Here is a 288,358-nt window from a genome sequence, read left to right as displayed (position 1 = left end):
AAGTGATGAATGTGAGTCTGTAGCTGTCAGATTTAGCTGAGTCTAGCCAGTTAAAAACAACAAGAAAGTTTCCATTCTGGAGAACATAATGGATAGATTGTCTCGTTTAAGTTTCCAGGCAAAACTTTTGAGGGGTAGGAGGGGCATACCAAACTGATGTCAGCAAACCTAGGTCTGAATGCAGGATGATTTGGCTAAGCTACTTAACCTCTCACAGCCTGAGTTTCCTCTTAATTTTTTTTTTCTTTTTTGAAACGGAGTCTAGCTCTGTTGCCCAGGCTGGAGTGCAGTGGTGCAATCTTGGCTCACTGGAACCACTGCCTCCCAGATTCAAGTGATTCTCCTGCCTCAGCCTCCCAAGTAGCTGGGATTACAGGTACCTGCCACAACTCCCAGCTAAGTTTTGTATTTTTAGTAGAGATGGGACTTTCACCGTATTGCCCAGGCTGGTCTTAAACTGCTGACCTCAAGTGATCCACCCACCTCGGCCTCCCAAAATGTTAGGGTTTTGTAAGAGTCACTGCACCTGGCCTCCTCCTCATTTTTAAATGGGGTGATAATGGTATCTACTACACAGTGCCTGGCACATGCTGAAACATTAGTATTTTGTAAAATTGAATCTTTCAAGTGTCAGTGGGAAGTGTACCTCCAGCTGCCTTTCCCTCTGGAAGACACTAGGTGTTATCCTGACTCTGAAAGAGATACCCTCTGCTCCCCACAAGTTCTCAGATGCCAGGTGGGCTTCCAGGAGGCCCTGCAATGTTTTAGCATAGGCTTTACTGAATTGTGGAAGAGACAGAAGAAATTCGACATTCTATTTCTGAGTAATGAGCAAACTGTCATTTCTTAATGTTATTACTAAGCTATTATGAAGAATTCAACAATCAGCACTAATTAAGAGAAATAAACACCGCATGGGAAGAACTTTGGGCACCAGCTTCAAACCCGTCCTGGATTTGGGCTCTGGGAATAATTCAATTTCCTGAAAATATTGCCTTTTTGCTTTCTATCTCTCACCCGCTCTCCAGTGGAGAGCCTAAGAAAAGTTAAAGGGGAAGGAAGGAGACTCAAGTTGTGATCAAAGCAATTGGAAGACTTTCCATTATCCTGCTTTAGTTTTCATCATAGAATCTCTCAATTTCCAACAATCACAGTTTGTTTACTGCTTTCTCCCCATACTGTAATCAAAGCTGCATGAGACTAGCAACTTTGTTTGGTTCATCCTGGCATCCAGCACAGTGTCTGGCACATAAAACACATGCTTAATAAATATGGGTTGAATGCATAAATGAATGGCATACTCAAGAAGTTGCTCTAAACCCTGATGATAATTCAACCACACTGTGGGCTTTTTTAAAAAAAATTCAGGTTTCCAGATTCTTCATCCCGGAAATTCTGATTCAGAAATTCTGGCGTGGGTCCACAAAGAGAGCATTTTGAAAATATCTATTTATATTTTTGGAAGGATCCATGAGAAATTAGTAACATCAGGTGCTTATAGGGAGCAGAATGGAGCAGGTGGGGACCACAGATAATAGGGAGACTTAACTGAATCTCCCTCTGTGTTTTGAAAACATGTGAGTAATATATTACGTACTCTTAAACGTTTAAAGAATAAAAATGTTTAGTCCAGGTGATTCTGATATGCAGCCAAGGTTGAAAATCACCCATTACAGACAAGCTGCTAGTTCAAAGAGCAGCTGGGACTGGGCAGCACTATTGAGAGGTATGCTGGCTGCTCCGCTTGAGTAATGGGCTATCACTTAAGCAGGCTGGGAGGAGAATTTACTAATTTTCTCTATCAGTCATTACTGGGTCCTGTAATCAACTAGAGAGAATGGAGGGAGTCATTGTCTGTTATTTATTAATTTATTTTTAGGTGGAGCCTCGCTTTGTCACCCAGACTGGAGTGCAGTGGTGTGATCTCGGCTCACTGCACCCTCTGCCTCCAAGGGTTCAAGCGATTCTCATGCCTCAGCCTCCTGAGTAGCTGAAATTACAGGCATGTGCCACCACGCCAGGCTCATTTTCACATTTTTAGTAGAGATGGGGTTTTGCCATGTTAGCCAGGCTTATCTCAAGCTCCTGACCTCAGGTGATCCTCCCGCCTCAGCCTCCCAAAGTGCTGTGACTACAGGCAAGACCCACGGTGCCCAACTCTGTTATACCAGGTGCTCAGGGACTTCAAATCCTGTGTCTGAGTAAAAAAGAAAAGAAGTTTCCTGTGCACTGAGATAGCTAAGTGCTCAAAAAGAAGACGACATGTCCAAAAAATCAAAAAATTTTTTTCTTTTTATCAGATTGGCAAAGATTACAAGAATAACATCTAACCTTGGGGAAGGTATGGATAAACAGAGTCTTCTATACTACTTGTAGGAGAAGAGAGCTACAGCATTTTGGGAGAGCAATTTTGGATATCAGACCAAAATTAACCTTTGTTAACCTCAATAGGGAAGGCACCAGGTTCAAGAGGCCAGAAACCCAGCAAATAAGACATAGGGTTTTATTAGGGGCTTACATACAGGGGAGAGTCAAGTGGCGGTGGATTGGACAAGTATCCACCTTATATCCAGTCCAGTTGTGGCAGGCTGGGCAGGAAAAACACAACCACCTGCAAACTGTGTGTGGTTTTAGCATTTTCACGAAACATCTTCCCTGTAATGAAATCCACCTGGGAACTTTCAGGTAACCCAAAACTCAGGGCTTCAATCCTTCCTTATGGCCCATGTTCCATGGGATGGGATGAGGCTCAGGTGTTTCTCATAAACAAGGAATGAATCTTTGGATTGGCCACTCCTGGATTCCCTAGCTTGAAACACACATTCAGGCGCATCTGCCACACAGTTTTATTCTAATTATATGCTTAAATTATGACTACCAGGGGCATTTACCCTGCACCTTAGTAATGGTGTGGTAATTCTTGGATTTAGTAATTGGGAGTTTGTCCTATGGAAGTTCATATGGGTTGGCTCTGTGTCTCCACCCAAATCTCCTCTTGAATTGTAATCCCAATGATAATCCCCAGGTGTTGAAGAAGGACCTGTTGGAAGGTGGTCGAATCACAGGGGCAGTTTCCTGCACGCCGTTCTCGTGATAGTGAGCGAATTCCCGCGACATCTGATGGTTTTATAAATGGCAGTTTCCCCGGCTAGCTCTTTCCTGCTGCTGAGTAAGAGGAGCTCGGTTCTCCGTCACCTTCCGCTACGATTGTGTTTCCTGAGGCCTGCTGCCCGTGCTTCCTGTTAAACCTGTGGAACTGTAAGTCAGTTACACCTCTTCCTAGTGTTAGGTGGTAATCTTTATAGCAGTGTGAAAATGAACCAAGACAGAAGTATTCAGCCAAATGAGCAAATTTATATATGTAAATGTTTTTATATCATAGTATATATAATAGTGATTATATTGGTTAGAAACTATAAACAATATTAAAGCCAACCAATATAGGATCATTTAAATTATAGTACAGTCATCTGTCCCTTGGTATCCATGGAGGGAATTGGTTTCAGGATCCCCGCCACAGAAACCAAAATCTGAGTATGTGCAGGTCCTTTATATAAAATGGTACAGCATTTTCATATACACAGTGTTCCATACTTTAAATCATCTCTAGATTACTCATAATACATAATTCAATGTAAATGCTATGTAAATTGTTATACTGTATTTTAAAATTTGCATTATTTTTATTGTTTTATCGTTATTTTTTGTTTTTGGTTTTGTTTTTTTTCGAAATATTTTCCAATGTTGATTCTTTAGACTCAGAATCCTCAGATATGGGTTGTGGGGCTGACTGTATATCCACACGAATAGAATGCCTTGACACCAGCAGAAATGTGAAAAGAACAACCTGACATAAACTTAGACACGACAGGCACACTCAGACACAAAACTTGAAGCAGAGTATGATGTTGTATATATACCTGGTTAAAAAATAAACTAGTTATTCTATGGAAGTTGATATGGAATATTAAGTATAACCACACATGGAGAAAATTTAATTTTAAATAGAATTTTAAATAAAATATTTAATAGAATACTAAAAATAATTACATGGAGTATCATCTTTTAAGATTGACTTGCGGCTGGGTATGGTGTCTCACCCCTATAACCCAGCACTTTTGGAGGCCAAAACTGAAGAGTCGCTTAAACCCAGAGGTTGGAGATAAGGGGCAACATAGTGAGACTCCTGTCTCTACAAGAATAAAAATAAAAATAAATTAGCCAGATGTGGTAATTCATGCCTATAATCGTAGCTACTCAGGGAGCTAAAATAGGAGGATTGCTTGAGCCCAGGAGGTGGGGGCTACAGTGAGCCATGATTACAGCACAGGACTCCAGCCTGGATGACAGAGCAAGACACTTTTTCAAAAGAAAAAAGACTGATTTGTACAGTATCTACATTTTTATTTTTGCTTATGTTTTTATAATGAACATGCATTCCTTGCTAATTTTCAAATAACCATTAAAACTTTAAAACTTTGTCAAAGAACAGATAGTTGTAGATGCACAGCCTTATTTCTGGGCTCTCTGTTCTGTTCCATTGGTCTATGTGTCTGTTTTTGTACTGGTACCATTCCGTTTTGGTTACTGTAGCCCTGTAGTAGTTTAAAGTTAGGTAGCATGGTGCCTCCAGCTTTGTTCTTTTTGCTTAGGGTTGCCTTGGCTATTCAGGCTCTTTTTTTTGTTCCATATGAATTTTACAACAATTTTTTTCTAGTTCTGTGAAAAATGTCACTGGTAGTTTGATAGGACTAGCATAGAATTGATAAATTGCTTTGGGCAGTATGACCATTTTCATGATCCTGATTCTTTCTATCCACGGGCATGGAATGTTTTTCCATTTGTTTGTGTCATCTCTGATTTCTTTCAGCAGCGTTTTGTAGTTCTCCTTGTTGAGATCTTTCACCTCCCTTGTTAGCTGTATTCCTAGGTATTTTATCCTTTTTGTGGCAATTGTGAATGGGATTGTGTTTCTGATTTGGCTCCTGGCTTAACTGTTGTTGGTGTATAGGAATGCCAATGATTTTTGTGTGTTGATTTTGTATCCTGGGACTTTCTGAAGTTGTTTATCAGCTCAGTGAGATTCGGGGCTGAGAATATAGGGTTTTCTGGATACAGGATCATGTTGCCGGTAAACAGCGAGAGTTTGACTTGCTCTCTTCCTATTTGGAGGCCCTTTATTTCTTTCTCTTTCCTTATTGCTCTGGCCAGGACTTCCAATACTATGTTTAATAGGAGTGGTCAGAGAGGGCATCTTTGTCTTGCACCGGTTTTCAAGGGGAATGCTTCCAGCTTTTGCCCATTTGCTGTGAGGTTGGCTGTGGGTTTGTCACAGATGGCTCTTATTATTTTGAAGTATGCTGCTTCAATACCTGGTTTGAGAGTATTTAACATGAAGGGGTACTGAATTTTATTGAAAGCCTTTTCTGCATCGATTGAGATAATCAAGTGTTTTTTTGTCGTTTGTTCTGTTCTTTCATTATCTTTGGTCAGTTCTAAACAAGCAGCACTGATGAAATTTATTAGGTTTCATTTCCTAGTCCACACCTACATCATTCCTCACAGATGAGACTTTGCTTACTTTTAAAGATCCTCAGAAAAGAGGATTTTACAATTTCCCTCCATTACTACTTCCTCCACCTATTTAAATGTTATAGGATAAAAACTGTGTCTTCCCCAAATTTGTATGTTGAAGCCCTAATTCCTGGTACCTCAGAATGTGATTATATTTGGAGATAGTCCTTAAGGTGGGTAACTAAGTTAAAATGAAGCCCTAGTCTGATCTGACTGGTGTCCTTATAAGAAAAAAAATGTGGGCACAGGTATCACAGAGGGAAGAGACCACATGAGGACGCAGGAGGAAGATGGCCATCTAAAAGCCAAAGTCAGAGGCCTCAGAAGAAGCCAGCCCTGCTGACACCTTGATCTGGACCTTCCCACCTCCAGAGCTTTGAGAAAATAAATCTCTGGTGTTTAAGCCCCACAGTCTGTGATGCATTGTTATGGCAGCCCTAGTGAACTGTTACTCAAGGCAACACGGTATAGAAGAGTGTCTCCAAACATGGCCATCCAGTCAGCAGCAGCAGGAGCACATGGCGGGTGTTTGTTACAGTGATTCCTAGAGCTACTGAGTAAGGGTCCCCATGGTCAGGCCCTGTTTGATGGAAATTCCTCTGCAGGGCTGTGGAGCACAGAGATCGTAAGCATGGGCTGTAGAGTTGGTGCAGCCTGTGTTCAAGCCAGAGATGTCCCTGACAACTAGGATGACCTTAAAATTTGTCACCTACAAGGCAACCATTTACAAGATGAAAAGGGGTGCTCTTAATGATTATGAGATAGCAATAGAAACTGGGACTGTCCCCGACACACAAGGACCTACAGTCAGATTAAAACCAAAAGCTGCTTGACTGAACAAGTCACTTAACATTTCCAGGCCCCGCTGAGTCATCTGTAAGATGAGACTAATAGCATCAATCCTTCAGGGGTCTGGTGAGGAGACAAGAAATAACATCTGTAAAGCTCTTACGTGCTACGGAGCAATCAATTCCTCCCAGGCCTCCTTACTAGCACGTTAGGCTGAAATTATTACCCAATGGAAAATTTCCTCCCATGTCATCATTTTCTGACCTGTATGGATATAAACAACCATTTGATAATTGCATTTAAACTTTTAAAAAGCGCATATTAATTGCCTTCAGAAATGAGATACATTATAGGAAGACCAACAGGGTATTGTACAGCTGTTTTAGACTTCGAGTTGAATTAATTTGTATTTCCTGAATGACTTATCCAGCTTACCTGATTATTATAGTTTTGAAGGTTCTATCCTTACATCTTTGGAATAATTACTGTATGGGACTTTATAGCTTTATTTTATTTTATTTTATTTTATTTTATTTTATTTTATTTTATTTTAATGGAATTTTGCTCTTGTTGCCCAGGCTGGAGTGCAATGGCATGATCTTGGCTCACCACAACCTCTACCTCCTGGGTTCAAGTGATTCTCCTACCTCAGCCTCCCAAGTAACTGGAATTACAGGCGTGTGCCTCCACACCCAGCTAATTTTTTGTATAGTTAGTAGAGATGGGGTTTCTCCCTGTTGGTCAGGCTGATCTTGAAAGTGCTGGGATTACAGGCATGAGCCACCGCACCTGACCTTTATAGGTTTTAAAAAGGCTATTAAAAAAAAATCTAACTGATTGGCAAAACTCTCTATCAGCTCAGGAATTCCCAAATCCATGTGTGCTCACCCAGGATGAGTGAATGGGCAGATTGTGAAGTAGGTTAACTTATGGCATCTGTACCTTCCTCTGTGCAAGGGTGCTGGAGTCTTTTCAGCCTGGTTTCAAATACTGGTCTTAACATTTAGAGATGAAAGCAACAAGTGCATGTTTAAGGGACTGGGTACTAGTTATCCTGAGATGCCCACCATTGCTAGTAAAGATTCTCTTTGTTTCAGAGTTTATGCAACTCAACATGATGAAATAGAATTCAATGTATTTCAATTCAGCCAATGTGAAACAGAACAATAATACAGGATGGTCACTAGTTCAGATTAGGGGTAGGGCACCTGGAGAGTTCCTGACTTCAGGAACCTGAACTGAAATGCTTTGGGAACAAATGAAAGTCACTGCTGTTTCTATTACCTTGTTGTACAGCAAGATAGTCAGTGGTGGAATCTAAGAGGGTGCTGAGGAATGCTGTGAAGAAATCCCTCTCTCTCCTAACCAGGCTCAACCCCTGTCATCTTGCGCTCACTCTGTGTGACTGGTATTGCAGTCCAACTGTGACATGAGCTCATTATATTTTGGTACTAATTGTGACATGGAACAGAAGACCGGGAATAAATCAGCCCAGGGCTAAGTGCACGTGTATGTGTGCGTGAATGCTTGTGCTTGTACTCCTGCATCTACATAAGACCAATAGTTAATGAAACAACAAATAATGCTTTCACTCTATTCATTTTGATAACAACTATCCATTTCTGACGGGTGACAGATGCTTCTTTAGGAAACAAGCCCAGAAATTCCAGAAAAATTAAATGAGCTCTTGAATGACAGAAGAAACCTGGTGTTAGATGAGAGCTGCTCTCCAACTCCCCGATCCTCTGCTTCTGATTTCACCTGGTACCCAGGTGTTGGCCACTGTCTGCCACATTGCAATGATGTATCATACCTACCATGTCTCTAGTCTACCTGGGGGACTCTTTCAAGTCTTCATTTTTGGCTTTTCCTGCTACTTCTCTTACTGCTTAGGAATTTAATACTAATATAATTAATTGCCCTCAAAATGAGTCTCACAGGTAACAAAATAATGGTAATTTCTGAAAAGTGATATGCCGCTGTTATCTCACTGGATTTTTAATAATAATATTGAAGGCACAGAGGGCTGCTGGTATAGCATAATTTGCAGTAATTTTTCTGGATCTCTAAAAAGCAATTGGTTGCATTTTCTAGCTTTAAAATGTACATATCCAGCAGTGTTGTGTCCAGAAATTTAGCATAAGGAAATAGAATATAACAAATATTTAGCTACTAGGCTATTCACTTCAGTGTTATTCATAGTAGAAGAAATCTGTTGGGGGTAGGGCGGACTCTTTATGTATAATCAGATAATTGATTTAGTCAAAGCGATGTATATCAGTGTCATGGAATAATATACAACCATTAGAATGATGATATGAGCTATATTAATTTGCATGAAAAGGCATTCCACTGAAAGCAGGTTGTAAAACAAGATGGCAGAGTTTTCCTTCCAGGAAAATGGAGTAGATGTGCTTCTCTCTATTTTTTTCCATTGAGTATAACCAAATACCCTGGATGTAATATATAAAACAAATAGAAGACCCTGGAAGGTGGAGAGAAGATGGCAGGCTGGAGAGGGACTCAGGACTCAAGAATAACACCACGATGAGTCCCTCTTTTTGTTATTGTTTTATTTGGCTTTCTTTGTTTTATCTCAGAGTTGAACTGATAAAGACAACAATTTGGAAATATCATGGGCAGAGGCATTAAAAGCTCCAAGACAAACACCTGCTTTATCTGCTCAGGGGCAGCCTAGCAAGACAGAAAATGTAGACAATACTCTTCTCCTTCAGTTGAACAATAGAAACGAAACTGCAAATCCAACCTCATCAGCAGAGTCCAGGTGGGGAGCCTGACCGAGTTCTAGACAGGTGCCCCCAACGCCCCAGCAGGGTGGTGTCAGAGAAGGCCAAGCAGGAAGTTTCGTTTCCATTTTATAGTTAAGGATAGCAAAACTAAAAATTATGAATAAGTTTGATTCTTCACGGCAACTACCAAGTCTCACAGCAGGTACAATTTCTGTGCTGCTGAACTACCTTTCTCTGTGCAATATGGTGAAGGCTGTACTATTTTGCTGACCTTGGCTGAGTTTATCTCAGGGAGAGACAGGAGTGAAGTCTTCAGAGGCAGCAGCAGGGTGGGGCTGGAGAAAGGCTTTGCACATGTCCACATTTTTCTCTCCCAGCATGATGAATTATTCCTTCTTTATGGTCCTCTGTGCCCACAGAGCTCTTCTTCTCACGCAGAAGAGAGTGCTTTCAGGAAGATACCCACTATCAAATACACCTCAGTGTGTATTTGTCTCTAAGTTTTCTCATCCATGGGTCTCTGGAAATGAACTCATGATTATGCTTGTATTAGGAAGGACTGTGCCTTTCATTATAGGTGTTGGGATGTGCAGAAAGAGGAGGTGCAGATTGGAGTGGTACTTCTGGAATTTCTAGAATCACTTGCTCCTAGGTTGTTCTGAGTCAAGGGAACTAGCTGCCAAGTGAATGCAGAAGGCTATTATTTAAGACACAAAGGGGACAGCTCCAGGGCTTAGCAACGATGCCTCATTATGGGAGAGATGAATTCTGTTGGTAATTCCTATTAGGTTTATAGATGTAACTCCTTGCTAAAGTAAGACTATATTAGCCATCCACTTAAAGACCAAAGATAGATTCCTATGAAGGATGTCATTTTTAAAAACATTTTCTTTTAATTAAAATAATAAAACTCTTTGTAAAATAAACAATATATTTCCAGTCTTAGCTCCAACATGGAAGAGTTTGGAAGAGTTTGGAAGTCATCACTCTAGTTCTTACATGAAAAAAGCTAAACAAACTGAAAATCAATATCTTTTATCAGACTCGTCAGGAAATTGAGGTCACAAAGCAAATAGCCACTCTGAAATCAGGAGAGATCGGTAAATCCAGAGAGTCACAGCAAAAATGTGCTTACCTAGAACAGAAGCCTCTGAAATGATAAGCTGAAAGGAACTCTTAAATGATAATACTGACTAATTTCTGGAGGCTGAGAGTAGACAGGCTTAAGAATCATAAATTCCTGGGGGCCGTGGTCTTGAAGGGGATATATTTTTATGAGTTTTACTTCCAGGAACTCTGCCAGTGTCTCATGATGAAGACTGGAATTATCCCCTGTGGCTTTGGTGGGGCTAAGGGAAAATAACCATGTTGAAAAGTTCATGGATTATCCTGTACAACAAAGACCTAGCCAGCAAAAGAAAAGACTTCACCAGATCCCTGTTCCACTGGAGGAAGGGCATTTGCCAAACTCCAGACCCCTTTAGCCTTCCTGTTTTTACCCAGGGTAGCAGGAGGAGGGGGAGCTAAGTTACTTGTGAAGGTTACAGCCCAGGGGCACAGGCCTACCAAATGACAAGATTTAATAGTATTATAGGATGGAACCACTCCACACGTAATTTTTTGTGCCTGCCTTATTTTTCTTCACTCAACATTATTAGGGACATTCTTCCATGCTGGTGAATTTCTGAGTGGGTTCTGATGGAAGTATCTGGGGACACCTAGTCCAGCTAGAGGTTGCCCTGGGAACAGTAGTGACAGATACACATAGCCAGAGAAAAACAGCTCGAGGGAAACACAGACTTCCAGTGTTCAGGAGTGGTTCAGGGCAAGGCAGAGGATGAATAGAACTGTGATAAACGCAGGAAGGCTGAGTCTGAAGGCTCTGAACATGGTGCCTTGGGGTAATTTAATTCACCCCTCTAGGCTCATTGAGCGGGTTTTCATTTCTCAATGCACAAACTCTCGTGCTGCATTAGTAACATCATGTATATGTAACATTCTTCTTAAGGGACCACCCAGTCTCTGCCTAATGCCTGCAGCGATAGGCAGTGTGGGCAAGGTGAGGCCTCTGTAGGAGTCGAATAAGCTGTCTCTGGTATTAGTGGTACAGTAGGTGTTGCTGGACAGGGCAGTGAAAACGACGGAGGCCAAGAAGGCTGACAGCTGTCGTGACAAGGAGCGGTGAGTACCACTGGGGATTGGGAGTGCGGCAAGGCGATGGGAAACTGAAGCTGAATTAATAAAGGAAGGAGAGTTTTGGAGCCAAATAACTTAAAATAGTTACCCAAGAAGCCCCCAGTGGGCATACAAAAGGGTCATGCTCAGATGAGAAGAAAGCGTTTGCTCCTGTTTCCTCCGAAGCACCAAAGCTACCTCCAGCTTTGGAAAAGATGTTGTTTTCCGTGGGAGTGGGCAAAATCACAGTGGGTTGGGAACAGCTGCGATTTTATGACATTGCCAGGAGAAAGACAAAACATTCAGCTCTCTCAGCAGGGGGACCTCAACACCTACAAAGCCATAGACGGGCAAGACGCAAACATACCATATGTACATAGTACATAGGTAAACACAGAGTCCGGGCAATTAGTAGTCTCAGATTTCCTGGAAGGATCATGCTTTTTGATTCAGTTGGTTGTCTGGGAAATTGTCCAAATCTTTCTTTGCCAAGCTCAGGGGTGGTAGAAACAGAATTAGTATGCCATCCGTATTTTTTAAAGAACTAATGGAAATGGATTCTCAGTAAGATTTCTGAACCAATTTTTAAATTTGTATTTTAGACTTTCACGTGGACCTGTAGAAGAACTATTCACTCTTGAGAGAGCGACATTGTTTTTTAAAGAAACCTCAAACCCAAAGTGGAATCTCTTGTTTAAATTCTAATTCTGGCACATCACCAACAACCACTGGATGTGCCAACCAGAGGATTTTTTTTTTTTAAAGGAGTTTTTAGTTCTAAAGCATGTGGTTTTACTTGTGGCAGATCTAAAAATGTTGAATAATGAACAAGAATTGGGTTTTAGGAAATCTAAATGTGTTGACGGCAGAACATTTTTAGAAAAGAATCCTGATGCATTTAAACAGGCATCTGCTGGGATTGGGAAAATCCCCTATCCCCTGCCAGGTAGAAGAAAAAAAATAATAAGGACAATACCATATCAGTAATTTATTGAGCACCTACTATAAGCCAGCCACTTGAGGATTATTATTTCTTTTTCTTTTTCTTTCTTTTTTTTTAGATGGAGTCTCACACTGTCGCCCAGGCTGTAGTACAGTGGTGCCATCTTGGCTCACTATAATCTCTGCCTCGTGGGTTCAGGCAATTCTCCTGCCTCAGCCTCCCGAGTAGCTAGGACTACTGGTGTGCACCACCACGCCCAGCTAATTTTTTTGGTATTTTTAGTAGAGACTGGGTTTCACCATGTTGGCCAGGATGGTCTCGATCTCCTGACCTCGTGATCTACCCACCTTGGCCTCCCAAAGTGCTGGGATTATAGGCATGAGCCACCGTACCCAGCCAGATTATTATTTCTAATCTTTATGTGATGGGATGTTAAAAGGAGACTTTTTCACCGAATTTCTTTTTTCTTTTTCTTTTTTTTTGAGACAGAGTCTTGCTTTGTTGCCCAGCCTGGAGCACAGTGGCATGATCTCACCTCACTGCAACCTCCGCCTCCTGGGTTCAAGCAATTCTCCTGCCTCAGCCTCCTGAGTAGCTGGGATTACAGGCATGCACCACCGTGCCCCGCTAATTTTTGTATTTTCAGTAGGTGATGGGTTTCACCATGTTGGCCAGGCTGGTCTCAAACTCCTGACCTCAGGTGATCTGCCTGCCTCTGCCTCCCACAGTGCTGGGATTACAGGCGTGAGCCACTGCCTGTAATTTCTACTAAAGCATCAGCATTGCAGTTTTTTGTTTTGTTTTGAGTGATTCTTTTTCCTTTATTATTCTTAGTTCTGGGGTACATGTGCAGAATGTGCAGGTTTGTTACATAGGTAAACGTGTGCCATAGTGGTTTACTGCAACTATCAACCCATTACCTAGGTGTTAAGCCCGGTATGCTGTTTTCAAGGGTGGTGAATGTGAGCGAGAGCTCCCCCTTGCAGGATTTACAATGACAATGAAGAAGAATCTGTTTTGTCTTTTGGCTCCTTTACCTCCTTTAACATGATGGTAGGTGGAGAGATTGGTGGAGAGAGTGGGGGTGCTACCTTCCTGCCTCAAGCCTAGTGAGGGGTGCTTTGGGAGACTCACTACACCACGGAATGCCTCCCCTGCAGCCTTTCCCATCAGCCAGGGCCAGAGAGTTCAGTCAGCGCTCAGCAAGAACTGTCCTATCTCCGTACTTCCACCTCTCCTCCGCTGCTCCCCTTCTAGCCAGGCAGATCCTAAATAGCTGCCCCAGTCAGGGGACAGTGAGCAGTAAGAGACTAGAGAGCAGAAAGACTGACCTCCTCTTCTCCCCTGCTCCTTTGCTGAAGCAGGTCTGAGCTTGGAGGTGTGAAGGCTTAAAGCTAAGTCAGGTTCAGAATTTGGGTCCTTAAAAGGAACTGGACTTTTATTTATTCATTTATTTACTTTTATATATTTTAAGACCAGGCTTCATCCTGTCAGCCAGGCTGGAGTACAGTGGCACAATCATGGCTCACTGCAGCCTTGACCTCCTAGGCTCAAACAAGTTCTCCCGTCTTAGCCTCCTAAGTAGCTGGGACGACAGGTGCGTACCACCACACTCAGCTAATTTTTTGTTTCTTACTTTTTGTAGAGACAGGGTCTCACTATATTGCCCAGGCAGGTCTTGAACTCCTGAGCTTAAATGATCCTACTGTTTTGGCCTCCCAAAGTGTTGGGAATTTAGGTAAAAGTCACCGGGGCTGGCCGGAACTGAGCTTGTAAATTGCTGGATTGTGACTGTGTTCGCAACCTCAGGACTGTCAACTGCCCAAGTCTGAGCAGAACAGGCCAGTGTACTTGTCATTCACAGACTCTGGGAGGCTACCCTCTTCCCCCTATTGTCTCTCCATCCCCATCTCTGCCACAGGAATAAAGTTTCAAGGGATGTAAGTGGAAAAACTAAAGCGTGTTTGAGCCCAATTCAGTGTCACGCTTGTTCAACAAGCAGTTATGTTAACAGCACCACCAACAACATGGAGATTATTGCCCCCATTATATAGGTGGGGAAATAAAGGCTAGAGATATTAAGTAGTGCAGCTGCAAATCAGATTCAGCTTTCCTTGTCTTTTAAGTCTGCCGTATGCCACCCTACTTTTGGTTATTGTACAAAAAAACAGTAAAGGTTATGCTAAAGATTAGAAATGAAAAAGAAACAGATTTTTAAGAAGGAAAAATAAGTTCTCCCTGATAATTTATTTTAGATATTGCCTATACTTTTAGGCCACTTTGACAGTTTACTATTTAAAATGTAGAAGTAACATTTTCCCCAAAAGCCAGGAGTATTTTATTTGTTTCATTTAAATCTGTGTGCAACTACACAAGAGTCTATTTTTTCCCTCCATACCTGCAGACCCCAAGACAGCATAGAACACTGGGTCCCTTTCCATCCCAAGGATCTATCATTCTACATGAAAATCTAAACTTATAAGTCAGAGAAATAAAGAGCTGAGTCTGCTTTAGAAAATAATTCACTGCAGGCTTTATCTATTCATAAATAACAAAAGTACCAAGTGAATTTTGCATTTCATTTAATTTATACAACTTGGAAGGTTGGATTTTTCAGGAATCCATCAACTTCCAGAACCTCAGGATTTGCCTGTAATCCATTTCACTCAACTTTGCATGGATGATAGTCTCCTGGCCAAAAGCATGCCCAGAGTCTTCCACCGCTAGATTAATTCTAAGGAGCTATACTAAGTCTTCCACCCTTTGCTACTTAACCGTGATTTTGCTTTTCTATCTTCTATTGCCTGGTGAGAACTATCAGTCGACACTTGCCCCAGTATCTGAAAAAGACAAGGCTTGGTTTGCTTCTGTGCTGTCTTCAGTGGGGGCTCTGGAGCTAGCCCAACTTCCCATTCAACCCTGCTCTTGCCTACCCACTGCCATACCACCCTTGCCCTCAAATTTTTTCCCAACCCCAGCTTTGCCTGATGAAATCCTGCTCTTCCAGGCATGAACATCCCCTTCTCCATGAAGCTTTTACCTGCCGTAAAAACAAATGGCATCTTCTACAGAGTTCCCTGTGCACAGCCACTCAGCACCTTCCCACCCACTGCTTGTCCTGGAGTTCACTGTCTGCTCTCAGCCTTCCCTACTGAGAGTGTGCCCCTTGCAGGAAGAGGCTGTGCCCTATTCTATTTGTCTTTGAGCTTCCATCTCCTCTACGGTGCCAGCATGTGGTATGAATAAAAGTCTGTTGAATGAGTTAACAAATGGGTGGATGGATGGATGAATAATAAATATGGGGAATGAGGCTGAGGCACACTAACAATAGTAACCACCCTTCTCGAGAGTACACCTGTGCCAGGTGCTTAATGTACACAACTACCTGGAATTCTTACAGGAACCATAGATAGTTCCTATTTCACAGAACAGAAGTCTCCAGAGGCTATCTCCTCACTCTGTCCACTGGATTAGGTTGCCTCTTGTGTCTCTTCATGGGAGCCAAAAAAGCTTGGCTGCCTATGGAGAGGTGCTGGGGAGGAGGATGGCAAGATGGGATGGGGATGGGAGGGATACCACCTGCCTGACTCCGGTGGGACCCGACGCATACCCCATCAGCCCTACATCGGCATTCGCAAGCATAGATCTGTCCTGCCCCCTTTAAGATGTGTAAGTGTGTCAGTTTCTCCCTTCTTCCCCACTCCAAATCGAAGTTGTTGATATACTAGAAATGCAAATCAAGTTTAAATTAGTTTAGCTTCATTCTCCAAAGGGCATCTTTCCACATCCCTGCAGTGAATGCATTTACATAATCTTATTCTGAGAGGAAATAATCAGCTTTTTCAAAAATGAGCCTCTTTAAGTATGTCTTTTTGCCCTTTCCTCCCAACTTTTGCAAGCTGAATAGCAGTTCTGCTCTGTGATCTGTGTGCTCTTTTCAGCACTGGTAGACATAACAGATCTCAACAATGTGGGGAGGCAGGTAAGGCAGTGCTGGAAAGGTCAGGGGAGCTGGGCTGTAAGAGCGGAAGAAAAGCAGGAGCACCTTTGTTGATGGCTGCACCCCTCCTTTCCTAATCCAGTTGGCACCCAAGTTAGACCAGCTGACATCAAAGCTGGTTCAAAACAATCTTTTAAAGTAACAAAACTATGTAGGCAGGACTCGTACAGTGTAAGACACCCTGGGTCTATACACGGATGGGACAGGTCCATTTGCTGATTCCTAACTGAACTTTTCCATCTAAAAAGTGGGGATAATAATAACCTGCTCAAGGGACCGCAACGTGCTATTGTTTGGTTTGTCTGATTTTTGGTAAGGAAGGTGGTTGTTTTAGGATCCCATGAGGTAGGGGACATGATTAAGACAACAAGATGAGTGTTCCCAATTGACCATGAACAGGCTCTCTTATCTTGGGTTGTACTCTCCGGGCTTGGAGGCTGGTTGACCTTCTCAGTGTGTTACTAGGTCAAAGTGTTATTTCTTTTGTTGTATCTTAAACCTCATTGTGACAGGGGCTGGTTCTCTGTATAGACCAGATACTCCACATATGCAGAGACTTTGGACTCTAGTTTTTCTTTGCTAGACTGCCCATCCAGTTGCAGGAGTTGCATGTTTCTCTGGCCAGGCTCCTGAGAGTGCAGCGTGTGCTCTTTGGGTAATTGTCTGGGGGTAATCCCTCTTCTTCAGGAGTATGCTCAGTCCTTATGCATGGGTCCCTGTGCCCTGATCAGTACTACATAAATGCCAATGCTCCCTTTTCCTATTAGATAGTATCATTTTCCCAAAGGTGTCTACCTGAGCCATGCTGAGACAATTGAGTTTCTTTTCTGGAATTTGGACTTTGGAAGAGAGGAGGGACTGGGATTCATACACATAGCTGTGCTGACAACCAAGGCCAGCCAAACATTGTTGAGATTATGCAACCACTCGACACATGCAAAATATTCATTGGTTGGGCATGGTGGCTCATGCCTGTAATCCCAGCACTTTGGGAGGCCAAGGCAGACAGATCATGAGGTCAGGAGTTTGAAATCAGCCTGGCCAACGTATCAAAACCCCATCTCTACTAAAACTGTAAAAATTAGCTGGGCATGGTGGCATGTGCCTGTGATCCCAGCTACTTGGGAGGCTGAGGCAGGAGAGTCACTTAAACCTGGGAGGTGGAGGTTGCAGTGAGCCAAGATCACGCCACTGCACTCCAGCTTGGGCAACAGAGTGTGACTTCATCTCAGAAAAAAAAAATTGCTTTATTATTATTGATATTATTCTTTATAATCCTCCATACAATCCTGCCATGTAACTATTATTTTCTCATTCTAAGGATGAGGTGATGAGCTCAGAGATTCAAAATTCATCCCAAGGCAGAGTAATAGAGCTAGAACCCAAATCCTGCCCAGTCTGCCTGCAAAGTCCCTGCTCTTTCCATTGCACCTTGAGCCTTGTTTGCTGGTAGCATCATGACCCACCTTTATAGTATGACTAAAAATGAGAAGTATGCTCACAGATACAGCTTTAAGTGATAGAATCCAGGCACAAAACAGCACATACTCTATGTTTTGAAGTTCAAAAGCCAGCCAAACTTTACTATGGGAAGAGAAGTCCAACTGTTGCCTTCGGGAGGGGAAGGGGAGTGGGAGAAGGCGCAAAGGGAAGTCTCTGACGTGCTGCTGATATTCTGTACCTTGATTTGAATGCTGGTTACACGGGAATATTTACTTTGTAAACATTTGTTGAGCTGTATACTTGAGATTTATGCATGTTATTGCTCTTACATTTGTTATGTATCAATAAAATAAGAGAGAAAGAAATGAGAAATAAACTGAATTTAGGGAGGAAAACTGTCCCCTTTCTCCCACCGTTCGTATTAAGCAGACTGTTTTTACTCATGAACACTACCTTTACTAAATTCGATAGAAAACATGATAGCTTTATTCATTTTTCTGTATCTTTTTCAGAATTAATTCTTTAAATCTCCATATATGCGTAATAATTATCTATATATAGTGTAATTGCAGTCATCAGCTAGATGCCAATTTTTATATTTCTGTCTTTATTTAGCAGTAACCTTAAGTTTTTAACAGCATAATTATCAACTAAATGACTTTTAATATCCTGTCTTCATATTTTCAATGCTCCAATTTGTTTTCTTATCTCATGAGTCAGGCCAGAAAGCTGTATTGACTGTTACTACTCTGGAAATTAACAACCATTATTATTATTTTAGCCTACTTATTTATTATGTTTAATATATTAAATGAAATTTATATTGAAGTATAATACACATTTAAAAAGCCACACAAATCCTAAGTGAGAGCTTGAATTATCCCCAAGTGGGAAGTCCTAACCAGAGCGGTCAGGCAAGAGAAAGAAATAAAAGACATCCGAATAGGAAGAGAAGAAGCCAAATTATCGCTTTTCAATCACGATCTAATTCTATACCTGGAAAACCCTAGCAACTCCACAAAAAGCCTCCTAGGGGTGATAAATGATCTCAGTAAAGTTTCAGGATACATTGTTGTATCCTGAAACTTTACTTAGTGTATTATTGGTGTATCCAGTAGCATTTTTATACACCAATAATATTCAAGCTGAGAGCCAAATCAGGAATGTAACCCAATTTACAATAGCCACCCACACATGTAAAATATCTTGGAATACAGCTAACCAAGAAGGTGAACGATCTCTACAAGGAGAACTACAAGACACTGCTGAAAGAAATTGCAGGTGACACAAACAAGTGGGAAAACATCCCACACTCATCGATTAGAAGAATCAATATCATTAAAATGGCCATGCCACCCAAAGCAATTTATAGATTTAATGCTATTCCTATTGGTTATTTTTATCAGAAAAATGACTGCCAACATCATTTTTCACAAAATTAGAAAAAACTTTTCTAAAATTCATTTGGGACCAAAAAAGAGCCTGACTAGCCCAAGCGATTTTAAACAAAAAGAACAGTGCTGAAGGCTTCACACTACCTGACTTCAAACTGTACTACAAGACTACAAAAACCGAAACAGCACGATACTGGTACAAAAGTAGACACATAGACTAGTGCAACGGAGTAGAGAACCCAAATAAAGTTGTACATCTAAAGCCATCTGATCTTTAACAAAGTTGACAATACCAAGCAATAAGGAAAGGACTACTTCCTATTCTATAAATGGTCTGAGATAGCTGGCTAGCCATATGCAGAAGAATAAAACTGAACCGCTACCTTTCACTGTATATAAAAATTTATGTAATATGGATTAAGACTTAAATGTAAGACCTACATCTATAAAAACCCTGCAAGATAACCTAAGAAATAACATTCTGGACATAAGCCCCGGCAAATATTTTATAATGAAGATGCCAAAAGCAATAGTAACAAAACCAAAAATTGACAAATGGGACCTAATTAAACTTCATAGCTTCTGCACAGCAAAAGAAACTATCAACAGAGTAAACAGACAACCTACAGAATAGGAGAAAATATTCACAAACTATGCATCTGACAAAGGTCTATCCAGAATCTGTAGGAAACTTAAACAATTCAACAAGCAAGAAACAATCCCTTTAAAAAGTGGGCAAAAGACCAAAAGACATGAACAGATACTTCTCAAAAGAAGACATATATTTGGCCAACAAATATATGAAAAAATGCTCTACATCATTAATCATGATAGACATGTAAATGAAAACCACAACGAGCTACTGTCTCACACTAGTCAGGATGGCTATTATTTTTTAAAAAACTAGATGTTGGCAAGATTGCAGAGAAAAGGGAGCACTTAGAAACTGTTGGTGGGAATGTAAATTAGTTCAGGTAATGTAGAAAGCAGTTTGGAGATTTCAAAGAACTTAAAGCAGAAGTACCACTCAATCCAGCAATCCCATTACTGGGTATAAACCCAAAGGAAAATAAATCGTTCTACCAAAAAGACACACATACTTGTCTGTTCATTACAGCACTATTCACGATAGCTAAGACATGGAATCAATCTAAAAGCTCATCAACAGTGGACTGGATAAAGAAAATGTGGTGCATATATACCATGGAATACTATGCAGCCATAAAAAAGAATGAAATCATGTCTCTTGCAGCAACATGGATGCAGCTGGAGGCTGTTATCCTAAACAAATTAATGCAGAAAGAGAAAACCAAATACCTCATTTTCTCACTTATAAGTGGGAGCTGTGCATTGTATACTCATGGACATAAAGATGGGAGCAATAGACACTGGGGACTATGAGAGAGAGGAGAGTAGCATGGGAGTGAGGGTTAGAAAACTACCTACCGGGCATATGCTCACTATCTGGGTGACAGGATCATTTGCACACCAAACCTCAGTGACATCCAATTTACTTATGCATGTAACAAACTTACACATGTACTCCTGAACCTAAACAGTTGGGCAAAAAAAATTATACCAAAGTGAGCACACTTGTGTAACCACTATTGAGCTCAAAAAAGGGAATATTTCTTTCTTTCTTTCTTTCTTTCTTTCTTTTTTTTTTTTTTTTGAGACAATCTCTCTCTGTTGCCCAGGCTGGAGTGCAGTGGCACAATCTTGGCTCACTACAACCTCCACCTCTCTGGTTTAAGCAATTCTCTGCCTCAGCCTCCTGAGTAGCAGGGATTACAGGTGCATGTCAGTATGCCCAAATAATTTTTTGTATTTTTAGTAGAGATGGGTTTCACCATCTTGGCCAGGCTGGTCTTGAACTCCTGACCTCGTGATCCACTCATTTCAGCCTCCCAAAGTGCTGAGATTACAGGCGTAAGCCACCCTGCCTGGCCAAGAAAGGGAATATTTCTAGCACCCCAGAAGCCCTCCTTTTACCCCTTCCCAAACGCTACCCTCTACTTTTTCCCAAGACAACAATGTCTGAGATTAATCTACTAGAATATTATATTGAAAACTGAAACGTCCTGCAATCACAGTGCACTGTCTGCATTAATGTGATTTTATTATTCCCCCAAAATTTTTTGCTTAAGAAAACGAAGTTATACATAATTTTATTGTTTGTTTCAGGTACTTCCCCTAGATTCATTTATCCAGGCTACTGGCCGCTCTTCCAGACAGCATCAACCCTTTCTTACGACAAAGACTAGGCCCATAAAATGAAGAGTGTGGAAGATTGCTGTTTTCCCTTCTTTAAATGTTTGGTGGAATTTACCAGTGAAATCATCTGTTCTTTATGGGAACGTTTTTCCTTATTGATTCAATTTCTTAGATAACTAACAGCAGTATTTGAGTCATCCATTTCTTCTCTTGTTACTTTTAGTCAGTTGTGTTTTCCAAAGAATTTGTCCAGCTGCTGAAGTTATTGGTATAAAGTAGTTTATTATATTGCCTTATTTTTTTTATTGTCTGTAGAATGGGTACTTATATGCCCTTTTTTATTTCTAACATTAATAATTTTGTTTTCTCTGTATTTTCTTTATGACTTTTGGCCTTGTTCACTTTTCTATTGCTTTCTATTTCAGTGATCTCTGATCATCTCTTCATTTCCTTCCTTGCAGATTGAGTTCACTTGTTCTTCTTTTCCTAATTTTTTAAGGTAGAAATTTAGATCATTGATTTTAAAAGTTTTCCCTTTTTCTCATATCAACATTTAAAGCTGTAAATTTCCTCTGGATACGTTTTAGCTGTATCCCACACGTTTTGACCTGTTTTTAAAATCATTCAGTCAAAAACATCTTATAATTTTACTACTAACACATGGTTTATTTGGAAATATGTTTCCTATTGCCAAGTACTTGGAGGATTTTCTAGAAGACTGATTGTTATCAATTTCAATTTCAATTTGGCCAAGAGCATAGTCTGTAACATTTACATATTTTAATATGTATTGAGACTTATTTTATGGAAAAGCATTTGGTGTATCTTGGTGACTATTCCTCATACCTTTGGAAAATCTGTATTCTGCTGTTGTCAGTTGGGTAGAAATTAGGTAAATGTGAATTAATTCAAATTAGTTGATAGTATTGATAGTAGTTGATCATTCTTCCATTAACTACCAAAATGGGAGGTTACCAACTATTGTCATTTCCCTATTTTTTCTTTTAGTTGTGGTAAGTTTTTGCTTAATGAACCTTCGTGATTTTTGTGCATATTTATTTTGATTTTTTTTTTTTGATGAATTGACACTTTCAGTATTTAGGAACCAGAAAATTAGTTTATAGGCCCAGCACAGTGGCTCATGCCTGTAATCCCAGCACTTTGGGAGGCTGAGGCAGGTGGATCACCTGAGGTCAGGAGTTTGAAATCAGTCTAGCCAACATGGTGAAACCCTGTCTCTACTAAAAACACAAAAAATTAGCTGGGTGTGGTGGTGCATGCCTGTAATCCCAGCTACTTGGGAGGCTGAGGCAGGAGAATCGCTTGAACCCAGGAGGTGGAGGTTGCAGTGAGCTGAGATCACACCACTGCACTCCAGCCTGGGCAACAGAGCGAGACTCTGTCTCAATAAAATAAAATAAAATAAAATAAAATAAATTAGTTTTTTTAAAGTTAGAAAATAAAGTCCCCCTTTATCTCTAGTAATACTCTTTATTTTGATACCTACGTTGATCATTTTTTTTCAGTAATTATGAGATTTTATTCTTTTTTTCCCTTTTTTTCTTCTTTGAGACAAGGTTTCACTCTGCCACCCAGGCTGGCGTGCAGTGGTGCCCTCATAGCTCACAGAAGACTTGACCTCTTGGGTTCAAGCAAACCTCCCATCTTGGCCTTCTAAGGAGCTGGGACTACAGGCATACGCCACCCCACCCAGCTAATTTTTTAATTTTTTGTAGAGTCAAGATCTCCCTATGTTTCCCAGGCTGGCATTGAACTTCTAGGCTTAAGTAATCCACCTGCCTCTGCCTTGCAAAGTGCTGGGATTACAGGAGTGAGCCACCATGCCCAGGCGATTGTTTTCTATAGCTATAATTACAGTGCTTGCTTGTCAAAATAAAAACAGAAAACAAACATACAAACCGTTGATTACCAATCATGTACTAAAAGCAGTAAGAGGTTCCATGACACCAAATAGACCAGTTCTAATGTTTTCCCTAAGGTAAATTGCAGCTCCAGCTTCTTCAGTGTTTATCAAAATACAAAAGAACAAAGTAGAGGATGTCTTTATTGATGGCAGATCTGACCCCTGCAGGCCGAGAGAGAGCAAGCTACATCACACATGGAGAAGAGATGCTCCTGATGGGCTGTGGGTCTGTGGGTCTAGATGGGCAGCCTGCCCAGCTCGCACATGCTACTGCTGGTGAGGCCCCAGACATCTTGCCTGTGTGTTTGAGCAAGCATGAATGCTGGGCACAAAGGGCCCATTTTGGCATCACACTGACTAAGTGACAGTGGGGCCCTGCATTCCCTGAGCTGGCCGCAGCAGGTGGGAAGATGGGGAGTCAGCCTGGGGGAGAGTGAGTTGGCCATGGGCTCCAAGCCTGGCCCCTAGGAACCTTGGGAGCCTAGGGACAGGTAAGGTTGTAGAACACAGGGTGACCCGTGGGCAACTGAGTTCTGGGGGTCTCTATTGTGACCATGCAGAACTGACTTGTGGGCTGCCACTCCACTGCCTCACATTCCTGAGAGGAAAGGCCAAGAGGGCAACCCACATCCAGGCGGTAACTGCAAACCTAGGTTAGGCAGGTCTCCCTCCTTTCCATGTGGTCAAGTGTTCCTGGCTTGGATTTTTAACTATTTTTTTTTTAATGCACTGAGTTCTGGTTAAAAACCAACCACCAAAATGGATCTCAACACATCTTTAAAGCCAAGGGTGCACCCTGCCCTCCCCACATGGTAACTCCTGGAGGCCAGATGCCCATGGGCCTGTGTCCCTCCCCAGCCCCGAACAGTGAGTTGATTTTACTTTTTACAATTTAAAAAAAGCTGAGTAGCATTGCACAGGAGTACCAGAAACTGCCTTATTGGAAATAAAAACTATTTACGTTAAATAAAAAGGCTAGTCGAAGGCTGCATCTGCCATATTTACAGCATGGTGAGAGGCACATGGTGATCCAGCCCCGCAGGCAGCTTCTGGCACTCACACCATGAGCTGCACATTTGCTACATGAGAATAAAGTGGAAGGCGAGAGAAGGAGTGAGAGGAACGGGCTTCGTGTTCACTTCTGGTTTGGGAGCTGCTGGGACAGCCAGTCCAGCTCTTCACAGAGCCTGTGGCTGCTGATGGTGTGGGTGGCCTGAAGACACCAGTTCCTGTGGTGTAGGGAGTGAGCCCCAATGTGTTTGTGATCTCGGCTGCGTTTTTGGCATTGGGGAGGCCCTGCTTGTTGGTAAACACCAACAGGACTGCATCCCGAGCTTGACACCAGCTAGTATCCTCATGAGCCCCTCCTGGGCCCCATCCATGAACTCTCTGTCATTGCTGTCCACCACGAGGATCAGGCCTTCTGCGTGCTGGAAGTAGTGGTGGGAAGTTTGTCCTGGCCACCCATGCCCCACAGGATGAAGCTGATGTTCCTATGCTCCATGGTCTCCACACTGAAGTCTAAGGTGGGGATGGTGGTCATAATCAACTTGTATAGGATTGGCATCTTCCTCGTAGCATCCAGGCCCACCATGAGGATGGGCACTTCTTTTGTGCTGGAAAAGCTCTTTAAGAAGTTGGTGAGGATGTTCCCCGTGCTTGTGAGTGGACAGAAGGACGCTGGCCGGGAACACCTTAGTGGTGCTTCCCCAGCCAGGCATTGGTTCCGCTCCCTACTTTGATCTTAATAGAAGCAGAACAGTTCTCCTATGCCTATTTTTTCATAAAATATTTTCTATCCCTTTGCTTTCAACTTATCTGTGACCTCGTGTTTAAAATGCATCTCTTATAGACAGTATATAATTAGGTCTTGCCTTTTAAAATCTAGTTTGACAATATCTGCCTTTTAATTATAGTGTTGTTTGGTCCATTTTTTAATATAATTATTCACATGGCCAAGTTTAAGTTTAATGTTTTGCAATTTGCTTTCTACTCATCACATTTGTTTGTTGTTTCATTGTTGGACCTTTCCAAAACTAAGCAAAGAGTGGATCACCTTAACCAAATGGGGATTAAATTATTAGAAGCCTCAGTCTTTGGGAGGGATGTTCTAGTTCCTATTTTCTGTTACACCTGAGTATCAGTCCTTCATATTTTCCAGCTAACAGTCTTGAATATTTTCTCCAGCTACTTCCTGGAGAGCTGTGAGGCTTATTTTATTTCTCGCTAGTTCTGTGAGAATCCCCCAAACTCTACTCAGCTTCCTGGAAGCTCAGCTTTTGCTTTTGGAATCAGCAATCAAATTGAGCAGTAAAGGAGCTCCGCTTCCTGACTTGACTTCTGGCTCTGCTGGATCTTGTCCTGTAAGCTCCCTTTGCCTCGGTAACTTTCTGATGCTTTCATGGGCATTCTTTATATTTTGTTTAGGTTTTCTTATGATGTTCAGCAGGATGGTTGGCCCAAAACAACCTAGTCAGTATTGCTGGAAGCAAAACTCATCATTATCGTATGTTATTATTTACAGAAAAAACACTTCTCAGATGTTATGGCCTCATCTGGTAATCAAGCCTGTATAACTTACTGCTGTATTAACTTGGTATAAGTCATTGCCCGGCCCTGAGACCTGAGTTCCAACACTGCCAAACACTCAGAAATATTTGGTCCTTTATATGTTTTATGGAACCTTGCAGGGGTTAACTCTAAAAAGAATTTTGTTTTGGTAGTTGTTTGATTGTTTTTTTAACATCTATGGAATTAACCTGACTTATTAGTGATTATGTAATTAAATTTCTGAGGCAGTTAATTTTTGTTATTGAGAAGGGTCAGTTCATTTGATGTAATCACAGTGTGTTACCAATAGCAAAAAGTGATTTTGCTTTGTGCCCGTATTTCTCCATAAATATCATTTATTTGCATTTAATTTATTTTAGCTTAACAGAGATTTACCCATTTTCAGGACATGATTTTACATGATACCTGTCATCCAATTCCACCATCTTGTCTTATTTATGTTGTTGTTTTCTCAGGACTGGAATAAGTGATATGTCATGATTTATTTATTTTTAAAGAGTTTGGTTTAGGGAGCATTGCATTGGAAATACACAAGCAAATTTGGTTTCAAGCATCCTAATCTGTTTTTCACTTTATGAACTGAGATTTTGATTCCTTTTTAATAAAAAAGGGGGGAATATCATATAAGAAAGCAGCCAATGAAAGCAGAACCCAGAAGGAAGGCTGGGATGGGAGAAGCTGGCTGAGAGGGAGAAGATGTTGAGAGACTTTGGGAGATCAAGTTTCTCATGGAAGGGGCAATGGGCTGGGAGCTGGAAGAGGTCCTAGTCTCAGGGCTTCTGGCTGTCAGACTTTGGATCGGTCACTTCTGCCAGTGGGAAGCTCAGGAAGGTAAGAGTAGGGAGAGCAGTGCTGAACAAAGTCCATGTCCAAGGTAGGGAGGTGGTTTCTTTCCCCTGTTAATTCTGAGGGCTTCCAAACAGTAGATATCCCAGGCCTTCCTCGCATATACTCTAGGATGAATCCACCATATCTCTAGCCCTCAGTTCCCACATGTGTACAATAAGGAAATTGAAATCAGTAATATTTAAGGCCTCGTATGAGCTCTAAAATTTTAAGACTTCAAAAGGAGATTTTTAAGATATTAACCAGCTTTAGAAATTTGGAGAGCCTTTGAAATTGCTACAGAATTTTTTGTGTCGTGTGTATGTACAGATGTGCATTTTTCTGGGGAAAGGGTTCTTAATGTCATTAGGTTCCAGGATGTTCCATGAATGCAAAAATATCAAGAACCACATGGAAAATTAATTTTAGTAGTTTATATAATTACAATAATGTAACAAGCACCTTACTTAATACCTTCATATGGGCACATAGATGAATAAGATGCAGGTCATGCCTTTGAGGAACAGATTAGTCAATAGATCATCAACAGAAGTTGTGTTGGTTCTCCTGGGATGTGTTGAATTAGGCCAAGGGTCAGAAATTCTGGGTCCTAGTCCTAGTTCTGGCAATATTTGGCTGTAACTCTGACCCAGAGTTGGCTCAACCAAGAAATAGATTTAATAAAACATATTTCACTCCCTTTGTAAGGTGGTTCATTCGATCTATAGGTTAGAGCCATGTTAGGTAAAAGGGACACAGCTGTGAATGAAACTGAGCTTGCCCCATGGAATATAGATCAGTTGGTAAGTTGTGGATTTGTTTTTCCTGGGATAAATATGTTACAATGTGGGTGAGAAGTGAGAAATAATACTGTTATTCACCTAATGGCTTTATTTTATCTCCTCTTGTTCCTTTTATATTAAATTGAACTCAGAGAATAAAAATGCATCTAGACAACCCATGAGCCCACCATGCTTCCTGAATACAGAGAGATAACAGATGGGAACTGTGCGGTTTCTCTAAGGGACATCCATGAGTATTTTGCAAAGTGATCTCTGGGCTTTTGGAGATACTTTGGCTGGAGGATGTTGGAGGCAGCTGCTGGGAACTGAAAAGGATTGAGAGTATATAATAATGCTCCCAAGATGATGGGTTGAGCATGGGATAAATGCTATTATTTCAAAAGCACATAGAAATAATAACTATATTACTAAAAAACAGTCTTCTAAAATAACATAGGGACATCTCTATAGGCTAGAAACAGAGAAAGAAAAGAACAGTAAACCATCAGCAATGTGTGTATATTAGGGAGGGACACTTAAATGAGTATCTTTAATAGTCTATATGAGATAAAAGAATGAATAGAATTCACTGATTATTGAACAAGGACAGTGATTAGGAAGCAAGAACAAGCAGTTAATTTGTTATTTTAACAAGTGCAGCATTCTGAAGATTGCAGAAGAGTAAATCTGTAAACCCTAAGGTTAATTATAAAAAGATAAAGAGGCAGAAAAGATGAAAGTAAAGTAGATGGGACAGAGCAAGAAGATACAACATACCTCCAATAGGGGTTAAAAAGGATAAAATAAGGTGCTAGAAAGATGACATTGGAAAATTTACTGCCTGAGAAATTCCCAGAACTGAAGAAAGACTTGAGCCCTCAGGACAAAAAAAATCTAAATGGAATAAAAAACAAACAAAACACAATGAACCTGGGCACAATGTAGTGCTGCTTCGGAATAAGCCCGTAAAGGGACACCTAACAGCTACTGCAAAGGAAAAGCAGATTGCCTCCAAAGGGATAGAATCATTGCCATCAACTTCTCAGGAGCTACATCAGATGCCAGGAGACAATGAAGAACTAGCCTCAAGGTGCTGAGGATATCTATCTTTGAGCCTGAAATTCCATATCTAGCCAAGTCTGTGTCTTAACAAGCCTTCTAGGTGATCCTGAGGCATGCTGAAGTTTGAGAACCACTAGGCTGCTGCGTGCTCTCCATGGACAGCTATGAGAGGACTTTTCCATTCTCAGTGACTCACTACTAACTCCTTTGCTCCTGCAAATGCCTGGAACTTGGCTTGCGAAGTTTTGCCCACTTTTGCCAACATCTGGAGTGGGTTGTATAACAGCAACATGTCTTAACCTAAACAAATGAAATCACAAGTGGGTTGAGTTTCAGACATTCATAGGTAGGCTGGAGTGGGACAAGGAGGGGCAGAGATAAGACATGTTATTTGGAGGTTCAGATGGCTTCCCAGCAGCCACCCACATTATAAGGGATGTTGCTTACTTGGGAAACAGAGTTGGTTCATGGGGATGTGAGTCATTCTTGTCTTCCCTTAGCCTCAGTCCTCCAGGAGTGGAGGCTCCTCTGGCTGAGTATGTGTCTATATGTTTAATGATTTCTTTGCACCAAGACAGAGCTTGAAAGAAAGTTTGCAATATATGCCTATGAATGGCATGTGTATGAATGGCGTGCTTAGTTTTCAAAAGGTTTATTTTCAGTCTCTCTGGCAGATGCCCTGAAGAAACTCTTTAGGGATCTCTCCTCCCAGCTAGTTTGGGTGTTTACTGTCTGGCTTTTCTAGCTCTGAGTCCAGTTTTCTGCCTAAAGGACTTTTGTCATTTTTAAAGTGTTTATATTTCCCTTTGGGTAAAAGGGAGGAAAAAAATTGACCTTCTATCAGTTAGCAGTGGAGAAGTGGTTTAAAGCTTTGCTTTTCAAACTTAGTGGTGATCAGACTTGTCTTATAGGGACCCAGAGCCCGGAACTAAGAGGAGTGGGTGGAAGATGGTCTGGGAGCCTGCAGCATCACTGTGTTCTCTGCCTTGGGCTCCATCCCGGGTTAGACTATCTCATTCATCTTTGAGTCTCCAGCTGTAAACACAGAGGTGATGGGATGAGAAGGAAATGCGTTTTGGATAGAGGGATGAATGAGGAAGTGTTTTGATTTTCTGGTTGAATTGGTTTCTGTGTTTCCTGGCACCTAAGGCAAAATGATTGATCCCTTGATAAATACTTTGTATAACATCCTATAGTATACAGAATGCATCCACACTCACTGTTTTTGACTGAACCCGTGGGGGCGCTCTGAAACTTGGAGAAAAAGTGCCACCCAGTTCTGCCTTTGGGACAAAGAAGCGGAGTCGTGGGCACATTTAAAACTATACGTTCAGGAAGGTGCTGAGTCGGGACCAAGAGCCTATCTCTTTAGATTTTCTCCTCAGTTAGGCAGGTAATGGAGCAAGTTCATCTACTCTCCATTCAGGGCAGGGGAAGGAGACAGTTTACTAGAAAACCATAGCCATGAGAGTGATAGGGTCTTTGCTGCTATGAAGAAAAAATGAATTATCTGGTCCTTGCTTGGTCCCTTGTGTCATTACCAACTGGTAACAGCCTGGAGGCGAGGGGAATGAAGCGTTTGTTGTCTCAGTCTCCAACACTGATTCTTTGGAAGGGGTCTGAATATAATAGAGAAAATTATATTTTCAGCCATCTTGCTCAAAGAGTTTAAGTAATGCTTACTTACTTATTTAAATCAAGGGCGTAATATAAAATCACAATTACAGTTCAATGGAAGTACCTGGAGAGGAATAGGATAATGCAGTGTGGGTCTGGGGAGAACCCAAATCAAATAATCACCATTGATTATGATAAAGGAGGAGAGAGTAGTGAAATAGATACTTCTGAAAAATCACGGTGCTACCAGCGAGTAATCCAAAGGTTACCCAGGGTAAATTTGGAATGCATTTTTCATTTTCCTTGTTGTTCTGCACTGGTTAATAAATATAACTTTGCCTTTCACCCCCATCTAGGGTACAGGAGAAAGTGATCAAAGGATCACCGTTTAAAATGTGTTTTATTATTAAAATGACTGGTCTTCTCTTTTTATTCCTATTTGAAAATAGTTGCGTTCTTTTTTCTGATTGCCATACTACAGATGTTTATTGTAGAAATTTTGGAAAAAAATGGAAAAGTATAAAGAATGTAAAAATCACCTGTAGTTCCACCACACAGACAGCAGGACTATTAAGGTGGTATTGTATTGACATCTACAATTTCATCCCAGACCCACACACAATCCACTAATTACCTCAGTTCTCATCAGCCTGGGGTGGCTACTAAAGCCACTTTAGGGAGAAGCCCTTCCCTTCCTCTCTCCATATCCTGTCCTCTCTTCTGAGGGACGCATAGCCAAGGCTTACGGAAGGTGGTGACCAAAGAATCCTGATTTGCTAGGAACTTTCTGGTTTTAGCATGAAAAGCCCTACATCTTGGGAATACCTTAGTTTCAGGTGAACTGGGATGGTGGGTTTACCTCTGTCTCCTCCTCCCACCCTGTCAGCAGAAAGCAAGACTGATTTGGTCCTGGAGAGCTGGTGGGAGGCTGGCACTTGGCCTCCATGTTGCTCTGTTGAGCAAGGTTAATGTGCTAAGGTCACTGCTTATTCACCTCAGGTCTCTTGCTTCTTGTTGGGTCTATGCCCAGGCACAGTAAGCCTCATGAGCACACCATTCTCTGCCTTACTTAGCAGCACCTAAAGCAAAAAGGTAAAGCAGTGGGTTGGTTAATAAGTTACTCCTGCTATGCTGGTCTGTCTACCTTCCATTCAGTGCCGGGGAGGGAGACAGTTAATAGAAAACCGTGACCTCGAGAGTGATAAGGTCCTTGCTGATATTGAAAAAATAAATTCTCTGGTCTGTGTTTGGCTCCTCGCACCCATTGCCCACTGGTTACAACCTGAAGGCAAGGAGAATGAGTATTGGTGTCCCATCTCCAACACACAAGTGCCTTGATGTGCTGATTCCTTTAAAGCAGTGAGAAAACCAGTGGTTTTTGATGTGGATGCTAGGTTGGGTTCTAGTGTAATATAGCTCTTTGTAGTATTACCAGACATGAGCCAAGTACTTTGTACACTGTGAATTGAAACATATGAGAGAAATTTTTCTTTGTCGGGGAGACTTATTAGAAAATCAGTGAATTTGGGTAGTAATGGCTTGTAATTCTTGCAACAAAAATTGGTGGATTTCCTAAGGTCAGGGTGTGACTTGAGTTGGTGACTCTGGCTCAGTGAAGGTGAATCAAGGTCGAACAAAGATGAGACCTGTCGCTGGAAGCAGCTCTGGCAGTCACGGAGCAGGAGTGCTAGTGTTCTATCTTCCCTCTCCTAGCTTTTGCCTCTGTAGCTCCACCATCCTCCCTTTGCCCCAGTCTTTATCTAGGCACCCTGTACCAGCTCTCAAAAACTGTTCAAGCTCTAACAATTATTCCCATCAAAACTATCCTCAGGTCCCTTCTGTCAGGGGGTGGTACCAACAGCAATGATGAATTGAGCCTGCCCATCTGGGTGAATTTAGTGTCTTGGCAGCTCCTTCTGCCTGTGCCCAAGGTCCCCACCCTCCTCTAAGAGCCTGGCACTGATGATCTCTGAACAGGAGTTTTGCTGGGTTCTGACTCCCACCTTCGCTTTGTCTCTTCTTCCCCTTTCTGATCTTCCCATGTTCCATCCTGTCTCCTTCTCTGCCTGGGAACTTCAGAGTCAAGGTCGAGTTGGATGGTCTTCCTGACATCAATTTTGCTCTCCACTCAAATTTCTTTCTTTTTTTTATTGCAAATTTCTATGAGTGTTTTTTTTTTTAAACTACTGGACATCTCTTGATTCCTGCCCAGTCTTCAAATGTTCTAAACCACCAAGGCCAATAGCACCTGAGAAACCAGTGGAAGCCCATCTCTGGCAACCCTACCCGCTGGCCCATACTCAGAGCAGAGAGCAAGGAATTTGCTTGGTTCCCAAGACAACCATCTCAGGTTTAGATGGGGAAGCTGTTCAGGAACAGAGCAATAGGTTTCTTGACTGATTCCTTTCACTGGGTTCTTGTGTTTTGAGAGATGGGGGCAAAAGGGAGGGTACATATGGAGCCAACATATTAGATCACATAATGACTAGTTTACTCTCTACAACACAAAAAGTAGTTTCACAGTCACAATCCCTGTGCTCACACCAAAGGCCTATGGGAGGGACAGCCATGGGCAGGAGGCTGATGCAGGCAAGAGAGCATCTGCTGTGAAGCCCAGCTGTTCAGGATTCAAATTCTGACTTAGTGAGTCATTAGCAGAGTAACCTTGGCCAGCTACTAAACCTCTCATTTCTAAATTGGGGAAAATGCCTTCCTCACAGGGTTAGGAAGATTAAATTATAGAATGTATTAGTATATTCATCAGGGTATGAGACATATTAAATAATAGCTGTTACCACTATATGTCTTTTTTCCTCATTTTAAAGTTTATTGTGGGATCAAAATATTAACAGAGCTGTATCAGTCAAGAGCAGTATTCCCATTGCTAAAACTCATAGGCAGCCCGAGCCCGGCTCCATCCAACCACCTCTTCCAATGCTCTTTAACTGGTGGTGCTTTCTATATATGACACCAAGCAATAGATGATGATTACTTTTTCTACTGAATAGAGTAAGTTCCTTGATTGGTTTAACATTTATAGACTGCCTGAGAGAATAAAAACGTCACCATACAGTAGGTTAGTGGTAAATCAAGGTCTTCGCAGTGGTGGCAGAAGAAAAGGGTTGGCTGCTGGAAACATGCCCTGGAGGGTGCGCACGTACACACTTAAGAATTCATGCCACCTTTAGCAGAAGGTTAGAATTCAGTGGCTATGGATGCTTGTGCAGAATCTTCTCACCTACTGACATAAATTTCACAGAGAATCTTCTACATTGCTCAGCCCTCTAGGGCCTGTTCAGGGAACTCGTGTCCCTGTTTGAAAGTGTAGCTACTTCTCTCGAAGGTGCTATTAAGTGTTTTCATTGGCTGTGGTTGTGTAAAGTCATTTCGGAAAGGAAGTTGCACGGAACTGAGGTTGGTCCTGCTTCGTCTGACGCTGGAGGCCTGCGACCCACAGTGGTGGTCATGGACACACTGGGAGGTGGAGGGGCACCGCAGCTTCTGGTAGTTGTGCGGTTCTTCTGACAAATCTGCCAGGTCTTCAGAAATCTCTTTGTCCCTTAGCAAAAGCAGTTCACAGTGAGGAGGATCAAACACTTTTTGCAACCCAGTTTTATTAAGCGCACTTTTGCAAGCCGTGACCTTCTCTGAGGCTGTTTCACTTGTACTAAAACAGAAAAAAATGAGAAGGACCAAGACAATCCCTGAGTAATGCCAATAATTGTCCCATGAGTTGTAGTGACTTGTTCAAATAGTTATGCTTTTTCTCTTTTCTTTACAATGATTTTCATCCCTAAGGTATACACAGTTGTGGATACCATTACAGGTGGAAGAATTATTGATGCACGTGTTGCTATGGCAAAAGGCAGTGCTGCCTGTGCAGGGAGCTTATGATCCAGCAATTTTACTTTTAGCTCAGTACTCCAAAGAATGGAAAGTAGGAACCCCATTACTTGCACACCAATATTCACAGCAGCTTTACATACAGTAGCCAGAAGGTGGGAACAAACAAAATGCCCACTGGTGAGTGGGTGGGTGGATAAACGCTATGTGGTATGCTCCACAAACGAAGGAAAGAGCATTCAAAACCTGCTAAGCCGACTGCCTCCCTCTGTTCACACTTGAATCACTCCAATTCCTGTTTCAAGCGTTGCATCGTTGGCCACAGTGCTGCAAGACTTGGCCTTCAGGTTTTCAGTAGAACTGCTTCTATCATAGACTGTAACGAAGTCTCTCTTACATTTATTTGAGTGCTCCATTTGATAATCTAGGAACCTCAAATGAATCTTAGCTTTTGGAGTGGCTTTAATGGTCCAGATGCAATCAATGGCTTGGTCAGGTTTCATTTTCTCTTGTTTTACCTAACTAGAGCTCATTATTCCATCAGCTCTCAAGAGCTGGAACTGATAGTCTTCTAGGTAAGTAAAGTCTGGATCTGGAACAAATGAATATTAGTTCTCTTCAGCAGAACTACACTTAAGCCACATGAATCTCCCCATTGATCTAATTAATGGAAAGCTTTTCACGACACGGTAATGATCTATAAGGAGAGAGAAACCAAATGGCCCATCTCGAACTTCCAGGCGGTCAAACCGACACTCAAATGATGGCTCTATATAATAATGTTCAGCAAAGGTTAACTCGATTCTTTGATGTGGAGCAGCTTCCAAAATGTAGATACACTCCTTGTTTGGTGGATATGAGACAGAATAATTTGGTGATGCAAAATGACCTCCATTGCTGGTTTGAACCCAAAGGTCACACTGGATGGCAGGAATGTGCTTGATTCCCATATTTTGTCCATCTTTGAAGACAGAGCAGAGCCCCTCCAGGGGCATGTTCCCAAGCTGCCAGGCGCTTTGCAAGGGGCTGAGGCTGAGGCTGCGGTAGCCCCACTCTGTCCCCATTGCTGGCCAGCAGCTGTCTCCCACCGGGCAGGGCTCAGGTCCTGCGGCCCACCATGCCAGAGCCCCTCAATGGGCGCCACCTCCTGCTCTGCAGGGCCCCGTCCCGTCAACTGCACAGGATCCGCTGAAGTGTTACTACTATATTTCAGATAAAGAAACTGAATCCTTAACAGGTGACTCATTTGTACAAAGTTACATGACCAATTTGTAGCTAAGCTGGAACTCAACTCCTGCCTACTGATATCTTACAGCCTTAAAAAAGGCAGGGAGAAAGGGAGAGAGGAAATCTATTTTCCGGAAAGCTCCTTTATTACCACATTTATTCTTCATGGTTCACCTACAAGTTTGGGACTGTTTCCCCCATCTTTCTATCTCAGAAGGAAGGTTAAGTGTTTGAACCTGGATTTAAATCCAGTTCTGCGATGTCAATGGCTTGTTCTTAATCACCGTGTATGGTTTCTCCTTATGGGCTCACAAGTTCTTGTCCTTGTAGGAGTTATGATACAAAGCAGGAAAATAATACTAAACCTGGAAGGAGGCGAAAACCTGGTCTTACAGGTGGAGACAGGAGGCCTAGGGGAAGTGGAAAAAGCAGATTTGGTAGGACTTGACCCTGAAGAGGACACACTCCTAACCTTCCTCCTTTTCAAAAAAAAAAAAAAAGACAGGATCTCACTCTGTTGCCCAGGCCACAGTGAATGGTGCAATCATAGCTCACTGCAGTCTCAAACTCGTAGGCTCAAGCAATTCTCCTGCCTCAGCCTCCTGAGTAGCTGGGACTGCAGGTGCTCACACTGCCACCTCTGGCTATTTTTTTCTTTCTGTAGGGATGGAGTTTTACAGTGCTGCCCAAACTATTCTCAAACTCTTGGCCTCAAACGATCCTCCTTCCTCAGCCTCCCAAAGCTCTGGGATTACAGGTTTGAGTCACCAGGCGTGGCCCTTCCTCCTTCCTGTGTGCTTGTTCCTGATACATTCTTTTCTGCAGTCCCTGGTTTATAAGATTCAGGCCTGAAGCAAGTGCCAAAATATGGCTGTCAAGGCTGGGACTCCGACCCAGAACCCCAATCTGATGAGAGTGATTTGATTTGAAGCTTGACCAGAGAGTTCCACAACACTACCTCTTCCTGGTCAGTCAGGCAGCTTAGATTTCACTCTTGCCTCTCTCCATTTTTTCTAAAGCAGTGTGTCCCCAAAGAAATGACATAGACAACTTGTTTTCGTGTATCTATTCATAGAAGAAATAATACCAGTATAGTGACAACTCTTGGGCTTTGCCATCAGAGAGAACCAGGGGTGGATTCTGGCTGTGCCACCACCTATTGTATATGTGACTTTGTAAAATTTACCCGACCTCTCTGATCATCTGTAAAATAGGAATAATTAGGGAAGAGGGACCTGTGCCAGGGAAGACTGCACCAGTGACCACCGTCACCCATCACTTCCCAGGACCTGATTCTTGCCTCAGAAAGCCCGAAGATGTACAATTGTCAGTGCTCAGGTGATGGCACCCTCCAGACTGTCTCAACCTGAGTAAAGTGCGCACCTGAGTGAGGCAAACCCCAGAACCCCAACTGAGTTACTTTACAGTGAGAAATAGGTCTGTCGCCTGGAGCAGAATGCTTGCATTAGCATGACTAGTCTACTCACTCCTGTCAACAGGTCACTTGGGAGGTCAGACCTTCAATAGACAATTGCTTTGATGCATATAAAGCAGAGAAGGCAGACTTTGGATAATTTTGGGATAAGATCACGGCAGTCATTTAAAATTTGCTTTGAGAGCCTACTCTATGCCTGCTGTGGGCTTGTGGTCCCCCAAAATGTCCATGCTTTGAAGCCGTAACCCCCTGAACCTGAGGATGTGACTATATTTGGAGATGGGACTTTTTTTTTTTTTTTTTGATACAGAATTTCACTCTTATTACCCAGGCTGGAGTGCAATGGCGCCATCTCGGCTTACCACAACCTCCGCCTCCTGGGTTCAGGCAATTCTCCTGCCTCAGCCTCCTGAGTAGCTGGGATTACAGGCATGTACCACCATGCCCAGCTAATTTTTTGTATTTTTAGTAGAGACGGGGTTTCACCATGTTGACCAGGATGGTCTCGATCTCTGACCTCGTGATCCACCCACCTCAGCCTCCCAAAGTGCTGGGATTACAGGCTTGAGCCACCGTGCCCAGCCCTGGAGATCGGACTTTTAAAGAGGAAACTAAGTTAAAGTGGGGTTGATAGGGTGGGCCCTTTCAGTCTGACTGCTGTCCTTATAAAAGATGAGACACATAGAGGGAAGATGGTGTAAAGACACAGAGAGAAGAGGGCCATCTACCAGCTAAGGAGAGAGGTCTGAGGAGAAACCAACTCTAACAATACCTTGATCTTGGACTTCAGCCTCCAGAGATGTGAGAAAATACATATCTGTTGTTTAGGCCCTTGAGTCTGTGGTATCTTGCTGTGGCAGCCCTACTGAACTAACACACAAGGCAACATGGTATAGGAGAATCTCTCAAAAATGGTCTTCTAGTCAGCAGCAGAAGTCACACGTGGGGGATGTTTCTAAAAACAAGGAGGGGGCCAGGTGTGATGGCTCACACCTGTAATCCCAGCACTTTGGGAGGCCGAGGTGGGTGGAGTGTTTGAGATCAGGAGTTCAAGACCAGCCTGGCCAACATGGTGAAACCCTTTGTCTATTAAAAATACAAAAAATTACCTGGGCATGGTGGCAGGTGCCTGTAATCCCAGCTACTTGGGATGCTGAAGTAGGAGAATTACTTGAACCTGGGAGGTGGAGGTTGCAGTGAGCTGAGATCATGCCACTGCACTCCAGCCTGGGTGACAGAGTGAAACTCCATCTAAAAAAATAAAAAATAAAAACAAAGAAGGGCGGGCAGCAACAGCTTGATCAGTATCAAAGAGTCAGTCCCCAGCAGGGAAGGCTGGGTGTGAGTAAAGCCCAGGTGTCCCCATGAGTTTATCTCCGTGCCCAACCCCAGTGATTGACTGTGTCTGAATCCTCCAGGGAGCGTGGGAATGTCAAAGAGCTGTTCGGCTGAAATCCCTTCAGCACCATGGGATGAAGCAGCCCTCTCTCAGGGCCCTCCTGGAGCACACAATGAGTGGGGAGAGAGGCATTGTCACCCTAGCTGGGGCCCAGCCTGGCTCTGGCACAGAGGAGTGCTCAGCTATTGTGGGAAGTGTGGCAGCCTTGGGAAATGGCAGTGGTTCCAGCTGAAAACACAGGCTTTAAGTCACGTTGCTGAAAATCAATTTGCTGCAAGCTAATTTACTAAAAGGCCATTCACCAAATGACCTAGTTGCTGAATTATTTAGGAGTTTTTATGAGGCTTTTGTGTCATTCTTGTGCCTGCCTCTGCCCTGACTCTGCATAAATCCGATTATATGTGAGTGGTGCTGATGTGTTGGGGGAAGAGGGAACTGTTCGTAAACGTAGGCTACTGTGGTCTATATTTTTGTAGACTTCTGTCCTGCCTCAGCTCCTGAATCAGGGCAGTCTCTCTACCCCTTATCTACTATTTTGACTCAAATGAGGATATTTTCCTTTAAAAGCAGTTTAATCTCTTCTGCATTTTTGTAGGTTGGCATTCTGTAAAGTTAGGATTGCTGTTGGCTGCAAGCCACAGAAAAAACCTGACTAACAAGTTAGAAGCTGTTTTTTTCCATGTAACTAGAAGTCTGAGTGAAGCAGTGCAGAGCTAAAGCTTTCTCGTATTTCTTGGTGTGCTGTCATTGACCTTGGCTTTAGTCCTCATGTGGAAAAATGGCTGCTGCACCTCCACATATCACATCTATATTCCAGGCAGGAATCAAGGGATGGGCCAAAGGGCAAGCAAAAGCTGTGCTAGTCCTCATCTCAGAGAAACCAGAGCTTTCCAAAGTCCCAGCCAGCATACTTCTTACTGTCTGCCATTGGCCAACACTTGTCATCCCAGTCTGTGCCCCCACCTACATACCTATTTCCACTGCTGTATCTGGAGGTGAAATGATGTTGGATGAACTCTCCTAGGCCCGGTTTAAGGTTTTATTTAAAAGCAATGTTTTATTCCCTGAGTGAGGAAATAGGACTTTTTAAGCAGCTGAGATCTATAGATCACATTGGGTCATAAGAGTCTATAAAATAGGGTTATTACTGTCACTGTAATCTGATTTCTACCCATCAGTTGATGAGGTCTGAGGAAACTCAGTGTGCAGAGGTGAATAAGACATGACAAGCATAAATTCTAGAGCCAGATAAAATGTGTTTTGGATTGCAGGAGAGGTCAAACAAGGTGCACTGGCATTTGGAAGAAAGAAAGTTAGCCCCTCCTGGTGTGGAGGATCATCATGAGCAGAGTGTCATGTACCTCTAATGCTTACTTTAAAATTTTACATCACTGCAAATGTATTTCTTCTTAATGGTCACCTTTGCAATCTCTACATGCCTGGATTCTAATTCCTCAGCCTCTAGCTGAGCTTCCTGAATGCCAAAGGAAGAAAAAAGCCCCTTAAGCATTTCTTGAAAGCCCCAGGTGGGCTTTTAAGAGGAGTAAGTGACTCAGTAAAACCATAAGAAAGATTCTCCACAATCTGATTTTTGTTCTTTTACTGAAAATCAGTTGGCTTACAGTTAGAAAGCAGTATTGTTAAATCGTCATAAACATTACAAAGACTAGCACAGGCAGAAAATCAGATGGTTCTTTAGGGAGAAAATAGTCTGTTTCCAGTCATAATGCAATAGCTACTATGTTGGGAACAAAGAGAGAAAATGGTTTTAAAACCAAATAGAACTTTCTTATAATTAGCTGTGGAGCCCGAATTTATTGACCTGTAAATTGGGACTAATTATATCCACATGTAGAAAACATTACTATTATTCACCAACAGCTGATCCTCCTCTACTCTGAGCACAGGAGGTCACTGTAGTTCCCTGCTCACTTGAAGTTGGGCATGTCCATCTAACTCGTTCTGGCCAATGAAATGTAAGTAGAAGTGCCAAGTCTTCCAAGTGGAATGATTTAGTAGGGTTGTAGTCTTATCACTCTATTTTCCCTGACTCAGCAATTGTGAAATTAGTATTGACGGGGAGTGTCCATAAGATCAAAACAGCCTAGAATCCTGGCCAACATGTGGAATGTTGCTCAGACTCAGAGCCAAATCTCCGAGTAGGAAATAAACTGCTTAGATGAGGCTAAACCTCTAAGATTTCATGGGAATGTTTGTTACTACAGTATATACTGACCTACTATGACTATAGACATTGCAGAGATTAACGTTATAGATCTTCCATAGGAAATTATCTAGAAAAATAGCATGCCTGCTGCAATAAAGATCTGACAATATTAGTATTATGTGTTAATGACATACAGAAAAACAGCAAGGATATTAACAAATGGTGCTGGGAAAAAAATGGATAGTCAAAAGCAAAAGAATGATGTTGGGCTCTTATCAAACACTATATATAAAAATTAACTCAAAATCAAAGACCTAAACATAAGAGCTAAAAGTATAAAACTCTTAAAATGAAACTTAAGAGAAAAGCTTCATGACATTAGGTTTGGTAGTGATTTTTTAGATATGACACCAAAGATCCAAGCAACAAAAGAAGAAATAGACAAATTAGACTTCATGAAAGTTTTAAATTGATATACCAAAGACCTATCAACAGAGTAAACAGGAATGAGAGAAAATGTTTGCAAATCACATACATGTCCTTTGCGGGATTAATATCCAGAATATCCAGAATACTCCTAAACTCAACAGCAACAACAACAAAAATATGATTAAAAAACAGACAAAAGACAAATAGACATTTATCCAAAGAAGATGTACAAATGGCCAGCAAGCACATGAAAAGACACTCAACATGATTAACCATTAGGGAAAGCAAATTCAAAACCACAAAATAGCACTTCACATCCACCACCCACTGAAAAAGCTGCATCAAAAAAGAAACTCAGAAAATAACAAGTATTTGTGAGGACTGGAGAAATTGGAACACCTGTGCACTGCTGGTTGGAATATAAAGCAGTATAGCCACTATGGAAAGCAGTATGATAGTTTCTCAAAAGTTAAAAATCAAATTACCCTATGGTTCAGCAAATCCACTTCTGAAAACGTACCCAAAAGAATTGAAAGCAAGGTGATCACAGACTGGATGTTGTCCCCTCTAAATCTCATGTTGAAATATAATCCCCAATATTAGAAGTGGAGTCTGGTGGGAGGAGTTTAGGTCATGGGGGTGGATCCTTCATGGCTGAGTGCTCTCCTCAAGGTAGTGAGTTCTCCTGAGATCTGGTTGAAAGTGCATGACATCTTCCCTATCATTCTTTCTTGCTCCTGTTCTTGCATGTGAGATGCCTATTTCTGCTTCACCTTCTTCCATTATTGTAAGCAGCTCAAGACCTCACAGAAGCTAAGCACATGCTAGCACCACACTTCAGGATAGCCTGGAGAATCATGAGCTAATTAAACTTCTTTATTTTTATTATTTTTTTAAGCATTTGTTTTTTCTTGTTTCCAGTGGGGTTGGATTTTTAAACTATTTTTTAAGTTCAGGGTATATATACAGATTTGTTATACAGGTAAACTGTGTGTCACAAGGGTTTGATGTACAGATTATTTCATCACCCAATAAGCATACTACCCAATAGGTAGTTTTTAAAATTCTCTCCTTCTTCCCACCCTTCATCCTCAAGTAGGCCCCAGTGTCTGCTATTCCCTTCTTAGCGTCCATGTATATTCAATGTTTAGCTCCTACTTATAAGTGGTATTTGGTTTTCTGTTCCTGTGCTAGTTCACATAATGATAATGGATTCCAGCTCCATCCATGTTGCTGCAAATGACATGATCACATTTTTCATGGCTGCATAATATTCCAGGTATAAATGTACCACATTTTCTTTATCCAGTCTACAACTGATATGCATTAAGGTTGATTCCATGTTTTTGCTATTATGAATAGTGCTGCAATGAACATACACATACATGTGTCTTTATGATAGAATTATTTATATTCCTTTGAGTATATACCCAATTATGGCATTGCTGGGTCAAATGATACTTCTGCTTTAAGTTCTTTGAGAAATTGTCACACTGCTTTCCACAATGACTGAACTAATTTATGTTTTTACCAGCAGTGTATAAGCATCACTTTTCTTTACAACCATGCCAACGTCTGTTGTTTTTTGTCTTTTTCATAACTGCCAGTCTGACTGGTGTGAGATAGTGTCTCATTGTGGTTTTGATTTGCATTTCTGTAATGGTTAATGATGTTGATCTTTTTTTCATATGCTTGTTGACCTTGCGTATGTCTTGTTTTGAAAAGTTTCTGTTCATGTCCTTTGTCCACTTTTTCATGGGGTTGTTTTTCTCTTGTAAATTTCAGTTCCTAATAGATTCTGGATATTAGCCCTTTGTCAGATACACAGTTTGCAAATATTTTCTCTCATTCTTTAGGTTGTCCATTTACTCTGTTGATAGTTTCCTTTCAACAGAGTAAAAGGATATTAAGGTGTAGAAGCTCCTTTGTTTGATTAGGTCCCATTTGTCAATTTTTGTTTTTGTTGCAATTGCTTTGGTGTCTTTGTCATAAAATCTTTGTCAAGGCTTATGTCCAAAATGGTATTTCCTAGGTTATCTTGCAGGGTTTTTATAGTTGTAGGTTTTACATTTAAGTCTTTAATTCATCTTGAGTTGATTTTTGTATATGTTGTAAGGAAGGAGTCCAACTTCAGTCTGTTGCATATGTCTAGCCAGTTATCCCAGCACCAGTTATTGAATAGAGAATCTTTTCCCTGTTGCATGTTATTGTCAACTTTATTGAAGATCAGATGGTTGTAGGTGTGTGGCTTTATTTCTGGACTCTATTCTGCTTCATTGGTCTATGTGTCTTGTCTGTTTTTTGTACCTATGCCATGCTGTTTGGTTACTGTAGGCTTGTAGTATAGTTTGAAGTCAGTAATGTGATGCCTCTAGCTATGTTCTTTTTGCTTAGGAGTCCCCTGAATACGAGCTCTTTTTTGGTTTCTTGTGAATTTTAAGATGATTTTTCTAACTCTGTAAAGAATGTCACTGGTAATTTGTTAGGAATATCATTGAATCTGTATATTGCTGTGGGCCATATGGCTATTTTCACAATATTGCTTCTTCCTATCCATGGGCATGAAATATTTTTTCATTTGTTTGTGTCATTTCTGATTTCTTTGAGCAGAGTTTTATAATTCTCATTGCAGATATATTTCACCTTCTCTGATTAGCTGTAATCCAAGGCATTTTCTTCTTTTTGTGGCTACTATGAATGAGATTGCATTCTTGATTTAGCTATCAGCTTGAATGCTGTTGGTGTACAGAAATGTTACTGATTTTTGTATGTTGACTTTGTATCCTAAAACTTTGCTGAACTTACTCGTTAAATCTAGGAGCCTTTGGGCAGAGACTATAGGGTATTCCAAGTACAGAGTCATGTCCTCTGCAAACAGAGATAGTTTGACTTCCTCTCTTCCTATTTGGATGACTTTTATTTCTTCCTCTTTCCTGATTGCTCTGGCTAGGACTTCCAGTACTATGTTGAATAGATGTGGTGAGAGTGGAAATCTCTTGTCTTGTTCTAGTTCTCAAGGGAGTGCTTCCAGCTTTTTCCCAGGGTATAATTTTGGCTGTGAATTTTTCATAAATGGCTCTTACTATTTTGAGATATGTTCCTTCAATGCCTAGTTTGTTGAGGGTTTTTGGGATAAAAGGATGTTGAATTGTATTTAAGCTTTTCCTGCATCTATTAATATGATCATGTGGTTTTTGTTTTTAAATGTGTTTATGCGATGAATTGCATTTATTGATTTGCATGTATTGGACCAACCTTACATTCCAGGGATAAGGCTTATTTGATTGTGGTGGATTAGCTTTTTGATGAGCTGCTGGATTCAGTTTGCTAGTATTTTATTGAGGATTTTTGCATCTATGTTTATTAGGAATATGGGCCTGAAGTTTTCTTTTTTTCTTGTGTTTCTGCCAGGTTTGGGTATCAAGATGATGCTGGCCTTATGAAATGTGTTAGGAAGGAGTCCCTTCTCAATTTTTGGGAATCATTTTGGTAGAAATGGTACCAGGTCTTCTTTACACATCTGGTAAAATTTGTGAATCCATCTGGCTCTTTCTGGGTGGTAGACTTTTTATTACTAATTAATTTTGGAACTCGTTAGTGGTCTGTACAGGAATTCACTTTCTTCCTGCTTCAATCTTGGGAGATTATGTTTCTTAGAATTCATTTTTTTTCTAGGTTTTCTAGTTTGTATACATAGAGGTGTTTGTAGGAGTCTCTGAGAGTGTTGCTGTTGTTGTTGTTTCTTGTGTTTTTGTTTTTGTTTTTGTTTTTTTGGATTTTTGTGGGGTTGGTGACAATGTCCCCTTTGTCATTTCTGATCATGTTTTTTTAGATCTTTACTTTCTTTATTAGATAGTCTATGTAGTGGTCAATAAACCTTATTCTTTAAGAAAACAAACTCCTTGATTTGTTGATCTTTTGCATGATTTTTCGTGTCTCAATTTTCTATAGTTCAGCTCTGATTTTGGTTACTTCTTGTCTTCTCACAGTTTCAGGGTTGTTTTGCTCTTGTTTTTCTAGTTCTGCTAAGTGAAGTGTTAGGTTGTTAATTTGAGATCTTTCTAGCTTTTTGATGTGGGCATTTGATGTTATAAACATCCCTCTTAACATTGCGTTAGCCATGTCCTAGAGATTCTGGCATGTTGTATCTTTGTTCTCATTAATTTCAAAGAATTTCCTGATTTCCACCTTAATTTCATTGTTTACCCAAGAGTCATTTGGGAGCAGGTTATTCATTTTCCATGAGATCATATGGTTCTGTGTGATTTTCTTGGTATTGATTTCTATTTTTATTGTGCTGTGGTCTGAGAGTATGCTTTGTCTGATTTTGGGTTTTCTGAATTTTCCGAGATTGTTTTATGGCTGATGCATGGTCAGTTTTAAAAGTATGATCCATATGCAATGAAAAGAATGTATGTTCTGTTGGTTTTGGGTGAAGAGTTCTGTAGATGTCTCTTTGGCCCATTTGGTCAAATGTTGAGTTCAGGTCCTCAATATCTTTGATGACTTGATGATCTGTCAAATACTTTCAGTGTAGGGTTGAAGTCTATCACTATTATTGTTTGGCTCTTTAGGTTTCTTTATACATCTCTAAGAATTTGCTTTATGAATATAGGGGCTTCTGTGTTGGGTGCATATATATTTAGCATAGTTAGGTGGTCTTGTTTAACTGAACCCTTTACCACTATGTAATGCCCTTCTTTGTCTTTTTTTGATCATTGTTGGTTTAAAAGTCTGTTTTGTCTGAAATTAGAATAGCAACTCCTGCTTTTTTTCTTTTTTTTTTTTTTTTCCTGTTTTCTGTTTGCTTGGTACATTTTTCTCCATCCCTCTACCTTGAGCCTATGGGTTGCATTTCATGTGAGATGGCTCTCTTGTATATAGCATACAGTTGGCTCTTGCTTCTTTATCCAACTTGCTACTCTATGCCTTTTAATTGGGGCATTTATGAATAGCTTATTAACCTTGTCAAGGTTAATATTGATATGTACAGGTTTTATCCATGTGATGTTGTTAGATAGTTATTATACCAACTTGCTTGTGTGGTTGCTTTACAGTGTCAATGGTCTGTGTACTTCAGTGTGTTTTTGTGGTAGTCAGTAACAATCTTTCCTTTCCATATTTAGAACTCCCTTAAGGACCTCTTGTAAAACAAATCTGGTGGTAACGAATTTCTCTTAGTATTTGCTTGCCTGAGAAGGATCTTATTTCTCTTTTTCTTATGAAGCTTAGTTTCGTCAGAAATGAAATTTTTGGTTGGAATTTCTTTCCTTTAACAAAGCTGAATATAGGCCCCTTATCACATGTGGCTTGTAGGGTTTCTACGGAAAGGTCTGCCATTAGCTTGGTGGGATTTCCTTTGCAGGTGAGTTGTCCCTTTTCTCTAGCTTTTTAAAATATATATATATTTCATTTTAACCTTTAATAATCTAATGGTCATCTCGTATATTATCTCATAGGGGTTCTCTGCATTTCCTGAATGTTGGCCTCTCTAGCAAAGTTGGGGACATTTTCACGGATGCTATCCTCAAATATGTTTTCCAAGTTGCTTGCTTTCTTACCCTCTTTTTCAGGGATAACAATGAGTCATAGATTTGGTCTCTTTATGTAATCCCGTACATTATCTAGGAGGATTTGTTTATTCTTCTTTAGTGGTTTTCCGTTACTTTCGCCTGACTGAGTTATTTTGGAGAACTGATCTTTGAGCTCTGAGATTCTTTCTTGAGCTTGGTCAGTTCTGCTGTCAGTACTTGCAACTGTATGATGAAGTTCTTGAACTGAGTTTTTCAGATCTGTTAATTCAAACTGCTCTTTCTTAAAATGACCATTTTGTCTTTTATCTCCTGTATTGTTTTATTGTATTCCTTAGATTCCTTGGATTGGTTTTTTACTTTCTCCTGAATGTCAATAATCTTCCTTCCTGTCCACCTTCTGAATTCAATTTCTGACATTTCAGCCATTTCAACCTGGTTAAGAACCATTGCTGGGCAACTAGTGTTGTTGTTTGGAGTCAAGAAGACACTATGGCTTTTTAAGTTGCCAGAGTTCTTGCACTGGTTCTCTCTCATCTGCATGGGCTGATGTTTCTTATAACTTTGAAGTTGCTGTCCTTTGGGTAGGGTTTTTAAAAAATCCTCTTTGATGCCTTTGGGAATTTGACTGTGGTATAAGGTGGGTTCAGTCAACTGGTTTTGATTCTAGTCCACTGCTGAGTCTTGGAGCCCCGTCTAATTAGCGCCACATTTCTTTTGTTGGGGGTTCGGGTCCATGGGGCTCCCTCAAGTAGAGGCTGCAGTTGGCAGACGGCTGTATGCCTGCTGGATCAGCCTTAATCTTCTGTCCAAATGCTTCCCAGGGAAATACAGTGTTGCACCCACCTGCAGAGTTCTCACAGAAGTGGGACAGAAGTTCTAGTGGGTGTTGCCTGTCTGATTGGTGGGGGTAGATGGAGTTGCCTGCCCTGCCATCCAGGTATTTCTGACATGACAGGAGGCTGTTTCCCTCAGCATATTCAGGCAGAAGTAGGACCTCTGGGCCGGGAGTGTTAGCAGGTGTGGCTCATCTAGCTATGAGAGGTAGAGTTAGAGTTACTCAACCCACTGTTAGGCTGTCTCCCAGAACAACAGGAAGCTGTAGTCACTGGCTACATTCAGATGGAAGCAAGACCACTGAGTCGGGAGCTCTAGCAGGCCTTGCCCACCAGGCTGCCAATGCCAGTGGCTTCCCAGGACAACAGGAGGCTGCACCTGCCAGCTGAGTTCACAAAGAAGTGGGATCACTGTACTGGAAGTCCTAACAGCCATTACCTGCCTGGCTACCAAGGGTAGGTGAGGCCACCCACTCTGCCATCTGGGTGCTTCCTGGAATGACAAGAGACTGTGCCTGCAAATGAATTCAAGTGGAAGTGGGACCACTGGGCTGGAATCTCTAGCAGGCGTTGCCCTCCTGGCTGCCAGTGGCAGGGGCGGGTAGGATTTCCCACTGGCTGAGTTCACAAAGAAGTTCACTGGCTGAGTTCACGTAGGCTGCTGGGCTAGAAGCTGATGCGGAGCCTCGTCTGGTGAGAGTGAGCAGAGCAATACTACTGCTTCCAGGCACTGCAATCTCTACTGGGGCTATGGCACCAGGGCTGGTCTGCTGCAGAGCTCAAGACTTGTAGAAGTCCTCTTGGACTCGAGAGTTTCTTCTGCAAAACATCCAGGCGGCTCTCTGTCTCAGTTTAGAAGCGTGGTTGGAGGGGATGTGCTGGGGCGTCAGGGGAATTCTGTTGTTCCCAGTTTTGTATAGACCCCTGTGAAGAGTGTGAATGCCCCAGGACGCTCTCACTCACTCACGCTTTCCCATGATGGAGAGGTTCTTCTAGCTCTGCACTGAACCCAGACAGGCTGGTGCCCAGCTTCCCTCCTTTCTGCTTTCTGTGTCCCCCTGCTGCTTTGATGGATTCTGATGTGTTTCTCATATTATCAGCCTGCAGAGTCCGTGTTCACTAGCCCCTTCATTTCTGCTCCATGACAGCAGCACACATGGGTTGCTTCAAGTCCGCCATCTTGACCCAACTTCCCTAAGACTCTTTTCTTTATAAATCACCCAGTCTCAGGAATTTCTTTATAGTAGTGCAAGAATAGACTATCACCCACGGTCTGGAGTAGATATTTGTATACCTATGTTTATAGCCACATTATTCACAATAGCAAAAAGGTGAAAGCAATTCAAGTGCCCATGAATGGATAAACAGTGTGATGTGTACACACACACACACACACACACAGATGAATCTTATTCAGTTTTTAAAAGGAGAGAAATTCTGACCCGTTACAACATAGATGAACCTTGAAGATACTACACAAGTCATGAAAGAATGTAGTACTGTATGACTCCACTAATACGAGGCACTTAGATAGTCGAATTCATAGAGACAGAAAGGGGAATGGTAATTTCCATGGGCTGAGGGGAGGGAGAAATGAGGATTTATGGGTACAAAGTTTTAGTCTTACAATATGAAAAAGTTCTAGAGATAGACGGCAATGATGGTTGCTTGACAATGTGAATATACTTAATGTCACAGACCTGTACGAGGCCATGTACAGTGCTTCACACCTGTAATCCCAGCTCTTAGGGAGGCAGAGGCAGGATAGCTTGAGCCCAGGATTTCAAGACTTGGCCAGGCAATATAGCAAAACCCCCTTCTCCATGGTGGGGGGAGGGAAAAATCCTGTATTTGTAAAAATAGTTAAATTGGTAAATTTTGTGTTATATGTATTGTACCAAAATTAAAAGTAAATTTTTAAAAGTTAAAGGTGAAGTTTAAGAGAAGCTCAAGAAATAGAGAACTTTTACTTGAAGATTCTAACTGCTTGGCTTGGTCCACCCATGCAGAAGGGTCTCATGACATGAAATTCTCCATGGGCTTTAGCTCTAACTTGAAGGAAGAGAAGATGTTGTGACAAAGGGGCCTAGTGTTACCTAGTTCTTTATTGATCTGAGGTGAAGCAACTCAGATAAGGTACTGAAAGAAAGTGGCTCCATTTCTGTAAGGTCAAGGAAAGCTTCTTTGTGTCAGTTGGGATTTGATTAAGCTGTGTATAACACCAACAGCCCCAAATAACTTTGGCTTTAGAAAGATAGAGGTTTCTTTTGCTTTCACATAGAAAAATCCAGAGACAGACCAACTAGAAATGGCTTGGTGACTGCACAATCTATGTGACCCCAGCTGTCACACCACAGTTCAGATGGGATGAAGGAGGAAGAAAAAGTGAATGGAGAGCCTGCCACTGAGTAAACTCCTTTAATGAGATTTCCTAAAAGCCCTCCCCAATGATCTCTGCTTGCATAGCCTTGGCCACCCCTAATAGCAAGAGATTGAAAATGTGTGCTTTTAGTTCAGCATATTCTCCCCCCAACTACAGCTGGGATTCTACCATCAAGGAGGAGGGAGAAATAGATGTTTATTATGCAGCTACCAGTGTTTGGGGTGATCAGTACCTCCTTCTTTCTCTGTTTCCTCACACAACTAATTTCTAAGTTGTATGCCTGGCTGTGGGGAGCTCAGTTAAATGTCTGCAGTCCAGAGTTTGTTTTCTGCACTGGGAATGGGGAGATTCTCACTAGAAGATGTGTCATTTGTTAAAAAGAAATTAAATATTTGAAGATCTAGGGTAGCATGAATGAGAGATGCCCCTTACATTCTCTAACCATCAAATGATGTGGTTCAGGTAAAAAGAGAGTCTCCAAACATGCCTGATAGTGTTGTATAAAACGCATTTGAGATGTTTCAGGGGTGCTAGATGAACCCCTAACTCATGAATGAACCTCAAAAAAACTACTGAGAAATTGTATGCCTGGAGGTAATCCTGCCCACCTTCAATCAATCATCAGGCAGCCTCTTTTTTTTTTTTGAGACGGAGTTTCGCTCTTGTTACCCAGGCTGGAGTGCAATGGCACAATCTGGGCTCACCGCAACCTCCGCCTCCTGGGTTCAGGCAATTCTCCGTCCTCAGCTTCCTGAATAGCTGAGATTACAGGCAGGCGCCACCATGCCTAGCTAATTTTTTGCATTTTTTTTTTTTTCTATTTGTTCACAATATTCTTTTTTTTTTTTTTTTTCTTTTTTTTTTAATTGCATTTTAGGTTTTGGGGTACATGTGATGAACATGCAAGATTGTTGCATAGGTACACACATGGCAGTGTGCTTTGCTGCCTTCCGTCCCCTCACCTGTATCTGCCATTTCTCCCCATGCTATCTCTTCCCACCTCCCCACCCCCCGCCCCTCCCCCATTTCCCCCCAACAGACCCCAGTGTGTAGTGCTCCCCTCCCTGTGTCCATGTGTTCTCATTGTTCAACACCCGCCTATGAGCGAGAATATACGGTGTTTGATTTTCTGCTCTTGTGTCAGTTTGCTGAGAATGATGGTTTCCAGGTTCATCCATGTCCCTATAAAGGACGTGAACTCATCGTTTTTGATGGCTGCATAATATTCCATGGTGTATATGTACCACATTTTCCCTATCCAGTCTATCATCGTTGGGCATTTGGGTTGGTTCCAGGTCTTTGCTATTGTAAACAGTGCTGCAATGAACATTCGTGTGCACGTGTCCTTGTAGTAGAATGATTTATAATCCTTTGGGTATATACCCAGTAATGGGATTGCTGGGTCAAATGGGATTTCTATTTTTAGGTCCTTGAGGAATCGCCACACTGTCTTCCACAATGGTTGAATTAATTTACATTCCCACCAACAGTGTAAAAGTGTTCCTATTTCTCCACATCCTCTCCAGCATCTGTTGTTTCCCGATTTTTTAATGATCGCCATTCTAACTGGTGTGAGATGGTATCTCAATGTGGTTTTGATTTGCATTTCTCTGATGACCAGTGATGATGAGCATTTTTTCATATGTTTGTTGGCCTCCTGTATGTCTTCTTTTGTAAAGTATCTGTTCATATCCTTTGCCCATTTTTGAATGGGCTTGTTTGCTTTTTTCTTGTAGATCTGCTTTAGTTCTTTGTAAATTCTGGATATCAGCCCCTTGTCAGATGGGTAGACTGCAAAAATTTTCTCCCATTCTGTTGGTTGCCGATTCACTCTACTGACTGTTTCTTTTGCCGTGCAGAAGCTGTGGAGTTTGATTAGGTCCCATTTGTCTATTTTGGCTTTTGTTGCCATTGCTTTTGGCGTTTTGGTCATGAAGTCCTTGCCTACACCTATGTCCTGAATGGTTTTGCCTAGATTTTCTTGTAAGGTTTTTATGGTATTAGGTCTGATGTTTAAGTCTTTAATCCATCTGGAGTTAATTTTGGTGTAAGGTGTCAGGAAGGGGTCCTGTTTCTGCTTTCTGCACATGGCTAGCCAGTTTTCCCAACACCATTTATTAAACAGGGAGTCCTTTCCCCATTGCTTGTTTTTGTCAGGTTTGTCGAAGATCAGATGGTTGTGGGTGTGTTGTATTTCCTGTGAGGCCTCTGTTCTGTTCCATTGGTCTATATCTCTGTTTTGGTACCAGTACCATGCTGTTTTGATTACTGTAGCCTTGTAGTATAGTTTGAAGTCCGGTAGTGTGATGCCTCCCGCTTTGTTCTTTTTGCTTAGAATTGACTTGGCTATGCGGGCTCTCTTTTGGATCCATATGAAGTTTAAGGTGTTTTTTTCCAGTTCTGTGAAGAAGGTCATTGGTAGCTTGATGGGAATAGCGTTGAATCTGTAAATTACTTTGGGCAGTATGGCCATTTTCACGATGTTGATTCTTCCTAACCATGAACATGGAATGTTTCTCCATCTGTTTGTATCCTCTCTTATTTCGTTGAGCAATGGCTTGTAGTTCTCCTTGAAGAGGTCCTTTACGTTCCTTGTTAGTTGTATTCCTAGGTACTTTATTCTCTTTGTAGCAATTGTGAATGGCAGTTCGTTCTTGATTTGGCTCTCTTGAAGTCTACTACTGGTGTATAGGAATGCTTGTGATTTTTGCACGTTGATTTTGTATCCTGAGACTTTGCTGAAGTTGTTTATCAGTTTCAGGAGATTTTGGGCTGAGATGATGGGGTCTTCCAGATATACAATCATGTCATCTGCAAATAGAGACAATTTGATTTCCTCCTTTCCAATTTGGATACCCTTTATTTCTTTTTCTTGCCTGATTGCTCTGGCTAGAACTTCCAGTACTTTATTGAATAGGAGTGGTGAGAGAGGGCATCCTTGTCTAGTGCCAGATTTCAAAGGGAATGCTTCCAGTTTTTGCCCATTCAGTATGATATTGGCTGTTGGTTTGTCGTAAATAGCTTTTATTGTTTTGAGATACGTTCCGTCAATACCTAGTTTATTGAGGGTTTTTAGCATAAAGGGTTGTTGAATTTTGTCAAAAGCCTTCTCTGCATCAATCGAGATAATCATGTGGTTTTTGTCTTTGGTTCTGTTTATGTCGTGAATTACGTTTATGGACTTGCGTATGTTGAACCAGCCTTGCATCCCCGGGATGAATCCTACTTGATCATGGTGGATGAGCTTTTTGATATGCTGTTGCAATCGGTTTGCCAGTATTTTATTGAAGATTTTTGCATCTATGTTCATCATGGATATTGGCCTGAAATTTTCTTTTCTTGTTGAGTCTCTGCCGGGTTTTGGTATCAGGATGATGTTTGTCTCGTAAAATGATTTGGGAAGGATTCCCTCTTTTTGGATTGTCTGGAATAGTTTCAGAAGGAATGGTATCAGCTCCTCTTTGTATGTCTGGTAGAATTCAGCTGTGAACCCATCTGGACCTGGGCTTTTTTTTGGGTGGTAGGCTCTTTATTGCTGCCTCGACTTCAGACCATGTTATTGGTCTATTCAGGGTTTCGGCTTCTTCCAGGTTTAGGCTTGGGAGGTTGCAGGTGTCCAGGAATTTATCCATTTCTTCCAGGTTTACTAGTTTATGTGCATAGAGTTGTTTGTAATAATCTCTGATGATGGTTTGGATTTCTGTGGAATCTGTGGTGATATCCCCTTTATCGTTTTTTATTGCATCAATTTGGTTATTCTCTCTTTTCTTTTTTATTAATCTGGCTAGTGGTCTGTCTATTTTGTTGATCTTTTCAAAAAACCAGCTCCTGGATTTATTGATTTTTTGAAGAGTTTTTTGTGTCTCTATTTCCTTCAGTTCTGCTCTGATCTTAGTTATTTCCTGTCTTCTGCTAGGTTTTGAGTTTTTTTGATCTTGCTCCTCTAGCTCTTTCAATTTTGATGATAGGGTGTCAATTTTAGATCTCTCCTTTCTTCTCATGTGGGCACTCATTGCTATATATTTTCCTCTAGAGACTGCTTTAAATGTGTCCCAGAGATTCTGGTATGTTGTGTCTTCGTTCTCATTGGTTTCGAAGAACATCTTTATTTCTGCCTTCATTTCATTGTTTATCCAGTCGACATTCAAGAGCAAGTTGTTCAGTTTCCATGAAGCTGTGCGGTTCTGAGTTAGTTTCTGCATTCTGAGTTCTAACTCGATTGCACTGTGGTCTGAGAGACTGTTTGTTATGATTTCTGTTCTTTTGCATTTGCTGAGGAGTGATTTATTGCCAATTATGTGGTCAATTTTAGAGTAGGTGTGATGTGGTGCTGAGAAGAATGTATATTCTGTGGATTTGGGGTGGAGAGTTCTGTAAATGTCTATTAGGTTTGCTCATTCCAGGTCTGTGTTCAGGTCCTGGATATCCTTGTTGATTTTCTGTCTGGTTGATCTGTCTAATATTGACAATGGGGTGTTAAAGTCTCCCACTATTATTGTGTGGGAGTCTAAGTCTCTTTGTAAGTCATTAAGAACTTGCCTTATGTATCTGGGTGCTCCTGTATTGGGTGCATATATATTTAGGATCGTTAGCTCTTCTTGTTGCAGTGATCCTTTTACCATTATGTAATGTCCTTCTTTGTCTCTTTTGATCTTTGTTGCTTTAAAGTCTATTTTATCAGAGATGAGAATTGCAACTCCTGCCTTTTTTTGCTCTCCATTTGCTTGGTAGATCTTCCTCCATCCCTTTATTTTGAGCCTTTGTGTATCCTTGCATGTAAGATGGGTTTCCTGGATACAGCACACTGATGGGTTTTGGCTTTTTATCCAATTTGCCAGTCTGTGTCTTTTGATTGGGGCATTTAGTCCATTGACATTTAGGGATAGTATTGTTATGTGTGAATTTGATGCTGTCATTTTGATGCTACCTGGCTGTTTTGTTGGTTAGTTGATGCAGATTCTTGATTGTGTTGCTGCTTTTTTACCATTTGGTGTGTTTTTGGAGTGGCTGGTACTGGTTGTTCCTTTATATGTGTAGAGCCTCTTTCAGGAGTTCTTGTAGAGCAGGTTTGGTGGTGATGAAATCTCTGAGTGCTTGCTTGTTCACAAAGGATTTTATTTTTCCTTCACTTATGAAGCTGAGTTTGGCTGGATAGGAGATTCTGGGTTGAAAGTTCTTTTCTTTAAGGATGTTGAATATTGGCCCCCAGTCTCTTCTGGCTTGTAGGGTTTCTGCTGAGAGATCTGCTGTGAGTCTAATGGGCTTCCCTTTGTGGGTAACCCGACCTTTCTCTCTGGCTGCCCTTAGCATTTTCTCTTTCATTTCAACCCTGGTGAATCTGACGATTATGTGCCTTGGGGTTGCTCTTCTTGAGGAATATCTCTGTGGTGTTCTCTGTATTTCCTGGATTTGAATATTGGTCTGCCTTGCTAGGTTGGGGAAGTTTTCCTGGATAATATCTTGAAGAGTATTTTCCAGCTTGGATTCATTCTCTTCATCACATTCAGGTACACCTATCAGACGTAGATTAGGTCTTTTCACATAGTCCCACATTTCTTGAAGATTTTGTTCATTCCTTTTTGCGCTTTTTTCTCTGTTCTTGCCTTCTCTTTTTATTTCATTGAGTTGGTCTTCAACCTCTGATATCCTTTCTTCTGCTTGGTCAATTCGGCTGTTGAAGCTTGTGCATGCTTCACGAAGTTCTCGTGTTGCGTTTTTCAGCTCCATCAATTCACTTATTCTCCTCTCTATGCTGTCCATTCTCGTCAGCAGTTCGTCCAATCTTTTTTCAAGGTTCCTATTTTCTTTGCGATGGGTTAGAACATGTTCTTTTAGCTCATTGTAGTTTCTTACTACCCATCTTCTGAAGTCTGATTCTGTCATTTCATCACCCTCCTTCTCCATCCGGTCTGGTTCCCTTGCTGGTGAGGAGTTGTGATCCCTTTTAGGAGGAGAGGTGTTCTGGTTTCGGGAGTTTTCATCCTTTTTACGCTGGTTTCTACCCATTTTTGTGGGTTTATCCACCTATTGTCTGTCTCTGTCCCAGGGAGTTGGAGCTTTATGAGTTTCCGTTGCACTACTGCCTTTTTTGATTTTTTTTTTTTTTTTTCAGGTCGGACCCGCCCAGCTAGCAGCACGCCTAGCCTCTGCCTGCCCGCAGGGGCTTTGCTGAGCTGCTGTGGGCTCCGCCCAGCTGCCCTGAGCTCTTCCCTGTAGTCCTTTTTATATGGGCGTAGTTAGAACTGTCTGGGCAATGGTGGCCCCGCCTCTGTTATGGCGGACTCTCTCTGTTGTGGCAGGTTGCCTCGGCAACGGCGGGTTGCCTCGGCAACGGCAGCCTGCCTCCGTAGCGGTGGAGAGTCTCAGTAATGGCGGAAGCCCCTCCCCCACGGAGCCGGACAGTCCCGGCTCAGCTGTGCTTGGTTTGAAGGGCTCAACCCAGAGGGTTTCCAATTACTGTTTTTGTTTTCATTGTTGTTGGGGGTGGAGCGGTGGGACCAACCGAGCCTGATCACCTGGCTCCCTGACTCAGAGTCTTTTCTTTTAAGTTGAACGACCCCGCGTTCCGGTCCCTTGTTGAAAAGGCGCCGGGATCTCCCGTGCTGCGACTCACGGAGTCGGCTCGAACCACGGCGCCGGCTCCTGGCGGATTTTTTGCCTAGGAATCTCCTGGCCTGACTCGCTATTTCAGATGAATGGGCTATTCTGCCGTCTCAAGGCTCTGCTCGCCAGCTAAGAGGGCTCCCAGACCAGTGGCTTTTGTACGGAGAACCGCAGCAACAGGGAGTGGTCACAGCAGCCGCGCGGGCGGAATCAGCCCCGCGGGGGCCAAAACAGCCGCACCGGCTGGGACTGCGACGCTGGCGACCCCTCTGCCTGGGTATCTCCTGGTCTGTGGGCAATAAGAGTTCGTCTGGAAATGCGGCGTCCACTCACCCTCTGCACTTTCACTGGGAGCTGAAGTCCTGAGCTGTTCTTAGGCGGCCATCTTGAAAGTCGGACCAATTTTTTGCATTTTTAGTAGAGACAGGGTTTCACCATGTTGACCAGGATGGTCTCGATCTCTTGACCTCGTGATCCACCCGCCTCGGCCTCCCAAAGTGCTGGGATTACAGGCTTGAGCCACCGCGCCCGGCCAAAGGCAGCCTCTTATGAAGAAAAGAGCAAAGGAGTGCAAAGGGGGCCTGGGCTTGGGTCTCAGATCTGTTCCAAATGAACTGAGTCATCTGGAGGTTCCTGTAGCTGTTTCCTTCTCTACAAAATGGGGTTGTTGGGAGAATTCATGAGAAAATGTATGTACTGCTTTGTAATCTATAAGAGCATTGAAGGAATATGAGTTGTTTGTTGCTTAGATAGTAAGTGATTATTAATTCAAATACCTATGATATAGAAGACAATACTATCGATGCTTAACGTTCCTCTACTTCTGTCCCCAGTCATGACCACCACTGCACATACCCCAACCCACACAATCCTGTAAGATGGGTGTTATCTTCATTCTATGCATCAGGAAAATGAGATTCAGAATCATCGAATAACTTGCTCATGGTCACACAGCTAGTAAGTGACTACGCCTAACTTTCAATGGCATTTTCTCTGTTTCTGAAGCCCATTTTCTTTGTGCTAGTACAATGATGCAGAAACCACACAATGCTTCAGAAAAATGTACTTTTCTCAAATTGCCTCTTATAAACTAGAGAGAACAAAGAATGTAAAGAAACTACTGCTGCGTTAAAGGAAAGCTGAACTGCAGAGGCTTACACGGCTCTCCTGAGGCTGGGATGTGGGAAGAAGTGGCAGAGTCCTGCCACGTCCGCTCAGAAAGCACTTCATCCACTGTGCTCTCAGGACTTAATCAGGGAAGGACAGAAGGGAATCCTTCCCTTTTTTTCTGAGATAATCGTCACTTGAGAGGCTGAACAGCAAATGAAAACATCTTGTTCTGAGAGAAAAGTCTCTGTGGAGCCTTCCCTTTCAGACACCATAATCATCCCACTGAAATGACTTCCAAATTGGGCTGAATTACCATGTCTGGGAGATATTTAATGTGGTAGACAAATAATATCTTCCTCTGCAAAAAAAAAAAAAAAAAGCCCGCATCCAAATCCTAAAACCTGTGAATATGTTCCTTTACATGACAAAGGGTCTCCTTTGCAGATGTGATTAAGGACCTTGAGAGGGGGACATTATTCTGGATTATCTAGGGGGTCCAATATTATCACATGGGTCTTAAAAGAAATAACAACCTAAGCAGGGCATGGTGGTTCGTGCCTGTAATCCCAGCACTTTGGGAGACTGAGGCAGGCAGATCACTTGAGGTCAGCAGTTCAAGACTAACCTGGCCAATACAGTCTCTACTAAAAATACAAAAATTATCCAGGCATGGTGGCGGGTGCCTCTAGTTCCAGCTACCTGGGAGGCTGAGACAGAACAATTGCTTGAGCCCAGGATGTGGAGGTTTCAGTGAGCTGAGGTCATGTCATTGCACTTCAGCCTGGGCGACAGAGTGAGACTCTGTCACACACACACACACACACACACACACACACAAAGGAAAGAAATAAAATATTAGAAGTTAAAGCAAGAACTTTTTCTGGTGTAGTAAGAGTGAGACATGACTACAGAAGAAAGGCACAGAGTGATGCTGGAATATTGCTGGCCTTGAAAATGGAGAAGGGAGGCCTGGAGCCCAGGAACGCAGGCTGTCTCTAGAAGCTGAAAAGGGCCAGGAAGCAGCCTCTCTCCTAGAGCCTCCAGAGGATAGGCAGCCCTGCCGGCATCTTGAGTGTTTTTCAGTGAAATCCATGGTGGACTCACGGAACTATAAGATAATAAATCTGTATTATTTTAGTCTATTAAGTTTGTTGTAATCAGTTACACAAAGCAATAGAAAACTAATACATTCAGGATAATTACTGGTTGAAAAGTTTCTTAGTCCGTGTGGCAGAAAATTTCTGAAAGGTCTGATCCTCTTTCCTCACTCTCCATTTCCAGTGAGGCCCCACGTCTTGATTCTGCTGGTAGAAATGACACCTGTGACGTAAGCTACTACCTTTGAGGACTGGCTTTGTGCCAGGCTCTTGCTATACACTTTCCATCCATTTTCTTCAATCTTTACACCAACGTTTGCCAAGCAGTATACCTCCTTTTTATCAGATGAGGAAATTGAGACTCTGGAAGGCTAAGTGACCTGCCCACGTAGAAACAGGGGAACCAGCATCCAAACTCCCTTGTCCTCTCTGGCAGGCAGCTCTGGGAGGAACTTCATCAACATTCTGGAATCGGCTCTCTCCCTCTCCATCCTCACACATGGTCCTGGCATAGGTTCTTATATCCTGCTGAAGTGATATCAACATCATTTGTCTTGGGTAATATCTGAGGTTTGTTGCCTCATATCAAGGAACTTAAGAACGCAGACACACATGAGCGAGTTTAAGAGCCGAAATGTAATAGGCAAAAGAGAAAAAGCTCCCTTGTGCAGAGGGAAGAGGTTTGGAATGGATCTCCTGGTTCCCAGTGAGATGTGGTTGGTTTTATAGGTGAACTTGAGGAGGCAGTGTCTGATTTACATAGGGCACAGAGGATTGGTTGGACCAGGTGTTTTATTTACGTAGTGCACAGAGAAGCTGACCACTCCACCCTAACCTTTTATTATGCAAATGGATTCTCTACCTGGCCTGCGCCTGTGTTGCCTGCTTCTTTACTGCACACATGGTGACAAAAGGGAAGAGGGAGACATCATGTCGAACATACCTGGCTTCCAGGTAGTCCTTTTCTACTGGCACTGCTGCTGGCATTTACCTATGCAAGCTTCCAGATTGTTTATCTATGTTTGCAGTTTGATTTTTCCAGCTGCTTTCTATTAGAAAAGAAAATTATTTGGGGGGCTGCTTTTTATTAAAAGCAAATTCCACTGAGAACTCTCTTACCCTCACTATCTGCCTAAATAATTTCTTCTTAGCGCCTGTATCACTGCCAGGGTTATGTCTCGTGATTCCTAAGATGTCTCCCACCTCAACTGTCCCTGACAATTTGTCATACACAGTAGGCCAAACAACTCGTCAAATTCACAGTCCTGTTCTTGCCACTTCACTGCGTAAACCCTCCCAGGGTTCCCCACTTAATGTTGCATAAATCCAACCTTCTTAGCATAGCATTCAAAGCCCTTCACAATCCAGCTCTGAGTTCAGTCCTCTCCTTCAAACTCTCCATGCCACAGACTCATCAGCATGTTAGCCTTGCACCAGAATATGCCATGGGCTTTCCCTCACCATATATATGAACCTCCTTGTGCGACAAAGTAGGAAACTGTGGATTATAGATGTGAAAGTAGCCGCCCTAGGTCACATAGTTTGAATGAAACAGAGTCAACACCAGATCCAAGTTCCCCATTAGACCACTCTGGAACCTTAAAGATATAATCTCTGATCCCTCCACCTCCCTCCTCAACTGCCATTGCTGAGTGAGCATAGTCACCCTCTCTCGTGGGAGGGCTACAGTACTTCTAATCCATTCTCCATACGGAATGGAAATCTAACTTTGCCTCTCCACTGCTTAAAATTCTGCAATAGCTATCCATTGCCCTTAAAATAAAGACCCAAACTCTTAAGGATATGGCCCCTGTGTGACTTTCCAGCTCCATCTGGGGACCCTCTGCCTCTCACTATGCTGCTGTCTTTCAGACTCCTCTCTGTGCCTTGCATCTTCCTACCACAGGGCCTTTGCACATGCCATCTTCTGTCTGGGACCTCTTCCTTCTCTCCTTCTTCTGTCATTTCCCAACAGCCACCTTCCTCAGAGGCCTCTCTGATGCCAGACTGGGTGCAGGCCCTCTGTAAGGTGCTCTTTCTCTGCTCCCAGGATTTTGTTTCTATTGAGTCCATCAGTCTGTAATGATCTATGTGTGTGATTGTTTATGTCTTCTGTTAAGGTCTGTGTTCCATGAGTTTGAGCAAGGTCTTTATTTGTTCACTTTTGTATCCCCAGTGCTGATCACAGCACCTGGAATGAGAATGGAACTCAGTAAATATCTGTTAAATGAATAAGCACCAGATGGCCCCAGCTGTGAAGGAGATCTTGTAATTTCCATGTAGGTGTCTTATAAAGGAAAGAGCAAGAGAGGTACTAATGTTTCAACCACTGGTGACACAGAACTGCATATTCCATTTGGCGGGTTGTTTGTTGTTGTTGTTATTATTGCTGGTATTAATTTTGTTTTGCTTTGTTTGGGGGAAAAGATTGAAGAGCCGTAAAATACATAAACACAACCTTTCTGAAACAGATTTAAGCTGTAAGAAAACTCTAAGCTGTCAAATGAATAAATTTAAATTAATCTTATTTAAGAACACAAGTAGGAACTCATGACAACTTCTTGGGAAATGGGCTTTTAAAAAAACTGTAGTATCTTTAGCACCAGGGCTGCACAATTAGGCATAGAACATTATTTAATTTGTACATGCAGGACAGGCATATGCAATCTACTATGTATAGAATACCAGACATAGCTGATTCCAAAATTATCATTGCTTTTCACTTCTTCTCACACATTTCTTAAGATGCCATCTGATCCAAAAGTGTTTCAAGTACTGCTCCAGGCTTTTAGCATTTGGATGTCTTTTGACATCAAAGGAGAGTTAATGAGCTCTGTTTAACTTAGAAGGATTTTCAACTTTTAGCTTGCTTTTATTATGAATTTGAAAAATGTACATTTTGTCAAGAGTTTACCTGTCATCATCCTGTCCACAATCCAGCAGAATGTATAATAATACCTTACTTTCAAATTAATCCTAAAATAATGATGTTCTCCTTGTCAGCGTCACCAGAGGTATAGTCATACTTTTTCCTAAACCTCATCTGTGAAATACATGCCTTATCTGGTGCCTTTCTTGGGTGACTCATAATTTGAAGATGATAAAATAGCATATTGGGGAGCTACTGGAGTGAAAATCCATAGTGGTAGGGTGACAAGTTTGTCTTTGCTGTATCCCCCCTGCCCAGCACATAGGAGACACTCAATGAGTATTTTTAAATGGACACATAAGTTTATTAAACTTTTTACATGAAAAATAATACCTTATTTTAGAAGTTTTGGGAGAAATAGACAAGAAGTAAAAAAATGATGCTACTTAATCATGAACATTTTGGCATATTCTTCCTGACATTTTTTGCTATGCCTGTATATATATTTTCTTTTTACTACATGCTATACATACAGTTTTCTAGCCTGTATATTTTCTTACTTACAATATATTCAATGTATATATTCCATGCCATCAAGTATTTTTAACTACATCATTAATTATGGCTGTGCAATATGGCACAGTAAGAATGAATGAGTTTGTGTAACCAATCCCACTGGAAAACATTGTCAATGCAGTAAATGTACTATTTCAGCATTTGACGAAAACAGGGTATTATGGTTACTAGTGAGTGATCATCTAGGGCCAGAATTCAGTGAAAAACGCTTGAGTCTAAAATCACACAGAACATTCTTTTAGTCTTTCTTTGATGGACCAGGAACATTCTAAAAATGACTTTCTCTGTAGAAGTAAATCTTACCCTTTAGAAGAGTTACATCTGTGCTAGGCTATCAAACAGACAAAAGAGCAGCCCTGGTGTTTCTGGTGTCAACAAGGGAACTCCCGCTGAGCCTCCCAATACCAAAAGGCTCTTGCTGCTAGGAAGAAGAAATGGTTATCATATTGATTTGCATATGAGGCTAAAAATTGTGCATGGGAATTGAGATCAAATATTCCAATTCTTCTGTTTCCTTATTATATCTGAGAAAACCTGCCCCTCATTTCAAGTCCCTGCCTTGGGTAAGGTGGCAGATTTAGATCATGTTATGAAGATCAGAGGTTTACATTCAAGAAAAACTGACCCCATTTGACAAGTGCGTAGGATATCAATTCTAAGACTGGTTTTGAAATTAATTTGTGCTTAAGTGGCTGGGTGTGATGGCTTGTGCCTCTAATTCTAGCACTTTAGGAGGCTGAGGTGGGCAGATCACTTGAGGCCAGGAGTTCTAGACTAGCCTGGCCAACCTGGTGAAACCCCATCTCTACTAAAAAATGCAAAAAAAAAAAAACCCACAAAATTAGCTGGGTGTGGTGGTGAGTGCCTGTAATCCCAGCTACTTAGGAGGCTGAGGCATGAGAATAGCTTGAACCCAGGAGGCAGAGGTTGCAGTAAGCAGAGATTGCACCACTGTACTCTAGCCTGGGTGACAGAGTCAGACTCTTTCTCAAATAAAATAAAAATTTGTGCTTCAGATTCATGATGAAATCTGCCACATATGGTCAGGCTAAGTGCTGAATAGTGCTGGGGATGGCCATTTGTATCATGGTCTATGGGAACACCATACTTGGTGGGGCTTGTATATCTAGCAATAGAGAATTCCTACTGATGGCATGGAGCTGCCCCTAACCCATCTACACAATTATATTTCATATGTCTTACAACATATTATAAAGCTCCTACCTGGAAATTGCCACAGAGCATAAATCAAAATATGTTTCTCCAGAATCAACTACTACTATTGAACATGTCCCACAAGTGTTGACTTTAATAGAAAATCCACAACATCTCATCTCTAGATGAAAATTTCAACAAAACATATTTTAGATGATTTATGTGACATTGTTTGCAAGCCAGTTTCACAGCCTAAATGAATGTGTTCTGTAAAGTGTAAGGATATAGTTTACAAGATTAAGATGTATGGGACAGGTTCAATATCTAATAATTTGCTATAATATCTTCAGTTATTATGCTTTAAAATTTTATTTTTATTTTTTTCCGAGATGGAGTCTTGCTCTGCGAGGCTGGAATAGAGTGGTGCAATCTTGGCTCACTGCAACCTCTGCCTCATGGTTCAAGTGATTCTCCCGTCTCAGCCTCTCAAGTGGCTGGGATTACAGGTGTGTGCTACCACACGCAGCTACTTTTTGTATTTTTAGTACAGATGGTTTTCACCATGTTGGCCAGGCTGGTCTTGAACTCCTGGCCTCAAGTGATCTACCTGCCTCAGCCTCCCCTGGGATTACAGGCATGAACAACCACACCCAGCCTAAAATTTTATTTAAAATAAAGTACTTCTAATAAAATCTCAGACCCAGAACTCAACTTCTCAGAATATAACCAATTACATAAAGGAAACATTCATCTAAGTCAATTTGAGGTCACCGTTGATTACCATGACGTGAAAGTGCCTTATTTCACGCAGCATGCCTTACATTTTACGAGTTTGAAACCTGGTGACAGGAGTTGCAGCAGGGAGGGAATGGAATTTCCTTTCCATCTAAGAAGCGTTGATCTGTCTGTCCCCTTAGCACTCAGCATGGTGCCATGGATGGGACGTGTCCTTAGATGCTCCCAGATGAGGAAGAGAGGGTTAGTATAAGGGGAAGGTCTGGGTCCTCCATGACCCTCTAGGAGCCCACAACAATCCTTCGGCTGATGGCTCCTGGCAAGGTGTAGATGAAAAGGACCAGGAAGATGATGAGGATGATCAGAATGAAACCAATGATGATGTACTTCTTGTAATTCTTCCAGATGAGGTGGTATAGGCACTTAAAGGGGCTCATGAACCAGGAAAAGGAGGTGTCTGGGCGGCTGAGGGGGAAAGAAGAGAAAATAAAAAAGGGGGTCATGCTGTCAACACAGAATGCTTAAGACCCCAGGGAGTGTTTCTGGCTCCCACTTTCTGAGGACACATAGGGAAAGGCCTGAAAATGGGAGAAGAGCATGTTGCCTGAAGCAGGAGCAGCCTAACACTCGTATGATGAGGATTCCTGTATCATGGTAAAGACGCGGTTGGTGTGAAGCAGAGGGCAAGAGGCCAATTAGAACCCAGCCCAAGGCTCCACCGCCCTCCATCTGTCCAACCTGCCAGCTCAGATCCCACCTTTTCTATGAAGTCTTTCCTGATAGCCTCAGGCCCCGATGATTCCCTTCACTTCAAGTTCCTAACGCATTCATTGTTTGACTCACCCTCTTTTGAGACTACAGCGTCTTCTACACCCTGACAACTATTTTATGAGTGTCTGTGTTATTTTCCCCAAATAGATCGAAAGCTCCTGGAAGGCATGGTTGACGTCTTGTATTTCTTCTTATATTTAGCTTTTTATTCAAAAAGCCACACAGGTTGGAAGGCACCCATTGACTGCCTCCTGGCTTCCCAGTTCTCCCACAAGGCTGCTCTTAAGAAATGCCCATATCAGACACCAACAAGGACTGCAAAGGCCCCTTCCCATTTCTGTCCCCACGCACAACTCCACTCACTTGGGCTTGGCCAGGGGCTCTGGCTCCTTTCGAGCTTTCCCAACAGGATTCTTCTCAGCTTCTTCTGCTGTGACTAGGTGGAACTCAGCTTCAACCTTGCCCTACAAAAAGATGCAAAAGCTTTTGTTTCTAGTCACAAAGACCCACTGGGCCAGTGACAACCTTCTAGAAGTGTTACCAACTTGGAGAATTCCAGAAAGTATTTTGATTATCCTGCTACTTTATTTTGATAAATATTGTTGCTTTTTTGGTCCTGGGAGAAACCATTTTTCTCGGGAAAAGTAAAAGCCTAGGAATGATGTTATTTCAAGATCTGTGGAAGGAAAGGGTCTTATGGCTCACACAGACACACAAGCTGAGTCACATGTACTACTCTTTTTGTAAACACCTGATGTCTGAAGAAATAATATTATAGTAATTAGAAAGGGGACTAATTCTTTGAGTGGCAGACCCTTTTGAATCTGACACAGTCTTTCTTCTCTGTCAGTTCTCAGGAAATTGGTGAGAGTGGCCCCATATTTGCTGAATGGCTTTTCTCTTCTGCTCCTCTTCACTTTTTTTGTTGTTCCCACGAGTGATTTTAGGGTTATTCTTTTATTACAGCACCCCTCCCTCTTCCCTCAGTAAGAAATGGCCTATTTTATTTGAAAATTGTGAGTAATGTGTTTCTTTAGAGCACTATGCCACAGTTCTTGGCAGGGATGTGTCTTGATTTATCAAAGGATGAGACAGGACCCCCACAAAAATTAAGAGCCATCCTGTCTTGTTCATTTAGCACTTTTGGGGATTCATTTAGCCCTTTTGGGATCCTTGGTATGCCACGCACTGTTCTAGGCACTAGAGACCTAACAATGATTAAGAAAAACAATTTCTGATCTCCTGAAGCTACTATTCTTGGTGACAGGGATCCTCATTTCTCTTGACTCTTTTGGTTTTGTGCATTGAAATTCAAGGTGATAATAAGAAGGAGGCATGATTGATTTCTTACCCCAGTATAAAAGTCTAAGATTCTTTTTTTTTTTTTAAAATTGCATTTTAGGTTTTGGGGTACATGTGATGAACATGCAAGATTGTTGCATAGGTACACACATGGCAGTGTGCTTTGCTTCCTTCCGTCCCCTCACCTGTATCTGTCATTTCTCCCCATGCTATCTCTTCCCACCTCCCCACCCCCCCGCCCCTCCCCCATTTCCCCCCAACGGACCCCAGTGTGTAGTGCTCCCCTCCCTGTGTCCATGTGTTCTCATTGTTCAACACCCGCCTAATGAAACAAACAAACAAACAAACAAAAAAACAAAAAAACAAAACTGGGCATGGTAGTACATGCCTGTAGTCCCAGCTACTCAGGAGGCTAAGGTGGGAGGATCACTTGAGCCCAGGAGGTTGAGGCTGCAGCGAGCTATGATTGTACCACTGCACTCTAGCCTGGGTGACAGATCAAGATCTTCAACCAACCAACCAACCAACAAACACAAAGAAGTAAATAAATTAGGGTTGCCATATGGATGATGAGGGGGAGGCTGATAAGTGAAAGTGCTATATAAATTGCATGTTTCTTATAAGTGGCCATACCAACTGCCAGTGGACCACCCTGTAAGTTCCCCTAAATAAACGTATGTTTTAGTTAAAAAAAAAAAAAAAAAGTCTAAGATTCTGCTGAGCCAATGGTCTTGTGTTAACTTACCCATTCACCCTAAAAAGGTCAAGACTTTTACACAAGTAGGCTTGGTTGCTGGCAGCCATTATAATAATTATAATGTAATTGTGGTAGATATAAGAAAGATATAGAATACATGTTCTCTACTCTTTTTTTTTTTTTTTTCTGAGACAGAGTCTCACTCTGTCACCAGGCTGGACTGCAGTGGCATGATCTTGGCTCACTGCAACCTCTGCCTCCTAGCTTCAAGCAATTCTCTGCTTCAGCCTCCCAAATAGCTGGGATTACAGGTGCCCGCCACCACACCCAGCTAATTTTTGTATTTTTAGTAAAACAGGGTTTCACCATCTTGGCCAGGCTGGTCTTAAACACCTGACCTCATGATCCACCTGCCTTGGCCTCCCAAAGTGCTGGGATTACAGGTGTCAGCCACCGTGCTCAGCCTGTTCTCTAGTCTTAACAACAATAAACTCAGCACTGGTGCATTATAACTCATTTAACCTTTTCGACAATCTGACAAAGTAGATGGCATTTTTATTACCATTTTACAGCCAAGGAAACCAAGGCTTGGTGATGTTTGCTTACTGATGCTACAAAACCAGAATTTGCACCAAGGTCCTTTGATGCCAAACCCCATTCCTCTGCTACTTTACATGTCTAAGTGACACCTGTTGTGGAAGAAAAAAAGTAGGCTATTTATTTAAAGAAGAATAAATGTGCCTTTCCTGAAATACTCAAGAGGAAGCCCATAATTGCTGCCATTGCTCTGGCATTAGTATATGCTTTTGATCTCTATCTATAGGCTGGCCTAGGATAGCTTAAGTAATATTATACATAACGGCGCAGCACAGCACAGCACAGCACAGCACAGCACGCACAGCACAGCGCAGCGCAGCGCAGCCCAGCCCAGCGCAGCGCAGCGCAGCGCAGCACAGCACGCACAGCACAGCACAGCGCAGCGCAGCACAGCGCAGCACGCACAGCACGCACAGCGCAGCACGCACAGCACAGCACAGCACAGCACAGCGCAGCACGCACAGCGCAGCACGCACAGCGCAGCACGCACAGCGCAGCACGCACAGCACAGCACAGCACAGCACGCACAGCGCAGCACGCACAGCACAGCACAGCACAGCACAGCACAGCATAGCACTGCACAGCACGCACAGCACAGCACGCACAGCACAGCACAGCACAGCACAGCACAGCACGCACAGCACTGCACAGCACGCACAGCACAGCGCAGCACGCACAGCGCAGCGCAGCGCAGCGCAGCGCAGCGGAGCACGCACAGCACAGCACAGCACAGCACGCACAGCACGCACAGCACAGCACAGCACAGCACAGCACAGCACAGCACAGCACAGCACTGCACAGCACTGCACAGCACGCACAGCACAGCACAGCACGCACAGCACAGCACAGCACAGCACGCACAGCACGCACAGCACAGCACGCACAGCACAGCACGCACAGCACAGCACAGCACAGCACAGCACAGCACGCACAGCACAGCACAGCACAGCACAGCACGCACAGCACAGCACAGCACGCACAGCACAGCACGCACAGCACAGCACGCACAGCACAGCACAGCACGCACAGCACGCACAGCACGCACAGCACAGCACAGCACAGCACGCACAGCACAGCACTGCACAGCACGCATAGCACATCACAGCAAATAGTCCAGTGAAAAGGACTTGTGAACAGACAGATCTGCATTTGAAACCAGGCTCTACAATTTACTAGTTGTGTGATCTTGAGTAAGTCACCTGCCCTCTTTAAGTCTCACTATACTGAGGCTATTAACAGCATATAACTCTATAAGGTTGCTTTGAAAAATAAATGAAATAACACATATGCAGTGCTTAGCCTAGGGTCTGTTAAGTAGAAAGCCTTTAACTATGGTAGTTGTTAATTTCAACACTGTTTCATCCACAGTAACAGATAGTTTAACAGAAAACATCTTCTGCCCATAGAGAAAATACCAGAGAAGTCCCACAGGCCCAGATTCCTGTAGGAAAAGAAATGCAAAGAAAAGAGAGTCAGATGATGTTAAACCACTTCTGCCCTAGAGATAGGGGTCATTTGTTATCATCATGAAGAGCCTTGCACCAGCTCCACCACCCTGCTAGGATGATCGCAGTGTATCTATCGGGCACTGGGAAGGCTGCAGGGGGAAGGTGTTATACTGACAGCTTTGATCCATGCTGCTGCTCTGCGTATCGCTCCACACAGAGGTTTCCTGTCCTATTTCAACCATCAGTATTCAGCTCAGCACCAAGGAGAGGTCATAAGCTAATATCCTCTAAATGTAATTTAAAATCAGCTAGTAAAAATGGACAGTTTGAAAGACGCTCTACTAGCCTAAGGATAGCTGTGGATGGGAGAAAATGATAAGAAAAGATCCTTGAGAGGACTGTGGATTTGTCACACCACATGTATAATTGACGTGCTGAACTTCACTGTGCCTAGAGAAGGGATGACTTCCGAGGCCGAGAAGTGATTGCATTCGGAATGGACATGCCTTCTTCAGCAATAATTATTGCTTATTAAAACACACCCTTGACTGGAGTTATATGAGGCATTCTCATATATTAATGGAGAAAAATATTCTGACAAAATAGGAAAAGGAATATATATATATACACACACACACATTGTATATACACATTATATATGTATACATGTATTTATGTGTATATGTAGTTATATCCACATACATGCATGTATATACACATACAAGATCATATATGACCACACAAGATAATGCATATGTAGTTATATACATGCATATATGACTAATTTATTTCCAGTTGATTAGGGAAAGCTCTTAACAGATAAATGCCAACCAATAAATGGAAAAAAAATGATAGATTATTTATTTATTTTTTAATTGCATATTAGGTTTTGGGGTACATGTGAAGAACATGCAAGATAGCTGCATAGGTACACACATGGCAGTGTGATGTGCTGCCTTCCTCCCCTTCACCTATATCTGGCATTTCTCCCCATGCGATCTCTCCCCAACTCCCCACTCCCCACTGACCCTCCCCTATTTCCCCCCTACAGACACTGGGGATTTAGATAGCTTGATAGATAGCTAGACAGACAGATGAAAGAAAGGGTTAGAAAAATTATTTTGGAAAACCAATGAAATAATTTATCAAGATCATCAGTGGTTATTAAAGCCTTTGGGTAGAGGTGGCAGCACAACCGGAATTCCCCACAGCGCCATGTTACCCACCACATTTACTATGTAAAGGTAACTAAAATTTATGCTTGGAGACAATGCTAGAAGTAACCAACCATTAGCAAGCATTTTCTTTAGATGGTATGCATATGTGTGCTATTTTACCTTTTTGTGCTTTTCACATTTCCTATACATGTGCATTATATACTCTATCTTAAATATCATCTTTATGTAAAAATACCTGTCTCCTCTGCTCCTATCTGATCTTGCTAAATATTATTTAAATGATCAATCTACCACCCTCCCTAGCTAAGTTGTGAACTTCAGGATGCTAGGAATTTATCTTATTCACTGTTGAATCTTTAGAACCTAACCTATGATTATGTAGCCATAGTAGATGCTGACAGCTGTTTTTCACACCAAACTGGAAGCACAGAAACCTCCCTTTGAGTTTTAGTTGTTGATGCACTGGGGATGGAATTTACCTTTGGCTGCCTGTCAATTTGTGGGATTAACTTTTAAAAGAAATTTTTTGATCTCTATATCTTAAGAGTGATTTCTTTAATGGTTGCTTTGAGTAGGATTACTTGGGATAAGGCATATAAAATGCATAGTGCAATGTGCTTCACTAAGAACATGGTCGCAGATAAGATATTCCCTTTCTTTCTCCCAAGGGTCCCCATCCCTCAGCAATCTCGTGGAACTGATTTTCATTTACTATGAGGACAGCCACATTTCACATTCCACACTAGGAGCTGTGTGATCTAAATGTCTAAATGATACTGCTAGGGGGGGCACCGATAAGCAGCTTTAAAAATAAATCTGGTAGGTGGCAGTGGCCATAAACAAACCCTCTCTCACCTGCCAGCAACTAAAACCAGACAGCAATGTCCAAAGACTGGCTTCAAAGAATGGGAGGAGAGTGCACACGGAGTTGGAATTAGAGAATGTCTAGGCTGGACATGAATGTTGGAGGCACCCAGTGTAAGCCAGTGATTTTAGAGACATGGAAACAGAAGTACCCCCCAGGAATGGCAGTTTTCCATTACACCATTTACTCTGGACCACCTAACTTGCTACTCCATCAGGAGAAAATTATTTTCTTAATATGGTTGCTGGTTACGTAAGGGGGAAGGAGTGTCAGAGGCATTTGAACCAGAGCAACTCCATCTTGAATAGGAGCTGGGTAAAATCAAGCCGGGACCTACTGGGCTACATTCTCAGGTGGTCTAAGTATTCTGTCGCAGGATGAGTTAGAAGGTTGGCACAAGATACAGATTGTGAGAAATGGGAAAGTTCTTCTTCAAAGTTTATCTCTTAGACTACATTATAAGGAGTTACAATCTCTTGCTCTATGGCCATTATCCGCTATTACCATAAACATATACCCATGTATGTATATTCTCTAAATCAGCTATGTCTTAAATCAGCTACCTTGACTCGCTCTGACATGTCTGAACAGAATTGGGCAAGCTCCAAACTCTGGTGCATGCCATTCCTTATTTGGAACTGCCCGCCCCCCTGCCCCCCACCACCCCAACCTTCTCCTGACTAGCTTCCTCTTCTCCCTTGTCTTCTTTCTCATTATCTATTCAAGGAATTTCCAAGTTTTCAGCCAGTTGGGTCAAGCATAGAATGTGAGGTCCCGTTCTGGCCAATGGAAACTGGACCCAGCAGTCGGGCGATTGCGTCAGGTTAGGAAAGTTATAAATGTCCCTGTCTCCTTTGTTCAAGTGTGCTCTCGTGGCAAGACTGTGATGAGTTGCATCCTTCCCGCAGCAAGTTTACTAGCCTTGCTGAGTGATCCATTGTCTCGGTGTGGATTTTTCCCCATGTCATAAACCCGTTTCCAACAGGGGTCATAAAGACCTTGCTGATAAAACAGGTTGCAGTAAAGAAGCCGGCTAAAACTCACCAAAATCAATGATCAGAGGATGAGAGTGACCTCCGGTCGTCCTCACTGCTACACTCCCACCCGCCCCATGACAGTTTGCAAATGCCATGGTAACATCAGGAAGGTACTCTCTATGGCCTAAAAAGGGAAGGCATGAAAAATCCACCCCTTGTTTAGCATATCATCAAGAAATAATCATAAAAATGAGCAACCACCAGCCCTTGGGGCTGCTCTGTCTATGGAGTGGCCTTTCTTTAATTCCTTTACTTTCTTCATAAACTTGCTTTCACTTTACAGACTCACCCTGAATTCCTTCTTGCCCAAGATCCAAGAATCCTCTCTTGGGGTCTGGATTGGGACCCCCTTTCCTATAACAAGAGGACAGAGGCAGCTGGAATACATCCCTTCTGCAGGCCAAAGCAGGGCTTTCAGGACCAGGTTCCATGCTGCTTACCCAAAGCTCCACCCATGGGCCACTGGTGTGCACGAAAATGAAGTCGATTCTTATTTTCCCTTTAGGAGGTGTAAGGGCAAATGCAAATTAAAAATAAGAGGCTTAGTTCTCCCTGTTGGAAACCGGAAGAGATTTCCTTCCTCCTCTTCTTTTCTCTTACAGCATTTACTTTAGAAAAGTTGTAAGTACTTTCTCTTCTCTTTGAAATGTACATAAATTGCTTTGAAAGCTGACAGGCCTTTTGTCTTTAACACCCAGGAATGTCTTTTTCAAGGATTTGAGAACCACCTCCAAACTGGGATATAGGATGCTATTCTCTTAATGTTTACATTTCAAATGTAAGAGAATAGCATCCTCTATCCCAGTTTCTGTGGGAGGGTAGGAGGCTAACTTTGGTGAGCACCTTGCTCCAAGTTGCAAAACGACCTCCTGTCATAAAGATTTGAGAAGATTGATTAAATGACACTGCTGGGGGGGGGCGGGGGGCACTGATAAGCAGCTTTAAAAATAAATATTTAAATATAAAATAAATATTTTTTAAGAATCTGGCAGGTGACATAAAGAGTTGAGAAGTTTGTTTTTCCGTTGAGTAAAACTAGTCAGGTAACCTAAATGGCCACCTCAATGACCATATGTGTCTAGAACAATGTGTGACAAATGGTGCTGTGAAGTCCTCTTATTTGAGGACGAGTCATCGTTTCTCCTGAAAACATATGTGTAATGGGTTATTGGCTGCTCGGCTTTATAAAAGGATGAAATTTCTGTCTTTGCAGTGTCTCAGCAGGTTGCTAAGACTAAGGACTACTCAATGATAAAACTTTACCAGATTTGAGTTGGGAAGACTTTGTTTTAAATCATATTTCCCCAAAAAATATCACCTCAGACTTCAGCTCTATGGTTAAGATTGCTGGTGACCCCAGGACAGGTTGGATGTCCCTTTGGTTTCTAAGGCCCTCTGCCAGAAGTATGGCACAGTGGTTAGGACTCAAGAGGGTAGAGGCGGACTGCTTGTGTTTGAATCTCATCCTCCCTGACTAGCTGTGTGACATGAGTCAAGTTACTTAAGCTCTCTGTGCTGCAGCTTCCTTATCTATACAATTGGAATTGATTATATATGTATATTTTGCAGGGGGTTTTAGCAGATAAATTAATTAATATACATTCAGTGTTTAGTGCTGTGGAAATCAACAAAGATCACCAAGATAAGAACAAACAGAGGCTATTTATCTAGAGCTACCATCAGTTAGATTTGGCAGAGACTCAAAAATAGGGAGAGAGGGGAAGCTTTATCACAAGAAAAGGGAAGTCATCGGATGTGTTCTGACTGAAAGGTGCTGGTGTGGGGAAAGTGGAAGCAGACTAAGCAGGGGGACACCATATGTGATTAGTTTGGGGAACATATTTGGAAGCAGGGGCACCAATTAGGGAAGCTTGCAGTCATTGCCCAAGCTCTGACGGTTTGGGGCTGTTTGCTACAGAGGTTGTAGCTCTATTGTCATGTGTGGTCTGACCACTGCCGGTTTGTACGTTCAGTCTTTCAGAAGTGGTTCTGGTAGTCGGTTCACATTAGCAATGCTTGTTATTACCACAGTCAGAGCATTCTTCATTCTGCAAACTGGTGGTTGCCAGTTGCTTCTCTTGTCTGTCTTCCCCTCAAGACAGCAGCTACTTGGATGCAAGGGCTGCATCCTATTTATCTTTGTATTCAGGGTAACCTACCAAAAACCTGCCTGGAGGAGGCCCTCTGTAACTGTTGAAAAATGAATAGTTGAAGGAGCAACATGATCATCTAGATCAGGCATCCCCAAACTTTTTACACAGGGGGCCGGTTCACTGTCCCTCAGACCGTTGGAGGGCCGCCACATACTGTGCTCCTCTCACTGACCACCAATGAAAGAGGTGCCCCTTCCTGAAGTGCGGCGGGGGGCTGGATAAATGGCCTCAGGGGGCTGCATGCGGCCCATGGGCCATAGTTTGGGGACGCCTGATCTAGATGCAGGAGAAAACTACTTTGACAGAAATGAAGAGCATTTAATTACAAGCCCCTATCCTTACTAAAGAAAGTGATATAGGAACTAAGAAATCACTTAGGCAGATAGTAAGGGTATGAGAGTCCTCAGTAAGGCCTTTCTCTGTAAGGAAAAGCAGCCCCAAATCATTTTCTAACAAAGAACAGCTTGTAAAGTTGAACTGCAGACATAGACAAGCAAGCTGGGAGCTTGCACAGGTGAATGCTGGCAGGAACTAGGGACCACACATGATCAAGAAGCCTATTTGCATAATAAGATTAGGGTGGGGTTACCAGCCTTTCCCCATACCTGATTGAACCAATCTGTGAGCCTTATGTAAATCAGACACCACCTTCTCCAGCCTGCCTGCCTATAAAATCTGCTGCAGCCTGCCACCTCCCTGCTTTTTTTTTTTTTTTGATGTTTCTCTTTCGAGGAGCTGTTGTTCTCATTTCTTCTATTAAAATTTCCACTCCTTAACCCATCCACACATGTCTGTATCCTGAATCTTTCTCAGTGTGAGACAATGAACCCCAGGATAATACTCCAGATAATGCAGGCATTTCAAATCTTTAAAACAATCTCCTGTGAAAATTCATCATGGCCGATTGATTCATCAGGAGAATCATTTATGAAGTAGTTGAGAGCATGTTGCTAGAGGTTCTATTCTTCTCCCTTCCCTTCTTCTTTTCTTTTTAATAAAGACAGAGTCTTCCTATATTGCCCAACCTGGAGTGCAAAGCTGTGATCATAGCTCACTGTACCCTTGAACTCCTGGGCTCAAGGGATCCTACTTCCTAAGCTTCCTAAGTAGCTGGGACTACAGATAGGTACCACCATGCCTGGCAAATTTTTTTTTTTTTTTTTTTTTTTTGAGGAGGAGGAGGAGTTTCGCTCGTTACCCAGGCTGGACTGCAATGGCGCAATCTCGGCTCACTGCAACCTCCGCCTCCTGGGTTCAGGCAATTCTCCTGCCTCAGCCTCCTGAGTAGCTGGGATTACAGGCACGCACCACCATGCCCAGCTAATTTTTTGTATTTTTAGTAGAGACGGGGTTTCACCATGTTGACCGGGATGGTCTCGATCTCTTGACCTCGTGATCCACCCGCCTCGGCCTCCCAAAGTGCTGGGATTACAGGCTTGAGCCACCGCGCCCGGCCACCTGGCAAATTTTTATATATATTTTTTGTAGAGACAGAGTCTCACTGTGTTGCCCAGGCTGGTCTCAAACTCTTGTGCTCCAGATGTCCTCCTACTCCAAAGTGTTGGGATTACAGGAATCATCACACTCACCCCTTTCTCTTTTCTTATATTTACCAAAAGCATAACCCCTAAGGATTAGATGTTATTATTGACTAAGATATTTAGGCATTTTGAGTTTGAGGCATTTACCTCATCTTGGGGTCCAGAAGGAGGTGGGAGAAAGGAATGGTCAAAAGAGTTTATTACTGAGGAAGGGCCCAAGCAAAAATCTGACACTTATTGAACACTTCATATGTTCCAGGCACACAGATTCTATCTCATTTCAGTGTTGTAACAGTTCATGAAGTACATACTTCCATTACTTTCATATTCTCAATCTTTACAGCTAAGAAAGGTGAGGCTCATGGTAAAGTTCAGACAGCTGGGAAATAATGGAGGCAGGCTTTGAACCCAAGTTGGTTTTTCTTATTTCTTAAAGGACGGAATCCAGGAGTCACTATTTGCTGATATTATTATTAGAGATGAGGTTTCACTATGTTGCCCAGGGTAGACTTGGGCCCCAGGGATCCACCTGCCTCAGCGTCCTAAGTAGCTGAGACTGCAGATGCGTGCCACTGTCTTGGTCCCAGTTAGCCTTGAGGGCACTGCTTATCTGCTGCCCTGAGGCTGGTCTAGGCTGGAATCCACCCCTCTCATTATTACTGATCTCAATCCCTAGGATAATCTAGAAAGCTTTTGAAACTTTTAATACAGACATGCATTTTTTGATGCACAGAAGTCCTCTGTGGGATCTTAATATGTGTGTGTCCTCATAAAAGAGGCTTCTCTTTTATGATAGGACTATAAGAGGTGGTGTGACTTTATTGGCCCTGTTAGGTTTTACCTCATGAGATCAAAGGCAAAGAGGGATCTTCAAATGGACTCTCCAAAACACAAAAGCAGAAAAAGTGCATTGAGTCAATCAAACCAGACAGTAAATTTGCCACATAAATGTCTCACTTAAGGCCCAGCCATTACAAAACTATCAGACAAATGAATTTAGATTACTATAGCCTGACATACCCAGGCTCTGGCAAGGCAAGGGCAGCATGAAGAGAAGGTGAAAAATCATGGAAATTGCTACTACTCTGGTACCTGGCAGGTGGGGCTCAGGTCAGCAGCTCAAATGCTTGTACGGATCTTAATACAGTCTAGAAAAACAGACTGCCACCACCCAAATGTTCATCCATTCGCCACTGTGTCATCTATCTAAATCTTTTGATTGCCCTGCCTTTAAAATCTGTCCTCTGTCATTTCTTGATTCCTCTCCAGTGTTTAAGCTGACACTTAGATAATCATATAAATCAATGTGTGCTAATGTGTTCATTTTCAAAGAATGTTTACTGAGCACTACTTATGTGCTCAGTATACTGAGTAAAAACAAGAAAAACCTGATAATCTCTTATAGTAGGGTCCATTTCTTAATTATTGAATTCAAAAAATATTTATTAGTACTATGTCTTAGGCACTAAAAATTTGGAAAGGGTACAGAAAGAAAACACATACATTTTGGACTCAAATTGCTCACAGTAAAAGAACCATGAAGTCCATGGACAGGTTCAAATCAGTGTGGCAAGAGCTGCAGGTAGGGAACTAGAAGGCAAGCCCATCCAGGCAGAGGACACCCAGGAAGGCTTCTCAGAGGGGACACTCCAAATATTTAAGGACTAGGAATTTTCTCAGAGAAAAGGGCTAAGGCATTCCAGGCAGAAGGACCAGTCTACAGACCAGATAAGCAGGTTCCCAGGAAGGGGGTCAGGCTGGTTGAGAGGGGAGCAGCGAGAAATGACACCGTGGAGGTTTCTAGAGAGTCTACACTAACCTGCTTCTCATTCACTGGGCAATCCGCGTTCATCCCCTTCTGTCTTTGCCATTCCATTATCATTGCTTTTTAAAATTTGAGACATAATTCGCATACCAGAATGTTTACCCTTTTACATTATGCAGCAATTAGATGGATTTTAATATGTTCACAAAATTGTACTGCCATCACCACTATTTGATTTCAAAACTTTTTTTAATCACCCCAAAAAGAAACTCCATACCAGTTGCTCCCCATTCTCCTTCCTGGCAACTACTCATCTATTTTCTATGGATTTGCCTATTCTGAGTATTTTACATAAATGAAATCAGACCAGTATGTGGTCTTTCAAGGCAAGCTTCTTTCATTCACTTAGCATCACATTTGCAAGGTTCATCCATGTTGGTACATACATCAGTATTTTATTCCTTTTCATCGTTGAATAATATTCCATTGTATGGATATACTACATTTTAAAAATTCACTCATCAGCTGATGGACATTTGAGTGTTTCCTCTTTGGGTCTATTACATATAATGCTGCTATGGACACTCACAGTGATGCTTTTTTAAAGGTCACCAGGAACCCCCATGCTAAGTCCAATGGGCACATCTTTGTGGCTTCTTAAACTCTCAGGAGCATTTGATATGGTAACCAAGTGCCCTTCTCAAAGAGCCTCCTTTCTGACTTCCTCTTTCAGAACATTTTTATTCTTTTTCCTACATCTTGGCCTAGTCCTGTCTCTCCACTTGTGACCCTCTCTGACCACTGTCCACACAGCATTCAGGGGATGTGTTTCCCAGGTGAGGCAGATCCCCTGCCTGCTCGAAACCATGCAGTGGCTTTCCCTTGAGAATGAAGTCCAAGCTTTTCACCATAGCCTTGAGGCCTGTGTGATCAGGCTCTAGTGGCTTCTTTACTACACTAGCACTGCCCTCATGCATCACACGCTGGTTATGGGAGGCTTTTGTTCATTTGGATTTTAGATTGTCCAAAGCACTGAACTCATTCCCACCTCAAGGCATTCACCTGTTGAATTTGCTCTGTGGAAAATGCTCTTCCTCCCTTTCCTCTGATGGCTCACTATATTTCATGCATCAAGTTTCAGCTTAATTTCACAGGCACACAAAGGCCTTCCCCTGCCACCATAGCAAATGAAAATCTCTGCATTGGATAAGCTTTGATTCAGCGCTTTGCCTCCTGCCCAGCCCTTGTTCTAAGTCATTACTTTCTTGGAGTATATATGAGTAGCTAACTGTGACTTTGCATGCATATGTCTGCATGTCTGAATTTGACTTTAGACTGTAAGCTCTATGATGACACAGGCCTTGTCCATATTACTCATAACTTATTCCCAGGACCTATCGCTTAATAGAAGCTCAGAAAATATTTGTTAGATGAAGTGAAGAAGTAAGTAAATGACATGGAAAATGAAGAGTAATTAGGATTAAATGAAAGAAAAGGAGTCTGTACATATTTCTCAAAATCTAAAGGGATATAAAATATACACAACTGCTATTATATGATCATGCATCTAAATTTACTGCTTATTAATGTACAGAAATAAGAATAATGTCAAAAGATAAGAGTTCGGACACCTGGGCCTGGCAATTCCCATTTCCCAACCTTGTACTGTGTTCAGGAATTTCTATCAGACGGTGGTGAGCCTTCCACTGGGAGCCACTTCACACCTCCATACTGTACTCAATATGGTTCTTTCACTTGGATTAGACATCTGCTCTTTTTCATCCAGAAAATGCCTTTCCTTTGTCCTGTTTGAACCCTCAACTCCATCAAGACAATTGCGTCTCTCCCACCATACTGTACTCAACACGGTTCTTTCTCTTGGATTAGACATCTGCTCTTTTTCATCCAGAAAATGCCTTTCCTTTGTCCTGTTTGAACCCTCAACTCCATCAAGACAATTGCATCTCTCCCACCTCTCTGTTCCTTTCCTGCCTTTCACACCTTGATTATTCAATGCATGATTGGATGTTGACCCATTTGTCCCTCTAACTCTGCGAACAGAGGCCATGACTTAGAGCAGAGGCCATGACTCATTCATTTGTGGTTTTATTCATGCATCCAACAAATATTGATTGCCCAGAACCAAGCCCAGAGGCTGGCATGTAGTAAACCCTCATTAAGTACTTGAGGGGAACTGAAACTGGCTGCAGCCTCCCCAGCAAGCTTACCAATCAAGGGGATCCAATTAAGAATGGAGGGAAGAGACAAACTCTCAGAAAGCATAATAAAACTAGACACTATGAGGTCAGATCAGCAGCTGCCATTTCCCCAACAAGGTACAAAGGGAATCCCTGCTTCACATTCACTGGATCCCCAGAGCAGAAACAGAAATTGGCCTCTATCCAGAGTTGCTACCAGAAAAATCCTGCCCTAGGTGTGCTTTTGCCACAAGGCACTAGAAGCAGAGCGCAGAACGCACTCATCCCAAGGGGAGGCTAGCAGCAGAAAAAAGACCCTGCCATTAGTCTCAGTGCCTTTTTCCAGCCTCGCTGTGTCATTCCTGCTGCCTCACAGAGGATCAGTGAGGGAGTTGAAAAAACAGGAAAAGAAACTGTCTTCCCAATATTTGTGAAAGGTCAAAAATTCCTGAAAACGCATGCCACACAGACTGACATGCATTTGCAAGAAGTGGGCAATTCATGGAAGGGGATAAATGGCTCCTCCTGCTGTCACCTTTTGAAAGGATGGATCACTTTTTACATCATGTCTTATATTTGAGGATGAAGGCATAAGGTAATTGCATTGAAATTGTACATTACTCAGGACTTTATGCATAATCTTAAGAAATGTTGGAAAAAAAAATTTTGCCAGGGACATAAGTTCAGGCCAAAAGGACAGAAAATCACCTTAACATAGATAGCAAAGCTTTCCTGCATTTATAAAACTTTAAAAATGCTTGCTTCTTAGCAGAATCTCTGCATGAAGCGTTCATGTCATTTCAAGGCATTTTACTTGAAGTTCACAAAATGACTCATTGGAAGAGCACGATGCCCCCATGCCCTCCGCCTCCTGTAGCTATCACTTACTGTGAGTTCTTTGCTTTTAGAAAAAGGCCACCAGCCACGCACACGTTTTTGCTGGAATATAGAGATCTTGGTCTCCTCACTTGCGTTTTCAAACTTGGCAAGATCACAGGCTTTGGCAGACTTAGCTGCTCGGGGGAAACTGTTGAGGTTCATTTCCAGGGTGCCTGCGGAGAGATGACTGTAGCAGTTAGGGAAGCATTTTCGGAAGGTTACATAAGAGCTTTCCATTCATCATCCTCATTCATTTACCCTTCACTTCCTAGTCAGTCAGTCAGTACCATCGTGGATCAAAACTATGTGCTAGGTATTGGGAGTACAAATAGAACTGAGTCACATTTGGTGCCATCAAAAGAGTCATCACATGGTAGCAGGTAGAAGGGAAAAACTTAACTTGGAAGCCTCAGTTGCAGGTAACATCACTGCTGGGCATCTCCTCTGCTTCCTGAGCCTAGATTATTGTAGCTTTCCCCACTTCCAGTTGCTGGATTACCGTAGCCTTCCCCTACTTTAGCACTGACAACCCCATGAGAGCCTCCTCACCCTACTTCACCTCCCTCTTGGTGTCCACTGAACCCCTCCAGGTCAGAGACTCGTCTTATTGTCCTTGTATCTACTCTTCAGGGCAGGAAGTGAACCTCAGTGGGTTCCCAACACTGTTTTTCCAATGAATGAACATGAGGCAGAGTAAGATATTGCCATGAGTTCTGTATCTCTTTAACCATTTTTTCCTATTATAAATTAATAATTGTTAAACATGAAAAATTCAGAGCATACTCATGGGCAAAAACATGAGAATGGAAATTTTTTTAATAATTTCATCCCTAAAATGTTGACCACTGCTCTGTGTATTGGGGCTTAGCCCTTTCCTTCTGCCTATAACTACCCCTTTCTCCTATGCATATAGTTTACAGAAATGAGATTTTTCTCTTTTTACTTAATGCATCCTGTACAACTTTCCAATTCATTAGATAGTCCCATATTTTTAACATTTGCAGGTTTATCACCTGTTGAGTGTGTAAACCAAAAATAAAACTTTAAGCCCCCCAAACATCTGAATGGACTCCTCCTGTCTGCCAAGGCCATTCCAAAATTAACCTGAAAAACGAGTTCAGGACATTGATAGGAAAGGGATGTCAGACATGCCTCGTTACCATTAACATCAACAAAGACCTTAAGACTGGAAACAGACTCTTCAAGTCTGATCATCTATCCTCTCTGAAGCCTGCTACCTTGAGGCTTCATATGCATGAAAAAACCTTGGTCTTCACAACCTCTCATCATAATGCAGACATTCCTTTCTATTGATTCCAGGTCTTTAATAATAACTCAACCAATTTCCAATTGGAAAACCTTTGAATCTGTCTACGACCTGGAAGCCCCCACTTCTAGTTGCTCTGCCTTTCCAGACCAAACCAATGTATATCTTACATGTATTGACTGATGTCTCACATCTCCCTAAAAGGTATAAAACTAAGTTGAGGGCTGACTACTTTTGGCACATGTCATCAAGACCTCCGGAGGCTATGTCACAGGCATGTCCTTATTCTTGGCAAAACACACTTCTAAATTGATTGAGACTTGTCTTAGATACTTTTTGGTTTACAAGTGATTACTATGTGTGGGGCACTATGGAATGCTCTATAATTGTGTTATTCACATTTACAGCTCCACCCCCCTCTACAGTATGTAATATTACTGCCCTCATTTTACATCTGAGGCACAGAGCAGGCCAGTAATGAGCTCAAAGTTTAATGATCTTTTAGTGATAGAGCAAAGATCAACTTCGGTCTTTTGGCATATGCAGTGGTCCATCATACGGATGCACCATCACTCATTTAGCCAATCCCTATTAATGGCTCTTTGGGATGTTTCCAAGTTTTTGCTATCAGACAGTGCTGAAATTATTAGTCTTGTAACTAAATCAGACCAAGCTCTTCAAAAGCTGAGACAAAACCTTAACATTAATATGTGCTTGATAAAGCCACTGGCTTACCCAAGAAGTCATCTGAGGACAGCCTTTCAAAATCCCAAACCTGCAGCACCAACACAGCAGGAGTCTTACACTCCATCTTCTCTAAAGAGAAAATGTTCTCTCTCTTGGTAATGACCATTTGCTTCTCAGCTGGGAGATACTGGAACGGAAACAGGAAGCGCCAGTTGAAGTTACCCTCTCCCGTCAGGGAGTTATAATGCACGTCTGTCTCCTGCTTGTCATCCTCCAAACCCTTTAACCATCTGAAAAAAAGATTCAAAAGAATTTAAACCCTCAGAGTACGTTCTCCAGGCATCAGTATAATCATAAGCGATTTAGCTCATTTCAGTGTGGTCACAGATCATAGTTTTAAAATCATTATAATTGGGTTCATTTGGAAGTTTCCATTTTTAACTTGAAAGAGTAAAATAGGGGTCAGAGGATCTGCCATAACAGAAAAAAGACTCATTTCAAGGCAGGGTGGGGAAGGGTCTTCTATTGCTTGTGTAGATCTGAAACTCCATGCAATCAAGATGGAAAATTCAGGAAATAGGAAGTGAAAGTGTACTCTGAATCTGTCACCCTGGGATCCCTCTATACTTGAGTGTTAGAACAAGATTACCCACTACACTGAGGACTCTGACATTGGGCTGCTGTAGACCTGTACTGTCAGGCCTGCACTGGGCTGGTATAGAGTCTGTACCAGACTTGTGTTGTCAGACCTGTGCCATCAGATATAATTGGTCCCCTCCTCCCTGGTTCTAAGGCCTAGAAAGCCCAGCAGGCCTGGATTGGTGTGGCATGGAGGGTGCGAGGGCTGCCTGCACCCATCTGGATTCCAACTCTGACTGCAGCACTTACTGTGCAGCCATAGATAAGTTATCTAAGCTCCCTGTGCCTGTTTCATCTGTACACTGGAAGCAATTATAGCACCTAGTTTACAGGATTGTTCTGAAAATTTACATGAGATGATGCCTAAAAGTGCCTTGGACACTCCAAATTATCTATCATGTTCTTTCTTCTTAGTATTATCTGTCTTCCCCCTCCATCCCCAGCATAATGTAAGTTACAATTAGTACATTTATCCCTACTACTTTGTCTGTGAATTAATTGAGAAAATAAGTATTTTTAATGCAAACTAGTTGATAATTTCAAACCATGTAGTTTCTGAAAGCAGACTCCTTCCTTCCCAGGGCAGGGAAGAGGAGAGTGAAGGCATTTCTATTTAGAGAGAAGTGGCACCACTCAGGATGTGGACCCAATTATTTAGTTAAAGATGGTGTTCACTCAGCCAATACATTTGTAGTGTCTGTTCTGAGGCAATAAGAGAGCTTGATGCCAGGAGAGAGTTAGGGAGAAACAGAGATGATCCTTGCTTCATGAACTATAGTCATAGGGGAAAGGGGAGAGAGGGATGTACGTGGCAGAAGTCACCAGAGAGATGTGCAAAGACCCCACGGAAGAAGAAGTAAGGATTCAGCCTTAGGTCTTTCTTTGTTCTTCTTGCAGAGAGCAAGGGGGAGTGTGCTATAAAATGAGGCTGGAGAGAGAGAGACAAGGGCTAGTTATAGGGGATATTTTAGAATGTATTAATGATTTGAATCTCTATTCTGAGACAATAAGATGCCAAGGGTCTTAAGTACAGGACTGACATGATCAGATTGTGTTTTGAAAAGATAGCTCATGTTTAAACACAGAGAACAAATTATTGGAGGGCTAGAATGAATATGGAGAGGCAAATTTGGATGGCACTGGTATTGCTGTGATCCCACCCACAAAGAGGTGATAGAAAAAAGGACAATGGTGTGACAAAGATGGAGAGGATGAACAGGTGCTGATGGTCACTTGGGAGGTGAAATGGACAAGCTCTGATGGCACGTTGGAAATGAGGAAGTCAGTGAGGAAAGAGTCTATAGATTTGGGGTTCTCAACACAATGGATGATGGTGCCAGTCACTGAGATAAGAAACTCTAGAGAAGAAACAGCATTGTAAGGACGGCTTGTTTTAAGACTTGTTCAGTTTGAGGTGCTGCTTTTGCAATATCTAAGTAGGTAGACACAGTGGGAACAGGAGTTGTCAAAAATGGAAATTAAAAGGTGACAACTGAAGCCATTGGTTATCTGAACCACTTGATTCAAGTGAAGTGTTAGTTGAAAATGGCAGAGACAAAATAGTGGGAAATGAGAATTTGGCCCAGGACAATGCTATGAGCTATTTCACTGCTAGATGGCAGAAAATGAGCTTTCAAAGGATACAAACAAGAAGTGACCAAGGGGATAAGAGAAAAAGCAGGCACATGTGATGCTACAGATGTGAAGGCAAGAAAGGGCTTCAAAAAGAAGAAGTGCTTAGGTGTGACAAATGCTCCTTAGAGGGAAAGAAGATAAGGACTAATCTTTAAAAACACAAGACGATTAGATTTAGCAAAGTGGAGAGCACCGTCACTTTAGCAAGACCTGTGGTGGTGGAATTTTTTTTTTTTTTTTTTTTTTTTTTTTGAGACAGAGTTTCGCTCTTGTTACCCAGGCTGGAGTGCAATGGCGCGATCTCGGCTCACCGCAACCTCCGCCTCCTGGGTTCAGGCAATTCTCCTGCCTCAGCCTCCTGAGTAGCTGGGATTATAGGCACGCACCACCATGCCCAGCTAATTTTTTGTATTTTTTTAGTAGAGACGGGGTTTCACCATGTTGACCAGGTTGGTCTCGATCTCTCGACCTCGTGATCCACCCGCCTCGGCCTCCCAAAGTGCTGGGATTACAGGCTAGAGCCACCGCGCCCGGCCGGTGGTGGAATATTATGGAGAAAGCCAGACTGAAGTGGGAGGGAAGGCGACTGAGAGAGTAAACAAACATCTCCTCTGTCACATCTTCCAGAAGGCCAGCTTCTGAAAGTCAGCCTGGACTCTCTCAGAATCTTTCCTATTTCGGGCCATAGTGAAATACCTATTTACAGGATACATTAGTCTTTCCTAAACTGGTGATGAGACAGCAATTTCAGAAGATCTTAAGTACACTTGTTAAAATCTTATTCATTTTGGGTCATGCTCCTTCTATTACTCCTGCTTCATAAAAATTTAACTCACTTCTGTATTTTTATTATGAAAAAGATGGGAACTTTGAACCACTGGATGTGGTATGACTGCAAATCACTAATAATGTGTGTACTGGAGACAGAATACTTACTGTTTGTGGAAGGCAAAGAGATATAGTATAATGCTGAGATGGGTTTTAGTTAAGGTACAAATTTAAATCACCTTTTGTCTGATGCTGTACCACCTCATCCCGTTCCCTGACTAGTGGCCAAAAGGACGCAGAGCCAAGATGCAAGAGATATATGAAATGCTTCCCTGGGTCTTAGGTTGTATCTTTTTTGAAAATCAATTCCTCTAGCAAACAAGAATGTCTAAATTTTAGCTTTTGCATTAGCTTTACAATCTGCACAACATATTCATCTTTCATTACAACACATCACTCTGCTTCCTTCTGTTTAAAGGTGGATGTGTGACAAATGTCACTGAATAAGTTCAGGTATCCAGTGTTTAACTGAAAGATGTATATGTAAGAGTTCCTCATAAAAATGCTTTTATCAGCTAATAATTTCCAGCAAAATGACCAAATAAGACAAATATTAGACAAAAAAATGGCCTTATCTAACAAAGTAAGATGGCTCCTTTTGTGGGCTGTGGGGTTAGTATCCTCCATGAGGCATAGATTTGGTTAGGGTTTAAAAAGGTGAAGATGGGAGGAAAAGGGAGGTTGGAGTTTGCTGATAACCTTACCCTTTCACATAAATATCACTTGATTTTTGGCCTGTGAAGATATTCTCATCCTCTAAAATGACATCTTCAGTGTTCCAGATGGTCACTCTCAATTCATATCTGGGGTGAGAGAAGGAAGCATTAGGTTCATGACCTTGAAAGCTGAGTCAATTGGTGTCTGTGTGGTTCTAGTATTGCCTTTGGTCTGTAAGTTTCCTTAAGTTTGCCAAGTTCAGAAATATCAGCATTCAGGGGCTTGGTTCCGTCAGAACCAAGTATCTCAGCTGGAGACCAAAGAACCATCAAGGACACAAATTACTCTGAGCAGATCTTCCTTTAATTAACCAGCATTTTTCAGATGAGGAACTGGAAACTCAGAAGCCCCTCCCTTAAGACAGGGGCTACCACCAGACCCTGGAAGACTGACCAGGTAGAGAGTGAGGTATGATTATCAAGTAAGCTGTCAGACACCTGATAAAATGTCACGATTCTTCTGTTACCCTGGTCTCTTCCCCTAAAGCTGGGGCTGCAGCTGACATACCCTTTGGGTCGCCTTGGAGAGATGTCAACAGGAGGTCCAGGTTGAGGCATATCCTTGGGAAACATGTCCACCCACATCTGCAGGCGGCCCTTGTTAAGGAAAAAATGTTGTCTTTAGCTTTAGGAGGGGGCTGGGGGACATAGGTAATTGATAATTCATGGTTTTATAAGATCCCTTTAGTAGAAATGGGTATTAAGTATAGCTTGGTAGTTTTATAGATGTCTATTTAGCGTATCTGTTGAAATTTTTTTTTTTTTTTAGGAATTCAGGCATAAATTAAGAGTAGGTGAAGGGTGAGCATCAACTAGGTGGTAGACATAGTGCTATCTATGTACTTGACACACATTGTCTTATAAACTCTTGCAATATCCCCACTGGGTAGATGTTATTATTCCTGTCTGACAGAGGAATAAACATTTTGCCCATGTTTAATAGTATGTAGCAGAATTTAGATTCAACCCTTGTGTGTTGACTCCCAAGACCTTCCCCTTTCTGCAAACCCCTAAGGATTTAAAAGATGATAATTCCATCTGTCACAAATATGCTTCAATGTACCTTTATATCTATTATCTCCATTAATGTTCACCCCAGCCAAGATTCGATTCTATACATAAACTAAGGCTTGGAGAAGTCAACAAAATTTTTCTGAAGTTCTGTGGCTAATTAGTGCAGAAGAGAGCCTCCCATCCATTGCCTTGAACTCCATACATCAGATTTTACCCTGGTACAAGAGATTTAAGAGCCCATGTGAGAAGCCCTGTGAATTCCATGCTCAGCTCTGTTGTATACATTTTAAGAATTGGGTGGATTTTATAAAGATGAGGTGGGGGTCCACCAGAGCATGAAGAATATGCAGGATTTGGATGAGGAAGGGGCTTTGGCTAGAAAAGAATGACTCTTCAGAGGAAGACAAAATGTAAGCAAAGATTTAGCATTTGGGAAGAAAACCAATTCAATATAGGAAAGTGGGATGATTTATTTCTAAAGCACGTTAATATTCACCCTTAATAAAAGAGCCACATCTGACCAGCCAAATGAAGGATCCTAGTAACCAAAAGATTTCAAACACCAGGCAGTGAATTTCAGGAAACAATCATAAGCTTCTACATGTGATAATGCTTTACCCTCTCAACATGCTCCTCCACACATGCAATCACTAGGTCTATATCCCAATATCTCTGGGATAGCAAGGTGAGAGTTCCTGACCCATTATAATCAAACTCACATGAGTTGCCTGTAACATAGTAAGTGAGCCCAGAGCTGGGACAGCAGCTGGCCTGTGGTGTGGACATAGCGTGGGCCAGGGATGCAAATCACCTGGGCTAAATCCCATCTTTACTACTCAACAACTGTGTAATTTGGAGCAAATTAACTGAGCCCTCTGAACCTCAATTTCCTCATAAGCCCGTCGCGAGGCCGCATTAAGCAATAAGAGGAAGGTGATGCACACACCCCTGTTTGTCTAGGAACATCCAGCTGGATTATTAACAGTGCCCTCACTCACTCCCAAGTGGCTCAGTTTGGATCAACAATTCTATGGTCATCCTAAATAGCTGAGATAATTTATGTAAAGGTCCTAGTGACCAAAGGCTCTCAACAAAGTTTATCTTCTCTTCCCTTCTGATTCCTAGCCATGCTCTCTAGGTATTTTCTCCACACAGCTTCTTCTTGCTAGTTCTTTAAGGTAAGCTACCACCTATTGCTTCTCTGGGAAAACTGTGTGTTTGTGTGTGTGTGTGTGTGTGTGTGTGTGTGTGTGTGTGTGTGTGTTATTACTAGGCTGTGTGGTTACGGATAGATTTTGGACAAAGTCCTGGGCATACCCAATGGGTTTTTAAGTTATTCAAATATCTAGTATTCTTCCAAAAGAGTTTGGTGACTCAAATCATTAAAAGCAGTACTAAGTTGAACACTGACTCCAGGGCAGGGCTTCTCAAACTCAGCATTATCGACTGGGTATTTTAGGCTGGATGATTCCTTGTTGGAGGGAACCTATCTTGTGTTTTCTAGGATGTTTAATTTAGCAGCATCCTTGGCCTCTATCCACTATATGCCAGTAGCAACCCCACCAACTTGTGACAACACAAAATGATTCCAGACATTGCTAAATGTTCCTGAGGGAAGAAGGTCAAAATTGTTCCTGGGTGAAAACCATTACTCTAGGGTACACAAGATTAACTTTAAAGGCCAGAAACGTCTTGCCCACTACCTGCTCCATTCCTGGCTTATCTTTGTGGTACAGTGGCCGAGTTTCTATGTGCTCGGGAACCAGCCTACACCCGACTTCCGGGATATCCTCCCAAGAGTGTAAAACCTTGAGGGCCAGGTGTTCATAAGACTCCACTGTCTCATCTGCGGGAAAGAAAGACAAAGAAACAAACTTGTCAGATGTTGTGATGAGCTGCCAGATGCATTTTTAAACACTTCCCTTACAGGCTTATTTAAATGTACCAAGGGTCTGGGTGCAGTGGTTCACACCTGTAATCCTAGTGCTTTGGGAGGCCAGGGTGGGCAGATCACTTCAGGTCAGGAGTTCAAGACCAGCCTGGCCAACATGGCAAAACCCTGTCTCTACTAAAAATACAAAAAATTAGCCAGGCATGGTGGCATGCACCTGTAATCCCAGCTACTCAGTAGGCTGAGGTAGGAGAATCGCTTGAACCCAGGAGGCAGAGGTTGCAGTGAGATGAAATCGCGCCACTACACTCCAGCCTGGGCAACAGAGCAGGGACTCTCTCAAAATAAGTAAATAAATGTAGCAAGAATGGGGAAAGAGGAAAAAAAAAAAAGAAAAAAAAAGTAAGGTTAGAAAGAGGTGGAGATAGACAGAAGGGAAGGGGAAAGGGAAAGTTTAGAGAGAAGGAAAAGAGACTGGTTCACAAGAGGACCCAGAGAGCAGGTCTTGGTCCTGGAGCAGTGGCTCCACCCCCTCCCTAAGATCTACAGCATGGCTTCAAAGTACTGGAGACAGTACATTTTTGGAGGTATAATCTGTTTGCTAACATACTGTGAGACAACCTGGACAATCAGGGTGGCCCTAAGCAAGGTGGTGAAATGGACCCAATGTCCATCCAGAGGGACGTCTTTGGTCTTCTCAAGGAGTCTTGAGATTTCTCTCCTACCAACACCCACCTGCAGGAAATGTCCTCTCATCTGCCATTCTACCAAAGAAGGTTATTCATGATAAAAACTACAGGTGGAAACAATACTCACGAAACAAGACAAAAATTGTTGAAAGAATAAAATCTTGACAAAGCTTAGAGAGGTCTAATTTGATATAGGAAAATTGAACTTGTCTTTAGAAAAAGGGGCCACAATTCCCCATTTTATATGATGTGATTGTGACTATTATACATTGCATGCCTGTATAGAAATGTTTTATTTACCCCATAAATACCTATTACATACCCACAAAAATTTAAAAAGTGGTCACAAAAGAAATCTCCCAATAGCAATAATTACAATCAGTAAAAGTTGATAAAGACAAACAAGAAATCAATGAATAAATCTTTGTCAAAGTTTAAGCAGCCAGGGACTAATCTTATGAATTTAATTTCAGACTTCTAATGGTTAAAAAAGTGGCAATTGTTTAATCACGTAGAATACTGACCAAAGAACTAAATTGGCTTAATAGAGTATATTGTGAATAAATATTTTTCTCAATATATCATTAATATCCTATCTAAATATCAATAATCTGCATGTAAGAACCTTCAATGGGTTTCTGGGCTTGAAATAACAAGGTAAAAGGAAATCTTGGTATGAAAGCGGTAGGGTCAACATAGTATCAAACCATCCTGTGTCTGGTTAGTACTTTTGATGCAATGACCCATGCCCTTTATTGGGCTCATTGCATCAAAAGTACTGAACCATATGTAGGACACTTTAAAGCATCAAATGCATGACTGAGTGATGGGGTTTGGGTCTGTGTCTCTGCCCGAAGCTCGTGTTGAACTGTAATCCTCAGTGTTGGAGGTAGGGGCTGGTGGGAATGTGATTGAATCATGGGGGAGTTTCTCATGAATGGTTTAGCACAATCCCCCTAGTGCTGTTCTCATGATAGAGTTCCCACAAGATCTGATGGTTTAAAAATGTGTAGCACTTCCTCACTTTCCCTCTTCTTCCTGCTCTGGCCATGTGAGTGCTGTGCTGGCTCTGTGTCTGCCTTCCGCCATGATCGCAGGTTTCCTGAGGCCTCCACAGAGGCCAGGCAGATGCTGCCATGCTTCCTAGAGAGCCTGCAGAACTGCGAGCCAATTAAACCTCTTTTCTTTAGAAATTCCACAGTCTCAGGCATATCTTCATAGCAATGCAAGAACAAACTAATATAGTGTGACAGTATGAGAACTGTGCCGTATCATTAAAGTAAATGTGATTTTGTTTTGCCCTCACTCTAAATTTATGGAAGCTCTCTGGGATCTTTGTGTTATGTCCCATGATACTCACATGGAAAATCTACTACTTGGTATTAAAATAGGATAGTTATTGGTATAACACTTATGGGGGTAATTTGGGTTGTGTTCAATTATTTATGCTATATAATATTCACTTCAAGGCTATTGCCCACCTTCTGACACAACAATTCTATTTCTGCGACCTATACTATAGAAATATCGGAAACACACAAAAACATGTATAAGGAAGTTCATTATCTCATTGTCACTACCAAAAAAAAAAAAAAACTGTAAATAAATGGCATAGCCATAAAAAGGCATATCATCACTGATCATTTCAAAAAACAAAGGAGAATCATTATAATCTATGGAAAATTATAAAAGCTAGGCACAATACTGTATGTATAATTCTGTAAAAATTTGATGATATATTCTCACTCACACACAGACAAGTGCAAGAAAATATGCCAGCAAGCAGCATGGTTGTATCTGAACATGGGGATTAAGAGTGATATTCAAGATGGTCTCGATCTCCTGAACTCGTAATCCGCCCACCTCGGCCTCCCAAAGTGCTAGGATTACACACGTGAGTCATCGTGCCCAGCCACGTTGCTTTTATAATTAGATGTCCCACAGTCCCATACCCAAAAATATCACTAGAATCAGGATTTTCAAAAGAAGAGGAACATCAGAAGGATATTTTGCAGGGAGTTACCAGTGTCCTCTTCAGTGAAGACAGTTTTTCCCGAAAAGACTTGTTTTCCTATCTGTATTTTCCCAGGGCGAAAGTAGGGTCCATCCAGCTTGTTGTCTTTGCAGAGCTTGGTGAGGATCTCAGTGGGTTTGGATGTGTCTCTCCAGGCATTGTATCCTTCTCTGAAAAGTGAAAGGAGGACACACTTTGAAGTACCCACTAAAAGAACCACCCAATATCATCTGTGCAGTTTCCTTCAGATTTAATTTGCTATTCTATATACCTGTGGCTAGGGGTTTCATTTTCTCTCTTTTCTGGCCAAACACAGCTTGCCTGAAAGGCAAGACTTCTGAGTAGCTTGACAGAAAAATCTTTTGAAGGTAGTTTTTGGTTTTGTTTTGTTTTAGTAATGTACTTTTCATTTTTAAAAAATTGAAGTGAAAGTCACATAACAAAATTAACCATTTAAAAGTTCATCAATATAGTAGCACTTAGGATATTCACAATGAGGTGCAACCATCACCTCTATCTAGTTCCAAAAAGTTTCATCATCCCAAAACAAAGCCCTGTACCCAGAAAGCAGTTACTCCTCTTTCCCACTGCCTAGAGGCTTTGGCAATCACCAATCTGCATTCTGTATGCATTTCTTTTCAGGTTATATTTGTTTAGTTTTATTAAGTCCCTCACAGAACAGCCACTCAGCTGCTGCTTATTCCAAGAGGAATGCCTAGCTCATCCTTTCAATGTCTCTGCTTCTTTCCTCCCTTCTCCCTAGCCCACACCCTGCCAAAATTATGGTATATATTCATGTCACAGATAGTCTTGATGTGTTGTTTCTCTAACCAGTGATTTTCCTGGTGACAAGTTTTAAAATCTTACCAACCCATTCTTTCCTTAAAAACTAGCTGTTTTGTTAAAATTATTAATTTGTAATGTAGCACTCCCTCAGAGCCAGGACCAAGATAAGTTTGATGTCTCTGCTCATTGGGACACTGGGTTCATGAGAATTTAAATTGTTTAAGCATTTAAACAAATCAACATGACTTACGAAGCAGAGTTATCAAGTAGTTTTTCCACATTATGCCAGGTACCTGAGAATTCTGAAAAGATCATCCAAGCCAGTCCCAGAGCCACACACAGGCCTTCCCAGAAATAGGCATGCTTGTCTTGTTTTAAAAAATTTTCAGTGAGTATATTTTTTATTCACGGAATAAAAGGTTGCAAGTCCCCAGACAACTATACTACTCTCTAGTAGGTCAGCCAGGAAATTCTTCTGAACAAAATAAACACCACATTAGCCTGTGGTTTCCTTCCCCAATTTCAGAGTAAGAACAGCTAATCACCGTCTGAATGGAATTCTCTCAGGCACACAGAAAGCTATGAAAATAACTCTAAGAGGCATATGGCTCCACTAGGGACTGATAGCTGAACTGGCTCTCTAGGCTCAGGGAAGAACAGGCCAGAAAAAGAGACTGTATGTAATCATGCCATGAAGGAGATAGGTGCTCAGAGTGTAAATTGGCACAACCCTCTGGAGGGCCACTGGGGCATATGTATTAAAAGTCCCAACATGTGCATTTCTACTCCTGGAGTAGTCCACCTTGGTGCATAAATATTAAGTGAATTATCAGAGAGCTGTGCAGTGGCTTTTGTATGAGAATATTCACAGCAACAATATTTGTAACAGAATAAAGAAGAAAAATACAGGAAGGCAAATTGGTTTTACCATGATTGAATACTACAGATATATTGAAATAATGATTATAAAGAATGTCTCACTACATACATGCTTGGGATAATAGGCTAAGTACCACAAGCAGGTTACAAAACTGCATGGATAATAAGAGTCTAGTTAGGGGGAAAATAGCATGGAACATACTGAAAATGAGATACTATGCCAAGAATTTTTACATGAGTGAAATAATTTGAGAATCATTTTGTACTTTCTGTATTTTCTAATTTCTACATTACACCATACTCTAATTTTTTTTTTCCTTAAACTATAAGATAAAACCATTCAGGACATAGGCGTAGGCAAGGACTTCATGGCCAAAACGCCAAAAGCAATGGCAACAAAAGCCAAAATAGACAAATGGGACCTAATCAAACTCCACAGCTTCTGCACGGCAAAAGAAACAGTCAGTAGAGTGAATCGGCAACCAACAGAATGGGAGAAAATTTTTGCAGTCTACCCATCTGACAAAGGGCTGATATCCAGAATTTACAAAGAACTAAAACAGATCTACAAGAAAAAAACAAACAAGCCCATTCAAAAATGGGTGAAGGATATGAACAGACATTTTACAAAAGAAGACATACAGGAGGCCAACAAACATATGAAAAAATGCTCATCATCACTGGTCATTAGAGAAATGCAAATCAAAACCACATTGAGATACCATCTCACACCAGTTAGAATGGCGATCATTAAAAAATCTGGAGACAACAGATGCTGGAGAGGATGTGGAGAAATAGGAACACTTTTACACTGTTGGTGGGAGTGTAAATTAATTCAACCATTGTGGAAGACAGTGTGATGATTCCTCAATGACCTAAAAATAGAAATCCCATTTGACCCAGCAATCCCATTACTGGGTATATATCCAAAGGATTATAAATCATTCTACTATAAGGACACATGCACACAAATGTTCATTGCAGCACTGTTTACAATAGCAAAGACCTGGAACCAACCCAAATGCCCATCGATGATAGACTGGATAGGGAAAATGTGGTATATATACACCATGGAATATTACGCAGCCATCAAAAACGATGAGTTCACGTCCTTTGTAGGGACATGGATGAACCTGGAAACCATCATTCTCAGCAAACTGACACAAGAACAGAAAATCAAACACTGCATGTTCTCACTCATAGGCGGGTGTTGAACAATGAGAACACATGGACACAGGGAGGGGAGCACTACCCACTGGGGTCCTTTGGGGGGAAATGGGGAAGGGACGGGGGGTGGGGAGGTGGGAAGAGATAGCATGGGGAGAAATGACAGATACAGGTGAGGGGAAGGAAGGCAGCAAACCACACTGCCATGTGTGTACCTATGCAACAATCTTGCATGTTCTTCACATGTACCCCCAAACCTAAAATGCAATTTAAAAAAATGCTTTAAAAAAATAAAGCTGGTAGTCTATATTTTAAAATTAAACAGCATTCAAAATATTTGTAAAAAGAGTTGGGGAGGGAGACAGAGGAGCACTAAATTGAACAACTATACACACAAGATCAGGTGAGCAATCACAGTACCTGGTTTTAACATGATATTAAGGAAAGAGACACTAAAGAAGGTAAGAAAGACAGTCTTGAATTGCCTATACCACTCCTTCCCCATTCTGTGGCAGTGGCATGGAGCGAGGATCTGTGCGCTTAGGGAAGAAAGAACACAATAATTGTAGGACTTCGGATTGGAACTCAGTGCTACAGTGTCACAGGAGAAACACACACCAGCTGAGACGACTCAGCTGGTGCCCGTGAAAGGAGCATCTGGACCAACCCTTGCTATAGGTAAAGTGTCCATCCCAGCCGTTGGAAACTAAGTTGAGTTCCAGCAAGCTCTGCCACTGTGGGCTAAGCACTCTGGGGGCCTAAATAAACATGAAAGACAGTCCAGGCCACTAGGACTGAAATTCCTGTGCAAGTCCCACTGCTATGCTGAGCTCAGAGCCAGTAGACCTGGGGTACACATGACCTAGTGAGATACCAGCCGGGGAGGCCAAGGGAGTGCTCACACCACCTCTCCCCCAATCCCAGGAAGCACAGCTCACAGGCCCAGGAGAGACTCTTTCCTTCTGCTTGAGGAGGGAAAGAGTAAAGATGACTTTCTCTTGCACCTTGAATACCAGCTCAGGTACAGTGAAATACAGCACAAGGCAGAGTCTTGAGGCCTCCATTCCAAGCCCCAGCTCCCAGACATTTCTAGACATACCTCTGGCCAGAAGGGAACCTGCTTCCTTGAGGGGGAAGAACCTAGACCAAGCAGGATTTACTTCTTGCTGACTAAAGGGCCCTTGGACTTTAAATAATCAGCAGTGATAGCCAGGCAGAACTTGCCTTGGGTGAAACTCAGAGCAGTGCTGACTTCAGGTGTGACCCAGCATATTTTTAGCTGTGGTAGCTATGGAGAGAGATTCCTTCTGCTTGAGGGAAGGACAGGGAAGAGCAAAGGGGACTTTGTCTTGCAGCTTGGACACCAGCCCAGCCACAGTGCAGTAGAGAACCAAGTGGGCTTCTGGGGACTCTGATTCTAGGCCTTGGCTTCAGATGGCAATTCTGGACCTAAACTAAGCCAGAGGGCAGCCCACTACCCTGCAGAAAGAGATGCAGGCCAGGCAGCATTCACCACAAGTGAACGGGAAGTTAGCCAGGCAGTACTCTCCATGGGCCTGGGGCCGTGGTGGCCATGGGGAGCGACCCCTCTGCTTGAGGAAAGGGGAAGGAATAATGGGAAGGACTTTATCCTGTGGTGTGGGCGCCAGTTCAGCCACAGTAGAATAGAGCAGCAGGTAAATTCCTAAGGTTCCTAACTCCAGCCCTTGGCTCCCCGAGGGCATCTCCAGACCCATCTGGGGCTTGGGGCCTGAGGGGAAGAACAGAAGCCCGGCTGGATTTGCTACTCATTGACTGAAGAGCCCATGGGCATTGAGTGAATATAGGTGATAGCCAGGCAGGGGTCACTGCAGGCTTGGCAAGACCCAGTGCTTTCTTAGCCACATGGGTGTGTGTTTCACCCCTCCCCCAGCTCCAGGCAGCTAAGCACAGAAAGATAAATCCCGTTTGTTTGGGTAAAAGAGAGGAGAACAAGAGTCTCTGCCTGGTAATCCAGGGAATTCTCCTGGATCTTACCTAAGACTACCCAGACAGTATCTCCATAAGTCTGCAGGAGCCACAGTGTTACCATGCTTAGAGTGTTCCCTAATGTAGACATGGCTGCAATGACAAAATATTTAGATTATAATACCCAAGTCCCTTCAATATTTGGAAAGCCTTTCCAAAAAGGATGGGTACAAACAAGACCAGACTATGAAGACTGCAATAAATACCTAACTCTTCAATGCCCAGACTTACAAACATCCACAAGCATCAGGGCCATCCAGGATAACATGATCTCACCAAAAGAACTAAATAAGGTACCAGTGACCAATCCTGGAGAGACAGGGATATGTTTCTTTTCAGATAGAGAATTCAAAATAGTTACATTAAGGACTCTCAACAAAACTCCAGATAACACAAAGAAGGAATTCAGAATCCTCTGGGATAAATTTAACAAAGAGATTAAAAGAAATCAAATTCTAGAGCTGAAAAATGCAATAGATATATCTGAAGAATACATCAGAGTCTCTTAACAGCAGAATTAATCAAGCAGAAGAATTAGCTTCAAGACAGGCTATTTGAAAGTAGTCAGGAAACAAAAGAAGAAAGAATAGAAAAGAATGAAGCATGCCTACAATATCTAGAAAATAGACTCATAGAGGGCAAGTCTAAGAGTTACTGGCCTTAAAGAGGAGGCACAGAGAGAGATCAGAGTAGAAAGTTTATTCAAAGGGATAATAACAGAGGACTTCTCAAACCAAGAGAAATATATCAATATTCAAGTATAAGAAGATTATAGAACACAAAGCAGATTTAATCCAAATAAGACTACAAAACATTTAATAATCAAACTCCCAAGGGTCAAGGATAAATTAAGGATCCCAAAAGCAGCAAAAGAAAATAAATAACATAAAAAGGAGTTCCAGTATGTCTCAGTGGAAACCAGGAGAAGTCTGCTGCCAGTGGAAATGCCAGGAGAGAGTAACATGACATTTAAAGTACTGAAGGAAAAAACATTTTATCCTAGAACAGTATAACCAGGGAAAATATTCTTTAAATATGAATGAGAAATAAAGACTTTCTCAGACAAACAAACTCTGAGGGGTTTCATCAACACCAGACCTGTCCTATAAGAAATGCTAAAAGGAGTTTTTTGATCTGAAAGAAAAGAATGTTAATGAGCAATAAGAAATTATATGTAGGTGGGAAACTCACTGGTAATAGTAAGTCCACAGAAAAACACAGAATGTTATAACACTGTAATTGGGGTGTATTAGTTATTCATATCTTAAGTGAAAAGATGAATATATGAACCAACCAAAAATAATAACTACAACAACTTCTCAAGACATAGACAGTAAAATAAGATATAAGTAGAGAAAACAAAAAGTTAAAAAGCAGGGAGATGAAGATCAGTATTATTTTTGCGTGTTATTTTGTTTATGCAGTTAGTGCCATTATCAGCTTAAAATAATGGGTTATATTATTTTCAAGCCTCATGGTAACATCAAATAAAACACATAGAACAGATACGCAAGACATTAAAACATACCGCCAGAGAAAATCACCTTCACTAAAAGGAAGACAAGAAGGAAGAGTAGACAGCAAAACAATCAAAAAACAAATTTTAAATGGAAGTAGCAAGTCCTTACTTATCAATAATAACATTGAATGTAAATGGGCTAACCTCTCCAATCAAAAGACAGAGTGACTGAATGGATAAAAACACAAGATCTAATAACATGTTGCCTACAAGAAATATACTTTACCTATAAAGATACACATAGACTAAAAATAAAGAATCAGAAAAAATATAACATGCAAATGGAATACAAAAAAATAAAAACAGGAGTAGGTATACTTATTATAAGATAACAGATTTCCGGACAAGAACTATAAAAAGAGAAAAAGAAGGTCATTATATAATGATAAAGGGGTCAATTCAGCAACAGGATATAATAGTTGCATACACACACACACACACACACACACACACACACACACACACACACACAAAACCATGATACACCCAGATATATAAAGCAAATATTGTTAGAGCTAAAGAGAGAGAGAGACCCCAATATAATAATAGCTGGAGATTTCCCAACTTTCAGCATTGGACAGGTCATCCAGACAGGATACCAACCAAGAAATATTGGAACTAATTGGCCCTATAGATCACATGGACCTAATACATGTTTATAGAACATTTCAACCAACAACTGCAGAATACATATTCTTCTCATTAGCACATGGGACATTCTCGAGGATAGACCATATGTTAGGCCAAGTCTTAAAAAATTTTTTTAATTGAAATTATATCAAGTATATTCTCTGACCACAATGGAATAAAACTCAAAATGAGTAACAAGAGAATTTGGAAACTATACAAACACATGGAAATTAAACAATATGCTCCTGAATGGCCAGTGGGACAATGAAGAAATTAAGAAAAAAATTTAAAAATTTCTTGAAACAGGCCGGGCGCAGTGGCTCAAGCCTGTAATCCCAGCACTTTGGGAGGCCGAGGCGGGTGGATCACGAGGTCAAGAGATCGAGACCATCCCAGTCAACATGGTGAAACCCCGTCTCTACTAAAAATACAAAAAATTAGCTGGGCATGGTGGCGTGTGCCTGTAATCCCAGCTACTCAGGAGGCTGAGGCAGGAGAATTGCCTGAACCCAGGAGGCGGAGGTTGCGGTGAGCCGAGATCGCGCCATTGCACTCCAGCCTGGGTAACAAGAGCGAAACTCTGTCTCAAAAAAAAAAAAAAAAAAAAAAAAAATTCTTGAAACAAATGAAAATGGAAACATAACATACCAACATCTATGGGACACAGTGAAAGCAGTACTAAGAAGAAAGATTGTAGTAACAAGCACCCACATCAAAAAAGTAGAAAAACTTCAAATAAATAATGTAACAATACATCTTAATGAATTAGAAAATCAAGAACAAACCAAATCCAAAGTTAGTAGAAAAAAAGAGATAATAAAGATCAATGCAGAAATAAATGAAATTGAAATGAAAAAATAAAAAGATTAACAAAATGAAAAGCTGGTTTTTTGAAAAGTGACAACTCATTAGCCAGGCTGAGAAAATAGAAGAACTCCTAAATAAATAAAATTACAGATGAAAAAGGAGACATTACTGCAGAAATTTAAATGACCATCAGACCCTGCTAATGAAGTTAGAAATAAATTGAAAAACCTAGAAGAAATGAATGAATTCCTAGAAGCATACAACCTCCCAAGATTGAACCACGAAGAAATTTAAAACCTGAATAGACCAATAACAAGTAATAAAATAGAAGCTATAATAAAAAGTCTCCTAGCAAAGAAAAGCCCAGGATCCGTTGATTCACTGATGAATTTTAACAAACATTTAAAGAAGACCAAATACCAATCTGAAAACAGAAAAAGAAAATACTTCCAAAGTTATTTTACAAGGCCAGCATCATCCTGAAACCACAACCAGTCAAAGACACATCATAAAATGAAAACTATAGGCCATTATCCCTGATGAATACTGATCCAAAAATGTTCAAGAAAATTTTTCAACAAAATACTAGCAAACCAAATTCAACAACATGTTGAAATGATCATTCATTATGATCAAGTGGAATTTATTCCAGGGATGCAATGATCATTCAACATGCACAATCAATCAGTGTGATACATCATATCAACAGAATGAAGCATACAAACCATATGATCATTTTAAAAGCATTTGATGAAATTCAACATCCCTTCATAATTTAAGAAACCCTCAAAAAACTGAGTATAGAAAGAACATACCTTAACACTATAAAAAGAAATTGATGAAATTCAAAGAACATACCTCAACACTTAAAAAGCATTTGATGAAATTCAACATCCCTTCATAATGTAAGAAATCCTCAAAAAGCTGAGTATAGAAAGAACATGCCTCAACACAATAAAAAACATACACAACAGACCCACAGCTAGGATCATACTGAATGGGGAAAACGGAAAGCCTTTCCTCTAAGATCTGAAACAAAACAAGGATGCCCACTTTCAACACTGTTAATCAACATAGAACTGGAAGTCCTAGCTAGAGCAATCAGATTAGAAAAAGAAATAAAGGGCATCCAAATTTGAAAGGAAGAAGTTATCCTTGTATGTAGATAATATGCTTTTATATTTGAAGGAAACCTAAAGATTCCACAAGAAAATCATTAGAACTGATAAACAAATTTAGTAAAGGTGCAGGATACCAAATCAAGGTACAAAAATCAGTAGCATTTCTATATGCCAACAGTGAACAAAGTGAAAGAAAAATCAAGAAAGTAATCCCACTTGCAATAGCTACAAACAAAATACCCAGGAATAAACTTCAAGAGATAAAATATCTCTACAATGAAAACCATAAAACATTGGTGCAAGAAATTGAAGAGTCCACAAAAAAACAGAGACATATTCCATGTTCATGGATTAGAAGAATCAGTATTGTTAAAATGTCCATACTACCCAAAGCAATTTGCAGATTCAATGAAATCTCTATCAAAGTACCAATCACATTCTTCATAGAAATAGAAAAAAAAAAAAGAAGAATCCTAAAATTTACATGGGACCACAAAAGACACAAAATAGCCAAAGCTATTCTAAGCAAAAAACAAAACTGGAGGAATCACATTATTTGGCTTCAAATTATGCTCCAGAGCTACAGTAACTACAACAGCATGGTACTGGCATAACAACAGACACATGAATCAATGGAACAGAATTGAGAACCTAGAAATAAATCTGTCCATCTACAGTGAACTTATTTTCAATAAAGCTGCCAAAAAGATATATCAGAGAAAGGACAGTCTCTTTAATAAATGGTGCTGGAAAAACTGGATATCCATATGCAGAAGAATGAAAGTAGACTCCTATGTCTTGCCATATACAAAAATAAAATCAAAATGAATTAGACATTAGGTCAAATAAAATAAATCAGGCACAGAAAGACAAACTTTGCATGTTCTCACTTAAACACTTGAACTCATGGAGCTAGAGAGTAGATGGTTAATGAGTAAAAAAATATAGTTAGATAGAATAAGATATAGTATCTGATAGCATAATAGGGTGACTATGGTCAATAATTTATTGTCTATTTTAAAATAAAGAGTATAACTGGATTGTTTGTAATATGAAGAAAGGATAAATATTTGAAGTGATAGATATCCCATTTACCCTGATGTGATTATTATGCATTGTATGCCTGTATCAAAATGTCATATACTCCATATATATGTATACATCTACTATGTACACACAAAAATTGAAACAAGTGAAAGTTGGGTTGGTTCTTCATTTGTAAAATGTGGATAACACCTCAAAGAGTGGTTCAGAAAACTGAATGAGATACTCCATGTAAAGTGCTCTGTTATCAAAAGCACATGACTGTTAGTTATAATTAGCTTGGATACTGGCATTTATATTATATTAATTCTTCTTCTAGAATTATCCTCCACCAGGGAACCCTATTTTAAGATACATCTGAGTGAACACATACATTTAGATCTTATCTCTTGAAGAACCTGCCCTTGTTTCTAAATCAGAGCTGCCTCCCCAGTCACAACTTCTAAATGCACTAAACAGAGTCTCCCAAGCCAGCTATGCTGATGTGGAGCCCATTTGAGACATTAAAGCTGAGCTGGGTCTGGGCTTCCTAGAGATGGACATGAGATGCAGAGTCCAGAGCTCTGAAGGCTACAACAGCCTCAGAATACCAAGTATCTCCCAGAGAGAAAGAACTTACATCTCGTACTGGCTCTGCAAGCCACAGATGGCTCGGTGTTTGCTGTAGAAGCGGTTTTCCAGGTCGATCTTGGTCTCACCAATAAGGTCATCTGTCCCAATCATGTCGTGATCATAAATCAGGATGGAGAGCAGGGACTCTTTCGGGAATGTGGCTTGGATTTCAAATGACCTGTGGTTCAAGCAGAGACTTCAAGAGTCAGTAACATTTGGTGACACTTGGAACTGTTCCCAGCTTCACTTTTAGCTAGCCCACTGTTCATGTGAACTCACCAAACACACAGCAACTCAGTTAATACTTAGCAGATATTTGTTTGGTTTAATTTCTCATTGCAGTACAATCAATTTTCAATGCTGTTATCAATTTCAAATAGCCAGTAATCTCCCCTTTCATGGGCCACACCTTGCAGTCTTCAACTAGGGTGACAGCACGACGGAGAGGAAAACTTTGGATTTTGGTTTCAAAGAGGACTGATTTTTAATTTTGGTTTTGAATCTGCAACTTCCTGATTGTCTTTGAGAAAGTTATTTAATACCTCTCAGCCTCCCTATTGTAAATGAGTACATATGTCTTCTTTATAATTTAGCATGGTGTTTACATGCAATATTGTTTCTATAAAACACGTTTTACTTTCACGCATTCAACTGATGCTCAATCCATTGCCATTCCCCTTCCCCTCCGTTGTTGCCTTATCAATAAATACTAGCTACATTTATTTTAAATGAAAACCTCATCAAGGATGAAAAATTATAAAGATACAGAATTGGAGGACAGAAGTGCTAGCTCTACAAGACTACGAGCCCCTTGAGAACAGGGACCTATTTTTGTTTTTTTGGTCTCTGCATTGCTGGAGCCTGAGCTTGACCTGCAGAAAGTACACACAAAATAAATCTTACCTGTGAACTGTAAGAGATCTCAGACATCACCATATCCAATCCCTTCATTTTACAGATAAGGAAATTGAAATCTAGAGAACACAAGCAACTTTCCTAGGATCATCAATCAGGCCAATCTGAGATATGTGCCAGGTTGCTAACTCCTAGCTAGGTGCTCCTTCCATGAAACCACACCAACGCCAGGTGTCTCAAGGAGCATTAATGCTGTTGGATTTCTGGTGATGATTAATTATCCATGCTACTGATTTCCTACGTTGGGACAGGTACTTGAAAATTAAATGTGAAGTAAAATTCTGCATTATAGGAAAATGCCTTCCTGAAAACAAAATCAAGGACACAGCAATGTTCTCCAGCTGTCTAGACTGTCTGCTCTGGTACAAGATGGGCTAGGCTGGGAGTGATGGACAAAGAGGAGGGGAGGAGGGAGAATGCGAGCTCATTATTTCCCTGCGTGTCCACGGGGTTGTCTGGGCTGCTGCCCTCATGGTCAGATCCACTTAGCCCTGGCACTCGTTCTCCAGTGAAGCAGGCACAGCAACTGCAGCAAGCCCAAGCCAATTAACCCTCCTCAGAGAGAAAAAAGCAGAGACGCTGGACAGCTCCAGCGATTGTAACTGACAGAAGTGGCTCTAGCAGGCCAGGGATATGGTGTGGAAAAGAAATCCATATGTCTTCTCTCTGAGGGCATAGCATTGCCTGCCTGAGCTCCAAGACTTACATTTTAAAGTGTAATTGATATTCTGGAGGTGCATTATAAGGAAGCCCCCAGCCGTCTGCCCCTGAGCCATCACCATTGCTGTCACTGGAAGGACTTATTAAGGGCTTAACTGCTGCTGGCAACCATGACAGAAGACTTAATCGCCCTGGTCCATCTCCCCAAGCTGTGGGCCCACAGATTGATTTTACCTGAATTTTAGCTGAAGCTGTTAGTAAAAGTCACCAAAACAGCCCACTATGGTTGAACTTCCAGTCACCCAGGGAAAAACTAGCCTTATACCAACTTGTGTGTCAATGAGGCGGTTTGGGAAAATAGAATGCATCATGAAATGGGCAAAAACTGAGACTTGGTGAAAGCATGAAGAGCCTCTGAGCTTCAGAGCAAAGATGTTCCATTGCTCATTTGGTCATTCATTCATTCATTCATTCAGCATTTACTGCGTATCTACCACGTGCCAGATACTGTGGTTTTTATAAGATATGTACAACAATTTTTTTCCAGTGGAAAAGGCAGTTAAGAATATGGCTAACTAAGGTGGCAGGAGCTCCAACAGAGTTATGGGCAGGGTGTTACTAATACACCTGTCTGGGGAGGGATGACAATGGAAGGTTTTACAGCAGGCGTCCCCAAACTTTTTACACAGGGGGCCAGTTCACTGTCCCTCAGACCGTTGGAGGGCCACCACATACTGTGCTCCTCTCACTCACCACCAATGAAAGAGATGCCCCTTCCTGAAGTGTGGTGGGGGGCCTGATAAATGGCCTCAGGGGGCCGCAGTTTGGGGACGCCTCTTTTACAGAGATTACTCTTCAGCTGAGCCTTGAGTGCAGATGGGAGTTCTCCCTGCTCCAGATCTTCAGAACTTCTCATCTTAGCCAATTTCCCAACCAGGTAAAGTTCCCTGATTACACAGACTCAAAGGCCCCTGCACCTTTCCCTTAGAGCAGGCATCCCCAAATTTTTTACACAAGGGGCCAGTTCACTGTCCCTCAGACTGTTGGAGGGCCGCCACATACTGTGCTCCTCTCACTGACCACCAATGAAAGAGGTGCCCCTTCCTGAAGTGCGGTGGGGGGCCAGATAAATGGAGGGCCCCACCGCACTTCAGGGGGCCGCATGCGGCCAGCGGGCCATAGTTTGGGGACGCCTGCCTTAGAGCATTCATCAGACAGGCACTTGTGTATCTGCCTGATTTTTTGTAATGCCTGGTTCCTCCATAAGGAAATAGGTTCCATGGAAACAGGGTCATGTACCCTTTATACCTTTCTAGTAGTTGGCACATCATCTATCACCAAAATGACCACCTGATTGGAAAGAGAGAAACACTTGCAATCTACTCACAGAGTGATGGTCAGTGTCATGTATCTACTTGACTATAGTCTCCAGTTATTTGATCAAACGCTAATCCAGGTGTTGCTATGGTGGCATTTTGTAGATATAATTAAAGATGTAATTAACATCCACAATTAGTTGACTTTAGGTGAAGAAGGTTCTCCTTGATAATCTAAGTAGGCCTCATCTAAACAGTTGAAAACTCTTAAAGGCAAAGACAATAATCTCATAATAAAGATCAAAAGCAGTATATATTACTATGGGTCAAATTGTGTCTCCACCAAAAGATAAGTTGAAGCTCCAGCCCCAGCGCCTCAGAATCTGACCTTATTTGGAAGTGGAGGCTTAATAGAGGCATTCAAGCTAAAATGGGGTCATTGGGATGGGCCCCAGTGCAATATGACTGGTGTCCTTGTAAAGAGGAAAACTTGACACAGATGCAGATATGCACAGGAGGAAGATGATGTGGAGAGATGCAGGGAGCAGGCCATGTGGAGATGAAGGCTGATACTGGAGCAATGCTTCTACCAGCCAGGGAGCACCAGGGATTGCCAGCAGATCACCAGCACTCGAGAGGGAGGCAGGGAACAGAGGCTCCTTCACAGCCCACAGAAGGAAGCAACCCAGACACCACCACACTTTCAGTATCCAGAACTGTGAGAGAATGCATTTCTGTTGTTTCAGTCACCCAGTTTATGACACTTTGTTAAGGAAGCCCTGGGAAATTCTCTCTTTCCTCTGCTAGGTCCCTTCCCATGGTAGAACCCTGACTGGTAACAGTTCCTGCCACATCACGTCCTCCCTATACTCCAGACTTCGCATGGTGAAGAACACCCATCCCTTCCCACCCCCTCCACACTCCCAAGATGGTCTGATGCCTTCCCAGTGTCTTCACAGGACTTAACAGCAGCCTATTGTAATCATGCATTTATTTGATGTTCTCTGTATTCATGGGCACCTTGAAGGTATAGACTGTGGCTTGGTCCCCATTGTGTCCCAACACTCAGCAGTGTGCCTGACACATGGTGGATTCCCAGTGATTGGGAGGAATGAAGGAAGTTCTGCAGGTGGACAATAAAAGAAAAGGCACGTCATGGTGAGGGCACAGCAAGGACAAGCGCCTGTAGATGTGAATGAGGAAGAAGAGAGAGAGAGCTGTTTTATTAACCCACTGATCAGTTCCTTATGGTCTCATCATTTTGCTTTATGGTTAATTATCAAGGTAGTGGAGACAATGGGAAACATTCTGGGAAACCATAAGAGCCATAAGGAAGAAAGTGTCAAAGCCTATAGACATGCACCACAAGTCGATGTGGAGATAGGGCCCCATTAAATCCCATGGACAATTGACTGGCATTTTGTCCATTTACCCATCCAGTCACCCACCCATCCATCCATCTGTTCATTCCACAGATACATACTGAGCATCTGCTGTGTACCAGGCCCTGTTCTAGGTGCTGGGGATGTGGCATTAACCAGACTAGACTAAGTCCCTGCTCAAATACTTCTTACATTCTAGTGGGGAGATGGGAGATGGCCAATAAATCCATAAACATCTAATCCATGTCAGAGGCTATGAAGAAAAGTAAAGCAATTCAAGATACCAGGGCACCAGCAGTTGGAGGCTGTGACACCCTCACAGGGATACTGGGGCACTGAAGTCATGAGGGATTCCCCAGACCCCAGGTCAGGCACGAGAATCCTCTGCTCTTCCTGCTGGAACACTGTGGGATTGTGCTGGCAACTTTTGTTCCTGAGTAAAAATTAAATACATCTCTTGGATGAGGTGCTGCAATGCCAGAGTCAGGAGAGAACTTTTTTTTCATCATCCTCTTCTCTTGTTTGCCATGGCCATACAACATGGGTAGTAAAACAAGTCTAGTTCATGGCACTGTGGTGAAAGTAGCTAATAAAAAGTGCCTGCCAAGTGCTTGTCACACTGAAGCACTAAATGGCAGTTACATAAATGGCAGATGACAATAAAGGTCATCTCTGGATGAGGGAGGCAAGGGTAAGTTTCCCCAGCACTGTCGTTCTCATTAATCTGGACAGGCAAGATCATTTATAGCCCTCATTTTCTCAGGAGCAATAAAATGTAAGAGGCTAGTGCTGTTCAAATGTCAGAGGCTCCAAAGTGATCAAGGATGTGTAAATGAATTTAAATGGGGCCAACGGAGATTCTATTCCACGCTCCTGCTTACTCAAGAAAAAAGAAATTAAACACACTAAACATGTATCCATTGCTACAATTACCAAGGTGGAGAGGAAGGGAGCTGATGCTTTTTGTGTCAATTGTGTGCTGGCATAGGCAATGTGACATGTAGGTGCTTTACACATTTAATCTTCTAAGGGAATCTGAGAGTCAGGTGTCACTGTTGCTGCTTTACAGGTCAGGAAAACCAGGAACAGACAGGTTAAGCCGTCTGCATAAGTTTGTAGAGCTTGTATGTGGCAGAGTGATACCCAGGTCACCTTGGTTCCAGAGACAATGACAGACAGGTGCACAAACTTGAACAGGGAACACCAATGTGTAGCACACCCTATTATAGGATTAATAGCATTGCAGTGTTGCTATGAGCTGCTGAATGCCTAGTCCACTTACACAAATGCAATAGCTTTTAGCAGTTTACAGGAAAACAAAGCACAACTTGAGGACAACTTCAACTTCTTGACCTTAGGGGTCACCTCAAATAAACCACAAAATGTTATGATGGAAAAATCCCTTTAGTAGGAGACAAAAGACCAAACTTGTGTCCTGTTATTCTCCAATTGTGAGTCATCTGAACTTGAATATGTTTTTTAATCTCTCTAGCCCTTTGCTGCCTTGTTTATAAAAAAGAAATCTCTGCTCTGTTCAAAAGCACAAGACTGAATCCAATGACCCTGCAAGATGTCTATTAAATCTAAAATCTAGAAAATGGTCATTAGAGAGCTGTGGGTATGTATTTCTCTACTTAAGTTCACACACACACACACACACACACACACACACACGTGCAAAAGAAAAAGAAATTATAGTAAAGAAAGCTATGAGTATAATGATCAGGTACCACCTAATTCCTCAGGGAACCATGGAAGAATTCAACCCTGCTCCATGAACATAGGTTTGGTTGCTTACTACCAAGAACAAAAGCCAGTGTTTAACTTCCTGCCACCATTTCACCCAGGAACACACACATACATACCCCACCCCCACAGAAACAGAGCAGGAACAAATGCAGAAAGGATAACAAAACACAGCCCAGATGGCCACTGACCTTCCAAATACTGGGTTCAGTTGTTTGGGGATGTATTTATCCCGGTCTTTGATTTCTGTTTTGCCAAGCTTGATCACAATGTAGGGATCTGATTTGCCATCTGGATCAGCTGGGCTAAGATTAAATGCCTGGAAAGGAAAAAGAAAATGTCTTTGGTTCAGTGGCTCTCAATATTGGTTGTACACTGGGATTACCTGGGTACTTTCAAAAATGCTAATAACTGATTTCTGTCTCTAGATAGTCTGATTTAATGGGCCAGGGCTTTGGGCTTTTGAAAAACTCCCTAGATAATTCTAGCGTGCAGCCAAGGTTAAGAACACTGCTTTAGTATCTACATTTTGCTGTTAAAAGAAAAATTATTGGCTCTGCCCAAGCTCACCTTTCTCTGGAGTCATCCCCTCAGTGAAAAGAAGCTCTTGGCACAGAAAAATGAGAAAAATGCTGGACCAGGAGGCAGAAGCCATGAGTTTGAGTTCTAGTTCTACAGTAATGCGCCTCTTAATGATGTCTTGGTCAAGGACTGACCACATGTATAATGGCAGTCCTATAAAATTATAAAGGAGCTGAAAAATTCCTATGATATAGTGACATCATATCTGTTGCAGCGTTGTAGTGCAACACGTTACTCACATGTTTGTGATGATGCTGCTATAAACAAACCTACTGTGCTAACAGTCATGTAAAAATATACAATCATGTGCAGTAAATGATACTTGACATGATAATAAAAAACAATGTTACCGGTATATATATTTACTATACTATATTTTTAAATCATTATTTTAGAGTATACTTTTTCTCTTTATTAAAAAAAAAGTTAACTATAAAAAATCCTCAGGCAGGTCCTTCAGAAGGTATCCAGCAAAAGGTGTTATTACAGGTGATGACAGCTCCATGCATGTTATTGCCCTTGAAGACCTTCCAGTGGGACAAGATGTGGAGGTAGAAGACAGTGATACTGATGATCCTGACCCTGTTTCACCCTAGGCTTGTGTGTGTGTGTGTGTGTGTGTGTGTGTGTCTTAGTTTTTAATAACAAAGTTTAAAAAATAAAACAAAAAATATAAAAAACCTTACTAAGGATATAAAGAACATATTTTTGTATAGCTAAACAATATGTTTGTATTTTAAGCTAAACATTGTTTTGACCAGACTCAAAAGTTAGAAAAACTTAAGTTTATAAAGTTCTAGCAAGCTAAAGTTAACTTATTATTGAATAAGGAAAAATACATTTTATAAATTTAGTGTAGCCTAAGTATACAGTGTTTCTAAACTCCACAGTCGTGGACAGTAACATCCTAGCCTTCACATTCACTCACTACTCACTCAGTGACTCACCCAGGGCAACCTACAGTCCTGCAAGCTCCATTCATGATAAGTGCCCTAGACAGGTGTACAATTTTTTCAAATCTTTTATACTGTGTTTTTACTGTACCTTTTCTATGTTTAGATACGTAAATATCTTTGTGTTACAATTGCCTATAGTAGTTTCTACAGTAATGTGCTATATAGGTTTATAGCCTAGGTGTGCAATAGGCTATTCCATCATGTTGGAGGCCCAACCATCTAGGTTTGTGTAGATACAGTCTTGACACTTGCACAACGCTGAAACAGCCTAACAACACATTTCTCAGAATGTATTCCCATCATTAAGAGACACATTACTGTATTTCTATTTTCTTTTCTTTTCACAGCATCTTGCTCTGTTGCCCAGGGTGGAGTGCAGTGGCACAGTCTTGGCTCACTGCAACATATGCCTCCCAGGCTCAAGTCATCCTCCCACCTCAGCCTCCCAAGTAGCTGGGACTACCAGTGTGAGCCACCATACCCCACTAATATTGTATCAGAGATGGGGTTTCACCATATTGACTGGATTGGTCTCGAACCCCTGAGCTCAAGCATTCTGCCCACCTTGGCCTCCTAAAGTGCTGGGATTACCAGGATGAGCCACCGCATTGGGCCTGACTACATTTCTAAGTAGTGTGTGATATTGGGCAAGTCATGTCTCTCTGAGATCTATCTATAAAATCATGGGGTGGACCTGAAGTCCCTTCCCAGAACTAATGGTTTCTGAATTCATGACCCTATGAGTCTTGCATTTGGCACTGACCGGTTGAATGATGATCTGTTTCTGAGAGTAAAGTCTGATTCCAGACAAGCTAGGACTGAAACTATCAAAAGCAAATACTTTCTAAGGAAAGGCCAGAGTAGGAAGATGGAAGAAATTGTATAAAAAATCTATAAACGTAATCCATCACATAAACAGAACCAAAGACAAAACCCACAATTATCTCAGTAGATGCAGAGAAGGCCTTCAACACAATTCAACAGCCCTTTATGCTAAAAACTCTCAATAAACTAGGTATCAATGAAACGTAGCTCAAGATAATTAGAGCTATTTATGACAAACCTACAGCCAATATCATACTGAATGAGCCAAAACTGGAAGCATGCCCTTTGAAATATGGCACAAGACAAGGATGCTTTCTCTCACCACTCCTATTCAACATTGTATTGGAAGTTCTGGCCAGGGCAATCAGGCAAGAAAAATAAATAAAGGATATTCAATTAGGAAAAGAGGAAGTCAAATTGTCTCGGTTTGCTGACAACATGATTGTATATTTGGAAGACCCCATCGTCTCAGCCCAAAATCTCCGTAAGCTGATAAGCAACTTCAGCAAATTCTCAGGATACAAAATCAATGTGCAAAAATTACAGGCATTCATATTTACCAATAATAGACAAACAGAAAGCCAAATCATGAGTGAACTCCCATTCACAATTACTACAAAGAGAACAAAATACCTAGGAATACAACTAACAAGGGATGTGAAGTACCTCCTCAAGGAGAACTACAAACCACTGCTCCAGGAAATAAGAGGACACAAACAGATGGAAAATCATTTCATGCTCATGGTTAGGAAGAATCAATATTGTAAAAATGGCCATACTGCCAAAGTAATTTATAGATTCAATGCTATTCCCATCAAGCTACCACTGACTTTCTTCACAGAACTGGAACCAAACTTCATATGGAACCAAAAAAGAACCCACCTAGCCAAGACAATCCTAAGCAAAAAAAAAAAAAAAAAAAAAAAAAAAAAAAAATGCTGGAGGCATTTTACTACCTGGCTTCAAACTATACTACAAGGCTGCAGTAATCATAACAGCATGGTACTGGTACCAAAACAGAGATATAGACCAATGGAACAGAACAGAGGCCTCAGAATGCAACAGATCTACAACCATCTGATCTTTGACAAACCTGACAAGAACAGGCAATGGGGAAAGGATTCCCTATTTAATAAATGGTGTTGTGTGGGGAACATTCCCGTGTGAGACCCCCAAAAGGCATGAGTCTCACTATACGGTGAGTTTGATCCCAAACACAGCTTCCTACTGGAGGCAGTCGAGTGGGGGGGGGCGGGGAAGGAACTTAAAGATGGATGATCAGTTTCTAATATCAACCACAATATCGTTTGGGCCTAAAACTACGCGGTGCTGCTAGACCGAGTGACCCCCTGCCAGCAACTGGTTCCTGCTTTTAACTTTTTTATGACTCTTTCTTTAAGAATAAGCTTTAACCTTTTCTTTACTTACCTGACTGCCTTGTACCCTAGATAATGGTTTAACTGTTGGGATATTTGCAAAGCAAATGCCACCATAAGGGATGGCTTTGATTCCTGACTCAGAGACTCCTGAATGGGGAAGTTGAGATAAGTTGAGTCAGGAGCAGACAAAGGAGAATCCCATTAAAAGATATTCTGATGAGGAAAACCAGAAATACCTGCAGCCAGGAGGAATAATGTCTGGATGTAAACAAGCTTTGTGATCACAGGAAATTCTGTTACCTTTTACAACCACTGATTGCATATCTGGTTTCTCTATCATATAGGCCATGTAAGGTATAGATTTGCATTTCCTCTTGCAATGACATAAACCAGAGCAAAGAAAGTGTATTTATTCCTGGCCTTTGAAAAATAAAATTTGCTGTTTAGGCATGGCCTATCCAGCCCTCCAGATCCCCGCTCTCTGTCTCTTTTATTTCTCCAAGTGCACGCTCTCTTCTAGGTATTGGGACCCTCTTGCAGGTCGAGAGACCCCTGGCAGACGTGCCTACCCATCTCGGACGGTCCCTGACAGTGTTGGGAAAACTGGCTAGCCACATGCAGAAAGCTGAAACTGGACTCCTTCCTTATGCATTATACAAAAATTAACCCCAGGTGGATTAAAGATTTAAACATAAGACCTAACACCGTAAAAACCCTAGAAGAAAACTAGGCAATACCATTCAGGACATAGGCATGGGCAAGGACTTCATGACTAAAACACCAAAAGCAATGGTAACAAAAACCAAAATAGATAAATGGGATCTAATTAAACTTAAGAAATCTTGCACAGCAAAAGAAGCTATCATTAGAGTGAACTGGCAACCAACAGAATGGGAAAAAAAAATTACAATCTGCCCATCTGACAAAGGGCTAATATCCAGAATCTACAAAGAACTCAAATTTATGAGAAAAAAACAACCCCATCAAAAAGTGGGTGAAGGATATGAACAGACACTTTTAAAAAGAGGACATTTATGCAGCCAACAAACATATGAAAAAAAGCTCAGCATCACTGGTCATTAGAGAAATGCAAATCAAAACCACATTGAGATACCACCTTATGCCAGTTAGAATGGCAATCCTTAAAAAATCGGGAGACAACAGATGCTGGAGAGGATGTGAAGGAACAGGAATGCTTTTACACTGTTGGTGGTGTGTAAATTAGTTCAACCATTGTGGAAGACAGTGTGGAGATTCCTCAATGATCTAAAACTAGACATACCATTTGACCCAGCAATCCCATTACTGGGTATATATCCAAAGGATAGAAATCATTCTATTATAAAGACACATGCACACATATGTTTACTGTGGCACTGTTCACAATAGCAAAGACTTGGGACCAACCCAAATGCCCATCAATGATAGACTGGACAAAGAAAATGTGGCACATATGGAATACTATGCAGCCATTAAAAAGGATGAGTTCATGTCCTTTGTGGGAATATGGATGAATCTGGAAACCATCATTTTCAGCAAACTGACATAAGAACAGAAAACCAAATACTGCATGTTCTCACTCGTAAGTGGGAGTTGAACAATGGGAACCCATGGACACAGGGAGGGGAACATCACACACTGGGGCCAGTCTGGGGTAGGGGGGTAGGGAAAGGATAGCAGGGCATGGGGGGATTGGGGAGGGTTAGCATTAGGAGAAATACCTAATGTAGATGGCATGGTGATGGATGCAGCAAACCACCATGGTATATGTATACCTATGTAACAAACCTGTACATTCTACACATGTACCCCAGAACTTAAATAAATTGAAAAAAAAAAGAAATGACATAAAAAAGATGGAGAAACTCTGCAGCAATGAAAGCTGAGAAACAATTCCATATTTAGGATTCTATCCTGTAGACAGAATAGTGTAAGCCTATAAAGCTGTATATTCAAGGATGTTTACTAGAACATTGTTTAAGAGCCAAAAATTGTAAGTAACCTATTTGTTAATTACTTGGGAAGAAACATAATACAAAGCAGTCCTTCACAGTTCTCCATGTCACATCAACCAATTTTAATTCTTTACAAAACCGTTATCTCTGACACAAATCCTGTTAATTTATCTGTTCCTTTGTTTATTTTTATATCTGCATAATCCCCCATCACTCCCAACTAGTATGTAATCTCCATGAGAGCAAGGGCACTGTTTATCTTGTTCATTACTTTAGGACATAGGACAGGGTCTTCTTAACACTTGTTGAATGAATGAATGAATGAATACTACATTTATTCAAGAAAATGCTATACAGCTACTGAAAGGAATGAAGACCTGTACATACTAATCTTAAAAAAAAAGTGCAGTCTATTTTGTTAAGGAAAAAAAAAAAAGAGGTGGGGAAATTTGATTTCTTTCCTTATACAAGTTTTAAGTAGTATTTTTTTTACTTGTTAGTGTTCTTTTAATTAAAAGACTTGAGACTTTATTTAATTAATTAAATATTAGTATGAGAGCAAACCACACATCATCAAACTACTAGAAATATATTGACTGTCCATAACTGTAGTGAATTTATCTAGGACTGCTACCTTCTGACTCCCTGTTTGTTCAAGTCCCTCCTGTTCTCAAGTTCCAGCCCAAGGCCTCCCTCCCCGATGCTACCTCCAGGACAGAAACCTGATCTGTTTCTCTAGTCTTTGTCTAGAGGTCCTGAACACATAAAAGGTGTGCAGTAGATACTTTCTGAATGAATACATGAATAACCAGACATCTTTCTCCAACCTCTGTAGTTCACAGTTCACAGAAATTCTTCCCTCTCCTTCCTACTGTTGATACTATTTCTGGATTCCCCAAACTGTATCTTAGAGAACTTTAGTTCTACAAGATTTTCTGTAGGAAGGGGAAAGGTATGAGGCAAAAGTTTAGAAAATGCTGTTCAAGATCACTAAATAGGGTTTGTTGTTGTTGTTTTTTCTTCTGAAATTCTCAGAGACTTGAATGTGCTAATGAGTTTTGTGAATCTCAAAGGTTGGAGAAGGAAATATGCACTATTCAAATTTATTTGAATGTATGTTCTGTTTCTTAAGGAATGCGTTTTTCTCCCAAAACACCAGTGACCTCCTGAGCAAAATTTTGAAAGAGTTTGTCTAAAGCATCCTGAGGGTGGTGTTTCATGTTGACTACCCAGCATTGTCAGTGACCCTACAAATTCTCATCTTTCCAACTACACTGTGACTTCCTTGAACACAGAGACTATGTTCTTTTCATCACAACATCCCTGTCACATGGTGGTTGTGGTGATGATACAGAGAATGATGAAGGAAACCCAAGAACTTCATGATGGAAGAACATTTATTTCTCCCTTAGCACTGAAGGATAATTCATTTTTATTTTATGTTACATTTATGTTTCTTTGAAAGAATGTAGGCAATGGAAACAAAGGGTTGAAATAAAATAAGAGCATTATAATAAAACACAATTCCGAAAACTGCATCTAAGGTCAGGAGATTAAAACAAATCCATGAGCCATTGGGGTTCATATAGTTGCTTTGATTGAGATTAGATTTGGCCCTGAGCTTCTGCTAATGAGGCCAAAAAGTTTCATAATCAAAGTTTTATGCTCTCATTATCAGAAAGAGGGAAGCTAAGAGTAATTAACCTCTTACTTAGAAATGCATTCAAAGTGAAGTTTCCTACTGCAGTAATGTAGAGGCATGGTTATGGGAGGAGAATTTCACATAACAGCTGCCCTGTTCTGCCTTAGTCCTTCCTGCTAACTCTTTCCTGTAGTTTCCTGCTTGCCTCCTATTTGGTTCCCTCTCCTGCCATAGGCAACCACAGGGAACAGATACTACTATGCTCAGAAAAGCCATAAAATGTCTGTGTTGCCAGCCTAACTTCATATCCTCATATGTTTAATCCCTAATTCCTAAGGTTACTGTAGTTGGAGACATGGCTTTAGGGAGGTAATTAAGGTTAAATGAGGTCATAGTGGTGCTGCTCTAATAAGACAGGGCTAGTGTCTTTATTTGAAGAGAATGAGACATCAGAACTCAACCTCTCCCTATATAAACGTGCACAGAGGAAAGGCCATGTGAGGACACAGCAAAAAGGCAGCCATCTGCAAGCCAGCATGAGAGTCCTTACCAGACACCAACCCTGGTAGCAACTTGATTATAGACTTACAGCATTCAGAACTGTGGGAAAGTAAATTTCTGTTGTTTAAGCCTCCCAGTCTGCCATATTTTGTAATGGCAGCCTAAGCTGATCAATACACCCCCTCAGAGCAAACAAGGATGGCTCACCGCAACAATGTACACTCTGATCAGCACTGTGACCGGGTGATTAAGTGGAATTCCTTGCTGGATTCTCAGCTGCCCACTGTCCTCGGAGCTAGAATCCTCAGGGCTTTTGTAGATGCAGAAGGAGCCCTGGAACCATGAAATGCAGCCCATTGAAATGAGATGGTCGTATGTCCCACCAAACCCCACAGAGAGCACAGCCTGGGAACCCACAGGACCTGGGTTGGTGCTAAACTTGCCAGTTAAATATCCTTGGACAATTTATGTAGCCTGCTGGCATCTGAGCTTCTTCATGATACACCAGTGAATTGATACTGCACATTAACACCCTCCTCACAGGAATGTTGTATGAGGAACAGAACAGATGGGACACCAAGTGCGCTTTACATGTGGGGTGCTGTGCTAGTGCATCCCCCATTATCTCATTCAATTCTGACTACAGTATTCCTATTTCCAGACATAGCAACTGAGGCTTAGGGGAGTGAAGCACTTTGTTCCAGATCATGCAGCTGGTTAGTACTATAACTAGGATTTGAATCCAGATGGGCAAACTGCAATGTCTGTGCTATTTCCAACATAGCATGCTGCATAGAAAGGCCCAGCTTGTAGTAGATTTATAGTGAATACTGGTTACTACTTTGTGATGTTCACACTGTAAGTCTGCCAAATGAAGGGCTCGTGTTGTTTGATTAATTTAATTGTCCAGCTGGTAGGTTTGCGTAAATCACACATTTGGTATGCCAGGGGTGGAGAGAACAAAGTAAAGTTCAGTGTTCCTTTCAGGTAATGATTCTGTCCCCTTATTCTTCATGAGACTGAGCTCCAGTCCACTGGTTACAAGCCAAAAATACCTTACAGGATTGGGACTGGGTTTTGCGGAGTTCTAGAGAGGGACTTCAGTAAAAATTAAGGACAGAACCAAGAAAAGTTCAGTGTTTCTTTCAGGTAATGACTGTCTCCTTATTTTTCACCATACTGAGCTCCAATCCACTGGTCACAGGCCAAAAATATCTTAAAATACTGGGTCTTGGTTTTGTGGCATTCTAGAAAGGAACCTGAGTAAAAATTAAGGATTTTCCCTACACACATCCCACACTGCACAATTCTATTAACTGAATTGAGACCTACCTGACATTTATGGACAGGGAGAGCCAAATAAAAGGATGAACAATGGAACCTGCCTTAAATTTTCCTATGACTCGGTCTCCATCAAGACCATGGTCATCTTCTGTAGACTTGCCTCTGAAGAGCTCAAAGGTTTTCACCCAGTCTTCAAAATTGTTGAATTCACTCTCGAGATCACCATCATATATCTTTAGGAAAAAGGGAGAATATTATTCTAAGAGGAAGGAAGGCCCAGGATTGATTTAATGAGAAATGCCAAGATTCTCCAAAACCAGCCTTGATATATGCCCTTTGGAAAAATCTGAGGCTGTTTGGTCATTTATCTTCAGCAGGATAAGAAAGATACAGGTGAGGGGACGGAAGGCAGCAAACCACACTGCCAAGTGTGTACCTATGCAACAATCTTGCATGTTCATCACATGTACCCCAAAACCTAAAATGCAAAAAAAAAAAAAAAAAAGAAAGAAAGATGGATTGGCTCAGCACTCCTGAAACTACTACTCTGAATTTTATGAAATTTGTTGACTTTTAAATTCCAAAAAGTATAGGTAAATAAAAAAAGTTGTAACATACAAGTATAAATACAACAAACCTTTTAGAGCTAATCGATGCCATTGGTTGTTGGACATAGACTATAATACTTTGAGGAGATTCAAATCAATAATGTTCATTAAATATCCAATTCTTAACACATATAAAGTAATGGAATATTTGTTTTTATTGTAATGCATATACACATGAATTTTCCAAGTGGAAAATTATATATACACACACACACACACACACATATATATATATATATATATATATATATATATATATATATATATGCTTTGGAAATGCAAAATTGAGTTTTAGGTTTGGTAGTATGATAAATTACTTGTTCAACTTTCCTGTATAAATTGCTTACCCAAACTGGTTACCTAGGTATGTAATTTTCACACTTCAAATTTTCATAGCCATCAGTATACCTCTAGCTAATCCCCTGTGACTAATGTTAAGATTGGCCTGATGGAACTGACTTTAGTCAGAGTTAAATCTCCTGCTACCTTGAGTGTGTACACATCCGCATGGTGATGTCAAGCACCTAGAGGTGAGTAAAGGGGAACTCAAATGCTGTAGATTACTTTGTCAGGTCCACAATAAACAATTTAAGTTATGCCCCTTCTCAATATGAGGGTATAGAAAATGGAAAATGAACAAGCTCCCTTGTCTTGGTTTAAATGCACATCAAAGTTTACTTCTGTACATCAGCGATAATGAAGACAAAGTCAGTCAGTCAAACAAAGGCATGACTAGGGTTGACCAGAGCACTAACAGAACCTCATTGCTCAGCATCCCTTCCCACCCATGGCAGAGATGCCTGTGTCCCCACACACCTGCAGGACGGCCAGGTTGGGGATTCCATCATCTTTGAGTTTCTTCTTGAGCATTTTGTCTTTCTTCTTCTTTGGGCCATCTTCTAGATCTACCACTACCTCATCTGGCTTTGCCTCTGTGGATATTCAGCAGAAATTAGATTTTTCCTGGTGGTTGAGATGAGAAGGAACAAATCCCGGCTTCTCCTTTCCTTTTGCTCTGGCATGTCCTATGCTGTGACCCTTCTTTTTAAAAAGTGGTAACTTTTTGCTATAGGATTGTAACATACAGTCTGTACAGTGCATGACTGCAATGTACCACATGCACATATAAATGCAATGTCAGTGGATCCCCTAGGGCTGGGCAACATGCTGGCCTGTTACAGCACATGTAAGAACTCATTAAACTAGGCAGAGAGAATAAGTAATTTGCCCATTCACCCAACTAGCAAAGAACAGACTTGGGACTTGGACTGATTCCAAAGCTTTTTGGATTCACTCCATCTCAGATCTGTTAAGGGACTTGAGATTCATCTAGTTCAACATGAGGATCAAATATCGTAAGGGTCTTGTGCAAAGTTGTTAGTGGCAGTACTCAGCAATTTTTTAGCAGTGGGTTCTTCGGAGGAGAAACCACCGGATATGGATGCTAGCTCTGTTATTTTCTAGCTGTGTAAAGTTGGAGAAATTACTTGACCTCTTTGTACCTCTGTTTCATTATTTGTAAGATGAAGATTCTATTTCCTGTGATGTGGGGTTGGTCTTAGAATTACATGTACTAATTAGAAGTGGTCTGAGGAACTGAGCCTGGCTCTGGTTTTCCACTTCTATCAGCGTCAAATGAAACAACACTGGCTGCTTATATTTAGGCTGATAACTACTGTGGCTTAAATTGAGTTTGTGATAATTTGAAATCTGAGGCCTCTCTTTTGAGCTTCTGCCAAACAAGATCTATCCAATCCTGTAAACTGAGTTTTGGAACCTAAATCCAGGTCTTCATACTCACCTCTAATAAAGTTTATCATGTTGATTTTGGCCGGCCATCCCAGATTACTTCAATTTTTATTCTATGGTTTCTACATTAAGATTGTCAACATAGGGACTTGAGCCAAAGGATCCATTCCAGCCCTGAACTGGATTCAGAAGAACTGAGATCTGGTTCCAGCCCAGCACCAAGAGCTACATGACCACATTTTAAAGTGCTGTCCTCTTCCTGAGATTGTTTCTAAACTTGGGAAAGGAGGGAGTTGAACTCTAATACACCTCCCATGGCTTCCATTTTGTAATTTTCTCCTAACAATGGCCCTATTATATGGACAAATGTCCCCAGAAAGGCTGCTTACCTGTATTGCCTTTTTTCTTCTTGGGATTGCTCTCCTTTGCCTTTGAAAAAGGAAGGGACAAGATTATTGACACTGCGATACTTGATTTATTAATTCTGACTAACAATTCTAATTCAATGATCTCAGCCTTCTGCATTTCCAGACACACCATTTTAAAAGTATTCAAACAGTCTCTAAGCAGTTCCCAAAAGTGAAGTCTCATGGTAAAGATCCGGGGACTAATGCCTGTCCTAGAAAAGAGGTATCCACACATCCAAGAAAAGTGTGATCGAGATGTAGACACCTTTATCTCCTATATGCAGTACCCACTCAGCCACAAGGCAAGCAAACTCTCTCCCCAGTATTTTTCGACCTCCCTGGAGCATCGCCTGGTCTGCACTATGAGCTGTGTCTGTTGGTGTGTCTGGTCCTTGGAATGGTATCACAGATTGGGTAGGTTAGCAGATAAAGGGGACGGGGCCAAGTTCTCATGGGAAGTGATAGTGTCCATCGCAGCAAAAGGAGGGAGGTTGGAGGCAGGGGCTAACATTTGCTCTTTTAGTATATATCAATATTTGAGAAATAGTCCTAGATGCAACCATAGCCTTTCCAAATGACAGAATTAGAAGAGTATTCAATTAAATATGATAACATCAGACTAATTTTTCTTCCCTTTTCTACTTAAGGATGAGAAATCTTATTGCATCCAGTTGCTGAGCTTTTGCCTCACTCTCCAGGCATAGTCCCCACTGGCTCTCCAGCTTTATAACTAGATCTGTCTTGTTCCATGGACATGAGGCCAAGCTCTTGCTATGCAAACCTACTTATAATAACATTTGCTAAGGCCAAGGCCTCTGCCTTTGATAATTTCCCATGTGAACTCAGAATCCTGCTGGAGACTTGGGGCCCTTAGACCGGGGTATCTCCTGAGGCCCTAATCGTTGATGCCTACCTGTCCAGAGACTCCATTTTTCCCTGCTGGACCCTGCCCCTGAGTCTGACTGGGAGGCAGATGCTCCAGACACCATGCTGGAGTCAACATCCTTCCAGTATTTACAGCAGAGTTTGTGTCCTAGGGCCAGCTCCAGCCGAAAAGTGGGAATTTTGTAATTCAGGATTTCTGGTTCTTCCAGGCTTTTTATCCTTCTGCAGTCAACGAAACCATACCTGAGTAGGGCCTATGTATAGTGGCATTTAAAAGGAGGTTATAAAACCTCTCAGGATGGGAGAAGGTACTGTGTTTTCTTATCGAGTCTCTTGACTGTCACAGGTAGGGGAGACTCTACCTTCTGTGATTTCTTCAGGGAGGCATAATACTTAGACCACCAGTCAATCACGTTTTCAGCAGATTCATCTGCTATGGTCCTCCTTTTCCTCTTTGTGGACCTCCGGGAAGGTGTTCTGGGATCCTGGCAAGGGATAAGGGATGGATTATTAATTCAGCCTCATTTGGCTACATCCTGGTCAACTGGCTTGTGAGGAAGAAAACATTTAGGTGTCCACTGGAAAACACACAGAGGTATCCAGTGGTTTTGTGGTAGCAGCTCTCTGTATTACTTCCACAAAGGAAAGCTCAAGAATCTATTCATCCATTCCTTTATTTATTTAGCATTTATTAAGCATGTGTGAGATACTGTTTTTGACTCTGAGAATGTGTAGATAATTAGACACAATCCCACACTGGGTAGCTTAGAGTACAGGAGCTAGGCGTGCAACAAATAAGAACTAGACTATATGATGCAATGTGGCATAGCAGAAAAGGCATTAGCTTCAGACAGACCTGGGTTATAAATCATTAAGCAATTAATATAAATGTTATAATTCTTAGTTTCCTCAACTAGGGGCAATAATGCCCACCACTGTCGTGAGGATTAAGTGACATAATTTAGGCAATTCTTTGGTGTCATTTCTGATTTGAATGGGTACAAGTAAATGACATCTTTCACAGAAGTGATGGGGTGGCAGGAGAGGGAATGACAGACACGTGGCAGAAAGGAGGCATTTGTGGGAGAAGACAGGTGTCCTGCTGGAGCTATGAGTGCAGGACTCATTATGCATTCATCTTGTATTCACTCACCAAGTCATCTCGAGTCCATACTATGACCCAGGCACTCTATCAAGTGTAGGGGATACAGAGATGTTGAAAAATTATATCTTCCCTGCTGAGGCTCACAGTTTTATGGCTTTGAGATGAACACTGAATCTGAGAATTCAACAGAAAGTCACAGGTGCAATGCTAGGAGAATGCAGCAGACCTGGTAAGGCATCAGAGAGGTCACTGACCATGGATGAGATTAGAACAACCTGTGAAAACTGCCATGCATCTATCTCACTTTTCCACTGTTCTTTTTATTTCAGCCTTTGCCATCTGCTGGGCAGGCTGTTCCTTAAGACTTTTTTTTTTGGAGGACAGATGGAGCCTCGGTCTGTTGCCCAGGCTGGAGTGCAGTGGCACAATCTCACTGCAGCCTCCATCTCCCAAGAGATTCTCCTGCCTCAGCCTCTGGAGCACTGGTGATTACAGGTGAGTGCCACCACACCTGGCTAATTTTTTTTTTTTTTTTTTAGTGAGTCAGCACACCTGGCCCCTTAAGACCTTCTTAAAATGTCCTTCTCTTTTAATTCAATAGATACACCAAGATTTTTCACTCAAATATATAATTTAGAAAGATTAACTTGTTTTGTGGTTGTATATTTGTCAATCCCATGTGACCCTGTACAACGTATGCTCTAAATATTTGTGGAACGCACTTGCATGAAGAAACCCATTGTCTTTCCAAGCGAATGAATTAAGAAGAATTTCTGTTCAATTAAATATTACTGTCACATTTGACTAGCACTTTGATTTCATGCACGTTAACTTTCTGATTCTATAACAGGGAATCATGGAGGCATAATACTTAGACCAACAATGCTGTGAAGTGGGTATCAACATCCCCATTTTACAAAGGATGAACTGATACTCAGAAATGTGAAGCTGCTTGCCCATGGTCACACAACAAGCAACTTCATATTGTCTGAAGCCTCAAATGCAAACTGCAATGAGCCTTGTAATATGGAGATGGATTTTAGTCTGACCTTAGGTTTTCCATCTTTTGGCGGCTCCTCGGCTACAGGTTTGTGTTCAGGCTCCAGCATCGGGGATGAGTCAGGGATGTCAACCACGATGGCTGGCTGAACCTGGGCAGAGTCGGGCACCACTGTGGGAGGTGGCTCAACATCCACATAAATGTGATCTGTTGGGAGATCCTGGGAGGTGCTGGGGGCTTCAGTGGACTCGGTGGCTGTTAGCGAATCTGAAATCTCTACAATGAAAGTACATCAGGTCAGGGAACTAGGCTGCATCACAGGGTGGTCATTTCAGGGATCTAATACTAGGAATCACACAGACCCAGATTCAAATATGCCAGGTTCCTGATATTTCGGAACCTCATTTCCTTATTTATAAAATGACAGTAAAAATACCCATCTCATTGGGAGGATAAAATGAGACCATGATGTAAGGCATCTGGCACATAGTAGGTCATCAATAAATGGTTGTATTTGTTATTGATCCCTCAAAGTAATTTTAATCAGTCATGGTCATTGGGATCATGAAAATCAAGGTTCAGGGTACAGATTCTGTGTCTGGGGAGATTGCCTCCTGCTGTGTGTTAATCTGGGGAGTCTAGAGCTCCAGAGGGCCAGGAACCTCCCAACTGTAGGCAGAACTCTGGGCACATAAGTACATGTGCTTGGCAGGGAGAAGGGGTATGTCCAGAGCTTCATGAGATTCTTAACTGGGCTGTTGATGTCATAGAAAGGTTGTAACACTGGCCTTCATTGCCAAAGGTCCTCATCTCACTGTTTTATGCTGTAGGAGTCAGTACTTAGGAACATTTCCCAATTGGGTACCCCTATGGCTGCTACAGCCTCCAGAGTTTCTCTCTCCCCATTTGCTGACTTTTCAACAGAAAATTTAACCCAACAAACTCTTATGGGTATCTACTCTGTACTGGGCATAGAGACAAAGAAACCAGTGAGACAGACTAGAAATCTCAGAAACAGACAGGGAATGTATGGCAACTTGGTTTATGCGAAAGATGGCAGTACAAATCATCGAGAAAATGAGTGATAGGTCAGCAGACCCTTTGGGGGAAAATGGTGCACTACATGGAGAAAAATGCAGCTGAATCTCCACTTAAAATCATATATAAATGCAGATGATTCAAGATCTAAATGAGAAAGCTAAAACTATAAAGCTAATAGAAGAAAATATAATATCTTCATGACCCAGGAGAAAAGGTTTCTTAAACAAGACTAAAAAACAAACTATAAAGTTTAAAACATGGAGTGATCCCATTATATAACAATTAAGGATTTCTGCTCATAGATAGGAATTATAGACAAGGTTAGTGGTTATCATACTAGGAAAAGAAATGAATGATATCTGCAATCTACAGGATTTTAATATCTAGAAAATACAAAGAATTTGTGAATCAAAAAGAAAATTAAAGCACACAAAATATGGGCAAAAGACATGAGCTAGCATCACAGAAGGAAGATTAATATGGCAGTAAGGTATGAAGGATGTGCAAACAGCAAGCAGAGAAATTCAAGTTAAAATTAAAAAACGAGATACTAATTTATATTTACAGAGTAGCAAAAAACTAAAACCAAACCAAAGCAAAACAAAAATCTGCAAAGTTGGATAACAGGAGGTGCTGCTGAGGAGAAAAATGGGGTTCCAAATGCAGTAATGGCAGTATAGACTGACGTAGACTGGCGTAGATCAGTGAAGCTCTCTGGAGTGCCCCTGGCTCTGATTAATGAAAATAGATGTGCGTATTTCTTGGGACCCAGCAGTCTCACCCCTGGGTGTGCATTCCAGAGAAATTCCCACATAGCATCTTCCCTCGGGTAATACACACAGGGCTATTCATTGCAGCACTGACTGTGGAAGAGGGAGTTGAGGTGGCCAGTGGGTCTAATATGAGAGGAAAGGCAAAGTCAAGTGTGGTAGATGCAGTGAGGAGCAGTAACAGGCTAATGTACACACAGCAATATGGATAGATCTTAAAACCCAGAATTGAGTGAAAAGAACAGGAAACCAAATGAAAATCATAGCATCATATTATTAGGTAGATTAAATCTATTTAAATTTGACAAGGATGGTGGTGTATGGCCTGCAGTGGGGAGGAGACTGGGATTAGAGATAGGAATAAGGTGTAGGAGGACCGTGGATAGAATGAGAAAGAATCTTTGAATAGACCAATGACGATTGTACAGCATGGAAATGAGACATGCAATTAACGCAACTCTGTGCGCCTGAGACCCAAAATGGAATAAACTAAAACAACATCAAGCACAGAGCCAAGTAAAATGTCAGAGTGGAGGCAGGAAGGAGCTTAAGTCATAGTCAAGGAAGGTGTCTTGGAGAAATTGACCTGATATGAGTTAAAGTAAGAGTGTGGCAGCCAACGAAAGCAGAGGCCACTGCAGGAGCAAGCTCATCAGAAAGATCCACCCAGCCACTTGTCTGTGAGGCAGCATTTGAGCCAATCCCACAGCAGGCACTCTGCAGACGCCATGACTTTATAGTTACAGCTACGAAATCTAGGAGCAGCTTCTCACCATGCCCAACTTGGGTTCCGTCCACCTGTGAGATGAGGGCAAGGGGCTCTCTGGATTTACATAAAAACTGCTTCAAGTAGTTGATGGTGTAGGTTCCCACAAGCGTACTTCTCCCAAAAGCTCTCCAGTCTACCACACAGATGGTCAGTGGTGGGTGCAGAAGCTCATTCTCAGGCAGTTCCTGCAAGGAGAGGCTGGAATGAAGAGGGCACTGGGCCTGACTGCTTGAGCCCTGCTGATCTTGCCATGGGAAGAGCCAAAGCAAGCTGGGCATCCAGCCTCCCTTGTCCCCACCTTGCCACTCTGTCCCTCCTGGCGGTCCTACAGCTTGCCAAAACTCTGGAGCAGTGTCTTCCCAAGCCAGGGAGTAATTCACCCAGATAGGAAGTCTGCCTTAATAACAATTTGTCCCAGGTTTAAATGACAAAAATCTCTCACTTCTGCACTCTGACAGTCATTTTCAGACCTCTTATTTTGTCATTATCTGACAGCAGAACTCTCATCTCCAATGACAGTTTCTCTAGGGCCATTATATAAAAGAGATGAAAGTCAAGCCATTTGGTACAGAGCTGAGAGTGAGGGGGCAGTGCTCCACCACTTGTTTTCCATGGTGGCCCCCAAGACTCAAGGCAGCCTGATACAAAAGGTTTGCAAGCACCAGGCATAGTCTTCCATTGCGGGCTTTGCTAACTGGGGACATACGCCAGTGGAGCAGGCTGGGTTGCGTAAAGCAATTTTTTTCTTTGCGGTTAGTTTCAAATCAAAGCACAAAAAATGTGTTGAAATATTGAAATAAAAGCACAGCACAGATGTCAACAAATCACTTTAGAAGCATAAATTCACATGTAAACTCTTGACATTCTAAGTACAAATACTTTTAAAAAAATGTAGCCATTAGAATAAATTTTGTAGGCCAGTGATTCTCAGATTTTAGCATATATCAGAATCACCCAGAAGCCTTGTTAAACAAAAGTTGTCTGGCCCTCCCCACAACAGTTTCTGATTCAGAATAGTGGGGCCTAAGAGTGAGCATTTCTAGCAATTTCTCAGCTGATGCTGATGGTGATGAATTGGGGACCACACCTTAGGAACCACAGTTCTGGGAAAAGTTTGTCAGCCTGCTTTGATTGTTGTGTGATTGACACTGGAAGCTTCAAAGCAACCCAACAACAAGTCTATTTTAGCTCATTGTGAAATTCTGGCTTTTCACTAAATTAGTTCTTTCTCCTAGGTAGTGGACATCTGAAACTCTAAAACATCTCCTCATCTGTGGAAAAATGAGCAATGAGCCAGGTCAGGAGAGTGAGAAACTCGCACCACTTCGAAAGCATCAGCCTGGACGCTGAAGTTCGGGTTGTTCTTGTAGCTCTGGATCACACAGGACTTCACGCCTCGTCCTCCACACTCAATGAGAACCTGGGGCCGATCCACTGAGAGGAGCTGCACCTTCTTCATTTCCCGAACTCCCCAGAAGAGAACCTAAGAGGACGACCAGCAGAGCTGTCACCACAGGCCCACGGAGGAGCCCCACCCCTTCCCTGACTTTGGGTGGACAAGTCAGACCTGCTCCCTAAGAACCACATTATGTTCCTCCAGGAAAGAACTGCACAGATCCTTGCGGGCTCATTCTTTTTCTCTAGGTCTCCTACCCATTCCATTCCACCTCTTCTACAATTCAGGGAGGGCCACTGCCCTTGAGTCCCAGAGAACAACTCAGCTCCTCCCTTATCCCGTACCTCCACTCGGTATTTGCTCAGCACTGGCCGAATGTTGGCAGGAACCGGGTAGATCTGGGTGATGTCTGGTGGCTCAACGGGTGGCAGCCCCTGCAGCCCAGATGGCGGGACCTATCATACAAGGCAAGGGTGAGTTAGACGCCGGAGAGACACAAGGAAGGCAACAGCACCACACAACCACCTCATCAGTAACATCTTCACTGTTTTGTTAGCAAAAGCAATGTTTCCAGCTTAAAATACAAGGGCCATGCATTTTACCGTATTTATTTGTTCATTGATAAACACATTCATTTACAAGAGTAACCAACATTTAGCGAGCACTTAAGGTGTGCCACAAGGCTAATAACAGAGCTTTCAGTAAGCTCACAGTACAGAGGGAAATAACAAATATGGACGAGAGAGCTGCTCAACTTCATAGAATTACACAAGAACCGCAGCAGGGTAGTGGAGAAGGAGCTTGCATCAGATTCCAAACGTTTGAGTCTTAAAGATCCCCATCCCCTTCAGATGTGTCAAGATCCCCAGAAAAGCCATTATGCACTACTACAAAAAAATAAAAAAGATTTATGTTTGATCCAACAGAGACTACATCTTAATCAGTGAAGCAGAAAATAAAATGTTTTGAAGGCAGAACTCTAAGATGAAAACATGTCACTTCTTGTGCTCTTGGAGTTAATGAAACTTCAGGTCAATTTCACACAAAGGACTTAGAGAGTTCTATTGAGAAAAGGTATTTTTCACTGTGTGGGCCATCTTACACTGCCCTCAAAACCTTGTTCAACACATACATCCTTTAAGAATCTTTCTCCAAAGAACAAAATAATGAAAGAAGCTTTCCTGACCTGATCCCAGCTGCTCCTGCCATAAATGCCTTTTGAATGCAATATGTCCTCTTACACAGATTTTGCGCAGAAATTAGGGGACTGAGTCTGGAAATCAGGCTCTGCTGTATGACCCTGCACAAGTAACTTGCCCTCTCTGAGCCTCAGATATTGGGCCAGATGACCCATCAAGTTCCTTGGGAATCAGATGTTCTATTAAACATTGCTTTAGAGCAGGTAGTTCTCTTTACTGTTCGTCTGCCTGAACAATTTACAGGGACTTGGCCAAGAGGAAGTCTTTACTCACTTCATTCTCCAAGCCCCTCCACAGGCAGTGAGTTCTTGATGAATGTTGATTGGTTGACTGACATATTAGGCCACATGCTCTGTATGCCAGAAAAAGCCTAATTGTGTATCAAAATCTGCAAAGTGCAAATATATTTTCTTTTTTCACAGACATATTCTAGTTGGCAACAGCAGATGTGGTTAAGCTAATTACAAGAATGCTCAAAAAAAGGAGAGCAGACACTGCAAGTGCAAAACAGACTCAAGGTGATGAAGCTGCAGGATGCACCCGCCCAGATCAAGAAGCTGGTAAATGATGAGGATGGCAATGCCCATTATTTCCTGGCAGTGAAGAGGTGAGCAATTTAGCCTGTAAGCACCACCTCACTGGGAAAGTTAATAGCCCCTCTGGCTTCAAAGGGAAATTCACAAAACAGCTGTGATGGTGGCACAGGAGGGGCTGCCTCTGGATGTGCTTTTTAAAAAGCATCGTATGTTTTATCCTGGGGCTGCTGAAGTGTCAGCCTGGGAAATGCCAAAGAAGTTTTGCTCCGTAAATGCCTGAAAAATGCTGTGAAGAGCTCAATACAGCCCTGAAAGAATCCTGTAACATGGTGGCAATTGAATGACTTTTCCGCCAGCCAAGATTAAGCTTTTTCCAGTGAAATGAGTTGGTTGCTGGCCTATAAAACATACGATATGCAGTTACTCAGCACATAGGGCCAGGGAAAAACAAGCGATTGCTATGAGGGCAAACTAGTAAGAATTGGGGGTGAGCAGGATGGGTAGTTATCCATGGAGATATTAGAATACTCTCAAAGCCAGACTGCTCTAATATCCCCATGGAAGTAAAATATTAGGACCTCAAAGTAGGTCCAGCTTCAGGGTCAGGACAAGGGTGAACAAGAATGACACATACGGTACAAAAGTTAAGGAGGCAGTCACTCTTAGGGTCATGCATGACCCTAGTCCCAGCCCTGCCCATCTGAAAAATCATGGATGCTCAGAAGCCTTTCTCCTTTCTCTCTCCCTCAGCCCATCATGTATATTTCTGTTTTATCTCACCTTCAGTACAGTGGTTACTTGGGCTCCACCACTACTAGCTGCATGAACTTGGAAAAGTTCACTCGATATCTCAGAGTCTCAATTCTGTCATTTGTAAAATGAAGATAATATCTAATTCATCAAGTTGTTGTGAAGAGTTGCTGAGAGAGCTTGTAAATCACTTGGGACACTTTCTGGCACGTGGAGAGTTCCCTAGGAATAAGGGAGAACTAGAAATTTACAAAACCTTGCAAAGATTAAAGCTCAACTTCAAGTCATCTTAATCTTTAATTGGATCTAGATGATATAGGAGTGCCAGCTGTCCCAAACTACCTCAGAAGTAAATTTAAATCCTCTGGAAGAAAATATCAGCCTAGGCTCAAATTTTTTCTACACATTTTTATGTAGAAGTGTCTAGCATGCAATAAAATATGGCATGCACAGAGATAAGACAATGTGATTAACAAGAGAAATGAACCAAAGAAACAGACCCATTGAGGATTCAGATAATGTGGTAATAAGACATGAACTTTAAAATAGCAATGCTTAATCTGTTCCATAGGAAACCAGATAAAAATTTCAATAGATAAATGAAATCTATAATAAAAAAGAAGAAATGGAAATTCTAAGACTGAAAATATAGTCACTGGAAAGAAGACCTTAGTGAATAGGTTTTTAAAAAGAGGCAGGGAAAATGAGCAGGAAGATAGGCCATTATGGATAAAATAAAGCTCAGAGAGACAAAATGATAGACAATGCATAAAAGAACATGAGAGGCACAGTATAGCTAATTAAAAGATCTAACACACATGTCTTTGGAGTCACAGAGGAGCAGCAAAGAGCAGGAGAGGCAAAAAGAAATGAGGCAAGGAGAGGAGAGAGAGGAGAGAAGAGAAGAGGAAGAACAGAATCGAACAGAAGCAATTTTTGAATACATAAAGGCTGACAAATCTCCAAACCTAATTTAAAATATCAAGCCATGCTTTTAAAAGCTCTATAAAACCCAGCAAGACAAAAAACAAAGAAAATTGCACTTAACTACAACAGAGTAAAACTGCTAAAAACCAAAAATAAAGAAAAAGACCTTAAAAACAATCAGATAAGGGAAAAAATAAAGATCACTTTTTAAGGAGCAACAATAAGAATGCTAACCTCTCAAAAAAGCAAGCACAGCCCAAACAATGGAATAGCATCTTCAGCTTGCTGAAATAAAATTGTTTCCAACCCCGGCAAACAAAACAAAAAAACCTAAGAGGGAATTTAATGGCCCCAACATCAAAAAGTGAGATTATGGCAAAGCGAGAAACACACTTGAATACCTTCACTTAGATGAAATTGCAGCAGACAGTGCAACCCAGGGAGGAAGGTGGATAGCAGGCCAAGTATGCTGACTTGCTGGCCACCGGAACAGGTAAGTGTGAGCTCCAGCATAAAGGTGATTTCAGGAGATTGTCTTCAGGGCTTGAGCAGGGCTTTGACTGGAAGTTTGTTGCTGTTGTTGTTGTTGGAGACAGAGTCTTACTCTGTCACCCATACCATTGTGCAGTGGCGTGATCCCCACTCACTGCAACCTCTGCTTCCTGGGTTCAAGCGATTCTCCTGTCTCAGCCTCCTTAGTAACTAGGATTACAGGCATGTACCACCATGCCCAGTTAATTTTGTATTTTTAGTAAAGATAGGGTTTCACTATGTTAGCCAGGCTGGTCTTGAACTCCCAACTTCAGGTAATGCACCTGCCTTGGCCTTCCAAAGTGCTGGAATTACAGGCATGAGTCACCATGCCCAACCTGGAAGTTCTTAATAATATGTAAGGATCAGCCAGCTTTCCCTCCCTGACCCCTAACTAAGCCTATTTTAGGGTGGATGCCTTCTGTCAAGTCTTCACTAGTAAGTAGGTCAGTAAACTGTTAATAACACTTTATCTTTAATACAGGGAGAAAGATCACACAGAGATACTATCTGAAGCTAATCTAATCATCTAACTCGGACTCCAGTGAGAAGACTTAATGAGTGCCAAGCATCAGAGAAGAATATCTCATTTCTTAAGCCAATAGAACTTAGGTTAAATCTATACCATATAGACAAAGAAGATTAAAAATAAATGAAAAAATTAGAGAACACTCACATGATAAGAGAAAGATTCCTAGAAAGTTGAATGAAAGGGAAGAATGGATTCTAAGCAGGCAGTTAACACATAAATCCACGAAGGCTGCACACTGCACAGCCAAAAGGGGTGCCAGTCACACAGACCAAACAGCAGTGGCCCCTTCTTGGGGTGTGTCATGCGCTACCCCTGTAGGAAGCCTAAGGAGATATTTCTAGGAATTCACAGGTGTTTTGGGCAAAATAATGGCTCCCCAAAGATGTTCATATCCTAATCCTCAGAACCTGTAAGTATGTTGCCTTACATGGCAAAAAGAGATGTGGCACGTGTGACTAAATTAAGGACCTTGGGATGAGGAGTTTATCCTGGGTTATCAGGGTGGGCCCTAGGTAATCTTGAGGGTCCTCATGAGACGGCAGCAGGAGAGTCAGGGTAGGAGGAGATGTGATAATGGAAGTAGACGGGAGGTGGAGGGGAGAAAGAGACAATGAGAGAGATTGAGACTTGAAGAAGCTATGTGGCTGGCTTAAAGGTAAAGGGAAGGCCACCAGCCAAGGGATGCAGGCCATCCCCCAGAAACCAGAAAAGACAAAAACAGATTCCCCTAGAGCCTCTGGAAGGAATGCAGCCTTGCTGATGCCCAGATGAGGGGCCCTTTCAAACATCTGACCTGCAGAACCATAAGATAGTAAATTGCGTTGTCTTAAGCCACCATGTCTGTGGCCATTCATTAGAACAGCAATAGTAAACTAATACAGGAGCAAAACATTCTAAGAAAGGGAGGTGGACTTTCCAGGAGGAGGACATTCAAGCAGCAGAAGAGAGGAAAACTCTAATTGGAGAGAGGGACTTCTGAAAACAAGAGAAACATTATAAAAGTAGGAGAAATGAGTGTTCTAATTATAGAGAATGGGAAAGACGGCCAAAGCCTGAATAACAACAGACAATTCTGAGATCACAGAAAGGGTTATTGCTAAGAAGGGCCTGGGAAAAGGCCCAACAGTTGAAATCTGGCTCACACACAGAATTCCATGAATGTTTGTTCTTTGAAAGAGTAAACAGATGCATTTTATTTTTTCCAAGACAGGGTCTTGCTCTGTCACCCAGGCTTGAGTTCAGTAGCATGATCTTAGCTCACTGTAGCCTCCACCACCACACCCAGCTAATTTTTTATTTTTTGTAGAGATGAGGTCTTGCCACATTGCCCAGGCTGGTCTTAAACTCCTGGGCTTAAGCAATCCTCCTACCTCAGCCTCCTGAAGTCCTGGGACTACAGGTTTGAACCACCAGGCTCACACAAAATGTTTTACTGAGAGTCTACGATGTGTAAAATATTGTTGGCTTTTCTGTGTGATGTGGAGATAAACTTCACATGTCAAATCTCATCAGTCGATCCAAAAGATTCTACCTTTAAAATACATGCAGAGCCCACCTCTCTTCCTTTCCATGGCTACATTGATTCAAAGTGCCTTTAGTAGATTCAAGAGTCTTCCAATGGGCCTTTCTGCTTCTTTCCTTACCCCTTCGAATGTACTGGATCCAGCACCTTCGTGTTGCAACATAAGTCATCATGCCGAGAGTTCTCTCTTGGCTTCCCATCTCTCCCAGAATAAAAGCCAAAGTCCTTACCAAACCCCATGTGATCTTTTCCCACTGGCCTCATCTCCCTTCCCCTTCCTGTCATTTGTACACTCCAGCCACACTGGCCTCCTTGAGCATGCCAGGCGTACAGAGGCTTCAGGGTCTGGTCTTTGCTCTTCCCTCTGCATCTAAAGGCTCTTTGCCCACTTAGCTGCATGGTCCAGGCCGTTTCCTTCTTCAGGGGTTGTCTTAAATACCACTTTCTCACTAGAGCTGCACTATGTACCTAAAATGTCAACCCTAACCCTGCTCCCAACATACACATGTCCACTTCACATCTCACCAGGGGTCCAGCTTTTCTCTTCACCAACTGCCACACTACCCTACTATGTAATTTGCGTACTGTGGCTATACTTTATGTAGTGCTGTCTATGGTCTCCCTCTAACTAGACTTAGTCCTGTGGGAGCTGGAAGATCTGTTTGTTTTGTTCAATTAGGAAGATTCCTTAGGAATATACATGTCACATAGTCGATACTCAATACATGTTTGAGTGCATGAATGAGTGCCTTTCAAAAACTTACAGATGAGAAAAGACAACTGACCTTACCATAGCCTGAATTAAACAGAAAAAAGGTATAGGCTGGAGGAAAGGACATTTAATTGAGGTGGGGTGGGGTAATTCCACTGAAAGGCATCTCTTGTTCTGAACTTTAATGATGACCATTTTCGTAGACAGGCAAATACAGTCGTAGAGGTTGGAGTGAGCAGAGTGAGGAGACATTTCAGAATGGGCTAGCAGCACCCTGAGAAGCAGAAGAGTAAATTCGTGTTGTGAGAGCAGGGAAATGACAGTAGCCTTGTATAAACAGGCAGTAGTGTGTAGAGAAATATGCTGAAATGCGAGGCTACAAAAGTAGTCTGAGAACAAATTTTGGGACAGCTTAACAGCCAGGCTACAGAAATGTGAGTCTCCTAAGGGCCAGATTTTGTCTTCAGGGAACACTAACACTTACCAGGAAAAAATGTTTTGTGATCAAATATATTTGGGAAATATCAAGTTTTGAAAAAGAAGTTAAAAAAGTTCTTCATTGTGAGACTTCTCAGTTCCTTTACCATGGTAACTGGCATTTCAGATCCCCAAGAGGGATGTAATACAAAGCCTTTCTCAAGCTTTCTTGTCACTGTATTTGGAGGGAGTGATGTTCCAAACACACCCAGATTTTGGGAAATGTTCCTGGTGGTAAGAAGTTAAGAGCCACTCAAGATTTCTGGAGAGAAGAGTGGTAACACCAACTAGTGTCCTGGAAGGAATATGGAGGATGGAGTAAACAGGAAAAGCAAAGGAGGCCAGGAGCCCAGCAAGGAAGCCAATGCAACATTCAGATGAGGACTAAAAGAACCCACGGGAACAGAGGATGGGAACCATTCAAGGAACGATCTACAGGGATGGGCTGGCTAGGGATAAAGACATGGTATAAAGAATTAAGGCTTATTGAATTTTCAAACTGGAGTGTCTAGGAGAACAGTGGGGCCAAACCACAAGAATCTTTCATCCTGAGATTCTGACTTCTAAGCTCAGGAAATACGGGCATAGTCCAAGTCACCTGAATTCTTAAGTGCACCTCTCAGATACCCAGAAGACACATTCAGATGTGGGACTGCAGTGAGGGGTCGGGTACAGCTTCATCGTAGTGAGGTCACCTCTCTGGCCAGGTAGTCCTGATAGACATCTGGTGCCACATCTGGTTCACTCACCTGTAGCAGTTCAAATACAGCAAGGAGGTCCCCTCCAGAGAGGTTCCCACAAAAGATGGGGTGATAGCATAACCTGGGGGGCTCATAGTCCTGGTCAGCCAGCTTCACAACAGGAGCAGCCACTGTGGCACCCAAATATTCTGGCTTCCCCTAAAGCAGAAAAGAAATGAGTTTTTATTTCCTGGTTGTTAATTACCTGGTTCTGATCCACATCAATGCAATTTTACAAATAACCTTCACAAAACCATCAGCATCCGTGTCTCACTCTCTTCTCCTGCCAAGCTCCTCCTGCTCATTTTCATAAGCCTGGGGGAGCAGTGGGATCCACTCACGCTCCTAAAAGTGTCATCTTGGCTGGGTGTGGTAGCTTACGCCTTTAATTCCAGCATGTTGAGAGGCTGAAGTGGGCAGATCACAAGGTCAAGGGCAGGACAGGAATGTAGCTGGGAGCAGGACCTTTAGAGCCAGGAAGCCTTCAGTTTGAGCTTTCACACCTGCCACTTTCTAGCTGTATGCCCTTGGGCCAGCTGCTCAAACTCTGAGAGCTCATGCCTAATAGAGAGTTAAACATAATACCTTTCCATAGGATCATGAGGACTAAAGGAACACTGTATGGGCTTTGCATAGTGACTGGTATGCAAGCGCCCAATACATAGTAATGATGAAGACAATCAATATGTTTAAGTGATGGGGGAGTCCTGCCCTATTTTTCTTGGTAGTAAAAAGGATATTAAAATATTTTTGTACATATGTAGGCCATATGTTTCTAGAAGAACTATGTGATGGCTCTGCTTCCTGCCTCTTCTGCAAGCCTGAGTGCACATTCCTTCAGAGGCAGCATGGGGCAGCTGGCACAGTCATTCTGCTGTGCTATTTATTTCAAGAACTGCTAGAATGTAAGGTCCTTGTGGGCAGAGTTGCCTGCACTATTCACTGCTGTGTCTCCTGGCACAGGGCAGATACTCAAGGCATGTTTGCTGAGTGAAAGCTGTTGGGTAAATGACCTCTGCATCCAAGGCCAGTGCTCATGTTCTTTTTGGCTGAGGCTGGGTTTTAGCAGTCACACTACTTCATTGTCTCTGGACTCCTGAAGCAACACGTGCATCCCCAGCTGTAGAAGGAAACTTGGTTGAGATGGAAACAGGGCTTTTGTTCAACCACACTTGAAAACAAAGCTGCCTGCTGGTGTCCACTAGTGGAGACCGACCTATCCTGGGGATGGGTGGAGTTAGGGCAGCTGCATAGGAAATGAGTGATCTGCCTAACAATTTGTTCATTAACCCAGCTGGGAATGGTTAATTCAAAACAGTAAACATAGCCCAAGCAACCAATTTTCCAAATATAAACTCATCTTATCCAGAACCAGCAGACTCTTATGAGGGCACAAGCCACTGGGAAATGAGGTAAGGTTCTAGACTGGAAGCATGGGTCCAGCAGATTCTGATTCCATTAATCTGAGCATCACCATGTTTTGGGCCCTGTTTAGCTGCAGTGCACAAGGCTAAACACAATTTTTTTTGCGTGCCTACATGTATTTCTCTGGGAGCAAAGTATGTATTTTCATATTCCTTTCTCTTCCACATTTCTTTTTCCCTTTAGAGTCAATAATGTCACAGCTTAATTTCTCTGTAAAGGCTCAGCTTAGGGTTAGGCCAGGAAAAGCTACTGCTGAATGGAGATCTGAAAGGGAAATAAAAAGCAATGGGATAGCAAAGGGAAAGACAGCCAGCCCAGCAGGTTATTATAATGGGAACGTTCAAAGATGCTCTACTGCCATTATTGTTTTCTGCATAGAAAATAAACACTAACGATTGAAAGCATGTTGTTAGGAAAAAAACTGAAAAGGTAGTTATTTTGTGGTCTTCCCTACAGAACATCTGCACTACATGCTAAATAATAGAAATCCCCTTCCGTAAACATACACATCTAGCCCCAATTTATAGATAGGAGAATGGGGCCCAGAGAAAGGGAGTGCCTTGTAGGACCAGAATGTGCATGTATAGGAGAGAGATGGATACACTAGCCTCCACCACCTGCACAAATATAAACTCATCAAAAGTGTGCACAGGGGACCTGGTTCAGCCTCCAACCAGCTGTGACTGTAAAGAAGGTATTTGAGCTTTCTGTGTCTGTTTCCTCCTCTAGGAAGCAAGATGGGAACTTCATGGTGTCTAAGATTTCTGCTCTTCTTCTGTGATGCTCACATCTTGATTCCCTTCTGATCTTGGCCCAAAGGCAGGGGCTATCAGGAGTGCTGCAAGGAGGTGGGGAAGCTTTAGGAAGGCTCCCCGGAACAACCATTTTACTTAATAAATTTGTGCTTCTGCAACCTCATTAGGAGGTAGAGACATTAAATAAAGAAACCCTTGCTTTTCATTGGAGACTTCCTAATTTAAGCAAAGAATATTTGTGTAAGTTAAAAAAAATCCTCCAGTAAGCTTTCACTCTATCCAAGGTTTCAGCACACAAACATCTTTGGAGAACAAAAGGTTTGGTTCACATCATGAAAGGGATAGAGATTAATGTGTTGTATGGGGCTTAGAAGCAACAAGTAAGAGAAAAAGTAACACAGTTAGAAAAGCTAAGAGAATACCCATCCATTTCTTTTCAGCCAGATGAGATCAGTAAAAACCTCCTCTTTCCAAAAGACGTGGACTTTTTTATTAAACAGAACTTGGAATTAGCTGCAGGTTGCTTTAAACAAGTATCACATTCCTGAAGAAGAGTGTAGACCAAAGTTCTGCAAACCAGATTCAATTTTAGTTGCCATTTAAAGGGAAATCAGTGAAAAACTCTTTCAGTAAAGCAAATGATCATCACCAATATTTTTGGTTCTATGAACTGTTTTCAGAGGTCAGGCTTGCTTCTAAGTACATCTGATGTTCTCACCAATCACAATGTCAAGACTTTATTTACTTTAAAATCAAGTGAGTTAGTTCAACATGGCATTTTTTATGATGTGTGATCAGCACTGGCCCGGGGGACACTCACCACGGCATCACTGTCATATAACTCCACCACCACTAAGGGTGGGGACTCTGCCAGCTCCTTCACATCTCCATGTAGCACCAAGTCATTGAACAGCAGCATCTGGTTCCAGGTTGGAGACAGGGTCTGGGAGATGATCTGGAAGGAAGGACAAGAAAAAGCAGAAGATCATTCAGTTGAGTTGTAAGGGCTCTAAGGTTCATTCATGAAATACTTATACAAGAGAAAAAGAACACATCATCATTGTGATTGCTCATTCATTCACTATTCAAGTGACTACACAAACTGAGCAGGTACTATGTACTAAACAATGCTAGGGAATGCAATGCCCCCTACCATGGAGGAGCTTACATTTTTTTTTTTTTCCCGAGACGGAGTTTCGCTCTTGTTACCCAGGCTGGAGTGCAATGGCGCGATCTCGGCTCACCGCAACCTCCGCCTCCTGGGTTCAGGCAATTCTCCTGCCTCAGCCTCCTGAGTAGCTGGGATTACAGGCACGAGCCACCATGCCCAGCTAATTTTTTGTATTTTTAGTAGAGACAGGGTTTCACCATGTTGACCAGGATGCTCTCGATCTCTTGACCTCGTGATCCACCCGCCTCGGCCTCCCAAAGTGCTGGGATTACAGGCTTGAGCCACCGCGCCCGGCCATTCTTAAGTTCCACAAGCAGAGCCCCTACAATGTTAAACACCCTCTTTGCATACACATTTTCAACTCAGGCCTCACAGTAGTTTCAGTGATAACACGAGCTACTTTTTTGAGCATTTATGGTGTGCTGGCCAGTGAATTTCACATGCACTGTCTCATTAAACCAGGTGTCCCAAAACTTTTTACACAGGGGGCCAGTTCACTGTCCCTCAGACCATTGGAGGTTTGCCACATACTGTGCTCCTCTCACTGACCACCAATGAAAGAGGTGCCCCTTCCTGAAGTGTGGCGGGGGGCCGGATAAATGGCCTCAGGGGGCCGCATGCGGCCTGCGGGGGCCGTAGTTTGGGGACATCTGCATTAAACCCTCACTATTGTGATTCTGGGAGGTGGATTCAGTTGTTTACATGCATTTTCCAGATCAGGAAACTGAGGCTTACTTGTCCAGAGCCAGTAAGTGGCAGAACTGAGATTCCACCTGGACCATCTGGTAGCAATCCCAGGCTGCTAACCTCATCCACTCTCACCTTATACATGCTAATATTATCTCCATTTTATGAATGAGAACACTGAGGATTGGGGAGATTAAATGATTCTTGACTTAGGAACAAACAAAATTTTGTCACCAAATATCCTAAAGTTGGGTATCTGACCTAATATTCCTTATGTGGAATTCCACTGTTTTGTGGTTATTGACTGAATTAAATAGATCAAAGTTTTCAAAACCACCCTCACCATTTTGCATGACATCTTTCTTACACTGACAGTAGGCTGTACTCATTATACAGATGAAGAAGTCAAAATATACAGAGGACAATAATCTACATAATTGCCCTCATACCATGAGCATCTCACCTAGAAGTGGCTCACAGCTCCCTCCCAGGCCATTTGAGTGGTGCCCTCAGAAGGGAGGGCATATTTGGTCTTGCATTTTCTTTTCTATTTAATTGGATGTTTTGAAACCTGCCAGTTTCACACAGCTGAAAATTGGAGTCGTTTACAGGACAAGTGGACTCTGCACCTGGGCAGAAGCTCCCCCATTAATGTAGGAAACTAGTCCTGGAAAGCATTCAAAACCACATTTCTTTCTCTTCCAGGCAAATGAGTGATTTCATAGGTGAATCACAGCAGCTGCTGGGTCCTAGGGAAGTGTCTGAACTGTGCCTTTGTCACTGTTCAATCTAGGAAGGAAGGGAGAGAGACCTGGCCTGGACTCCAAAACTCACATCAAACTGTTATCCCAGCATTTTACATTGAGTCATTTCTAGTCACAGCATTAAGTCATTTGCACTGTGGTCACGAAAGAATATTTTTATTGCTCTTCTTTATGTGAGTCATAAAAATATTGTGCATTTTCACAATTTCTTTTTCTTCTTTTCACTTTTAGAATATTTTATGTCTGAGATACAACAAGATTTTAAACATAACATTTCAGAGAAAATCTAACTTTTCCAACAGGAAATGAATGGCTTCAACCAACTAATAACAGGAGTTAAGAAGCTGCAATGCAACCTTGCCCTGTGTTAGTGACATCACAAAGAATCCTGTGTTTTTATTTTGCTTTTCAAAATAGAAATGTGATCTGTCTTGTAGCATGCACTTGATGGTGTGATACCAAAGCAATTTATAATCTTCACAGCATCTTTCCTACAGAAAGATTTTGATGTCTTCTTTGGCACTGGGCTGTAAATACCACTTGATAAGATTCCAGAGGCCAGCATTTTTTCAATCCTGTGTTCATTATATAAATATAGTATTCAAGACCTACAATGTGCCAGGCACAATATTAGACACTAACACAGCACTCAGTGCATAGCAGATGCTCAATAGCTATTTGTATGAATGAATGTGTATTAACTTGTCCTAGGAGTTGCTCCCATGAGTAAAAGGACTGCATGACCATCTTCAGGAGGTACTAAAAGATTCACCCAAACAAAAATACATTACCCTACTTCTCTGCCAAGGTGACTATGATTCACCTCACTTCTTAAGGGCTTTCTTAAAGAGTTATGCATTGTAACTGGGTTAAATGACATTATTTGGAAGTTATGGTAGCACTTATCTGACACTTTGATGAGGGAGCCAGCTATCACGGACAGAGTATAGCTTTAGAATCAGGTAATTCTGGAGTGAAATTCTAGTTTCATTACCTACCCAGTGTTCAACTTGGGCAGATTGGAGATTAACTCTCCAAACCTTAGTTTTCCTCATTTAAATGAGGTTAGCACCTACCTTGTGGAGTTATGACCACTGTCCAAGAACATTAAGTGCCTGGCACACATCAGGTGCTCAATAATTGCTTGTTACCCATCCTACCCCATCCCAGCCCATATTCTTTTATGAATGAGTAAACATTTACTGAACACTTGCCACATGGCAGCCTTGGTGCACTGGGGTCAAAGACCATCCATGTCTTCAGAACTGAGCCCCACTCTGGTTGTTGGAAATAGCAGGTTCCATGCTCCACCCTCTAAGTTTCCTCCTCTTCTCCTCTAATTCTCCCTTTTAGCCACTCAGTCCTTTTCCCTCTTCCATCCCAGGAGCCTTTCTCTGCAGGAGCTTTCTCTCTTTCCCTTTGTACTTCAGTCGCAAGATTTCTGTGTCCTCTGTCCCCAGTGATGATGGGAATGACTGGACTCCCCTCTTTGAAGTATTTCATTACATTAAGTCACTTTATGAAGCATTGGTTTTCAGGGACAGCCTTCAAGAGGCTTGTTCTCCCTGAGGCCCCTGTGGTCAGGTGAGTGCTACCAGCTGAATGGCACTTGGCTTTGACTGCAGGAGCCCAGGATCAGCTTTCCTCATCATGAAAAATACATATGCCTGGCACAGTGGCTCACGCCTGTAATCCCAGCACTTTGGGAGGCCAACGTGGGTGGATCACAAGGTCAGAAGATCAAGACCATCCTGGCTAACACAGTGAAATCCCGTCTCTACTAAAAATACAAAAAATTAGCCGGGCATGGTGGCACGTGCCTGTAATTCAGCTGCTTAGGAGGCTGAGGCAGGAGAATTTCCTGAAGCTGGGAGGTGGAGGTTGCAATGAGCCAAGATTGTGCCACTGCACTCCAGCCTAGGCAACAGAGCGAGACTCCATCAGAAAGAAAGAGAAAATGAATGAACGAATGAAGGAAAGAGAGAGAGAGGGGAAAAGAAAGAGAAAGAGAAGGGAGGGAGGGAGGGAGGGAGAAAAGGAGGGAGAGAGGGAGGGAGAGAGGGATGAAGGGAGAGAGAGAAAGAAAAAAAGAGAAAGAGAGAAAGGAAGTAAGATAAATTTATAAAGGGGGCAGGTCACCTGCAGACAAGTCCCTCTGTGGTAGCACAGAAGTAAAACAGGGGAGGGGAACTGGCATCCTTTCTTACTAAAAGGGAAGTGGAGTGGTGGAGCAAAGTGACTTTGGCATTGGACACACCTGGGTTTCCATCTTGGTTCTGCCACCTTCTAGCTCCATCATTTCCAAGCCTTACCTTCCTGACCTATAGAATGAAGACACTAATAACATCCAGCTTTGGGCTGCAGTGAGATACAGCAAACAATGCAGATAAAATGCTTAGCATTCTGCCCAGCACGTGGGAGCATTTAGTCAATAGCAGCTATTATTATTAACAAAAATGAGGTACTTGGCTTGAAATTATGGAGACAAAGTCCGGAACTCAATAGAACCTACTTTCCCTTTCAAACAATTTGATAAACAAGCCATCTGTTTCTTTGAGATATGGATCTAAGTCAAATAAAGATGCTGTATGGAGATGCAAAATAGAAGGATAATTACACAGCAGACCAAGGATTTCATCTAAATCCTGTGCTCCACTCAGGACCCTGGAATTCCACAGTGCTGTGGTGGGTGGCGGAAGGCTCCAAGGGTCCATCCTATGAGAACTCCCTTGCTATTGGAAGGAAGCCTCAATGGCAATAACAATAAGCAATCACATAGAAGCCTCAGTTTTAAGCAAGGTACTGTCCTGGGTATTTTATTCTCTAGAAGGAATGTACAAGGTTGTCATCCCTATTTCACAGACAAAGAAGTTGAGGCACAAAGAGATATTTGTTTAAAGTCACACCGCTGATAAATGGAAGAGCCTGGATTTCGAGTCAGGCAGTGCAGCTCCAGAGTCTATACTCATCATCGCCATGCTACATACTAACTCTCAAAACACAGGAAAGAGAAAGTAGTCTGTTGTCTTCCCATTTTTATGCTCAGTCACTGAATGAGGATGATGTTGCCTTCCTTCTGAGGTTTCTCCTGACTTTCCTCCCTGGTAGAACTAACCTTTTCTCTGCTTGGCTCCTGTGGGACTCTGTATAGCCCTGCACCCTGGCTTATCATAGTGTGGTGCCTCATCTGTCATGAAGCCAGTAACCATGCCTGGACTGCATATTACCCTGGAGCAGAGTCTGGGTCCTCCCATCCTCCAGAGCCCAGCACATGGCCTGGCAAAAAGCCAGCATCCGACAGGCATTGGTTAAACAGAGCTGAGGCTGGTTCACAACATGCTGTCAGTCTGTGAGTCATAAATCAAAATGCAGTCTCATCTATCATCCAGGTCATGGGCTTTGCCGTGGAGAAAAATGTTAGCCCTCTCAACATCAGCCAATGTCATGGCCAGCATATTTAGCTATCAGTTGATAAACTATTTGTCTCTTCATGACAGTCCCATTTTAAGATGACAAACCTGAGGTTTAGTGAGTTGTATTAGTTGCCCAAAGACATGCAGTCAGAGAGGAGATGAGCTAGAAAGCCACCTTAGGACACTTTGCATGCTACCCATGGTGCTTCAGTCCCTGAGACGGGCAGTTCTTTACTGAGCTTCTCTCTCTTCAAACTGCAAATCCAAGGACAGAGTAAATTTTTAAAGAATATAATCTAATGAGAAAAGCATCCTACTGTATTTTTGCTGATTGGGAATCCTTTTCACGTTTTAGTACTCAGTGTATAGAAAAGGTAGAAACACAGAGGAAACAGCAGAATCCATACTATGATTTGCATATTTGTCTTTTCCAAAACTCATGTTGAAATTTAATTTCCAATGTCACAGTATTGAGAAGTGGGGCCTTTAAGAGGTGTTTGGGTCATGAGGAATCTGCCCTCACAAATGGATTCATCTATGAATTAATGGATTGTCATGGGAGTGGAACTGGTGGCTTCAGAAGATGAGAGGCCTGAGTGAGCACGTTAGCACGCTCAGCCCTCTCGCCAGGTGATGCCATGAGATGCCCTGCACTGCCTCAGACTGCAGGGTCTCACCAGCAAGAAGGCCCTCAACAGATACGGCTCCTCAATCTTGGACCTCCAGCCTCCATAACTGTAAAAAATACATTCCTTAATTTTTTTTTTTTTTTTTTTTCTGAGACGAAGACTCTGTCATCAGGCTGGAGTTCAGTGGCACTATCTCAGCTCACTGCAACCTCTGCCACCCAGGTTCAAGTGATTCTCCTGCCTCAGCCTCCTGAGTGGCTGGGACTATAGGCTCCCACCATCACTCCCAGCTAATTTCTATATTTTTAATATAGGCAGAGTTTCACCATGTTGGCCATGATGGTCTCGATGTCTTGATCTCACGATCTGCCCACCTTGGCCTCCCAAAGTGCTGGGATTACAGGCATGAGCCACCGCGCCCAGCCCCTTTTCTTTATAAATTACTCAGTTTCAGGTATTCTGTTATAAGCAACACTAAACAGATTAAGACAACCCATCTCCCTTAATACTCACATCATCCATTATGAAGTAGTATTTTCAGAGGAGGGGGACTGTGAAGCATAGAGATGTTAAAGCATGCAAATCTCCCCAGCTGGTGAGTGCGAAGTCCAGAGCATGACCACAAAACTGGAAAATGTTTCTCCCCACTGAGACCCCTTTGTAATGACTGGACCATGAACCTCATGCAGGTTGTTTTTGCTGTTTTCTCATTTGCGCCTTCTGCACGTGGCCCTGCGCCTGGCACTTCAGCAGGCACCCTGGGGGTTCCAGGTTCTGCTTTTCCTCCCCACTCCTCTTTTTCTCCCAACCTTCCTTTGCCTCAGGGACTTGCTTCCTCTGCCCTAGGACAATGAATAACAGTGAAACAATAGACCTTCCCCACGTCAGTCCTTCTGGGCATATATTCACTTTTGAGTCTGAAAAATCTACACACCCAAAGATACAGGTATTTGCAACATGCCCCCATGTTTTTCTTTCCTGGGCTCTTCTGGGGGTCAGTTGCAGGCTGCAGGAAGAAAGCAGGCTGTCTTGGTTACCCTGGTTACCTTTGTGGTCTGGCAGTGAGAAAGGAACGTGACTTTGGCAAAAGGGTCTGAAAGTCCGCTGCTGTCAGCCGCGATGAGGCTCCGGGCTTGGTACATGTGAGCTCTCAGCTGAAAAATATGCCGGTCTGTGGACAAATCATGGAAGGGGGCAGGTGTTAGCGGGCTTTTCAAGAACAGCTTGTACACATGTGTCCGTGTGTGATGTCCATCTGTGTATCCACAGACCCACACACAGAGACCACCAATCACATCCACCCTCCTCTGAGACTAGAATGGAAGCCCTGAAGAAAGGGAAGAGGTGATCTTTATGGGGGACTGTGTACCCAGGCATCTTTGTTGGTGCCTTCACCAGGTTATGTTATGTGTTTTATTCTTCACGAAACCTTGTGAAATAGCATGATCTCCTCTTTATGGATGAGGAAAAATGGCCCACAACAGGGTTAAAAGCATTTCAAAAGTTTATACAATTAACACATGCCAGAGTCAGGATTTTTATTTCTGTCTGATTCTAAAATCCCCTTCTCTTTCTAAAATACCATTTTACTCCCTAGTAATTCTCCTGTTTATACAGGTAGGAGTGTGGTGTGTGTGTGTGTGTGTGTGTGTGTGTGTGTGTGTGTGTGTGGGAGAGAGAGAGAGAGAGAGAGAGAGAGAGAGAGAGAGAGAGAGAGAGGCAGGCTACTCCATATAGTTTTCATGTCAATAAACACAATCTATATCTCAAGTCATCCATTTGCCCATTTTCCATTTAGCCAGCTGGGTCCTTTGGAGCACCTACTGTGCAGAGTCTTAGTCTTGATCTCTGAGGATTCCATGCTAAGACGGTCCCTGCCCCTGGGGAGCTCCTGGGAGAAGGCAGAAGATAAGACAAGCACCCACGTCACAGTGGCAGGGGGCATGCCAGCGATAAGCGTCCTGTGAGAATGCTGGCAAGGGACACGGGGGAAGAGGGTGGGAGTGAGCACATCCTGTGCCAGGATAGGAGGCAGAGAGAAGGCCTCAGGTTGGGGCAGCTCAGGGTTCAGTGGGGAAACTGAAAGTAAGAGTTGTCTTCATCACAGTCCTTGGTCCATGGCACTTTCTGATCATGGCCTCTTGAAGGGCACCTCTTGGTTTATATATTTACGTCTCCCTTTTTTACTTCTTTACCTACTCCCATTTCCCCGACTCTCCCAAAGCTACTGTGTTCAGTGTGTCTGTTTTTGTGCTGAATTGGGGAGTGGGATACAGAAACTCTTATGCACTAATCTGAATCACTCTACTTAAATTCAGGGTACAAATATCCTGTGAACTCCCCGCCTCCTCCCCGCAATGCCATCCCTAGACTGATCTCACACAGGTCCATAAGGGGACTTGTACATGGCTACTAATGCTTTATTTGCGTGCCTTGATTTCCTTATTTGTAAAATGGAGGTAATAATAGTTCCTCATAGGGTTATTGAAGGAAATGAAGGGCTGAGAATCGTGCCTGGCACATGGGAAGAACTCGAGAAGTGGGGTGAAGATGCTAGATGTGGTTACTACTGCTCATTGCAACGTGACCTGTGGTGAGCATCTGGAAGCAAGCTGCGTGTCCATCGCTGGGGTAGCAGATGGTAAAAATGTCAGGGAGTTTGGGAAAGCAGCTAGGAGCAATGGATCAGAGGTACACATGGCAAAATGGTTGGATCTCAAGAATTTAAGTGCTTAGCAAAAGAAAACAAAACAGCATGAGTTAGGAGACACAGTATTATCCATGTAAAATAAGGATATGTGCATGCAAAGGAATCAGAAAAAGGGGCAGACCACATGGGAGGTGGTGCTGCCCTTTGAGCAGAGCCCTGAAGGATGGGAACATTTGGGAGGTAGGGATGGAGGTCCCAGGACACTGGAGCAGGATGAGTCAAGACAGTCAAAACCCCAGGCCACATGGGGCAAGAGTCTAGCCCAGTTTGTCTAGAGTCTAGGACACAGACAGCTATAATAATATCATTGAGAACCTAGGAGGCCTGAACAAGGTGAGAGGTAGCTCTTGAAGGTCTGGCACAGAAGCTGATGCCAGCAGAGCACAACTTCAGGGGGATACAACTGAGTCAAGCTAGCCATGGACAGACGAGGTGTCAGGCAGGAGAACCAACAAGGAGACCCACCACCCGCTCTAAGACAGAAGTTTAAGGGCCAGAGCGTATGCACTGGAGGAAGGGATGGAAATGAGGGGATGGGAGGGGACATGGCAGCCCTGGCCTTGAGCCCTGACTGGCAGGGTGAGGAGGGACAGGAAAGGCCAGGGGTGCCAAAGACAACTCCTTACTTGTGTTGAGGCTCACACACGTTTCTGTCCCTCCACCCTCCACCCCATGCCACTGTGTGGCTGCATGGAGACCAATATGGAACCTGAGAATGTAGCAACCATATCAGACCCACTCTCATCCTGCAAAGGATTTGGAAACTTGAGCTCTGCACACCTCCCAGTTAAGTCTGGGTACTTGCAGTGAAAGTTCTCCGCACTCTGTCAAGGGAGGGGAACGAGAAAAGTGATTCCTTTGGACCCGATTCTAACTCCTCCCTCTGTCCCATATACCAGTAAACCCTCACATGACAGGCTGGGTCCTGCTGGCAAGGGAGGCCCTTAAAATGGCAAAAGTAAATGATGGAATGTTCAGCAGATGGCACAGGGATTTGCTGACAGGAGCGCGTCTAGAGGTAGCCCACGTGGTCCTTAGCATGCTGCATAGTTTGGCAAATTTCTCAGCTGAGAGTGAACTTGGAAATGGTTCACCCATAAAAATGTTCATCAGCTGCCCCTGAAATGACTAACCCCGTAATTTTAGCAGATCCCCCCACCCCCACCAATGGCAGCCACACAAGTTGTGCGCACTGCACAGCTCCAGGGATCCCCATCTACTGGCTGTAAGTTTTCATTTTTCTGTAACCTGGAGTCTCACTACTTCTGTTCCTTGGACTAACCTAGTCACCCTCCGCACACTTTATTGGTACACTTCTCGTGCTATGGCTTGCTTTTTACTCGTGGTTATTATAGAAGTATCTGACTCTCCCCACTTGAGGGCTAGAATCACCTCTCACTCATCTCTATGTTGTCTGCTAGTTTTTCCACTATGTCTTCCATATACAGGTGTAAACTAATTATTTGCTGAATAAGTATTTTCAAAATTCTCTGGTAGGTATGGAAGGCAGCCAAAATCATCAATGCCAGTGCGCAGCAGGAGAAGTTTATTAGGTCACTCTATGAAAACAACACACTGCCGAGCATCCGAAAGCATTGGGAAAAGTCTCTCCTCCTCTTTGAATTGTTAATAGCTGGGACAGCAACCAGTCCAGGTCCTTGGGTCTCTAGAGATAGTCCATAAAAACAGGAAGCCCAGTTAGCTTCCTGTTTTTTCCTATCAAGTTAATGTGAACGTTTTTCACCCAAAGATGAAAACTCTCTCAAGGTATGGTGGAAGACAGTAGAAAGGAAGCAGGGTTTGGAGACATTTTTTCCCCATGATTTACTAGCTGTGTGATCTTGGGCAATTTCTAAGCATCTCTGATACATAAGTTTCTTCTTGTATAAGATGAATAGTCTTCCCAAGGTTGATGTGAGAAATCAATGAGTATTATGCATAAAGTGTAAGGTATGATGCTTGGCACGTGGTATTATATATTTTCCAAAAAGACAATGTTGGTATGCATTTATATTGGGCACAGAAACCATGAGCTGAACTATTGGATATGTATTTCCAGAACTTTGTCTTCTCTGTTTAGCAACTTTGATTCCACTGGCAGTCTAGGTCAATCAACAACAGAGGAGCCTTGAGCAACAGAGGAGAACTGAGTGTATAGACCAGGTGTCCCCAAACTTTTTACACAGGGGGCCAGTTCACTGTCCCTCAGACTGTTGGAGGGCCGCCACATACTGTGCTCCTCTAACTGACCACCAATGAAAGAGGTGCCCCTTCCTGAAGTGCGGCAGGGGGCCGGATAAATGGCCTCAGGGGGCCGCATGCGGCCCGCGGGCTGTAGTTTGGGGACGCCTGGTGTAGACAGTTCCCCAATGTTTCCAATATAGGCTCAACCCCAAACTCAACTTCAGCAGAAATGAAGGTAAAATTGCAGACTGCTTTATCTGAACTCAGCAGCAAAAGAAAACATAAATGGAAGTAATTTGGAAGCAGAAAGCAAAATGCAAATTGTAAGGAATATTTATAATAAAATTCAAAATGCATCAAAACATAAACATGATGTCACTTACAGAAAATAACCACATGGAAGGAAGGATTCCATAAAGTATGCTGAATTTTAAAAGCAGCCAAGTCAAGAACCAAGCTGGAGAAATATGAGTGAACCTACTGATACCAGTCACCACTGGGTTACTACTAGGAAATACGAATATCTGCTGTTGATATGTCGAAACCCCCATGCCACATAAAAGTAAAATCTGCCTTAATTCCACAGATCATGTAGGCACAAGAACTTATTGATGTTCTCATGTTTTTTGCTTAAAATGCAAACAACCTACATAATCTGCCTACAAAGAAACTCAAATTGCTCCCTCTCTACTAACAGAGAAACATAAGTGTTTATTCTAGATGTATTTAATGATACTTTAGATGGGACGTTGGATGGTAAGGTAGAACACTTAGAAACTGTACTAGAGAAAGCCAGTAAGTTGACCCTAAAATAATGTGCAAAACACTCATGCATGCTGCCCTCCTAATTACCTTTTCAGAAGCCCACCTGAGACCTCAAACGACCCTCTTTGTCCAGTGGGGACTCTGCCTTAGTAATGTAGTTTGGATGGGGGGAGGGTGATTGGTGCCAGCCCCTTTGGAGGACTGGGGACCCTACCTTGGTAGTATAGGTTGGAAGGGGGGTGATTGGTGCCAGCCCCTTTGGAGGACATTTCTGCTTCATAGCCTTCTGGCAAGTTGTCCAAAATGGCACTGGCATGCTTGATGGAGCCCAACCACAGGTACACGTCGACTTTTGCTTGCACAGACCAACCAGCCGGTCGTTTTCCAGGAGGCTGGAGAAAGGTTACAAAAAAAGACTGACTTGTTAGGAGGAGATAATTATAAGCCTCCCCTCTGTCCTTCCTGGAGACACACCTGGACGTAGGTTCAGAGAGCAGCTCTCTAGAGCGCCTCTTAAATCAAAATAAAGGCAATGGCCCAAATGTTGCCTTGATGCACAACTCCAGAGGAAGATCCAGGTTTAGTGGGATCTAAAGCTTAAACCTGCACTGTGATAAGCTCCTATAAGCCGTGGGTCATTTAAACTTCATAGGTAGTAGGTGTATTTATTGGCCCCATTTGATAAATGGGGAAATACGGACTCAGAGAGATAAAGTAAGTTGCCTACGACGGCTCAGTTTTTAAGTGACAGAGACAAAAGTCAAAAATAGAAGAGATGATTCCAAATTTAGACTCTAGGCTCTGCACCCCACAGCCTATCACTCAGAGCTGAAATCTTCCTGGAACTTCCAATTGTCTGGAGTTCCAACTTGACTTTTTACCTATTTGCTTCATTTAAAAGAATCCTAGTATTTCTTCGATAAGTCAGGACTCTACGTGCTTAGAAAAACCTACCCAGCCTACCATGCGCTTTCTTCTTGGCTAAACACCTCCATTGTTTCCTCATGCGGTGTGGTCTCAGATTCCCTTACCCCTCTGCTCTCTCTTTTGAACGTGCTTAGATTTGTATTTTCATTTACGTTTGCCTTAATTTCTATGTTTATGTCTGTATTTGTGTAGGTAGTATGAGTATGTGCAGGGAGTGTGTGCATGTCCACATGTATGTGTGTACGTGGGCCTGTGTGTACATGTACTTATGTGTGCGTATATGCCTGCATGGGGGCATATACACACGCCCACAGAATCTGAAGGACACAACAAAATGTAGGCAGTGTGATTCCTTTATTTCTCAGTCACCAGGATTAGGGTGCTCCCTTAGCCCTGTAAGGAGACCCAGGCCCCAGGCTTGGCTGTTGCCGGTGAGGTCATCATTCTGAGAGTAACCTATGGCACTTAACTGCTACCTCTCCAAATGCCGTGAGCTCTTCTTCTAAGTGCCTCTTCTTGGTGTTTCTTAGAATTTCCTACGAGAAATTTTCTTTCTTTCTTTTTTTCTTTTTTTTTTTTTTAACATCACTTCCTTTACATAGAGGGTCACAAAGGCCTATTATGAAAGGCCACAACTTGCTCTGACAATTTCCAAGGTCCCCATGGAGAACCTCTGAATCCGAAATTGAGCATGGCTGTTTGCCTTTTTACTGTGCTCTGCAGGTGCCGCAAATGGATTTTCAGCAACTCAGTTTAGCAACTACTGCAAATGCTGCTAGGCCCTTGCTAAGTGAGTGGGGCCAGAAGACTAAGTCCTGGCCCTCCCTCCAGGGCTCACAAAGAGGCTACTCCACTTGGCCAGGTACCTTCACCTACTCAAATGCAAAGAGAGAATGCGCTGAGGAAGCAGAGAAGTAGCAGCAGCGATTTCCATCCTTCCTTTAAGATTCAAATATTTAGCTGGGCTTTAATGGGCACTTTGGAGTTGGATCCCAGAAAGAGAAGAAAGTGTGTGAAAAAAGATTTGGGTAATATGAGCTAGTATTTAGCAAGTGCTTACTCTGTGCCAAGAACGCTGCTAAGAGCTTTCAGGAGAGAAGAGTCACAACCAGTGAGCATGAGAGCTAGACAAAGAATGACACAGATGAAGCTGAAGAATCCTGCTCAGTATGTGGAGAAGCTGGGACTGTATTCTCTAAGCAGGAGGATGCCAGTATTTGCTGAGCTCAAAAAAAAAAAAAAAAAAAAAAAACCAAATAAGTTTATTTTGTTCTGGGCAAAGGCAAACATTCTACAACCTGTAATTTATAAAGTTTTAATAGGACAGATAATCCTCAACTCATCACTTCTCTAATAATAGTAGCCAAAATGTATGGAGGAATACATTTGTTCAATAAAATGAATATGCACTGAAAGCCTAAGATTATTTTCCTTGAATAAAAGCAATCTCTGCCATTTGTAGGCCTCACTAAGATATCGATTCATAAGGACAAGAACATTGTCTGCTGCTTCATCGCTATGTCCCCGGTGCCTAAAAGAACTCATGGCATCCAGGAAGCATGTGGTAAATATATGTTGAGTGGGCCAGGCGCGGTGGCTCACACCTGTAATCCCAGCACTTTGGGAGGCCAAGGCAGGCAGATCACAAGGTCCAGAGATCAAGACCATCACGGCCAACAAGGTGAAACCTCATCTCTACTAAAAATACAAAAATTAGCCCGGCACGGTGGCACATGCCTGTAGTCCCAGCAACTCAGGAGGCTGAGGCAGAAGGATCACTTGAACCCGGAAGGCGGAAGTTGCAGTGAGCCAAGACTGTGTCACTGCACTCCAGCCTGGTGACAGAGCAAGACTCTGTCTCAGGGAAAAAAAAAATACACACACACACACACACACACACACACAAACACACACACACATATATATATATATATATATAGAGAGAGAGAGAGAGAGAGAGTGAATATCCTGTATTTACTTTTCTAACAATAATATTTAACACATGTTGATCACTTACATAGTTCTAGGCCCTGGTCTAATGTTTCTCTCTTCACATAGAATGTTCTATTGCATGCATTCTATTACCAAATCACAGGTTATCACACAGTAACTTTATTAAGTAGCTACTTTTACAATGTGTTTTTTAAAGGTGAGGAAGCAGAAGTTCAGAGAAGTTAAGACAAGTGTCCAAGGTCACAGAGCAAGGCAGGGTCAGAGCCCAGAATCTGAGCCAATGCTCCTCACACACTGCTCTGAGCACATGGATTGCCAGGGCATCTGGTTAAAATGCAGACTCGAATTCAGCTGGTCTCTGGGACAGTTTGAGAATCTTATTTCTTCTCGTGGATGCTAATTCTGCTAGTCTACAAATCTCAGTTTTAAGTATTTAAGCAGCAATGTTCTTAACGTCATGTGCTACATTGCCCTAAGCAAAGCAAATCTGAGATTCTGCAGGGTTTTCTTTTCTTTTCTCTTCTTTTTATCCATCCCTCCCCCACCAATAGGTCTCTGTCTGTCACCCAGGCTGGAGTGATGTGGTGCAATCTTAGCTCACTACAAACTCTGCCTCCTGGGCTCAAGCCATCCTCCCACCTCAACCTTTGGACCATAGGTGGATGCCACCACACCGAGTTTTTGTATTTATCTATTTTTGGGGAGTTAGAGATGGATTTTTACCATGTTGCCCAGGCTCATCTCAAACTCCTGGACTAAAGCCATCTGCCCCTCTTTGGCCTTCCAAAGTGCTAGGATTACAGGCGTGAGCCACTGAGCCCGTGCCTGTGGCCTGTGTTTCTTTTCTTTTCTTTTCTTTTTTTTTTTTTTTTTTTTTTTTTTTTTTTTTGAGACGGAGTCTTGCTCTGTCACCCAGGCTGGAGTGCAATCTCAGTTCACTATAGCCTCTGCCTCTCAGGTTCAAGGTTCATGTGATTCTCATGCCTTAGCCTCCCCAGTACCTGAGATTGCAGGCATGTGCCACCACGCCTGGCTAATTTTTGTATTTTTAGTAGAGATGGGGTTTCACCATCTTGGCCAGGCTGATCTTGAACTCCCAACCTCAGGTGATCCACCTGCCTTGGCCTTCCAAAGTGCTGGGATTACAGGCATGAGCCACTATGCCAGGTTAGCCTTGTGTTTCTTAAAGTAAAACAAAGCAATGACAAAAAACATCATTCATTTCTACTGCTACTAAACAACATGTGTGTATGTAAACTCATGGTTAAAAATCAAACACTCAGCTAAAATCTTGTAAATGGGTTCCACAAAGACCACTGCTGTTCTCTTAAAGTTAGCAGCTTGTGCATATTTAAAAATATGTATACAAATTGGAATTGCTGGCAAATGATACAGAGTGTCTCACTTAAGTATCTAAGTTGGATTCATTTAACATTATTGAGACCCTTCCTAGGTGTTTTCAGAAACAGAATCCCATTTTTAATCTCACATGTACTTTCAGCCTGGTTACATGTCTGCCCCTGCCTTCTCCCTACTGGGGCTCAGGAAACAATACCCCAAAATGAAAGCCTCAGAAGAAGCTTCAGAAGCAAAAGTGTTTCTCTGACCTTCTCCTGCCCTCCTGTCTCTCAGTCCCATTCACTTCCAGGTGAGCCATAGAAACTAGAATCTCTCTTCCCTCATGCAGGTCATAGAAACCAGAACCCCATTTCCCCAAAGCCAGCCATAAAACCTAAAAATATAACTCTAACTTTCCATCTGCCTTTCTATGTAAAAATTGACCATAAAGAAATTATCTGACCTACCTTGTCTGACTGTAGCCCATTCCAGAGAGGGTTCTCCCCAACACCCAGAAGGAAAGAATGCTACAGAGAGGCCAAGCAGCAGCTGGACAGACAGGCCTTGCTGGGTTTCCCCACTCAGTCCGCTAGCATTAGATTATACCTTTTTAATTGAATCACATTGCTACATGTCCGTCCATACTTTGTTGAACCTAAGCATAAAAATGGAAAATTTCCCCCTGTTTTGGGATCTTCCTTCTGAAGGCTCCCACATTAATGTGTATATTTAATGTATACATTAAAAAATTGGTACACTTTTTCTCCTATTAATCTACCTTTTGTGGATCAATTTTTCAGTGAAGCTTCAGAGGGCCAAAGGAAAGCTCTCCCTTGCCTCCTACACCTGCTTCCCCTTCCTCTCCTTCCTCCCTTTTGTGGTCCTGAAGCCTCACCAACCACAGCAAGTGATTTCCCTTTGAGAATAGCATGGAAAGGTAGGAGAAAAGAAAACACAACAGAGAAAAACAATTAAGAATGCAAAAATGCATTGGAAAAAGCTGTGATCATTCATGTATAAATACTGCATGAGACAGAGTGCTAAAGGTTCAGTCTCCCTGGTGCCTCCCACGGGGTCCTGGTGCAACCCAGCCAGCTCAAAATGAATAAGTAGTCTTGGCGAGTGAGAGAAAGAAGAGAGGTGGTAACTCATATGAACTGTGTTGGAGTTGGTCCATCAGTGTTAGTGAAAGTGAGGTTTGTTTATGTGGTAGAGGTTTTACTCTGAGGCAGGACACAGGAGGGTGCTTTTTTTTTTTTTTTTTTTTTTTTTTAGATGGAGTTTCCCTCTTTCTACCCAGGCTGGAGTGCAATGGCATGATCTTGGCTCACTGCAACCTCCGCCTTCTGAGTTCAAGTGATTGTCCTGCCTCAGCCTCCCAAGTAACTGGGATTACAGGTGTGCACCACCACACCCAGCTACTTTTGTATTTTTAGTAGAGACGGGGTTTCCTCATGTTGGGGTGCTTTTCAGCCATCGCTTCCTGATGCATCCTAGGAAAAGTTGTATGGAAAGCTGGAACCTGGAGAACAGGAGATGGATTCTGTGTTGCACACAGAAGGTAGGGTGGGGATGGAGATGAGAGTGAGTGAACTCAGCACAGAACTAACTCAACGAGTTAGTTCCTCACACCTTATACAAAAATTAACTCAAGACGTATTAAAGACTTAAATGTAAAACCCCATACCATAAAATCCCTAGAAGAAACCCAGGCAATACCATTCAGAATCTAGACATGAGCAAAGATTTTATGATGGAATTGCCAAAAGAAACTTCAACAAAAGCAAAAATTGACAAATGACATCTAATTAAACTAAAGAGCTTCTGCAAAGCAAAACAAACTATTAACAGAGAGAACAGGCAATCTACAGAATGGGATAAAAATTTTTGCATTCTACACATCTGACAGAGGTCTAATATCCAGAATTTACAAGGAACTTAAACAGATGTACGAAAAAAAAAAAAAAACCCACAAATGACCCATTAAAAAGTGGGCAAAGGACATGAACAGACACTTCTCAAAAGAAGACATTTATGCAGCTAACAAATAAGAAAAAAAGCTCAACATCACTGATCATTAGAGAAATGCAAATCAAAACCACGATAACATCTCACACCAGTCAGAATGGCAATTATTAAAAAGTCAAGAAACGAGATGCTGGCGAGGCTGTGGAGAAATAGGAACATTGTTGGTGCAAATGTAAATTAGTTCAACCATTGTGGAAGACAGTGTGGCAATTCCTGAATGATCTAGAACCAGAAACCATTTGACCCAGCAATTCCACTACTGGGTATATACCCAAAGGGATATAAATCATTCTGTTGTAAAGATACATGCACATGTATCTTTACTGCAGCACTATTCACAATAGCAAAGACATGGAACCAACCCAGATGCCCATCAATGATAGACTGGATAAAAAAAATGTGGTACATACACACTATGGACTGGTATGCAGCCATGAAAAGGAATGAGATCATGTCCTTTGCAGGGACATGGATGAAGCTGGAAGCCATCATCCTCAGCAAACTAACACAGGAACAGAAGACAAAGCACCACATGTTCTTACTCATAAGTGGGAGCTGAATAACGAGAATACATGGACACAGGGAGGGGAACAACACACATCAGGGCCTGTGGGTGAAGGGCAAGAGGAGGGAGAGCATCAGGACGAATGGCTGATGCATGTGGGGCTTAATACTTAGGTGACAGGTTGATAGGTGCAGCAAATCACCATGGCACATGTTTACCTATATAACAAACCTGCATGTTGTGCATATGTATCCCAGAACTTAAAGTTATAATTTTTTTAAAAAGTTAAAGATGTTTCCCAACTGTAGGACTTCCTGGAACCTTCCACTGGTTGATGGGCACTAAAACTGCAAAAGTGTCCAAGGTCACAACTATTTCTTAAAAGTATTTGAACATGAAACATTTACAGAGCCATTCAAAGAACAGCAGCTCCACAGAATAGGAAACTTTAGCCTAGAGAGTTTAGAGATTTACCTTCTGTTCTAATCCCCACTCCACCTTCCTATCCTATTTCCCAGCTAAAAAACTGGAGCGAGTGGCAGATGAGGGAACACTCAGTGTCCCTGGTGCAGCCCTTGCATTTTCCGGTTTTGCCCATTTAGTGAGGAGAAAGGGGCATAAGGAGAGGTGGTGGGTGAAAGGGGAGCTCAAGTCAGGAGTGAAAATCAAAGCAGAAATGAAAATGAATCATCAAGATATTTTATCCAGTTCATATAATTGGATTCAACAAGATCTAGAAAGCTACCACCCAGAGCAATTCCAATGGCAAAAGGAAAATACAAATAAAGAAATAAGCTAAGACTTATAGATGAAGATAATATTCAGATGAATGCCCTGGGGCAAAAGTTCTGCATTCTCAACTCTTCTAAACTCTGACTTTATTTGACAGCTGTTCTTTGTTCTAATTTTAAATAGTGCCAGAATACATCCAAATATTTAGAAGTGAGTAACTTTATACCACCTTTCTAGTATTTTTAGCACATGGCCTTATGAAGTGATTTGCTATTTTTAAGACAAATATGTCTTGCCTCCTTAGAATTCTTTGAATGGAGAAAGTTAAAGAAGATTCTTGATAATTGTGGTGAATGCCTAAAATGGCTTTTAAACCCACTCCAGTAAAACTGTAACTGAAAAATCAGTTTACTGGAGTGGATTTAAAAGCCATTTTAGGTCAAGCACAGTGGCTCACACCTGTAATCCCAGTGCTTTGGGAGGCCAAACAAGGCAGAGGAATCACTTGAGACCAGGAGTTTAAGACAAGCCTGGGTTATACAGCAAGATCCCAGCTCTATGAAAAAGAAAAATCAGCCAGCTGCAGTGGCAGATGCCTGTAGACCTAGCTATTCAGGAGGCTGAGGTGGGAGGATTGCTTGAGCCTAGGAGTTTGAGGCTGCATTGAGCTATGATTTTACCACTGCACCCCAGACTTGGCAACAGAGTAATATGCCATCTCTAAAACAAAATTATTTTACATACGTGACTAGAAAATAACACAGAGAGCCTCAAACAACTCACTTGATATGAGGGGGACACAATTCAGCAATATCCTCAGGAATTTGGATATCTAGTTGTTAGAATGCTAGCATTTATTGAGTGATTATTATGTGAGGCACAACACGTGTTCTTTACTTGCATTTATTCACTTCCTCCTCACTACAATCTCCACTTAATGAATGAAAAACAGGATGAACATTCTTTATTCATTTGAAAGTTGAAGAATGTTAAGTTGCCGAAGGTCATACAGCTAGTATATATTGGCCCTGGAATTCTATTATGGGTTGAATTGTGGTCCTACAACATTTATATATTGAAGTTGTAATCCCCAACATCCAAAATATGACCTAATTTGGAAATAGGGTCAATGCAGATATAATTAGTTAAGTTAAAATGACATTGAACAATGAGAACACATGGACACAGGGGTGGGGAACATCACACACTGGGGCCTGTCGGCGGGTGGAGGGCTAGGGGAGGGATAGCATTAGGTGAAATATTTAATGTAGATGACGGGGTGATGGATGCAGCAAACCACCACGGCATGTGTATGTATACCTATGTAACAAACCTGCACGTTCTGCACATGTACCCCAGAACTTAAAGTATAATTTTTAAAAATGACATTGTACTGGATTAGGGTAGGTCCCTAATCCTTCATGATTGGAGTCATAAAAAGAATGTCATATGAAGGGACAGACACAGACAAAGGAATAATGTCATGTGCAGATTGGCACCATTCTAGTAAAAGCCATGGAACTAACCAGAAGCTAGAAGAGACGCCTGGAACATGTTCTTCCCTAACACCTTCAAGGGAATGGACCTGCCAACATTTAGACCTGGAACTTCTAGCCTTTAGAACCATGAGATACTATATTTTTGTTGTTTAAGCCAGTCAGTTCCTGCTACTTTTTTTTTTTAACAGTAACCCTAGTAATCTAACACAAGTTCCAACCCAATTCACATTATTTCAAAGCCCATGCTTTAAACCATTATCCCATACTGCCTCTCATTCTCAATAATAGGGACCTTCTGTCTGCAACGTTTGATAGTCACATCTACAGTAGCCTCTTGAGGTTGGAGGACACTTAGAGGCTATTTAATGTAGTTAGCTGCCATGTTTACATCAAATAGTTGCCTAGGGTGTGCTAATACCTCTAAAGATGAGGAATGCATTATGGACTTCCATTTAGGAAACTGTTTCCCTGTAATGTCTTTGTAGGGCCTGATTTTATCTGCTGAATCTCTCTCTGTGTCCCCCTCTCCCTCTCCCTCTCCCTCATACCTCCCCTCCATCTACATGCTAGCCCCACAAACACTGCAACTATTCTCTCAGGCTCAGATCTACTCAGCTAAGAACTGCCATCTCTTTACCTGTTCCTCTATGGCATAGTTTTGAGCATCTTCAGCCTCCCTGAGTCAGTAAAGAAATAATTATTTTATAGCAAGAAACCAGAACTGATTTTGGGAGGATAGTCAGCTATGAGTTAGGAAAAGTATCAGTCAACTTGTACTCCTGTGGTCAGTCACCAGTGGGGAAAAGGCTTTGGACACATTTTCCTCTTATTCATTCATTTCTACTTGCTGGGATAAAAATTTATTTGTAGTGGAAGTGAAATACCCATGTCTCCAAGCAAAGCTCAAATCTTGAGTTAGAGATAATAGAATCTGTCCAGAGATACATGTCTAAAAGGGCCCACCCATAAGACATCTGGGGACTCTGTCTTGATGAAGGGCACAGGACCTCCAAGTTGAAAATTTTATAATTTTACGATTTAAAGTCACAAGGAATCCTGAACTAGCAGTTCTGTTCTTCTTATAACTTTCTTTGAAACTATTTTAAAATACAGATTAACTCATGTGAGGAAATGCCATGGACAAATCACGCAGGTGAAAAGGTAGTGAGAAAACTGATAGAGAAAACATGTTCATCCTAAGAAATCATAGATGACACAAATACAAATATATCCCATGCTCATGGATTGGAAGAATCAATATCATGAAAATAAGCATACTGCCCAAAGCAATCAACGGATTCAATGCCATTCCTATCAAAATACCAACATCATTTTTTTACAGAATTAGAAAAAACTATCCTAAAATTCCCAGGGAGCTTATAAAAAAAAAAAGAAAAAAAAAAAAGCCCAAATTGCCAAAGCAATCCTAAGCCATCACATTACCTGACTTCAAATTATACAAAGCTATAGATACCAAAACAACACGGTACTGGTACAAAAGTAGATATATAGGCCAATGGAGCAGAATAGAGAACGTAGAAATAAAGTCAGATATTTATAACCATCTGATTTTTAGCCAAGCATGCAAAAACACAAATTGGAAAAAGGACGCCTTATTCAGTAAGTGGTAGTGGGGAAGCAAGGTAGCCATATGAAGAAGAATGAACCTGGATCTCTATTTCTCACCATATAAAAAATTAACTCAAGATAGATTCAACACTTAAATCTGAAACCTGAAACCATAAAAGATCTAGAAAAAAAATCTGCAATTGGCCTAGGCAATGAATTTATGACTAAGACACCAAAAACAAATGCAACAAAAGCAAAAACAAATGCGACCAAATTAAACTAAAAAGCTGCTGCACAGCAAGAGAATCATCAGAGTAAATGGAAACCTACAGAACGGGAGAAAAGATTTACAAATTATGTATCCCATAAAGGACTAATGTTCAGAATCTACAAGGAACTCAAATCAACATGAAAAAAAATTCCATTAAAAAATGGGTAAAAGACATGAACAGATATTTCCCCAAAGAAGATATATAAATGGCCAACAAACATATGAAAAAAATGCTCAACATCACTAATCATCAGGGAAATGCAAATTAAAACTATGATGAGATACCACCTTACCTCAGCCAGAATGGCCATTATCAAAAAGTCAAAAAACTATAGATGTTGGCATGGTTGTGGCTAAAAAGGGAGGTTGATATACTACTGATGAGACTATAAATTGGCACAACCTCCACTGAAAAACAGTATAGAGATTTCGCAAAGAACTAAAAGTAGATCTACCATTCAATCCAGCAATCCCACTACCCACTACTGGGTACGTACTCACAGAAAAAGAAGTCACTATATAAAAAAGGCACCAGAATGTACATGTTTATTGTAGCACATTTCAAAATTGCAAAGATATGGAATCAACAACCTAAGTATCTCATCACCTAATGACTGGATTCGGAAAATGTGATATATATACATTATGGAATACTACTCAGCCATAAAAAAAAACAATGAAATAATGTCTTTTGCAGTAACTTGAATGGAACTAGAGGCCTTTATTTACTCTATAAGTGAAGTAAATCAAGATTGGAAAACCAAATACTGTATGTTCTCACTTATAAGCAGGAGCTAAGCTATGGGTATGAAAAGTCATACAGAGTGGTATAATGAACACTGAAAATTCAGAAAGGGGGAGTGTAGGAAAGGCATGAGAGAAAAAACCTACCTATTCAGTACATTGTACACTACTCAGATGATAGTTGCACTGAAATTCTGAACTTCAACACTATTCAACTTATCTGTGTAACCACTAACCACTTGTACCCCTAAAGCTATTGAAATAAAAAAAAATTAAAGTTCATTGTTATAAATACTAGTAATCAAAGAGGTAAAAATTAAAGGAACCCATTAGATTTAAAAAGAAACATGGGTGCCAGGTGATGTAACAGTTAAAAAAAAAAAAAACATTGAAAACAAAAAATCCACCTAAAGGTGGTCTATTGAATTGCAGTTTAGCAAGGTGTTCTAGTTGTCCTCCTATCTTTGAAAGCATTGGCAAACAGTCAGAGCCACAGACACACACTAGAAAGCCTGAGCCTCCCTAGAGAAACAGAAATCTCTCTTCTTTTATTTAAAATACTGCTCACTTACCTTGAGGAAGTGAGTTTTGATCTTGCCGCAGTGTTTGCCCATCTGCCCCGTGACGGGGGAGTAGAGGAGGTCTTTGGCGGCGATGCGGGCATAGGCCACTCTCTTGTTGTTGCTGAGCATCCAGATGAAAACGTCAGGGATGGTGTGCTGGGGCTGTGGGAACAGAGGGAGTTGGGATTCGAAAGGTTGGTATTGAACAAAGGCACTTGCAGAGCTCTGTCCTGAAACAGTCCCTCTTCGACAAAACAAATGCTGCGACTGAAGTCATCTAGGCACTGAAACATCGATGCCATCAAGCAAATGAAACGCAGCTTTCTAGAGAAGAGAAAGCCTTAGGTTATGAATTAAAAGTGCATACAAACCCACGTGCCAAATTGCTCATTGTGCTAGGAGAACATGTAAGTTGGACCTGTGATTTGGCGTCTGTGGTAGTCCACTTTTCTCCATTTGCAGGAAAAACACTTTTGGACAACTTCCCATGGACTTTTTTCCCCAATCTTGTAGTAATGATTTAGCTCTAAGCACTCCTCAGAGCCAGATAACATTTCCAGAATATTCAAATGAAACAACAAAAACATCTATGAATGTCTTTGAATGACTTTCCTTACACTTGCTCATAGGAGAGTAATTTTACAAGGAACTGTGTACCTAAAATATGATTGCAAAATATTTTAGTTCCATTTTAAGTGGTTATTCAGCAGGAACTCAGCTAAATTGCATAGGAAATTAGACTTTAAAGTTGAATTAATCAAGATAGGAAGAGTAGAATTCTATGCCAAGTGGCCCATTATGTTGTGGGTGTTTGAAATGCACATTTCTGAACAAACAAAACTCTCAAAACACAAAGGGGGAGTATTGCTATAAACAAGCTTTGACATTCCTGGACTGAAAGCAGATGCTCTGTCTTGCCTATCCCAAGTGATCAGGTGTAATTAATCCCCAAAGTGGGCATCCCTTCTCTCTTGATATGGAAACAGAGACACCAGGAGAGAGGCTTTCCCCGCCAAGGATTGGTCATCACAAATCTAACGCCATGGTTCAACCCTTCTCAGTGCTTATTAAAATTCCCATGTCTACTGTCTGCCTGTCTCACCAAGCAATATGCCTCCAGGGAATGATTGATTACTTGCAACAAGAATTAGAACTTTCAAGAGAAACAGAAGCAGTAAATCTGTCCCTGAAATCATCCCACATAAAACCCTGTTTTTGAGGTTTCTACACATTTGCAGGCTTCAAGAAGGAGTGTCAGTATCTGACAGTTGCAAATTTGAGGGCCCTTTTTAAAAAGGTCATTCTAGAAGTCACAAGACACTGTTTACAACTAACTTTAAAATGAGAAGCTGCTGTGCCCTTACTGGGCATGAGTTTAAATCCTCTTATAGTTGAAAACCTATCAAAGTTCCTGTGCTTATGCTGACTTCACTTGAGCCCATTAGAGAATGTGCCTTTCATTTTGCTGAATGCTCAGGCTTTGTTAAAAAATAATAATAAGTAAATAAACAAAGCTGTACTTCTTGGTTTAATTTAAAAATCTCTTCTCTAAACTAGGAGTACCCGCTTAGCTCACTAGGGCTGGGGAGAAAAACATTAATTCATATTTCATCCATACCAATCATCCAAAACTCCTTGGAAGATATTCAGTCTAACTTTCCAAATGAGGTTTGCCTTTAGAGTCAATTACCTCATCAACAAGAAAGCGGATTTTTTCCACAAAGTTCTGGGCTTCGTGAATCATTTCATCAAGAGATAACTTTTTCTTCTGCTGCTGAATGATCCCCTTGGCCTCCTTGCACATTGCCTCCTAAAACAAGACAAGAGTCAGTGAATGTCTTTCTAGAGATCAGGACAACAAGCACTGTCCTGTTGCTGAAGAGACCTGAAGGTCCTGGTGCACTCCACACTAAGCCACTCACATGGGCTGTTCCAGGGTCTGCCACTGTGCACGCTGCCCCCTTAGTGGAAACCTCATAGGACTATGAAGGTGGTAAATATCATCTCACCTCTGCTTGACAGATGAGAAGCTGAGGCCCAGAAAAGTCAGAGGCTTATCAAGGTCATATGGCTTATTAGCCAGCACCTGAATCCAGGCTGATATGGTTTGTCTGTCCTCCACCCAAATCTCATCTGGAATCATAATTCCCATAATCCCCACGTGTCATGGGAGGGACCCACATGGGAGGTAATTTAATCATGGAGGCGGTTACCCTCATGCTGTTCTCATGATAGTGAGTTCTCATGAGATCTAATGGTTTTATAAGAGGCTTTTGCCCCTTTTGCTCGGCACTCCTCTTGCCTGCCACCATGTAAGATGTGACTTGCTCCTCCTTGCCTTCTGCCATGACTGGAGGCCACCATGGCCTCCCTAGCCACGTGGAACTGTGAGTCAGCTAAACCTCTTTCATTTATAATTACCCAGTCTTGGGTATGTCTTTATTAGCAGTGTGAGAATAGATTAACACACAGGCTTTCTGATATTTAACAACAACAACGATAATTGCAGCTTAAGGTGCATTAAGCTGTTACTCTGTGCCAGGCAACATCCAAACCACTGGATTAATCCTTTGTCACTCCTCGTAACAGCCGTACGAAGTAGGTACTATTATTCCCATTTTACAGCTGAAGAAGCAGTAATGCAGCTACTGAATGGCAGGGCCAGAGCTGACCCCCAGCGGCATCCAGAGCCCAGGTGCTTAACCTCTGCACTTACCACTTCTTCCCAGAGGTATGGTGGCTGCTTTCAGACCAAGAAGACATCATTTGAGAAGTGCCACCAGGGAGCTCAGTATAAGCTTGGGGGAAAAAATCTTTATGGTGACTTCTAAGGCTCTGTGTGAGTTGGCCCTGCCACTGTCTGCTTCATCTTGTAATATTCCTTCCTCGCTCACTCTGCCTCAGGCACACTGATCCTCGGAAGCCCTAGAACAGGGGTCCCCAAACTATGGCCTGCAGGCCGCATGTGGCCCCCTGAGGCCATTTATCCGGCCCCTACCGCACTTCAGGAAGGGGCACCTCTTTCATTGTTGGTCAGTGATGTGGATGCATCCTGTGCTCCTGGAGTACTGTATGTGGTGGCGCTGAAAAGCGCAGCATCGCTCACGTACAGTACTACTTCCGGTGATGTGGGACGCATGTGTCCCGGCTCCAGAAGCACATCATATGACGCACATCCAGTCTGCGGCTGCGGCGCCCCACATCACTGGAAGCAGTGTGAAATAACAGCAGAAGTAGGAAGAAAGGCAAAGCACTATAACCATTACTACACAGTACAATGGCCCCCATACTCCCCCAAATGTACAACAACAATGGCCCCTATAATCTCCCTTTGCCCAAAAGTCTCCCCCCACATTACTACACACTGTGTTTCCCCTATTATAAGACCCTGTCTTATATTAATTTTACCCCCAAAAGACGGGGGCAGTCTTATTTTTAGGCGGTGTCTTATAATAGGGGAAACATGCAGCAGTGGGCTTCCCACAGAAGAGGCCCACCGCTGCTGCAGATGTCCAGGATGCTGTATACACAATGTCACAGGCTGATCACCGCCATCCCTGTATACAGCACAGGAGGCGGTGCTGGGCCTGTGACACTGTATACCGCTGTCTGGGTTAGTGGAGGCAGCAGCGCTGGCTGTGAGGGGTGTCACACCTTGCATAGTTCAGCCCTCCAACAGTCTGAGGAACAGTGAACTGGCCCCCTGTGTAAAAAGATTGGGGACCCCTGCCCTAGAACATGACCAACTTGGTCCATCCTAAAGCTGGTGTATTAGTCTGTTCTCATGCTGCTAATAAAGACATACCCATGACTGGGTAATTTATAAAGGAAAGAGGTTTAACGGAGAACCCACAGTTCTACATAGCTAGGGAGGCCTCAGAATCATGGTAGAAGGCAAGGAGGAGCAAGTCATGTGTTACATGGATGGCAGCAGCAGGCAAAGAAAGAGAGCTTGTGCAGGGAAACTCCCCTTTATAAAGCCATCAGATCTCGTGAGACTTATTCATTGTCATAAGAACAGCATGGGAAAGATCTGCCCCCGGGATTCAATTACCTCCAAGTGGATCCCTCCCACAACATGTGAGCATTCAAGACGACATTTGGGTGGGGACACAGCCAAACCATATTAGCTGGTATACTTGGTGATTCCTCTTGCTCAAATGTTCTTCCTAGACTCTACATGGCTGGTTTCTTCTCATCGTTCAGGCCTCAAATTAAATGTCACCAATGTATTAAATTCCCCCATGTTTTCCTGATCACTGTGGCTTTTTAAGAGTTTCCTTTTTAATCACAATCTGTAATACTTTTTATGAATTTGCCGTTTACCTATCTTCTGTCTTAACCATTAATGTGTCAACTTCATTAGGACAAGGACCTCCTCTGTCTTGCCTTTATTGTCAGCTCAGCGTCTAACAGAGCTCCTGGCACATAGGTGTTTAATAAATGTTTATGGACTGAATGAACCACTCGATCTAGAAATTCCTCAGGTACAAGCACCAAGTTCTTCCAGCTTTGTTCCCAGCATCTGGCAGAGTGTGAGGCACATAAGAAGCCTCTGCTAATGTTGACTGGAAGAACTGCATATCTGCTATCTACCAGGCACTATGCTTGGAGCCCAGGCCTGGGACAGGGAGAAGAAAGAATGCTTCCTTTCCCTGAGACATTGACAGTTTGATAAGGTGAAAAGAATACATGCACGTAATTAAAATGCATGAAGCATTGTGGTACTAGACAGGGGCAAAGCTAGTTACCTGGAGAATATGGCATTTGAGCTGAATTTTAAAACGTGAATAGAATTAATCAGAGAGTAAGAGGACAGAGGGAAAAGTTACATTTGAATATACATAATCGTCAAGGATTCAAAATTGTCAGAGCATACGTACATGGGAAGGAACGTAAGAGGGATAAAGCTGGGATGCTAGGTTGGGACTAGACAGTAAATAGCCCAATATATCATGCAAAAGGGATTTAGACTTTATCTTATGAATGACTAAGAGACACCAATGATATTTTTTAAGCATAATGATCTAATCAGATTTGTGTTTTAGGAAGACCATGCTTGTTGTAATATGGAAGATGGATTAGAAGAAGACTTTTGCAATACTCTGGGATAGAGACACTAAGAAACTCAGTTTAGGCAGTGACCCTGAAGATGAAGAAGTGGAGTTTGTTCCGGAGCTATTAAGAGGCAGAACCTACAGGACCTGGTATTCAACTGGCTACTTAAGGTGAGAGATAGAGAGCCAATGTTGAAGCTTAGCCTTCTGAATGGAGCAGTAAGTATAGCTGGCAGTGACAATATCAGGATGTGGAACAAGTTTAGATAAGGTGATGGGCTCAGTAGGATACACAGAGTTTGGGGTGATGTGAGACAAGCATGGAGGTACCCACTCGGAGGCTGGGAATGCAGGTCTAGAGATGAGGAGGGAGACCTGGGCCATGAAAAAAAGATACTGAAATCATCAGGCCAAGGGCTGTTAGACAATGCGAAGACAGCGCTCTGCAGAAAACGTGGAGTAGAGGGCAGCTGCAGAGACAGCACTTCAGCCGGAGATGCCGAGAAAAGCCAGCATAGGAAGAAGGTCTTAATGGTGGTGGGAATCTAGCCTTCCTGAAATGTTCCAGAGGACAGAAAAGCAGCATTCTGGAAAGAAGGATGAATGAGGAGTTAGGAGACCTGGGTTTTAGTCTTTGGACTACAGTTAACTAGCTATCATCTTTAGAAAAAATTATTTAATCTCTCTGAGCCCCACTCATACTTTAAAACATCCCTGACAAGCCAAGCACTGAATAATTTTTCTTTGCAGAATTATCCTGTCCTCACATGAAATGTCCCTTGGTGCCACTGTTGGAACTGACATTTCCAATTGAGTTAACCCAGGGCCTGACTGGGTCTGGCAATTCTAGTCATCAGTCATTGAACAAGAACTGGGCAGCTATTAGGCACCTCGTGCGTGCAGGTTCCCAGGATAGAGAGGGGTATCAACTATGGCCCTGTTCTCAAGAAGGGCTTACAAATTTTAACACAATTCTCAATGAGAGGAACCTGAAGTCAGGGAGCATAGTTTTGTTTTGTTTTGTTTTGTTTCCTCTCTCTCTTTCTCTCAGCTTGTGGGGCAGAGGGCCAAGTCCATGCCTTTAACAAAATATGAAGGTCAAGAAAATGAGCAAGAGGAGGCTCCATCAGAATAGGAAGTAGGACCAGTGGGCTTCTAGCTCATCCTTGTAAACCTTCAATAAATGCTAATTTCTTTCCAACTTAACAAATATTCCCTTCTCACTCTTGTCTCTGTGTCCCACAAATGTATGACCTTTAAACCTTATCCTCATTTGGTCTGTGACCTATGCCTCATCCATGAGGTTTATTTTTAAAGCACATGTTTTAACTCTGTCCACAAAATATAAATAGATTTTCACATACCAGCTCCTGCCAGCAGAGTGTAAGTCGTTTCTTATCTAAAGTGGTTTGGTTCAACATCTTGGGCTTTTTTTCTGCTTCAGAGATAAACGCACTATAAGAAAAGAATAACATTTTGAAACTTACTTAGTGAAAATCCATCTATTTAATTCCAGAGGTTTCCAAATATCTTTTGTGCAATACATCTGAAAGCTTTTGAAGCCATAGAACCAAGATTTTTAAGTTAGGCTTAAGCAACAATCTATTAACTTTTCCAAGAGATAAAATGAGAACTGGAAATGATGCCCAGACCCCACATTAGTTTTGGGGAAGAGATATTTGTTTTTCCACTTTCTTTCAGTGCAATCTATTGTGGTTGCTGTAAAAATTTATAACAAACCCCACAAAATGCTGCTTTCCTTCATCTTACAAATTTAACACACACCAAAAGTTTTCTGAAAAGTTGTATGTAAAACAAATATTTTCGATTCAATACTGAAATGTGTCCCCACAGTTTAAAAACAATAGGAAAGACTGAGTAGTAACATTTTTTTGGAGATGAAGTTAAAAAATGTGTTCAATCGGAAAATAGTAAAGATTATGAACGCAATTCAAGAAGAAAAATGTAAATGGACTAAACACTTGGGGAAATAAGATATTGTCCTCACTAGTGATAACTTAAATGCAAATTAAAATCAATACCATTTTACCTATAAAAATGAATAATATGGTCCAGTGTGATGGCTCACGCCTGTAATCCCAGCACTTTGGGAGGCCAAGGCGGGTGGATCACAAGGTCAAGAGATTGAGACCATCCTGGTCAACATGGTGAAACCCCGTCTCTACTGAAAATACAAAAATTTAGCTGGGCCTGGTGGCACGTGCCTGTAATCCCAGCTACTCAGGAGGCTGAGGCAGGAGAATTGCCTGAACCCAGGAGGTGGAGGTTGCAGTGAACCAAGATCACGCCATTGCACTCCAGCCCGGGTAACAAGAGCGAAACTCCATCTCAAAAAAAAAAAAAAAAAAAGAATACTCAAGGTTGGTGAAGATGTTAGGAGCTAGTTGTTCTTGTACTCTGTTGAAGATGGGTATAAATTGTTAGTGTTTTAGAGGCAATTTGATCACACCTATCAAAATTTAAACTTGATTCTAAATTATACTAGAATTCTTATCCTTCAAAAGTAATCAAACAATCTGACAAGATTATGTTTACACAATCATATTAATTGTAGCAAAATAAATGGGAACAACTTAAATATCATTAGGGACTAAATATATCATGCCACATACATGCAATTGAATATTCAGGATATCTATTATGTGCCCCTATAGAAAGATGCCTATGATATTTTGCTGAATGAAAAGACAACCTGCTGTGCAAAATGTGTGATGTTGTTTGTGAAGAAATACGGTATTTTATGAGTGTGTACATATGAGGGTATATGTTTGCAAATGCACAGAAAAAAGTCCAGGAGGACAAATCAAACTCTTCTCACTGGAGAGTAGGATTGGAGAGAGAATTGAGAAGAACTTTTCTACTTTATATATTTCTGCTTTTTAAAAAAAAATGACAAGCATGGGCTGGGCATGGTGGCTCATGCCTATAATCCCAGCACTTTGGGAGGCCGAGGCGGGTGGATCACGAGGTCAAGAGATCGAGTCCATCCTGGCCAACATGGTGAAACCCTGTCTCTACTAAAAAAAAGAAATACAAAAATTAGCTGGGCATGGTGGTGTGCACCTGTAGTCCCAGCTACTTGGGAGGCTGAGGCAGGAGAATTGCTCGAACCCAGGCGGCGGAGGTTGCAGTGAGCCGAGATCGCACCATTGCACTCCAGCCTGGGTAACAAGAGCGAAACTCCGTCTCAGAAAAAAAAAAAAAAAAAAAAAAAAAAAAAAAAGACAAGCATGATCATTTCAATGATGAACACTTTTGATGAAAAAAATCAATTATAAAGGAAACAAAAAGGAAAGTCTAAGATGCTACACCACCCACGCAAGGTCCCACACTGGCCTCTACCTACTGGCAGCTGGAAGCCTCACCAGAAATCCTTCTTGGACACACTAGTTAAGGTACATTTTCTTTAATTTTTTTAAAAAAGAATAAAAAGGATTATATTTTGAGGAGGGAATTCTGTTGCCCCAATTTCTGCCTTTTCTTGTGGCAGAAGGAATTCATTTCACTCTCCAGAATGGATCAGTGCAGGCAGACATCATCACTTCTGATCCCTTTCCTTTCCCCACAAGGAGAAATAATTTGTTTCCTCATTAAAATTGGGGTAAATGACCATGGTACACATTTCTGTTCATTCTTCATCTTTCAGATCTAGCCTGCCTGCTGGCTGTGATACCCCTCTTACTTTCATATGTCACATGGCAAGCAGCCTGTCCCTCTGAGGGGTAAGGGTGAGATGGGGCAGAAGCCCTGTTGAGCTTCTTGGCCATGAACAGGTCAGGGGAACAGGAAGCTTGCCTTGACCTCGGGTCCAAGCTGCTTTCTCAAACCCAACTTTTCCAATTATAAAACTAACATTTTGATCTCTGTCTTGTTCTAATATTTTTTCAGTTGGTTATAAACTTGAAGAAAAAAGGGGGATGATTAACTATCATCCCAAGTAATCCCATAACATAGAAAAGTTATCAAACAATTAATTTGCTCATAAACACTTTCTAAAAATATGAATTGTGAAGCTATTTTGAATGCTTAAAGGGAATTGCAGGTGGCACTAAACAGCTCATAGCAGGAGTAGCACTAATATATATATAATATATAATGAAAAACAAGAAATAAAAACTATTTCTTTGCTTTCCTTTTTTTGTAAATTAAAAATTGTTGAGTAGTTGAGAGACTGGGGAGGCAGAACTTGAAAAGCTGAACACCAGAATTTAGCTACTTCTTGCCTTTCATCAAAAGAATCTTCACTCCATTTCCATTAGTCCCATTATGACAAATTCTCGTATTTGCTCGAATCTTAACCTAGTTAATTTCAGGGCTTAGTCCAGGGTTGTTTCCTTTAAGGGTCAGCAGCCTCTAAGATGGCTCCAGTGAGTCCTACCTCCTGCAACTCATGCCACTGTGTAAACCCCTACCTTTGAAGGTAGGCTGGACCTAGTGACTTGCTTCTAACAGAATAGCCAAGAGTGATGGGCTGTCACTTCCAAGACTAGGCATGGGAGACTCTGACTTCTGTCTTGCTGGGATGTTCTCTCTGACTCATTGTGCTTGCTGGCTCTAATGAAGCCAGCTGCTCTGTCATGAGAGGCAGCTTAGAGAGAATCACATGGCAATGCATTGAGGGTGGCCTCCAACCAACAGCTAGTGAAAAACTGAACTCTGCAAATAATCACATGAGTGATCTTGGAAGTGAATCCATCCTAGTGGAATCTTGATATGACTGCAGCCAGGGAGTGACTCTGACCCAAAGGACCCAGGTGAGCCATTCCTGGACCCCTGACCCACAGAAATGGTAAGATAATAGCTATGATGTTAAGCCACTGAGTTTGGGGAAATTTGTTACTCAGTAAAAGATAACTATATGACCTATTTTTGATATTTTATTATATTGTTTGCCATCTGGAATAAGGGTTACTAATTGGTACTTAACATGTTGTAAAAAAACAATTCCCCAAAATACGGTACTTCATCATGCTGAGTGCTTTGAAAACTGGAAGGCCTCTGAAATAAGCCTCAGAAGCAAGGTTTCTCTCTGACCTTTTCCATGTCTCCCTGTCTCTCTGACCCTCTTTACCAAAGTGTCATGAGAAACTCTTTAAATTTTCCTATCTAAGAGAGCTTAAATGCAATTGTCTTAAGACTCCCTCCCTAGAGATCTCACCAAATAACCAGGAAAGAGCAACAACAGAAAAGAGACTAGAATCATCAACTATCCAGAAAGACTTTTCATCTATTCTTCTAAGAACAGCTCCGAGAGATTACCTGGGGGACTTTATCTGTACAAAAATAAGACCTTTGTTCCTGTGCAGCTTCATCCCTCACCTTCCCCTGAGGTCTGCCTCCCATCCCCCTGGTCCATTCATTCTTCCTGATGATTTACTGTCCCTCAAAAGAACTGACTACATTCTCCACCTCCCATGTCCCCTCTGAAAAAGGGTATATAAGCTTCTGTATTGCACTGGGTAATTGAGTAATCACTCTGTGATTCTCGCCTGTGCATGTTAATACATTTGCATGCCTTTTTCCTATTAATCTACTTTTTGTCAGTTGATTTTCAGTAAGCCTTCAGAGAAGGGACGGGAGGTTTTCCCTCAGCCCCTACAACAGTATATTGAAATATACTATTCAGGCTCACTGAATAGTATATTTCACTGCGAATAGTTGATTTTCGGTGACGCTTCAGGGATGTTTTCCCTCAGCCCTACAATAGCATTTTACATATTAATAGTTTATTCATCAGATCATCTAAGTGTCAAATCATTGGTGAGTGTCTACCGTATGCACAGCACCACGCTGGTGCACTAACACTGGTGCATTTTTCTTGTTTCCTACAGAGTCTCTATAGTAAATCTTTCTTTGCTTTTTCCCACCTTTGACTTGTGTTTTAGTTGTTTAAGTGTCAAGAAGCAGTTGTCAGTCCACAAGCTAAATTACTGAACAAAATTAAGATGGATACAGCACTATAAAATGGCCGTTTGAATGCATGTGAAATCGACTACTTTCTGAAGGTAATTAAAAGCTGAGTCCACAGAAGCTCAGCTCTGCATATGCGGGCTGTCTCTCTCGGTACCTGCTTTGGCTGATGAAGTCACTGAGCACTGTTTTCATTTTCTCTTCAGGTGCCTCCTCTGAAATCTTAACCAATTCTCTCATTTCTTCTATACTTTCTTCCTGAAAACAAACCACAGGGGTGGAGACATGAGGTGGTGGGAATGAGATTGGTAGTAAAGATACTAATTGTAATGTACTAGAAATAACAGCTAGCTAATTTCTTTTTGTTTTGGAAATGAAGGAAGATTTCTCTAGTTTTCTTGTACTTGAATTGGGAAATGCTACTGCATTCTAAGGTCGAATCTTCCTTTTTATAAGTGGAATTGGTCCAGTCCTGTTCAAACTCATTTTTTCTATTGTAGATCCATTCCCTAACTGGGTACCATTTATTTGGAATCTACCTTCTGGGGAAACCTAATAATGTGGGAAATGGCTAACAATGTAGAGTAATTAGCTATAATTACCAAAACTTCAAAAGTAATGTTTTACATAGGAACATAATCATATTGAATAATCTCTGAAATTAAAGGGTTCCCTGTTCTTCTAATTACATGAGTTTTGGGTCAGGTAATGGGACAGATTGTATATGGCAATGGCCTTATGCTTATATACTCAATAATTAGACTTTTCTTTTGGGCCTAAATTCTAGAATTCTATTTAGTGGCCTGGAGGAAAATGGCACCTCAGGGGAAATATATATGTTACTATTAGAATTTACTAAATTGTATTCTCTACCATATCCCAAAGTCTGGTGCCTGGGGACCTATGCTCCTCTCTTTACACCTTCACTATAAGAATAGGCAACACTGTGGCATAGTTAAGGATTTGGGCTCTGGGGTCAACTCTAGGCTCTAACACTTATAAATGAACTAATCTATTTATGCCCAACTTCCTTATCTGCAGAATGAAATAATAATAGAACCCAACTACAACACTATAGCGGGATGTAAATATCTTCAAACAGCACGTGGTAGTTAGTAAACATTCAGTCATGTTTCCCATGGTGGTTAGCCGTGATATGCTAAGCATGTCAGGGATGCCAACACTGAGAAAGGAATTAGAAATGAAGGTCACTGTGGCTTCTAGGAAAAATTCTGATCTGCTTTGTCAAGACTCTTGGAGATAAACGATTTGTTCTGTCTGAAGGAGAAGTAAGACCAGCCCAACCAAGACAGTCTGTGACCTCCAAATGCTTGTGACCCCAGACTAGACCTCCTGACCCCTTTCGGAGTTTATCTCCATAATGCCTGGAATCCCGATGGTTGAGACAATACTTTGTTTTACACATTTAGAGATAAGTATCATAAAGCAAATGGGACAGAGAAATTTGTTGACTTAGCATCAGTTTTAATGGGACAGGAGGGACAAGAGTGATCTGGTGAGGCATGCAGGACGGAGTAGTGGGAGCATGGGAGAAGGATAGAAGGATTTGCAAAGGGGAGGTGCAAGATGTCAGAGAAATAGAGGTCCCAGCCTTCTCTCCCTCCTGGGGCAGCTTAGGTGGGAAAATCTAGCATTGACTGCATATTAATTGGCACTATTTACAGTATAAAACACTTCAGTTGCCAAGTATTAGGCTAAATGACATAGAAATAGTGGCATATAGTTATTGAACAACAAACACACAAATATATTGTGAACTATGGTAAGAACTCCAAAGGAAATGAACAGAGTATTGGCCAGGCACAATGGCTCATGCCTGTAACCCTAGCAATCTGGAAGGCTGAGGCAGGAAGATTGCTTAAGCCCAGGAATTCCAGACCAGCCTGGGTAACACAGTGAGATCTTGTCTCTAGAAGAAAAAAAAAAAAAAAAAGGTCAGGCATGGTGGCATGTGTGTACATGTAGTTCCAACTACTTGACATGCTGAGGTGGGAGGCCTTACTGAGCCTAGGAGTTCAAGGCCAGCCTGGGCAACACAGTGAGACTCCATCTCTACAAAAATTGTAAAAAAATTAGCCATATTTGATGGTACATGCCTGTGGTCCCATCTTCATGGAAGGCTGAGGCAGGAGGGTTACTTGAGCCTAGAAAGTCAAGGCTGCAGTGAGCTGTGATTGTGCCACTGCATTCCAACCTGAGTGACAAATCAAGACCCCCCTTCTCAAAAAAAAAAAGAAAAGAAAAAGACCCAAACAGCGTGTTATATAAGAAGGTAAGGGGTTAGAAGGTGTCAGAATCTTCCCTGAGGAAGTCTGAAACTGAGCCGCTGAGCCCTGGAATTTGACTGGGTTACAAGGAAAAGACTGGAGAGGGGAAAAGTAACAGAGGAACCCTCACTGTGGTGGCTGCAAGGCTTAAAGGAGTTTGATTTCTTCAAGAGACACAAAGGAGACCAGTGTGGTTGGAACAAAGTGAGGGAGGAAGAACATAAGAAAAATGGGGCTGTAGAGGTAGGCAGGGCCTGATCTTTAGGGAGTTGTCCACCATGCCAGGGACTTAGGATTTTTTTATGAGTTGAAGTCAGGATCTACCTATTTTGTGGGAAAGTTGTCAATTCCTGCCCTTTTCAGATTAAAAAAACAGCCTACACCTAGATCCTATAATAGCCAGAAGCAGAGCAGGGATTTGAATTCAGGTAGTTTGACTGTAGTCCAGGAATTTTACAAAATGTAGTCTTATTCCCCTAGATTTGCATGGTAGAATCCATGAGCCCTCCAAATGTAGCATCCTCAATTTATTTGTATTTAAACTGAGGTCAACACCCTCTCCTAGGTAGATTTTTAAAATTCCTTCCCCCAAAACAGCTTTCCAATTCTCGAATCTATCACCTGTGAGTCACCTACCAGAAAGTCTGCCATTTTCTCTAGCATGTTGGACCAGTGCAGCCTGAAGGTCTGGTCTCCCCAAGGGCTGATGAAGTAGACACAGGGCTTCTTATCCTCAAATGGCAAATAGTTGTAATTCCTGTGAAAACAATTAGGTCTGGAAGTTAGTTGGTAATCAGTGTTTTCCAGGCAAACCCAGTCACATGTTAATGTTTTGTATGTTCTAGGCAGGACTGGAAAGGCATGGTGACAAAACTATCAGACTTTTAACACCATCCTTCATCTATAAATGGGGACCTGTGAGCAATGAACAATGAACAGTTAGATGGCTACAATGGAGAGGTATTAACAGCTACCATCAGAACTGGAACAAAGCTTAGAAATGATCACTAGAGGGCAGGATTTTTTTTTAGGTAGGCCTTTTTCAAGAAGGATGGCTTACTTTTTATTTAATTCATTTAATTAATTTATTTATTTTTTAAAGGCAGGGTCTTGCTCCATCACCCAGGCTGGAGGACAGAGGAGGGTGGTTTTAAATGAAAGAGGGCAAAAGTGAAGTGTTTTTAGTTTCTATGTGCCAGGCATGTGTGAAAGTCAAAATAACAGATGTATTCCATAGTGGTTGGACTAGTTTACATCCAACAGCAGCGTAGAAGTGTTCCCTTTTCACTGCATCCACACCAACATCTATTATTTTTTGATTTTTTGATAATGGCCATTCTTGTAGGAGTAAGGTGGTATCACAATGTGGTTTTGATTTGCATTTTCCTGCTCATTAGTGACACTGAGCATTTTTTCATATGTCTTTTGACCATTTGTGTATCTTCTTTTGAGAACTGTCTATTCACGTCCTTAGCCCACTTTTTGAAGAAATTGTTTTTTTCTTGCTAATTTGAGTTCCTTGTAGATTCCAGTTATCAGTCCGTTGTCAGATATACAGATTGTGAAGATTTTCTCCCACTTTGTGGGTTGTCTGTTTACTCTGCTGACTGTTCCTTTTACTGTGCAAAAGCGCTTTAGTTTAATTAAACCCCATCCATTTATCTTTGTTTTTGTTGCATTTGCTTTTGGGTTCTTGATCATGAAATCTTTGCCTAAGCCAATGTCTAGAAGGATTTTTCCGATGTTATCTTGTAGAATGTTTATAGTTTCAGGTCTTAAAGAACTAAAACTAGAACTACCGTTTGATCCAGCAATTCCACTACTGGGTATCTACCCGGAGGAAAAGAAGTCATTATTGAAAAAGAATATGCACAAGCATGTTTATAGCAGCACAGCTGACAATTGCAAAAATGTGGAACCAGCCCAACCAGAGTTTGTGGAGTGGCCAGAGATGAAGGTGGAGAAGTAGCCTGGGATCCAATCCATAAGCTATAGCCTCTGGAATCCAGTTGTTCTTTTTAGCTCTCCCATACAAATTTCTTCTGAAGGAGACAATAAAATGAGTGAAGGTGCCCTATATAGTCTGTTCTGCAGAAAATAAACTAGCAGATATTTATTCAGAAAAGAAGCCACATAAGTTTTTGGCAGAAAACGAGGTTGTTATTACAGCAGAAGAACAACAACAAGTTTAGAAACCAAACTGCTCTATTTTACCTCTTTAAAAATTATTGCACTAAGAATCCTGCCGATAAATAAATTCCCACCCAAAATTTTACTCTGTCTCAAGGTTTCTTTGGTTTGGGTCATTTCGTGCTAATGACGTTCAAGACCTTTGTCTCTTTGGTTCTGAGGGACCTGCTAGTTTTAGCGTGTCTACATGGACGAGGATGCTGTGGCTTCCTAGCCAAACTGCAGTGCAGCTGGAGGGCAGCAGATGGGAAGGTGCTATGCTGCTGGTGGAAAGAGAAGACCACCAGACTGAATGGCTATCCTAATACAGTAGCAGCCTTGTGACGTTGGGTCCTCACCCGATGACCCACCACTGGATATCTTACTCTCCAGTCTCATTCCAGAGCTCCAGCCTAGTAAATAAACTGCATGTAAATGCATGTGCTTTGCAAAACTGGAAAGTCCAGAACAAATGCAAGGTGACATTTTAATGCGGGCAACAAGTAAGTTGTGTGTGCTCATATACATGTACACATGCATGTATGTGTATGCACATATGTGCGCATATGTATAGGGATCTTTTATAGACAGAGCATTTTCCATCTTGGCTGCTGCCTCCCTGGCTTGTGACTACACAGACATAACCTCAATGTGGTGACTGAAGAAAGTATAGAAGGCCCAACTGTACCAAATAAACAAAAAAAATGCCAGTATGACTTACTTTAGTCTCCTTGAGCCAGCAGGCCAGCACTAACCTGAGGTGCATCCAAGGATGTTTTGAGACCTCTCATCTCTTCCTAAACACTTCCCTTACCATCCTCCCTTGAAATCCCCACCAACAGTCAACAATGGCTAGTCCATCAAGGTGGACAATGTCTTTACTGACTGGCGCCAGTGCAAAGACACAGAGTACCTCTAAGTAGTCTCAGAACAGTTCCCCAGAGCTCCACATCCAGCTATTCACTCACTGATGTCCTCAGTTTTGAGAATAAAGTTAAAGGACAGAGGAATTTGAGGTTCTCCCTGGCGTTGTGCAGAATGTCCAATAAACACGTATGGCTTTCAGGGAACCAAAAAAAGACCCCAAAGAAGGTGATTCATGGAAGGCCCATGGAACAACAGGGTTTAGAAAATGCAGGGAATGCTCAAAAACAAGAGGATGAACAGCTAAGACTATTTCAACTGACTCCATTCTGCTTTGTCCTAAATACTCTCCCTCAATCCCTTGAGCATATTCTCATTCTTTAAGATGTTATCCTTTCTGTGACCTTTCCCAACTCCTTCCCGCCTCCCCAGTGGGATTAGTTACTCACCTGACTCTGTACTCATAGTGCTCTGTACCTAATCCAGTGATAGTAATTCCTTAACTTATTCAAAAACAATCATGAGCACCTACTACCATTCACTGGTCACAAAGATGATCAGATATGCGTGTGAATAACGCATAGTCCCTGGCCTCAACACACTCCCAGTTTAACAGAGGAGAGAGACAGGTAAAAATATCTTCAATCAGTGCTTGAGGGAGGTGAGGATCGAAGTCCAAATCAGACTAGGGATTCAGGGAAAGGAATTGGCTTTGTGTTGAACCCAGCAGATCTGTTGCCAGGCAGAAGGAAGAGTGTGTTCAAAGGTCCAGATGCAGCATACAGCAGGACATGTTGGGAAACTGCCAGGGGCCCTGCAGTTTGGAATAGAAGACAGACAGAGTTTGTGGAGTGGCCAGAGATGAAGGTGGAGAAGTAGACAGGGATCAAATCCATAAGCTATGGCCTCTGTAATTAATTTTTAAAGCCACAAGGAGTCAATGAGTGATGTGAACCAGGGGAGTGACTGGTTCATGTAGTTTAGTGAAGGTCTTGAATAAGATCCAAGCCAAGTAGGAGGTTTTATTGTAGATGTTTTCTAGTAATCCAGGCTGAAGACATCAATGGCCAGAATTTTAAAAATGGCAATAGATATGAGAACTACTTAAGAACTGTATTGATTGACTTCGTCATTGAGCAGATAAAGGTTGGAAGGAAAAGAGAACAGCCGACAAGTGTCTTGTCTGTGGCTTGGAGGACTCAGAATGGTGGGCTTAGTCTGTGGGACAGGGAAAATAGGGAAAGAAGAAAAGTTGTCAGTGAAGACAATGAGCCTGGTAAGTAATCTGTGGGACATCCAAGTGGAAGTGCTTAGATCTGCTGCTCAGGAAAGAGGGCTGTCTAGGAAAACAGATATGGGAGTCCCTGTTATCCTGAGAGTGGTCATGGGTCAGTCCCCGGAAAGTGTCTACATGGGAAAGAGCAGAGGGACTGAGGAGCATAGCGATGTAGCCTTCTCAGGGCCATGCAACACCTCCATTCGCTTCACATGTAAGATGTGGAAAGAAACATAATTTCATGAGAATGCAATAACATTATAGATATTTCAAGATCTGGCAATAAAAGACTCTCACTATACTATCTCTTCTGATTTGATCGGTACTTGACACTACTTTCTTTTTAAAAATTCTATCATTTTACTTCTATTTGCAGGTTAAAAATTTGCATGGATTAAATGAGATCAGTGAGAGTACATGAGATTAAAAATTAAAAATTTGCATGGATTAAATGAGATCAGAAAGTACCCCCAGCTGCTTTCTGAAATAATCTTTTCTGGTGCTGGACAATTTTTTTTTTTTGAGTCTTTCAGTTTGCAAATGACTGTGTCAAAATAAGATACGAAATTATGTATTCAATGATCCCATCAAATTGAATTTATATAATAGCAGAATTCTGATGAATATAATAAGAGGGTTTGGATTGAAATTGTAAATTCTGATCTTCCTATCTTATTATGCTTTACTTAAAGAATAAAGGGTGCTTCAGATATAGTCATCATCATCATCATTGCTCTACCTAGGTGTGTTATCTGCAGAAAATTCAGTTGAGTGGTACTTACCATCTTGCCCCTGTTTACACCTTGTTCCCATAGCCGAGATTTTAAAAATTATGTTTCTGATTTTACTGAAGAACTGAAGGAAACAGTTCTAGAAATTGGACAAAATCCTACCACCAAAATCCTTGGCTATTCTCCCCGGCTGTGTCTCCTACCTGTTCCCTTCCGTCACCAGTGGCTTCTCTGGGTGAGTGGTGGAGGCCATAGGAATGGGAGCATCATGGGCCGCATCCCCTTGTCCATGAAGCAGCGGAAGGAGGTCTTCTTCAGCTGATTCAGCTGACTTCTTACCCCCACGATGGGACCCTCCATCAATCAGGTTTCCAAAATTACCTGCAGAGGCAATAGCAAGAAGAAAGGGGGTGGGTGTCAGTAACCAGAATCAGTCTGCTTGGCATAAAGGATCCAAGCTCAGTTTCTCCCACGACAATAAGGTAAGCTCTCATTATGAAGGTGGAAAGAGCATGGTCAGACCAAAGAAAGACGACTGACAATGACAATCAGCTGTCATCTCTATCCATCTTATTTTCTCTTTTGTAATAACTACACAAATGACAAAGTAGAAAACACAATCAACCCTCTCCTCCTGATAAAGGAGTTTTAATACTTTGCATCTAGTTTTTTTATTTAAAAAAAAAAAACACAATCAACTAAAAAAAAAAGTCACTAGAAATCACAAAACTGTTATAACCATTTTAAACATTTTAGTGTATAACCTTGCAAAACTTTCTATAGAGATGTTGGTAAAGAATCATAAATATGTTATTTTGTAACCTGCCTTTTTCATTATGAACACCTTTGCAAACCTGCTTCTCCTCTAAGAGAAGACTTTCTTATCTAAATCCCCAAAGACAATATCATGTTTAAGAAAGAGAGAGAGAGAAATGGGATAGGGAGAGAGGGAAGGAAAACATTTTTTCCCCTGCCAATTGTTCAGCTTTTGTGCTACAAACATCTTTGCATAGGAATAGACATTGCCTGCGGGCATATTGGCATCATTGATCTTCCATTTTATAATCTGATTTCAAATGCTTAAAAGATTTAGATGAACATTCCTCTCTTTTGGAAGGAGCCCCAAAGCTGGCCATATTATAGAGTTGGTTGACTTTGTTCAAATCAAGAAAGGTTCAGGATCAAAAGCCCATAATCACAAGGACCCCTTAACTTGGGAAACCTTCCTAACTTCTCCCTCCCTGACCCCTGCCTCTCCTCTGCAGGATGGCCAGGTGTCACTACTCTGTCTTCCTGCAATAGCCATTGATGGTGTCCCACTCAGATCCTTTTTACCAGGAAGGAGCCCCCAAACCCCAAATACTGAGATGGCTGCTAACAGCTTATGATAGCCACCTTCCATGGAGAATTACCTTCTACTGATGGAGTCTGCTTCTCCCCAGAAGACTATAAGGCCTCTTTCTTGTGCCTGAAGCAACTCACAGCTTGGTATGGGGATATAAAAGCCCATCCCACTTGCCTCAAAGTGGGGCCAAGTCTGTGATGTCACTTGCTTGAGAGCTTCTCACAGAATCAGGCTGTGGCTGTTCTCCCTGCCCTCAGAGACCTGCCCTATGCTACATCACCAACTTATTTTATCTTATTTTCTCTTTTGTAATAACTACACAAATGACAAAGTAGAAAACACAATCAACTAAAAAAAGAGTCACTAGAAATCACAAAACTGTTATAACCATTTTAAACATTATAGCGTATAACCTTGCAAAACTTTTTATAGAGTAAAGATCTCCCGAGACCATGTCACCCAAACCTCACACGTATAAGAATCTTCCCAAGTTTTGTTTCTGGGAAACTAACCTAAACAGGTCCCTAATGTCACATCATATTCCCATCATTCCTCTGCCATCTTGCTTTCAGATAATTTACTTAGATGTCTGCAAATGTATTGAGAATGGAAAGGGTATCTTGCTAATTTTTGTGTCTCCACTAGTCACGGAGCAAACACAGGGAGGGTCTTGATTCATATTTAGTGAATCAATGACCTCAGTTTGTTACTATGTCCATAAGAGTTTTTCTTCCAGTTCAATCCAATTCATTTCATTTCTTCCCTTCTCCATTATTCCTATCTTAGGAATACTACTAAAATACCTGAGAGAGGCATAAAAATATTCTAGAAAGAGGAGGAAACTTAGAGTTAGCAGGCCTTGTTTGAGTCCTCTTTCTAAAATTCACCAACTATATAAACTGGGGTGGTTATTTGACCTCTCTGGATATCCATTATGGCTGAGACCATTGAATTTGTGGTAAATCAATCACAAAGGCAGAGCACAAGAGCAGAGGAGGAGGATAATTAGCTGGGTTTTTTAAATAGCACGACAGGGAAGATAATTGAGTCAACTGGGAAGAGTGTGGCTAAAGGGATGAACCATGCAGTCTGAGACGGACAGAGATGAAAGTGAAGCAGAAGAAAGGATTGCATACCTCCATGAGTCAAAGGGAAGATATAGTAAGAGACAATGAGAAGAATGGAGGTCAGGGCCAGAGAATAGGCTATTGGAGAGAAGGTCAGAAGCTGCATACACTCCCCTATGCAGCTCACTACCTCCCTGTGGAACCCAGTCACTTTCCTGCCTATTGGCAAGTTCTTTCTTGGATAGACTCCAAATCATCCTATTTTTCACATATGTCCATGTGTTCTTAGACCCATTCTAGAGTCCCACATTATAAGCCTCCTTTTTTTTTTTCTCTAGTCCTCTGAAGCTTGAAGCTTACTGCTAGGCCTCTCTCAGTCCCCATCCAAACCTCCCTTCTCAGAGCCAACCCTCCTGGGTCCTTCTGCCCTCTCTCTAGAAATGCATGTTCCCAAAACGTATCTCTCCTTTCCGGTCATGCAAACAGGAGATTGTTTGTTAGGCTTCTAGCTGTATGGCTTAAAGGGGCTGTATTTTATCTCCATTTTTTTCTGCTCTGTTGAAAGAGAGCTTCCTGAATATAAATCACAACCTTCTATGATGGAATGCTCTTTGTGGGAATGGCTTTCCCAGTTGCACAATAGCCCAGGAAGATTTGGGGAGTTATATAATAACATCTACTGTACGCATGGCACTTTGTATGCCTTAACTCCTTAGTAACAACTGTATGAGGAATTATTCCCATTTAAAGAAACTGAGGCTCAGAGACATTAAGTGAACTCTGGGTAATGGAACCAGGACTAGGAATCCAAGTCTGTCTGAATCCAAACCTATTGTCTTAATCAGTTTTGTGAAATATGAAAATAAATCTAAATAAAAAAAGAAATGAAATCTAGAGAGAAGGTGGAGCAAGACGGCCAAATAGAACCCTGAAGTGATCATATCTCACAGAAAGACCAAATTAAACAAGTATTCATACAAAATAAGCACCTTCATGAGAACCAAAAATCAAGCAAGTGATCATAGTACCTCATTTTAACATCATATTAAGGAAAGAAGCACTGAAGAAGGTAGGAAAAATGGTCTTGAATTGCCTGTAAGTGATTCTCTCCTCCTATCCTGCAGCAGTGGCCAAAGGGTGTGGAGAGAAAGTCTGAGCACTTAGGGATGAAACAAATGCAGTGATTGTGGGATTTTGCATTGGAACTCAGTGCTGTCTTGTCACAGTGGAAAGCAACACCAGGCAGAACTCAGCCATCGCCCACAGAGGGAGCATCTAGATCTGCCTTAGCCAGAGGCAAATCGTCCATCCTAAGTTCCAGCAAGCTTTGCCACTGCAGGCTGAGGTGCTCTGGGATCCTAAATAAACTTGAAAGGCAGTCTAAGCCACAATGACTGCAATTCCTGGAAAAGTCTCAGTGCTATGCTGGGCTCAGAGCCAGCGGACTTGGGGTGCACATGCCCTAGTGAGACATGAGCTGGGGCAGCCAAGGAATTTTCATTCCTCCCCCAACACTAAGTAGCACAGCTTGCAGCTCTGGGAGGGACTCCTTTCCTCTGCTTGAGGAGGGGAGAGAGGAGAGTAAAGATGACCTAGCCTTGCAACTTGGATACCAGCTCAGTCACAGTAGAATGTAGCACCAGGCAGAGTTGTAAGACCCCCATTTCAGGCCCTAGCTCCCAGATGACATTTCTAAACACACCTTGAAACAGAAGGCAACCCTCTACCTTGAAAGGAAGGACCCAGTCCTAGCAGAATTAATCATCTGCTGACTAAAGAGCTCTTGGGCCTTGAATAATCAGCAGTGGTAGCCAGGCAGTGGTAGCCAGGCAGTACTCACCACAGTCCCTGGGTGAGACTCAGCACCATGCTAGCTTCAGGTGTGACCCAACACATTCCCAGCTGTGTTAGCTACAGGGAGAGGAAACAAAAGGGAGGAATAAAGGGGACTTTGTCTCACAGCTTAGGTATCAGCTAGGCCACAGTGAGGCAGAGCACCAAGTAGGCTCTTGGGGGTCCCTGATTTCAGGCCTTCACTCTCCTAGACAGCATTTCTGGACCTGCCTTGGGCCAGAGCAGAGCCCATTGTCGTGAAGCCTGGAAGCTTTTATCATAAGCAGACTAAAGAGCCCTTGGGCCTTGAGTGAACATTGGTAGTAGCCAGGCAGTACTTGCTGTGGACATAGGGTGGAGGTGGTCATGGGGGAGACTCCACTGCTTGAGGAAAGGAGAGAGAAGAGTGGAAAGGATATTGTCTTGCAACTTGGATGCCAGCTCAGCCACAGTAGAATAGAAAACCAGGTAGATTTCTAAGGTTTTAGACTCCAGATCCTGGCTCCCAGATGACATCTCCAGACCCACCTGGGGCCAAGGGTGAACTCATTGCCCTGAAAGGAAGGACAAACATCTCGCTGGATTAACCACCTGCTGATGTACAACACTTGGTCCTTGAGTGAACATAGGCAGTAGGCAGACAGTGGTCACTGTGGGCCTTAGGTGAGACCCAGGGATGTGCTGGCTTTGGGTCTGACCCAGCTCAGTCTGAGAGGTGGTAGCAACAGAAGTGCTTGTGTAACCACTCACCCAGCTCCAGACAACTCAATATAGGGAGAGGGAGAGGGAGAGGGAGAGGCAGAGGCTCTGTTTGAGAGAAACTAAGAGAAGAAGTGTCTCTGCCTAGTAATCAAGAGAATTCTTTTTGATCTTACCTAAGACCACCAAAGCAGTACCTCTCCAACTCTTCAAGAGCCACAGTGTTACTGACTTAGAGTTCCTTCTAATGTAGATACAACTGCAGTAACCAAAGAATTAGATCACAACTCCGAAGTCCCTCCAAATACCTAGAAAGCCTTCCCAGGAAAGATGGTTGAAAAATAAGCCCAGACTACAAAGACTACAATAAATACCTAACTCTTCAATGCCCAGACACAAAATAACATCCACAAAATAACAAGCCTCAAGACTACTGAGGAAAACATGACTTTACCAAACAAACTAAATAAGGCACTAGTGACCAGTTCCAGAGAGACGGAGATATGTGGGCTTTCAGAAAAATCAAAATAGCTGTATAGAGGAAACTCAATAACATTCAGGATAACACAGAAAAGCAATTTGGAATACTACCAGACAAATTTAGCAAAGAGATGGAATAATTAGAAAGAATCAAGCAGAAATTCTGGAGCTAAAAAATACAATCAGCATATTGAAGAATATATCAGAATCTCTTAAAAGCAGAATTAATCAAGCAGAAGAAATAATTAGTGAGCTTAAAGACAGGCTATTTGAAAATACAGAGGATACAAAAGAATAGAAAGGAACAAAACATGCCTGTAAGATCTAGAAAATAGCCTCTAAAGGGCAAATCGAAGAATTTTTGGCCTCAAAGAGGAGGTAGAGAGAGATCAGGGTAGAAAGTTTCCTCAAAGGGATAATAAGAACAGAGAGCTTCCCAAACCTATAGAAAGATTTCAATATTCAAGTACAAGGTTATAGAACACCAAATAGATTTAATCTAAAGACTACCTTAAGACATTTAATAATCAAGCTCCCAAAGCTCAAGGATAAAGAACCTAAAAGCAGCTTCTATGGGGGAATGCTGGGAAGATGGCCGCCTAAGAACAGCTCAGGACTTCAGCTCCCAGTGAAAGTGCAGAGGGTGAGTGGACGTCGCATTTCCAGACGAACTCTTATTGCCCACAGACCAGGAGATACCCAGGCAGAGGGGTCGCCAGCGTTGCAGTCCCAGCAGGTGCGGCTGTTTTGGCCCCCGCGGGGCTGATTCCGCCCGCGCGGCTGCTGTGACCACTCTCTGTTGCTGCGGTTCTCCGTACAAAAGCCACTGGTCTGGGAGCCCTCTTAGCTGGCGGGCAGAGCCCTGAGACGGCAGAATAGCCCATCCATCTGAAATAGCGAGTCAGGCCAGGAGATTCCTAGGCAAAAAATCCGCCAGGAGCCAGCGCCGCAGTTCCAGCCGACTCCGTGAGTCGCAGCACGGGAGATCCCGGCGCCTTTTCAACAAGGGACCAGAACGCCGGGTCTTTCAACTTAAAAGAAAAGACTCTGAGTCAGGGAGCCAGGTGATCAGGCTGGGTGGGTCCCACCCCTCCACCCCCAACAACAACGAAAACAAAAACAGTAATTGGAAACCCTCTGGGTTGAGCCCTTCAAACCAAGCACAGCTGAACTGGGATGGTCCAGCTCCGTGGGGGAGGGGTTTCTGCCATTACTGAGACTCTCCACCGCTATGGAGGCAGGCTGCCGTTGCCGAGGCAACTTGCCACAACAGAGAGAGTCCACCATAACAGAGGCGGGGCCACCATTGCCGAGACAGTTCTAACTACACCCATATAAAAAGGACTACAGGGAAGAGCTCAGGGCAGCTGGGCGGAGCCCACAGCAGCTCAGCAAAGCCCCTGCGGGCAGGCAGAGGCTAGGCATGCTGCTACCTGGGCGGGTCAGACCTGGAAGAAAAATCAAAAAAGGCAGTAGTGCAACGGAAACTCATAAAGCTCCAACTCCCTGGGACAGAGACAGACAACAGGTGGATAAACCCACAAAAATGGGAAGAACCCAGCGCAAAAAGGATGAAAACTCCCGAAACCAGAACACCTCTCTTCCTAAAAGGGATCACAACTCCTCACCAGCAAGGGAACCAGACCGGATGGAGAAGGAGGGTGATGAAATGACAGAATCAGACTTCAGAAGGTGGGTAGTAAGAAACTACAATGAGCTAAAAGAACATGTTCTAACCCATCACAAAGAAAATAGGAACCTTGAAAAAAGATTGGACGAACTGCTGACGAGAATGGACAGCATAGAGAGGAGTATAAATGAATTGATGGAGCTGAAAAACGCAACACGAGAACTTCGTGAAGCATGCACAAGCTTCAACAGCCGAATTGACCAAGCAGAAGAAAGGATATCAGAGGTCGAAGATCAACTCAATGAAATAAAAAGAGAAGGCAAGAACAGAGAAAAAAGCACAAAAAGGAATGAACAAAATCTTCAAGAAATGTGGGACTATGTGAAAAGACCTAATCTACGTCTGATAGGTGTACCTGAATGTGATGAAGAGAATGAATCCAAGCTGGAAAATACTCTTCAGGATATTATCCAGGAAAACTTCCCCAACCTAGCAAGGCAGACCAATATTCAAATCCAGGAAATACGGAGAACCACAAAGATATTCCTCAAGAAGAGCAACCCCAAGGCACATAATCGTCAGATTCACCAGGGTTGAAATGAAAGAGAAAATGCTAAGGGCAGCCAGAGAGAAAGGTCGGGTTACCCACAAAGGGAAGCCCATTAGACTCACAGCAGATCTCTCAGCAGAAACCCAACAAGCCAGAAGAGATTGGGGGCCAATATTCAACATCCTCAAAGAAAAGAACTTTCAACCCAGAATCTCCTATCCAGCCAAACTAAGCTTCGTAAGTGAAGGAAAAATAAAATCCTTTGTGAACAAGCAAGCACTCAGAGATTTCATCACCACCAAACCTGGTCTACAAGAACTCCTGAAAGAGGCTCTACACATGTAAAGGAACAACCAGTACCAGCCACTCCAAAAACACACCAAATGGTAAAAAAGCATCAACACAATCAAGAATCTGCATCAACTAACCAACAAAACAGCCAGGTAGCATCAAAATGACAGCATCAAATTCACACATAACAATACTATCCCTAAATGTCAATGGACTAAATGCCCCAACCAAAAGACACAGACTGGCAAATTGGATAAAAAGCCAAAACCCATCAGTGTGCTGTATCCAGGAAACCCATCTTACATGCCAGACAATCCAAAAAGAGGGAATCCTTCCCAAATCATTTTACGAGACAAACATCATACTGATACCAAAACCCGGCAGAGACTCAACAAGAAAAGAAAATTTCAGGCCAATAACCATGATGAACATAGATGCAAAAATCTTCAATAAAATACTGGCAAACCGATTGCAACAGCATATCAAAAAGCTCATCCACCATGACCAAGTAGGATTCATCCCGGGGATGCAAGGCTGGTTCAACATACGCAAGTCCATAAACGTAATCTACCACATAAACAGAACCAAAGACAAAAACCACATGATTATCTCGATTGATGCAGAGAAGGCTTTTGACAAAATTCAACAACCCTTTATGCTAAAAACCCTCAATAAACTAGGTATTGACGGAACGTATCTCAAAACAATAAAAGCTATTTACGACAAACCAACAGCCAATATCATACTGAATGGGCAAAAACTGGAAGCATTCCCTTTGAAATCTGGCACTAGACAAGGATGCCCTCTCTCACCACTCCTATTCAATATAGTACTGGAAGTTTTAGCCAGAGCAATCAGGCAAGAAAAAGAAATAAAGGGTATCAAAATTGGAAAGGAGGAAATCAAATTGTCTCTATTTGCAGATGACATGATTGTATATCTGGAAGACCCCATCATCTCAGCCCAAAATCTCCTGAAACTGATAAACAACTTCAGCAAAGTCTCAGGATACAAAATCAACATGCAAAAATCACAAGCATTCCTATACACCAGTAATAGACTTCAAGAGAGCCAAATCAAGAACGAACTGCCATTCAAAATTGCTACAAAGAGAATAAAGTACCTAGGAATACAACTAACAAGGAACGTAAAGGACCTCTTCAAGGAGAACTACAAGCCATTGCTCAACGAAATAAGAGAGGATACAAACAGATGGAGAAACATTCCATGTTCATGGTTAGGAAGAATCAACATCGTGAAAATGGCCATACTACCCAAAGTAATTTACAGATTCAACGCTATTCCCATCAAGCTACCAATGACCTTCTTCACAGAACTGGAAAAAAACACCTTAAACTTCATATGGAACCAAAAGAGAGCCCGCATAGCCAAGTCAATTCTAAGCAAAAAGAACAAAGCAGGAGGCATCACACTACCGGACTTCAAACTATACTACAAGGCTACAGTAATCAAAACAGCATGGTACTGGTACCAAAACAGAGATATAGACCAATGGAACAGAACAGAGGCCTCACAGGAAATACAACATACCCACAACCATCTGATCTTTGACAAACCTGACAAAAACAAGCAATGGGGAAAGGATTCCCTGTTTAATAAATGGTGTTGGGAAAACTGGCTAGCCATGTGCAGAAAGCAGAAACAGGACCCCTTCCTGACACCTTACACCAAAATTAACTCCAGATGGATTAAAGACTTAAACATCAGACCTAATACCATAAAAACCTTACAAGAAAATCTAGGCAAAACCATTCAGGACATAGGTGTAGGCAAGGACTTCATGACCAAAACGCCAAAAGCAATGGCAACAAAAGCCAAAATAGACAAATGGGACCTAATCAAACTCCACAGCTTCTGCACGGCAAAAGAAACAGTCAGTAGAGTGAATCGGCAACCAACAGAATGGGAAAAAATTTTTGCAGTCTACCCATCTGACAAGGGGCTGATATCCAGAATTTACAAAGAACTAAAGCAGATCTACAAGAAAAAAGCAAACAAGCCCATTCAAAAATGGGCAAAGGATATGAACAGATACTTTACAAAAGAAGACATACGGGAGGCCAACAAACATATGAAAAAATGCTCATCATCACTGGTCATCAGAGAAATGCAAATCAAAACCACATTGAGATACCATCTCACACCAGTTAGAATGGCGATCATTAAAAAATCGGGAAACGACAGATGCTGGAGAGGATGTGGAGAAATAGGAACACTTCTACACTGTTGGTGGGAATGTAAATTAATTCAACCATTGTGGAAGACAGTGTGGCGATTCCTCAAGGACCTAAAAATAGAAATCCCATTTGACCCAGCAATCCCATTACTGGGTATATATCCAAAGGATTATAAATCATTCTACTACAAGGACACATGCACACGAATGTTCATTGCAGCACTGTTTACAATAGCAAAGACCTGGAACCAACCCAAATGCCCAACGATGATAGACTGGATAGGGAAAATGTGGTACATATACACCATGGAATATTATGCAGCCATCAAAAACGATGAGTTGACGTCCTTTGTAGGGACATGGATGAACCTGGAAACCATCATTCTCAGCAAACTGACACAAGAACAGAAAATCAAACACCGTATATTCTCGCTCATAGGCGGGTGTTGAACAATGAGAACACATGGACACAGGGAGGGGAGCACTACACACTGGGATCCGTTGGGAGGAAATGGGGGAGGGGCGGGGGGTGGGGAGGTGGGAAAAGATAGCATGGGGAGAAATGACAGATACAGGCAAGGGGATGGAAGGAAGCAAAGCACACTGCCATGTGTGTACCTATGCAACAATCTTGCATGTTCATCACACGTACCCCAAAACCTAAAATGCAATAAAAAAAAAAAAGATCCTTCTATGATCTGGATACATTTAAATACTTAATCAAACAACACTTGAGTCAAAAGATCAATGCAAAGTAAATTGCCGAATTTCTTAAAGGTATAGACAAATTAAAACACTACTTATAAGAATCCATAGGATATAGCTAAAGCAGTACCCAGGGAAAAATCACTAAACATGAAAGAAGAAAAGCAAATAAATAAAACATGTAATGCAAAAGCATAATAAAAGAACAAGCAAACCAAAAGAAATAAGAAAAGCAGAATAGTTAAAGATAAAAGCACAATTAAGTGAATTAGAAAACAGAAAAGAGAGCCAAGAAACAAATGAGGAAGGTAACAAAATAGACTCCTAACACACCAAGAAAACAAAATAGAGGGATATGATACCCATACAATGGAATATTATTACGAAATAAAAAGAAATGAAGTATTGATAAAAGCTACAACACAGATGAACGTTGAAAACATTATGTAAGTCACCAAGGACCATATGTTGTATAATTCCATTTATGTGAAATCCCCAGAATAGGCAAACCCATACGGAGAGAAAATCATTTAGTGGTTGTCTGTGGCTCGAGGGTTGAGGGCTAGGAGAGGTCTGGGGTAAGGGATAAAGGGAGTGGGATTTATTTTGCGGGGGTAATAAAAATGTTCTAAAATTGAAAAAAAAAAAAAAAAAAAAAGAACCTAAAAGCAGCAAGAGAAAGGAAACAAATAACACACAAAGAAGCTCCAATACATCTGTCAGGAGACTTCGCAGTGGAAACCTTACAGGCCAAGAGAAAGTGACATGTCATATTTAAAGTGCTAAACAATAACAACAAAAAAAACACCCTTTTATTCGAGAATAGTATATTTAGCAAAAATATCCTTTAAACATGAAGGAGAAATGAAGACTTTCATCAACAAAAAAGTTGACAAAAGCTGAGAGATTTCATCAACACCAGGCCTGTCCTGAAAGACATGCTAAAGTGAGTTTTCAATCTGAAAGAAAAATACGTTAATGAGCAATAAGAAATAATCTGAAGGTACAAAACTCACTGGTAATAGTAAGTACACAGAGAAACATAGAATATCAGAACACTGTAATTGTGGTGTCTGAATTACTTGTATCTTTAGTAGAAAACTAAAAGATGAACCTATCAAAAATAAATAACTACAACAGCTTTAAGACATGAACAGTATAATAAGATATAACCAGAAACAACACATGTTTAAAAGTGAGGCAATGATATTAAAGTGTAGAGGTTTTGTTCATTTTCTCTTTGCCTTTTTGCTTCTTTATACAGTGTTATCATCAATTTAAAACAGGCATTATAAGATAGCAATTTCAAGACTCATGGTAACCTCAAATCAAAACATGTACAACAGATACACAAAATATTAAAAGCAAGAAATTAAAACATGCCAGAGAAAATCACCTTCACTAAAACAAAGAGATAAGGAAAAAAAGGAAGATTAAGAATAAAACATGAAACAACCAGAAAACAAATAACAAAATAGCAGAAGTCTTTATGCATCGATAATAAAATTGAATGTGAGTGAATAAACTCTCCAGTCTAAAGATATAGAGTGGCTGAATAAATAAAAACAATAAATAAATAAAAACACAAGGTCCAATTATCTGCTGCCTATAAGAAATATGCTTCACATATAAATACAGGTTGAGACTGAACAAAATGAAAAAGGGTATTCCATGCAAATGGAAACAAACAAAAAACAGGAGTAGCTACATTTATATCACATAAAATAGATTTCAAGATAAAAATTATGAAGACAGACAAAGAAAGTCATTAAACAATGTTAAAGGAGTCAATGCAGCAGGAGGCTATAACAATTGAAAATATACAGATTCCCAGTGCTGAAGCACCCAGATCTGTAAAGGAATTATTATTAGAGCTAAAGAGAAAAATAGACTCCAACACAATAATAGCTGGAGACTTCAACACCCTACTTTCAGCACTGGAAAAATCATCCAGACAAAAAAAAAATCAACAGAAAAACATTGGACTTAATCTGCACCATGGAGCAAATGGACCTAATAGATATTTACAGAACATTTCCTCTAATGGCTGCAGAGTACACATGGGGTATTCTCAAGGACAGACCATATGTTAGGCCACAATGAAGTCTTTAAAAATTCAAAACAATTAAAATTATATCAAGCATATTCTCTGATTACAATGGAATAAGACTAGAAATCAATAACAAGAGAAATTTTGGAAATGATATGAGCATACATAAATAATATATTCCTGAATGGCCAGTGGATCAATAAAGAACTTAAGAAAATTTTAAAATTCCATGAAACAAATAATGGAAACAGCATACCAAAACCTATGGGATATAGCAAAAGCAGTACTAAGAGGAATGTTTACAACAATAAGCACCTACATCAAAAAACTAGAAAAAGATAAAATAAACAAACTAAGGATGCATCTTAACTGGAAAAGCAGGCTGGCTCAGTGGCTCACACCTCTAATTCCACCACCTGGGGTAGCTGAGGCAGGCAGATCACAAGGTCAAGAGCTCTAGACCATCCTGGCCAACATGGTAAAGGAGGTCTCTACTAAAATACAAAAATTAGCTGGGCATAGTGGAGCACACCTGCAGCCCTAGCTACTTGGGAGGCTGACAGGAGAATCACTTGAACCCAGGAGGCGGAGGTTGCAGTGAGCCGAGATTGCACCACTGTACTCCAGCCTGGTGACAGAGTAAGACTCTGTCTAAAAAAAAAAAAAAAAAAAGGAAAAGCAAGCGTAAACAAACTCAAAATTAGTAGAAGGGAAAAAAGAATATAGAGCAGAGCAGATTGGTGTTTTGAAAAGATAAGCAAGATTGACAATCCTATAGCCAAACTAGGAAAAAAACAGAAGACACAAATAAAATCAGAGATGAAAAAGGAGACATTGCAACACATACCACAGAAATTCAAAAAATCATTAGAGACTGCTATGAACACCTATGGCTAGAGTCAAAGGGAGAGCAGGATTCACAGTAGTCTGGCTCTCAGGGAGTCCTACTCCTAGGGAAAAGGACAGAGCATCGTATTAAGGGAGCACCCTATGGCACAAAAGAATCCACATAGCAGGCCTTGAGTCCCAGAACTTTCTGCTGGTGGGATGTTTCTTTTAACAGAGGCACAGCTACAGTGTTGGGCTGAGCAGGGAAAGTCTGTAACTCTACCCCAAAACAGTCAGGCAGCCCTGGTGCTCATTCAGGGTCTTGGAGAAGGGGATTTCTTTTCCTCCTTGCCCACCACTGCAGACACAGCCACAGCTTCTCTCACAGGAGCTCTGCACGGGTGTACCTATTGACAGCCTTTCCGGTTGTCTGCATCCTTACAGGAGAACTGCTCTCCAGGTTCAGGCTTGCATGAGGGGTAGATTCATAATCTCTAACTACTTGGAGCATCAACATTCCTGCAGATAAGAAAAGGTGCCTATCTGATCTGAATAGCTGGAACACTGGTTTAGGAGTGTGACTGGGAGATGAACTGTATTCCTGCTTGCCTGGCATAAAAGCTAAGGTGGCTTCTACCCTTCCCCCTAGTAAGTCTTCAGTTCATTACCCTGACATTACACCTTGACAGAGGTGGCTAGAGCTTCCCTAGCCACCTCTGTCAAGGTTGGGACCTCTGCCGACCATTGGGTATTGCATTTACCCACTTGCTTTAGCCACAACCAGTTAAAATTCATGGAGACTTCTCCTACTGGCCTGAGCCTGAACTCTTCAACCCAGTAAATAAAATACTGGGGAAAAAAGTTAATTTAAAAATGCACACCACAGGGGAATGAGATAGGCTTCAAGAGATCTCTGCCATTTCAGCCCCATAGAAGACAGTGAACTTGTTTACACACCGAGCACAAGGCTACTACAACCAGCATCTGAGAAAGCCATAATACAAAGACTGTCTACAACCAAGGAACTCATACAGAGTCTTCACCATTAAAGCCACCAGAGCTGATTTAGGCTACAAGAAACAATAAATATTAAAGTCTTATTCTTGGGGGTTAAAAAAAAGAAATTTAAAAAAAACACAGTCAAATCGAAATTAAATCTAAGAATAATTAGAGGAAATAGTCTACCCAAATGAGAAGGAACCAGAAAAACAATTCTGGCAATATGACAAAACAAGGTTCTATAACACCCCCAAAAGATCGTACTAGCTCTCCAGCAATGAATCCAAACCAAGATGAAACTTTGAAATACTAAAGAATTCAGGCAGGCAGATCACAAGGTCAGGGGTTTGAGACCAGCTGGCCAATATGGTGAAACCCCATCTCTATTAAAAATACAAAAATTATCCAGACATGGTGGCATGCACCTGTAGTCCCAGCTACTCTGGAGGCTGGGGCAGGAGAATTGCTTGAACCCGGGAGGCAGAGGTTGCAGTGAGCCCAGATCTTGCCAGCCTGGGCAACATAGCAAGACTCTGTCTCAAAAAAGAAAAAAATTTCAAAAGATTGATCCAGCTACTCAAGGAGATACAAGAGAAAGGTGAAAAACAACAAATAAATTTTAAAAACAATTCAGAATATGAATGAAAATTGTTCTAAGGAGATAGATATTTTAAAGAAAAACCAATCTACTTCTGGAAATGAAAGACACATTAAGGAAATTACAAAATACAGTGGAAAGTTTCAACAGTAGACTAGACCAAGTAGAAGAATTTCAAAGCTTAAAGACAAGGAGACAAGGCTTTTAAATTAACCCAGACAAAAAACAATTGAAAAAAATGAACAAAGTCTCCAAGAAATATAGGATTATGGCCAAACCTAAGAATAATTGGTGTTCCTGAGGGAGAAGAGAAAGGAAACAGTTTGAAAAACTTACTTGAGAAAATAATTGAGGAAAACTTAACTGGCCTTGTTAGAGATTTAGATGCCCAAATACAAGAAGCTCAAAGAATGCCTAGGAGATTCATTGCAAAAAGGACATCATCAAGGGATGTAATCATCAAGCAGAATATACATTCTTTTCATTAGCACATGGAACATTCTCCAAGATAGACCATATGATAGGACACAAAACAAGCCTCAATAAATTTTTTACAAATTGGAATCATATCTAGTATCTTCTCAGACCACAGTAGAATAAAATCAGAAATAAATTCCAAAGGAATCCTGAAAATTACAAATACATGGAAATTAGTCTCCTCCTGAATGATTTTTTGTTTAACAATGAAATCAAGATGCAAATTTAAAACTTCTTTGAAATAAATGGTAATAGTGACACAGTTGTGATACAGCAGAAGCAATGGTCAGAGGAAAGTTTTTAGCACTAAATGCCTACATCAAAAAGTCTGAAAGGTCACAAATTGACAACCTAATTTCACATCTCAAGGCACTAAAAAAATAAGAAAAAAACTCAAAGAACGAGCAGAAGAAATAACAAAGATGAGAACAGAACTAAATAAAGTTGAAACAAATAATACAAAATCAATGAAACAAAAAATTGGTTCTTTCAAAAGATGAGCAAAATCAATAGACCATTATCTATATTAACCAAGAAAAGAATATGGAAGATGCAAATAATCTCAATTAGAAATGAAAATTGAGACATTACCACTAACACCACAAAAATACAAAAGATCATTCAAGGCCACTGGGAACACTTCTATGCATGCAAACTAGAAAATCTAGAGGACACGGATAAATTCCTGGAAACATACAACATTTATAGATTAAGCAAGGAAGAAATAGAAATCCTGAAGAGACCAATAACAAGCAGTGAGATTGAGTCAGCCATTAAAAAAATTGTTGCTAACAACAAAAAATTCTAGAACCAGATGGATTCACAGCTGAATTCTACTACATTCAAAAAACAGTTGGTACCAATTCTACTGAAACTATTCCAAGAGTTTCAGTAGAAAAAGGGAATTCTTTCTAACTCATTTTATGAAGCCAGTATCACCCTGATTCCAAACTAGGAAAGGAAAACGAGAAAACTACAGACCAATATCCATGATAAACACAGATGCAAAAATCTTCAACAAAATACTAGCAAACCAAATCCAACAGCTCATCACAAAGAAAATACCCTGTGATCAAGTAGATTACAGTCTAGGGATTCAGGGACGGTTTAATGTAGGAAAGTCAATATAAGTGATACATTGCATAAAGAGAATTAAAAACCATATAATCATCTCAAGAGATGCAGCAAAAGCGTTTAATAAAATACAGCATCATTTTATGATTTAAAAAACTCTCACCAAAGTAGGCATGGAAGGGACATACCTCAGTAATAAAGCCTGGCTGGGCGCGGTGGCTCAAGCCTGTAGTCCCAGCACTTTGGGAGGCCGAGGCAGGTGGATCACGAGGTCAAGAGATCGAGACCATCCTGGTCAACATGGTGAAACCCCTTCTCTACTAAAAATACAAAAATTAGCTGGGCATGGTGGTACGTGCCTGTAGTCCCAGCTACTCAGGAGGCTGAGGCAGGAGAATTGCCTGAACCCAGGAGGCGGAGGCTGCAGTGAGCCGAGATCGCGCCATTGCACTCCAGCCTGGGTAACAAGAGTGAAACTCCGTCTCAAAAAAAAAAAAATAATAATAATAATAATAATAATAAAAGCCCTATATAAAAACCTTCAGTAAACATCATACTGAATGGGGAAAAGCTGAAAGCTTCCCCTGAGAAATGGAGTAAGACAAGTATGCCCACTTTCACCACCTCTATGCAGCTTAACACTGAAAGTCCTAACCGGAGCAATCAGGCAAGAGAAAGAATTTAAGGGCATCCAAATTGGAAAGGAGGACATCAAACTATTGCAGTGTGCTAATGAGACAATGATATCCCAAGAAAACCCTGAAGACTCCCAGATTGGATAAACAAATTCATCAAAGTCTTAGGCTACAAAATCATTGTACACACATCAGTAGCACTGCTACAGACCAACAACTTCCAAGACGAGAATCAAATAAAGAACTCAATCTCTGCAAAAAAGAAAAAAAAAAAAAACTAGGAATATACTTACCCAAGGAGGTGAAATATCTCTGCAAGGAGAATTACAAAACACTACTGAAAGAAATCATAGTTGACACAAACAAATGGAAACACATCTCATGCTCATGCATTAGAAAAATGAGTGTTGTGAAAATGACCATACTTCCCAAAGCAAGCTACAGATTCAATTCAGTCCCTATCAAAATACCAATACCACTTTTCACAGAATCAGAAAAACAATCCTAAAATTCATGTGAAACTAAAAAATAGCCCAAATAGCCAAACCAATCCTAAGCAAAAAGAACAAATCTGGAAGTATCACATTACCTGACCTCAAGTCGTAATGCAAAGATATAATTACTAATACAGTATGGCACTGGTATAAAAGCAGATACACATACCAGTGGAACAGAATAGAGAATGAGAAATAAAGCCAATACTTACAACTAACTGACTTTTGACAAAGCATACAAAAACCTAATTTGGAGAAATAACACCCTGTTTAATAAACAATGCTAGGAAAACTGGACAGCCACATGTAGAAGAATTAAACTGAATCCGTATTTTGTACAAAAATCAACTCAAGATGGATCAAAGACCTAAATCTAAGACCAGAAACCATAAAAATCCTAGAAGAAAACCTAAGAAAAACTATTCAGGACATAGTCCTAAGTAAAGAATTTATTACTAAGACCTCAAAAACAAATTCAACGAAAGCAAACATAAATAAGTGGGACCCAATTAAACTAAAAAGGCTTCTGCAGAGCAAAAGAAATAATCAGAGTAAACAGACAACCCACAGAATGGGAGAAAACCTTTGTAAACTATGCATCCAACAAAGGACTAATATTCAGAACACCAGGAATTAAAATCAGCAAGAAGAAAACAAATCTTATCAAAAAGTGGACAAATGACGTAAATAGAAATTTCTCAAAAGAAGATATACAAATGGCCAAACATGAAAAAAATTGCTCAATATCACCAATGATTAGGGAAATACAAATTAAACCACAATGAGATACCATCCTACCCCAGCCAGAATGGCCATTATTAAAAAGTAAAAAAAAAAATAAAATAGATGTTGGTGTGAATGTGGTGAAAAGTGAATGCTTAGACTGCTGGTGGGAATGTAAATTAGTACAATCTCTATGGAAAACCACATGGTGATTTCTTAAAGAACTAAAAGTAGATCTACCATTCAATCTAGCAATCCTACTACTGGTTATCTACCCAAAGAAAAAAAGTCATTATATCAAAAAGACACCTGCATGTTTATGTTTGTTGCAGCACAATTCACAATTGCAAAGATATGAAACTTACCTTAATGCCAACTGACTAATGAGTAGATGAAGAAAATGTGGTATATATATACATCATGGAATACCACTTGGCCATAAAAAGAATAAAATAATGTCTTTTGCAGCAGCTTGGATGGAGCTGGAGGCCATTATTGTAAGTGAAGTAACTCAGGAATGGAAAACCAAATTCTCTATGTTCTCACTTATAAGCAGGAGTTAAGCTTTGGGTATGAAAAGTCATACCAAGTGGTATAATGGACTTTGGAGACTCAGAAGGAAGAGGGTAGGAGAGGATGAAGGATAAAAAAAACTATATACTGAATACAATGTATACTACTTGGGTGACAGGTGCAGTAAAATCCTAGACTTCACCATGGACTTCACTATGGATGAATACAATTCATTCATGTTACCAAAAACTATTTGTATTACAAAAGCTACTGATATTTTAAAATATTTTTAAAAGAATTCCAATACATAAATGGAAGAGGAGAGAAAACTTCCAAACTCATTCTACAAGGCCAGCATTACCCTGAAACCAAAACCATACAAAGACACATCAAAAAAGAAAATTATAGGCCAATATCCCTGATCAACATTGATGCAAAAATCTTCAACAAAACACTAGCAAACCAAATTCGACAACACATTAAAAAGATCATTCATCATGACCAAATGGGATTTACCACAAGGATGCAAGGACAGTTCCATGTATGCAAATCAATATGATACATCACATCAACAGAATGGACAAAAAACAATTTATGTTCCAATTTATGTTGAAAAAGCATTTGATAAAATTTAACATCCCTTCATGATTAAAAAACCCTAAAACACTAGTATAGAAGGAACATACCTCAATACAATAAAAGTGTTATGTGACAGACCCACAGCCAGTTTCACAATGAATGGGAAAAAAACTGAAAGCCTTTCCTCTAAGATCTGGAACAAGTAAAAGACACGCACTTTCATCTCTGTTACTCAACATAGTACAAGGAGTCCTAGATAGAGCAATCAGACAATAAAGGGCATCCAAATAGGAAATGAAGCACTCAAATAATCCTCGTTTGCAGATGATATGATCTTATATTTGGAAAAACCTAAATACTCACCAAAAAACTATTAGAACTGATAAACAAATTCAGTAAAGTTACAAGATACAAAATCAACATTTAAAAATCAGTAGCATTTCTATATGCCAAGAGTGAACAATGTGAAAAGGAAATCAAGAAAGTAATCCCATTTATGATAGTTGCAAATACAATAAAAAAAAACCTCAGAATAAACTTAATCAAAGAAGTAAAACATCTCCACAATGAAAACTATAAAACAGTGGTGAAAAAAGTGGAAGAGGATACAAAAAAAACAGAGACATGTTCCATGTTCATGGACTGGAAGAATCAGTATTGTTAAAATGTCCACACTACCCAAAGCAATCTACAGATTCAATGCAATCTCTATTAAAATACCAATGACATTCTTCAGAGAAATAGAAAAAAATCCTAAAATTTACTTGGACCCACAAAAGACATAGAATAGCCAAAGCTATTCTAAGTTAAAAAAAAATGGTTAAATCACTTTACCTGATTTCAAATTATGCTACACAGCTATAGTAACCACAGCAGTGTGGTACGGGCATAACAACAGACACATGAATCAATAGAACAGAATAGAGAACCCAGAAATAAATCTATTCATCTACAGTGAACTCATTTTTGACAAAGGTATCAAGAACATATGTTGTGAAAAGGACAGTCTCTTCAATAAATGGTACTTGAAAAATCGGATATCCATATGAGGAAGAATGAAACTAGACCCCTATGTCTCACGATATATATAAAAAAAAAAATCAAAACGGATTAAAGACTGAAATCTAAGACCTCAAGCTAGGAAGCTACTACAAGAAAACATTGGGAAAACTCTCCAGGGCATTGGTCTGGGTAAAGATTTCTTGGTAATACACCACAAGCATAGGCAACCAAAACAAAAATGGACAAATGGGATCACATCCAGTGAAAAAGCTGATGTACAGCAAAGGAAACAATCCATAAAGTGAGGAAACAACCCACAAAACAGGAGAAAATATCTGCAGCCTATCCATCTGACAAGGGATTAATAACCAGAAGATATAAGGAACTCAAACAACTCTATAAGGAAAAAAATCCAATTATCTGATTTTAAAATAGGTGAAAGATCTGAATAGACATTTCTCAAAAAAAAAAAAAAAAAGACGTATAAATGGCAAACAAGCACATGAAAAGGTGCTCAGCATCATTAACCATCAGAGAAATGTAAATCAAACTTCAATGATATATCATTTCACACCAGTTAACATGGTTGGTATCCAAATAACAGGCAATAACAAGTGCTGGTGAGGATGTGGAGAAAAGCAAACCCTCATACATTGTTGATGGGAATGCAAATGAGCACAACCACTATGGAGAACAGTTTGGAGGTTCCTCAGAAAACTAAAACTAGGATTACCATATGAGCCAGCAATCCCACTGTTGGGTATATATCCAAAAGAAAGGAAGTCAGTATATCCAAGAGAATACTGCACTCCATTGTCTGTTACAGCACTGTTTACAATAGCTAAGATTTGGAAGCAACCTAAAAGTCCATCAACAGATGAATGGATAAAGCAAATGTGATACACACACACAATGAAGTACTATTGATCCACAAAAAACAATGAGATCCTGTTATTTGCAGCAACATAGATGGAACTGGAGATCATCATGTTAAGTGAAACAAGCCAGGCACAGAAAGACAAACTTCACATGTTCTCACTTATTTGGAGAAGCTAAAAATTAAAGGAATTAAACTATTGAGATAGAATTAAACTATTGGAATGATGGTTACCAGAGAGGCTGGCAAGGGTAGTGGGAGGCAGGGAAGAAGTGTCCATGCTTATTGGGTACAAAAATACAGTTTGATACACTGAATAAGATCTAGTATTTGATAGCACAACAGAGTGAGTACAATCAACAATAACTTATTGTACATTTTAAAATGACTAAAAGAATGTAATTAGATTGTTGGTAACACAAAGAAAGGATAAATGCTTGAGGTAATACCCTATATACCCGAATGTGATTATTACATATTTTATACCTATATCAAAATCTCATGTATCCCATAAATATATACACCTACTATGTACCCACAAAACTTCAAAATTAATTTAAAAGAAAATAAATCTCTCCCTGATATACTGACAATAGGGGAGACAAGGAATTGTTCATCTCTTTCTGAGATGCAAACCTCTACTAGAGTGCTATTATCTTCATGTAAGGCACTAACTAATTTATTCAAGAAATAGGCACTAAGTCCATGCCATGTGCCTGGCACTGTGCTTCTCTGTACTTACCAATAGAAACTTCAAAGCTGATGGGTTTATCTCCAATCTTCCGGTCAATCATGGTAGCTTCAAAAAATGCTCCAAAGAGTAAAAATTCCTCACATTTTTCTGGTACAATCTACAGAAAGAAAAATAAACTATTAGGCAGAACTGGCTTCGTTTTCTCTTGAGGAAGCTGATTTTGTGATGTTGGCCTCAGCCAGCATAATTTATAAACATTTGAGTCTCTGGTTCAGCCTCAAATGGCACAGCATTTCCCCCAAAATCAGACATGTATGAATCAGGATCTGCAAGCTACAGATCCACATTCAGTCATTCATCTAGAATGATGCAGTCTCAACCTTCTGAGCTTCTACCTTAAAATAAAACTACTTTTATTTTAACAAATAAACTTGGTGTGAGTATCTTTCTAACATGCTGCTGGTGAAACACAGGTTGGAATTACCTTTGGAGATTGGGGTTTTCGAAAACATAAAATCAAAGACAAGAAACAGAATTACAGGATAAAATCCTTAGATTTGAGCATAACTTTATGGTTTACACAAGGTTGTCAGATCATGTTATTTTTGTTCCTTCTAGCAATCTTAAGAGGTCAAAATTTGGATCATTCCCATTTAACAGATAAAGAAACTGAGGAAACTAAAGCTTGAGGTTGTCAAGTAACTTTCCCGAGTATTCTCACCACAGACCCAGTACTCTCTGAACTCAAACATGTATTCACCCAAGCATTAACGCTAACCAGAATCAAACTTCATTTCCCCAAATAAGCAAGCCTGGATAAAAAGAAACAGCAGATTAATCACGTGTACAAGCCACTGGCCAATCATGTGTATCCAGGGTGGGGTACATGCACTGTGGTTGCTGCTGTGAGGGGTACACAGTTCTCAGAATTACAGGTGCCTTCATATTAAAAAGGACCTTAGAGTTTATCCACTCCAACCTCCACATTTTACCTGAATAACCTGAAGCTCAGTGACACTATGCAGCTTCCCAAGGTCACACACAGCAAATTAGAGTCAGCCAGGACTCAAGGCCTGGTTTCCAACAAGGCTGCCTCTCAAGGAGCCCACAGTCTGGAAGACTAGACTATAACAAGTCACAAGACAGGAGTCATCATAAGGGAATACACAATTGTTTGCAAATAACTCTTATTGACAAGGAAAAGGCTAATGTTTTGGGGAGCAGATGTTGCTGGACCCACTGACACAGCTTTACATTTCTGAGCTAAGAGGCTGAGTCAACTGGAGCCATATATTCTGTGCTTCCTGGTTTTGCAATTAGATTTATTGATCTCTGCAGAAATGATCATAAGGACAATCTAAGGAAATAAAGCAACCATGACCCAGGTATCAAGAACTCCGCTGAGTCGAGAGTCCTAGACAGGTACCTCAGAGAACCAAAGGATCTCCATATCATTAGGTGAAGGATATCCCCTTCTTTCATACAGGAGCCACTATGGTGCCCACCTTCCTAGGAAATGCTCCCAGTGACCAGAAAATGTCGAACAGGATGATGTTCAGTGCTGGATCTTCGTCACTGAGCATACCCTCCACCTACCACTCTATCCACCAACTATGAACTAGCCTCCTATCTCACTTTCTGAGGCTGAGTTTACTCTCTGGGTGGAGGTTAACAAACACAGAGAGAAGCTAGGTGTGGTGGCACACGCCTGTAGTGTCAGTTACTCAGAAGGCTGTGGCAGGAGGATCGTTTGAGCCCAGGAGGTTGAGGTCAGCCTGAATAACATAGCAAGAACCTGTTGCTAAAAATAAAAACCACAAAACAAGGAACTACTAAGAGACCTGGAGGGAATGCAGGCCATGTAGCCCAGAGAGGAATTTCAGGATCCAGAGCCAGACAAACAAATGCTTCTTCAAATCTCAACCCTTCCACTCCCAGGCTGATTGACTTTAAGCAATTCATGTCTACTCTCTGGGTGTGATGTGTCTCACCTGTGAAATAACCACCATAATCGGGCTTTCAGGGAGGAGAGGGGGTGGAAATGACATCATTCATGTCAAGCACCTAGTAAAAAGCCTACACACATCACCATAAATGGCAGTCAAGGTAAGTCTTTCAGCAGGGCAGAACTGATGTCTTAATTCCACCCATCCTACAAAGTTTAACTCAAATGCTTTTCTATTCTGGAAGCACATTTTGGCTCCTCAAACTGGTAAAATTATGATACGTAATGTTTACTGACCTCTTACTATATGTCAGAGACGGTATTAAGAATTTTGCCTGCATTATCTCCTGTAATTCTCACAAGTACACCAGGAAAGAGGCATTTCTACTTTACTCACAGGTGATGACAGTGCAGTCCAGTGAGAGATTAAGATCTCTGTCCAAAATCATTGAGTATAACTAATATTTATTAACCACTATGTACCAGGCTCTGTTCTGAGCATTTTTGCCTATATTCATTTATCAGATCTTTAATAAGAGGCTAAGAAGCAGAGGTTATTCTTAGAAATAAGCATAAGGAGGTTAAATCATTTACTTAGATCCAAATGCAGGCAATGTTTTTCCAGAGGACAGGCAGTAACCATGGCATCATACTGCCACAATTTATATCCAGCTATGTAACTTGGGGGCTTGACATTTTAATAATTATACTTCACTCATTCCAGGACATACTAGCACTTCATCTGTACCTCCTTAAAGCACTTACCATTTTCTACTTCCTGTTACATTTATATTTCATACCTCTCCTTCTATATCATAAACTCCATGGAGTTAGGCTCTATTTTTATTCTTACCAATATCAAGGATGACATTTAAATAAGAAGCTACTCAGTTGTGTTCACAGAATTTTTAAATGAACCCATGTTTAGACTGGCTATGATCTGCAAAAATTTGGCACAAGGGAGGTAAGCTTTGAGGGTAGTAATGAGGGTGAGTTGACAAAGCCAGCATCATGGGATCTCTCGAGACTGTCCAAATGGGCAATAAAGGTGTGGCTGCAGCTGGGGAGACTGGAGCTTGAGGACCAGCTGAAAACAAGGATGCTGCAAGAAAGGGCATCATCATGTTGATGAGAGTGAGCCCTGAGCTGTTGAGGTGTGAGGAAGGTTGAAGTCCAGTGTGGTGGCTTTAAAATATATCCACAAATTATTTGCTAATATTCCCCTCAAAAAGCAAAGCCTAGGCCGGGCACGGTGGCTCAAGCCTGTAATCCCAGCACTTTGGGAGGCTGAGGTGGGTGGATCATGAGGTCAAGAGATCGAGACCATCCTGGTCAACATGGTGAAACCCCATCTCTACCAAAAATACAAAAAATTAGCTGGGCATGGTGGCACGTGCCTGTAATCCCAGCTACTCAGGAGGCTGAGGCAGGAGAATTGCCTGAACCCAGGAGGCGGAGGTTACGGTGAGCCGAGATCGCGCCATTGCACTCCAGCCTGGGTAACAAGAGCAAAACTCCATCTCAAAAAAAAAAAAAAAAAAAAAGCAAAGCCTAATTCTCCTCTCTTTGAGGATGGGCTGAACCAAATGATTCACTTCTAACAAAAAGAACATAGCAGACATGTTGCTGTGTGATTTCTGTGGCCAGGTCATGAAAGTTTCAGCCTTGCTCCCTCTTGAATCACCTGCTCTGGGGAAGGCCAGCTGCCATGTCACAGGATCCTTAAGCAGTCAGTAGGAGAATCCACAGAATGAGGATGAGGCCTCCTGCTGAAAGCCAACAAGGAATCAGAGCCTCCTGCCATTTGAAGGAGCCATCTTCATAGTGGATTCTCCAGCCACAGTCAAACCTTCAGATGATGATGACCCCTGTCAACACCTTGATGGAAACATCATGAGAGATCCTGAGGCAGAACCACTGAGCTATGCTATTCCCAAATTCCTCATCTACAGAGAAAATAAATCTTTGTTGTTTTAAGCTGCCAAGTTTTGAGATATGTTGTTATGCAGCCTTAGATAACTAACAAACCCAACAAGATACTGGTCACAAATTAGAAGCCAAGATGAAGAGAGAGGGAGGGGAAGTAAGGGTTATATAGTGCATGAATCTTGCCTCTCTCCTATTACCTACTGTGTAACAGCCAAGATACATCCCCACAGCCTGTAGATAAATGTACTTTCTACCCCACATAAGTTCCCAACCTCTCTTCCTTTCTGACTGAATCTACTTCAAGTTTCTTTAGCAAAATATCTTAAAGATATTTTGACTTGGATTAAGAAAATTTTTTTTTATTGTACTCTAGGTTCTGGGGTACATGTGCAGATCATGCAGGATTGTTGCATAGGTGCATACATGGCAATGTGTTTTGCTGCAACCAATGAGAACAAACATACAATGTACCAGAATCTCTGGGACACACTTAAAGCAGTGTCTATAGGGAAATTTGTAGCAATAAATGCCCACCAGAGAAGCAAGGAAAGATCTAAAATTGACAGCCTATCATCAAAATTGAAAGAGCTAGAGGAGCAAGATCAAAAAAACTCAAAAGCTAGCAGAAGACAAAAAATAACTAAGATCAGAGCAGAACTGAGGAGACAGAGACACACACAAAAAAATCCTTCAAAAAAAAATCAATAAATCCAGGAGCTGGTTTTTTTTTTTTTAAAGATCAACAAAATAGACAGACCACTAGCCAGATTAATAGAAAAGAAAAGGGAGAAGAATCAAATAGATGCAATAAAAAATGATAAAGGGGATAGCACCACTGACTCCACAAATACAAACTACAACCAGAGATTACTACAAACAACTCTATTCACATAAACCAGTTAACCTGGAAGAAATGGATAAATTCCTGGACACTTACACACTCTCAAGCCTAAACAAGGAAGAAGTTGAAACTTTGAACAGACCAATAACAAGGGCTGAAGTTGAGGCAGAAATTAATAGACTACCCACCAAAAAAAGTTCAGGTCCAGACAGGTTCACAGCTGAATTCTTTTTTTTTTTTTTTCCTTTTTTTTTTTTTTTTGAACGGAGTTTCACTCTTGTTACTCAGGCTGGAGTGCAATGGCGCGATCTCGGCTCACCGCAACCTCCGCCTCCTGGGTTCAGGCAATTCTCCTGCCTCAGCCTCCTGAGTAGCTGGGATTACAGGCATGCACCACCATGCCCAGCTAATGTTTTGTATTTTTAGTAGAGATGGGGTTTCACCATGTTAACTGGGATGGTCTCGATCTCTTGCCCTTGTGATCCACCCGCCTCAGCCTCCCAAAGTGCTGGGATTACAGGCTTGAGCCACCGCGCCTGGCACAGCTGAATTCTATGAGACATACAAAGAGGAGCTGGTACCATTCTTTCTGAATCTATTCCAAACAATACAAAAAGAGGGAATCCTTCCCAAATCATTTTATGAGACCAACATCATCCTGATACCAAAACCCGGTAAAGACTCAACAAAAAAAGAAAATTTGGGCCAATATCCATGATGAACATAGATGAACAAAAATCTTCAATAAAATACTGGCAAACCAATTACAACAGCACATCAAAAAGCTTATCCATCACAATCAAGCAGGTTTCATTCCGGGGATACAAGACTGGTTCAACATACGCAAGTCTATAAATGTAATCCACCACATAAACAGAACCAAAGACAAAAACCACATGATTGTCTCATAGCTGCAGAGAAGGCCTTCGACAAAATGCAACAGCCCTTTATGCTAAAAACTTTCAATAAACTAGGTATCAAAGGAACATATCTCAAAATAATAGAATCTATTTATGACAAACCTACAGCCAATATCATACTGAATGGGCAAAAACTGAAAGCATTCCCTTTGAAATCTGGCACTAGACAAGGATGCCCTCTCTCTGTCACCACTCCTATTCAATATAGTATTGGAAGTTGTAGCCAGAGCAATTAGGCAAGAAAAAACAAACAAACAACAACAACAAAAAAAACAGTATTCAATCAGGAAAAGAGGAAGTCAAAGTGTCTATTTGCAAGAAAATATTTTTCTAGCCTCTTTCTACTTGGCAGTCCTTGTTTAGAAAAGAATAGACAGCTTCAACCCACAGCAGGAAAGATGACCACAGGGGTAGATGGAGATATCAGCATAGGTAGCTACTAAGCTACCCACAACTTCTGGTGAAGTTCAAAGTTAAGTCTCCAAAGCTGGCACATATTCTCAAGAAACACCCCTACACACAGTCCCATGCAGATAACATGAGTTCTAACCACAACAAACTGACACCCACGTTTTCAGATAATATTTCCCAATACAGTACATTAGTTTAGAGAAGAGAACTACAGAGGTCCACACAATTTCCAAAGTCACAAACAGATTGGAAAGCTCTGAATAGCTGCTTCCTGGTGGTGGGAGAAAACCATAGCGACACTGACGACAGCAAGAAAAATGCATTGCCTGCTTCCTGTGTATGTGCCAAGAACTCTGCTAACCATTTTACATGCATTTCCTCATTTAACCCCCAGAAGATGGCTATGGCAGGGTAACTGTTAACTATCTCATTTTGTTGATGGGTAAACTAAAACACAGAGAGGTGTTAGTATCGAAGCCATTAACTACAACCCATCCCCACTGCGCCCCCACCCCCCCGCCACTGAGAGATTTCCAGCCCTGTACTCCAACCACTCCCCTACACGGTTTCTGAAGATTTATTAGATTCCCAGCAACAACAACAAATGCCTCTTCCAAGGCTAAGGTGACCTGCGGCTATACTTCTTTGGATTGTCCAGCCTCTCCTAGAAATGGACAGCTCTAGGATTTTGATCATCACCTCCCTTCCCTACCCAAAATTATTGCCTAGTTGACCTGAGAAGCACACTTTCAGAGGCAGACTTAGCCAGGCTGGGAGCTGGAATCTACCTACCTTCACTACTGACAAAACGTGAAGCTCTTTCATTTGCTTAACTACAAGTTACCATTGGTAAACTAAACAGTAGAGAGAATATTCACCATTTGTATTCCTCTTAGAGTCTCAGATCTCTTTCCCGTAAGACAGAACCGGACTGGGAAAGTGCCCAGGTGCTTCATGATGAGTAATAAGCTTTCCCTAAAGTAGTGATTTTCCCCACAGTGTTAGGGTAGGGGAGTAGGTTTCTCAACTTCTTATACTCCAGCATGTCACCTACTCTTCCTCCTCTTCATTCCGCATCCAAAATTCTCTCCCATCCAGAGCTTACTCTAAGCTAACGCAACTAAACAAAATGAGGCCACAGATAGAGTTTAATCAATCCTGTATCACCCACTCCCACCAACTCCTGCATAGCACTTTTATTTCTCCTCACTTGGGTTTCCATGGGAATTATATTTGGGGGGGTAGGGGGTTCGAAGGAATGTATCACAGGCAGATGTCTGTGAAGTGTGCAAAAGGGGGCAGAGGATCAGCCTCAGAACACAGGGCTGGACCAACACCAATTTTTCAGGGGGAATAAGACATATGCCCACAACAGCTTCAGGAACCCGTGGCAGGGGCAGTCACTGCTCTGGTTCACCTCACTGGTAAAGTACCATAAAACGGTGCCCAGACCTACCTCTGGGGGGACAGCGAAGGGTTCCACCTCCACCTCAGTTGAGTTCGTTTTGTTTGAAGCCTGTTGGGATTTTCCATCATCAGTTTTGTCAGCTTTGTCTCTACCTTTGGAAGATTTGGAGTCTTTGTCCTTGGAAGGCAACTTGAACTCCTTCAGGGCCTTGGAAAATTTAGATTCCTGTGCCCCTCCTGAGAGGATTTCCACAGCAATTTCTACCAAGATTCTGCCCCTGAATGACACGCCTTCCCCAAAGCCTTCATTCAGTTCCTGGTAGTCATCCATCAGACTGTGGTTCCTGGGCGAGCCATACAGGTTAATCCAGGCAGGCCCAAAGGTGGGCAGAAAGCCTAGAGAGACACCAGGCTTTAGTTCTCTCATTATGTTTGTTACGTGTTTGCTTTATAAAAGTTGCACAAATTCATTTCAAAATGTAGAACATACAAGAAAATCAAAAAATATTTACAGGATATCCCATCACCGAAAGACCACTACGATTGCCATCTTGCCTTCTAGTCTTTTTATATTTCCTTCTAGTCTTTTTTGCATTCACGTTTACACTTGTTCACAGTTGTACTAATACCATAAATGCCCATCTGTATTCTGTTCTGTTCATTTACTCTTTGAATGTTTGATTCCTCCATGCTCTCCAGTAGGCTCTATGTTTAGCATCTAGCAGGGTACAGGGTACACGTGCCAGGTATCAGGCTAGACGCTAAACAGAGCCTGTTGGAGAACAAAGCAGGTGTCAACATTAAACAAATAAATATTTACAGTGCAAACACTACGGAGGAAACGCACTTTGTGCTGCAAGAACAACTAAGAGGCTGATGTAGCATGGAGGGAAGTTAGCCAGGCAGAGAAGAGAGTGTGTGTGTTCTGGCTAGAGGGAGCAGCATGTGCCAGTTAGAAAGGAGCTTGGAGATACAGATGAACTGTGTGGGAGAGTTTGGAGAGGTGGGTGGGTCATGGGGCCTTGATTAAAATTTTGGTCTTTATCCTAAAGGCTAAGGAAATGTTTTAAGGGGATTTAAGCAAAGATGCGACATAATCATATCTCTTAAGATCACTCTGGCTGTTACATGAAGGGTTAGAAGAATGAATATGTGCTAACTGGTTTGAGGACCACTTTGTCATCAAAACTGAAGACCAGCATCTTGAACTAGGGCGAAGGTAGTGGAGACTGACATAAGTAAATATTTCAAGATATGTCCTGAACATAGAATCGAAAAGACCTGGGGATTTGAACTCACTGCTGATATAAGTGTTTTCCCTTCTTAATACATAGTAACTGAGAAAATGCAGTGTCTATGGGAACATCTGGCAATATCTCAATGACAGGCAGTACAGCCTGGTGGCTCTGAGGCCTGAGTTCAAATCTCAGCTCTGTTATGTTTAAGCTAAATGAACTTGGGCAGTTTTTTTTAACTTCCCCGTGCTTCAGTTTTCTCACCTCTAAAAGGGAGATGCTAGTAGTACTTGTCTCATCTATCAAATTAAAAGAAACTATCAATTGAGTGCTTTACACAGGCCCCTAGGAAGTGCTAAGAATATAGGCTATTATGAAAAAGCAAATATATCATAATCTGCCTAACGATCCCCCACTGTTGACAATTAGATGTTTCTGTATGTTTTACTATTATCAGTAGTTTTATGCCTATGCATTCCCTATCCCCTACTCCCACAGACTGGATTCTAGCCCTCCTGTGAGTAGACTTAGAGAAGTAAGAACATTGTATTTAAATGGATAGAAAGATTTTATAGTCATGATGTCTATATTTTAAACCAATGATATTTAAAACCACTTTCAGAATGCCATCAAGATGCTCCTAAAAGGTTGTAAATAAAACATGTTTACATCTACTTGAGAAATTGTGTAGAGGGGCTAAGTGTCCTTTCTGCATAAAGCAATCTTGTGGCAAACACTTCTATAATGTAAAGATTTAGACAAAAGTATTTATGGAGTTCTCTCTATGGTATCTGTTAGGGACATAAAAATGTGTAAATCTTGTTGTCTGCTCTTGACACACCTTTAGTCTAATAGAGGAAAAAATTAAAATCATTACATTAACTTCATATACAGATATGTGATATATTAGTAATATATTATACATGTATATATTTGCTTGTACATATATATGTGTGATTATATGTATAGTATAGATATACATACATATGTATGTATCCAAAAAAAGTGAATTTGTATACATTTGTAGCACAGAGGAAGATTGCCTGGGGATTTAAAGAAGGAAGGGTTTATTGGGCTTTTTAGAGAATTATCATCTACTAATTTGGGTTTTGCAAATAAAAAGCCATATACCGAGTTGAAATTCTTCTACCTGACCTCCGCCTGGCTGGCTCAGTGGATTAGCAGGGGCTCTCAGCTCTCTCCTTGGCTCACAGTGTGCACAGTCAGTGCACCTCCCTGCTGTTCCCTCACTCTCATGCTCCCATCAGTGGGTTGAAGACACAACTTTTGTTGGTACCATTTATCTTGTGGGTCATACTAACATATGTAGTATGCCATATTTTGACCCATAGATCTTAGTTTACCAATGTCTGATTTACTCTAAACGTCTCATTTTTCCATTATGGGAAGACTGACTTCCTCAAGGATACATAGCAGTGTTTGTGGAAGACCTGGGCCCAGGAACAAACCTCCTGGCTCCCAGAGCCTGACTTCTTCCACTGCCCTGAACCAAGTCAAACCACAGACCCTACAATAGCATGGAAACTGCCTAATACATGGAAGGCGCTCTAACCCAGGGTCCCCTAAACCCCCAGGGCCATGGGTCAGTACCCGTCCTGTTATGAATTGGGCTGCAAAGCAAGAGGTGAGCAGCAGGTGAGTGAGCATTACCACCTGAGTTCCACCTGTCAGATCAGCAGTGCAAACAGATTCTCACAGGAGTGCAAACCATATTGTGAACTGCACATATGAGGGATCTAAGTTGCATGCTCCTTATGAGGAGGCTCCTGATGCCTGATGCTCTGAAGTGGACCAGTTTCATTCCAAAACCACCCCCTACCCATCCATGGAGAAGCAGTCTTCCACAAAACTGGTCCCTGGTGCCAAATAGGCTGGGGACTACTGCTCTCACCCATGCCTTTTAAAGATGAGGGCTCTAAAGCAATTATTTTGAGATATTTTCAAGTCAGATGGGTGGGACTTTACCTTTGTCTCCATCCTGTTCATTGGAGATTTTCTTCAGGTCAATGAAATGGGTTGCCAGTGCTACATCATTCATGCTGCCTTCATCCCACACCTGGATTTTCACCCTCCGACACAAGGGAGGGAACATTTCCTTGAAGATCACCTGTTCATGCCACACAGGATCAGCACAGTTCTTTTGCACTGTGGTTCTCCCCTAAAAACACACCCAGGAGGACATGAGTCATGGAAGGGAGTGACTGACTACAGAAAACTCTTCAAGTCAGTTGGAAATACAAGGCGAGTTGTCAAAGATAATGAGCCTGTGTCTGACACCCATGAAAATCAGTTACACTCAGCAAACATGACTGATGACCTGCTCTGTGCTGGACACTGTGCCAGGATCTGGGACAAAGGCAAGTCGCAGCCCTGCCCTCAGGGAGTTCTAATCAGCATATCGGGGTTGGGGTGAAACTAACACCCATATTACAAATAGGAGTTTTGTGCATCCCCAGGAATGCAATGGATGTCGTTAGACCATGAGGCTCATGTTTTGTAGAAGTATGACCTTATGTGAATCATTTTTCCAGTCTGGACCTCAGTTTCCTTGTCATAAAATGGAGGTGATATCTTATATGATCTCTCAGCCCAAGTCAAAAACACTTCAGCGTTCACCCCTGCCAAGGGGAGACAATCAGGGTAGGTCTGTATTTTAATGGCAGAGACAACATGTGTGTCAGTTGAAGCTTCAAAATCCAGCCAACTGGGGTTAATCTCTGCCCACGTACCCAGGCCTTGACACTTCCAGTGGCTCCTGAGCAGGAAAGAGCAATGTCCAGGCTTATGTAGGCCAAGGACTATCTGGGGGAGATTGTGGAACAGGTCAGGAGGTGGGAGGAAATTCCACAGGACCTGGGGACTGAAGAAACAGCTCAGAGAAGTAGCTGGGGGTGAGGAAGGATGCCTGTCTGCCTGGATCCTAAACCACAATCCACCCATAGATCCTTTCCATTTTCTCCAATGAAGAGTGAATGGGTAACCCTCCCCCATTTCCCTGCCATATCCCGTTGCCCCCCCTCCTTTTTTTTAAAGACAGAGTCTTGCTCTTTCGCCTAGGCTGGAGTGCAGTGGTACAATCTCTCCTAGCTGCAACCTCTGCCTCTCAAGTTCAAACAATTCTTATGCCTTAGCCACCCAGTAGCTAGGATTACAGGCATGCACCACCACACCCAGGTAATTTTTTTTGTGTTTTTAGTTGAGACAGGGTTTCGCCATGTTGGCCAGGCTGGTCTTGAGCTCCTGTCCTCAAATGCTTCAGCTACCTCAGCCTCCCAAAGTGCTGGGATTACAGGCATGAGCCACCGTGCCTGGCTCCACTGCCTTTTTGTGACAAGCTTTTGCTTTCAAGGCACTTCCTAATTTTTATTTAATTTGATTTGATTAAACGTATCTTGGATAGAGAGCAGGGCCCTGGCCCAGGCCTGCCAGTATTGGTAACAATGATTCCTCACCGTCTGCCCAGCAAAGGACACCTCCACGAAGGGATCCACCAGGTCCTTACTGTCGCCCACAAAGGCCTTGGTGACGTTTGCCATGATGCTCGAGTTCATTTTGGGCAAACCTTCTGCTTTGTAGAGTCTCACATAGAATCTGGCCCAAGGTCTCTCTGATGGGAATCCATCGGGGATCAAAAGATTCCTTAGAGGGGACAAAAATAAATGAAAATCCTCTCTCAATTGAAGAAACAGAGAAAAGGCAAGAGAAATTTTGGAGGAAGAAAGATAGATCCCGACATAATATAAAAATCTGAAGAGTAAGATTCATTGCTGAAACAAGTTTTCTTTCTAGCGTAAATGACAGAAAAGGGTATAAATACAGTGAATGCAAACTCATTCAGGTCCTGGGATGATAGGATAAATACTGTCTCCCACTTTGAACCTTAGAAGAGGTTCTTCTAAGATGTCTTCCCACATCACAAACTCATGACTGAAATTATAATTCCTTCAAAGAAAATTCAGCTACATTAAGAAAAATTAGATAAGCTTAGGAATATCTTATCCATTATGGGTTATAGGAAGACAGGCCGTTCTTGACCTAGAACCTGACCTCCCGAAGGAGAGTCACACTTTAATAAGACACATCTTGGCATCTGATAGAGCAGAATCCCAGGTGGCCAAGCTGAGAACAAGCACGGTTCTCATGTACCCATAAGAAAAGGGGAGAGGGGGCCGGGTGCGGTGGCTCAAGCCTGTAATCCCAGCACTTTGGGAGGCCGAGGCGGGTGGATCACGAGGTCAAGAGATCGAGACCATTCTGGTCAACATGGTGAAACCCCGTCTCTACTAAAAATACAAAAATTAGCTGGGCATGGTGGTGCGTGCCTGTAGTCCCAGCTACTCGGGAGCCTGAGGCAGGAGAATTGCTGGAACCCAGGAGGCGGAGGTTGTGGGGAGCCAACATCACGCCATTGCACTCCAGCCTGGGTAATAAGAGCGAAACTCCAGCTCAAAAAAAAAAAAAAAAAAAAAAAGAAAGAAAGAAAGAAAAGAAAAGAAAAGGGGAGAGGGAAGAGAAAGAGACTACAATTGAACATATCATTTCTATGCACAGCCCTGAATGGACCTGTCTCACTTTTCTATTTGCTCCTCGGCGTCAGAAGTTTTCGGGTTGGTCTTCAAGACGTCGCCTTTCCCCATCACGCTGATGTCACATTTCAGGTACCCCTTGGTGCCCGTCCTGATGTCGCCAGGGTCTGTGAGCAGGGCCCACTTGTCGCAGAACTGATGACCTGTGAGAGCACCCCAATAGCTCACATCCTTCAGCCTTCACAAATGGGCCCAGCAACCCCACTCCTGTCTCTCCCATGCGCCAAGGCCTCCCGGGCTCTCCTCACTCTGTTGCTCTGGGTGGTAAAACACTTCAGCTATTTCCAAACCTCACGTGCCTGCCTTCTTCCTTTTCCTCCTCTCCCTTTGCTTCCCACCAGTTCTCCACTTTTTCTGTCAATTTACCATAGATACTTAGGAAGCCACTGACCTAGTGGAAATCACTGAGACAAGGTTCCAGCTTTGATGGGAAGGAGGACATTCATGAAGTGTAGAAGTCACACACATATTATGTACCCACGGGATGTAAATGTGGCTCCTAGATCTTTTTGTTTGGCCTCATTCTCAGTAAAAACTTCCAAGATGGCTTACATAATCTAGACTTCTAGCTTATCTTTAAAAATGGTTAGTTCTGGCAATACTGGCTTCACATTTCTTTTCTTTTCTTTTTTTTTTTTTTTTTTGAGATGGCGTCTCGCTGTAATGCCCAGGCTGAAGTGCAATGACGTGATCTTGGTTCACTGCAACCTGTTCCTCCTGTGTTCAAGCCATTCTCCTGCCTCAGCTTTCCAAGTATTTGGGACTACAGGCATGCACCACTATGCCCAGCTAATTTTTGTATTTTTAGTAGGGACGGGATTTCACCATATTGGTCAGGCTGGTCTCGAACTCCTGACCTCAAGTGATCTGCCCGCCTTGGCCTCCCAAAGTGCTAGGATTACAGGCGTGAGCCACTGTGCCTGGCCACTGGCTTCACATTTCTACATGACAGAAAATATCAAAGGCGCTGAGTATCCACAGTCCTTGTATATGGAGCACAAGCCCTCGTCTCCTTTCCCACAGACTCCATCATTCTTTATGCCTCACACCCGGGCTGCTGCACACAGCTCACTGTCTGGCCCCTGCAGTCATGGGAGTTGGAGTCCCTGTTGAAGATAAGCGGCCTTTCATAAGAAGATCTGTGCTGTCTCTGTTACTTATTTGCTCTTGACCTTGAATAAATTACCTAGCTTCTCTGAGTTTTTCTTTCCTACAATCAGGGATAATAATAGTTAATAGCAAATCCTTATAAAAATGCTGTAGTCATTATTATGTGTGAGACTCTTTACTAAGCACTTTGTCTGCATTAACTTACTCAATCCTCCAACAAACCTATGAAGGAAGTAGTATGTTATCCTCATTTCTACAGATGAGGAAACTGAGGCCTAAAGAAGTTAAGTCATTCGCCCAAGGTTGCGCAAGTAGGAAATAGAGTGGGATTTGAACCCAGCCAATCTGACTCCAGAGTCTGTATTCTTAGCTCCTATTCTATTACTTCTCCTGTCCATATCTCAATTGAACAGAATTTGTGTGAGAAAAAACAAACTCCCCAGAAGTAGACATGTAAAATAATTTTATCATTAGACTGTAAAATATTTGAGGGCAAGAGTCAGGTTTCATTCAAGTTTGTATAACTGGTGCTCAGTATTACTCAATGAATGCGATGACCTCCAGGTTGCAAAGGTAAGTGAACGAATGCGATGACCTCCAGGTGCTGTAAACCAAAGACAAGTAAGAGAGAGATGGGCGGTGGCTCACGCCTGTAATCCCAGCACTTTGGGAGGCCGAGGCGGGTGGATCACGAGGTCAAGAGATCGAGACCATCCTGGTCAATATGGTGAAACCCCGTCCCTACTAAAAACACAAAAAATTAGCTGGGCATGGTGGTGTGTGCCTGTAATCCCAGCTACTCAGGAGGCTGAGGCAGGAGAATTGCCTGAGCCCAGGAGGCGGAGGTTGCGGTGAGCCGAGATCGTGCCATTGCACTCCAGCCTGGGTAACAAGAGCGAAACTCCGTCTCAAAAAAAAAAAAGAGAGAGAGAGAGATGGGGAGGTGATGCTTTCTTACCAGGTTGGTTGTACACGGTCCCCAGATCTACTTTGAAAGAGCCAATCAGTACGCTTCCTATCAGCTTGTGGTGAAAAACCTAGGGAGAGATGGAGCAGAAAGTATGGCAGCTTTCCTTGAGGATTAAGAGGACTTTTGTTCCCACAGCAGTATTTAATACCCCCTATAGAAAGTTATGAGAAAAGGAAAATACTTTGTTTTCTTCAAAAGCTATGTATTGATACTTTCTTGAAAATGGAACTTTTGCTTAGATGACTTAAAAAAAAAAGAGTCCTGCCAGGCGCGGTGGCTCAAGCCTGTAATCCCAGCACTTTGGGAGGCCGAGGCGGGTGGATCACGAGGTCGAGAGATTGAGACCATCCTGGTCAACATGGTTGACCGTCTCTACTAAAAGTGCAAAAAATTAGCTGGGCATGGTGGCACGTGCCTGTAATCCCAGTTACTCAGGAGGCTGAGGCAGAATTGCCTGAACCCAGGAGGCGGAGGTTGCGGTGAGCCGAGATCGAGCCATTGCACTCCAGCCTGGGTAACAAGGGCGAAACTCCGTCTCAAAAAAAAAAAAAAAAAGAGTCCTTAACCCTTGTCTAGCTTTGATCCTGTATGGAGCACAGTGGAGTTTGGCCATCAAACCACAAGGCTGTAAAGTACCTCCAGAAGCCTCTCACCTTCACCTCTTGTTTTTGCAGGATTTGAGCTCTTCCTCCATAGAAGGACACCTGACAACTCAGTGCCTGCATGTTCCTTTAACCAAAATGAACCAGAGTACAGCTCACCCTTCAATACCCATCTCTTCCTGTTGAAACTTTCCTTATCTTTCAATACCTAGAACATATGTCACCTCCACCATGCAGCCCTCCTTGATCCCCCAAACCGGAAGTGTTTTTCTCCCCCAAACTCCTACAACTGCTCACAACTTTCTTAGAGAACTCATCACCTATTGCTTTTCATTTTAGGCTTGAACAACAGTGAGAACAAAGGAGGTGATCACCCTCAATATTCTGTCTGATCAGGGCCAGCAGAGGAACTGGCTTGATTACAGCAGCCCATTTTCATGCTAATGCTCTCAAGATGAGAAGTTCTAAAGGAAGGTGCAGAGCTGGTTGAAAAGCCACAACATATGAGAAACTGCTAAAGAACCAGGAAAGAAATTCAACCTTTCACCCATAAAAGAGAAAATTGGCAGGTGTGGGAAAATGGCAGTGGCAACAGAAGTATCTTTAAACCATGTTAACACTGTCATGCAGGAGACAGAGTAGGGTCCCCTCTACGGTTCCCAAGTAACAGGATGAGAGATTTCCACTCAATATAAGAACAATGTCTATAACTGTCAGAACTTCCCAGCAATGAAATGAGCTTTCCTAGAGGTAGTGACCTCCCTATCACTGGAAAAAAATTGAGTTATGCCCCAAGAACTCCAAGTAGCAGAGGAAGTGGATAAGGATTCTTGCACCAGTTGGAAGTTATACGAGATATCCTCTGAGCTTCCTTCTAACTATAAAATCCTATAAGTTCCTTAACTCACGACAGTTTCCTCCTGCCTTTCACCCATCATGTGGCCTTGTTCACAACAGATATTCAAGGAACATTCAGTGAATTAATGAATGATTGACTAATTGAACGACAGATGAACGGAAGGCTTTTGCAGCTTCTAAACAGCTCCTTTTTGCTGAAGCAACAAGAAATTCAGTTGATCTGAAGAAATGACAGCCCTCCTCATTTCTCTATCCACTCTCTCTCTCCCTAACCTAAACTTTCCACAGGTGTCAGAGAACCGAGGTGAAATACAGGCAACCTGGCTCAATGCTCAACTCCAAAATCCACCATGCTTGCAGCTGCTCATGTGTCTTCCCAAAGGCCTGAGGAAGAACAGAAGCCAGTCTCAAGTTCTCTTCTCAGGTTGAGAGTCCCTGTGGGCAAGATTGGATACAAGAGCCCCAAACAAATCTTTAAATAACACAGGATGCCTCTTAAAGTCATCCATCCAGTGGCCGAATACCAGGTAACCCTGGTGTGCTCAAGCATTGAATCACCAAGACTCTGGGGATGTCTCACATTCAGAGTACTGAGAGCCCTGCATGCCTTGGCCACCATGAAAAGAAGACTGTCTTAGGCACCACCAGAGCGTGTTACAGGCTGGCTGTCCCAATAGCATCTGCTCACAGCACTCCCCCACGTCTTATCCCATCTTGAATATATTCTGGGCACATGGACTTTCAGTTTATGAACTAACAGAAAAGTTGTATTAAACGTTCTTCTCTCTCGCGTGCCTGTAATCCCAGCTACTCAGGAGGCTGAGGCAGGAGAATTGCCTGAACCCAGGAGGCGGAGGTTGCAGTGAGCCAAGATCGCGCCATTGCACTCCAGCCTGGGTAACAAGAGCGAAACTCCGTCTCAAAAAAAAAAAAAAAAAAAAAAAAAAAAAAAAAAAAAAAAAAAAAAAAAAACGTTCTTCTCTCAAGGGAAGATTTTATTTTAAAATCTTTTGTCTCTCTAAGAGTCTTTCAGGGCCACCAAAATCTCTTCTTCCATGTTAGAGGAACAGATATAGGCAATAGTAGCTTCAATTCTTTGTCTAAAAGTCCACATGTCCCACAAACAGTCCTGACCCTAGTCTATAGCACAGTATAAAAATCTAGTGATTAACTGCTTATCAGACAGTCCTAAGCAGCATCCTATGGAGCTGATTCCACAAACAGGTGGCTGCCTGAGTGACGGAACAAAGTCCTGGGGATTGTCGCAGGTCCTGAAATATCCCCTGTACTTGTCATCATGCCTGAAATTCAAACCTTAAGACTGTTTGGCTCTCAGTGACTTCTCATTCTTCAAGAGTCACATTCTTCAAGTCTCCCGGGAAGGGTAATGTCATAATTCCACTATTACCTAAGCCATAATGCAGGACTTTGCTGACAGTCAGCTGCGGTTAAAAGGAACATATTTTACATATCTGTTTAGATATTATATGGAGTCAGTGATAAAGACAGGGAAGGAAATCTTCAAATCAAGTTTTGTCATCCTTGCAATTCTGATTAGAGCTGGTATGACTGTAGAGGAAATCATTCCCTTGTTCTCCAGACTTCCTGTGCTGACATATGAAGTAGGAACTGTGTCCTTTCAGAACTGTTTGGAAGAGAGAAACTTACTCTCCAGCTCTCCTTCCCCACCTTGGGAGAAGCCACGGTGATCTCTCAGACTGGTAAGATAGATGCAGTCTGTCATTCACCAGTCTCTGTCCTTTTGCTGAATGGTGCGAAGTTTGTAACAATCCCATTTGGCCTGACTTCTCTCTCATTTGAACCAGTCTGGCTTCAACATGGGCGCTTCCCCTTCCCATTCCTGTCCTCCATGTGGTGAGCAAACTTGGACTGGGCCCTTAGAACAGGAAGCATTGTCTCTGCATGTCCCCTGGCAGGGCTGAGGATGGGCCTGTGCAGCTAAGACAACTTCCCCAAGGGCAGTTTCTGAGGTCTACACTCAGAGGCAACTTTTGAAAATCCCAATGGCCTCCACTTAGTCCAAATCCTCTGATCCAGCATTACCATTAATGACACTGACATTTTTCCCCCTGATTCTTGTTCCTATTTATTTATTACCCAACTAGGAGGGCAAGGAGATGTAACTAATGATCATTCGTGAAGATGTCAGCCCAAGAGAGAAACATGAACATTTGCTTGATTAAAAGAAACCAACTAAAACTGGCAATGCATTAAGATGTCACTTGCAGCATATGTTTCACATTCCCACACTAGTAAGCTCCATGATTCAATCAATAATAGCTTTACAGTAGCTTACCACTCACTTCCAAGAAGCATAGATTTTCTTGAGGTGGTTTTTCTTCCCAGACTCCTCCATACTGGTGATTTCAAGTTCTGCATGTTGGTTACAAACTCACAGACTCACACTTGCCATCTGGAATCTATCCACCTCTAGGCATGCTGAGTTGTCCCAGAGAGTTCCCAACACCTAGAATCTCTCCCACCTCTCTGCAACAATCACCACCAATGCTATACTTACTGAGATTTTGATGATCTTGTCAAAAAGATGCACTTGGGGCCCAATGAAGTCGAAGACAAAGTACTGCAAAACAAAAAGTTCATTCTGGCCATCAACCCCACGCTTGCACCCAAGAATCCTGTTCTTGGAGTGGGTTTAGATCTTTGTCATTTTAACCAACTGCTGCATGAATATACATCATCAATTGATTGTCAATCCCCCCATACACACTCTTTTTTTTTTTTTTTTTTTTTTTTGTTTTTTTGAGACAGGGTTTTGTTCTGTTGGCTAGTTTGGAGTGCAGTGGCATGATTGTGGCTCACTGCAGCTACAACCTCCCAGGACTCAAGTAATCCTCCTGCCTCAGCCTCCTGAGTAGCTGGAATTACAGACCTATACCACCACACCTGGCTATATATATTTTTTGCAGAGACAGGTTCTTACTATGTTGCCCAGGCTGGTCTCAAATGAAAAGAATGCTGTCAATCACATTCTTGCATAGGATACATGTGAGTAATCCTCTAAAATGAACATGAGAAGTGGGATTGTTGGGTCATAGATTAAGTGCATGTAACTTTTGAATAGATAGTATAAATTTTTTCCCAAATGGACATTTTATATTCCTACTGGCAGCATATGAAAATAGTCATCCTTCTATAATCTTACCAACCCTTGATACTGTTAGTTCTTTTCACTTTTTTGTTTATAATTATGAGTGAAAATGGTAGTTCAGTATGGTTTTAAATTGGGGTGGACTTGATTAAAATCTACTTTTCCCAGGATTTTTCGGTTTCAAACATCCCTGTGAAATTACCAGGATTTACCAGAGAGAGAATACAAAAAAAATTATAGACACGGGGATTTTTAATATTAAGAACACGATTTAATTTTGGAGTTGGAGAAATTATCTAGACCAGCCCATGTTTTACAGAGAAGAAGACTGAAGACTAAAGGATTTAAAAGTGACTACCCGGGTTCCTATTGCTAGTTATTGCTGGGCCTGGGACCAAACCTTTGTTCTCTTGACACTATCACACAAGGGGTTCAAGTACGAGGTATTTCACCATCTGACTCTTGAGTCAAGATCCTCCCAAACTCCAGGTTGTATGATAAAAAGACGCAGAAAACCGAAGTGGTGTTTTGTCCTGGTTTGTGCATTTGGGGAACTGAAGGGGATCAGGAAGACAGGCCTGGGAAGCTGTTTCTTGGATTGTTTTTCTTTTTTCTTTTTTGGAGGAATGGCCCCTTAGAGATGGACATGGTCACAGTAGGAAAGGAGGAACTGACCAAGTGCTGATGGCTGCTTTCAAAGGGCAAAACAGAAAAACCACAACGTGGAAACTGAAAGATGTCATCATACACTGTAAGAGCTCCTCAAAATGGTGGTTTTTAGAGATCAACCAAAGATTCCATTATGGTCAGTGTCTTCTGTTTAAGAAGACAGGACAATACATATAACAGTTCAAGAAATTTCTCATATATATGCTTAAACTTTTTCAGAGTTCTAGTGTTCAAAATTTATGTGGAAAATTCACTTACACAAAATTTTCCATTCTCTGAATATACCAGATGCTGTGGTTTCCTTTGGATGGACAAATGAATTGCACCATTTATTACCTTCTGCTGGGTTACATATGTTTCAGACTCCACTGCCTAACATAGTCTTCCAAGACGTACAGGCCAGCACACATTCTTCTAGCTGGGAAATGCTCCCCAGTCCCAACTAGTGGGTTCCTTCAGTACCTGATGAACTTTGGGCTTGAATATTTAGGTCAAGGGTTGTAACAAAGGGTTTTAGTTCAACTTTTGTGTTTATGCTTGATTTCCTACCGATTACACCTGGACCCAGTTTAATGTCATTTAGATCCAGGACTTGTAGGCATAATTATTGTAATTAGTAAATCTGTGGAGCTTTGCAGTTTTAAAGCATTTTCATATATTATCTCATATTACATCTATGCCAAAAGCTCTTCTGGGGTTAGACAGTAGAACAAGAAGGCAAAATCTACTGACATTTCACTCATAGTTAAAGGCTCTGAGGCAGAAATGATGAAGAGGAAAAGAGTCATTAGTTCCAATGGAATTTGGGTATTTTCTGTTGATTTCATTATCCATGCTCTCCCTGCCTTCTTTTAAAATTACCATTCCCATTAAGTGAATAGGAATTAAGAATGTACTTCATTTTTTTGAAATAATTCATTGTGTCAAAGTCCTTATAGGAAAACAAATGCTTGTTACCTCTTTGAAAGGCAATTGGCAACATGGAAATTTTAAATGCATATACCTTGTGACCCAGTTATACTATTATAAGTAGAAGCAAAAGGTTGAAAGCATTTCATATTTATTCATGAGAGACTGACTGGTTTAGTAAATTATGGCATATCAAGGCAATGGAAAACTCTTCAGGCAGGAAGGCAAAATGAGAATGAGCTGGACCTCCCATAGGGATTTATTTTCAAGATACATTGTTTTGTGAAGAGTCCAGAACAGTATGTATAGAATGCTATCGTTTGGGTACAATATTTCCTTGTATTCTGGTACATGCTTGGAATATCTCTGGAAAGATACATAAATGCCTAGTGAGAATGAATGCATCCAGGGAGAGGACTAGGGGACTGGGAATCAAAGATCAGAGAGAAACACATTACTCTATATCATGGTCTACTTTCTGTCGCTTTTACCATATATTTTTTTAAATCATGTAATGTTTTTATTTTAAAAAGAGAATTTAGCATGTATGATATATAGAAACCTGAGATTTTCCTTTACAATTTCTACACAGCTTAGAAAAATGTAACTTTTGATTTCCAAGGCAGTAGGCCTATTTCAAAAACAATAATTAAGTTTCCAATGTCTCTGCCAGGAAAAAGAATGTGTATCTTCTTCCCAACCAACGTTCAATCAATTTACACACTATAAACCCAGGGCTTATAACGGATGAAAATGATCTGAAAAGAAATAAGAAAACGTGTGTTGAAAATGTAGCAATGAATTTAAAATTTGGAGGAATTTCTTGCCTTTCCTTTCCATTACCTTTTTTCATGAAAAGCTTTAGGAGGGTATGTTTGTAAGGAGATTCAGCGAGTTTGCCATGGGCTTAAATGGGGGCCTGGGAGGGAGGCAGGAGGGACACAGCTCTTCTATTTGACTGAAGAATCCTGTGAACAGTGAAGAGAACGTTATTTGCAAAGGCCATGGGTGACCTCCACGACTTACTTCATTATAAAATGGGCTGTTGGTTCCTTCCTTCACTGTGCTTTGCTTCTTCTCATCCCCGATCTCAATGGTCACAACTGGGTCAATGTTCTCACCTACCAGCTGGCGAGCCTCGGTGATGGTTATGGCAATCTACAACACAAGGCAGCGTGGATACTATTTCAGATATCACCATCCATGCACACAGGAAGCACTGAGGGAGGCTGGGCAGGAAGAACCAGTCACTTACTTGATAATTTTGGGATCTGACCTCCCCATCATGGATCTTAGTCAATAGTTTTGATCTATTAAAAGAAAGTTTAATATACTTGTTTCATCAAGCAAGAATATCCATAAGCCACCATAGTATTTCACCAAGTATTTGTAAGTCCTTTCATTTATTATTATTACATATTCTCTCTACATCTCTGGGGGAGATAAGTAGAAGTGGACAAATGACTTGACCTCTGAGTTTTTCCATTCTAAAAATGGAGCTTACAATAGCACTTCTGAGATGATTGCTAGATTTACATGATATAATGTATACAAAGGTTTAACCCAGTGCCTGGCAAGAATCAATGTCAGCTCGTTATATGATTATCAGTTCTTTTAAACAAAATGAGAAACTGAGATGTCTCAGCAAATCAGTGGCAGAGCTGGGTCTAAATAAGGAACTCCCAGTCTCCTGCCTGATTCCATACCCAGGACTACTTTGTCATGTCTAACAGATACAAATCGGAGTTTGATGACTGCTTTTGAAAGAATTGGTAAAGGAAAAAATTGAAAGGAACAACTAAAAATACCATCTCCATGAGATTTCACATTCCAGGGAATTTCATTTATCTGGACTGACACAAGTAATTGAAAACAGATGGGCAACACCTGGGCATTTAGAGATTGATAACAACAGAAAGAGAGGAAGAATCCCTGTTGTCAAGGAGCTGAAATCAGTGGGAAATGAACGGAGCTTGAGTTCCTGATGCATTTTGTCCTCATGGTTACTAACAATACCATGTTGCATTTGACTTCATCCCATTTCTGCTGATTATAATTGAGTCTAACAGAGAACAGATTAAACTAGTAAAAATCTCAGAGCTTTGGAGTCAGACTGATCTCAGAATATTTATTCTCCCCAATTTTAGACTTTAGTTTTAATTTCCTCAACTGAAATAAAGACAAGAATTCCTAACACATAGGGTTACTCTGAGGATTCAAGGAGACAAGGCATGTAGGAAAGGGTTAATATCATTTAATGGGTCCATCAACAAGGTAGCAAATTTGTACTGATTATTTATTATGTGAAAGCCCAGTGCTAGACTCAGAGGAAAAACAAAACTGAATAAGCCATCTTCATCTGGTACTCAAGAAGTTACAAGCAATCTACCACGCATTGGAGAGAAGAGAAAAGTGTATTAAAAAGGAACTAGTAGGCAAGTGTAAAATGTATCATAGGGAAAAGAAAATATGACAGAAGAGATGTTGAGAAAAAATTTTTGAGGACCAGGGAATGCAACAAAGATTTCACTGTAGAGGTTGGATTTGAATTGAGCATTGGTGGGTGGGTAGAATTTCAATTGCTGGAGAACACTCTGACCAAGAAAAAAGAGAAAGGCTATTATCCTTATTTCTCTTTCTCCTACCTTCCTCCATTCATTGCTATCTCCCTGGTAAAATAAATGGCAAGAAATGTCTTGAGCATTAAAAAATAACTGAAATCCCTACTCCGGGTCTAGGGTAGAGGGGTGGTGGTTGTCAGGGTGCAACAAAGAAGGAAGGAGATATTGCAGTGAGTAGGTGTGTACACATTTCATTCTTTTGAGTGTCAACTTCTGAGTTATCACCTTCTCTAATTCCCACTGCCCTCTACCTCATACATATACACCCTGAGATCCTGCCACAACCCAGAAACAACAACTAGGATCAGCCACATAAGGAAGTACTCATTTGCTTTATTGATAGTAACAACTTTGAATGGAAAAGAAAGGGAAGGGAATGAGGAATTGTCGCAGGTAAGAAATTAACATAAACAGATATGGTAGACTGAAAGCACTCTTAGCCCCAGTCATTGGCTTCTCTGTATCCAAACTTGTTGCCCTGTAACTATTAGTCTCTTCCTATTGTTATGTGGGCTGGCCTGGTAACTTGTATTGGCCAATAGAATGCAGCACAAGTGATTTTTGCCAGTTCCAAGCCTACACCTCAAGAGACCTTCTGTATTTCCATTCTTTTAGAACCCTGCCATTGCCACCATGAGAACAAGCTCAGACTAGCCTGCTGGAGGATCTGGTATCATGCAGAATACAGCCAGTGGTCTCAGCTAAAGCAGTACTAGGCCAGGCTACCACCAGCCAACTCCTAAACTAAAGTTAGTCAGCAGAACTGCCAAATGACTACAGAAACATGAATGATGCATCTGCAACTATTTGGGGTCAGCAAAACGCTCCAGCTAATTCATGAGCAATCATAAATGCTTATTATATTAAGCCACAGATTGAGGGAGCTATTTGTTACACACCATTGCTAACTGATACACCAAAATACATGCAGAAGGCCAGCTTGCTTTGACTTTCTGTTGGGTAGCATAAGAACCACCTTCTCATTTGAAACAGACAAGAAGCTAAGATAATGAGCACCTTGATGAATCAAAGAGCAGGTAAGAGGCAGCTCCTGCTGTCATTCCTGAACTATGAGTGACATTAGTACCTTCACTCAGGAGATTTAGGACCAAAAGTTTAGAACCATGATCCTGGCCTGATGAAGGCTGGACAGTCTCTAGAGGCCAGCACTGCCATAGAGAAAACTGAGCTGACACAGACTTCCTGCCTTAGACCTTGCCTCCCTGTAGACAGTGACTATGTCTTACTCCCCCTTTTCTCCCAGCAGCTGCAGCGGTGCTTGGCACATAGGAGATGCTCAGCAAATGTGTGCTGACCATCAGCATCAATACTGTACCTTCTCTTTGGAGAAGCTGAGGGGATAGGAAAGATAGAAGCATCATTATGGACCAAATCTCCTGGTCCTTCCTGGTGAGAAGGCTCCTCCTGTGGTACTTCAGAGTCACCTTGACTATCTGGAGAAGCAAGCAAAGGAATAGAATCCTGTTAAATTGACACATGGTGGCAATTGAGCCTCTACCCTATGCCAGCGCCATGGCAGGCACCGTAAGTGGTACAAGGAGAAGGCAGACCCTCCCAGCATAAAACTTAACATCTTATTGGTAGAAATGCCAGGTACAGCCTTCATTTTTCTTTAACTTATGCATCTTCTGTTTCCAAAAAAGAGAACAGATTTATGTGAATGGGATTGCGAAAAGAAAAATTAGATTATGAATCTGAAATGTAAACTAAAAATAAAATCCTAAGCAACCGCACCCCCACCCCAAGGGGACCCCAGAAAAATCTTAAAAACTGAGTTTTTGGCAATAATGAGACAGGAGGTCATTATACCTCTTTTCTGTGGTTTAGACACAACAACTGACCAGCATTAATGTGAAAACAGAGATCATAAGACTGACAAGATAGACTCTTGGTGGGAACAAGATACCAAGTTACAAACAAGACCTCCAGTCACAGCAGGCAAGGGTTCAGTCATGCACTCCCACACTTAAACAAACAAACAAACAAACAACAAAAAAAAACTATGTTCTAACTGCCACAGGTTTTTCGATTTTTTAGAAAACATATTGTTTACTTTGATACGGTAAACTAATTGTTACGTTGAAATAATAAATTCTTACTTTATTAGAATTGCTGTCAATACTGTAAATAACATTTTTTTCTAGATTTCATGAATAACAGCATAAAGTCCTAGGGGAAACAATAGGAAAATGTAGAAAAGCTATTAAAGAATTAAAGTTTAACTTAAATGCTCCTTCAAGAACATCTGTTTTCCCATCTAGATGCAATCATTTCCACCTCTGAACGTTCACAGTATGTTCTTATCTCTCTTAACTGTCTTATCATTTTCCCATCATTTAGTTATCTTCTTGTTCCCCTTAATCTCGAAGTTACTAAATCATACATTGTTGTATAACATGCAGAGGTCCTAATAGTCCCATCTTGTAGAGAAGAAAACTGAGACCAATGCCTCAAGGAAATCTTACTCACAAAAATTGATATTTAAACGTTTAGGAGCATTTAATATATATGGCTTCCTCCATAAGCTAAAGTACAATATTTCATAAATTTTGATGTATCTTCTTAAATGTTCAGACATAAATGATGATCAAACCTTTTTTTTTTTCTCTGAATATCCTAAGTATTTTACAGTTAAATTGTTTAGATTTCAGGGGGAAAAAAGGAATCATATTTCTGTTAGGTTTTTCTTTTTCTCTAGCAGCTGCAAATGCACGAGCCTCAAGATAAGCAATAAATAATTTATTGCTTGGCCACCACTGACAGACACTGAATAACTGACTCCCAGCCCCTGTTCCACAAGCTGTAACTACAGCTTTAATTAGACAGGAGACTGACTTCAGTGACTTTCTCCTGATAAAAACACCATAGGCCTGTAGACCACAGACTGGTTCTGGCTGGTTTAAAGAGTCTGCACACTTGGGAGCTTGTTTTTTTAAAAAGATCTTTTGACATATAGGGCCTAATTTAAATACATTTAAAAGTTAAGTCTCCCCTCCAAGATAAATATGGGTAATATATAACATACATGTGTGTTCTGAACACATGCGTCAAGACCACCTTCATGAATATTCATAGCTTCTCCTGTAATCTGTTAAATACAATTACCTGACCAACCCTTTCCGTTTGAATTCCTGTCTTACTCTTCCCTTTCTCAAAGTGTCTGTCTCTGGGCTCTGCCCAAGGCTATTCCCAGACTGTCAAAATGGGCACCTGGCAGGCTGTAACCCTTTCTAAAAAATAAAGTCTACTTTCTAAATTTACACATTGTATGATTTAAGTTAACAAAAGACTTGTTTCAAATCATGACCTTGCTGCAATGGAACTTCAGGTGTATCATTTATTCTCTGAGCCTCATTGGCAAACTCTGATGTGTATAAGCATCACCTAGGAAGCTGTCAAAATGCAGATTCTGATTCAGTAGGCCTAGGTTGGGACCCAACATTCTGCATTTCTTTTTAATTTTTTTGGAGACAGGGTCTTACTCTATTGCCCAGGCTGGAGCTGGAATTCAGTAGCAAGATCTCAGCTCACTGCAGTTTTGGCTTCCCAGGCTCAAGGATCTTCTCACCTCAACCTCCTGAGTAGCTGGGACTACAAGCACACGCCACCATACCCAACTAATCTTTTCTTGTTAATATTTTTTTGTAGAGAAGAGGGAGTCTTACTATATTGCCGAGGCTGATCTCAAGCTCCTGGGCTCAAGCAAACATCCCACCTTGGCCTCCCAAAGTGCTGGGATCGGAGGCATGAGCCACCATGCCCAGACAAATTCTGCATTTCTAACAGCCAGATACCAGACGAGGTTATTCCTGCTGTCTGCAGGTCAATTTTGAGTAGCAAGGTGTGATATTCTGAAGATAGCTAGTCCCAATCTCTGGAGCCTATAAATGTTACCTTATTTGGAAAGAAAAGGTCTTTGCAGATGTGATTACATTAGAGTTTTGAGATGAGATCATCCAGGTGAACCCTATTTGCAATCACATGTATCCTTAAGAGAGATTTTGCATAGGCAGAAAAAAAAAAGGTGGCAATGAGACCATGGAGGCAGAGATTAGACAGATGCTGCCCCAACCAGAGCTAGAAGTGGTGACCAACAGATTCTCTGAAAGGAGTGTAGCCTGTGATTTTGGCCCAGTGATACTGATTTCCAGCATCTGGCCTCCATAACTGGGAGAAAATAATCTGTCTTCTTCTAAGTTACTGAGCTAGTGGTAGTTTGTGACATACTAGTCTAGGAAGGGTCAGTTTCCTAGGAAGCCCTATGAAACAGTACACGTGCATTTAGGAAACTTAAATGAATAGATAATAAACATATTCCTTAGAACTGTCTCCCCTCAACCCTACAGTCTAATGTAATTCAACTGGAATGTTGCTGGATGTTGAGATTGGTGAAATTCTCCAGGTGGTCCTACTGTACAGCAAAGCCTGAGCCACTTCTAATAAACCAAAAGACTCCGCAAGATGTAGTCCGAGGACCTGAATCCAGAAGATTTGGGTTCAAATTCCAGTCCTTCCACTTTCTAGTTCTACGATTCTATGATTCGGACAAGTTACTTCTCTCAGTCCCGTTTTCCTCATTTGTAAAACAAGGCGAGGTTAACATCATTTACCCCCACAGGTTTGTTAGGAGAATTAAAGAAATTATATAGAGCCCCTAACTTTATACAGGGTCCATGGTAGACACTCAAGCCTATGGATTCCCAGTTGGATGATTTGAACAAGTCACTCAGAATTTCTTGGCATTTTTTTTTTCTTGACCATAAAACAAAAGAATTGGGCAAGAAAAGCAGTTTTAAAATTTGTTAAAGCAACAATTGTTTTATAAATGTAACTTGATATGGAATCTCGGTATATAACACAAGCCTGCTTATATCAAACTGTTTTATGTTCCGTGGAGTGGAATGGGGACGGGGGCCTCCTGCAGATGCTCATAGCCCCATCTTCAGACACTCTTGAAGTCATGGCTCAGAATCCCAGGGCTCCAGGGGACTCAGCTTTTAAACCCATCAATTTAATACTTTCTAAGGTATCTTCCGGCTTCAATGCATTTTGGTTCTCCGATTATAAACAGCAAACTGCATGTAACAGTACTGCCTCAGGAGAAATCCAGGGAGCTCATGCACATAGGCCTGGCCTTGTAGATGCTCAGTAGCTACAGAGAGGATCTCTGCATGAATGGAAATCTGATTTTATTACTCTTTCACTCAGAAAATAAAGACAAGGCCAGCACTACAAAGCTGCCAGAAGGAATGCCAGTGTCTGGCTGTGCTCCTTGAAGCAGCAAGATAAAATATCAGCTCCCTTCCTTGACTGCAAGGGCCTTCAGGCAGAGGCCCCGCTGTCAAATTTCAAGTTTCCAGTGAACATTCAAAGACACCTTATATATGCAAGAAAAAGTGTTGGGGCAGATGCTGAGGCTGCAGGAGTTAACAAATCACGCACGCCTCCTTCTAGGGGCGTACAATTCTAGAGGGTGAGACAGACCTTGAGGTAGAAAGGCAGGCAGCTAAAGCTTCTCCTAGCCAGGTACGGTGGCTCACACCTGTAATCCCAGCACTTTGGGAGGCTGAGGTGGGCAGATCACCTGAGGTCAGGGGTTCGAGACCAGCCTGACCAATATGGAGAAACCCCATCTCTACTAAAAACACAAAAAATTAGCCAGGAGTGGTGGTGCATGCCTGTAATCCCAGCTACTCACGAGGTTAAGGCAGGAGAATCACTTGAACATGGGAGGCAAAGGTTGTGGTGAGCTGAGATCATGGCATTGCACTCCAGCCTAAGCAACAAGAGTGAAACTCCATCTCAAAAAATAAATAAATAAATAAAAAATAAAAAAGTAAAGCTTCTTCCACAGCACTCATTTGTTAATTTGTTGAGTTACTACTTCATTCTCTTCAGTCTACTCACCATGGAGCATCCAGGGTGACCTTATAAAAACCAGACCATGTCACTTTCTGAAAAACGCTCAATGGCTTTCCATTGCACTTAGAATAAATATGAAGTCCATATACAACTTGCAATTAGGGACCTGCTCCATCTGGTTCTGCCCGCACTTCCTGCCTGCCTGTCCGTTTCACCCACTCCATGTGCTCTCTCCACAAGGCCCCATTTTTAGTCTCATCTAACCTTGCAAGCTCTCTGCTGCTTGGAATTTTTCACAGCCATTCCTCTGCCTGCACTGCTCTCCTCCCTGCCCATTGCCCGGTGGGCTCCCTCTTATCCTTGAAGTCATAGTTTAAATGTTACCTCCTGCGAGAATTCTCTGACTGCACTAAGAGACTCTCAACACTCTCCATTTTAGTCCGCTGTCCATTTGTTTGTTTGTTTTTTTAAAATAGCGCTTTTCTCAACATGCAATGCCATTAGTTACCTCAATCAGAGTCCCAATAGGCAGCAGATGGTACAATCAGAGTAAGATTATTTGAGGACGTTTTACAAAGATGTTTGTGTAGGAAAACCACAAAAGGTCTTGCCATCATCTGGGGCTCACAACAACCAAGCTGTTCTCACTCTTAGTCAATCCCCAAAATAAGTAGAGAAAGAGCATTACTGGAACCCTGAAGGAAAGGAAGTCTGGTGGGGTCAGCCTCCCTACGAGGAGCAGCGACCCTCCTGTGGGTGAGGGACAGGGTCACCTGGAGCCTGACCCATGCTCCTCCCTCCCACACCTCCTGTTGGGGCACTCCATTGGCCAGAGCCAGCATGAAGGCAGAGGGTAAAGGGCCTGGACCATGCCCCTATAGAGGACACAGAGCAGCTGGCTAAGGACGGAGAATAGACCCAGAGGGGCAAGCAGAAGAGTCCTGCACAGGGCTGTCCTCCCCAACAGAGACCGTCCAGTCTCTGCCATTAGAGTCTCCGAACCCAGCCCAGGGCCGACACTTAGACATTCCACTAATACATTTTGAATAAGTGAGCACATGGATGACTGTGGGAGGTACCCACAACTATTTGTTGTGTGGCAAATGGTTAGGTTGGGGTAAAGATAATTTTAAGAATTTAAGATGTAACTATGATGCCTCAAAATACACAGATAAAAAAGCAAGGGACTTAGAAAATTTCCGAACATTTCACCCAGAAGAGCCCTAACTGTCCAGGCCAGGCCAAGAAGGAGAGACCAAAGTCTCTGTTCCATGGACCCAGTTTCAGTCTCCCACAGGGCTGGCCTCTGGACAGCAGGATGGATGCTATTTACTTTCTAGGAGGGGCCTGATTCCCCTCCGCCCTGTTTGCTTTGTGGGCTGCAGACTCTAGAATGAGCCACAGGAGCCAGCTCCTCTGAAATGCCTGTGGTTGACTGCCCTAGGTATCCGCCAGCTTCTCAGGGAGGGCTCTCAGCTGGAAATCGCTCATGGGGTAGCAAAGACCAGGCTCTGGTATAAGACTCACCCGGGATCAGAAGCCAGCTTCTTCACTTCCTAGCTGTGTGACTTGAGGCAAACCACTCACCTTCTCTGAACCTCTGTTATAAAATGGGGGCAGCAGAAACTACTTTTCAGAGTCGTGAATGATGTGTCTTAAGTAGAAAGCAGCAGACTTATTACGTATGTCAAATACTGTTTTTCATAAGGTCCTAGCAGGAAAGGACTGTGCCTCATTCAACCTTGTGTCACAAGGCCTCCCACAGTGTTATAGTTTCAAAGACACCAGGAATAACCCCAAAGCCGTTTCCACCCACTCCCTGGTAGTTTGATTGAATCAACAAGGACTTTTTAGCTTTAAGCCTTGTCCCCACTGAAAATGCAATGTCCCTCCTTTTTCATCCAAGGCTGTTAATCATTATCAATACCTTCATATGAATGAGTTTTCATATTTTTCTACCATAAGGATAGGCTCTACTTGAGGCCAAGGAGCGGAGTTAGGTACAACATAAGGCTACAGGACATCTGCAGTAGATGGCAGTGAAGGAGGACCTCCAAGAGACAAGAGGGCTGAAGATAAATGAGACCCACAGTACCATTTTGGTTTGGGAATAGTCCTGAAAACTAGCCTTGAGCTGGTTTTCAGTCAAGACTGTGTAGCAGGAGAGGTCTCCAGAGGACCACCCCATATCTATCCACTTGGAAACCATTGATCCAATGTGATTCAGTAAACACTGAGGCCAGTGCTGGGCCTGGCCTCTGCTGATGCAATTCACGCTGTAACTCAAGACTTTGCCCCTCTGGAGAAGGAAGTAGCCCATTTTAAGAGCAGAAAGTGAGACAGCCTGGATTTACATCCCAACACTGTTGCTTCCTGACTGTGTACCTCCCACACTCAGGGCTAGCTTCATGGATATGCGGTCTGTGCAGCTATACAGGACCCCAAACTCAGAAGAACTTCACTGTGGCCAGGCGCGATGGCTCACGCTTGTAATCTCAGCACTTTGGGAGGCCAAGGCAAGCGGATCACGAGGTCAAGAGATCAAGAGCAGCCTAGTCTACAGGGCGAAACCCCATCTCTACAAAAAATACAAATATTAGCTGGGTGTAGTGGTCTGTGCCTGTAGTACCAGCTACTCAGGAGGCTGAGGCAGGAGAATCACTTGAACCTGGGAGGCAGAGGTTGCAATGAGCTGAGATTGTGCCATTGCACTCCAGCCTGGCGACAGAGAGCAACTCCATCTCAGGGAAAAAAAAAAAAAAAAAAAAAAAGAACCTCATTGCACTTGCTTTACCCTCTGCTGTCACCATCTTGAAACTCTTAATAACTTCTTAACAAGGGCTGTGTGTTTTTAGTTTTCACTGGGCCTTGCAAATCCTGCAGTGTCTCTTCTACACTTTACTCTCTGCATCTCTGTAGAAAACTCATTTGTAAAACGAGGGTGACAATATTTACTGGGAAGATGGTGGAGGGATTCAATGAGATAATGCATGTGAAGCCTCCCCCACAGTAGCTGTGCTCCTAACTCTTATTTTCAAAATCTCACTTGATCCTCCCCACAGCTATGTGAGATCAGCCCAGCAGCCCATGTCATGACAGACAAAGGAGAAGGCGAGACTCAGAGCCACTAGGTCACAGAACAAACAAGCACAGAAACAGAGTTTGAACTCTGCTGCTGTTTTCTCATGGGGACCCCTTCCATGCCCACCCACCCTCTGGCCCAGATGACCAAGGGCCGTGGGGGTTGGCTTAGGCCCACACCTGTGACTGGCAGGACGTAAAGGGTCGGACGGCATCACACTCACAGAAAGGGACTGTATTTTCAGCCAAGGAGGGTCCCACTCTGCAAGACTCTCAGGCCCCAGTGGTCAGCACCCCACCCTGAGCCTCACCTTTCGCAGCCTTGTTGGCCAGGATTAACCCCTTCTCTGCCTTATTCTTCTTCTTCTTCAGCTTCAGCCCAAACATCCCCTTTCTGAAAAGAGCAAACAAACAAACAAACAAAAAAAACAATAATAGAAACTTTGAGTCATTCAGACATGTTAGGAGAACGTAGACACACAAATACACCGAGCTCTCCTGAAGCCCATCAGCCTCCTCATCCACTCAGGATGGGGACAAAAGACAACGGTCGGGGCACCCAACAAGCTCTCCAGGGAGCTCTGCTTTTGCAGAAGACACAAAAACCCCACCTGAATTGGAATCTTGAGGTCCACCTGGAATTGCATGTGGAGAGGCAAACTGAATACCAATAACACTAGCTGAAATTTGTTTCTCCTGCCTCACTAGGCACTCTTATAGGCATAAAAAAGCAGTCACGTCATTTAATCACCACAACAACCCTCTCCTGCACATCTTACAGATGAGGAGCCAAGGCCCAGAGACTGGGCAACGTTTCTAAGATCACACAATTCTGAACATCAGAGCTACCACTGGAGCCCAGCCCTGCCTGATTTCAAAGGCCAACGTCTAACCACAGGGCAGCCAGAGCCTGTCTGTTACCTTCAGCAGAGTGAACACCATCACCAGACTTGGGCTCTCTTGAGACCAAAGTCAAGAAGGCCTGGAACTTCCTGAGTTCTCACCACAAGAGCACGGTTCAGCTGGTGCATGGCATATGCCCAAAACATCCACTGCTATTATTGTTATTGTTAGCCATGAGCAGGAAGCCATGTGTAATCCTCTCTCTCTTCCCCACCCACTCCCAGAGGAAGTCATGCTCTGTTGCCCAGGTTGGAGTGTAGTGGCACAATCTCGGCTCCCTGCAACCTCCACCTCCTGGGTTCAAACTATCTTCCTGCCTCAGCCTCCTGAGTAGCTGGGATTATAGGCACCCAACACCATGACTGTAAGCCTCCTTCTCATCGCATGAAGCTCCCAGTCTATGGTCTCTGACAGACAAGAGCATTCCTGTCTCTGCCAGCTTCCTACATAACCCCTTTCTGAGCTGGGGGACTGCTGAGAACAGGGCTCTGTGGCACAGATGGATGAAACCAGGCTGGGGAAAAGTCCTGGCCTCAGTGTAGGCAGGCTGGTCAGCCTTGGAGAGAGAAGGAGAAGGAACGAGGAAGTGGACATTTGCAGGCAAAGGGAGGAGATGACAACAAAGGCTCAAACCCCATTTGGTAAACATCTGTAGGCCTGAAACGTGAAAAGCAGTGGAACGATCAGTCTCCCATTTTGCTGATACGTTTAGGACTTAGGTTGTGTGGAATGCAGTGGTTAAGATCAGCCTCCACAGTTGGACTACCTGGATTCTAATCCCAGCACTACCTTTGCAACCTTGACCAGGTCACTTAATCTCTCTAAGCTTCAGGGTCCTCATGTGTGAAATGAGATAATAAATGTAAAGCATTTAGCACAGTACCTGGAACATACTATTTGCTCAATAAACTTTATTCTTATTGTCCTAGGGTAGGATTAAGACCAATAAGCAGAAGGCACTAGGAGACAGATGTCCCCTCAACTCATTCACTTATTCTATTCACTTTTTTGCTTACTTATTCTATATACAACCTGCATTGATTCAGATAAGGAATTAAGGAGCCATCACATCAGTGCTGTCTGAACAGTGGAGTGAACTACTTTGGGAGGAAATGAGGTTCCCGTTCCTGGAGGTGAGCAAGCAGAGGCCTGAGCACCACTGTTAAAGGATGTTGTAGAGAAGACAAGCATCAGAAATGGGGACTGCCAAGGGAAATTCAGGGGTCCTTTGAGACCCTGAGATATATTATGATGAAAAGAATGAACTCTGAAAGCACCCAGATACGGACAGGACCCCTAACTCCTTGGGCAAGTCCAGTATCTCTCTGAGCCTCAGTTTCCTCCTGTGTATAATGGAAATAACTATTCTACAGGATTGTTGTGAGAATAAAATGAGGCAATGTAGCAGAGCACCTAGGACAGTGTATACAGAAAGTGCTAAATAAGTGCCCTTCTTGGAGATAACATTTTCTCCCTTTGAGTTGCCATCACCCTCTGATGAGAACATCATCCTAAGTCTCCCAGGAATCTCTGGAGAACATACACAAGGAGGACTTCCAATAGTAGTTTTCACTGTTCTGTTTTCAAAGGGTAGTTCCCAAGCTGGGGACCTAAAGCTAGTACCTTCCCAACCCCGAATCGGCATTTGTGGTCCCCAGGTGCTCTCTGCCAGGATCAGCTCACAGAGGCAGAATCTGGAAACCTGGCCAGTGGGCTCTGGAGACTGCTTGAAGCAGCTAAGTGACTCCCATTCACAAATAGGGAGTTGCTAATAATAAAAGACAGTATCTACCGAGGGAGACATAAGGTTCCTTTTGGGAGCTGACATTCTCGCCATGGCTGGCCTCAGCGTTCTGAGTTCTCCAGTAGGAAAGCCAGTGCCTGAGGCATTGGGGCATGGCTGAAGATGCTGTCATGAGCAGGGGAAGAGGAAGACATGCCCCACCTCTTACAGACAGGCACCCCTGCCCCTCTAAAGCCAAGCATTCCGGACCCTGCTGCCAGTTGGAGTTACCTAAGAAAGTTTATAAAAATACTGATGTCTCAAACCACCTTCAGAAATTTTTAATTACTCTAAGGCAGACCCGTGTTGAGAAGGAGAGGCACAGCTCAGGTCCCCTACAGAGTAAGCCAAATAAACTTTCAGGAATGCCCAAAAGATTTACAACTAGCTTGGTCTTCTTGGGTGGGCTGATGTTAGTATCACAAACACACAAGGTTGTTTGCCTGAAACCGTGAGTCAGTCATCAAGGGCACACCCAGCATGACTCCCAGCATGAACAGGTTTCTTGATGAAAATTGATTTCTTCTCCACAGCCTTGTGACATTGAGCACTAAGAGGCAGCATGGCTCACCAGCCCAGAATTATGGTGTCACTGGCAGATTGGGCAGTAGAAAATAAACTGGAAACACAGGGCTCAGCTTGGGCACCTGCCTGAATTCATTGTTAGCTCTAGAATTTGGGGTTGGATACTTAACTCAGATGCATATTTCTTCCCATGTGACACAAGAACATTTCTTACCCAATTCACAGGGTGATATTAAAATAGGAAACAATGTTTATCAAGTGTAAAGCATGCTACAAATTGTCACAATATTGATAACAAGGAAAGATGAGTTTAAAATTTTTTACAACTGTATAAAGCACTCACTATGTGCCAGGAACATCATTTTACACACATTATCTCCTAGGATCCCCACAGCACACCATGAGGAAGATAATATTATTGACCTTTCTGACAAATGAGAGGCTTTCAGGGGTTCCAGATAATGTGTTGGAATCAATCACCAAATCAGGAAGACTTACTTGGTAAGTCCCTAAGACAGCTGCCCCCATGTCCCCCACCTCCTCTACTTTGCAGAGAATTCCAGCATGAGAACCCTCCCACTTCACAAAAAGTATGGAGCTTTCTGGTTTAGGATCTATTGAATATTCTCCCAGGGTCATCCCCAAGATAAGTCAAGAGATATACGGGAACCCCCATACCAACCTGGTCTCCTCAGGGTGAAAGCTACTGCGACTCCGATATCTGTATCCAAACAATAAGAGCATTAAATGAGGCACATGTTAGATTTGCTCAGCACATCTGTTCTGGTAGAATTACTCAGTGTTTAACCACAAGGCCCACACTGCAGGGAGGCAGTCAGCCTGGCACAAGAAAGAGGCTGGACTGCGGGATTGTGGGTCTCATGTACGCCACTCTCCAACTATGTCGCTAGGGCTGGACATGGGACTTCTCTGAGCTCCAGACTCCTCTTCTGTTCCTCTTGTTCAGGAAGTGCCCATAAGTTTAGTTCTGCTTTTTCTCACTGGGATGTTACACAGATTACCTTATTGAGTCCTCATGCTGAACTATTAAAAGCTCTACAAATAGCTAATTTAATGTCATGTCCATGGCTCAGCAGAGTCAGGATTAGAAAACTGCTCACAGCCAGAGTCACCATGTGTTCTCCCACTTGTGTCACCAGATTCCCCTTCCGGAATCACCTCCTCTACCTTCACTGCAGAATGGAGGCAGCTCAGGCCAAATGGCCAAACACTAAGTTACTCGTGTCAACAGCATGCCCAGTACTGGCCCATGCTGCTCTCTTCACTACCTAAGAGGGCTGAGGATGCAGGTTACGTGTGCACCTCACCTTCTAAACCCAAAGCCATAACACCCAGTACAGAAAAAAATATAAATTAAAAAAACAAAAACAAAAAAAAACCTTTAGCAGAGTTGTGAATTTATGTGAAATCATTACACACTTAAAAAAATTTATATATTTGATGAAGTCTTTTCATCCAAAAAAGGAATTTGCATATAATGAGGTCTATCTTGAAACAAAACAAAATCACAACATTTTTCCATCATTCAAAGGTTATCTGAAAAGCCTATAGGTAAATTTCCAGTAGCCTGCTGGGAAATGCCTTCTTGAGGATGTCCTATCTAGGTACTCATCTTACTTTCTAAGACTAGGATGTATTCATTAATGCAAACCACTACACATAGAAACCGTTGTGATGTAGATTTCAACAGAAATTATTAAAATATAAATCCATGTGATATCCTGTCTCGTCATGCTTTTGGAAGTTCTCTCTCCCCACATGATCTTCTCATCAAAACTTACCTATTGAATGTTCTGTTTCATCAAGGCAATGATGCCCCAACTTTGGCTACATATCTAATCCATACAGGGGTAGCTTTCTAAAACTGTGCTCCACACTTGACCAGATCCCATCCTCGAGAGTGTGATTTTAGTGGTCAGTGACGGAAGCAAGGCCTGGTGGTTTTTAAGCTCCCTTGGTGATTCTTTCTAATGTGCAATGGATTACAAACCCTGTGTTTAAGTAAATAGTACCAAGGAGCTATCCTCTCAAAGAGAATTGTAAACAGCTATCCTCTCAAAGAGAAATTGAAGGGAAATTTAAAAGAATTTCTTGGCCTTGCCAGGTAGTTTATGCCTGTAATTCCAGCACTTTGGTAGGCTGAGGCGGGCAGATCACCTGAGGTCGGGAGTTTGAGATCAGCCTGACCAACATGTAGAAACCCCGTCTCTATTAAAAATACAAAATTAGCCAGTTGTGTTGGCACATGCCTGTAATCTCAGCTACTTGGGAGCGTGAGGCAGGAGAATGACTTGAACCCAGGAGGCAGATGTTGCTGTGAGCCGAGATTGCACCATTGCACTCCAGCCTTGGCAACAAGAGTGAAACTCTGTCTCAAAAAAAAAAAAAAAAAAAAAAAAAAAAAAAAAAAAAGACAAAGAAAAAAAAAGAAACAGCAGAATTTCTTAACCAAACTGAATGATGACATTTATTAAATTCAGAGCCTTTAGTAGATACATTTGGGTAGGCTGCACTTTATAATCCAACTCCACTTCCCTTCCACTCAACCCCAACCCCTACAATTAGCCCACAGAATTGGTTACCTTCTCTACTTATGCATAGAATGAGCTCAGCCTTGGAGGAACAGAATCCTCAAGTTTAGGAGAAAAAGCACAATCTTCTTTTGGATCAAAAATGTCTCAAGCAAGGCTAATGGCCTGAATGGATGGGTCCTGGCTCCCAGTCTCATGGGAAGCAGTTCATTCTTGCCGACTGTTTCGGAATCCTCTCTCTTGCTGTGACAGTAAGTGGATGTTTCTGTGTTTGGCCCTCATTTTGTACATTCCAGTCCCCTCAACCATTATAATGAGATTCAAATATAACAATTCAGCAGACAATGATTGAGAATCTCAACAGCTCACCTTCAAGAGTCAACTGAGCCTAGGAAATACACCCTCAAGAATGCCAATTAATTCCTCTTCCTGTGGCTTCTCTGAACCAAGAATGACTCAGGAATAATTCAGAGCCACACTGTGTAAAGCCCATCCCTGTTAAGCCAGCCTCTCCTAGCCCTTCAGAGAAATTGCTAAGTGTTCAAGAGCAAGATGGCAAGAAGGCAAGGCTGCAGGACTGCCCCAGGTGAATGGAGGTCTTTTTCTTGCATGCTTCCTGCCCACCCTGGGGCACGCCAGCAGTGCTCATGATAGGAACCATCCTCCAGGGGTTGGGGGATCTTTTTCAGCCTCGGATCACTGGCCTCCATCTTCTCCTGCTCCTCCCCCTCTACAGCTAAGCATCAGCATATCGCACATGACTGAGCTGGTTACAGTGCAAGAAAAACAGAGAAATAAACATTGGCAAGTCACATCAACCATGCAGTACAGTTAGGGCTGCTAGATGCCCATACAGCAGCCTAAAACTTACTCTTGCCTGGGCCTCTAAGAAAATGGTTCATCTTTCCTATTCCATCTTCTTTATATCCCAGCTAATCAAAGCCCTGCTCTCCACTCTCCTAAACATGATGAATCAACCTTTAAGCCAAAAATAGACCACAGACAGCTTCTCAGCACTTGGTACAAGCAGTTCTTCCTCCCTTTGTCCCAGCATAAATTAATTTCCAGGCTCCCATCTTTGTTAGGCTTTCTGCTTTTTCTTCACTCCACAAACCTTCTTCCTCCCATATATTGCGTAATTATCTTTTGGTAGAATTATTAGAGTATGGCATTAGGTTTACAGTCCTCACTTGGGAAGGGCTAAGGTCCAAAGCTCTTACTCCCATGTGGTCTTTATTCCTTTGGGTCTACCTGCCCACAGAACATTTGAATTCTACTTTCTACTCTGCTGTGCAAGTGGAAGTAACCACTGAACAGGGCTTCTCCTCCTTGCAGCTGAGTGGACAAGTCCATCTGATTCAGAGGGAAGCATTTGAAAACCAATCTGGACTCCAGTCCAAACAGCTTTCTCCAATTGAGCTTTACCAGCAATCGAGGTAATATTTTGATCCCTATTTGATTCCTGGGTTTCTTTCTCAATTGGTTCTGAATGTCTAGGGGAAAGAGAAGGGTATGGTTATAACCTCAGGAACACCGATACACTGACTCATAACAGATTTTATTACAAATAGGAATCATTAAACTTCCTAAATTTGATAAGAGCAGATCTATGAAATTCCTCTAAACCTCCTTTTTGTTGATGCTGTGGACACTAAAGATAGGAGAATGGGTGCTGTGTTAAATTAAATTACCGCCTTTGCTGCAAGGTTCTCAGAGCTTTGTGCACTGTGACTCCCTAAGAGGGGGTTGTTGTATTCAGACTTTTCCAAATAGATTTGACTGCCACACCCGTATCATTAAATACCTATTAATATCTTCAAGAACACTACTTAGGACTTCAGAGAAAGAGAATCCTGGCAACTTTTACTGTTTTTTTTTTCTTTTGAAACTTTCCTGAGATGAACAATGATCAAGTAAGAATGACTGGGGAAATAGAGGAACCCAGGACATCTCTCCCATGCATTCCCTCCTCTAGGTCCACATGGCTCCTGGTGCTAGTTCCGACTTAACTGGACTTTCTATTTCTGTTCCCTCCCTCCTGAAACTTCCACTCCACCACCATCTTTGCAAACCAGAGGAACAGAATTTTCTGAATCTGACAATTTTTACAAAGTCCTTGAGTCAGTTTCACACCAATATCATATCAGTACACAATGAAAGTTGTCCTCTGATATTAAAAAAAAGGGGGTGGGTGGAGTCAGGATGCCCACTATTTCCGTTCTATTCATCACAGCACTGGAGGCCATGACCAATCCAATAGTGTTGGTCTGGTTGAATTACTAACTGAATTTAGCAGGATACTTAAAAACAAAGTCAATATATGAAAGTAAGTTGTACCTCTTTATACCAAAAGCAAAGAATCATAAATTAAAATTTGGAATAAGAGATTTTATAATAGCATCAAAATTCAAACACTGAGAAATAAGTCTAAGAAATATAAACAAGATCTATACACTGAAATTACAAAATAAGACAAATATTCCATGCTTGTAGATTGGAAAGTGCAATATTAGAAAGAAGTCAAACTTCCCTAACTTGATTTGGAGATTATTTACTACATTTGCTTTGTAAAAATTTTCAATTCATACGCTGAGGATTTGTGGGTGTGGCTTTTTATGTTTATATGTTATGCTTCAAGATTTAATGTTTAAAAAGTGTAGCTCTTTAGACTGAAAGCCCTGGCTTCAAGAATCAGTTAAACCACGTGCTAATTATGCAACCTTGAGTAAATCCTTAACCTCTCTGTGCCTCAGTTTCTTCATTTGTAAAATGGAGGGTAAGTTATATCTCTCTTACAGGACATCACGGATATCAAATGAGATAATAGAGCCAAAATACTGTTTGTAAACACTGAAGTGTTACATTCTACACACATTAATTAAATTAAAAAACCAGTGCAACCTTCTATGAATGTCTCTTAGGGTTCTTCACAATATAGTCTCAGTTCATCAATGCAGCAATTGATCCTCAAACCCTGTACTCCAGTCTGAGGGACAGCTTCTCCTCCACTCATCGCATTCTCTTGTCCATGAACCACTGCCCACCGTAGGCCTTCCATTGAAGGGGACTTCTCCCATCTCTACTTAGCAACATCCAGATCTTTCTCCTAGGCCCATCTCAACTGCCTCCTTTGATAGGATGCATTCTCCAGCTTTGCAATGGAGTCACAAGTCATTCATTCCTCTGGACTCCACTAGCACTTTGTTCTTATCTCTATTATATACTTACCACATGGATCATTACAGTTACTTGAAAAGACATCCTTCTCCTTTATTAGATGCTGAGCTTTTGAAAGCAACAATCATGTCTTGTTTACATAGGCACCCTCAGCATCTAGCACCATGCCTGGCACATGGCAAGGCTCAATGAATGTTGGCTTATGGATGGACAGATGGAGTCTGTGGATAGAAAGCTCCACAGGAATTCAATGGAAGTGCTTTGGTCCTATTTAAAAACGTATCATATAACAAGAAAAGAGTTAAAATCATTCCAAGACTGAGAACACAGGCAGAAGATAATAATCCTAATACTCATCTTGGAGCTGGGGAGAAAAAGGAAATTGTTCACTCTGGGGCCTGAAAAACAATTAGTACTCTGTTACAGAGCGGCAGCTCTGCGTGTCACCCAGCCTCAGTCTCCCTCCATTTCTTAAAATCACTTCTAATGCATCCTCCTTTTTCTTTCTCTTCATCACACTTAAATATCTTTTATTGGTTGGCTATTTCTCTACCACCAGTTCCTTATGGTCATTCAAAAAAAAAAAAAAAAGTACACAGAGCCTCGTTGTGTTTGAAGCACTGCACTAGGCCCTGGTACACTAACCCATTTGGTCAAGAAGAGATGAAATAATAAAGTCACGTCCATGTCTGTCTTTGTGCAGAATGACTAGGGACAACAAGTTGAGCTAAAGTAGGAGTTGGAAAAGATTCAGTTGTTTGAACTGGGAAAGATTATAATCATCAAGCTCAGGGGTCTGCACCAAGGGTTCCAATGTGGGAGGAAGACTCAGTATATAACACGGTGGCCCAATGTGGACACCGCCCCTCCTCTCATATCTGAGGGGATCCATTTTTATGTTTTATATATTAAGGAGTTTGAATAATACGTCAATTTAAGTTTTAAAGTTTGAAACCCACCAATCAAAACCAACCTATTCAGCCCAGGCACAGTGGCTCACACCTGTAATCCTAGCACTTTGGGAGGCCAAGGCAGGTAGATTGCTTGAGGTCAGGAGTTCAAGACCAGCCTGGCCAACATGGCAAAACCCTATCTCTACTAAATATACAAAAAATTAGGTGTGGTGACACATGCCTATAATCCCAGCTACTTGGGAGGCTGAGGCAGGAGAATCACTTGAACCCAGGAGGCAGAGGTTGCAGTGAGCCAAGATTGCCCCAGTGCATTCCAGCTTGGGCAACAAGGTGAGTCTCTGTCAAAAACAAAAACAAAACAAAACAAAACAAAAAACCCCACCAACCTGAAAAGAAAGAACAGTTCAAGATCATAAATCTGTTCATGCGAAGAGCTAGCACTTCTGGATGTTCATGTGTCCTGTATTTAGCCACTAGAAATGCGAAGAACTTAGCAAGCATGAACCCCCCCATACAATGCTTCCTCTCTAAACTAGGCCAGGTGACCTCTGATAAAAGACGCACTTTGAATCCCATTCAGTCAAAAATGGACTTTTTCCTTCAACAGAGTTTTACTTCAGAACTCCTACACATTACATACAATGTTCCAAGTGGCTAAAAGTAATAGCTTAATTATTTTTCTGTAGATACTTTAAAAAAGAAATATGGAAGGAAATTTATATCTGTTGAAAGCAAAAGCAGTTCAATGTTGAAAATGAATGACTATGTTATTTCAAACATGACCTGCAAAGGAGCTTTCTTTGCATGTTTGAGTTCTTTAATAGCTTCTATAACCAAGAGGAGAAAAACTATTCTTCACTCAAGCTGATCAGTTCCAAGAATAAAAACTTTAATTAGCACAGTCAAATGATGCTCTCTAAATCAGTTAAAACTTGAAATATAATGAGGCAACTCAATGCAATTGCTCACAAACAGCTTCCAATCATCCATACCTCAGACATGACTTAAAAGTCTCCACCAGAAATTTATTGCTTCAGTTTTCATTGATGTCTCGCACAGAAAAAATAAACCTGAAGACTCAATCTGTCAATCCATTCAATCAAACATAACTTTCAAGGGATTTTGGAGAGGCTTTATAAAACAACTTATCTTCATGAGCCTGTTGTATGAGATTTACAAGACCCCCAAAACAACAGAATCCTATCAAACCTTCTCTCCCTCACAGCACCAAGGCACTGCTCAGGTTCCTGATAAATAACTTTTGCAGAAGCTGAAGTTGGAGCCTCTTGAAGAGGGGGAGAGCTCAGTCCTGTCAACTTGTCCAGGAGTCGCTATCCTTGGAATTTCAGCCTCATCTCAGGGTCAAAACGTATGACTCCCAAACAAACAGGGCTTGCCAGTCCATCCTCTTGGTCTCAACTCAGAAACACGAAAGGAGGTCTAAAGTCACACCTGGTCTCGGGCCTTGAACACAGGGAACACAATGAAGATTTGCTACCGATGATGATAAACCAACTACACAAACAACGAGGAACGCTTCATTGATCCCCAATCTATGATGGGAGCAAAATCAGAAATGGAGAAATCCATGTATTGAACTTAAACATAAACATGATGCAACACTCCCTGTACCTGCTTAAAAGCTCAACTTACAGAGAGACATATGTCACACATGTAAAACAAGAAGGATGGACCAAGATCCTGCGCAGATAAATTGTGCCTACAGGTCCTAGTCATACAAGGCTTTACGGTCCTCCAAGCATTTGCCATATATGGAACCCTAGCAGAAGCCCTGTGAGGGAAAGAAGGCTGGCAGCATTTTCACAGCATACTGGGAAAGACACAGGCCCAGGTCTGGTTATCCTCTACCTCATATGGTTTGTGTGACCTAGAGAAAACTGCACAACTTCTCTATGCTTATACTTCCTCATCTGTAAGATGGGTATCAAATAATATCTACTTCATAGAGTGCTAAGGATTGAGAGAGAGAGAGAGAAACACAGTGTGTGTGTGTGTGTGTGTGTGTGTGTGTGTGTGTGTGTGTTTATATATGTATCACTTAGCTCCTTGCGTATGATAGAAAATAGCTACTATTAGTATTTGAAGACAAGAAAATGGAGGCTCTGAGAGGTTAGACAACTTGCTGAAAGTTACCCAGCTATGAATTGGCCAAGCTGAGGACAGAGCTAGGTCTTCCTGTTATTGACTGAAGCTTCTCCTTCTACACCACACTGAACTGAGCCAATATACAGTTGTTGACTATATATTTCATAATCAAATGAATATATGTGTTAAATATATATATTAAATATATAATACATAATACATTTATAATGATAAGATGCATATATTTGTTAAGTATACCTAACACATATATTCATTCATTTTATCATTATTCAAGTTGCTCTCGGACAGTCATAACAGCTGCCATTCACTGAGCACATAGAATGAGCCATGCACTGGGCTAAAGGCTCTAGATACCTTTTCTTCCGCTTAATTCTCCCATCAGCCATCTGAGTGGGGTGTTTAATCTCTTTCTAAAAGGTTAAGCAACCTGCCTAAGGTCTCAGGGCTTCAATCAAACCCTGATCTGTCAGATCTTCTCCTGCCAGATATCAATCACAGCCACCATTTTTCAAGCACCTAGTAAGAGTAGGGTACCATGCAATCTCCAGTTACATAATGCAGAACACCTCACCTCAGAGAGGTTAGGGAACCTGCCTAGAGCCATACAGCAGTCTGACACCAGCCCCTTTGCCCTCTCTGCATTTTCACCTATGACAGCCCAGGTTTCTAAGGCCAAGCAAAAGAATGGCATCTCCAAGGGCTTCCAGAAGCCCAGGCTACAGCAAATTGTGGGCAGAGTTCAGTAATGAGAAACAGAGCACCAGATCTCACCTGACCAGTGAGGCTCCTGACTATGCCCAGAAGCACTTACACTCACCAGCTTCCTGGACCCGAGGAGGTTGGGTCCTCCTGTGAATTGGCCAAGGAAGGGCAGCAACCACCACTGTCTTGGAAGAAGAAAAGCTCCCCTTGGGAATTCAGTGGCCCAGGGAGCACAGCAGGCTACCTCCCAGGAAATGCCCTTTCTGTGTGTGTGTGCACCTGGCAGTTCCCTATCTCTGTTTGAAATTGAGTGTCCTCTGTTCAGATTGGCTGCCAGAGCCTGGCTCTGATCAGCAAACACAGAAGCTCAGAGCAGATCTTGAGAGGAGGGCCTGCCAATATGTTTTATTTCAAGTCAGAGGCAGGTAATTATAGGTCGATCAGGACTCAAAAGAGCCCTAGCTCCACAGTGTTAATGCCCTGGGTCCAGCCACCGTCCAGACAAACTTGGATTTTTAATCATGTTCACCACCCCCTGCTCATGTTTTTATTGTTCACTTCATAATCATAGTTAACATTTACTTAGCACTTTCCTCTGACAAAATTTAGCTACCTTTACAAGTGTTATCCCATACAAGCTCCACAGCAGCCTGCAAAGGCAGTACTATTATCATACCCATTGTACGGATAGCAAAACTGAGCCACAGCGATGTTGGCAAGTGCTGGGATTTGAACTGAGGCCACCTGGTCCAGTAGCCTGTGCTCTCCAACCCTTCAGCCTGCTGCCTTCACTCTGTGGCTTACCTTTGGGATGTGCATTCTGAGGCTATTTCAAAGACATCAAGTTTACCAGGGAGAAAAATGAATAAAGTAAGTCCTTTGGATAGGTCAAATAACTTCTGAAATCACCATCTGTAGTGAATTGAATGGTGGTTCCCCTAAAGATATATCCACACATTGAAACCTGTGAGTGTGCCCATATTTGCAAAAATAATCTTTGCAAATATAATCAAAGATCTCAAGAAGAGACTATCCTGGATTACCCGGTGGCCCCTAAATCCGATGACAAGTGTCCTTTTAAGATACATAAAAGGAGAAGACACACAGAATGGAAGACCCTGTGAGAATGGAGGCAGAGACTGGAGTGACGCAGCCACAAGACAAGGAAAAAAGGAGCCACCATAAGCTGGAAGAGCCAAGGAAGGCTTCTCCCCCATGGTCTTCATGATCCTGCCAACACCTTGACCTCAGACTTCTGGCCTCCAGAACTCTTGAGAGGATGATGATGTTTGAAGCAGTCATGTTTGTGGCACATGGCCAAGGCAGTCCCAGGAAAGGAATACATTGCCCCTTGTCCATTTCTCTAGCACTTCTTTACAGCGTCATGGAAAAGGAAATGCTGGGCGCTTCCCACCATGCAGCTTTGCATTTTAGGGATGGTGCTAAGACAAGACCTGGTGGTGAGGGCTAGAGGCTACCCCTGTGGGTCAGCAACAGTGCAGGAGCCTTTAAGGTGCAGAGCACCATGGAGGGAGGCAGCCTGCAGTGTGGGGAGGAGTTAAGGAGAAGCTTCTGCAGGTACAGACTAAGCAGTTAAATAGTAGCTCATGCCTGTAACCCCAGCATTTTGGGAAGCCCAGGCGGGTAGATCACCTGAGGTCGGAAATTCAAGACCAGCCTGATCAACATGGAGGAACTTTGTCTCTGCTAAAAATACAAAATTAGCCTGGCGTGGTGGCACATGTTACTTGAGAGGCTGAGGAAGGAGAATCACTTGAACCTGGGAGGTGGAGATTGGGGTGAGCCGACATCATGCCATTGCACTACAGCCTGGGCAACATGAGCTGGAGCAAACTCCTTCTCAAAAGAAAAAAAAAATAGTACTTCCTGAGGCAGCTTGATCAACTGAGCCATAATCCTCCACTCCATACGTATTGTAAAAAGACTTGCAAAGGAAGGGGCCTGGGCTCAGGGGTTCGCAGAGTGGGTTCCCTAGCGCATCCCTCCCCCCATTTTCCATCATGATGGATTTGATTCCACTCAGAATCAAAGATGGTCAGAGTCGTTGAATGCCAACCTCACATGTTACCACTGGGGGAAGTGATTATTTAAAAGATGAGGTGGTCCAAGGGTGCACAGCTGCTCATGACACCACAAGAGCTGGAACCCCTAATCCAGCACTCTTTCAAGGTAGCCAAGCTCCTTCCCTCGCCTGCTCTGCTCTTCACAAAAAGATCCCATGCCAACTCTCGTCAGAGCTCGATAACCCCACGAGTCCAAAGCTTTCTGCATCTAAAGTTCAAATCCCTCTTCCCAGATTTTATTTCTCCTTTTATTTTTCTGCAGAATTATATCTTTACCATGCTGCTGCTGTATGTGATCCAGAGACAGTACACATCACATCAACAGAAATTATCTGTTCACACAGGAAACATCCAATAAGGATTATTGATGGCACAGCACAGGGAAATACCAAATGGACAACTGTGTAGCCTAATCTCTCTGCTTCATATCCTACTGTATCCCTGTGGTTTGTACTGCACTGGCCACACCACACTCAGCTGGAGCATGCTCCCTCCCTCCCTCCCTCCAGATCTCTTCACCTGCTCTTCTCTGCTGGAATCCAAATGCCCCTCATATACCTCTTTTTCTGGTTAACACTGTCCCATCTTTCATGGGCCACTTAACATCACCTTCTCAGAAAAGCCTTCCCTGACCTTCCCACTTTCCCCACCAGACTATGCACGTCTCCTGCTCTATCTAAGCTCCCCGGTTTCCCAGAGCTTTTTCCTTTCATCATTCATCACAGTTTGTAATTTTATTTATGCCGTTTTCCATTACTGTTCACTTTCATTATTAGACAAAAAGTTTCACGAGGGCATGAGTTGGTTTGCCCTTATCACCCCAGCACCCAGCATACAGTAGACATGCATAATTAATTCCTAGGTTCATTCCACAAATGTTTATCGAACAAAATAATACCAACCTGGCACAAATAAATGTACAAAAAGAAATAGACAAAACTGCCACCCATCAGGATATTAGAGCCAAACAGAAGAGCTACAGTCAACTCTGAGAAATTACCCCATTACAAATCTCCTCCATGCCTTTCCTTTCCCTCTTTCCCTGTGCTTGTTCCTTAAACATCTAGCCCTGACTAGGACATTCCCAAAGCAGAGGAAGGAAGAGTTGGTAAAACTCAAAGCAGTCAGTGCAAACAGCTCTGGAAAATAAACTTCAGGGTTGGGGGGATGTCCTACAATTACCTAGAATAACATTTGGGAATTTTCTTTACAATTCAATTAACATCTGAATTATTTTATATTTGCAAAAGAGAGATCATATTGCAAAGCAAAAAGATGTGAAACTCTGGCCAGGCACAATGGCTCACACCTGTAATTCCAGCACTTTGGGAGGATGATGTGGGCGAATCGCTTAAGGCCAAGAGTTCAAGACCAGCATGGCCAACATGATGAAACCCTGTCTCTACTAAAAATTTACAAATTCGCTGGTAATGGTGGCGGGTGCCTGCGGTCCCAGCTACTTAGAAAGCTGAGGCAGGAGAATTGCTTGAACCCAAGAGGCAGAGGTTGCAGTGAGCTCCGGGGTAACAGAGTGAGACTCCTTCCCCTCCCCAAAAAATGTGAAACTCTTCCCCTAGCCTTCTTCCCTCTGCCAGGAATAATACTCTTACCATGAACGGCTATACAGGACCCAGATTCAAGGGAAGATTACATCAACAGAAATCCCCCACCATCCTCCCCCATGCTCTGCTTCCTGCCAGAGGAAACGCATTTCAGGGTCTACAATTGTTATCCCATGTACAGCCTTAGTCACAGAGTGTTTCCTTGGAGAACTCACACTTGTTATCGTAATTCAACAAACATTTGATGAGTGCCTATTAGACGCCTAGCACCGTGGCTGGCCTGTGGGAAATCCAGGGCAATGATGAATAAGACAGTGCCTCAGGGTCAAGAGACAGTGCCAGGCTAGTAGCTGATACACTTGAAAAGCCTCCAGCCACCCCTTCATAATAGTCCTCTGTGTTTCTAGAATGCTTTCTAAATTGCAAAGAGCTTACATTTGTAGCTGTGTCAGGTAGAAAGGACAGGTCCCCCATTTGATAGAGGAACTTTTTAGGTTCCAGAAGCCTTGAGTGACTTACTCTAACAAGGGGTACAACTGGAAATAGGGGTGGTCACGAAAATATGCCGCTCAATCTCCAGCTGCAGGGAGCACACTGACTGACAGCCCCAGCTGCTGAGCCTTCCTGCCGGTCACTGCATCACACCGAGGCCATGCATCCTATGGCTTAGCGCAGCAAGCAAACTAACTCGAGCCCCTTCCCGCAAAACGTGGGACTCCTCTAATGGGTGACGTGGGACATAAGACTCCCCACCGACCTGTAGGAAACTTTTTTAGAAGATTCTTCCTACGCAATTCTCCTTCCCTCCTCCTCTGTCACAGGCATCAGACCCACAAAGCCTAAAGTCCCATCTTGCTTCTCCTGCTCCTTCCCCTTAACGCTCCCCAAATAACTCTCCAGCACTCCAGTAAAGTCATCTTGGAACCTGCTTCTTGGAGGACCAAACGGCACTGTAATCCAGACCTTGGGATTCACAAAAAGACCTTCCACTAATAAAGAGCCTCCATTTTGAATTGCATTTTGAAAACACTGGAGTAAACCTGGTTTCTTAGGACTTCTTAGACTCAACAATATATAATAAAATTCATCAAAAATACAAAAGTATCAGAATGTCATGGTTCCCAAACCGAAGGGACAACAAGATGTTTCATTTAGCTCACCCCAACAGAGACTGGAACATTAATTTTTCACAGACCGTAATTTGAGACATGCTGCTAAGCCCCACCTTCCAGCAAGTACAAACTTCTGCTTCTCTTGGCATTGCTAAAGAGCCTCAAAACGGATGGTTTGATATTTTCTTCCCTTGCTAGGCCCAGGTGGATGTGCAATACAATTGCTGAAAAGCAGGCATAAAAAGAAGTGACCCAGGCAACCCTCAAACAATGTACTCTTCTCTTGAAGAAGAAAAGCAATTATCCTTTATGTTACAGCTTTGTTCCTATTTTTAGAAAATGGGATGGTTTTGGATATTTGAAATAGGCATCATCTTGAGTCAGGAAAAGGCTGGGTGCTGGAGCTCACACCTATAATCCCAGCACTTTGGGAAGTCAAGGCGGGTAGACTGCTTGAGCTCAGGAGTTTGAGGCCAGCCTGGGCAACAGCGTAAAACCTCATCTCTACTTTAAAAAAAAAAAAAAGGCCAAGTGTGGTGATGGACACCTGTAGTCCCAGCTACTCAGGAGGCTGAGGCATGAAAATCACTTGAACTCAGGAGGCAGAGGTTGTAGTGAGCCAAGATCACAACACTGTATTCCAGCCTGGGTGACAGAATGAGGACCTGGCTCCAAAAAAAGAAAAAGAAAAAAGTCAGGTAAACTCTATAAACTTTTAAACAAGCAACAGATTCTAAGTTATCTGCAAGTTATAACACTAGACTTATTATTGTAGACATTATCCAGTAGGTTATGTTAAAAATGGTTCCACCAGACTTGGTCTCAAAAAACAAACAAAAAAGGCTCCACCAAATGTCAAATGTCAGTGACTAGACCTCAACTCCTGTTCATGAGTCAACACCTGAATGAAAAGGGAATAAATCCGGAGATGCGAGTCATGATGCAGCTTTTCTGTAAATTTTCTGGAGATGCAAACAAGGGTCACTTTGGGGTCAAGAGACTTAAAATGAGCCTACAGGGAATTCAACCTTTTGAACTACACAGCTTTTCCTTCTTCTCTCTCCTTGCAAAGCATAGTAATGAAAAGAAGGTGTACTTGGTACGATAGGCTGGAGGAACTCATTCCTGTTGATTACCTACAATGTAATAAGCAAACACTTCACTAATCAGGTGTCATTTAGCCTTACTGGCACAAGATCAGAGATTGCAACTGATGTTTCTTAACATCTCTTAGTACTCTGTTTTATTCTATCATCTCTTGGGTGTTTTCTCTTTCCTATATATCTCTATATATTGTAATATTTGAACAAGGCCCATCAATTACTTTGATATCAGAAAAAGAAGTTTTCTGAAATAGAAAAAGTGAAGCAAATTTATTAAATATTTGTTGAAAATCATATTATAAATCTTGTATTACTGACCAATTATCTATATTACTGGCCAATTATCTATATTAGGCCATAAGTACACACAAAAGAATCAGAAAGAAGTTCCTTTTCTAAAGGTAATATTCTAGATGAGAAAACAAAAGCAATTTTATACGAAAAAATTCATTCCAACAGATTGTTACTGCTTCCTATCTTCTTTCCAACCTGGGTATCAAGGCTTCTATGAGCATTAGGTGGTCTCTGCTCATCCCTAAACCCATAGGATGAGACTCTCAAAGACCTCTTCTCAGGGATCAGGCCATTCTGGTACTATGTGACTTCCCACTGGCCCAGGTCATTGGTCTCCAGGCCAACCAGCAGTCTAGGAGGTGACCTGTCATAAAAGTTATAATATCTAGCTAGGTGGATAAAATAATTTAGGTCTATTAGTAAGAGGCCTTTCTTGATGAATGGAAAGGGTTTTTAAAAATTGTTAATTGACTTAATCTGTTTCCCTTGTTCAGTGAATTAGAAGAGTCAGCATTTTTAAACATACTTTAACAGGTCAGGTGCAGTGGCTCATGCCTATAATCCCAATACTTACAGAGGGCGAGGCGGGAGAATCACCTGACATCAGGAGTTCAAGACCAGCCTGGCCAACATGGTGAAACCCCATCTCTACTAAAAATACAAAAATTAGCCAGGCATGGTGGTGGGCACCTGTAATCCCAGCTACTAGGGAGGCTGAGGCAGGAGAATCACTTGAACCCGAGAAACAGAGGTAGCAGTGAGCCAAGATCTCTCCATGAAACTCTAGCCTCTGCAACAAAAGTGAGATTTTGTATCAGAAAAAAATGTTCTTTAATAGTTAAGACCCTTGTATCAGGATTATCATTTTAATCCATAATGGAGGTTAAAAGGAGGAGTGAGAGAATAGACTGGGTCTGATCTCTGACCTAGGTATCTAATAAATACAAGCTTTTATCAATTGTCAGTGGCTCCTTGGAGAACTGGTTCAGAAGGTTTTGATGCTGAGATAGATGATTTGTGTCTGCTATGGGCAAGATTTAAAAAAAAAAAAAAGACAGTGGTGTATTTGCTGACTCAACTACTGAATATCCCCTGGAGGGTGACTTTTGACAGCTTGAATGCTACAGATCTACTTGTCGTATTAATAGTCACCCTCTTAACAACTGGAGAGCCAGAAAATGCCAGGTGGTTGTGTCCAAGTAAATGAAATGTTACAGTACCCTTAGAAAATTCAGCACTGTTTACTTAAAAAAAAAAATGCTGCAATTATCTTTTATCTAAAAATGTCAATGTACTTTCTGAACTCTGAGACTGACATTTTAATTAACTCAGCAGATAATATAAAGGACCTTGAAAATCAGGTAAAAAGTAGGACACCACACTGTCAGAGAGGAATCAGCTGCTCTGTATGCCATCCCCAGGATTTAGCCTTCTTGTGGAACTTGTCCCCTGAGCAATGTGGTCTATCTCCTGGTTCTATGCCTGAAACAATGGGTTGGGGATTGAGGGCAATTTAAAGCCTATGAACCATTCACTTAGGCTGTTGGCATTCCTCCTACAGTAGTATCAGATCCCAAGGGACATGCCTCTGACCAAAAGGTTATTTTTCTTCCCATCCTAACATGCAGGCTTATTCACTTCTTTCCACACTCTCAGCTGACATTGCACAGCTGTTTGGGAGACCCTTGTCAAGTGAAATACAAACCATCTCAAAGTTCCCAACCCTAGGAATTTCTGCTTTGGAGAAACATTTTCAGATTTGATTTTTTTTTATTAGCCCAGTTTGCAGGATTTTAAACTCACTGCTTTCTCTATTTTCCTTCTGTTGGTGCCCTTTACTTGCATTCCCATCCCTACAGACATGACAGCACCCAAAATTAAAGTTAGTGCAAGGCAAACAATCTTATAGTTAGTCTGTTGCCCTCATCATATTGCTCATGAAGCAGAGCAAAAATCACTGGATCAAATCATTGAACTTGTGGTTTTCATTACCATGTGCTTTCTGTCTTCCATCACTATGGATACTGCCAAGAGCTGTGTTGAGCAGGTGTTCAGGAGCTTACACCTCCCTGAGCCCATGCGTCTCTCAATCATCGGCAAGGTCTGCACCCAGAAGCCTCTGACAGATAGCAGTAACTATCCTGCAATACGTGTCTAGGCACTTCAGTGATGGATAAGGCCAGTCCAGAGCCTGCTGTTTTTGCCAAAGTTCAGAGAGGTATTTGCCACTGTTGCACTTGGATTTTGATTCTCACTTTCCTATTTTTGTAAACATTTTAATCGGCTAGAGGTTAGATACTTGAGTTCAATTCCTCTCTTAAAATGAATATGAAATATCTTACTATCCCAGAAATTGAGGAAGTGCTCAAAAACTGATGGGAAAATGTCAAAAGAACATAGCCAAATTGAAGGGGCTCCCTCTGGCAAAATATGAAGCAATTTGAGTATCAAGATAAATAATAAGAGTGGATTATAACACATTAAATAGATAATCTGTAAGCCCGTACTGATAATAAAAAGGGAAAGGAATTGGAAAAGGAAAGGAGAAATATATTTTTTTCATAAAGGAAATAATTGAAAAAAAAACTTAAGCCACAATTTTACAGTCCTTATTGTGATCATTAATTAACTAAGAATCACCAGTGAAGGCTGTATTAGTCCTTTCTATAAAGAACTACCTGAGACTATGTAATTTATGAAGAAAAGAGGTTTGACTGACTCACAGTTCTGCAGGCTTAACAGGAAGCATGACTGGAAGCCCTCAGGAAACTTACAATCGTGGTAGAAGACGAAGCAAGCTCATTTTACCATGGTGGAGAAGAAGAGAGCACGAGGGGTTAAATGCCGCACACTTGTAAACCACCAGCTCTCCTGAGAACTTAATATCTCGAGAATACTAAGAGGGAGATCCACCCCCATGATCCAATCACCTCCCACCACGCCTCTTTCCCAACATGTGGGGATTATAATTGGAGATGAGATTTGGGTGGTGATACAGAGCCAAACCATATCAGAGGCAAAAACCGTGGGATGAAACGCTGCTGGGGGCAATCTGCTGATACCACTTATCAAATGGTCACAATGATCAACAATAATAAGCCAATTGATATCACATGCCTCCTCCCCCCATGCATTGAGAACATACCATCCATGTGCTTTTCTAGGAAAAAAAGTTCAATCTGAATCTACTTATAAAGAAATAATCAAGCAAATATAAATTGAGGGGGAAAGTCTGCAAAAAAACTTACCTTAACTCTAAAAACGTCAATTTAAAACAAAAAGCTTGAAGAACTGCCCTGTATTAAAGGAGACTAGAAACCTTGTGACTAAATGCAACACATGATCTGTGTTTGGATCCTGGACCAAAGATACAAATGTCCTAGCTATAAAGGACATTGTTGGAACTGGAGAAATCGGAACATATACTGAATTAGATAACAGTACTGCCTCAAGAGTACCAATAGTTAACCCCTGAGGCAGAGGTTGCAGTGAGCCAAGATTGAGTCACTGCACTCCAGCCTAGGTGACAGAGGGAAACGTTGTCTTAAAAAAGAAGTATCAATAGTATAGTATTATACCAATTTCCTGAGTATTGTGTACTGAGTATTGTGGCTAAGAGAATGCCCTTGTTCCTAGGAAATGAAAAATAATGAATTATTTGGTGATTATGTGTTATAATGTCTATGATTAAATGGTTCAGAAAAAAAGCAAGGATATGGATAGAGAAAATAGAAAACAGATGGTGAAATGTTAACTACCATATCAAGATAAAATTCCTACAGGTGTTTATTACTCTATCTTGAAACGCTTTTGCAGATTCTCAAAATAAATTGGAATTTTTTTTTTTTGAGACAGAGTCTTGCTCTGTCACCAGGCACCAAGCTGGAGTGCAATAGCATGATCTCGACTCACTGCAACCTCCACCTCCCGGGTTCAAGCGATTCTCCTGCCTCAGCCTCCTGAGTAGCTGGGACTACAGGCATGCACCACCATGCCCAGCTAATTTTCGCATTTTTTTTCTTTTTTTTTAGTAGAGATGGGGTTTCACCATGTTGGCCAGGATGGTCTCAATCTCTTGATCTCATGATCCACCCACCTAGGCCTCCCAAAGTGCTGGGATTACAGGCATGAGTCACTGCACCCGGCCATAAATTGGAATTTTTAAAAATAAAACTTCATGAGAAAAAGCTGGAAAACAAAGTGAGGAAAGTGGTGAAATTGGATAGGATTGGGAGAAACGGAGGCTGGAAATGGCCAAAGGGCTTTGGTTCTAGATCTGAGTGATAGTTACATGATTTCACTTTGATCATTCATTGAGATGTTCATTTTTTTTCATATACTTTTCCTCATGTTGCTCAATAAGAAACTTATTTTTTTAAATCTTGACTTTTTCAATTATTCCCAATTTTATTTCATCACCAACACTCTCAGGCCTGTGCATCTGTGCACACACACACTCACATGTGTGTGCACACATATGCATAGGCGCTGGGTGCTGCTTGCTATGTGCCAGACACTAAGTTATGCACAGAGGGAAAGTGAAAACCTGACCCCTATGTCTGACATCTCGTAGGCTAGTGTGAGGCTACACACACACACACACAGATATGCTATGATAGATCAGAATACACGGGGAAGTGGGTAGGGAGCAGACTTCTCCAAGGACATGTCAGTTCGCCATGGCTCTGAAAGATGAGGAAGATCTGGGCAACAGGACATATTACTTTCTGCTCTGGTTTAAAACACTGTATTTACAGGATCCATAAATGGCTTTGGGGACATCCTCTAGTGATGAGCTTTATAGCTGTCCAGAGCCCTTCAGCCATAGGGCTGGAACAGCCAGACCTACACCCTTTGCTAAATGATGCTCCTCTTCCTCAGAAAAAGGAACCCTTTGGCATATCAGGTGTGGGTAGGGGGAAGGCACTGATTTAATCAAGAAAAATCTGGGGCTCACAGAGTTTGAATGGCTGGTATAAAATCAGGTCAGTGATGGCAGAACCAGGGCCAGAACTCAGCCAAATCCTGCTGAGAGTGAATCCTTTACCTTTCTGTTTTTTTTTTTTTTTCTTTTTTTCTTTTTCCTTTTTGCATTAGCCAGTTTGCAGCATTTTAAACTCATCGCTCTATTTTCCGTCTGTTGATCCCCGTTTACTGTGTGTTCCCATCTCTGCGGACATGATGGTACCCAAGATTAAAAGTAGTGTAAGGCAAATGTTTTATAGTTGGTCTATTGCTCTCATAATATTGTTCATGAAGCAGAGTAAAATCACTGGATAAAATCACTGAACTTGTGGCTTTAATTACCATATGCTTTCTGTCTTCCATCACCATGGATACTGCCAGGAGTCAGCACAGCAATAGCTTGTTTGGTTGGCCTTATTCTGTTTTTGGCTATAAACTTCTCGAGGGTAGAATTCATACCATTTTCATCACAGTAGTCTCATACTCATAAGCACAGTATTTTGCAAATGCAGGTGTTCAGTGAATGTGTTTAATACTCCAACCCCCTAATTACAGATAAAGGAAAAGAAGTCCACAGAAGCTGTAAGTTGCTCAGGGTCCTATTGTACTTGCTGAAGTATCTAATTCTAGAAACCAGTTCTCTTTTTGCCCAGTCTTCTCCCCATTATACCTGCTTTCCTGCCTTTTTTTTTTTTTTTTTTTTTTTTTGAGATGGAGTTTTGTTCTTATTGCCCAGGCTTTAGTGCAATGGCGCAATCTCGACTCACCGCAACCTCCACCTTCCGAGTTCAAGCGATTCTCCTGCCTCACCTCCTGAGTGGCTGGGATTACAAGGATGTGCCACCACGCCCAGATAATTTTTTTTTTTTTTTATTTTTAGTAGAGACAGGGTTTCTCCATGTTGGTCAAGCTGGTCTCCAACTCCCAATTTCAGGTCATCTGCCTGCCTGGTCTTCCGAAGTGCTGGGATTACAGGTTTGGGCCACTGTGCCCGGTCGTTAACTTAATTTTTAAAATTAGCTCATCATTTACTTTTTCAAATTTATATTAAAACTTATATTCTATTTTAAATAGAAAACGAGTAACACATGCCTTTAAGAAAGGAACTTGAAGAATAAATATGGGGCTGAGCATGGTGGCTCACACCTATAATCCCAGCTACTCAGGAGGCTGAGGAGGAGAATTGCTTGAACCCGGAAGGAAGAGGTTGTAGTGAGCCAAGATCGTACCATTGTACTTCAGCCTGGGGTGCAGAGCAAGTCTCCACTTCAAAAAATAAAATAAAATAAATATGGTAGGGGAAGAAAGACACTGTTAAATAAACTGCAGCTTGAATAGAAGCTGTTGCCTGAGATGGTTCTGAGTAAAAGGCCTATTCTCTCCTTATTCAAAAAAGAATTGGTAACTTTTAGGGAGCTAGAGCTGTCAGAGATAAGATTTCTTTGGCAAAAGTAGAATCGAAAGATAATTTTCAAAATAATAATGTTCTTTTGTACTTCAATATTATTTAGTTCCATGTCACTGCACTCCCTAAAATTATTGCTTATACCCCCAACAGGATGTGTCCTGTAACTGGGAAACAGTTCTCTGCCCATATTTATGTGTTAAGTGCCTGGACTATTGAGATTTTAATATTTGCAACAAAAAGAAACAGAGACAACAATATTTGATAACACATAATGAATTGTTGATTATGTCACTTGTAGAGAAATTGGCATGGAAGAAAACTGCTCAGGCTCTGTTCAGTCTCACCCTTGAAGAAGAGAAAGCAAACAAACATTTTCTCTGCAGTTCAGTTACTAACAGGCCTTTCCTGCCTTGGCCTATTGCAGTGGGTTGGATACTTGGCAGAGAGTTGTGAGGGTTTCTTAACCCACATCCTGCTCTACTTACTAACTGCCCTTTGTCTTTGTAAACCAAGACGATTTCTTTTTCTCACAACAGATGTGTACATAGCAAGTGAATTTCAGTGGAACCAAGAGAGGTTCAGATACACTAATTCCCAGATCAGCTTCCTAGTAAACACCCCTCCTTGATCCACAAAGAGGAAGCACAAGAGAAAGAGCTGATTCTTGTAGTCTCCTACCGGCCTCCGTGGAAGGAGCTCAGGCTGGGATAAAACCCCTCCATCAACCCTGCAGTTTTGGTGGATCTGTTGGTACATAAGACCCTGCCCTGGTTAATGGGCAGATCTGCAACTTCCCATTAACTTATCATTTTCCCCATGAGATACAGTAAGAGATGCTGTGAAAAATGCAGGCAGAGCCTCCAGAGCCTCAAAGGGTATAGATTTGCTGTTCTTACCCTGATGGCTTCAGGGTCTCTTGACAGTTCTAAAGCCTATTACCAAAGGATGTTTCCAAAGTCTTAATGGATCCTATAAACACCATATTCAAAACCATAGTGGAAAGGCCAGGTCAAGAACAGCAGACCACCAGTAGGGTGGAGATGGGAATTAGCCATGGGAGTCTCCAGAAAGACGCTCAACCTCTGCCTCCTCACAAAGGCAGGTGGAAGCATGATCTCCATCCCAAGTCATGGGAGGCCTTCCCCAAACTACAAAAACCAAGACCATGAACAGCAACATCTTCTTACTGAATTAAGTCCTACTACGTGCCAGGCGCTCTGCCCAGTATTGTACATGTACCAGCCCATTTATCCCGCAGCAAACCCTGAAGTGTGTACTAGTGTTATCCCTATTTTAAAGATGAGGAAACTGAACAAGTTAAGCCACTTGCCTGGGGCCACTCACACAAAAAGTAGTAGAAAGGGAATCTTCTGTGCTTGCCCGTCCAAGTCATGAATGTCCATAGTGCTCATCATTAAGTTCTGCCTCTTTTCCTCCTCTCTCTTTAAGGCCCAGCTCAGATGAACGGCTCCTTCCTCTGCCCTCCAAATCCATGATGTGTGTGTTTATATGTATATCTTTTGGCACTTCCAGTTCACTTATTCATATAACACAAATTCATTAAGTATCTGTAGGCACCAAGAACACATGAGCCAAAAAGATAAAGTCAGGGAGGGAGGAAGGCATGGTTATAAAAAATAGGAAAGACAACACCAAGAATCCTTGTGGTGATGGGGCGATTCTGTATCTTGACTGTGGTGGCGGATACACAAACTAATGTGATAAATTACCTTAAATACACTAAATACACACATCCACATCCACACGTATCCATGAGTAAAAGTAAAACTGGAGAAATCTGAATAAGATCAGTGGATTCCATCAGTGTCAATATCCTGGTTGCGATATTTTCCTATAAAATGTTACCTTTGGGAAAAACTGGTTAAAGGGTATATGGGACCTGTCTGCATTGTTTTTTACAACTGCATATTACCTGCATTTCTCAGTAATTTACAATCATCTCAATGAAAATTTCAGTTCTTTAAAAAAAAAAAAAATGCCATCTAGCAAGAAAATGCACAAGAGCCACCACCCTGAGGATAGGAATGACTCAGTTGTGTACATACTTATCTTGCCCACTAGCTTGCGGTATCACTAGGGTGGAACACATGTCTCTTATAATGCTACAGCCCTAGGGGAAAAAAATGAAATATATTTTCCTGCGCTTTCATGTGCTTCCTCTCTCCCCAGTTCTCACACTTGACTTTATTTGGTGGTACCAACCCCTCATGCCAAAGGCGTTTCATGTACCCCTGATGTCTCCCCTTCCTTGCATGTCACCCATCAAGGACAGCCCTTGATACCATGTGTCCAATCAAGATACAAATGACAGAGTCAGCCTAGAATAGTAGAATTGAAGGGTAGCAAAAAGACCACCAGCCTCAGAAAGAGGAGACTCGCCTCTGTATTGACCAAGTTAATTCTTCCATGATGCAGACTTCCCTCCTAGAAAAGGGAAGAAACAGTAAGCCTGAGCTCTATCAGCTAAGAGGCGCTAGTGTCCCGGAAAGACTATAGGACTCTGGAGCCAAAAGAGCTGAAGTTAATTCTCAATTTTACTAATTGCCGTCTACGTTTCTGTGGATAAATTATTTACCTCTCCAAATTTTAATGTCTACAAACAGCTATAAAGGCTGTTCTCCTTTCCCCACCTAAATGTGAAAACACTTTGAAACCCCAGAGTGCCCAACGAAAGCTCTGTCCAGTTTCCTGCTGTGTCTCATGCATGTGCATCGGGCAGAGTAGCCACTCAATAAACATGTGTTGAATCAAAGAATCACATCACGGCCTCAAGTGAGACTATATTCTTTATTCCAATCATCCCTTAATACCTCTCAAACCAAGAACCTGGAACATTCCAGAGAACCTCTAGTCAGGACTTCTTTATGGCTCATCTTTTAATCCTCAGGAGACCTCATTCCTGAGGCCATTGGTGAATTCCAAACTCACCAATTCACATAGGTGAGTTCCAAGCTCATAATAACTATTTCACTGGTAATTAAGTCACCCCCATGTTCCTTAAAAAACACCCTGCTTGGGTGTGCCTCACTTTGTCTAGAAGGCTATTCTCAACAGTGAATCAGTTTAAGTAAATGATGACTCCTATAAGAATGACCTGGTAAATAATCTTGTTCTACTGCTAACTTTCAACAGTGAAAGGAGTTATGTGTGAGAGAATTCTATCTCCTTGTCATTATCCTCAGATTCCAGTTGTATCCATTGGATTTCTTAATTGCAAACTACAGAAAACCTCTTTGGCTTGATTACATAGAAAAATAATAGGAAACAGTTCTCAGATTTTCAAGGAGGCTCAGAGAACCAGGCTTGAATATTACAAAACCAGGAGCAGTGCTCATCTCACCACAGACAGCCCTGGGGTCACCCCACCTCTGGACACAGACACTGTTCATCCACCCTACTGAGAACTGCTGCCGAACCTCTGCTACTTCCCTCTCTAAGAAACGAGCCGATTTGCCCTTCCCCACACCAGAATGGTTCTACTCTACACCTGTTTATGTGTGTCTCTAGCCTTCCACTCAAAATCTCAAATGCAAGAAACCTGGTTGGCGGAGCCTGTGTCACATGCCTGCATTCTAGCTGCAACGGAAGCTAAAAGTAAGTTTATGGCTCTTACCTTGGGGAGAATTTACAAACTGGAAAAGAAATTTAAAGTTGCAGAACAGCCAAAAAGAAAAGCAAAGGTCCATTCTACCAATAATAAACAACTTCAACAGTGATATTAGTTCATCTAAGTATCATTTTTAACCCCCAAAAGTTGAACATATTAGAATATTCATCTATTACTTTTTTATGCAAAGGTAAGCATTTATTAAGATTTTTGTAAGGAAAATATGAAATTTTTTTCCCCATATGCCACTCAAAGATAATTTACAAATCAATGAAACCTTCTATTTATATTCCTACTGATAAAGGAATTAACATTCCCGCCTAACTCTTACAATGATTTATAACAATTACATAAACAAAACCATCCATTATTCATGATATGCACATTGCAACCACTTCTGGAAAAAAAAAAACTGTGAAAAGAAATCGCCAGACAATAAACACTGTGATATATAAAGTTATGAGAAGGGATTCAGCAAAGCTTCATAAAGAACAAATCTTGTCAAACTAAACCGATTCAGCTCTCTAACCAAGATAAGTTTAGAACATTGAGAAGAAGCAATAAATGTGGTCTATTTTTATTTTGTCAGGGTTTGGCATTCTGTCTTGCATAATGTGAACGTCAATAAAGTAAGATAATACCAGCCAGCCCACCCAGCTATTAACCAGAAGTACAACTTCTAAGAAAAACACTGAAGTAAGATTTCTACTAAAACAAATGGTGCGGTTATTAAAAAAAAAAAAAAAAAAAAAAAAAAAGTAAAGTTTTCAAAACTTAGGACAATTATTTCAAAATTTGACAAGCCAAAAGTCCAATTTAACAAATAAAAACTGGGCTGCTCCTTGAATATTTAAATACAAAATTGTGAATTCTATCAATGTATCTTGGCCATTCAAATGTCCCACGGTTTTCCCAAAGGGTCAGCATAGATTCTACTGTTGTTGAGCAGCTTCGTTAGAAACATGGATAGTAGAAAGAAAATTTCTTTCATGAAGCCTCTTGCCTTACCTAGCAACTTCATGTGTTATTATTACTGACTTGCTGAATCGCTTCAGCCAAGTCATGAGTTTGAATGATTTTTTTCCCAAAATGAGATTGCTCGTTGTTTCTTTTTGAGCTATCTGACTCACTTCCTGGCCATAAAACTAGGCTCCCAGGATGCTTGCCATTTTACTGCCTGCTGACTATCACCCTGGGAAAATTACAAAAGTTTTCTGGGCTCCAGTGTTCTCACTAGGGCCAACGTTAAGCCAACTCTATCTCCTAAAGTATCATGAGTATTAACTAAATTAATATATGTAAAGGGCTAAGAACGGTGCCTGACACATAATAAATGTGCAATAATTCATACAGATTACAAGCCCACATCTCTTACCCCAAATCTTTGGAGTCCAGTATGTTATGAAATTTATAATCCTTCTGATTTTAGAAGAGAGAATATTAAGCAATCTTCCATGAGAGTCTCGGACAGTATTTCACAATAAAATACATGAATATTTCTCTAACAATTAGATATATGACTTAGAATATATATGACTTAGCCAATCAGTTGCCTCACATCAGGTAGCACAACAAAAGAGTTGGTGCCACACTGAGAGAAAACATTCAGTTTTCAGAGCTGTGTGGATTTGGGAATTGTCAGTAAGAGACTGTGGGCCTGAGTTGTGGCTATTCACAGTTTATCTTCTGTGCCCTTGCCTGCAGTCTTCTGCCCCCGCAGGTCTCCCGAGTTTCTGATCCATCCCCATATTGCTTGTATACAACCTTGACCTAATGTTTGACAAGGTTTGCATCCCCCATCAGAACCTGAACTGACATCCTGCCCACTCTAGCCTTCCGAGTGATGAGCTCCCAGAGCTGGCCCCAGGCCAACCTTTCCCCTGTGCACACCTGGGTCCCTGTGCACAGGAGCCAGACAATCTGCAGTTTGCCTGGGTCACCTATTTCCAGGCCACGTGGACCTAGTCTTTTTTCCAGAGGAAACTAAGCCACTGGGATTATTAAACATAATACAAACCTACCCTCAGGAGGTGGTCATGCAAAGAACACTCAACATGACATCACAACGCAGATTCTCTTGAACGTCCAGGAATGTATGGCCAGTATCTCAAGTCTGAGAAGCACTCCTAAGCATGTGCTAGGGGACTGCTGCCACCACTTCCCCAAACCTGGATATCTAGTCCCATTCTGAGTGTTAATTTACACTGGATTGTTTTATAAATGTTGACTGCCATAACTTATATAGCCATGATAAGAAGTCAGTGAGAACTTGAATGCCTTTTCTGTCATCTCCCAGTAAGAACTGAGGAGGGCTGGTTTCACAGATGTGCCTCCTGTGCGCTGAGCTCCATGCATACACAAGCCCCATGCTTGTTTATTGCTCTGCTGCTGCCATCTTGAAATTCGTAATCATTGTTGAACAAGTAGTCCCATGTTTGCTTTTGCCCTGGGCCCTGCAAATAAGGTAGCTGTACACGGAGCGGATGTTTGTAAGCAAAGCATTCTGTGATTTTCAGAAGGGCCACTCAAATGTGTTTGGGAAAGACCAAACAACCCTACAGGGCAATGATCTCCAAGGAAATGTAGGCACACTCTGGGGTCTGGGCAAGACCATCCATGGCAGTGCAGGAAGGACATACTGAAACTTCCATTTATGTACATCTTATCTCATTGTTTATCTCTGTTTTTGAATGTTGCCTCCTGCTATGCTTGCTTCCTTTCATTTCATAGTAATGCCAGTTTGTCATAGTAATCCCATTTCATAGAACTGCCAATTTTCGGCTGGGCACACGGCCACCAAAATTACAAAACTGCCTTTCCTAGCATCTATTGCAGCCTGGTGCCTTATAGCTGATGTGGCCATGTGACAATTTTTAGCTGCTAGGATGTTGGTGGATGTGATGCTGTAACTTCCAGCTCTGTCCTAAAAGACAGGGGTCATGCTTCATCCTGCCAGAAGTTTCTTCTCTCCTGTTACTTGGAATATGGATAATTCAGCACACCATCCTGGGCTTTACAGATGAGTGAAACACTGTCAGGATATCAGAGCGGCAAGGAGAAAGAGGCTGGGTTCCTGGGTTCCCTCATGGAGCAGAGCCACCACTTTAACTCTAAACTGTCTCCTTCCTAACTATTCCATGACAGACAAGTTCATTACTACCTATCGAAGCCACTGTTTTCAGTGTCCATTACATATAGAAAAGCCAACATTCTCATTTATCAGTACCTTAATATAAGAATAAAATTTATTAATAACAAATAATTGTAATCAGATGGACAATCAAAAATTTAGAGAGTCCACTTCCACTAAAAAATTGAATTTTAGATAGCCCATTGAATTTGAGATACATCTGGATCGAGGTCACAAGTTTATCTTAGGTAAACAGGTAAGTGAGCAAACACGAACCACTTGGGAAGCATTCTACTAACATTACACCATCCATTTGGTTTTGACAGTGACCATGAGAGAACAGGGAAGTGAACGGAGCACAACTAAGTGAAGGGGGAAGTGTGGCTATGTGCACCCTCTAGCAGCCTTTCTTGTTCAATGCACCTTATTAAAACCATAGAAAATGATTTGTGTGATCTTTCTGTTCTCAATTCTCCCTGGAATGGTACATAATTAATAGCTTTCTAAATGCATAGCAGAAAAAATGTATTACATACAATGGATGCCTCTGAGTGCCAGGGCTTAGTCCTCTCCTGGAAGCCCAGTTGAGACAGACCGAGGGTGCCTTGATTAATTGAATGTTCCAATTCATTATTTTCATATTCCTTTTTTTTTTTTTTTTTTTTTTGAGACGAAGTTTCATTCTTGTTGCCCAGGCTAGAGTGTGATCTCAGCTCACTGCAGCCTCTGTCTCCTGGGTTGAAGCTATTCTCCTGCCTCAGCCTCCCAAGTAGCTGAGATTACAGGCATTTGCCACCACACTTGGCTACTTTTTTGAATTTTTAGTAGAGATGGGGTTTCAATATGTCGGCCAGGCTGGTCTTGAACTCCTGACCTCAGGTGATTCACCTGCCTTGGCCTCCCAAAGTGCTGGGATTACAAGCATGAGCCACCACACCCAGCCATATTAATTTTTTTTTTTTTTTTTTTTTTTTTTTTTTTTTTTGAGATGGAGTCTTACTTTGTTGCTCAGGCTGGAGTGCGTTGGTGTGATCTTGGCTCACTGCAACATCCACCTCCCGGGTTCAAGCAATTCTGCCTCAGCCTCCGGAGTAACTGGGACTACAGGTGCCTGCCACCATGCCCAGCTAATTTTTGTATTTTTAGTAGAGACCGGGTTTCGTCATGTTGGCCAGGCTGGTCTTGAGCTTCTGACCTCAGGTGATCCAACTGCCTTGGCCTTCCAAAGTGCTGGGATTACAGGCGTGAGCCACCATGCCCAGCCAGATTTTCACATTCTTAAATTTTTAAGTTTCCTCATCTGTAAAATCAGGTGATAATAGAATCTACCTTATAGGACAGTTGGGAGGATTAAATGAAATAATGCATGGGCTTAGCACAGGGCTGGGCATATGTTAAGGGTTCCTTAAGAGTTAGCTGCTGGCGGGGCATGGTGGCTCACATCTGTAATCCCATCACTTTGGGAGGCCAAGATGGGTGAATCACGAGGTCAAGAAATCGAGACCATCCTAGCCAACACGGTGAAACCCCATCTCTACTAAAACTACAAAAAAATTAGCTGGGAATGGTGGCACGTGCCTGTGGTCCCAGCTACTTGGAGGTTGAGGCAGAAGAATAGCTTGAACCCAGGAGGCAGAGGTTGCAGTGAGCCGAGATTGCACCACTGCACTCCAGCCTGGTGACAGAGCAAGACTCCATCTAAAAAAAAAAAAAAAAAAAAAAAAAAAAAAAAAAAAAAAAAAAAAAAAAGAGTTAGCTGCTATTATTGACATTATCATGGTCATCACCACCATCATCATTACTACGCTTAAATTGCTGATTTAAAAAAATAACCTAAAATAGATCAGGCTACTCTCAGGTATAATTATTAAGTGCTTCTTCTAAGAACTTGAGAGAACTTGCAGGATTTTGCGGTGTCCTGGGGAAACAGCATGCCATTGAGTTGAACCATGTGAGGTTGCTTAGAGTCAACTGTTTTTGACCCATTCAGGTGGCAATTTCATATGGTTCAACAGAATATGTGGAAAAAGCAAGGGCATTAAAGCCAATGGCCGTGCACCGTATCTCATTTTATAGGTGACATTGACAAAGTTGTTTCATTCACCTCTCTGTGTCTCTGTCGCATCACCTAGAAAATGGAGTTTGTTTCCTTTCCCTCCGGGATCACGGCTGTGAATATCCATCAGCATCTTGCTGTCTGATTCAGACATTTTCTTTCTACCTTTGGAGACCTTGGAGGAGGGTGGGACAAAATACCTGCTTGGGCCCCTGGCTCAGATAACCTTTCCTCTGCACAGCAGCTCATCTGGCAGAAACGCAGTGAGCAATAGCCCCTCCATCACGCAGGGAAAGATGTGGCTAGCCTGAGAGCAGAGAAGGCAAGACAGAATGGGGGTGTGGGGAGCTGCACAGATCTCAGCTACTGAGTTCTCCAAAACTAGGGCCAGGCAATGAGATGTAGTGGGAGGGAGGAAAGTGGGGCTTTGGATTACAAACTTTGAGTGCAAATCTTGGCTCCACTGCTTATTAGCTATGGATCCTTCACCAGTTTTCTTTAAAATCTATCTCACTGGGCTGCTGTGACACTCAATGAGACCAAAGAGAAAAGAGTAAGGTGTACCATCGATTTATAAACCACACCACATTAATTATGCATACCAATTATAAGCTACAAACCGAGCGCAACCCACAGACCAAAATGTGAACCTTAGAATCCAGAAACACGTTCAGTTTTTCTTGGCAATGGGGCGGGGAGAATGGGGAGGTGGAGGATTTCCAGGCAGCTGGTGCCCACTGGAGTCCGCGGCGCTGCTGTATTTATCACCAGCAGGGGGCGCTGCTTTCTCCTGCTAACGGTCTTCCCCGGGTCCCCGGCGCACACATCTCAGTTTCCCTCATGATGGGCGGCTGGGCCCCTGCACCAAGTCCGGGCCCAGACAATATTCAAAGCGCCTAAACCTACTTCTGACCAGGTTTAGGCCAGAAGAATGACACACCAGCTGCTCTTCCTGCAACCTGAGGATTCTCTCCTCCGTCGGAGGTTTTTCTTTTTCCTGTTTCCTCCAGTGACTCAGATAGAAACTCTCCTTATCTCTCCAGCCACAGATGTTACCTTCTGTCACGCAGAAGCAATGCTCCAGCCCCCAGCAGGCAGGCAGCCGGACAGCCCGCATCCCAAAGCTGCCACAGCTGCAGCTGAAGTCACGTGAGCCACCCGCCGATGCGCGCAGACGGCAGCTGCTGGGAGCAGGGCACGGGCGCATGCTGGCTTGTTTCCACTTGGCCACGAAAACGGCTCCGTGCGAGGGCCCTGCAGGCACCAGCTCTGAAGCATTGACACTGGAAGCAACCTGGAGCAGAGGTTGAGATCACAGTACCTGGGGCGAAGAGAGATACACAAACTGGCCGGACTGTTTCACAGTTCCATACTTCCCTTGTGCTGCTGCCTGGCTCAGCCCATCTTGTCAGAAATGGAGAACGGTGGTTCAGATGAATCAGCTTGCCCAGGGTCTCACAGGGGATCAATGGAACATTACAAGGGGCTTGAAAACGCCTTTCAAGTCTCTCAGCCCTAGGGCGGCCTCCACACTAAAGCCTATCCTGATGCCATCATCATCAGTAAGATACAGCCTTCCCACGGCTGCCCTGGGGTGTCCTGTCTTGACTTTTTTTTTTTTTTTTTTTTTTTTTTTTTGAGATGGAGTTTCGCTCTTGTTACCCAGGCTGAGTGCAATGGCGCGATCTCGGCTCACCGCAACCTCCGCCTCCTGGGTTCAGGCAATTCTCCTGCCTCAGCCTCCTGAGTAGCTGGGATTACAGGCACGCACCACCATGCTCAGCTAATTTTTTGTATATTTAGTAGAGACGGGGTTTCACCATGTTGACCAGGATGGTCTGGATCTCTTGACCTCGTGATCCACCCGCCTCGGCCTCCCAAAGTGCTGGGATTACAGGCGTGAGCCACCGCGCCCGGCCCTGTCTTGACTTTTATCCAGCTCCAGATACCCCACCGCTGGCATCTGTTGACATGCCTGGCCCTCTACAAGAGTACAATCCTGACACCTATCAGGATGGCTACTATCAAAAAAAAAAAAAAAAAAAAAAAAAAAAAGTAAAGTGGAATAATCACTTGAGACCAGGAGTTTGAGACCAGCCTGGGCAACACAGCAAGACTCAGTCTCTACCAAAAAAAAAAAAAAAAGAAAATTCCATTAGTTAGGCCAGCCATGGTGGTGTGCACCTGTAGTCCCAGCTACTAGGGAAGGAAGCTGAGGCAGGAAGATCACTTGAGCCCAGAGGTTCAAGGCTGCAGTGAGGCAACATGGCACTGCCACACTCCAGCCTAGGCAACAAAGTAAAATCCTGTCTCTAAAAACTTAAAAATACAGAAAATAACAAGGGCAACAAAGATATAAAGAAGTTGGAATCCTTGCACAATGTGGCAGGAATGTCAAATACTGTAGGAAACAGAATGGCAGTTACTCAAAAAGTTAAAAATAGTACTACCATGTGACTCAGCAATCCCAGTTCTGGATATATATCCAAAGGAATAGAAAACAGCATCTTGAAGAGATATTTACACATCCATATTTGTAGCAGCACTATTGATAACAACCAAGAGATAGAAGCAACCCAATATCCATCAATGGATGAAAAGATAAAGAAAACTGTGACATGGACATATAATGTACTATTATTCAGTCCTAACAATGAAGGAAATCTTGTCACATGCTACAACATGGATGAATCTTGAAGACATTATGTTAAGTGAATAAGCTAGGCACAAAAACACAAATAGTGCATGATTCCACTTGTACAAGGCATGAGTAGCGTAAGTGGTCACACTCATAGAAACAGAAAGTAGAATGGTGGTTGCCGGGGCTGAGAGGAAGGGAAATGGGGAATTGTTTTTCAATGGGTATCGTTTCAGTTTTATAAGATGAAAATGTTCCAGAGATCTGTTGTACAACAGTGTAAATATATTTAACACAACTGAACTGTACACTTAAAATAGTTACAATGGTAAATTTTATGTTTTTTTACAGTTAAAAATTTCTCAGCAGCAGACAACAGCCTTCTCTGTCCTTTGTCCCCAGCATCTGGAAGAGTGTGGCATTTGAGTGTGCTGAATGAGTGCATCAGTGAATAATCTTTCCTAAAACTTTATTACAAAAATCACAAAATCCCTGAGTAGGGAGAGACCCCAAAGGTCACTCAGTGTATCTTCCTATACTAAGCTGGAATGTTTTCTACGCAACCGCAGCCCTGCTAAGTGGTCACTCAGGCTATGGGCGTTCCTCTCCCAGCTCGGGCTCCCAGCCATGGCTACTGTGCCATATGGGACTGTGTACATGTGCCAGGGGCTTAGGGTCTTCATTCTTGTGTGTCTCTTTTCCCACTGCCTCCCTGCCTCTCCAGGACAGATTCTCGGCCACCTGTTCCCCTTCCCTGGCCCAGCTATCTCGCCTGCCTTTCACAGGTGCAGGAAGAGTCCACGTCAGGCACAGAGATCTTATGTGATTCATGTGGAGGGGAGCTCCGGGCACCTATGAGGGTCTGCGCTTGCCCCACGAGCATCCCTGTGCTTTACAGAGCATGACATTATTAATAAATCTAAATTAAAAGCACTATGACAGATCATGAGAAAGACTGTGGAAAACAGAAGAAGACTTTTTTCCTACCTTTTAAGCTTAAGGGGCTCTATGTTTTTATTTTGCACTGAGCCATGCAAATTACATGGCCAGCTCTGCCCAAGGACATGGGGCTTGCTGTTCCCAACATCCTGGACCACAGCAGAGGTGGCTCCTCCAGCCATTGCAGTGCTGCACCTTGGCAGGCCCCCAGGGTCAAGCACTGAGGGGCAGCTGGATTGCCTACACTGGCAGGAAGCTTTGCAAATAGAGGTCCTGCTGTCGAAGCCGAGTCCTTCCACAATTGACCTTTATCATATGCCTCCTAGACAGCTTTCCTTTACAGGAAGAATAAATGCAAAGCAAGTCCTCCCTACCAGGAAGCCCAGCCTGGACAAGTAAAGAAATAAAAAAACCTAAGGCATGAGAAGAGGTTGCTGGCCCCAGGTATGGGAAACAGCCTCAAAGGACCAGCCCTCCTATTTTCTGCTTTATGCTCTGGCAAGCCTGGACCACAGTGGCCCTGTCTCTCCTGGCCTCCAGCTTCTCCACTGATGAGACTCAGGGGGCCGCCTACCTCCCTCCCTGCCTGAGGCGTTCTCACTCCTCCTTCAAGCCCAGCTCTCCTGTGAAGTGTTCTCTTTGCCTGCCCGCCCTCTCTGTCCACCCAGAGTCACTGTACTGCCTCCCCTGAGGCAGGACCCCACTGGAGCCATCCACTCTGAATTGCAGGTCCTGTTGACCACTGTATGTCCCCTCTGGACTGAGAGCCCTTGGATGCCAAGGGCTGGTGTGTTTTTCTCCATACCCCATGCCTGAACCTGAAGGACACTCTCTAAATGTTTGTTGAACTGAAAGGAATCCAGCCCCAGTCTTCGCCTTTACACTGGAATCTCCCAGAGATGCCCTATCTGATGCCATCCACGCTGTTCTTAAGAACTCCAAAGCAAGGTCAATTCACTCACTGCTGAAACTGTTTCCAACATTTAGTGACCCCTCCACCTAACAGCATTCACTCTCAGCTCTCTACTAAACACTTTCTGCCTTGTTCTTCAATTGTGCCATGAGACTTAAGACTCAGGAAGACTTCAGCTAAACCTCAACCTCCCACAGCCTACACTTCTCTCGTCCCTTAATAGCCCCAGACACAAATACAAATTAAAGTTTAAACACCTCTGACCTCTGTCTTTTCATTCCCAGGAATTTGTCCTGAGGATGCAATTGCACATAGACAAAGCTGAATACACGAGGATGAAATTGTAGGATTATTACATGGGAAATGTCTCAAATACTTAACAACTGGGGACTAATTACATAAATTAATTTTGTACACACAGTGGAATATCATGCAGTCCCAGTATGTAATTGTTGGATTTTTTTTTTTTTTTTTTTTTTTTTTTTTTTGTAGACAGTTGTCTCCCATCCAGGCTGAGTGCAATGGCACAATCTCAGCTCCCTGCAACCTCCATCTCCCATGCTCAAGCAATTCTTCCACCTCAACTTTCCAAGTAGCTGGGACTATAGATGCACACCATTATGCCTGGCTAAATTTTGTATTTTTGTAGAGACGGGGTCTTGTCATGTTGCCCAGGCTGGTCTTGAACTCCTGGGCCCAGGCTATCTGCTCACCTCAGCCTCCCAAAGTGCTGCAATTACAGGTATGAGCCACTGGTCCTGGCCTGTCTTTGTTGAATTGAAAAGATGCCCACTGTACAGGACCTAAGTACAAACTTTACTAGTTCAAGGGAAAAATGCAAGACAAGGATTCAACAGAATTCTAGAATGCTATGATGAAAGAAACCAAAGAGAATAGAGCTCATTTTAATGTTAAACATTTCTTTTCAGTCATTTTCCCAGTAATAAAACTTTCCATGTATGTTGATAATGTTCAGAGGAAAAGTCACTTCTAGAACAGCATGAATAATATGAAACAATTTGTGTGTAAAAATGTATATATGCATAGAAAGATGCTGGAAGAGAATTTTACATCAAAAATACGTATTTCTCTCTGGGAGGTGGAATTTGGGATTAATATTACTTTTTGTCTTTACACCTTTTCCTGAATTGTTTCAAATCTATATAAGGATTGTGCGATATTTTTACATTCAGCAAAGATTGTAGAGCTCTTTATTTTTTATTTATTTATTTATTTTTTGGTGGGAGGGAGATAACATCTGGAACATGGAGACTTTCAACAAATAGCTAAATGGAAACTGACTCCTAGTCCTTTTGGCCCTACCTGAGATCTAGACAAACGTCATGAATACCTGCAGTGCGGAAGGGCCTTAGTGAACGCTATAGTACAGCAATGCCCCAGCCTGTTCTTTGAGTGAATACTATTGATGTACTGGACACCTTAACATCAGTCAAGTCCTTTGCAGTTTTAAATGAGTTTCCCTGTTGATGTCTCATTTGACCTTGAAAACTAGATTTATAGCAAGTCTCCCAAACTGAATCCCCTAAATGTGTGTCTCCTCACCATTAGGCAACATTTCCAGTTTGGCACAGTTATTTATCGGATGGATACATGGGTGTATGAGTGAATGGACAAATGAGTGGATGGATAAAGGAATGAATTGATATCCCTCTTTTACAGACAAGAAAACTGAGAGGTAGAAGTGAAACATCATGCTTAAGGTGATGCAGTTAGTAAATGATCAAAATCAATGGGTCGGAATTGCTCTACTGTGCGGTCTCCTAATCAGCTCTCTTTTATCCAAAATGCCCCCAAATCCTGTTTTCTTTAGGAGGAATGCCTCAGTATCACTGATAGACACATGCTTGGTAAGCAGAGGTGGTAGTCAAAATGCCAGTGGCATGGTTATTGACCGATCGAAGTGACTCAACCATGGCGCTACTGCAGGACCCTAGACCTCCTGCTAAACCAGGCATTGGCACATTAATTGCTGGATGCAAGTGGGTATTGGGTGTCAGAAGGGCGCTCAGTGGGCTCAAGGCAGGAGCTATTCACTTTCTGGCATGGAAGTATTTCACTATTTAATCAACTAATATAGCCATATTATATTGTATCAACTGATATATCCAACCATGATGCATCCAAATGCTAAAAACCTCCACAACACTAAAAGAGTTGCTACCTACATGAGAAATTTTGTTCTCTCTTCACCCAAAGCAGAGCCCTTACTCCAAGAACTATTTTATAATGCCACTTAAAACTTGCATTCCAATGAATTCAACCAGCTTGACTAAATGGAACTAATTGCCATTAGCCTCTTCTAAAAATCATCCTGGGCCTGACTGTGGCGAGAGAGCAGGGCAAACACATGGAGAGAAAAGGATAATTTGCAGTGAAGGAGACAACATCATAAAAGCTCAAAGCATACATGATAAAGCAGCACACATCAGTCCTTATCATGAGCTAGCATTCCCTGAGTACATGCTTGTGTTGAAGGGCGTCCTTGTTCCAGGCACCATGCAAGATTCTGGAAGACCATAAGACTGTCCCTGATCTCAACTTGTTTATAATCCAGGAGGGCAGAGGGAGAGATATTCATTAGCAACTGTTGTATAAAGTGGAAAGTTCCAAGAAGACAGGAGCACTCTAAGAATTCAGAAGAGGGAGAGTTTACTTCTACCAGAGGAAAATCTAGGAGGGCTGCCTGAAGAAGGCAGCTTTGACCCTGGGTCTTCTTTCAGAACAGTTGATGTTTACACTTGGGGATGAAGGAAATGCACCCTCAGAGATCAACACAGGCTCACCTTGAAGCAAACATTATTGTCCAAGCATTTGCCAGCAAAATATGCAAAATGGACATAGGATATACTTTACTCGACTTGTCATTCCCAGATACATCCTGCCTCTCACCTGCCTGTGTTTACTCACACTGTACCTTCCACCTGGAACGTTCTCCCTCACCCCCACTCTCACCTCCACATTCAAAAATGTTATTTCCTTTTCATTCTTCACTTTTCAGTTTAGATGCATATCCTCTAAGAAGACATCCTTGATCCCTCTAAAATGAATTAAGTGCCTCTCCCTGCCTAGGCTCCAACAGTATCCTGAGCTTACCTCTGTTGTAATACTTGCAACACTCAGATTGTGACTGTCCATTGAATTATGGATCAAGACCTCTAATCTGTAAATGTTCTGAGAGGGGGATCTCGTCTGGTCCATTTTTGTGGCCCTAGTGCCTACTGAACGCCATATTCATAAATTGGTCAATAACAATTTAATTAATGACTAATTGAATTTTAACAGCAAATCAGCAGCCCAATTCTATCTAAATCCCAATTCTGTCTCATTTGAACTCGTGATGTACCCATGTAATTCTACCAAATCACTTTGCAGATGAAGAGAGACAAGTAGAGTTTCTTTTCACTTTAAAAAGTGTCCAGACCCTTTTCATCCTTCCTCAAACCAAATGAAAAGCCAGGGCCACCCCTGAATCACATGACAAATTGCTCCTCACCCCGCTGGCTGTCATGGCCATGGAGGCAAAGTTTTAGCCCCAGCAGAGCCCCAAACAAGTCTGTGAGTGAGGTCAATGGACATCATTCCTGCAACAGAACTGCAAGACCTCAACTCTCAGTTACAAACTAAGAGGAGAGACTTTGAAGCAGAAAGAAATGGCCAGTGGAAGAAAAGAAACCACAGGCTTGAGTTGGCTTTCCAGTTTAGTGCAATTAAATAAGGAAAGAACCTGATTTAAAAAAAGAAAAAAAAAAAAAGCATGTAATACCTTTTATAGTTCAGTTCAAGGAATGAAAATAAATTTTTTAACATTCAAAACGTTAGCAATAATTACCTCCAGTGATAATGAGTGATTATCAAAATCCTCTTAGCGCCTACATTTTCCGAATATTCTAGAGTGAAGATTATTTATTTACTCACCAGAAGAGGAATCGTGTCTTTTAGATGCACGATTGGGCCCAATTGTCCCTCCTGATCCATTTTTTCCTACTAAGCCTTAAGTCTTAGGTAACCCATGGAGTTTTTGAAGACCCCCCGTTTCTATCCCCCATCCCTTGACTGCCCCCCACCCTAAGCTGCCCCCCACCCTAAGAGAAGGAAATATGTTACTTGGCTTTGGATGGCTTCTCCATTCTTCCTCTTTTTAGTGGCTCCTCTGGGCTAGGAACCAGCAAAATCCTGGTATCTGTCTTTATCCAGATCCTGGGCACAGGCTTCTGAGTTTCTGAGTAATTGAGTGGGTGAGGCTATTTGCTGGGTCAGGGGGTGTGGCTGAATCAACACTCATTGGTGTACATGGCTGTTTGCAAGCATCATGTTACTAAGTGCAATCAAAAGTGCAAAGCAAACTGTCCAACAAAGTGGATCGATATTCCAGGCTTCTTAACCTTCCCCACCCACCGATGTATATCTTTTTCCCCTTCAGTGACAGAGCCAAAAGCTAAAAGCCTTCAGGCTCAAACTCATATTCTTCTAAAAATATCGTTAGAAGAGACCATAAGACCATCTCATGTCAAGGAAAACACACTAATGAGGTCATTCAGTTCTCCTAGAACAGGGCTTTCTGATAGAACTTTCTACAATGATGAAAACATTCCAGTATCTGCACTGTCCAGTATGGTAGCCACCTATCTATGTGACTACTAAACATTTGAAATGTGGCTAGTGCAACTGATTAAATTTTTAAAACTTAATTTAGATTAAAATAGCCACACGTAGCTAGTGTCTACTGAAGCATTGCAATTCAGAATTCCAAAATGTTAACCCTAAAAAGGACCCAATAAATCATTCAGATCTTTGCAGTTGCGAGACCTATTTCTAATACAGAAGATGTATCCATACCTTCCTCATGTTAACAGAATGTTCAGTGTGTGTTCCTTAAGAGTGTCATAAGGACCAAAATTATGAAAAAATCAGTCGTATTTTAATTTTTTAATTAAGAAAATTATGAAGATTACATACAGTTAGGAAAAAATTCATAACACTTTTAACTGCATTTTGCTAGTCACAACAGAATCCTCATACACATATATGACAGACTTGTGTGAGGTATTATTTTGCTCAGCCCTCAAACTTGTCCAACACATGGATTCCCAGATCCTCTCCAATAACTCCACAGCTGCCACCCGCCATTCCCAGAGTGCAATAGTGCAACGTGGGAACCAGTGACTTAGTCCAACCCCTGCTTTTAGAGAGAGAAAAAACAAAAACAAAAACCTAGAGCCTAGCTAGGGAGGACCCCTGCCCAAATCACATAGCTAATACGCAGTAGAGGGAACATGACAGCCAAACCAAGCCTTCTTTCACTCTGCCACAAAGTTCAAAGAAAAGAAAGGCAGTTGGAAACCTGTAAGGGAGAGACAGCTGGCTATGTTGAAAATGCCTGTATTTTCTTTCTCTTAGGAATTGTGGAAAATAAAAAGAATAGATTTTTGTAAATGTCATATATGTGTGTGTGAAAACATTATGTAATATATGAACAAATAGTTACATAAGTTTGCCTATGAAGGGACTATGGAAAAAATGGAACTAATCCCATTTGTATATTTATTTATTTTTGAGATGGAGTTTTATTCTTGTTGCCCAAGCTGGAGCGCAATCATGCAATCTTGGCTTACTGCAGCCTCCGCCTCCTGGATTCAAGTGATTCTCCTGCCTCAGCCTCCCGAGTAGCTGGGATTACAGGCATGTGCCACCACCACACCCAGCTAATTTTGTATCTCTTTTATTTTTGTCTCCATGTTGGTCATGCTGGTCTCAAAACTCCCAACCTCAGGTGATCTGCCCACCTCGGTCTCCCAAAGTGCTATGATTACAGGTGTGAGCCACCACACCCAGCCATATTTATTAAATACAAATACTTTTTTTGTTACTAGGTATTAAGCAAAATGTAATAACTTGAGATTTTTCTGATGCTTTTATAACTTCCCCAGTCTCTATGGGTTTTGTTAGCATCTGTGAGTATCCTCCCAGAAACAAGCAATAAAATAAAACTTTTCTCTTAAAAATAAACCAGGTTAGTCTGGGCGCAGTGGCTCACGCCTGTAATCCCAGCACTTTGGGAGGCCGAAGTGGGTGGATCACGAGGTCAAGAGATCGAGACCATCCTGGTCAACATGGTGAAACCAGTCTCTACTAAAAATACAAAAAATTAGCTGGGCATGGTGGCACGTGCCTGTAATCCTAGCTACTCAGGAGGCTGAGGCAGGAGAATTGCCTGAACCCAGGAGGCGGAGGTTGCGGTGAGCCGAGATCGCGCCATTGCACTCCAGTCTGGATAACGAGAGCAAAACACCGCCTCAAAAAAAATTAAAAAAATAAAAAATAAACCAGGTTTAGGTGCTCCTTCAGTGATAGTAATCAAGACGCAGAAGAAAGAGCCAAGATGTCCTCCTCAGGTACAGCAGTTACCGCGTTCACATGGAGAAGAGATGGGTCTAATCCCTGGTGGTCTGACTGCTCTTCCCTTCCTAGATTGCTCAGACAACACTGCCTCCAACACTGTACACTGCATTGCTCTTGTTTGGCAGGAAATTTTACTGGAATCAGTGTTGAGGATTTAGGGCAACAGGCTCTCCATTTTAAATATCTCTGCCTTTGGATTCCCTACTTTACTTTTATTTTTATTATACTTTAAGTTCTGGGGTACATGTGTAGATTATGCAGGATTGTTACATATGTGTACATGTGCCATGGTGGTTTACTGCATCCATCCCTCCATCATCTACATTAGGTATTTCTCCTAATGTTATCCCTCCCCAATCCCCCAACCTGGTGCTATCCCTCCCCTAGCTCTCCCACCTCACAACAGGCCCCAGTGTGTGATGTTCCCCTCCCTGTGTCCATGTGTTCTCATTGTTCAACAACCACTTATGAGTGAGAACATGCAGTGTTTGGTTTTCTGTTCTTTGTCAGTTTGCTGAGAGTGATGGTTTCCAACTTCATTCATGTCCCTGCAAAAGACATGAACTCATCCTTTTTTATGGCTGCATAGTATTCCATGGTGTATATGTGCCACATTTTCCTTATCCAGTCTATCATTGATGGGCAGTTGGGTTGGTTCCAAGTCTTTGCTATTGTGAACAGTGCCACAGTGAATATACGTGTGCATGTGTCTCTATAATAGAACAATTTATAATCCTTTGTGTATATACCCAGTAATGGGATTGCTGGGTCAAATGGTATTTCTATTTCTAGATCCTGAAGAAATTGCCACACTGTCTTCCACAATGGTTGAATTAATTTACACTTCCACCAACAGTGTAAAATTATTCCTATTTCTCCACATCCTCTCCAGCATCTGTTGTCTCCAGATTTTTTAATGATCGCTATTCTAACTGGCGTGAGATGGTATCTCAGTGTGGTTTTTGATTTGCATTTCTCTAATGACAAGTGATGATGAGCATTTTTTTCATATGTTTGTTGGCTGCATAGATGTCTTCTTCTGAAAATTACCTGTTCATATCCTTGACCACAGTGACTATGACCCTGGACTCTGGAGTTAAACCACCATGGCTTGAATCAAGACTCTAATACCTACTAACTACAGAAAGTTTTGTGATTTGCTTTACCTCTCCCAGTCTAAGTTTTCTCATTTGTAAAATGAGGATAAAAATTTACTGCATAGCCATGTTGAAAAATTAAAGCTGATTCTCATCAATCTCATAGAACGGTGCCTGAAAAAAAAAAGTCAATGCTCTGTCAGAGATAGCATTATAATGAATTATGCCTGTGAATGTGTATATGTTCCATGTTAGGCTGTAAAATTCCTGAGGGCAAAGACTGCTTTTATCTTCTAACCACCCCAACCCTCTTTAGGTGCAAAACTGTATAGGCGCTGTGCAGGTGTATGCAGCGGTTACAAATGTCAGCTCTGGCATCATCAAACATACCAAGGAATGAAGGCTATGATCTTCCTACAGCACTCAGTAGGCTTTCTTTTCTTTTTTTTAAACATTGACAAGTTTCTTAATGTCCTTGGGTCTCAGTTTCTTCATCTTTCAAATGGGCTAATACATTAGCTAACTTGCCATTTAATTGTGAGAACTAAAGGACCCTAGGATGTGATGAGCTGCTGTAAGCATGCTAACGTGCTGTCCCAACTCCCACGTTGGTGAGTACCATGTAACGTTCATGCTGGAAGTTGCTAATAAACAAGAATCTAGGGGTTGATTTTCAGTGCACTCCCTTATTTGCTCACAGCCAAACATTCCCTATCACTAATAGACGCCAGAGGCTAGTCCACCATAAACCCAGGGTGTGCTACGATAGCAGACTTCACAGCGCACATGCCAGCTGTTCTCTCAGGAAGGGTAAATTTGCCCTGCAATTCTCTGGAACAAAACCAACAGTCTGTTTGCACAAGAGCATGGAAATTCAAAACCAGAGATGTAGCCTAGTGCAGATGACAGGCTATGACTCTGAGTCGGGGGTCTTCAGTGTGAGGACTTGATCTCACTAGTAACTAGCTGCATGCTCTCAGACAATCCATTTCACAACTCTGGGTCCCTGTTTCCTTTCCCCTAAAAAGAAGGGCCTAGATCAGGCAAGGATCATCGCTGCTCCTGTGTTTCAGCATCCTAGGATGAGCTCACTAAGCCAACAGGAAGACGGACACAGAATGCAGAGCCTGAAAGACCTAGGTTGAAATCTCTACCTGTTTACCTTTGATCAAGCTTCTTAATCTCCCTGAAGATTAACAGAGGATTTCTTGGGTTTCTCATGAGTAAAGTGGGGGTAATAAACATGACTGTTGGAGACTTTGAGGCAGTGAATGTTGGAGACTTTGAGGCAGTGAAGCATGACACTGCCTGGGCCATTGTGGATGCTCAGTAAGTGGTAGCTGCAGTTATTATTAGCATTATTACCATCGTCACTGTTATTATTATTAATACTATTACCTTCCTTTTAAAATGCTAAGGCCCAAGAACATTTCATAGCATAACTATCATGTGGAATCAAATAGGAATATCAACTCCTCATAAGTAATTTGTTTTGACATTTGTTAACTTTCTTCTGTATATAATTGCTATTGCTTTTCAATTTTCTTTTTTTTTTTATCTTGAATCTTTTCATTTCTAACACTAGAACTTTCCTTCCTTAATAACAAACAATATAGTTAAGTATATGAGGAATTCCATGGGCTCCGGCCAACGATCATCATTGCTGTCATAGTCATCATAACCATCACCTTTACAGCTCCATGTTTCAGTACCTGGGGTTCAGCAGAATGAGTGACTTACCCTAGACCTCGCTGCCCATCCAAGCAGGAAGTCAGGTTAAACTTCTGACTCTGAAGCCCATGATTATTCCACCTGACCATAAATTTCACACATTAATTCAAGTTTTTCCTCACTGTTATTGCCTTGGCTACTCTTTTTTTTCTTTTTTTGAGATGGAGTCTTGCTCTGTCACCCAGGCTGGAGTGCAGTGGCACGATCTAGGCTCACTGTAACCTCCACCTCTCGGGTTCATGTAATTTTCCTGTTTCAACCTCCTGAGTAGCTGGGATTACAGGCATATGCCACCACACCCAGCCAAATTTTTTTTGTATTTTTAGTAGAGACAGGGTTTCACCGTGTTAACCAGGATGGTCTCAATCTCCTGACCTCATGATCTGCTCACCTCAGCCTCTCAAAGTGCTGAGATTACAGGTGTGAGCCACCACCCAGCCTGCCTTGACTAGTCTTAAAATATATTTCTTCTTTTAAAGTAACTGCATATACATATATATATACACACACACACACACACACACACACACACACACACACACACACATATTATGATTTGAAAAACAGCATTTCTTAAACTTTAACCCTAACTCCTTGGTCTATCCAGTTGCTTGCCATCTAACTTAACCACTTTTGACTCCCACTAGAAGACACTTAAGCAAGTTTTGGACTTCTGTTTTTCACTTCAAACATATCAGAAAGGTTTATCTTATTTCAGGTAAATAGGGGCAATGTGTTAGGTTTTTGATTGCAAAAAAAGAGCTAATGCAAGTGAGGGATGAAGATTATTTTAAGGATTTCCACTGAATGAAATTATGTTGAACAAAAAGAATGTAGGTTATCATAGGATGTGGCCACACAGAGGATGGGACTGGAAGACGGTTCTTCACCTAAAGCAACTCCAGCAATGCTGAACGCAGAAGGTCCTAGGTTCTCTCCCTAGTGGTCTACCAACTCAGCAAATTACCACCTGCCATCTTCTCTAGTGGTCTGCCATGCTGCTCATCTACCCCATTGTCTTCATGACATTGACTGGATGTCTTACTCTTTCTCCCCTCCAATTCGCTACAGAAGTATAACCCCAGCTCAGCTAATTACCATTATTACTGTTTGAATAGTCTTTCAACATGACGGCATAGCCTAGGCCATGATCAGCAGATGAATCTGCTGCTTTCCAGGTCAGACGTGGCTTGAGGCATCAAACGTGGCTGCCTCGGATGGAAATCTCAACTAGGACAGTGGGTGGCCCCACTTTACTCAGAAAGAGCTGTAAGCCACAGCAGGTGCCCCAATTATCACTGCTAACAACAACAGCCTAAGTTTTTTCTCTCCAGATGCTGCCACGTATTTCATACCAACCTAAAAATGGTTTCAGTATCAATTTTACTATAATTTTTTATGCCTCCATATGTTTGCAAAGTCCCAACTGATGTGGAATTTCAGAGTTAACTATAATAACAACAATCAAAATCACTTCCAGAGATACGGTCCTTTATGGTGATGACTTTCCTTTCATGTCCTCTGTTTCGTTTGATTGCTACATCATCCTCTAGTTGACAAGGACAGTTATCCCTGTCACCATTTGGCAGAAGAAAAAGCTAACATTTAAGAGAAATAATTGGCCCTAACCTACAAAACTAGTTAGTGGTCCATTTGGGTTTTAGACCTGTTTCCTCAATTTCTGAAGACATAGAAAGCAGCCTTTTTCCCCATCAAGCTATATGTGTAACCAATCATGAATATTTTTTGAGTCTTAATGTAGCTTACCGGTCTCCTTCAGTCTAGGTTCAGAACCTTAGTTCTCACCCTGGCTTGTGCAGCATCCTCCTAACTCATCTCTGCCCTAACTCAACAACCTTTTTCATCCCTTCCTCCATAGGCAACCAGAGAGGTCTTTTAGAAACTGTTTTCGTCAAGTCATCTCCACGATCCCAGGCCCTCACTGCTCACAGAATAAAGTCTAAACTCCTTGGGAGTATTCAGCGTCTTGGAAGATTTCAATCTATTCACTTCGTCTTAACACCCACCACCCCTGCAGCCACTCATGTCCCCATGCACTCCAGCAAAGCTGGCTGCCAAGCTTGGGAGCGAACCTTTCTCCCTCTTCATCTTTCTGTAACTCACTGTCTGCAAACTAGGTTTAGCCTGTAATGGATTTGGATCACATTGTTATAGGGTGGTTGTTTTATCAGATCCATTGGCAATGTTTATGAAAATCTCCAGCTTCTCTTGAAAAATCAGTGAATCATGTTGACAATCCAACAGAGCCTAAGGAGTGGTGAATCCCTTCACATGGGCCATGCCCCTCCAGTTGACAACAATCCCTACTATTCCCTATTGTCTTACATGCAGCTAGCTTCACTCATAATAATGATAAGCTTGACCCCTTAGACATCTGAATTTGCAATCTTTGCCTTATGTTCTTACCATCCAAAATGTTTCCTTATAAACTTCTATTAAAATCATAGTCACCTCTCCAATAATCACTCCTCCACAAAGTCTATATTGATTCCCTGAGCTGAAATTAATCTCTTCCCCACTCTGTCCTCCTAACTTGTTCATTGATACCTCTACCTATAACACCTAAAAGACTTCACAAGTCTATCTCCTCCACTAGATTATGAGCAATCTTATTCATCTTTGCATTCCCACACTGCCTAAGATATGGTGATCCTTACTATTAGTAATTATCTCAAAAAAAACTTGTTGAATTAAACTTATTTAATCCAATCAACTGTTCAACTTTCCAATAGAAGCCAACTCACTGTGATATTTTCCCATTTCACATCTAGACTTGAGCTTCTCTTAGTACCGACAGCATCTACTTCTCACTAAAAGTCTTATCTACTGAGGAAACAAACTGTTTTCTAAAGCTCTATTGACTTAAAAATGCTAATAAATTATTTTCCAAGGAGAAGCAAGAGCAATAAATTTGCTTTGACCCTGAATCAATACCACTCCCAATTGCAGACTATTTGTAAGAACTTCACAAGAGAAGAGAGAGAGTAATACTCAGTCTTCAGCCCCAGGTGAGGATTAAATCCCATCCTGATTTATCCACAAATTTCCGTTTCCTCAGGTAATACGTGTTTCTTACACACATTATTTGCCCAAGAGAACCTATTGTTCTTTCAGACAAGTTACATTTTTTAGGGGTTGCTTCCCCATATTTTGGATTTTGACTTCTCTTATAACCTGTTAATGTTTTTGAACATCCATTTTTCAAGCATCTAACAGTTTATCATGCTTGGTGCTTGGTTCTGGGATGGCAAAAAGAAATACATTTGTTCTCAACTCCAGAAGCCTCACAGCCTAGGGTAGAAACAAATACCTCACTTAGATACTGCTTATCAAATGCTGTACATGAACAGAGCAAATTTCCACTGCCATATTTGTTGTGTATAGCCCATGTGTGCTGTGATGGTTCAATATTTCTAAGTTTACTGCCCCTCTGACATACAGTTTAGGTAGAAGACATTGGTGACTTATTTCTCTACCATTATGTTAACCTCTTTCCTATGCTCAGTATTGAGGAGAAATTGGGATTACTGCTCCCCAGAATGAGAAGAATATGATTAAAACCCACGGAACTTCCCTGAAGACCTCCTATACAATCATTCCCAGTGAGAGGCTCTCAGGGAAGTCTCCTGGGTTTTAATTATATTCTTCTCACTCTGGTGAGTAACAATACCAATTTCTCCTCAATACTGAGCATAGGAAAGAGGTTTAGACAATGGGAAGAGAAATATGTTACCAATGCCAAATAAAGTTTATCCAATAAAGGTTGTTATTGGACAACATTTTCAGCCCTATACAGGCAAAATTACCAAAAGCTTAGATACAGAGAAAGTTGGGGTCACCCCATCAGATACTGGATCACAACTAGGTGAATTACTGTCAATAAGGAAGCATGGCATGGGCCATAAAGAAGGGTGGTGATAGCAGCAGCTATGACCATGTGATCTGTTGATGGAATGAAGTCATAGCCCTTCCCTGTACCTATGCCTCCTTCCTTTCTGTATTCTGGATGATTTGTGTGTGAGTATGTGTACACAACAACATTCTTCCTTCCTCTTTATGTTGCCTGATTATTACGATAGGGTGTGCTGATGGTAGCAAAGTGTATAATCTAGTCAAGAAGTTGGCAAACTACAGACTGCAGTCCTAGTACAGCCTTCTAAGGACTTTTGTAAATAAAGTTTTATTGGAACACAGCTACATCCATTCATTTACACATTGTCTATGGCTGCTTTCATGCAACAATGGCAGACGTAAGTAGTCTAGACAACCACTGTGTGAATCAAAAAGCTTAAAATATCTACTACATGGTCCCTTATAGGAAAGTTTGCCAGGCCCTGACCTTGTCCACAGGTTACAGAATATCAATTGGGATCCCTAAATACTAAGGGAAGAACGAGTATCCAAAACTTGAAATTGAACATCAACTCAGTTGGTCTTTCTTTAAAGAGGGGGTTAAAGGATCTTCAGATGTGTGAGCAATCTTTTCTTTTTCCTTGAGATGAAATCTTGCTCTATTACCCAGCAGGCTGGAGTGCAATGGAGTGATCTCAGTTCACTCCAACCTCCACCTCCCAGGTTCAAGCAATTCTCCTGCCTCAGCTTCCTGAGTAGCTGGGACTACAGGTGCACACCACCACACCCAGCTAATTTTTGTATTTTTAGTAGAGACAGTGTTTTGCCATGTTGGCCAGGCTCATTTTGAACACCTGACCTGAAGTAATCCACCCGCCTCAGCCTCCCAAAGTGGTGGGATTACAGGCGTGAGCCACCGCTCCCAGCCATAATCATTTTATTATACTAAATGGGAGCATGTTTTTATGTCTGCGTTGTTGTTGTCAAACACTAAGCGTGAGAGAAAGGACGTAGGGTATCTAAAGGAAGAAGCCATTTTGGATATGTGTCACTCACCCACATTTTTCCTATGTTTGGAAATTATCCACAGTGTGAGTTTGGTAGGAGGTAGAGCCCATCTTCTAGAACAGAGCCTGAAAACCCTAGATACTTCTTTTTACACCATACCCTAGAGGTTATGGTGCTGGCATCTGGCTGATGACTGGCCAACCAAAGGCATCTGCCCAAGGCTTTGAATCTGAAGTTTGTTACGCAAAGAAATGGGCAGAGAATTCATTCCCATGGTTGAGCAAAGGGACAGCAGAAATACCCAGTATTGGGAGCCCCAGGGCTAGTGGCAAGGTCAGGTACCCAAGACTGGTAGGAAATGTGGTAAAACTGATGACAGCAATGGATAACCTTACCTGCCTGTCTCCATGACTCTGCCTGAATTCTGCCCCTTGGCATCTCTTGGTTCCTCTCTGATTTCTGATCCTATTCTTCAATGCAATATTCCCTCAAAAAACCTCATTGCTTTATGTAAGTAGGAATATTTTTTGTTGTTTAAACCTAAGACTCTGTTGCTTTGACAGCAGATAGCCAATGTACAACTTAGAAAACATAATTTTAAGTTTTGCAGAATAATTTAAAATTGTACAGCAATGTACAACTCAGAAAAAAATAATAA

The 288,358-nt window shown here is 41.9% G+C and overlaps 1 protein-coding gene and 2 pseudogenes across 4 annotated transcripts; 1 reads left to right on the top strand and 2 right to left on the bottom strand.

The window, feature by feature from the left end:
- Positions 1-33,195: 33,195 nt before the first annotated feature.
- On the bottom strand, positions 33,196-34,145 carry LOC101030224 (neuropilin and tolloid-like protein 2; annotated as a pseudogene).
- A 27,179-nt stretch (positions 34,146-61,324) lies between these two features.
- Positions 61,325-277,899, bottom strand: FER1L6 (fer-1 like family member 6). 4 transcript variants are annotated; one of them, XM_074387107.1, is made up of 42 exons: positions 277,697-277,899; positions 238,950-238,988; positions 235,368-235,450; positions 227,429-227,546; positions 224,727-224,781; positions 224,498-224,629; positions 221,303-221,365; positions 217,292-217,370; positions 215,210-215,366; positions 214,090-214,276; positions 212,603-212,795; positions 209,431-209,777; positions 201,977-202,085; positions 179,792-179,969; positions 175,185-175,305; positions 172,418-172,518; positions 167,694-167,784; positions 162,963-163,082; positions 161,282-161,434; positions 149,358-149,535; positions 144,531-144,655; positions 137,641-137,775; positions 134,650-134,799; positions 127,059-127,169; positions 126,640-126,801; positions 125,323-125,503; positions 122,788-123,014; positions 120,996-121,118; positions 119,731-119,770; positions 118,409-118,524; positions 117,086-117,217; positions 115,908-116,033; positions 108,052-108,179; positions 101,849-102,019; positions 91,279-91,439; positions 88,379-88,521; positions 86,170-86,258; positions 85,650-85,748; positions 81,892-82,133; positions 79,899-80,062; positions 64,593-64,693; positions 61,325-63,923 (listed from the first exon to the last, which is right to left on the bottom strand). In XM_074387107.1, exons 1-42 carry the CDS (start codon positions 277,717-277,719, stop codon positions 63,740-63,742), a joined length of 5,637 nt encoding a protein of 1,878 aa, XP_074243208.1. In that variant the 5' UTR covers positions 277,720-277,899; the 3' UTR covers positions 61,325-63,739. The 4 variants fall into 4 exon arrangements, with proteins under 4 accessions (XP_074243208.1, XP_074243209.1, XP_074243210.1 ...); XM_074387108.1 differs by lacking the exon at positions 238,950-238,988; XM_074387109.1 differs by lacking the exons at positions 238,950-238,988; positions 277,697-277,899 and adding an exon at positions 261,594-270,214 and having other exon boundaries at positions 235,368-235,446.
- On the top strand, positions 170,039-172,313 carry LOC141581493 (putative uncharacterized protein FER1L6-AS1; annotated as a pseudogene).
- Positions 277,900-288,358: the final 10,459 nt, after the last annotated feature.

The sequence above is a fragment of the Saimiri boliviensis genome, chromosome 15 (assembly GCF_048565385.1).
Source record: "Saimiri boliviensis isolate mSaiBol1 chromosome 15, mSaiBol1.pri, whole genome shotgun sequence".
Taxonomy (NCBI): Eukaryota; Metazoa; Chordata; class Mammalia; order Primates; family Cebidae; genus Saimiri; species Saimiri boliviensis.
The sequence above is the reverse complement of the archived record's forward strand: the minus strand, read 5'-3'. Positions and strand labels throughout refer to the sequence as shown.

Bases quoted from the DNA above. Each gene is read 5' to 3' on its own strand.
- FER1L6 (XM_074387106.1), bottom strand. From the start codon at position 261,682: ATGATGAGCACTATGGACATTCATGACTTGGACGGGCAAGCACAGAAG. The intron at 202,086-209,430 runs GTAGGTCTGGGC...TTCTTTCTGTAG, and splicing joins CCTTCGCTGTCCCCCCAGAG to ATTGTACCAGAAAAATGTGA. The intron at 86,259-88,378 runs GTAGTGGGCAAG...TTCCTTAACAAG, and splicing joins ATAAGCCAGGAATGGAGCAG to GGCCGCCTGCAGATGTGGGT.